At 42.0% G+C, this 267,019-nt stretch overlaps 8 protein-coding genes across 11 annotated transcripts in view; 3 read left to right on the top strand and 5 right to left on the bottom strand.

The window, feature by feature from the left end:
- Positions 1-14,853, top strand: part of MYH7B (myosin heavy chain 7B) — a 44,842-nt gene extending 29,989 nt beyond the window's left edge. Inside the window, exons 14-32 of the mRNA XM_044659806.1 lie at positions 681-1,071; positions 3,073-3,243; positions 3,384-3,529; positions 5,396-5,486; positions 5,607-5,996; positions 6,536-6,662; positions 6,759-6,877; positions 6,982-7,178; positions 7,831-8,180; positions 8,413-8,537; positions 8,723-8,838; positions 10,446-10,638; positions 10,859-11,062; positions 11,672-11,797; positions 12,734-12,904; positions 13,819-13,923; positions 14,032-14,127; positions 14,329-14,466; positions 14,665-14,853. Of these exons, the coding sequence (XP_044515741.1) occupies positions 681-1,071; positions 3,073-3,243; positions 3,384-3,529; positions 5,396-5,486; positions 5,607-5,996; positions 6,536-6,662; positions 6,759-6,877; positions 6,982-7,178; positions 7,831-8,180; positions 8,413-8,537; positions 8,723-8,838; positions 10,446-10,638; positions 10,859-11,062; positions 11,672-11,797; positions 12,734-12,904; positions 13,819-13,923; positions 14,032-14,127; positions 14,329-14,466; positions 14,665-14,676 (3,268 nt within the window). The 3' untranslated portion in view covers positions 14,677-14,853. The remainder of the gene's footprint in view (positions 1-680; positions 1,072-3,072; positions 3,244-3,383; positions 3,530-5,395; positions 5,487-5,606; positions 5,997-6,535; positions 6,663-6,758; positions 6,878-6,981; positions 7,179-7,830; positions 8,181-8,412; positions 8,538-8,722; positions 8,839-10,445; positions 10,639-10,858; positions 11,063-11,671; positions 11,798-12,733; positions 12,905-13,818; positions 13,924-14,031; positions 14,128-14,328; positions 14,467-14,664) is intronic.
- Positions 14,854-15,082: 229 nt separating this feature from the next.
- On the bottom strand, positions 15,083-91,641 carry LOC123237444 (transient receptor potential cation channel subfamily C member 4 associated protein). Of its 4 annotated transcripts, XM_044664372.1 has the most exons (20): positions 91,489-91,641; positions 82,134-82,262; positions 76,592-76,708; positions 71,702-71,759; positions 68,378-68,433; positions 66,992-67,120; positions 57,784-57,985; positions 47,928-48,116; positions 37,619-37,636; positions 36,995-37,137; positions 30,926-31,057; positions 29,869-29,927; positions 26,421-26,522; positions 25,666-25,749; positions 24,902-24,992; positions 23,540-23,680; positions 22,301-22,409; positions 19,573-19,685; positions 17,545-17,751; positions 15,083-16,804 (listed from the first exon to the last, which is right to left on the bottom strand). In XM_044664372.1, the coding sequence occupies exons 1-20, from the start codon at positions 91,630-91,632 to the stop codon at positions 16,667-16,669; spliced, it is 2,361 nt and encodes a 786-aa protein (XP_044520307.1). In that variant the 5' UTR covers positions 91,633-91,641; the 3' UTR covers positions 15,083-16,666. The 4 variants fall into 4 exon arrangements, with proteins under 4 accessions (XP_044520307.1, XP_044520305.1, XP_044520306.1 ...); XM_044664370.1 differs by lacking the exon at positions 37,619-37,636 and having other exon boundaries at positions 17,518-17,751; XM_044664371.1 differs by lacking the exon at positions 37,619-37,636.
- Positions 91,642-104,540: 12,899 nt separating this feature from the next.
- On the bottom strand, positions 104,541-125,349 carry EDEM2 (ER degradation enhancing alpha-mannosidase like protein 2). Its single transcript, XM_044664368.1, is given in 12 exon segments — positions 104,541-105,098; positions 111,357-111,478; positions 113,067-113,211; positions 116,563-116,687; positions 118,546-118,687; positions 119,324-119,535; positions 120,609-120,734; positions 121,216-121,321; positions 123,335-123,374; positions 124,446-124,556; positions 125,113-125,330; positions 125,332-125,349. Coding segments are annotated over 12 exon segments (1,869 nt in total). The 3' UTR covers positions 104,541-104,594.
- On the top strand, positions 124,373-149,755 carry PROCR (protein C receptor). The gene is made up of 5 exons (XM_044664369.1): positions 124,373-124,472; positions 143,689-143,831; positions 147,291-147,542; positions 147,914-148,198; positions 148,539-149,755. Exons 2-5 carry the CDS (start codon positions 143,774-143,776, stop codon positions 148,652-148,654), a joined length of 711 nt encoding a protein of 236 aa, XP_044520304.1. The 5' UTR covers positions 124,373-124,472; positions 143,689-143,773; the 3' UTR covers positions 148,655-149,755.
- Positions 149,756-175,349: 25,594 nt separating this feature from the next.
- MMP24 (matrix metallopeptidase 24) lies at positions 175,350-231,913 on the top strand. The gene is made up of 9 exons (XM_044659805.1): positions 175,350-175,412; positions 180,084-180,328; positions 189,656-189,772; positions 192,165-192,469; positions 224,143-224,304; positions 226,646-226,857; positions 227,253-227,391; positions 229,571-229,837; positions 231,576-231,913. The coding sequence occupies exons 1-9, from the start codon at positions 175,350-175,352 to the stop codon at positions 231,911-231,913; spliced, it is 1,848 nt and encodes a 615-aa protein (XP_044515740.1).
- Positions 231,914-237,236: 5,323 nt separating this feature from the next.
- MMP24OS (MMP24 opposite strand) lies at positions 237,237-238,308 on the bottom strand. The gene is made up of 2 exons (XM_044661587.1): positions 238,232-238,308; positions 237,237-238,074 (listed from the first exon to the last, which is right to left on the bottom strand). The coding sequence occupies exon 2, from the start codon at positions 238,070-238,072 to the stop codon at positions 237,887-237,889; it is 186 nt and encodes a 61-aa protein (XP_044517522.1). The 5' UTR covers positions 238,073-238,074; positions 238,232-238,308; the 3' UTR covers positions 237,237-237,886.
- A 3,197-nt stretch (positions 238,309-241,505) lies between these two features.
- Positions 241,506-246,401, bottom strand: EIF6 (eukaryotic translation initiation factor 6). Its single transcript, XM_044664365.1, has 7 exons — positions 246,243-246,401; positions 245,919-246,030; positions 245,456-245,541; positions 244,570-244,745; positions 243,519-243,695; positions 242,442-242,623; positions 241,506-241,801 (listed from the first exon to the last, which is right to left on the bottom strand). The coding sequence occupies exons 2-7, from the start codon at positions 246,023-246,025 to the stop codon at positions 241,792-241,794; spliced, it is 738 nt and encodes a 245-aa protein (XP_044520300.1). The 5' UTR covers positions 246,026-246,030; positions 246,243-246,401; the 3' UTR covers positions 241,506-241,791.
- A 304-nt stretch (positions 246,402-246,705) lies between these two features.
- FAM83C (family with sequence similarity 83 member C) lies at positions 246,706-252,541 on the bottom strand. The gene is made up of 4 exons (XM_044664364.1): positions 252,032-252,541; positions 250,563-250,730; positions 249,129-249,253; positions 246,706-248,817 (listed from the first exon to the last, which is right to left on the bottom strand). Exons 1-4 carry the CDS (start codon positions 252,539-252,541, stop codon positions 247,539-247,541), a joined length of 2,082 nt encoding a protein of 693 aa, XP_044520299.1. The 3' UTR covers positions 246,706-247,538.
- Positions 252,542-267,019: the final 14,478 nt, after the last annotated feature.

The raw sequence follows: 267,019 nt of genomic DNA, 5'->3' as shown, positions 1-267,019 counted from the left end.
TTAGCTTTTCTCTCTCTCTCTCTCTCTCTCTCTCTCTCTCTCTCTCTCTCTCTCTCTCTCTCTCTCTCTCTCTCTCTCTCTCTCTTTCTTTTCTTTTCTCTCTTCTTCTCTTCTTCTCCCTCCTTGGTCTTAGTTTGACCTTCTGGGACCAAATAGAGTAAAGCTCATACCTCTTCTACATGATGGCCTTTTAGAGGCACTTTGTAGGCACAATAAGTAGAGTGCTCAGCCTGAAGTCAGGAAGACTTGAGTTCAAATCCAAGCTCAGATACTTACTGGCTATCTGACCCTAAGCGAGTCTCAGTTTTCCCCAATTATAAAATGGAAATAATAATAGCACTTACATCCTAGGTGTTGTTATGAGTTTTAAATGTGGCAAGATTTTAAAGTTCATGGCACAGCACAGGTTCTTTTTTTTTTTTTTAAACCTTATTTTCTGGCTTATTATCAATTCTAAGACAGAAGAATGGCAAGGACTAGGCAATTGAGGTTAAGTGACTAGTCCAGGATCTGAGACCAGATGGAATCCAGATCCTTCTGACTCCAGGACTGGCCTTTATCTACTGTGCTACCTAGCTGTCCCAGCAGATTTTTAATAAATGTTCATTCCCTTCCTCTTTCCCTTCAGATATGTGATCAGATTTCTCCCTTTTTCTTTCCTAGGCTTAAACACGCCATAGATACGCAGGAAATGTTTGGGAGTTAATCAGTGGGACCCATCCCCAGCTTGACTTTTCTGCAGCCTTGGTTCCTCTCAGTTCTAGCTTCATGTCTCTGGTTCCTGGGTTGCTGATCGCTGCTGTCTGTCCCCTTCCCCTCCAGGAGCAGGACAACCTGGCAGATGCAGAGGAGCGCTGTGACCTTCTGATCAAGTCCAAGGTGCAGCTGGAGGCCAAGGTGAAGGAGCTGAGTGAGCGGCTGGAGGACGAGGAGGAGACAAACTCTGACCTCACTGCGAGGAAACGGCATCTGGAGGATGAGTGCACTGAACTCAAGAAGGACATTGATGACCTGGAGCTGACGCTGGCCAAGGTGGAGAAGGAGAAGCACGCCACGGAGAATAAGGTTCGTGTGTGGTCAGGGATGGGGCTAGGGAGAGCCACTGCCCAGAATTAGGACTGAGGCCAGGGCCCAGAGCAAGATATGAGGCCAAGGAGACCCAGAGGAGTTAACACTTAGAGCTGAGGGAAGAACTAGTACTACGGCTGGACTGGATCAGAGCAGAGAGCCAGGAAAAGGAAAAAAAAAACAACAAACTCGGAGGAAACTCAAAAAAGAAGGGTCAGAAAATAGAAAGCAGAGAATTAGACTGGACAGGGCTGATGCAGGTACCTGAGAAAGGGTCCAGGCAGGAGTAAAGCCCCAGACAAGGAAAGGCTGCAAAATAGGCAGGAACCAAAACACCAGGGAGGCCTGAAGCAGAAATTCAGGGTAGGGGTTTGTGTCAAGGAATGAGGCAAAGGGCTTAGGATCTGGAATCTAGAAAGACAGATGAATTTGGACTCGTCATCTGACATGCATACATCTTGGATGTTCATCGTTCTTTGCCTGCCTTTGTCTGCTCTTTCAGAATGTGAACTCCTACAGGCCAGGGTCTACTTTTATACTCAATACTCAGCACAGGTCCTGAAACATAGTAGGTGCTTCAGGAATTGCTTTTTGGCTAACTGACCAAATACTGTCCGAGTTCCTTATTACTATGGGTCTTAACCTCTCTGGGCCTCAGTTTTCTCATCTGTAAAATGGGAAGTTTGGGCTGCATGACCTCTAAGTTCCCTTCTAAACCTAGTTCAATGATACAGGTCAACTCTTGAGTCCTTGGAAAATGAGAATCAGAGAAATGAGATTACATGCCCAATGCTCCCAGGCGCTATCCTCTGAGGATGGGAGATTTGGGTCAGCTGGTACTGTGCTGGCAGGCAACACTAAGAACACATTCTTTTTTTTTTTTTTTTTTTTTTAAACCTTACCTTCCATTGATTTCAGAATCAATACTGTATATTAGTTCCGAGGCAAAAGAATGGTTAGGGATGGTAGTATGGGATAGGTGAATTACCCAGGGTCACACAGCTAGGAAGTGTCTGAGGCCATATTTTAATCCAGCACCTTCTGTCTCTGGCCCTGACTCTCAATCTACTGAGCCCCCCAGCTATCCCCACCCGGCCCTCATTCTACAAGTGGAGTCTCCCATATACCCCTGTTTTGAAGGGGAAGGGAGATAAATGCGATCATATAACTTAGGAAAACTTGTGTGGAAATTTGTTATTTCATGTAATTGGGAAAAAATTTAAATTAAATTAAGTTAAAATTCAGAAAAGTTCCCTGTGGAAGGATTTGTGCCAGTAGATATTTAGATGTTCATAATAGATAGGAGCCCTTTGGAGAAATGCATGGTCTCACCCCAAGAGTATGACTGGGACAAAGTCAGAAATTCTGAGTTCACATCCCAGTTCTGCCACTTTACTGGTGGGTGATCTTGGGCAATTGACTTCCTCTCTCTGGGTCTCAGTTTTCTCATCAATAAAATTAGGGTATTGGGAGGACAGCTAAGTGGCTTGGTGAATAGAGGATCAGGCCTGGAGTCAGGAGAACCTGGGTTCAAATCTGGCCTAAAGTACTTCTTAGCTATGTGACCCTGGGCAAGTTACTAGGATGGAAAATGGAAAATAAGGGTTTAAAAAATAAAATAAAATTAGAGGGCTAGATGAGATGATTCTAAGGTCCCTTCCAGCTCTGAACTAAGAACTTAAGGATGAAAAGTTAGGATTTAAACTGAGGAAAAGGGAGCAGCTAAGTGAACTGAGAGCTAGGCCTAGAGATGGGAGGTCTTGGGTTCAAATATGGCCTCAGACAGTTCCTAGCTGTGTGACCCTGGGCAAGTCACTTAACCTCCATTACCTAGCCCTCACTGCTCTTCTGCCTTGGAACCAATACATAGTATAGATTTCAAGACAGAAGGTAAGGGTTATCAAAATAAAAGAAAATAAACTAAGGGAAGAAAAATGGACCTCCGTCCAGTTCTCATGTCTTCTCTCCTGAGTCATCTCATCACTTCTCCTGGTTCAGGTAAAGACCTTAGTGGAAGAGATGGCTGGGCGGGATGAAACGGTCGCCAAGCTGACCAAGGAGAAGAAAGCCCTGCAGGAAGCTCATCAGCAGGGGCTGGACGACTTACAGTCCGAGGAGGACAAAGTCAACACTCTGAGCAAAGCCAAGGTCAAGCTGGAGCAGCAGGTGGATGACGTAAGTGTGACCAGGGAGGTTTGTGGAGGAGGAGAAAGGGATCCGGGCCCTAGACTGGGCAGGAGGAGAGCAGGGATGGGGACGGGGACGGGAGAGGGACCAATGACGAGAACCTTCCCTTGCATCTGCACCTCCCACAGCTGGAAAGTTCCCTAGAGCAAGAGAAGAAACTACGCCTGGATGCAGAACGGGCCAAGCGGAAGCTAGAGGGGGACCTGAAGCTCACCCAGGAGTCAGTGGCAGATGGAGACCGTGACCGGCGGCAGCTGGAAGAGAAGCTCAAGAAGTACGTAGAGGGGGCAACTAGGTGGCATAGTGGAAAGAGTCAGGCCTGGAGATGGGAGGACCTGGGTTCCAACCTGGCCTCAGATACTTCCTAGCTGTGAGACCCTGGGCAAGTCACTTAACCTCCATTGCTTAGCCCTTACCGCTCTTGTGTCCTCTGACAGAGGATAAAGACTGAAAAAAAAAAAAGTATAGACCTTTGGTAATTAATGTTTTATAAGTTAGGCATGATTTGAAGATGGGAGATGGGAAATACTAACCTTGTCTCCTAGTAAGGGGCAGGAGAAGGCTCAATCAATCAGCCAAGAAGACCCTCTTCAGTTCCTCCTGTGTGACAGGTGCAGGGGAGAGGAATGTGTGAGTGGCCCAATCCTCACTCCCAGAGACGTTACAGTCTGCTTACTTTCTTACTCTTACGTTACTGTCTTAGAATTGAGAAGAATCTGTGTCAAGGCAGAAGAGAGATAAGGGCAAGGCTCCCTTCCACTAGAGGAGGCACAAGGGTATCTCAAATTCAGGAAGGAAGGAAGGAAGGAAGGAAGGAAGGAAGGAAGGAAGGAAGGAAGGAAGGAAGGAAGGAAGGAAAAGAAGGTAAGGGAAAGGAAAGGAAAGGAAAGGAAGGAAGGAAAAGAAGGTAAGGGAAAGGAAAGGAAAGGAAAGGAAAGGAGGGGAGGAAGGAAGGAAAGAAGGAAGGAAGGAAGGAAGGAAGGAAGGAAAAAAGTATTTACTAAATGCCTGCCTTGTACCAGATTTGGGCAGCTAGGTGGCAGGGCCTAGAGTCAGGAATATCTGAATTCAGATCCATCCTCAGACAGCTGTGCAACCTTGGGCAAGTCACTTAGCCCTGTTTGTCTCACTTTCCTCATCTGTCCAATGAGCTGGAGAAGGAAATGGCAAACCACTCCAGGGTCTTTGCCAAGAAAATCCCAAATGGGTCACAGAGAGTCAGACAGGACTGAAACAACTGAACCCCCAAACAACATGTGCCAGGCCCTATGCTAAGCACTTTACAAATACTATCTCATTTGATCTCACAACAGGCCTTTTATTCAAATATGGGCACAACTGATGGCCTGTGGGTCTGTCCTTCAAGGCCTAACCTAGCTAAATTCAGAGGTTCATTACCAAAAGGTTGGCCATCAGGTGAAGAATACTGTGGCCATACCAACTCAAGAAACTAGATGGAGCTAGTGCCCAGATGGATCCAATCCAGAGCCTTTTGGAGTCTTTCAGCAAGCATGCAGGGCAGCGACCTCCTTGTGGTCAGGGGCTTTTCTCATCCTTGCTTGTCTCTGGCATAGTGCCCTTCACACAGAAACAGGGCCCAAGGGAGCCATATTGGTTTAGTGGCACAAACTTTGGAGATTTGAAGCCAGAAGACTTCAAGTCCATTTCCAGCCTAGCTGCTTATTGCCGGTGTAACCTTAAACATGGCCCCTTCTTCCTCCAGCCCTTGGTTTCCTCCTCTGTAAATTGAACCTGCTAGCATTACAGTTATGATCCCTACATCAGAACAGAACCCCAAGAAGTCAGGGTTAGGAAGGACCTCAGAGCCCATCAAGGTCAACTTGTGCCTGACCAGAAATCCCATCTACAGATGATGAGACATCATCCAGTCCCTCTTGCAGATCTCCTGTGATGAGTGTCTCATTACCTCTCAAGGAGTCCATTCTACTTCTAGACACCTCTGATTGCTAAGAGAATTTTTCTTTCATCGAGCCCAAATCTGCCTCCTCATAACTCCCATCTGCGGCTCCCTGGCCCTCTGGGGCCGGTCAGAGGTCAGGGTGGTCAGGCTCTCTCAGGCTGGCTTCTCCTGCCCTCACATCACAACACAACCCCCGTGGCTGTCTCTCCATCACTGCAGGAAGGACTTTGAGATGAGCCAGCTAAACTCCCGGATTGAGGATGAACAGGTGCTCGGAGCCCAGATGCAGAAGAAAATCAAGGAACTCCAGGTTGGCTGATGGGGTTGGGCAGGGCTGAGCTCCCCTGTGCTAGGCCTTGTCAGGAGTGCCCCCAGGGTGGGGGGGCATCCCTTGGGCAGTCCCAGCCCCTTACCAGGGCCCCCTCCCCAGGCCCGAGGAGAGGAGCTGGAGGAGGAGCTGGAGGCCGAGCGGGCAGCCCGGGCCCGGGTGGAGAAGCAGCGGGCAGAGAGTGCCCGGGAGCTGGAGGAGTTGAGTGAGCGGCTGGAGGAGGCAGGCGGGGCATCAGCCGGGCAGCGAGAGGGCAGTCGGAAACTGGAAGCAGATCTGGGCCGGCTGCGGCGGGAGCTGGAGGAGGCCACCCTGAGGCACGAGGCCACGGCGGCGGCCCTGCGCAAGAGGCAGGCCGACACCGCCGCCGAGCTGGGGGAGCACATTGACAGCCTCCAGCGGGCCAGGCAGAAGCTGGAGAAGGAGAAGAGTGAGCTCAGGATGGAGGTGGACGACCTCAGCGCCAACGTGGAGGCCCTGACCCGGGGCAAGGTAGACCACTGATCCCCACCCAACCACATCTGATGAAGCCACACCTCTGATCCCAACACGCCCCCTGCCCGTCACCCTCATCCTCACAGCTAACACTTACAGTGGGCCAGGCACCCTGCTAAGCACTTGACAACTTATCCCCCTGGAGCCTCACGGCAACCCCGGGAGGCTAGGACGATTCTCTCCATTTTACAGACGAGGAAACTGAGGCAAATGGAGGTTAAATAACTTGCCCAGGGTCATGTAGCTAGTAAGCGTCTGAAGCTGGATTTGAATTTGGCTCCCAGGCCACTTAGCTGCCTTTTGACCCAAGGGCCCACGATGGATGGTCCCTGAATCCCAAAGCCTGGTCCTTGACGAGTGCTGGCCCATGACTAAGGAGACCTTCTCCTTCTCGTCCGGCCTTGGCCTCCCATGCGCCGTCTCTAAAGCCGCTGAGCCGGCCTCCAATGATGGCTGGCCCTCGTTTCCTCTCCCTGGGACCCTGTCTTATAACCTTGGCCCTTCTGGTCCATCCTGACTCCCCTCCCCCAAACCAGGCCAACGCAGAGAAGCTCTGCCGGGCGTCTGAGGACCATCTGGGGGAAGCCAAGGCCAAGGTCGATGAGCTGCAGAGGCAGCTGGCGGATGCGACCGCCCAGCGGGGGAGGCTGCAGACTGAGAATGGTGAGGTCAATCTGGGCGGGAGCAGGAAGGATCCTGGCCTAGGGGAGCGGGGAGCATCCTGACCCCTCGCCCCGTCCTTCTGTCCCCCACCTCTAGGAGAACTGAGCCGTCTGCTGGAGGAAAAGGAGTCCCTGATCAGTCAGCTGAGCCGTGGGAAGACCTCGGTGACCCAGAGCCTGGAGGAGCTGAGGCGGCAGCTGGAGGAGGAGACCAAGGTCCTGGGGGGCCGGGAGGGCTGGGGGCGATGGACTTGGGGAGTCAGGAAAGGGAAGGGCCGCCTGGGTCCTGACGCCTCTCCTTCCCTGCCCCCGTGACACAGGCAAAGAGCGCTCTGGCCCACACCGTTCAGGCATCCCGGCACGACTGTGAGCTCCTCAGGGAACAGCACGAGGAAGAGGCCGAGGCCCAGGCAGAGCTGCAGCGGCTGCTGTCCAAGGCCAACGCGGAGGTTGCCCAGTGGAGAAGCAAGTATGAGGCCGATGCCATCCAGAGGACAGAGGAGCTGGAGGAAGCCAAGTAAGGCCAGGCCCTGCTGCCTGTGACCCCTTCACGGCCGTATCTGTGACCCTCATGGTCCCGAACCCCTCCACCAGGATCCTGAACTGTGACCCTCCTGCCATGTTCCTAACCTGGCCACATGCTCTGACCCGTCTGGCATTATTCAGCTCCCTTGTCCTCGGTGGTCACTAGGTGGCCCAGCGGACAGAGCACTGGGCCGGTAGTCAGGAAGACAGGAGTTCAAATCTGGCGGCAGACACTCGTGGTATACCCTGGCCAGGTCACCTAAGCTTTGTCTCTGTTTCCTCAACTGTAAAATGGGAATAATAATAGAACCTACCTCCAGTGGTTGTGAGGACCAAATGAGATAATATTCATAACAAGTGCTTAGCACACTGCTTGGTGCTATAGAAACACATATTCTCTTATTCCCCCTTAACCTCACCTGAGCCCGTCTGGGACCTCCTCACCCCTCGTCCATGATGACTCTCAAGTCGCAGGAATGGCGTTCTAAGCTGAGCTCTCTTCCAGGATCTGTGATCCTACAATCACTGCCATTGCCAAGCGCCCTGTGACCACCATGCTCCTGGCCCCCATGTTCCCGGCCCTTTGACCTTATGAACCCTCGGTCATGTCCGGTGACTCTTCTTCCCCTTGCCCGTGGCCTCAGGAAGAAGTTGGCGGCTCGGCTCCAGGAGGCAGAGGAGGTCGCCGAGGCAGCCCATGCTCGATGCTCATCCCTGGAGAAGGCGAAGCTCCGGCTGCAGACTGAGGTGGATGACGTGAGCCTGGAACTAGAGCGGTCCACCTCTGCGGCAGCTGCCCTGGACAAGAAGCAACGGCTTCTGGAGCGGGCCCTGGAGGAGCGGAGGCGCCAGGAGGAGGAGACCCAGAGGGAGCTGGAGGCTGCACAAAGGGAGGCTCGAAGTCTGGGCTCAGAGCTCTTCCGGCTCCGGCACAGCCATGAGGAGGTGCTCGAGGCCCTGGAGACCCTCAAGAGGGAGAACAAGCACCTACAGGGTATGAGTCTCTGCCCTGCCTACCTTGGGAGCTGCATCCTTGGGTGTCAGGGGCTTTCATAGTCTGGCCCTTAAGATCATAGAGATCCCTGGGGCCAAAGATCATTCCAGGGCATGGGGTCATTTTGGAGGGTTGGGGTCATCCTGACATCTGAAGGGATTGGAAGGGGGCCATTCTGGGATAGCGGCGTCTCCTGAGATTAGGTCTCGAAACACTTTCCTCTCCTCCCCAGAGGAAATCAGTGACCTCACTGATCAGATCAGCCTGAGTGGGAAGAATTTGCAGGAACTGGAGAAGGTGAAGAAGTCATTAGAGGGAGAAAAGAGTGAGCTCCAAGCCGCACTGGAGGAAGCTGAGGTCAGAGCAGTGGGACAAGGTCCCTCGATTACCCACATCCTCTCCCTGTTCTCTAGATGCCAACCCTCTCAAACTAACCTCCTCACACTGACTGCCAGGACACTGACCACCTAGACACTAACCCAATGATGCTGACCACTGGACAATGGTTTATGGTACCCTGACTCCCTCTCACCAACTTCCAGGGAGCTCTGGAGCTGGAGGAGACAAAGACACTGAGAAGCCAGCTAGAACTGTCCCAAGTGAAGGCTGACATGGACCGGAAGCTGGCAGAGAAGAATGAGGAGAGTGAGAACCTCAGGTGGGAAGGAAGGCTAGAGGTAGCCCCCGGCATCAGTACCCAGTCTCCCAAGGCACCCCAGGGCTGTTACCCCTAGGGAGCAGGTCCTGAGTCTGTGCCAGAAGACTGACTGGAGTCCTTTGTACCCCTAAATCTCCATACATACCTATGTGAGACAGAGACAGAGGAATATATAGAGGCAGAGACAGAGTATGTGTGTGTGTGTGTGTGTGTGTGTGACAGAGATAGAGGAGGCAGGAGGGAGAAGTGGGGAAGAGATGGAGAGAGGGAGAGAATGAAAGTGAGAATGAGAGAATGAAAAAGAAAGAATGACAGAGGGAAAGGGAGAAAGAAGAGAGGGAGGAGAGAGAGGGAGAAAGAGAGAGAGGGAGGAGAGAGATTGGGAGATAGAGAGAGGAGAGAGGGGGAGAGAAGAGAGAGAGAGAGAGAGAGAGAGATATGACCTGAGGTTGATTGATGATTGTGACAAGAATCTGAACTAGCCCATCAAACATCTTTTCTTATGGGGAATCGGGGAAAGAATTCCAAAAAGATGGGCCAGCCAGTGAGAATGCCCAGAATCTGGAGAAGTGTCTTGTGCAAAGAAGAGGAAGGCCACTGTCACTAGATCACAGAATATATGGGGTTGGGGGGAACAAGGTGGAAAAGGACTGAAAGGTTAGGAGAGTAGGTAAGAGGTTGTGAAGGACCAGGTGACCCAGGTGGTTGGATTGAAGCCGAGGACAGAGAATTACTAAGTGACAGTGGCAAAGGGAGGCCCAGAAGCAAACTTCTGCCTCCTGGCTGTGCATTGAGGGACACGAGAGAAGGAACAATCAGCACTGGAGGAGGGCAGCCAGGGACATGGTGTCTTCCAGAGAGCAGGCTTCCAAAAGCAGCAAAGCCAGGTTTCGGGGGGGGGGGGGGGGGAGCTATTTTACTCAGCACCACAGAGAACTCGCTAAATTTTTTATTTTAACCCTTACCTTCAGTTGTAGAATAGATACGAAGTATTTATGGATTCTAAGACAGAAGTGGGGTCAGGGTGAGGCAATGGAGTTAAGGGACTTACCCAGAGTCACTCAGGAAGTATATGAGGCCAAATTTGAATCCAAGACCTCCTGCTTCCAGACCTGGTACCCTATCCACTGAGCCAACCTTGTTGGCCCCATAGAGAACTTTTATTTTAAGATTAAACTCGGCTACAGTCCTAGTATCTCAGGGATGGAAGGGACCAGAGTGCAACCTAGATCCACATAATGGGGCCTAAGTCACTCCTACAACATCCCAGACCAAGGGGCCATTTAGCCTTTGTGGGAATGGAGCATGAAATGGGGAATGGGGAATGAAAAGTCCCCCATAATGGGGAGTGAGAAAACATTACTCTAATAAGGGATCCATCAGCTTCACCAGCTAGCAAGCTCCCTTCCATCTGGGGCTAATGCCAAACTGGATGGAAGCAGAGGGCAGGGGCAGGAAGAAGGGATCAGGCAACCAAATCTGGTGCCTCAAAGGACAGGCATGATCGGGTTGGGGTGGGGGGAATTCTGGGGTTGGTGATGACCCAGGCAGTCAGGTAGGCCAAATGCCCTTGGTATTGATCCTACCCTACCAACCCCTCACTCCAGGCGAAATCACCAGCGCACAGTAGAGTCACTGCAGGCTTCACTGGATGCTGAGGCCCGGGCAAGGAATGAGGCGCTGAGGCTTAAAAAGAAAATGGAGGGGGACTTAAATGAGCTGGAACTGCAGCTGGGTCATGCTACCCGCCAGGCCAGTGAGGCCCACGCAGCCACTCGTCTGCTGCAAGCCCAGCTCAAGGTGAGACAGTAGCTAGGGTTGGATGGGAAGCAGTGGAGAGACATCAGAAAATAAGGGCACAACCAGGGAGGCTTTGGGGCAAAGCTAGGGAACCCTAGGGGAATTCCAGGAAGGAGAAGCTGAGAGTTGTGGGAGGTATAGGCCAGAGTAGCAGGAGGCATGAGGTCAGGCTGGGAGGTGTGAACTGGTCTCTAATGGATCCCCTTCCCTTCCTCTCCAGGATGCCCAGGTAGCCCAGGATGAGGCACAGCGGGTGGCTGGGGAGCTGCGGGAGCAGGGACAGGCCTTGGAACGCAGGAATGGGCTGCTGCTGGCAGAACTGGAGGAGCTCCGGGCAGTACTGGAGCAAGGAGAGAGGGCCCGGAGGCTAGCTGAGCAAGAGCTGCTTGAGGCCACTGAGAGAATAAACTTGTTGCACTCCCAGGTAAGCTGGGTCAGCATCCAAGCCCCATGTGGGGCTGTGCACACAGTAGGAGCTTAATGAGTATTGGCAAAAGAATTATAATGTATATAGTAATTGCTGTATTATCACTTATATTTATTAATGTATTATACTTTTATATATTATTTGTGTGCATGTTTAAAATAAATATATTGAATTAACATGAGACACAACATACTGAGAATAGGACACGTATCAGCCTTTGGCCCAAACACGGGACATGCGAAACACTGGGCACTGGAACATCAGACCTAGAAACACAGGTGGCCTGGAGACCCTTGAGTACTCCTTCTTGAGGCCTGAGGGCCTGCCTGGGCACTTGGGACTGTTGTTAGTAGGAATTCTTAAATCTGTGAACTTGTTTTTAAAAGTATTTTGATAGCTGGATTTCAATACAACTGATTTCCTCTGGAATCCTTATCTCGTTCGTGCTTCGAAAAACGTGACTCTAAGAAGAGATCCACCAGCTTCACCAGCCTACCAAAAGGGGTCCATGACACAAAAGATTAAGGACCCCTGAGGCCTTAGAGGGGACCCAGCGTAGACCTGATTCTTTCTCTCTCCCTCTCTCCTCAATCCATGTGCTCCCAGAACACAGGCCTTGTCAGCCAGAAGAAGAAATTAGAGGCTGACGTGTCACAACTGAGTGGAGAAGTGGAAGAGGCCATGCAGGAAAGCCGTGAGGCTGAGGAGAAGGCGAAGAAAGCCATCACTGATGTGAGGGTCCAGAGACTGGGCACGGCTGGGCCAGAGGGTCAGCCCAGCCCATCTCAGAACTGAAGGAATTGGGCTGGGGCTAGAATGGGAGGGCATCAGGCCAGAAGGAAGGGCTTTCCAGTAGGATAATCAGACTGAGCTTGAAGGGATCCCCACATTTTACTCCTGAGAAAATTAGGTCTAGAGAGGTTGAAGCAATGCCCAGTCACATTGGTCCTAAATAGAGCCTGAACCTGAACTCAGGTCTTCTGACTTCAAATCAGAATCCATCTCTAGAGCTAGAAGGCAGCTTTGAGATCCAGTTCCACCCTCTTTTCACAGAGGAGGAAACTGAGGCCGATAGAGGTGAAGTCATTCAAGGTCAAGGTCACAGTGACACAACTAAAATTTGAACACCAAATTTCTGACTAATCCAATTATCTTTACACCATGTTGCCTCTCCAAGAGGGGAAGTGGGGAGGTCTCTGGAAGGGGGAAGGATGGAATAACCCTCAGAAGGGGGCAGGGACAGTCAGTCAATAAACATTTATTAATGCCTACCATGTGCCAGGCACTGTGCTGATCTCTGGGGATACAAAGGCAAGTAAGTCCCTGCTCTCGAGGAGCTCACAGTCTTACAGGGGAGACAACATGCAAACAACCATGTACAAACACGTACGGCATAATTGGAAATAATCAACAGCGGGAGTCATTAGCATTAGGAGAAATCAGGAAAGGTTTCCTGAGGAAGGTAGGATTTCAGCTGGGACTTGAGGGAAGCCAAGAAAGCCAGGAGGCAGAGATGAGGGAGAGCATTGCAGGCGTAGGGAGCAGCCAGTTAAAAAGGGCCAGCCTGGAGATGGAGTTTCGTGCCAGCGTCACTGGACTGCAGGGTATGTGAGGGGGAGGAAAACTAGGACCATGACTCCTGAGAGTCTGCCCCACTCTCCCTTTCAGGCAGCCATGATGGCTGAGGAGCTGAAGAAGGAACAGGATACCAGTGCCCACTTGGAGCGAATGAAAAAGACACTGGAGCAGACAGTGAGGGAGCTCCAGGTTCGGCTGGATGAGGCCGAGCAGGTGGCCCTCAGGGGCGGCAAGAAGCAGGTCCAGAAGTTGGAAGCCAAGGTCAGTCCCTCCCTAGCGTGTCCCCATCCCCAGCACTTCTGGGCCCACTGGTGCTTTGGGGCTTGCTCTCATTCACCCAGACACCCTCCTAGATCCTCCTGGCCTTCCTCCCAACTCCTTCTAGGGTAGGGAATCAAAACTCGGCCCACCTTGTAGCAGGAATCTCCATTCTCTTCCCCCAAGGCCTTGATCACCATACACCACAGGAGGGGCTCACTAAACTGACCCTACACATTCAATCAACTCCTTTGAGAGGGAAGGAACATTTCATCCATCACCTAACATCCAGGGTGGGCCAAGCAGCACCTGCTCTCACCCCCAGGGGAGAGCAGGCTCTTCTCTCCTAGGGGATCCGTTAGGTATCCCACTATTTCCTGGGGAAGAACTTCTTTAAGTACCCCACAAAAGATGTGGCCCCCCCAAGATTCTGAGATGCTTCCCAGCTCTGTAGGCCTAGATCCCTTCTGGGCATTTCTGACCTTTTCCCCCCACCCCCAAAGATTTTTCCTTGGCTTTAGACCCCAGATTCCTCACCACCTCCCAAACCACTTTGATTCCTTTTTGGGTTCCTATCCATTTTGGGTTCCTATCCATTTCCTCAGCCTCCTTGTCCTTCCCCTCCCCATCCCACCCCCATCTCTCCTCAGCATGATTATTCTCCCCTGGTTCTTGGGAGATCAGAGATGTAGAACTAGAAGGGACCTCAGAGACTACCTAGAGCAAGCCCCTCATTTTATAGATGAAGAAATTGAGGCCCAGGAAGTTAATTTGCCCAAGGTCTTACAGGTAGTATCAGAAGCAGGATTTGAACTTAGGTCCTCCTATTTCAATCAGTGCTCTTCCCACCGAACCAAGATCCTCCCCTAACCACCCCAAAGCCACACCCCTAGGCTCATCTCCCCACTGTTCTTCAGGTCCGTGAATTGGAGCTGGAGCTGGATGGGGAACAGAAGAAGAATGTGGAGGCCCAGAAGGGCATTCGCAAACATGAGCGCCGAGTGAAGGAGCTCACTTATCAGGTCAGTGGGACCAGGATTGGGGACTGCCAAGCTGGATATAGAGAGCGCCTCTAGGGCTTCAAGAGGATTCTGTGGCCCTAAGGGATCCCCACTGTCCCTCTTCCCCAGGCTGAGGAAGACAGGAAGAACCTGGCCCGGATGCAGGATCTCATTGAGAAGCTACAGAGCAAAGTCAAGAGCTATAAACGCCAGTTTGAGGAGGCGGTGAGTGTGTGCGTGCAAACACACACGTGGTTGTGTGCTGGGCATTAATTTTTCCCATTTTATAGAGGTGGAAACCGAGGCTAAGAGAAGTGTGACTTGGCCCAAACATCCATGTACAACTATTTGTGCATAATCCTACACGGTAGGCATTTAACATAACGCTTGTTAACTGACATCCTCTGTGGGACTCCTCCTTCCCAGGAGCAACAGGCCAACTCCAACCTGGTGAAGTATCGGAAGGCTCAGCACGAGCTTGATGATGCAGAGGAACGGGCAGACATCGCAGAAACCCAGGTCAACAAGCTTCGAGCTCGCACTCGGGATGCCCTGACCCCTAAGGTGAGGAGCTGGGAATAGAAGGCTGATAACTTACTCCCCAAAGTGCGAGGCAGAGAACAGAAAGAAGTCCCTCAAGAGGAGGGGTAAAGCAAATTTAGAAGTCCTTTGCAGGGCTGTCTGTGCCTGTGAGCGGGTGGATGGCAGGGAGGGAAGAAGTGGGCATGGGTGGCAAGTTGAGATGTCTCTACCATTCCTCAGCAGAAAGAATGAAGCCATGGAAGCCACCAGGCCCTCGGGGGCCCGAGCTCTGAAGAGGAATGGTTGCTGCAACAGCTCCACAGAGTCCTGCCTCACTGCTATCCCTATGACCTCCAATCCCATCACTTACTGTAATTCCTTCTCCAAGCCCTTCTAGTTTCCCAAATAAAGGCAACTTCTTTTAATCCAGCCTGCTTCTTGTTTCTCTTACTGGGAGAGGGAGAAGGGGAGAAACCCTTTGGGGGCTAAGGGGAATGAAGAACCTGAGAGTTAGACTCAGGCCCCTGGGCAGACAGCAGGAAGGGAGGAAAACTGGGCCCAGAGCCCATCTCTAGGTTCTCTAGGCTCCCAGCCCCTAGCATTGGCCACCCAAACAAAGGTCAGGTCCACACCCCTCACTTAAAATACTTTAATACTCTCCATCTAATAATCAGTTTATTTGCTGTTAATAAATTGGCAATACTGTGGTGTGGTCCTCATCCTCAGGGAGGGGAAGACTTTCCCAGGGAGAGCTGATCTATGTGTGGGGATGGGGGAGTCAGGGAAAAGTCTCTCAGGGGAGAGATTGAGTCACCCCTGGGGCCAGTCAAAGGATCCAACTCCATGCCATTTAGATTTAAAGAAGCCAAACTTTTTCCTTTCCAGAGCCGCTGGCAGAGCTCCAGGGGAATTGGGCATCAGGACCTGGCCCTCCCTGGGGAAGTTTCCCCATCCTGCTAGGGCCAGCTCCCTTGCATCCACTGTGGGAAGGAAGAGACTCAGACTGTCTGGGGGTTAAGCAGGGAGGCAAAGGGGCAGGTCAGAAGCACAACACATCTTTTTATAAGCAGCCTGTTGGTTAAAAGGGGCAAAATGAAAAAGGAAGATCAGACAGTAGGAGAGAGAGATCAAATAAACAAGAAAGTGATGGGAGTCAGCTGACCCTCATCCTGAGGCTTGGCCTGGGAAGGAAGCCTGAGAACTCAGGTTGGGCCTGCTGGCCAAGGGGCTGGTCCTGGGCTACCCAAGGTGAGATCCCACAAGATGGGCCCAGAAGGCTGAAGATTCCCTGGACCCCTTTCCCTGTGCTCTTCATCAGAACTGGGCCACCTTACCAGAGAATGAGGGACAACATACCTCTAAATAGTCAGAATTCTGGGGAAGTGGACACTTTGTGCGGAGCTTCCTACCACTTCCTTCTGGCCTCTCCCTGGCTCCACAGAAGGCTAAGTATCCCAATTGTTGGGGTGACCAGTATATCCTCTCCCCCTCTCTCCAGCCCCACTCCCCTTGTATGGAGGACTGTAATGGCAAGGTGGAAGGAGGTACCACAGAAAAGCGCTGAGCAAATGTCTGAGATATGAAGATTTTAAGTTCCACTCGGCCACAGGTGGGGGCAGTGAACAACATCTAAGCAATGGTCTGAAGCTCCTGTCCAGTGCTTTAGGAAAAGGAAATCTCCACAGGGGAGAAAAACGATGAGAGGGCAGGAGGGAACACCAGATAAAAAGATGGAGACCCTCAAATTCAGTACCAGGTCTCAGGAACAAGGGGGAGAGGGGAAATAATGAGTCCACCTACAGCCCTTGCTCAGGAAACATCTGAGTTCATGAATCAGTGACCCAGGCCAGAAGCCTGCAGCACAGACATGGCCTCAGAACTGGCACCCAAACAGAGGGCCTGGTAGTACTGGTCAGGAAAAGCTTCACTTGTGAGGGACTAGGGACAGAGAGGCAGGAAAGAAGGAAAGAGCTCTCAGTGAGCCCCGCCTCCCCCAGGGAGAGAAAATAGCACTGTCTCTTCTGGGAAAAGGTTTCTCCTTGAAACCAGAAGTCCCTGAAATGTCCCATCCCAGGAGCAATGGGAGCAGGGGTGGAGGGGGGGGAGTAGCAATAGAGGGCAGGGGTGAAGAAGGGGGCCCACACGGTCCATGGATCCAAATGGAGAAGTGCACACACACCACACTGTAATCCCTGAATCACCACTGTCTGCAAGATGTCCTCAGAGGCCTGGCCCTGGCAGGTCACTCCTCTGTGAAGTTTCTGTCTATGTCCATATAGGGCTCCTCGATATAGCTGACCAGGGCACAGGGTGACGTCCGGTCGGGACTTAGCAGGATGGACACAGTCTCTTTCCAGTAGGTAAAACTAATACAGGAGCTCTGTGGAGAAGAGAAAGGAGAAAGGGTTGCAGAGGAGATGCAGAGGAAGCCCAGCCATGTGTTCCATTTCACTGTGTCCCCCCCCAACCCCCAGCTAGAAAGGGGCCAGGTGGTGGCAAGCACTTTGGAGCTCACAGTTCCTCCCCTAAGGCCAGATTCATCCCCCAGCTAGGACTGATGCTTTGCTGAAGGGGGGTGGGGGGGAGGGCGGCAAACGGGAGGTGGATGAACCTTCTGTCTGTAATATTCTTGGAACTAGATATCCTAATTCATGCTAGCCTCAGAAAAAGGTCAACAGCCTCCTAGCATGAACATTTGGGGAGAACTTCAAAAGGAGGGTAACCTACTAGATTCCCTCAACATTTAGCCCAGCCAGGGGAGAGAAGGGGGTGGGAGGGGGGGAAATAACAACACAAAAAAATTAAAAAACATCTCTAGTGGCTTTGGTTTCTATGACAAGAAGGGGTCCATGGTGAAGGACTGGCTTGGGTTTCCCCTCTCTTCAATCTATACAATCTACAGTATGGCACTGACTGTATTTTCTAGCATTCAGGGTACTGAGTCAGGCCCCCCAACTAAGGGATCTGGACACTCAAGGTTGGCTACTTCCTCATCCATTCCCTCTGCTATCCCTAGACAGCCTTGGGTCCAAGGGATAAGCTCTATTCACAGCCTCCTCCCTCCAATCCCCAAATGTGGGAAAGCCTACCCACCCCCTCTGGGCTTCCCCGCACTCCTACATTCTCTAAGCAGGTGCTATCCTTGTCCTTATGGAGGTAGTGCTGCTGCCAGAAACGCAGGAGGCTGTGAAAGTTGTTGAGGATGAAGCCAGGGTATTTCTCATCATACTCCATCTTCTGGAGGGCATTCAGGTACCCAGGCAGTTTGTCTTTCCTCCGAGCAAGCATCAGGATCACCAGACTGGTGTTCAGGCAACTGACGTTCTCCTGAAATGTCCCAATTCCACCCCACCCCAAACCAGTAAGTTAAAACCAGGATGGCAGGTTGAAGAGACTAAGTATCTGGTTTGGGCAGAGGAATGGAACTGAATTTTATGGGGCCAGGCACAATAAGAACAGGGCAGGAAAGAAGCCCTCTGGTTTTTACCTCTAACCCGAGGTGGTGGCCTCTGTCAGAGGCCTAGTTAGGGGGCCTCTCATTTCTTCCCATAAAATTGGGCTCTAGGCAGTTTGGCAAACTAGGGTCCTGGGACCTGAAGCTTTTCAGCTTGATGAAGAAAGAGAAGCCTCAAGAACACAACCACTTATATTCAAGTATCTGGAGGGCCATTCTAGGCAACATATTAGAAGCAAGAAATAGAACTCATGAAAACGAATTTCAGCTCAAGATGAAGAAAAAAATTCCTAAGGAGAGGAGCTGTCCAAGGGGGAAATGTGCTGCCTCAGGATGAAGGGGGGGTTCCTAAGCACTGGAGATTATCAATAAAGCCTTGATAATCCAAGAGAATTTTTTGCTCAATTAAAGGCTGGCCTAAATAACCTGTAAGGTCCTTTCCTCCTCTGTGATCCTCAAGTATAAAGACAATCACAAAACAAAATGTCCAGCCTTAATTAGCCAGCAGTAATCACAGACAATCTAGCTCCTCGCAGAAAGAAAAGTCCATGAGTAGAAATAGAAAGCCCTGGGTTTCAGGCCCTGGCAATCCAGTTCTGCCACTTGAAAAGAGTTCAGGGACTATACTACAGACCTCAATAATGGCATCTACAAATTGAGGAGACTAATCTCTGACTATCTACTAGGAAAAGCATTATTACTAAGGGGGTACTAGATCAAATGGAGGAGGGGCCTGTGAATGGTTCTTAAATCCAGAAGCTTTTGTTATACAGATGAGTGACTGTTGCTGTGGTCTCCAAATTCCTTCAGATCCAAAAGAGAGATCCTGAGACCAGTTCCAGAAGTAGAGGGAGAGGTATTTCTCTAACTTCACTGGTTTTCCCCAACTAATTCTTGATGTCAGGAAGTTTGCTACATCTCATCTAAGTCGCTCACACTGAAGCTCTTGTCCATTTTTTCCCCCAGATTTTGTTCAACAGAGATGGAGACTATTTGAGCAGTACCCTCCATACACATCCTTCATAAACCTAAAAGACCAGTAAGACTTCTAATCTCCCAACTTCTCCTTAATTGTGTTATTTTCCAAACTTTTGTTTCATTCCCACCTCGTACACCTTGCTGCTTTTCTAGGACTTCTACAAATTGTCTACTTGTGTAACCCAGCACTCTGGTAAGAAGCTCACTACCAAGGCTGGGTCTAATAACAGGTCAATGTGCTTTCGACATGCTATTCTCTTCCATGATCACAATGAAAAAACAAAACAAAAACCAACCCAACAGCAGTACTACCCTATACTGGTACAAGCATATCTGGTACCTGTTTCGTATAGCTTGATGAGGGATAAGAAGGTTTGGATAGGATTTTTTTCCCTATAAAAGTTAAGGGACTTTCCTTTTGGATCAACCCTAGTAGTATTATGCCCCTAGGCAGACAAGTATATGAAGTTTCTTCTCTTGGAGCAATGACTGAGGGGGATCTCACTATACATTAAAAAAAAAAAAAAATAGGAGTTCCAGAAAATGCTATTGTTGGGAAAAAGAAAAGGATTCCCTGAGAGGCCCAAAAAGTTGTGCTCATGGAACAAAGGGAGAGTGATCAAACTACAGGAATCTGAGTTCTAGAGATTGGGTTCATGACTTAATACTAGTGCTAGCTCTATATTCTTGAGTATAACAACATTTTAGTCTCTTACCTGTGTCAAAGTCTGCACATGAATAATGTTAATGAGACGGAAAAGGAAAGTCGTTCTGTTGTTCATCTGGTACATGTAGGACAGCAGGCGGCACTCGGACAAAACGTGTACAACTGTGGGGCAAAGAAAAAGGCCAGAGTTTTGGTCAGTAATGGAAATTTAAAATCACTCAAAGAGGGCAGATTCACCTAAGAACCCTCATCTTCCAATGGGCCTTGGCCAGGCCAAACAAAACAACTTACTAAACTTCAAACTTTGTGGAGAGTACAATTTGTCTCCCCATAGCGATGATCATGGTGCACTCTACCCAGAGGACGGATGAACTATAACTAATTTGTTCTTTCCTCTAAGACATTCCTTCTGTTTGGAGTCCTTTCCCCTTCTCCTACCAAGCCACATCTCTCTTTCTGCAAGATAACACTTCAGGTTCATCTCCTTCTTAGGGAGCTTTTCCTTATCCCACCAGATTCCAGGCCAGGACTAGTCTACACAAATTTGCTGAAAGGCCTAGACTTTCAAATACTCCCGGGCCTGAGAAACAATATCGCCAACAGGAACTGAGGAGAGTAACTAGGACATATTTTTGGTGACAATGTTAATGCAGAACACAAGTTAGGAGTCCTTAAAGGTTCCCATGTGAGCTGCTCCAGGGTAGCCACTAACTCATTTATGTGGCCCTGGGCAAGTTCACTTCAACCTTAGTATCTTATGTGCCTATAAAGTATATAAGGTTGATAGCTAGCTGGCATACGTGGATAAAGCACCAGTCCTGAAGTCAGGAAGACTTCTCTTCCTGAGTTCAAATCTGTGTTAAGACTCTGTGTGACCCTGGGCAAGTCACTTAACTGTTTGCCTCGGTTTCCTTCTTGGTAAAATGAGCTGGAGAAAGAAATGGCAAACCACTCCAGGATCTATGCCAAGAAAATCCCAAATGGGGTCAAGCAGATTTGGACATGACTGAAAAATAACTCAACAACAACAATACAAGGTTGGTTTCTCTGGACTTCATTTTCCTCTCTGTGGAGGGATTACGGAAACTTCATTGCCTAAGAGGACAAGAATACTGTCTCTACTGGCACACAGGGCTGATGTATTGGTTGTTTCTGGATTTGTTGAAATAGATCTTTTTCCTTTTCTTTCTCTTTTGCAAGAAATGGTTTTCTGAATAGGGAAAGGAAATGAAAGTGATGCAAAAACAAAAGATACCAGTAAGAATATTTTAAATGACCAAGATAAAACCCAGGAGAAGGGTGACCAGATGGTCTCTGAGGTCTCTCCTAGCTCTGACACTCAGTCTGTGAGCAGCACACCTCTAAAGAAAGAGTTAGGCAGCCACCGGCAGCTTATATAGAAATCTTTGCCTATTTTTTAGGGCTAAGAAAACAAAGCCAACAGATGCCAGGTGTTTACACATTAAGGTGATATGTGGAAAATAGGAGAAGCAACATGGAAATTAAAAATGGTGTGTATATAAATGAATGGATTCTTTGAGTCCATCTTAGAACCACAGACTATTTGAGCTGGGAGGAATGTCAGGTATCAAAGTCAAATTGCCTCATTTTCCTGAGGAGCCCAAGACTCAGTGAGGGTGACTTGCCCAAGTTACATGCTAAATCAGTGATAGAACCATACCTAGAATCTAGGCTTTTGCCCTCCCAGGCCAAGGCTCTCTCTCTGTCTAGCACAATGATGAACCTCAAGCACGATTTTTTCCATTAAAATTTATGATTCACTAATTATCTATCCGTGTCTTAATACTTGTGTGCCATACACTTGTGCAAGCACGGTACATAGTTTAATTACAGACTTGATCTTTTTGGTCACACCCACAGACCATAATCATCACCAGAAGAGAAGCACTGTCTTCTGAAGACAACAGAAACAAGAGCAGATGTTAGAGAAAAGGCCAAAATGATGAGAGTATTCAAGGCTTAGGGTTCTGTCCACATCTGTACTGTAAGGCCAAACAAATGTTAGGTGGAGACTTGGTATATTTACTATAGAAATCATTCCAGAAAAGTATAAGTCTGAGTCCATTCTATAAAAAAGAAAACTTAAGGCATTCAAAATACTCTTAGACATAAGAACATTTTCATTTAGTTATTGACTCAAATTACATAAATCAAAGCAGAAATGTCTGACCCAGCTACTTCTTACAATGATTACTCTTGATATAGTAGCCCAATTTATTGATCTATTAGTTTTTCATTCTCTGTACTAAACACCTATAGCTAGTGGATGACCTTAGACAAGTCTCTTTTCTTCTCTGGGCCTCAATTTTCTCATCTGTCAAATAAGGATAGACCAGATGATCAATAAATTGTTTGCCAGTTCTATTAACAGGAATATGAGTTGATAATATCAATAAACTATCATCAATGATGGTTTGACTCACAAAAGTAGAGCTGAGGGAAGAAGATACTCCAATTTTGGCAGTTTTCAAGAGAACCAACACTACATTCTCTATCACAAACCAATCATTAAAAGGCTTAGAAAAGTAGAATGGCTGAGATGAGTCATTTTTTTAAATCTGACTACCCCACTATGCACTGAGTTGTATATAAGGCAAAAATAAGATTTTGAAAATTAGGAGGAAAATTTAACCACTCTTCATTTACTGCTAAATGTAGGTATAAAGTAGAAAGCTAAGTAGAAAGGCTAAAAATAGCTTTAACCTTAACTGATTCTAATGAATGCGCTTTGCTCTCGAAGCATCTTTTTCCTTTACCTTTCATGTCCGACTGGCTTTCAAATCGGTCGAGAGAGAGTGTGATGCATCGAACCAGCATGTTGGAATCCACCAATGAGCTATTGATTTGGTTCAGGAAAACCTGGAACTAAAGCAGAGATCTCACTGAAACACATAGTGGGGGTAGTAGAAGCACTGCATGATTGCACATGGGAGCTATAACAAAGATAAGGTCATGGGCTCCTGGCATATTTACTGCCTATTCAGTTACTGAAACGGTAATATGGCTTCTTTTAAGTCCTTTAATTACCTGTGCCTATCTCTGAATAGTCAACAACGATTTCATGTGAATAGCCCTATGTGGCCAATCGCAACATAGGGCTAAATGGACAGAGGGATGTACCCACTGGGTCCATATGCCAACCATCTCTGGGACCTAAACTTTCAATCCCCTTGCATGCTATAGTTTCCAATCTCCTTTTACAAATTTGCTAACTGCACTTCTAATGCCCCTGGCCAAAGATTCCAATGATAGTGGGCTTTGTAGTTGTACTATGTTTCTAGATGAGTGTCTCTTAAAAGCCACTGTATTAAATGGTCTTATTTGTAATAGATCCCTCTATACTTAATAAAACATTTCTGAGAGATAACATCTGACACTCTACCTAATCAATATTATCTCCCACTATACCCCATGATGCTTTAATCAGGCTGGTCCTGATGCAGTTCCCACTATATGCCACCTTTGTTAACATTATTTTTGTCTATGTGGGTTGCTACCCTTTCTTCAATTTGAATTCTACCCACTCTTCAAAGTCTAAATCAGATGTTACCTTCATCATGAGGCTTTCCCTAGTGGACCCAGCCCACATCCATCTTTCACTTCTTTTAATACCTAATAGCACTTCTCATCTGAATTCCATGATCTTAACAGAATTCCATACTCAATGTTTTTTTTGTTTGTTTGTTTGCTGCACCTCATGCATTTTGTCTCCCCAAAAGATCATGAGCTCCTCAGCGGCAGAAACCATGTCTTCTTTTATCTCCTTCACAGCCCCTAGTTAGGGCCAAGCACATAGTAAGTCCTCAATAAATACTTGTTAACTTACTAATTTCTCAGCATTTCCCTAATTTGGGACCTGAAGGTCATCTATTATGCAGACCAGAAATAGAGCTGAGTGTGTGCCAAGGGTTCTCAGATTTCTAAGGAGACACGTTTATACTAACACCATTTTCTGAAGACAAATATGGCAACCATAAAAGTTTCTTATGTTTTACCTTCTCATCTGTGTTGATATATTTATTGAATCTCTTGAAGGCGTCAATGTTGAATTTCATCAGTTCACCCAGGAGATCAAAGTAACTCTGAAGTACATCCCTGGATTTACACTCGCTGTCCACAATGCAATATAGAATATGCTATTGAGGAAAAGACAAAATAAAACAGGATTCCTGAGCAGTCCAGAAAGCTGTTCAATTGACGCAGAGCCAGACTGACAAAGCATTGCTACTAATGTTAAATCACAAAGGTGCAATCCATCTATGAAAAAGAGATTTTAAACAAGTACTTATTAATTCAAATTGCTCTGAGGTATCAAAGATGGCCTGGGCTCTCCACTGGAAATGGAAAAACAGAATTGTCTGTTTTTACATTTCTTTAGTATAGACACTGTTCCAGTTTTACTCAAACAGTTCCTCAAGATCACTGCCTGGCCACCATGGATATCCCTTGTTAGTGTACTTGAACTATTTTTCCTCCATACAAACTGGAAAAGGATATAGGCAGGGGAGCTAATGGCTTGGTGGATAGAAAGCTAAGTCTGGAGACTAGAGGTCATGCATTCAACTCTGGCCTCAGACAGCTCCTAGCTGTGTGACCCTGGACAAGTCACTTGACCCAAACTGCCAAGCCCTTACCGCTCTCCTGCTTTGGAACCAATAATTAGTATCTATTCTAAGACAGAAAGCAAGGGTTAAAAAAAAAGGGGGTGGGGGAATGGACTTGTCATTTTTGGGGAGAATAACAGCTAGACAGCCAGACTGCTGCAGTGGTGCCTGGTAAAAATTAAAAGCAGCAGCTGAATATGTCTCTAAGGTGTTGGACTTGCACAGACATGAACAAGAATCACACAGAATGAGAAGGCAAGGATGGGCTACAATCTGTACCAGAGAAGGAAGCATCCACACTTGGGGGAATCACTGGCCTACTGAAGTACTTAACCTGAATGAGAGGCAATAGCCAATACAGTACAGTATAAAGAGTGATGAGTTGAGAGGCAATAGGCCCAAGTTCTAATCCAGGTAAATCACTTCTCTTTGAGCCTCAATTTCCCCTTCTGTAAAAAAGGAGCTAAATTGAATGATCCATAAATTAAATGATCTATGGTCAGCTCTATGATTTTATGTTGCTACCATCAAAAGGGCAGGGGCTGAAGGCCCCTCAGCACACCATTTGGGAAGGCTTTGGAAATATAGTTATAGACTCTTTGGGTTGCTACAGGGAATTAACCATTATCAGCAATTAAATCAAGTTGGTAAAAAGTGCCAGCATTGCCCCCCCAAACAATCAAACAAAAACCCCTGCTCTGTTTTGAGCAAAATAAATAAACAGATCAAATTACTCCTTATTGGGATACTTACCTCTAAAAGGCCCCTCTTTAGCAGGAACATCTGATCAGCATATGAAGTGGCCCCTCGGAGGAAACTTTCCACAGCCCTCGCTTGCCAAAACCTGTTGTGACCCAAACACAATCTACTGTTCTCCTTCATTGCAGTCACTGGCTCAGAGATGGCTGTCCTAATGGTCTGAACTCCAGATACCATAGTGATACATTTTTTTTTTTGGCTGTTCTGCAAGTATGATTCTTAACTGTTTCAAACTTGGATGTCTTATAAAGGGAGTTCAGTGCAGCAGAAAGGATCTAGAATTTGGAGTAAGAAGACTTGGGGCTTGAGGCCAAACTCTGCCTCTTAAGAGAAGAGAGCCTTTGGGTAAGTCACTTCCCTTCTCTGGACCTCAATCTCCTTATCTGTTAAATGGGAATAATGATATTTGTACTACTTTCCTTGGGGATATAAAGGCCCAAATTAAACAATGTATTAACTATAAGAATAATTACTACTACTAGTAGTAGTTGTTTCATCCCCAACTAGCTGCTCTTCCTTGACAGTCTTTATCAGTTATTTTCTTTATATTCATAATTTCTAATATGCTATACCAATATATCAGTGAATTAACTCGTGTATGTAACTCAACCCAACACTCAAGGGTGAAGAGGGAGAGGGTCCCTATTATCCCTGGGCAACTCTGGGAAGACTTCCTAATCTCTCTGTTAACTAACAGACTAGCATAGTAAGGCTAGGAGGGGCCATTCATTCCAACAGAGCCACAGGCCCAGACCTACCTGAAGGAGGACTCAGTTGGCTCTTTCTTCATGACCTGCAGCAATCGAGTTAACAAGCCTCTTTTTCCATCACAGACCAAACTCCTAAAATCAAAAGAAAAAAAGTAAAAGTTCACATAGAGCTGAAAGGCTGGAGAAGGAAGAGGCCAAGACACAAGTGAGCCAACAAAGGAAATTAGCACTGGCTAAAAGATTCACGGGGTTTTGAGTTTTAGCCCCAGAGTCCAGGATAGGTTTCCTGTGTTGGCAATGGCTGGTGAAGAGAGTGAGAGGGAGTCCTTCCAGACTGGCTGGAAGCCACACAGCACAGCTGGCAGCTTCCCTTTCCCTTCAGTACCTGTGTCTCCCCAGGGGACTCTTGGGAACTCAAAATTTAACAGCCAAGCACTTCCTTCACACATCTTGGACAAGTTTTTCCTTTCAACTTATCTCCCCATCAACTCTTGGGCAGTTTTTCCTTCTCCAAATTACTGGCCAGTGTTCAGAAACTGGACAGGTACCTGAGGTTGCACTAGGCTTGGGTACAGGAAGGCTGGGTTTGGAACAAGGTGGAACGGAAGGTGCCAAACTGGGCATACTCAGGAAGTTAATTTCTCCTCCCTGTCCTTCAGTCTTTAGTTCTAAGTGTTTGTGTCAATGCCATCATGTCAAGTAGGATATATGACCTTCTTTTCTTATAAAACTGTAACAAGGTGAAGCAAGGTGAGATTGTTGACTGAGCTGTCTGTTGAGAGTTTTCACTAGAAGTGGCTTACCTGTCTGTGTTGACAACTGCATCCACCTCTGGGATATTGGCCTTGAGAGAGATTGCACTGAGCTCATTCAGTTCTTGGCTATTTAACAGCAGATACTTGTTCCTGAAACAGATAGGATTTGAGACAGGTAAGGGGGAAGAACTATGGTTGCCACATTGGCCAAGAGGTCACAGGCTTTCATTTGGACTCTGCAGGTTGTGCAGCTGCTGTGTTCTCAGGTAGCTGGTATTCAAAGTGAAAAGAGCATTCAAGGTTTAAGAGACATTAAGAGACAAAGCAAGAGAGACACAGTAGACTATATCATCCACCTTCCTTCCCAGTTCTTACTCTCACCAATAGCTGCTCTCCAGCCTGACCTCCCAAAGCCTTTAGGGATTATACTAAATTTGGTACTGAATTATGTCTTTTCATAATTTCATATGTACAAGCAACACAAGAGAAATATATCCAGCTAGACAATAAGTTTCCTAAGGGCAAAGAACAGGTTTTTCTCTCCTAAGGATCTGACATAATGCTGGGCACAGAGTATGGCCCTAGTAGAGCTCTCAAAATGATTCAACACAAGAGACACTCCTGTGACTTAACTCCAAAGACCAGGGCTGCATTCTTGCCCACAAGGAATAGGAAGATTTCTCTCTAGACTCATTTGACTATAGCAGTGGAGCCATTTCCCCCTAGATAAGTGGCCAAAGGATATAGACAGGTAATTTTTTTAATTAAAAAAAAAAAAAACGAACAAAAGGAAAAAATTCTTCCATCTTAGAATCAATACTGTGTCCTGGTTCTAAGACAGAAGAGTGGTAAGGGCTAGGCAATGGGGGTTAAATGACTTGCCCAGGGTCACACAGTTAAGAAGTGTCTGAGGCCATATTTGAAACTAGGACCTCCCATTTCTAGGCCTGGCTCTCTATCCACTGAGCCACCCAGCTGCCCCGTCAGGCAGTTTTCAAAAGAAGAAATGCAAGCTAACAAAAACCATATGAAATGTGAGAATTAAAATTAATATATAAATACTCCAAGTATTATATTTATAAAGTTTATTAATACTAACTTGAAGCAAAGAAAATAAAAACTAGAGAGCTCACCCAGCTGCACACGTGGGAAAAGAGAGAGAGAGAGGCAGAATTATAGCCAACTATATACAAAATATGACCAGGCAACGTGGTGGAGAGATTAAAAGGAATTCTGGGAAATATTAAAGGAATTCTGGGGAATGTAGGTCAAAGGTATAAAATTTCCACTTATACAGAAAAAATAATCAAAATCATTAATAATATGAGAAATGGAAATTAAAATGAAGCAATTATGAGGCTTTAATTTATACTCATCAGATTAGCAAAGATGACAAAAGACAAAAATGAGAGACATGAAACAATGGATACATGTGGGAACACAGTCACACTAAGGGTTTGCTGGTTAAGCTCTGAACTGGTCCAATTCTTCTGAAAAATAATTTGGAGCTATACTAGCAAAGCCACTAAACCCTCTGCCCTACTGATGCATATAAGCACATAGGCATATACCTCAAGAAGGTCAAGGAGAATAGGAAAGGTCCTTTATGCACAAAAATATTTATAGTAGTACTTTTTATAGTGGCAAAGATCTAGAAGGAAAGTGATTTGGGGAATAGCTAAAAAAGATCATGGCATATGAACATAATAGAATATTACTATAAGACATGACAAATATGATTTTAAGACACTTGGGAAGACCAGTAGGAACTGAAACAGCATAAAGCAAGCAGAACTTGGAGAACAATTTACATGACAATCATAACAATGGAAAGGATTCAGAACTAAGGTGATGTCCAACTGTGACTTTGGAGGCCTTATGACAAAACAAGAGGCCTCCTGCCTCTTGGGAGAGAGAGGATGAACCACAGGTGGGCATTTAGGTGTACATTTTCAAACATGTCCAAAGTGTTAGTTTGTTTCACTTAACTGTACTTATTTACTACTAGGAAGTTGTTTCATTGTTCAGGAATAGCTGGAGAATGATTAGGAACTGAGGGATGTAATACAAATTTTAAAATGGGGGGATAGCTAGGTGGCTCAGTGGATGGAAAACCAGGCCTAAAGATGGGAGGTTCTGGGTTCAAATGTGACTTCAGACATTCCTGGCTATGTGATCCTGGGCAAGTCACTTGAGCCGCATTGTCTAGCCCTTACCACTCTTCTGCCTTGGACAGATACTTAGTATTGATTCTAAAACAGAAAGTAAGGGTTTAAAAATGAAATAAAATAGTCCATAGGAATATCTTCTTTCCTTCTTGCTGACTTCCTCCTCCCACACAAAATTCTATTCTGCTTTTTGTCTTTTTTTTGGTTACCATAAAGTTCACTGTGTACTATGGTCCCATGTGACAGACCACGTGACAGACAGTGAAGGCAAGACCAACAACGCAGGAATTGAAAGGCTCCCTGAAGTGAAGTTGTGACTCATATGGCAAAGCTAAAGGTGTTTTTCATATTCACAGTATTAAATCAGTCAGTCAGTCAATAAACATTTATGAAGCTCCTACTGGGTGCCAAGCACCACGTTAAGTGCTGGGCATACAAAGAAAGGCAAAAAAGAATGCTCTCAAGAAGCCCACAAACTAACATGCCAAGTTTGTCATTCAGTCCCTAAATGGCTATTACAGTTTTATTTCATGAGTCTCTCTAATGAGGCAGCAATCTCTTTGAGGGAAGACTCCATTTTTTTTTGTATCTCCCAACAGACTAAAGTCTTAAAAACATAAAAATGATATTTTAAAAACTCTTGCCTTCTGTCTTAGAATTAATACTATGTACTAGTTCCAAGACAGAGGGGCAGTAAGGGCTAGGTAATTAGGGTTAAGTGACTTGCCCAGGGTCACACAGCTAGAATTATCTATTGAACTCAGGTTCTCTTGACTCTAGGCTTGCACTCTATCCACGGAGTCACCTCACTGCCCCACAAGGAAAATTTTTAAATAAATTCTGTTGAACCAAATTAAATAGAAGACAGTAGTCTCTGCCAGGACTCAGTCTATTATATTTAGTATATTCAACTCAATTAATTTCTCAACAGTACAGTATGGGATAGTAGTTAGAGAGAGAATCAGCCTCTGTCAGTAAGACTGACTCAGTCCAAGACCTGCCTTGGACATACCCAGTGACCTCCTGACTTCAGCAATCAGCTCAGGCTCTCAGAGAGTATCCCAGGCAGCTTTGTAAGGACTAGAAATTGCGGAAGAACTGCTGATCTGAATTTGTGGAGGGATTTTTCTCAGTTGGAATTTTCTACATAAATAAAATCACAATAGAAAAAAATATACTTGGAAAGAGGAATGGATGTTTGGTAGAATCACATTAGTGGGTTTTACTCGCCTTGCCTAGTTAGCTTGAACTAGGGCTAATGATTTGAAGCGAAAAACATTACTTTTAAGAACATAAAACTCTTTTCCAAAAAAGAGGATAATACTTACTCATGGTGATCACTAAAACTTTGGAGAAGTCTCAAAAACTGTATCTTTAAGGTGATGTCCTAAGAAAAAGGAAGCAAAATGTCTTCAAAACAGATGACACACTATGTTAAAACAAGAATTAAGAATCTATGACAGCAAAAGCTCTAGCCTAGGCCTGTTACCTCGTTTGCAAAATAAAGGGAGACATTTACCAATAAGAGAAGTGCAAGTTAGAAATTCTCTAAAGTTTCACATCACATCCATATTGACAAAAACGACAAAAGACAAAAATAAAAAACGCTGAAGGGGTTGTGAGCAGACAGATAGAGGAACACACCACTAGGAGAGGTGTTAATTACTCCAATAATTCTGGAAAACCATTTCAAATAACACCAGAAAAGTCAATATGCTCTTTGTACTTTTCTGATCCAGTGATACCAGCACTAGGAATGTACGCTAAAGAGGTCAGAGACTGAAAGGGAAAGTTTCATAAATACAAACAATATTTATAGTAGCACTTTTTGTGCAAGTGTTCACCAATCAGAGAAGGGCTGAACAAATTGCTATATAAATGCAACAGAATAGTACTGCAATGTACAAAATGGCAAATCCAAAGAATTAAGGTGAACTTGGGAGACCTTGTGTGAAATGAGGCAGAATAAAGTAAGCCGAAATAAGAGGATGGGTCCAATAATGTAAAGAAAAACAATGAGTGAAAACATAACTCTGATCAGTGCAGTCATCAACCTTGAATTCGAGATGACTGATAGTGAGGGATGGCCCTCATCTCATCAGGGATATGCTAAGATTACAGAAATATAAGAAGGAAGACATTGTTAGACATTGCTAATGAGCTGGCTTATTTTGTATAATTATACTTCTTTGTTACAAGAGAAAAGGTAGGGGAAGGGAGGAGTCATTGGGAAATAACATTTATCATTACTGTTAAAACAAATAAATGAAATGGAGGTTTTGTATTTTGCTCCTGTATTCAAGGTCATGGGTCCCACCTTACTAGTCAGTAACCTCTACTTATGAACTCAACTCCTAAAAGAGAACAACCTATGGAAGAACTCACTGGGCTACAGTCACAGTTCTGGTTATGTCCATGTAGAACAAGGGTAGATGTTGAATGCTTCCTCCATATCAACTTGTCGAACAGATTATTAAGTCCAGGGATCAGTTTGAATTCTGCTATCATCTTATGAACCTAGATGGGGCATAAAGCAGAGGAACATTAACACCAAAATATTGTCAATTCAGCCAATGATATGTTCATGGCAATTACGGGATGTGAAAAGTCTTCAGAGAAGAAAGCAGTGGGTTTAGGGAATATCATCATCCAATGGGGGCCTAAATTCAAAAAGTTCTGGGTTACCAAAAAAGATTTTTAAGAGTCTTCTCAGGTCACTGTTCTCAGAAATCTCACCATGCACCCTGAGGAACCCCATTCTTTCATGAACCACCCAAATGTAAAAGCTGTTCCATGCTTATAGCAAACCAAGCAAGTTCATGCCAGCTATGCTAACTCACATGAATAGTTTATCACCTATACAAAGCCCTTGGTCAACCTGGAAACTAGACCATAAAAAAAAAAAAAAACACCCAACAATTTTATATCCTCCTAACTTTCTTCACCAGAGTTGTCTCCTACTGTACCACAGGAGCTTCAGGAGAGGTGGGGCAAAGTGAAAAAGGCCTCCTACAGGAGCCTCACCTAAGGTGTCCTCTTTGTATCAAACTCTCTTACTGAGTCCAACCTCAGTGCTCACCCCTGAGCAGAGGGTTTGGAAGCTGGGATCTCTAGGAGTGCTGAAAGGGGCTAGAAAATTTAAGGACATAAATGCTTGTCTCTATCTACTTAAGATAGGTGATGGTAAGGCAGGTACTCTGATTTCATAGCCAGAACACTTGGATGAGACTGTGAAAACCACAGAGCTTCTTGCCTTCAGTATCTGGGATTATTCTCTCACTTTGATTGGGTGACTTAAGACTGGCACAAGGGAAAAATGTCCTGTCTGTGTTCTAGAGAAGACCATACTTTCATTATCTGCCCATACAAAGCAGACATTTGACATACACTGTATATATATATATATACATATATATATATATATATACATTAAAAAATGGGGCAAGATAGACAAAAAGGAATATCTGGCTGGCTCCAAAGCAGTGATACTTATGTGGGTAAAAAAAGCTGAACTTATATTTATCTTCCCTGCTCTACTTGCTTTTGAATGCAACATACCCTGGAAAAAACCTGACATTTTCCCAAAATATTATTTGTATGAGATAAGGGGAAACAGGTATATCATATGTTATGTACTTCAAAGAGGAGATGTGAATGTGGGCTACATGAAATGTGTGGCTTTTGATCTGTAGAATCTAGGCTCCAAAAGAAGATTTTAGATAAAAGCAAAATGAATTACCAAAGGTAAATAATTTGCATTTCATAGATGCTTGTGGCTAAGGCATTCTGAAGATTCCCTGGACACTAGCTACAGTCTGTCAGATCCTGTGAGTGTCTCTGACCAATAGTGATTCTCAAAGATTCATAGGCCACCAAAGGGGTCCTGCTGCCATCTATCTAAATTTAGCTATTTATATGCTAAATTTAGCTACATGACCTTAAACAAGTCACCTCCCCTCTATGGGCCCTTAAAGTAAGGGAGAAGACTTTTGCAAATGATATGATGGTCTACCTAAAGAATCCTAGAGAATCAACTAAAAAGCTAGTGGAAATAATCAACAACTTTAGCAAAGTTGGAGGAAACAAAATAAACCCACATAAATCATCAGCATTTCTATATATTTCCAACACAACTTGGAAGCAAAAGTTAGAAATTCCATTTAAAATCACACTAAACAATATAAATTTCTTAGGAATCTATTTGCCAAGACAAACACAGGAATTACATGAACACAACTGTAAAACACAATTTCCACACAATTAAAACTAGATCTAAGTCATTGGGAAAACATTCATGGTTAGAACAAGCTAATATAATAAAAATGACAATCCTGCCCAAATTAATTTACTTATTTAGAGCCATACCTATCAAATTTTTTACTGAATTAGAAAATTCATTTGGAAGAACAAAAGATCAAGAATATCAAGGAAAATAATAAAAAAAACATGAAGGAAGGGGGCCTAGCAGTACCGCATCTTAAACTATCCTATAAAGCAGTGGTCATCAAAACAATATGGTACTGGCTAAGATACAAGAGGGAAGATTAATGGAATATAATGTCCTCAGCAAGACAGTATATAATAAACCCCAAGATCCCAGCTTTTGGGACAAAAATCCACTATTTGACAAAAATTGCTGGGAAAATTGGAAAACTGTATGGGAGAGAAATTAGGTTTAGATCAACATCAAACACCCTACATCAAGATAAATGTGATGAAGGGATTAACTCTACTCTGCCCATTTTTAGATTTAATCACCAAAAGTGTAAACACCCCACTTACACTTGAGTGGGGGAAGCATGTAACCCACATGTGCAAAAGTAGGTGATGAATCAGAATCAACTGACTGCCCCCTGGGCAATCCTAAGCAAAGCTTTAGCCTGTAATTGGTACACAAAAAATGGAAGGAATGCACAGGAAGTGATGCAAAAGAAGCACTTTTAAAAAGGAGTTACAACTTCCTGTGAGCACTTCTTCAGAATTCCAAGCTTGAGTTGGAGGCTCTCTTTCACCTTGGACAGAATCCTAGAGGAGCTCTGGCTGAGGACCCTGGACTGCTTTCTATTTCTCCTTAGAACTACCACGTGGATGAGTGAAAAAGACTGACTCCTTCCTGGATTTTCTGAAGAGACTATCCTCAGGAGAGTTCTCCCCTCTGGGGAGAGACTTTGTGGCTGAAGTCACCACTTTATTCATCCCTGGGCCCTTGGCTCAAGGCTGAGGACTAATTAGCCCTAGAGCCAGGGGCCGGAGCAAACTACTTAGTGTGTTAGGTTAGATATCTTATCCTATCCTCTCTCTGATTTTCTTACTTTCACTCTTTCTATATTTTATAAATAAATTACCATTAAAAAAACATTTGGAATTGATTAAATTCCTAGTAACCAAAACTCTTAAATATTCAGACCAACCATAATTTTTACTCCCTTTTTACATAAATTCAGAATGGATAAATGACTTAAATATAAAAATGAAAACTATAAATAAATTAGGTGAACATAGAATAGTATACCTGTCAGATCTATGGGAAAGTAAAGAATTTAAGACCAGGCAAGAGATAGAAAATACCACAAAATGTAAAATGAATAATTTTGATTACATAATTAAAAAGGTTTTGTACAAACAAAACCAATGCAACCAAAATTAGAAGGGAAACAACAAATTGGGGAAAAAATCTTTATAACAAAAACCTCAGACAAAGGTCTAATTTCTCAAATTTATAAGGACTAAATCAATTGTCCAAAAAAATCAAGCCATTCCCCAATTGATAAATGGGCAAGGGACATGAATAGGCAATTTTCACATAAAGAAATCAAAACTATCGATAAGCACATGAAAAAGTGTTCTAGGGGGCAGCTGGGTAGCTCAGTGGATTGAGAGCCAGGCCTAGAGACAGGAGGTCCTAGGTTCAAATCTGGCCTCAGACACTTCCCAGCTGTGTGACCCTGGGCAAGTCACTTGACCCCCATTGCCTACCCTTACCACTCTTCTGCCTTGGAACCAATACACAGTATTGACTCTAAGACGGAAAGTAAGGGTTAAAAAAAAAAAAAGTGTTCTAAATCTCTAATAATTAGAGAAATGCAAATCAAAACAACTCTGAGGTATCACCTCACAGGTGGATTTAGCATATTGGCAAAATTAGATCAATGATACATGTAAAATCCAGTGGAATCGTGCGTTGGCTAAGTGGGGTTCGGGGGATTTAGGGGAGAGGGAAAGAACATGAAATATGTAACTATGGGAAAATATTCAAAATAAAAATTTAAAAAAAAAACTCTGAGGTATTACCTCACACCTAGCAGATTGGCTATCATGACAGCAAAGTTAAGTAATAAATGTTGGAAGGGATGTGGTAAAATTGGGACACTAATACACTGCTGGTGGAGTTGTGAATTGATCCAACCATTCTGGAAGGCAATTTGGAACTATGCCCAAAGGACTTTAAATGACTGCCTGCCCCTTGATCCAGCCATACCACTGCTGGGTTTATACCCCAAAGAGATAATAAGGAAAAAGACTTACAAAAATATTTATAGCCACTCTCTTTGTGGTGGCAAAAAACTGGAAAATGAGGGTATGCCCTTCAATTGGGGAATGGCTGAACAAATTGTGGTATAAGACGGTGATGGAAATCTATTGTGCTAAAAAGAATAATGAACTGGAGGAATTCCATGTGAACTGGGATGACCTCTAGGATTTGATGCAGAGCAAAAGGAGCAGAACCAGGAGAATAATATACACAGAGACTGATACACTGTGGCACAATTGAATGTAATGGACTTCTCTACTAGTAGCAATGCAAGGATCCAGAGCAAGGCTGAGGGACTTATGAGAAAGAACACTATCCACATCCAAAGAAAGAACGATGGGAACAGAAACACAGAAGAAAAACATTTGCTTGATCACGTGGTTCAATGGGAATATGACTGGGGATGTAGACTCTAAACGATCACTCTGTTGCAAATATTAATAATATGGAAATAGGTCTTGATCAATGACACATGTTAAACGCAATGGAATTGCTTGTTGGCTATAGGAGGGGGAAGGAAGGAGGCAAGGGAAAGAACATGAATCATGTAACTATGGGAAAATAGTCTAAAATAAATTTAATTGAAAAATAAAATAAGGGGAAGAGAGGCAGGAAAGTGAGAGGGAGATAATCTAGATTTGAAAGTAAAATAAAATTAATTTAAAAAGCAAAATAAAATAAGAGGGTCAGACTAACTGATCTTTAAAGTTCCTTTCAATTCTGATATTCTAGGTAGGTTTTTTTATAAATCATCTCTGCATCAACAATATTGAGAGTAAGATTTGTCTCCTGTTGAAAAGGAGAAAACCTCTATCTCCACGACCAGATCTGGCTATTATCCTTTCTTCCCTTATCTCCCTCTATTCAGGAAAGTTCTCCTTTGGTTAGTTTGAGCCTTAGTAGGTGAATATATCCAGGGATCTTTGGGTCTCAGGAAATGGCTACTTCTCATCAACTTAAAAAAAAATAAACCAACCAGGGCAGAGATAGCACAGTGCCCAGAGTGTCAGTCCTAGCGTCATGAGGACCCAGGTTCAAATCCGGCCTCAGACACTTCCTTGCTCTGTGATCCTGGGTAAGTCATTTAACAACAATTGCCTAGCCCTTACTGTTCTTCTCTATCTTTGATACTCCTTAGTATCAATTCCAAGACAGATGGTAAGAATTAAAAAAAAAATAAATAAAAATAATAAAAATAAACCAATCACTAGAGATTATTAGGCTTCCCTTTCCTCTAGGAGCATATCTGTCTCTTCTACATAGGGTCCTACACAGAATACTGGAAAGGACCTTAATCTATGGACCTTAATGACTCTGAGTATAGCTGAAAGTGACTCTGCAGGCTGCCCAGTTTTTCAAAGTATAACACAACTCTATACTCCTTTCTTCATTTTCTAATTCTTCTCATCACTAGGAGATCTCAAAAACTGACATACTAGGGGGAGCTGGATGACTCGGTGGATTGAGAGCCAGACCCAGAGACGGGAGGTCCTGGGTTCAAATCTGGCCTCAAACATTTCCTATCTGTGTGACCCTGGGCAAGTCACAACTCCCATTGCCTAGCCCTTACCACTCTTCTGCCTTGGAACCAATACCCAGTATTGATCCCAAGATGGAAGGTAAGGGTTTAAAAAACAAAACAAAACAAAAAAAACCTGACATTCTAGGTACTTGTATTTACCTTTGCCCAACTACAAAGGCAGTGGAGCACAGCTGGCCCAGTGGTCTCAAAAGGGCCCAAGTCTCTCCATTCCTCTGGTTTTTCACCTTGGCAGGGACCCAGAGTGTCTAAGAACTAAGCCAAATTCTTCTCCACCACCCCCAGAAGTCCCATGCAGTGCACCAATTCTGAACAAATCCCATGGACTTGACAAGTTCTGTGTCAAAAAGTGGTTAAGTCCCTGATGTAGGAAGATAGTAACCTGATTCCGCTGTCGGCCCATCAGCAGCACACATAGGACATAGAGCACCTCCAGTTTGTACATGATCTCGTGCATGATCTTCATTGACTGGGGTAACTGGGTCCTTGAGGAAGTGTTTGCCACACCACTCTCATCTGAAGAATCTAAAAGAAGCAACATAGTAAGCTTAGAAACCTATTCCAAAAGGGATTTATAAAGACCAAATCCTTTCAAGTCACAATTTCTCTGTATAGACTTCAGAGTAATAGATTTCCAAGTCTAGGTCCCTGTGCCAGCAAAGCAAAGACAGGCTTATAAAAGCACCAGAATGTTCACCAAATCCCCAGAAGCAAACTTGGAAATTTAGAATAAACAGAATTTGCCAGTTCTTCTTAAATCTTTTACTCACTAAGTTGTTTTTGAGTATAAAAATTTTCTGGCAATGCTACTAAACACTTGGAAAGGACACATCAGATGTTTAAATTACTTTCCTAAACACCAGGCAGCTCTCACACCTGGACACCAAACAGGCTTCTTGGCAGCCAAGACTTGGGCTGGAATACCAGTTAGTCCAGGGTATCCTGGGAAGCCTTTAAAAAATCAAGGAGGAGAAGGACAAAACAAATATGGGAGGCAGTATGATACAGTAGGAGGGGAAAATAACTAGGTCAGAAGACCTGGGTTTAAATCCTAGCTCTAACAAAATATCACATCCATTTCTGTTCAAAACAAAGCAACACTAGAAAACATAGGAATGGACTTTTTCCTTAAAATGAAAAACAGTATAGAATGTCCCAAAAGTCTTAGATTTTAAGCTTAGTAGCTTAAAACAATACTAAGACTTTTGGAAGTACCATTATACATGACAGTGATAAATTAGAATCCTTTCCAAAAAAAACAGTGTTGAAACAAAGACATCCACTGTCTCTACCATTATTTAACATAATACTAGAAATGCATGCTATATAGCAACAAGACAAGAAAAAGAAATTGAGGGAATAAAAATGGATAAACAAAATTATTTTTATGCAGGTGATATGATGATGTACTTAAAGAACCTTAAGGCTCAAATAAAAATTAACTTAAAAATTATGTCAATAAATTGGGAAGAAATAAAATAAGTCCACACAAATTTTCAGTATTTCTATTCAATCCCAATAAAACCTGGCAGGAAGAGATATTAAGTAAAATACCATTTGAAATTACTACAGAATGCAATAAAATACTTAGGAGTCTACTGAAGAAGATACATTCAAGAACTATATAAATACAACAAATTACTGTTTACAAAAATAAAGACAAACCTAGATAACTGGAAAAATACTGATTTCTTGGGAGTAAGATGAGTTAACAGGGAGCTAGGTGATGTAGTGGATAGATAGAATGCTGGGCCTGAAGTCAGGAAGGCTTGTTTTCCTGAGCTCAAATCTGGTCTCAGATGCTTACTAACTGTGTCCTTGGGCAAACCACTTAACCCCGTTTGTTTCAGTTCCTCATCTGTAAAATGATTGGAAAAGGAAATGGCAAACCACTCTAATACCTTTGCCAATAAAACTCCAAATGGAGTCATGAAGAGTTGGATACAACTAAAATGACTGAACAACATTGATTAGTCAGCATAATAAAAATTATAATACTATGTAAATTAATTTATTTATTCAATGCTATACCAATCAAACTACCAAAGGATTACTTTATAGAATTAAAAAAAATTAATGAAATTCTTATGTAGGAAAAAAGGTCAAGAATCTCAAGGGAAATAATGAAAAGAAACCCAGCAGTGCCGAATTTTAAACTACACTATGCTACAAAGCAGTGAATTTTTTTTAAACCCTTACCTTCCATCTTCGAATCAATACTGTGTATTGGTTCCAAGGCAGAAGAGGTGGTAAGGGCTAGGCAATGGGAGTCACACAGCTGAGAAGTGTCTTGAGGCCAGATTTGAACCTAGGACCTCCTGTCTCTAGGCCTGACTCTCAATCCACTGAACCACCCAGCTGCCCCCTAAGGCAGTAATTTTCAAAGCAACTTAGTACTAGTTAAAAAAAAAATAAGAGAAACTAATCAGTGGAACAGAATAATTACGCAACACACAGAAGCAAAAGTATCTAGTATTCAAACAGCGGATAAACAAAAAGACCCCAACTAGTAGGACAAGGACTCCTAAAAAATTTGCTTGGAAAACTGGACAACAATGTGGAAGAAATTAGATTTAAAGCAACACCTCATACCTTATGCCAATAAGCTCCAAATAGATAAGTGATCTAGATCTAAAAGGTTACATCATAAGCAAATTAGAAAATATGGATAAAATTACTATCTCCTATCTGTGGACAAGAGAAAAAGTTCATGACTAAATAAAAAAAAATCTTTGCATCAAGTTTTTCTATTAAAGGTTTCATTTCCAAGAAATGGAATAGAAATATAAAGAATTGATTCATATTTATAAGAATTTATAGTTGGCAAGTGGTCTAAGGTATAAAAGGGCATTTCTCAAGGAGAAGAAACTTAGGCTACTTAAAGTGATATGAAAAAATGTTTCAAATCACTATTATAGATACTAAAATTAAATTTGAAATTCTATATCACATTCACCATATTGGCAAAAATGAAGAAAAGGGAAAATGATGAATGTTGGAAAGGATATGGGAAAAGAAAAACATTGATGTTCTGTTGGCTGACTTGTGAAAAGGTACAACAATTCTGGAAAACAATTTGGAATTACACACAAAAAGTTACTAAACAGTGCCAGCCCTTTGACCCAATAATACCATTACTAGACCTTTAAGTCAAGAAAAATCAAAGAAAAAGGATAAAGACTTAAATATACAAAACTTCTTTTGGGGGTGGCAAAAAACTAGAAACTAACAGTAAAATAATTGTAATTTATATATTGTTTAATGTTAAGAGTTATAATGATAGAACTTGAGTTAAATGGTCCCAATGTCCATAAAGCATAAAAGCAAAGATAGACAAATTTGTGCCTTTCACTTTTCTAACCTTTGTTAATCCTATGTTAAGTACTCAATACTATAAGTTTAACTTTATCATTTTCTTTTACATGGTTTTTGTTTCTGTGATTTGTTTTTTGACCCATTCCTTATTTAAGATTTGTTAATTCTCCATTTGGAAATGTATCTTTTGTTTTTGGTCCCTAAACCAATTACTGCTCTTATTGTATTAGGGTCTGAAAAGACTATATTAACTATGTCTGCCTTTTTACCTTTATTTGCAACATCCCTATGCCCTAATAAATGGTTATTTTTTGTTAAAAGATTCATGTGGTGTTGGAAAAAATGTATATTCTTTTGGTGTCCCACAGAGAAGACACTATAAGCTTTTTTAACTCTAGTTTCTCTAGCAATTTGTTCAGTTTCATATTTTCCTTTTTGTTTATATTTCTGTTAGACTTATCCAAAGCTGAGAAACATTTTGAAGTTTCCTGTCACTGTTGTGTTAGTATCAATGTTTTGTTGTAGTCTGGATGTTTCCTTTTTTTCAGCACAACAGTTTCCTTGTATGTGTCTTATTTTTCGAATGTTTGCTTGTTTTGTCAGATATGATTGCAACTCCTCAAAAAACCTAAAAGGTTTACTTGATGCAGGGTAATTTTTCTATCCTCTCAGTTTTATTGTGTGTATGTCTTTGTTTTTAAAATGTGTTTATTTTAAGCAACAGATTGTAAAATTGTTTCCTTAGTCAAAGCCATTCTTTTCCATTTTATTGGATTGTTTAATCCATTCACATTTAGAGTTATGAAAGTTAACTTTATATCTTCCTCCATCTGTCTCTAATGTTAGGGGTTTTTTACAAGTTATGATTTCCCCCCTCTTCTGCTGTAAATATAATACTGTGTTCTTTACCTTAATCCTTTTTTTTTTTTGGTAAGGTAGTCCTATTCCCATAGTCTCTCTTCTCTCATTCCTGATTCCCTCCTCTCATTTGTTACCCTTTCCTTTTGGAATTAATTCCTTCTCCTCTCCTGCTTTTATTTGGTTATATAATTCTTACTCTCTTTGTTCTCAGTAGAGCAGATTCTTCCCTCCTCTCCTCTCCTTCAAATAATCCTGTTCACAAGGTTATTTAAATTTCATTTTTTGTGTTCCTTTCCAAAAAATAATTGCTTTTTAAAATATTTCCATATTGTTCATTATTGTAAGAGAATATTCATTTAAAACCCAAGCTCCAAATTAAGCACGCAAACTAAACTGAAAAATCATATAATTTCATCTGCATTCCAACACCAACAGTTTTTTTCTAGAGGCGGATAACATTGTTTGTCATAAGTCCTTCAGAATTGTCCTGGATCATTGTATTGCTGAGAGTAGCTAGGTCTTTCACAGCTGATCATCATACAATATTGTTGTAACTATGTACAATGTTCTCCTAGTTCTGCTTATTTTGCTCTGTATCATTTCATGTAGGTCTTTCTAGCTCTTTCTGAAATCATCCTGTTCATCATTTCTTAGCACAGTAGTATTCCAACATCATCAAATACCACAATTTGTTCAAGGGATGGGCATCCCCTCAATTTCCAATTCTTTGCCATCACAAAAAGAGCTGCTATAAATATTTTTGTACAAATAGGTCCTTTCTCCCTTTTAAAAAAATCTCTTTGGGATACAGACCTAAGAAAGAGTGATAGTACTTCATCAAGGGGTGTGCAGTTTTATAGCCCTTAAGGCATAGTTCCAAATTGCCCTCCAGAATAGATGGATCAGTTCACAACTCCACTAACAATGCACCAGTGTCCCAATTTTGCCACATCCCCTCCAGCATTTAGTGCTTTCCTTTACTGTCATACTGGCCAAATTGATTACTTTTTTAAAAAGATGCTTTCATTTTCTCTTTCTGCTTACTCTTGAGCCTCATTTTCCAATTCATGACCCCTATAATTATCTGATCTCTCTCTGTATTCCTTATACATCACACATCATACATTTTAGGCTTTCCCATCTAGGTTTTTGCCACTGCCTTACAGAGTTTTTCCCATGGATTTCCCCTTTCCATTGGGCTTCATTCATACAATACAAATTATTTCAGGTGTGTCGAGAGGACATTATATCCTGGAAGGGCCCCCACCCCCCAGTATATCACTGATTATGCAGCCTACCACTGCTCTGGGCCTTCTCCTAGTTACCTTCCCCCCACCTCCCATTTGTCTCTAAATCTCCTCCTTGGATCCATGCTCTTTCACCACCCTGGTGCCTACTGCTCCTAGGGATCCCTACTTCCTCCCTCTCTCCCACTGTAGGATGAATAGCTTTTCAAGCACCAAATTCCCCAGATCTCACCTAGTGTAAGATCTCTATATCCTTTCACAGACCATTTCTTCTTCACTTGTGGAAGCATTCATCAATGGAACCTCCTTCCACTACCAAAATAAGGCCTTCTTCTCAACCCTCCCCCCTTTTCAGTTCTTCCCCACCCCTTACTTCTCATCTACTCCCCTACAGGTTCTTCTCTTTCTGAGGACCACAGAGGCTACTTTCCCCTCATTGCTAGCTCTTGATTTGGCCTGGCACATTATGCACTTTTTTCTATGCCCCTGTTCTCTTCCTTCCCTTTTGTGTACCCTCTCATGCTGTAATACAGTCCTGAAAAAAACAAAAACAAAAACCAACAAACATTCACTTGAAGGCAGAGTATTACCAAGTTCTGTCTACAATGCCCTTTGGCTTCTTCACTATTACCTCCACCAGCTCTTTGCCTTTAATCCTGTCTCCTCTTGTACATTTGGAAAGAAGTCTCTTACTATTGTCTGTAGTCACTGTTGCTGTCTTTGGCTGCTGCATTTTTTTTATTTCTCCTACATTTTGGTTGTTTAGGGTATTCAAGAAACAAATAATCTCTTCAGTTCTGGTTTCCTCTCTAAAAATGTTTCAAAATGCCTCCTTATTACTGAATATCTATCTTTTTTCATGTGTAGCTAAGCTCAGATTTGCAGAGTAGGTCACTCTCAGATGCATCCTACATTATATGAATGAAAAATGACATTAGTAGAACCAGAAGAACAATTCATATAACAACAATGTAAAAACAATCTTGAAAGTGGTTAACAACTATGATCAATACAAGGACCGTTCATAGCTCCAAAGGGTTGATGATAAAACATTATACATTTCCTGAGAGAGGTGATAGATTTAAGATACATGAGACATATTTTTGTACATAATCAAGGAGGGAATTTGTTTTCTTGACATATATTTGTTACCAAGGAATTTGTTTTTCTCTCTTTTCCAATGGGGTGGGAGGGAAAGAAAATGGACATTAATTAAAAAAAACAATGAAAATAATAGAAGTAGAAGTGCTGAAATGTGGCATTCACCTTCAGATAAGGTTACTATATTGTTAGTTTTGTTTAATTGTTTATAAGACAGGTAAGTGGCACAGTAGATGAGTGCTGGGTCTGGAGTCAGGACAACCTGAATTCAAATGTGGCCTCAGACATTTTCTGGCTATATGATCCTAGACAAATCACTTTTTAAAAAATCTGTTTGCTTCAGTCTCCTCATCTGTAAAATGGGGATGATAATAACAGCATCTACTTCCAAGAGCTGTGAGGATCAATGAAATTAAATGACTGTAATGAAATGAAATTGTTAAAGTGCTTAGCACAGTACCTGGCACATAATAAATTCTACATAAATCTTTATTATTATTATTGTTCCTTTGTTACAAGACCTCATGAAATAGAGGCAATCTATCAAGTATTTTTAATATAAAAACAAAATACATCAATAAAACTTCAAAAATAAGTAAATATTGGCTCTGTTATTAATTACTTAAGTGACCTGGACTAGACATTTTACCTTTCTAGACCTTCGTTTCTTTATCTGTAAAATGAAGGGGGTGAGGTCTCTAATTTTTAATGTTTCTTCCAATCTAAATCTAAAATTCTATCTGTGAAATTCAAACCAAGAAGGAAGTCCCAACCATGTTTCTCTAATCTCAATTGGTCTTCTAATGAAGTAACTTTTTTTCACTCCTTCCTCATCCACTGATTCTCTGCCTCATTCCCTTCAGAGTTTTAAAACCTCTTCCTCTAAATCTCAAACTTCTCCTCTCCCATCTTATCAGCTGAGAATCACATCTTATATTTTACTGAGAAAACAGAAGCCATTTGGTATGAGTTTCCTCTTATATTCTCTTTATCTTAACGTTATCACCCATCCTCTGTCCTTACTACTTTTACTCTTTGTCTTTTTAGTATGATAAAGAGGTGACCCTTGTCACCATGGCTTATCCTCAGTATGTATACTTATTATCCCATTGCCCCTCTACCTTCTCCAGCAGACTGGCCTCTTAATCAACTTCCCTCTATTTAATCTTCAATATCTATCTACTGGTTCCTTCCCTTCTACTTATAAATATGTCAATGTCTCACCACCTTTAAGAAACCTCACTAGACCTATCATCCCCTTGAGTTGTATCTTTCCTTTTCACTGTCCAACTTCTAGAAGGTTATCTAGTCTTCTTGCCTCTTATTTTCTCTACCCTCGCCTCTCAATCTTTTGTGAGTTGGTTTCCAACTTCATCACTTAACCAAAACTGCTCTCTCCAAAGCTGCCAATGATCTCTTAATTTTCAAATCTGATAGCTTTTTCTCAAACCACATCCTTTCTGAACTCTGTATCATTTGACACTATTAACTATTTAACACTATTAACTCTCCTGGATACTCTTGCCTCTGTTTTTTTATGACTCTGCCTTCTCTTGATTCACCTCCTATCTTTGACTATTCCTTCCCAGTCTCCTATGCTAATTCATTTTACATATCACTCTCCCTAACTGTGTACATTCCCCAAGGATCTGATCTAGACCTGCTCTCTTAACTGGTGACCTCATTAGCTCTCACAGATTTAATCATCATCTCTAAATAGATGATTCCTAGGACCTATAGATCCAGACCTAGTCTTTTTCTAGAGCTCCATCTATCACTATCTAAAGGATATTCAAACTGGATGTCCCATAAACATCTTAGGTTCAAAATGTCCAAAAGAAAACTTACCTCTGAATTCACCTCTTTTCCACATTTCTCTATTCTATAGAAGGCATCACTAGCTTTCAAGTCTCCCAGGTTTGCAACCCTGTGATACCCTCAACTTTTCATTCAACATATCTAATCAGCTGCCAAATCTTTTCACTTTAAACTCTACATTATCTGTCCCAGACTCCTTCTCACTATTCATATAGCCAACACTCTAATTCATGTCCTCATCACCTTTTGCCTTGACTATTACAACAATAACCCAATTGTTCTCCCTGGCTCAAAAGTCTCTCCCTTCACCAATATGTCCTAACTAGAAATGTCAAAGTGATTTTCTTTAACTTCAAGTCTGACGATGCCTCCTTCCTCCTCAATGAACTTTAGTGACTTCCTATGTCACTCTAGAATAAAATATAAACTGTTCTTTTAGGCATTCAGAGCCCTTTACAACCTGGTCCCAAACCTATCTTATCCAGTTTGTTTACATATCACCCCCTGTCTTCTATACTCTATGGTCCATCTTGCTATTTCTTACACTTGGTATCTCCCACTTTCATGCTTTTATTCTGACTGTCCTTCCTGTTTGGAATAAACCCCTTTCTTATCTACTTTGACTTTTAGAAGCTATTTCCTTCAAGACTCAGTTTAAGCACCATCTTTAATGAAAAACCTTTCTTCATTTCCTTCACATCTAGTGCCCTGCCTCCCTAAGCCACTTTGTATTGATTCTGCATAATCTTTTTTTAAGTACATATTTTCTCCTCTGATAGAATGCAAGCTCTTTAAGAACTAGGATTGTCTCACTTCTGTCTTTGCATCCTTATCACCTAGCACACTGCTGTGGTATACAGGAAGAGCTTATTAATTGACAATGAAACTGGGTGATTCCTTTATCTTTTCATGTATCTCAGTTTCTCCAACTCTAAAATAAAGGGGATGGGCTAGATAATTAATTTATCTCTGACATCCTTTGATCTAATTTCTGCTATAGTCTGAAAAAGGGAAAAGGAAGACTGAAATTTTGTGGAAGATTCAATGAAATACTTTCTAATCACTTGACTCCCAAGACCCTAGAGAACTGGCCACATAGCATTTCCACTTTGAGTTGGCTACTGGCACTACTGAAGATCACCCACCTGAAAAAAAGCCTCCTGTGACAGCAAATCATACAGATGTTCTTGAGTTTTTATTGAACAAGGCATCTGGCTAAGGAGATATTTCTAGGTGAGAGAAAAAGTTTCTTTCACCTAAAAGCAGAAAGCAATGATTTGGACTTCAAAGATGATCAGCTTAGAATGTACTAACAATGTTTTCCTTGGGTTAGATACCCCTTCTGGGTGGGGACTTGTTTTCATTTGTAATTTTCGATTTGACCATGACTCACTTTTTTGAGAACCAAGAGTCTCTGTGTGTCATCAGTTCTATATTTTTGTGGATATGCTTCCTAATATAATGAGTTTTAAAGAAATACCAATGATTTAGGCTCAGATGTCAAACTACTGCAACTTCAAATTAGGACATACGTTAATCTCAGAAGTTTAGTCTTAATTAGTGCTGGTTCAAGAAAGAAACAAAGAAAGAGTAAGAGTTAATCCCAGTTACTAATGGATCTTATTCTACTACTCTCAAATACAAACTGACTAAACATATAAATCATCACAAAAATAGGATAACTTCTTTTTCCTTTCATTGTGTTTTACTCTTAACATGCAACCTCAGAAGGTGGCACTCAGTTAAAGGCCAGTATGTCACCCACTTGTCCTCTACTAACTGCCACTAAAAAAGGGGGCACTTTGAGACTACTACCTTTTTCTCTCACTCCCAAGATTACAGAGACCACTATTACTGATGCTGAGGCAGTAGAGAGATTACAGAGTAACTATGCCAATGTTATCTGGATAACCTATCAATCATGAAAACCCGCTTTCTACCTCTCTCTGACTCCCACTCCTACTACTGGCTCTCTCCCTTGTGTGTGGCAGGGAAAGGTGAAGCACATCTACCATACTATGGAGAAAGAATTGGGTAAAAAGTGCTTTGAAGTCTAGCAACTGCTCAAATGGCCAGAGCAAAGGATCAAAATCTATTTCAGTATCAGATAGGAGTTTGGGGGGCTTTGAGGACATACTTGAAATCTGAGACATATAAAACTGGTCTAATTTGGAGACAAGGGAAAAATTTCTTATGTGTAAACTTATACGACAGGATGTACAGAATGGGGTTAGAGCTAGAAGGGGTGGTAGGTGGGGAAAATAGTGGCTGAGCTCACATGGTAAAATACTGTTATAGGATTTTCTGGTAAAAACCAAAAAGTAAACAAATATATGACAGATAAATATGTAAGATAGCTCTTAAAAAATCAACATCCTTCTTTGTCACTTGATTCAAATATGGTAGGCAGAAAGATATGTACCAAAAATTTAATTTCTTTATCTGATCACAGCATAATAGACTTGAAAGCATAGCCAGGAAGACTCGAGTTCAAGTCTCATATCGGATATTTACTGGCTATGTGATCCTGAGCAAAGCACTTAATCTCTGTGTTCTTGAACATTCTCTAAGACTTTAAATAATATAAAGTATTGATCTGCACTAGGAGAGTTTCCTCATCTGAAAATTACATATCATGAGATCAATATCTGGTCCTTAGTACTGTTATCCTAGCATACAAGGTCACAGTATGTGAAATTTGGAAGAAAACAGTTTCCATGTAAAGACTAGTCCAAGAGAACCAGGTTTCTCTCTAAATTGTTTTCTCTTCCTCTACAAGCATGATCACCCACCAGGATTTTTCCAACTGAAGCCACAAGTAGAAATTCTACTTTTAGAAGGCAGGACAAGGCTTTGATCAAAGTGGAAAGAGAACAGAGTGGGAGGAGAGAACCAAGAGAAAGAAACAGTTCAACTTCCTAGGCTCCCCCCACCCTGCAGTTAATGATTTCACAGGATATTCAACTGAAGTACCTGGGCTACTGTGCTCAGGCTCTTCATTAGCTACACGCATCAGTGCATCCAACACCAGAGCATTATCCAGCCACGTGTACCATTCCTCTAGCTCCTGCAAGAAACTGGAGGTGCCTGTGCTTTCAGACACTTTTCTTGTTGCCAGTTTGCAGAGGCGTTCAATAAAACCTGGAATATTCAGGAGAGTTGCTGCAAAAGAAAAGAAAGTAAATCATAATTAGAAAAACTGGATACATAGAGAAGGAAAACCACCCCCAAACTCTTCAAACATGCAAGCACCTCCTTTCTACCCAGCTTGAAAGGAAATGATTTTTACTTGGAAAGAGACCAAATTTACTAAGCCAGAATTGCTATTTTATATCAAAATTCCGAGTCAACTTAGATAGCAAAAGTGCGTTTAGCTTTTCAACTTGATTTACAAATACCCACTTTGTTGAATGAATGTCATATTCAATGACAACAGTCTAAATAGGAATATTAATGTCCTGTGTTCAAGTTCATCATCTAAATGAAAATCACCAGATTTTCTCTTCCTATATCTAGTCATATTTCTTTTGAACTCATTTCTGACAATAGCTGTCAGAAATCTCAATCTTTGAGCACCTATACAAAGAAGTGTAAATTGAGAAACAAAATATTACAAATAAACATTCTATAGAAGCCACTTCCCCACCGCCACCCTTACCCATGCTATAGCTGTGAACTTGTACTCTTACCTCCTCTAGTATTTAAAATCTATGCCATTCACTTGGCATTTGTCAACTGTCTGGTACTATTACTTAGATTTTCAGTTGCAGTAATCTTGATTCTCCATCTAGGTTGGATTTTGTATATAAATGCAGATAATATTCCTAAAATACCTCTCTCTCTCCCAAAGCATCCAGCACAGTACCAGGAATATAAATACTCAAACACTTAGAATTCTATAGTGTGATAATTTTAAGAGTCTTAAAGATCATCTGGTCCAACTCACTGATTTGGATCCTGCAGTTCAGCAAACGGTAAGATAAATTAACAGTCAGCTCCTACTGCCTTCAGATACTAACCAGATGGAAAAGATAAGATGAGTGGAGCATGCAAGGTGCATGTGGACAATAATGGAAGAACCAGGATAGGAGCTAGCAATCATGAAATCAAAGAATCAGTCAAGAGGAAGCCTAGATAGACCATCAAAAAGAAATGGATAGGCTGCTACCTGACAACATATGTCTCCCCATGGTTTCCTTCTGGTAGCTCTTTGGGGCATAATTACCATGTACCCTTTGATTCATTAAGCATTTATTATATTATTTTTCATCTTAAAAGGAATGGGCCCAGTGGAATAGGGGGATTGAACACCAAGCAGATTTGATGAATGATTATCAGATTTAATGACGGGTTTGGTCTGCAAAAAGGAGTCAGTTTTAAAGGTCTATGCACAGATTCGCTGTAGGAATGCCTTAGCACACCACCCAGTGAAAGAAAAGCCAAGAAATATGAGTTTCTACCCATCAACATGGCCAGGGCAAAGGTGACTAAATATCTAAGTTGGACCTACCATAAGAAATCCACATAAAGCAAAAGAAAATAGACAAGAAAAGAGGCTGAGTGTTGAACTGTAAACACAGGACAGATTTGAATGTAAGTATGCCCATCTACACTGGAAACTACCTCCATAGCTATATCCATGGAATCCAAATTCTATAGGGGTGAGCATATAGATCAGAGGAAAAAAGAAACTGACTTTAATACAACCTACACTAAAACTTCTATATCATGTCTATGTCCATGAATACTGAAATTTCCTGGTAGCTGATCAGAAGTTACTGTCATTCCACCTCTCCCTCTGTTCTTCATCCTTACCAGGCCCTCTCATTCCTTAACTCCTCGGGTCTTTCTCAGGCCATCACCCCTTTACTACCTATGGCTTTCTCCCATCTCTGTCTTGGCCCTTTGGTGAAGTGATTAAATTACATTGCTCTCTCAAGTCCCTGTCCCCTTATATCAGTGCTACCAAACCTCAGCCTTGAATCACTCCCACTATCTGCTGCCTTTGTTTCTATACAAGTGCTGCAGAACAAAGCTGGAGAAAATCATGATATTGTTCTGAGCAGGGCCACTACAAATTTATGCTATGTAATCTTAACTGTGGCATGGTATTCCTTTTATTCCTTCCTAATTAGTTCCCTATCCCATTTGCCACAAAGACTCTTCCAAACTTTGTTATCTTTCCTTAAACCTCCCATGACTCCCTCTCCCCCATCATGCTCTCAGGTGAGAATTTGGCCTCTTATCTCATTGAAAGAATTAGGGCCATCTCTGCCAAGAGCTCTCCTCCCTTCCTCCTCACCTCATTACCCAGATGCCTTCTACTACTATCTAAGTCCTTCATCTCTGGCTCACTTGAAGAGGTGGCCCCTTTCCTTATACTAAAGCAAATCTTTTTTTCCTTTTTGCAGTTTTGAATATTTTTTTCCCAACTACATGTAAAAATAATTTTTAACATTCATTTTTTAAAATTTTGAGTTCCAAGTTTGCTCTCTCCTTTCCCTCCCCACCTTCACTGAAAAGGTAAGTCATTTGATACAGGTTATACATGTGCAGTTATGCAAAACATATTTCCATATTAGTCATGTTATAAAAAAGATACTTAAAATTTCACACAAGTTTTGCTGTATGCCTGTAACACTTAACTTACTCTAAATACAATTATAAAACATTCCTCTGAAGAAGTGAAGAATAAAATAAATAATTAGAAAAAGAGTCATTGTGGATGACAAGCATATAAATGTAATAAAAATGTCATTATCTAAGTTAATTCAAGGATTTGGAGCTACACAAAACTATCAAGGGGTGCTTTATAGAGCTAGACAAAATAGCAAAATTCATTTGGAGAACAAAAGGTCTAGAGAACCTCAAGGGAAATAATGAAAATAGTAGGAATGGAGGAGGAACAGATTATTCCTGCTGGACCTCAACTTACATTTTAAATCTGTAATCATCAAAATTTATTAACTAAAAAATAGGAAGCAGACCAATAGGACAGATTAGATAAGAAAAAAATCAGAAAAAAGGGATTTCAACAATCCAATGTTCAATAAATGTGAGAAAATTATCTACTTGGGAAAGAGCTCCCTATTTGACAAGAACTAAGAAAACTGGAAAGTAATTGGGGGGGGGGGGGGAAGGAGGCTTAGAACAATATCCCATGTACTGTACATTCCAAATAGATACTTGCTTTTAATACAAAATGTTACATCATTTTTTTTAAAAAGAAAGAGGAAAATGAATGGAGATATTTTTCTTTTTCTTTTTTTTTTTTAAACCCTTACCTTCCGTCTTGGAGTCAATACTGTGTCCTGGCTCCAAGGCAGAAGAGCAGTAAGAACTAGGCAATGGGGGTCAAGTGACTTGCCCAGGGTCACAGAGCCTGTAAGTATCTGAAGTAAGATTTGAACCTAGTACCTCCCATCTCTAGGCCTGGCTCTCAGTCCACTGAGCCACCCAGTTGCCCCCTGGAGGTATTTTTCTTGATTATGGCATTATTCATTTCTTAAAGTTTTGAGTTCCAAATTCTCTCTCCCTCCAAACCCTTCCTTACTCATTGAGAAGGCAAGCAATATGAAATTGATAATACATGTGAAATCAAGCAAATTATATTTCCATATCAGTCATATTGCAAAAGAAAACACACACTCCCAAGAAAATATGCACCATATCATAGCCCTTTGAGCATAGTATCAAATAGTATCAAATTGTTCTCCAGAATGGTTGGACAGTTCACAACTCTACCAACAGTGCATTAGTGTCCCAATTTTTCCACATCCTCTCCAGAATTTTTCATTTTCTTCTTTTGTCATGGTAGTTAATCTGACAGGTATGAGGTGATATCTCAGAATTATTTTCATTTACATTTCTCTAATTAATAGTGATTTAGAGCATTTTTTCAGGTGACTATTGATAGTTTTGATTTCTTCTTCTGAAAATCCTTAGACCATTTATTAATTGTAGAGTGGCTCATATTTTTCTAAATTTGGGGTTCCCTATGTATTTGAGAAATGAAGCTTTTTATCAGAGAAACCTGCTATCAATGTTTTCCTAGTTTCCTATTATGCTTCTAATTTTGGCTGCAATTAGTTTTGTTTTATAAAAGGGAATTCTTGGTTCTCTCAGAGTTTACACTTGTGAAAGGGAATCCTTTATTCCCTTTGTCTATTTTGAGTTAACACTTTGGATAACAATAACTTAAGTACCCCTACTTAATTCCTCACTAGATTGAGAAGACAGGATTAACTCTCCTTAGTCTACTTTTGAATTGAATCAATTAAACACCCTACTTAGCATTAGGTGGAGGAGCTCTCCACCCATTCAACTCAATCAGCCAGGAAATGAGAATTCATACCTCAATCAGCCAGATATCTGTGTACTTTTTTGATGAGTATTCACCTTTCCAGAAGGTGAGAAGTGGTTCCCACAAACCCTGACCCCTGGGAAGTGCTGGGCAATTTGGAAGCTGTGACTGGCCCCTGTGAAAAGGGGAAGGGACAAGAAGCCAATATAAAAGGCCCCAAATTTCTGGATCTAAAGAAGTCAACTCCAAGAAGGAAGCAAGCTTCAAGAAGAATCACCTTCAGCTCAGAGTCTTGATATACCTCTTGGAGGGAACTTGGGTCAGTGGCTTTCCCTTCCTGTCTTCTGGAAAGAGTTTAATTCCAGTTGAAGGTCAACAAGTCCTGGCTGAGTTGAGCTCTGGAGCAATATTTAGTTAGATAAGCTAATGTCTTCTCTACTCTTTTGTATTTCTCTGCTTTTACTCTTTCCACCTATTTTTAAAATAAAAGCTATTAAAGTAATTTCAACTTTGAGCAATAATACTTTGAATTGGCAACTTACAATATTATTTATAACTTTCATACATTTTAGTCAAACCATTAATTTTTAATCCCTACAGTTTGCAAAAAACTTTTAAATTTCATAATCAAATTTATCCACTTTACTTCTCCTGATCCTCTCCTTCTCTTGTTTGGTCATAAACTCTTCTCTTATGCATAAATCTGACAGTTACATTTTTCCATGCTTAGGGAAAAATTCTTAACCAAACATGGGATGGAGGCAGATAATTTAGATTATGAGGAATTGAAAAGTCTTTGCATGAACAGAATCAATGCAGCTACAATAAGGGAAACAGTTGAGTATGGAAAAAACCATTTCCATCAAATATCTTTGAAAAAAATATGATATCCAAGATATTGAAAGAATGAACACAAATATGTAAAACCAAGAACCATTTTCCAATGCATGTGTGGTCAAAGGATCTGAACAATTAGGACTATAGATTTAAAACTGGAAAGAATCTCAATGTCTTCATCAAAACTCTCACTTTACAGATGAGGAAACTGAAGCCCAGAAAGGTGAAGTAATTTCTCAAGGTCAGAGAGGTGGTGACAGGGAAATGACTAGAATTAAGGTCTTTTTAGTTCAATGGATTGAACTACATGGCACCTCTCAAAATAATTCCAATAAAATGACTCACATATTATTAAAAAAACAACTCTTAAATTTTACTTCATACCCAACAAATTGGAAAAAATGACAAAAGATGGAAATGGTCAACAGTGATTAAGTTGTGGGAAGGTAGATACCCTAACATATACTGTTGATTAAATTTAAAAACTGATAAATATTCTGTAATACAAGATGTAATTATACTAAAAAGGAACAAATATCTCTGCTCTTTAATACAGATATCCCACTGTAAAGCACAGATTCCAAGGAGTTAAGAGTCAGAACAGAGACCCATATAGATGAAAAGATTCACTTCAGCACTTTTTGTTGTAGCAAAAAACTGGAAACAAAGGAGGCACTTATTGATTGGAGAATGGCTAAACAAATTGTGATATATAAAAGTAATGAAATATTATTGTGCCATAAGAATGATGAATGTGAAGAATTCAGAAAAACATGGAAAGCTATATATAAAGTGATGGAGAATGAAGCAACAAAGATAAACAATATGTACAATGCCAGGAATGTAAACAGAAAGAACAAAAAACTTCAACCAAGTGATAAATAACTATAATGCCAAAACTTGGCCCTGGAAAAGAGAAAACCCTTTACCAAAAACTTAAATAAGAATTAACAAAGCAAGCCATTAAAAAGCTATCAATCAACCAATAAGAAGACAGTAGGCACTGCAGATGCAAAGACAATAATGAAACCTCTCTCTCTTGGAAGTTCTTTCCCTCCACTTATATTATCCAATCAAAATCCTAGTTGATGCCATCTACTGGCTCTCGAGCCACTTATTCTTTTTTCAAGGATTTCAGCACCGGGCTCAATCTTCCTTCTCCATCCCAATCTCATTCTCAGAGACGTGAATATTCACATGATGTCTGTGAAAGACTTAACTACTCTGATCAATTTAATGATCCAAGACAATTCTGGAGGATTAAATTTAGGATTAGAAATGTTATCTACCTCCTGAAAGAGAACTGATGAACTCTGAGTGCAAAATGAAGTATAATTTTTTCACTTTATTTTTCTTGCTTTTGGGGGGCAACATGGCTAGTATGGAAATATGTTTTGCATCATTTTCCAGGTATTACTGATATCATATTACTTGCTTTCTCAATGAGTGGCAGAAAAACTTTGGAGGGAATTTGGAACTGGAAATTTTAAAAAAATGTTTAACGTAAAAAACGCCATTCATATGATGTTCCCTCAAACATCCTGGCCCCCTTGTTCATCAACCTCCACAGCCCATGTGCCTCATCTGGGCCACACTAAGTGTCAAATCTTACACCTCATCCCTAACCAAAATTTTCCTTCTTCCACTCGGAAATTTTCATCTATAATCACTTTTTTTTTTTGCTTTTCCTAATAACACCTCGAAACAGAATGGAATTAATCAATTAATCAATCAATAAACATTTATTAAGTATCTACTATGTGCCCAGGCATAGTGTGAAGGACTGGAATTGGGATATAAAGAGGCAAAAGTCAGTTTCTGCCTTCAAAGAGTTTACAATCTAACAGGGAAGACAACATGCATACAAAACAAGCCATATACAGTATAAATAGGAAAAAGTGAATAGAGGGGAAGCACTAGATTAAGAGGGGATAGGGAAGATTTCCTGTAAAACAAAGGATTTTAATTGGGTCCTAAAGGAGGTCAGTAAGTAGAGTAGATGTGGTATTCCAGGCATGAGAGAAAGCTAGAAAGCATGCCCACAGCTGAGAGATGGAGTATCTTGTTTGTAGAACAGTCAGAAGGCCAGTGTTTGAAGAGTACATGAATCTGGTCTCAGACCCTAGTTGTGTGAACCTGGGCCAGTTACTTAGTCCTCATTGCCTAGCCCTCACCATTCTTCTGCCTTAGCACCAATATATGGTGTTTATTTTAAGATAGATGGTAAAAATTTTTTTAAAAATAGTAGATGGCAGGGAGGTTTAAGAAAACCAGAAAGGTAGGAGAGGACTGGGTTATGGTTTTGAGTGTCAAAAAGAATAATTTCATTAGAGGCAATATAGAACCATTGCAGTTTACTGAGTGGGAGAGTGACATGATGAGACCTGTACTTTAGGAAAGTCACTTTAGTGGCTGGATGGAGAATGGACTAGAGTGGGGAGAGTCTCAAGCTGGCAGAACTAATAGCAGGCTATTGCAATAATCCATCTGTGAGATGATGAGGGGAAAGAGAGGATATATATCCAGAAAGGTGAACTGCAATTGCAAAGGTGAAACTGGCAGGTTTTGGCAACAGCTAGGATAAAGGGGTAAAAAAATTAGTGAAAAAAATCAGGCTTATTCGAAGGTTGTTTGTCTGAAGGATTGTGAGGATGATGTTGCCCTTTATGGTAATGGGGAATGGGGTGGGGGGTTAGGGGGAAAGATAGTGAATTCTGTTTTGGATATACTGAATTTAAAATGTCTTCTGAACATCCAATTTGAGATGCCTGAAAAGCACTTAACGATGAGAGACTATTTAGAGGTCAGCAGAAAGTTTTAGATAGGAAAGGTAGAATTGAGAACTGTCACCGCAGTCCTCTCTACTAACAAAGTACAATCCTAAAGCTAGTCTTCATCTTTACTGTGTCCTTGAGTTCATACATGCCTCCTTATTTATCCCCAATGTTTTGTCTTAATCCCTCTTCTATATATCCTCTTCCATTTGGTGATTTCAATAGTTCCCATGGATTGATAATTGAATGCAGATGACTCTAAAATGCATGTAGGTACATAAATACACATAAATATGTGTATACGCATGCAGGCAAACATATTTATATACTTACCTTTTCCTGAACACTAGTTCTATATTTTCAAATATCTGCTGAACATATCCATATACATGTCTGATTGGCACCTCAAATTCAACATAGCCAAGATGAAATTCATCAAAATCCCTACCCAACCCTGCTCCTCTTCCAAATATGCCTATTTCTAGGAGAACAACCTCATCTTCCCAATCATCTAAGCTTGCAATATTGCTTTTATCCTAAACTTTATTATTCCTCATCCCCACATATGAAATGTCCAATTAACAAGTCCTATGGATTCTACTTCCACAGTATCTTCTGTATTTATCTCAATTCCACTCTCATCTCTTCTCTCATAAACCAGAACAGCTTCCTACTGGGTCTCCCTATTTTCACACTTCTTGGAAAGATCCCCAAATCAGCTTATTAAAGCATAGATCTCAACATCTTGGTCCCCCCCCTCTCAAAAACTCAAGAGTGGTTCCTTTGCTTCTAGAATAAGATCTAAGCTTTTGGTCTGGCATTTAAGGCCATTCTCAGTTTAGATCCAACCTACCTTTCCAGTTTTATCCCACTATCCCCTTCCCTGTACCCTGTAACTATAATTTAGCCAAATGAGATTACTGGTTATTTGCAGAATATTCCATTCCCTGCATACACATGTTGGTACAGGCCATCCCTGCCAGCCTTACCCCACCTCCCCACAAACCTGGAATATATGTCTTCCTCAACTCTGCCTCTTAAAATCCTTATCAAGCCTTAACTCAGTTTAGGTGGATGCAAGCCCTGAAGAGGACTCCACAAGTCCTCACACCAGAGCTGCTGCTAGTCTTCCCTGCATATTCCATATTCTGTCTACATGCTTTACACCAGGGGTCGGCAACCTTTTTGGCCGTGAGAGCCATAAACGCCACATTTTTTAAAATGTAATTTCATGAGAGCCGTACAGTGCTCACAATGCGCACTCCTGTAACAGTGCCTGAAAAAAAATTGACTTTATGGCTCCTGCAGAAAGAGCCATATCTATCTGGCCCTCAAAAGAGCCAGATATGGCTCGAGAGCCATACGTTGCAGACCCCTGCTTTATACCCTTAACAGAATGTAAGCTTTTTGGGAAGAAAGATTATTACATTTGTAGCTTTTTATGATCAGCACCTAATAGCCTCTTGAACATAGTTAGTGTTTAATAAATGTTTGAATTGAATGAACTAAGACAGAACTTAGGAATGTAAGTATGTGTCACAGTGGTAAACTTAATTCTCTTCCATATCTCTGTTATTCTTTAAATGATCATCACATGATGAAAAATTTACATGGCACCCAGTTATGGGATACAAAGGAAAAGTGGTAGAGAAAAAAAATTCAAATCGTCTTTTTAAAGTTTCAATTTTTTTAAAGGTAAATAGAACAAAAAGTATAGGTTCTAGCACAATGTACCTACTAGTATAATTTGTTGCAATAGGGAACTCCCTCCAAACTCTGGGAGAATTAAGATGCCTCCTGGAGGGGAGAACAAGCTTTACTGAACAAGGCAGGCCTTCAATAAAGATATCTCAAAAGAGGAATATGAGACCCTCTTCTAAAACTTTAGAAATGTTCTGAGAGTCAGGCCCCTTACCTTGGTTGATTTCAGCACAGGTAGGACCTAGGTTTTTCTTCTGATGGGCATTTTTGGCAAGAAGTGTATGTTTGTCATCACTTCCAGTATCAAGTTCTGATATTGTGACAGCCAGGATCCTGCAGAAATTAGCCAGCTGCTGTTGATCGAAACTGGAGACTAAAGTAGCAAGGTTGGGAATGTCCTCTAACCGGATCATTTCCTGCAGAAAACACAAAAGAGATTTTATGTGTATGTGTGTGTGTGTGTGTGTGTGTGTATGTATTTTGTTTAAACCCTTACTATGACAGGTCTCAGAATCAATACTAAGTATTGGTTTCAAGGCAAGAGAGGAATAAGAGCTAGACAACTAGGGTTAAATGACTCACCTAGGGTCACACATCTAGAAACTATCTGAGGCCAGATTTGAACATAGGATCTCCCATTTCCAGACCTGGCTCTCTATCCACTAAGCCACCTAGCTGCCCCCACATACTGTTTTTGTGGTTTTTTAATCCTTTACTTTCTGTCTTAGAATCAATACTACGTAATATTATGTATTGATTTTAGAGTAGAAGAGCAGTAAGGGCTAGGCAGTGGGAGTTAAGTGACTTCCTAAGGGTCACATAGCTAGAAAGTCTCTGAGGCCAAATTTGACCCCAGGACCTCCAGTCTTCAGGTCTAGTTCTCTATCCTAACTCCTTCCCTTACTCAATATACTCTTAATTTATACAGCAAAACAGAAAACCCTGATGATTTTTTTTTTGTGGCAAAAAATACTCTCCTCCTTCCTGCCAAATAGTGATCCACTAGGGAGGAGAAATTCTAACAGGGAAAGAAGTGTAAGTTAAGAAAGGGAAGTACTAACAGAACAATCTTGCTTCTACTTTATAAGGAAAGAAGCCTGTTGACTGCTACTAGTATTCAGCAGCTCTTTTTTTTTTTTTTAAATTAAAAAACCTTTAACTTATGTCTTGGAATCAATACTATGTATTGGCTCCAAGGCAGAAGAGGGGTAAGGGCTAGGCAATGAGGGTTAAGTGACTTGCCCGGGGTCACACAGCTGGGAAGTGTCTGAGGCCACATTTGAACCCAGGACCTCCCGTCTCTAGGCTTCACTCTCCATCCACTGAGCTACCCAGCTGCCCCCTTCAGCAGCTCTTGACCACAGCACACACCCAATCAGAAATATCTTTGCCAGTAATATTCTTTTTAATAAAAAAAAAAACCTTAATAAAAATTTAATTTAAAAAATTTCCTAACAAAGATCTTTCTCTTCCTCCCACTTAGAAAGGCAAGAAAACCAAAACACGTAAAAATAAATTTCTGCACTGTGTGACAGCAACTTTCAACCAGAGCCTCTCTTTGGAGCCTACAACATTTAAAATGTCACTGAGTCACAAACCAAATGTCCTCCCTGTGGCATTCAGGCCTTAAAAGCCAGCATTTCAACTTTAATTTTTATTTCCCCACCTACGGAAAGGAAGGTAGAGGAAAGGAAGAGAACAATCTCAGATAATGGTTAGGGGAACACTGTGTATCTTTGATCATTGGCAATTGAGTCCTACCCTGAATTTTCAGTCTCTAGAATGTAGTGAAGATGATGAAAAGAATGAGCTATAGAGAGATGAGAAGAAAGATCAATATGGAAGAAAATCTAAGTCACTTTTTAAATGCAAAAATAAAATTTTTTTTAAGGAGAAAAAACAAAAGTATTTTTCAAGATAAATCTCAAAAAGACTTATATACCTTATTCAAATATAGCTGTCCCTTAAAACATGTTCTAGGGCAGTAGGTTTTGTGTGTGTGTGTGTGTGTGTGTGTGTGTGTGTGTGTGTGTGTGTGTGTTTTAAACCCTTAACTTCTGTGTATTGGCTTCTTGGTGGAAGAGTGGTAAAGGTGGGCAATGGGGGTCAAGTGACTTGCCCAGAGTCACACAGCTGGGAAGTATTTGAGGCCAGATTTGAGCCTAGGACCTCCCATCTCTAGGCCTGACTCTCAATCCACTGAGCTACCCAGCTGCCCCGGCAGTAGTTGTTTTTTTTTTTTTAACACTTATTAATATTCATTTTTAACATGGTTACATGATTCATGCTCCTACTTTCTCCTTCACCCCCCCTTACTTCCCCCCACCCATGCCGACGCACATTTCCACTCATTGATCAAGACCTATTTCCAAATTGTTGATAGTTGCATTGGTGTGGTAGCTTCGAGTCTACATCCCCAATCATGTCCACCCCAACACATGCGTTCAAGCAAGCAGTTGACGGTAGTAGTTTTTGATATGGGAGACTGACATCAAGCAAGGCTGAAAGCCAGGCTCTCTTCCTGCCATGAAGGGAGAAGGATTGCTACTTACTGACTCACAGTACAATGTGAGAAGACTGGAAAGTAAACTGGTAAGAAAAAAAAAATTCAAATCGCCTTTTAAATGTTTTAATTTTTTTTAAGGGAAAAAAAAGTAAAACTTGTAGATTCTAGCATAGTCTATCTATTAGTAAACTTAGCCTGTTACAACAGGACCTCCCAAATCTCGGAGAATTAAGATGCTTCCTAGAAGGAAGGAAAAACCTTAACTTAACAAGGCAGCCTTTCAATACAGACATGGGTTGATGAAGGAATAGTGAGTGCCTCAGTTAGTCACTTGAGACTTAAGTTTTACCATGATCCTTTCCTCCTTGCTCAAGTGCCAAAGAACATAAGAGGACTCTGATGTACTTTAAAAAAAAAAAATCACAGAACATTAGCACTAGAATGGTTTTAGGGCAATCCTCTCATATTGTGAATGGAGAAACTAAGGCAAAGAACTAAAGAGAAATTACATACAGTTACATATGAGCAAGTGACAGAGATGGACTATAAAAATCTTCTGATTCCCCGTCCAGAGCTTTCTACTACACCACAGGTGCTTCTCTTTAGGTCTCCCTTTCCCCCACACCTTCCCCCACTCGCCCACTTTGTTGGTTCCTCCCTTTCCATAAGCTGGGAAAAAAATAACTACTAATGAAGAATAAAGTCCTTTCATTAAAGGTACAATGGATTGGCCTGAGGTCCTTTGTAAAAGGGTACATACATACACAAGTGCACGTGTGCGTGCACGCACACACACATACCCACATATACGCATGTGCACACGCACAGAGCTCCACACAGTGCACTCATATGAAGCTTGGGACAAGACAATTGGCCATTTGTGTTTTGTCACACCAGAACAAAGGCCTAGGGAAAATTCATCAGGGAAAATGAAATGGAAGCCTGATTGAAAAATAGGCAAACTGAGGATAGAAGGGACTGGGGAAGGGGAACACATAAATCTCTTATCATCATATATAATATGATAATTTTATATAATAACAATCTACCCACATATACTCTAGGAGGCTCCTTCTGTGTACCTCAATAATAAAGAAGAAATCTCATAACTGAAGATGTTATGCACAGGAGGCTGTGGGCCCCATATCAAAAGGCACACACACAGAATCTGAGTCTGAACATGGTTTCCTCTGAAACTGGAGCTAAGAAACAATATAAAATGGATGAGATTAAGCCAAAGTAATCTGCTCTAAGAGGTGTCTATATCACTAGAAAAGCATATCTGTCTCAGTCAAATGGCACCTTGATTTATGATTTAGTTTTCCCAATCATTCCTAGGTGAATTTAAAATACTGTGTTCTTAAAATTATAAAGCTAAACATTTAGTGATTTCCATCCAGGTCAAGACACTCCATTAGCCAGCCTCTTTAGTGATACCAAATCTCCAAAGTTGTTAAGATGACATTCAAAGTCTTCCATAATCTGATACCAGTCTATCTTTCCCTACAGAGATAGTCATATCTTTGATCTTGCAATCACCCACAAATGTGAATCACTTTCATGTTCATAAAGTCTAAAATTTTATTTTATCTTTTGTCATTTCATATTTCCTGAAGCCTTATGATCCATAATTCCATTCTTCTCCCCCATTTCCTCTACCCAATAATTCTTTCCCAGGCCACTGATCCTACTGACTACAACACTCTCCCTTCTTCCCTATCTTGACCTCTGGATAAACCAGGATAACTCTACATTGTCCTCTACTCCTGAATTCCCTTGCCCTTTGTCCACTCAGCAAAAGCACCTTCTTCTCCAACTCATCTTGAATCATTCCAACATCTGACTTTTTCTCCCCACCTTCTGTATTAGGTCCTTTTCAAGGCTAACATATAATAACATATTCAAGGCATAACATATAACATATGCACCTTTGATCTATCCTCTCATTTTTTCCAGCACAGGCTGTCCTCACTTTCATTCCCAAGCTCTCTCTACTCTTCAATTTCACCCTCTACTGCAGGGGTCGGCAACGTATGACTCTCGAGCCATATCTGGCTCTTTTGAGGACCAGATATGGCTCTTTCTGCAGGAGCCATAAAGTCAATTTTTTTTTCAGGCGCTATTACAGGAGTGCACACTGTGAGCACTGTACGGCTCTCACGAAATTACATTTTAAAAAATGTGGCGTTCATGGTTCTCACAGCCAAAAAGGTTGCCAACCCCTGCTCTACTGGCCCCTCCCCTACTACCTACAACATGTGCAAGTTTCTTGCCATCCTTAAAAAATCCTCAATTGATCTGACTAACCCCACTAGCTATCATCCTATACCTCTTCTCCCTTTCTCTGGTATACTCTTTGAGAAAGCTATCTACACTAAGTTCTTCTAACTGATCTTTTCTCAATTCTGATCCTTTTTTGCCTCTTTGGCATTTGACACTATTGATCATCTTTTCCTCTTAGATTCTCTCTCCTCTCTGGGTTTTTGTGATACTAGTCTCTCCTGATTCTCCTCCTCTTTCTCAGTCTCTTTTCTTGGATCTTCCTTAATTGATGTCACACCCTCTAACTATGGTGTCCCCTTCAAAGCTCTATTCTGGATCAATTTCTCTTTTCCTTTGATACTCTATCATTTGCTGACCACATTGGCTTCCATTGATTCAATTACCATCTCTATGAAGATGATTCCCATATCTATGTATCCAATACTAGTCTCAACTGAGCTACAACCCCACATTATCGATTGCCTTCTAGCATATTAAAACTCAACATGTCCAAACCAGAACTTACTACCTTTACCTTCAAATTCTTTCCTCTTCTAAATTTCCTATTACTGTTAAGAATACCACAATCCTCCCAGTCACCCAGATTCACAACTTGAGTTCATTTGTAATTCCTCTCTCTCACTAATCCCATATACACAGTCCACTGCCAAATTTCATCATTTTTGTCTTCACAACAATTCTTATATACTTTCTCCACATTCACGCAGTTACAAACTTTGTTCAGACATTCATCACCTCTTGCCAAGACTGCTGAAAAATCTTTACTTAACCTCTCTGCCTTAGATCTCTCCATCATCTCTCCTGCTGCCCAAGTGATTTTCTTCAAGCATAGAACTGACCAGACTCCAATGAATTCCCAACTATCTTTTCAATCAGATATAAAGTTCTCTATTTTTCTCTTAAAGCTCTTCAGAAAATTTAAATGAACTGATGCAAAGTGAAATGAACAGAACCAGGGACCACTATACACAGTAATGGCAATACTGTACAATGGTCAACTGTGAATGACTTAGCTATTCAGCAATACAATGATCCAAGCCAATTCTGAAGGACTTAGGATGAAAAATGCTATCTACCTCCAGAGAAAAGACTGATGGATTTCTGAAGGCAGATCAAAGCATACTTTAAAAAATTTTATTATTCTGGGCTTTGGGGATTTTGTGTTTTCTTTTGCGACACAGCTGATATGGAAAAGTTTTGCGTCACTGTGTATATATATCGAATTGCTTGCCTTCTAAAGGAGGGCAGAAGGGAGAGGAAGAAAGAATTTAGAATTCAAAATTTTAAAAAACGAATGTTTAAAAATTCTGATGTAATTAAGAAAAAAGAGTAGCTCTTTAGCTCCTGTCCTCTTGCTACTTTTTCAATCTTCTAACATTTTATTTTCTCACCCACATTCTAAAAATCAAACCTCACTGGCCTATTGGCTATTTCTTATACTCTCTCTCATCTGTTGTGCCTGCCTAGTTGTACTTCATGACTTGAATATTCTCCCCTTTCAATACTGCCTCTTAACTTCTCTGGCTTCCTTCAAAACTTAGTTCAATTTCCACCTCTACATGAAGGCTTTCCCAGTGCCTCCTCTTTATCATCGCAGTTTCTATTGCCTTCCCCTCTCAAGCTGCCTTCCATCAACTTTATATGTATCTTATATGCACCTAATTTTCATGTTTGTCTCTGTTATTGGACTGTCAGGTCCCTTAGCAAATATCTCTGATAAAGTCCTCATTCCTCATATATACAAAGAACTGAGTCAAATTTATAAAATACAAGTCATTCCCTAATTAATAAATGATTAAAGGATAGGCACACACAGTTTTCAGAAAAAGAGATCAAAAAGAGCATGAATCATGTAACCATGTTAACTTTTCTAAAAATTAAAAATTATTAAATGGAAAAAAATAAAGATAGAAAGTCCTAAATTAAAAAAAAAAAAGATCAAAGCTATCTAAGGTCATATGAAAAAATGCTCTAGGTCACTATTAGAGAAATGCAAATTAAAACAACTCTGAAATACCACCTCATACCTATTAGTTTGGCTAATACAATCAAAAAGGAAAATAATATAAATTGGAGGGGATAAGGGAAAATTGGGATACTAATACACTGTTAGTGAAACTATGAATTGATTAAACCATTCTGGAGAGCAATCTGGAACAATGCCCAAAGGGCCATAAAATCGTATACCACTTGATGTAGCAATACCAGTACTGGGTCTGTATTCCTAAGAGATTAAAGATAGGAGAAAAGGACCTACTGGTACAAAAATATTTTTAGCAATTCTTCTTGTAGTGGCAAAAAATTGGAAACTAAGGGGATGTCCATCAACTGGGGAATGGCTGAACAAGTTGTGGTATATGGTTGTAATGGAATACTATTGTGCCATAAGAAATGACAAACAAGATGAGTTAAAAAAAAACCTGGAAAGACTTATATGAACTGATGCAAAGTGGAGTAAGCAGAACCAGGACAACATTGTATACCATAATGGAAATATTGTATAATGATCAACTGTGACAGAACTAAACTATTATCTGCAAAACAAGGTTCCAAGATAACCCCATGGGACTCACAATGAAAAATGCTATTCATAGTCAAAGAAGGAACTGTTAGTCTGATTTCAGATAAAAGCATTCCATTTTGTTCTTCACTCTATAGTTTCTTCATCAGTTTTTCTTTTATGTGTAATATGTGTCTTCTTTCAAGATATGAGGTATATGGAAATAGGTACTGCATAACAGTACTGGTATGACCTAGATCAAACAACTTACTCAGGGAGGGTAAAGAGAGGGGAGAGAGGTAAAGAATCTGAATCACAAAATGTCAAATAACAATTGTTAGTTGTTTCTACATGTAATTAAAAATATTTTTTAAAAAAGAATGTTGACTCCCTGAGGGCAGGACTATGTTTGCATTTCTTTTTATCTCAAGCACTTAGCATAATCCCTGGCACTTGTGGCTGACAGATTTCCCAGCCTTATCCCTAATTGCTTTCTGCTCTTCTAGAGGTGCTCTAAACTATCCAAAATGGATTGTTACTTACCATCCTTTGGATACATTCAGGACTTTCCTAACTCCTTTTATTTACATTGTTTCCTCTGCCTGGAACACCATTTGGGGTCCCTTCTCATCCTTTCCTTTTTTTTTTTTTTTTAGACCCTTAACTTCGGTGTATTGTCTCATAGGTGGAAGATTGGTAAGGGTGGGCAATGGGGGTCAAGTGACTTGCCCAGGGTCACACAGCTGGGAAGTGGCTGAGGCCAGGTTTGAACCTAGGACCTCCTGTCTCCAGGCCTGGCTCTCACTCCACTGAGCTACCCAGCTGCCCCCTTCCCATCCTTTCCTTTTATAATTCTAGACAGTTGTTTTTGGCTTTTTTTGGGAGGAAGTTATGATATAGTAGAACAAATGATGGATTCAGAATCAATAAGATCTGGATCCACATCCCAGTTCTGTTACATCCTTCCTATGAGACCTTAAGCAGATCACTTGACCTCTCAAAGCCTCAGTTCCTTACTTAGAAAATCAAGAGGGTTGATCAAGATGATCTACAAGGTGACTTCCAACTCCAAATCTATGATCCCACAATCCTAGAACTAATTCCTTTTGGAAACTCTCTCTTCCATTGCTATTAAGAAAGGAAGTAATAGCTGGGTGGCTCAGTGGATTGAGAGCCAGTCCTAGAGATGGGAGGTCCTGGGTTCAAATCTGGCCTCAGACACTTCCTAGCTGTGTGACCCTGCACAAGTCAACCGTTGCCTAGTCCTTACCACTCTTTTGTCTTGGAACCAATACACAGTATTGATTCTAAGATGGAAGGTAAGGGTTTCCAAAAAAAAAAAAAAAAAAAAGGCAGTAATAAGAGCATTGGTTTGAAGTCAGGAAGAGCAGGGTTCAAGTCCCCACTTCAGATCTATACTAGTAGTGTAAATACAGGTTAAGTCCATTCAAGTTCTCTGTACCTTGGTTTGCTAGATGGTATTCAAGGTCCTTCTCAGCTCTAAATTTGGGCTCCCAGGAACCTGAGTCACTTTATCTCTCAAAGGCTCAAAGAGCTCCTTAAGATTTGTTAGTTAAGGGAGTGGGCTAAGTGGTAAAATGGATAGAGCACCAGGCTCGGAATCAGGAAGACCTGGGTTCAAATCTGACCTCAGACACTTCCTAGCTGTGTGACCCTAGGCAAATAACTCCCATTTTCCTAGCCCATGTCCTTCTGTCCTAGGGTTGAAAGGAGGCCAGAAGGTAAGGGTTTAAAAAAAAAAGAAGAAAAAAAGGCACGTTATTTAAGTCACAGAGGAATTGGTGGAGGGTGCTCCCACACCAGGAATCTCCCAGGCCCAGAATATTAGAGAATCTCCAGGGATGCTTGGTCTTCATGATCAGCAGATGACTCGGCATATGGTAAGAATTTGGCTGACTAGTTGTTGTTTGATGTAGAGTTTTTTCTGCTTGAGCACAAGCTTCATGAGAACATGCCATAGCTACCTCTGATCCCAGTGTGCCTGGCACTCCATATAGTGGGTGGCACATCATATGTACTTAATAAATGATTGCTAAATGAACAAATGAATAGATTAACTATAGTCTAAGGTTCACCCCCAGCTAGATGGTCAATCTTGAGACAAAAATTTACCTTTTTAACACCCAGAATGTCTTCAATGAGGGTTGCTGTTTGTAAAAATGTCTTCCTATTTGTCATCAGTGTAAACAAGAAGAGGACAAAGTCATTTCTTTCTGCCAGACGTTTTGTAACTCCATCAGTCTGTTAAAAGGAAATGAAAAATGCTGGCTGAAAGAGAGCCAAGTTGGATAAAGGTTCATAATGCCAATGTACTCTTGCTAGGTACATAAGATTCAATTCTACCAAGATGTTCTTGGACTATATTGCAAGCAAATGTGGCCAGCTTGGCTAGGATGTCACACATATACTTCCTCATTATTCAGTACAGAATAGACTGCTCCTTGTTTAGTCAAATTTAGGTCTCATGACGCAGGATATAACCTCCGACATAAAAAACTGTCATCCTCAGGCAGTGTCCCACACAAGGGTCACAATGCTGTTAAGTTTTCTTTAGTTCTCCTCCAAACAAAGATATAGGAACAAGTCTATGTGACAAGAGCACCTGAAATATTTTAAGAAAATGTAATCAAATGTGTAAAGAAATTCTGTTCAGGAGAATTATCAAATGGAAAACGTGTTTCAATCTAGAAGATAGGACAAATTTAAGCAAATAGACAAATAGTCAAGAGTATCAATGAAGAGTACTCATCTTTAAGGATTATGATATACGAATGCCAGCAAGAAGAAAGGCAGTACAATGCAGGATGACAGAATGGTAAAAAGGAAAGGCTACTGAAAATACTCCCAAGGCCTGCGTTCTACTCCAGGATCTGCCATTTGGTCATGTGATACCAGGCCTGCAAGATACTACAGCCTGTTTTCTCATCTGAAAAATGGGGCTAATAATTACAGCCTTGCCTGTCTTACAGGGTTTGAGAGAGAATCAAGTGAGGAAATGCCTCAGAACGCATTTTGAAAATAGTGGAACTCTTTATAAATGCTCTATAAAAAATCTGTATCATTAAAGAATGGTAGTAAGAGCAGCAATAATAAGGCAAATAAATTCAATTATCTTATTTTGCACTTAGTGGTCTCCTTGGGTGAAGCAAAGGATTGAACAATTCTACTGTCAGAGAAAGGAAGACAATTCATTAATCAACCAAACTATGGGAATTTCTGAAGAACTAGGGACCAAAAAGAATATTCTCAGTATCTTCATATGCTTAGAAATATGCTGAAGAAAAAGATCAAAACTCAGGATCATGGAAGCTGATAGACTTCCATAGATAAACATGGGAAATATTTGTTCAATTCCTTGATTTTAGTGAATTCTGGTGTCTCTTGAAAATATAAAATGGCAAATTTACCAAAATACAACACATTGATTAAGCATTAGAAAAGTCCTTCTCCAGTATATCATGAAGCAAAAATTAGGATACCCAAAGCAGAGATACTTACACAAATACACGTATTATACAAGATACTTAAACAGTCCTTGGTCAGATCGTCACTTACTGAAAGAAAAAAAATTAATAGCTGGTTACTAATGCTGGAATGAACCATTTCAACAAGAGGCTAGGTAGGGATGAAGATTAACCACAATACCAAAAGATAACTTCCTTTTTTTTTTTATCAGCTGCAAAACTCAAAATCCAAAAGGGCCCAAGTATGACTGTGAATAGTAAAGCACATTTAAAAATAAACATATGTACAAACCCCAGTAACCACTAACATCATGCTGTTATCAACCTGAAGGCAGGTACTGCTTCATTTTCATTTCTGTATTCCCAATGCCTTATTATACAGAAGGCAATTAATAAGTATTTCCTGGTCAATGAAAGATGTTTCCTTCTCTCTTTCTCTCTCTGATTCCCATGAGCAGTTTACCTAACGTATGTTACATTAGAGTCTGTGCCAAATGTCTTAATGCCATAATTCTGTTACTTTTGTCCTGACTACTACCCTGTGCTAGAGTTTGGCCTACAGGCCAGGAAGGGAAAGTTCTCTGCGTATTTACTCCCAACAAGAAATTGTGCCAACAATTCTGAATGAAATAAAGAATTCTGATCATCTAGAAATTCATGTGACTATTAGGGTGGACATCAAATCTCTGCCTCTGCCTTCACTCCCCAGAGGAAGGAGCATTAGTGAACTGTTCTAAGAATCTGTATACCTGTCGTAACTCTGGGCTGATCAATGTCACTTCACAATAACATCTTTAAGGTATTTTAAACAGCCTCCATTGTAACTGTTAAAAACAGATTATCAATTCATACAAATAAGATGGACAATGGCCAGCTGATAAGTGATAAGTCCCAATGTTAATTCCTCTTAAGTTCAGTCAACTTCTCATTCCAATTTTTATTCCTTTTAAACTAACTACTCTCAATAATGCCATTTTTGTAAAATCAGTAATTGAGGCCAGGTAGAATATGCCTGTGTCAAAAGATGTGCAGCAACTCAAGCCAGCTTTAGTTCACACACAGCACAACTCATTTCCTTAGAGTATAAACACCACCAAGAAAGGAGTTTTCAAAGAAGAAAACTGCACTCTTGCCACAGGGCCTCTCTCCATATCTCCCTTTTTCATATTTCAACATTTCTGGTTTGGAGTAGATGAAGTCTTTTTATCTTCAATCAGTCACCTTCTAGACCCATGGAAGTTCCAAATATTTGACTAGGAGGTCTACAGAGAAGAAAATAATATATGATGTTCCACTTCAGTCTCTTGTTTAGAAATGGATGCCTGACACAGGAATAAGTCTGCCTTCAGCCCTTAGTGTGGTGTTTGTTATAATTCTAGAAAGAACTAAACGGAAAGACTTAAATGAAAGCCGACAGCCACTTTGCACAAGCTATTCCTTGTCAATTACTGCTATTGCTCCCCTAGGAGAAAACTACAGTGCCTACAACAGTAAGGACAGGCTTCAATATTACCATAGCGATTCCAAACCTCCCCAATAAGCTAGCTCCTTTAGGGTCCCTGTGTTGATAAAGAAAATATCTGTTGAAATAAGCTGAAGTAGGAAACTAGCCTTCCAGGTCTTTTTTTTTTCTTTTTCTTTTTTTTGCTAGTTTGGAAAACAAACCCATTATTCAATCCCTTGGCCTCTCCACATGGCCAAAGTAAGTTTTTCAGCAGAGCACAGCCCAGAAAACACTGATCACTTATAAAAGCCTCATTCCAGATCCTTTAGGAGAAACTTATCACTGGTCTAAGAACACTCTTAGCCTCAAAAAAAAAAAAAAAAAAAAAAAAAGAACCTATAGTAAAACCTTATTATAAAGATCTCTGTTTCACCTCAGTTAACATATATCCCTGCTCAAAAGCCATCCGTGGCTCCCCACTGCCACTAAGACAAAATACAAACTCCTGGGCCTGGCATTTGAAAAGATCTCCACAATCAGGCTCCAACCCACTTCTTTAGTCTTACTTTATATTCCCTATGTTCCAGCCCCTATTAATGCAACTGTCTGCCTCCACTCACTTATTATACAGGCTATCCTACAGGCCTGGAACACTCTCCTCCCCATTTTTGCCTTTTCAATCCTTAATATCCTCAAAGGTTTAAGCTCAAATGCCACCTCCTCTGGAAGGCTTTCCATGACAAGGTGTTTTGCCCACATCAGACTTGCCTAGCATTTTAGTCTAATGTTTCCTTGGCCATTCATTTACTCCCTTATCCTGTAATATACTTACCTGTGTTCTATGCATTCCTCAGGTAGAATGTAAGCTCCTTGGGAGTAGGGACTCGCATCTTTGTCTTTGAACCCCCAGCATTTAACACATGCCTTGTACATAAGTGGCACTTAAATGATTTGTTGAATTATAGTGGATGTCAAATTGTATCCTCCATAATAAATAACATTGTTGTTTTTTCTTTTAAAAAGTTTGCAAAACACTTTAAGTATATTATCTCTCTTGAAATCTCACAAGAAGCATGTGTTTTAAATACTTCAGGTTTATTTTTACAGATAAGGAAACTGAGGCTCTGAGAAGTTAAGTGATTTGTCCATGGTAACACGCAGCTAATGTCAGAAGCAAGATCTGAACTAGAGCTTCTTGACTCCAGGTCCAGGATTCCACAGGATATTTTATGTTGCCTCTGTACATATACATGGTAGTATACAAGAAAACCTCAATTAATCAGTATACTTAGGGAATGCTGGGGAAGGGACAGGAATTCTGATTAACTGAATTTTCTAGTAGATAATAAAGTGAAAAGAGATGTGGGCTTAGAGTCAGGAGGCTGAACTTTTGTTCTGGCTTTTCCATTACTTTGTTGGATAACTCTGAACAAATACTTCACCTCTATGGGCCTCAGTTTCTTCCTCTACAAGATGAAAGAGCTGGACTGAAGGATCTGACGTGCCTGCCAATGCTATGCCCTCCAAGAGCAGCAAAAGGACAGGATTTCCCTGTCACGTAGGGGACAAGGCTTGGAATCGACCGTCCCATATTTCAGCCCTATCAGCTGCTACATAATCTCTCCTAAGGACCTGCACCTATGGGGAAAGGAAATCAGTTATTGGTAAGTTTTTTTTAAACTTTTAAGTTCTGAATAGTTAATCCTATTACCTATAAATACCATTGTCAAAACATGAATTTTTTTTCCTGAGATAATACAGGCTGAGTTTAAAAGCAATGAATTCTCCTTCCTCCTAACATAGGACTATCATTCTCCCAGAAAGTCATAGGGGCTAAGGGTGTTAGCATTTTAGAATAGATGTGGGGGAAAGCACAACAAACAAGGGCTTAAGAGACAATGACGGCTCACTTACTTTTCTGTTTCTTTTTCTGAGTAGTAAGTGTAGGTCTCATAAGAATTTCCACAAGGAGCTATTAAAAAAAGAATTGAATTAAATCTACAAAGTCATTTCAAAGTACAAGTTATGGCCTAGTGTTGTCTGTGTCAGCTCAGGGTTCAATACGCTCTTCCCAGGACTTTAAGACCCTCCCACACATAGCCAGGACACACAAGAGGCAGTGGACAATGGAATAACAATAATCCATCACATTTGTCTCATGTTTTAAAATTTATACTTTTAACTCTGTTTGGCCATTTCATCCTCATAACAACTCTGGGAGGGACATTTAGCAGAGAAAAATATCCTCAATTTTACAAATGATAGAACTGAGGCTCATAAAAGTCAAATGATCTGCCCAAGATCACATGACTAATAAGGGGAATCAGAAAAGCTGACTTCTAGTCCTGACTCCACCAAGAGTAACAGTAAGTCATTGCTCCTCAAGGTGCCTCAGTAAATCCTTGATTTAGATATCAAATACATATAGAAATGATATAAAAACCCATTTATAGAATAAGGATATTTGAGACTAGATGACTTCTAGGATCCCTATCATAAGGTCTCACTTTTGCTTTCACAGTGATATTCAATGCTACCTACAAAAATGGCCAAAGAAATTACTGGGAGTTGTAAACCACACTTAGAAAATCACCATTTGCTCCCTTGCCAGGCTTTATCTGCTTAAGTCCCTTTCTTCACTATATAGCTTAGACAAGACCTCTCCTATGAAGTGGTCTCTGGATCTCTGTAAGCTAGACCTTATAATAGTTCCCTCCTCTGATGTTCTAACACTTAAGAGCCTTATAAATGCCCGTTTTATGTTTTCATTTGTTACCATTGCTCTCTGTATAACATGTCTTCTAGTCTCTATCAGAGCATAAACTCTTTGAAAGCAGGGACTATATCTTATTTATCTCTGTATCCCCAACTAGACCTAGCCCAACGCACTGAACATAGTAGGCACTTGGTAGATGTGATAAATGAACCAACAGGATATCCTTCTGCACTGTTCCCCCTTCTGGTAATAGAAAAGCTTCAGCTTAACTCAGACGAACTCCTTGGGATCAGAATTTTAACTTCCGCCCTAGAAGACAAATCAACATTCCTGAGATCGCTTCAGAGATGGATTTAGCAAAGCAGCTCCAACACCCTGAGATGAGAGAGAGCTGTGGCAATTAGTTGCAGACTAAGATGAGAGTATCTTCAAAAGCAGGCAGCTGATTCAGCAAGCAGGCTCAGCAGGAAAGAAGGTCAGAGAAGTACACGCTGATCTGGGGAAAGGCCCAAATTCCAGAAATGAAGAAGAAATTCTGGTGAGACCAATATAGTATTAAGGGAGTCAGGCAAAGAATAAACCCAAGACAGCTAGATTGAAATGTTGCTATGTCCCTGTGGTAAAGGCAAGGTCCCTTCTAAACAATGACACATTCCCATTCATTATAATGGGAAGAGCACTGCACAGGGAGTCAATGTTCTAATCCCAGCACTGTGTGTGGGCTACCATGACCTGAGGCAAATCTCTACACCTAAAATGAGGAAGCTGTATAATCTCTAAGGTCTCTTTCAGCTCTAATGTACTGATATTTCTAAGACTTGGTGTTAGTGTCTCCTTCCCTTCTACTGTCTTCTCTCCTCTCTCCACTTCTCTCTCTAACTATACTCAATTCTAACTGCCATGGGGCTGAGGAGGAAAAGATACACATCTCAGAAGGTTGGAATGAATGAAGCCCAGGAGGAAAGCATATAAGAAAAAGAAAACCCAAAACAAACAAAAGAAGGTTCCCATCAGCACTATAGGGGGACAGTCCACCAATTTTGGGCTCTATATGGCACTCAGCTCACCAGGGACTGAAGTAGTGTGTACATGCCCTGCTGGCTCCCAAGGCATAGGCATACTCTGACAGCATACAAAAATGAAGCTAATATTTTGTGATATTTTAAATGCCTCATATTTCAAAGCAACTGCTATGTAAGCAACTGCCTAAAGGAGAGTTTATTGATGTGACCTTTATTACTTACAATTTCAATGGTTTCCCTGCCCTTGATGTAATTCACAGTGACTGTTCTATATATAACTAGGGCAAAACATTTTACAAATCATAGCATATAAAGAGCTGAAAGAGACCTCAAGTCAAAGAGTATAACCCTCATGTTCGAGGTGAGGCTCCTGAATTTTGGAGGGAAAGTGAGCTGCCTAAAGTCAGACAACTAGCTAGTGACAAAGTTAGAATTAGAACTAAGGTCTTCTGACTGCAAACCTAAACTATTTTCCTCTATATCATGCTGCCTTTATCAGGGTGACACAGAGAAAGAACAATGGTCTAGAAGCCTAGGGGTTGAGATGGACAATCCCATCAGCACCTAGTAGCTATTCTATAATCTTAAAATAGACGAAGTGTATAGGAGACAACAGGGCAGCTAGGTAGTTCAGTGGATGCAGTGAAGATCTGAGTTCTAATCTGACCTCAGACATTTCATAGCTGTGTGATCAAGAGCTGTGTGTTTGCCTCAGCTGTCTCATCTATAAAATGAGCTGGAGAAGGAAATGGCAAATCACTCCAATATCTTTGCCATGAAAACCCCAAATGAGGAGGTTCAGATGTGACTGAAACAATTAAACACAAAAGTAGGAGAGCATACTAGCAGCCTAACCCACTATCCTTGTCAAAGTTGCCATTTCCTAAGTAAGTCCTTGCAACCTGGAGTGGCAGAGTGACCCCCCACTTGGTTGAAGAGCTGAAAGAATCATTGGCCTTCAAATGATATTCTTGTCATTTCACTTTTTCTGGTATCATTATAAAGGATTCTAAGACTCAAAACTAAAATCAGAGAATGGAGCTGACAGCCCCATACCCAATATAATAAAAAGGCTCAATAATTAAGTAACAACATGGGCCAAAATTTCTTTCTCTAAGGAAAAAAAAATCACTTCCTTCAGCATAAACCCATGGACACCTTCCCTTTAAGAGTTAATAAAAACATGACCTTTGAAATATGTGATAAATTAAAGAAATTTTATAAGGATAACCATGTTAGCAATAGTAAATGAAAAAACTAACTGTTGATATTCAAGTAACAATAATCTTTGGAGAATTCACTGTCATATATCACATTCAATTTCCCATCTCCATGCCTTTGCATCCCATACCTGGAATACACTTCCTCATGACTTCTGCCTCTTGAAATCCCTGGGACCCCTTAAAACTCAATTCAAATGTTACTTCCTTCTTTAGGCCAGTCCCAGTCTCCTCATATATTAGTGCCATTCCCCTAATTCTGCCTTGTATCTATTTCTGTATGCTGAGCAAATGAGAAAGTGACAATGTAATACTGGAGTAGATAACTACGGAGGAAAAAAATTCTAGGTATAGTCAGATACATACCTTGGATTTAAGAAAAGTAGATTTCAAAATATTCAGACTTTTCCCTGAAAAGGGCTTCATAATTTCTATACAGAGCATGCATAAGATGATGATGTAGAACCACCAGCTATAGGAGATCTTTTCTTCCTCAAATTTCTCACAGCATTTTGCTTGGACCCCTCCTCTACACTTTTCACATTCTCCTTTCATCACCCCCACTCCCCACCCCAGGTCCCCTTTCCCACTTTAAAAACCATCTAGTCCAACCTTCTCATTTTACAGATGAGGACACTGAGTTCCAATGGGGTTACGTGACTTGCCCAAGACTACAGAGAAGTGACAGAGGTGGAATTTGAACCCAGGTTTTCCTAACACCAACTCAACTCCTATCCACCATACCATGCCGCTTTTCTTTATTCATGGTTACTTGTGTACACCTCCATAAATCCTTTCCCTCCCTAAATTAAAGTGTAAGCTCATTAAAAGTAGAATCTGTGTTGTATCTATCTTTGTCTCCCCGGTTCCCACGGAAAGGCCTTTACATGTAACAAGCATTTCATGACAAAACTGCTTAACTCCTATTTAGCTGTTGTTTTTTCCAATCCAAGAAAAAGACATTTAAATTGGAAAGATGAGAAAAATACTGTTAAGAGGAAAATGAAGTCCAACAAGTGAGAAGAACATGGGAGGAGAGCACCTAACACCTCAAAATGACTTCAAGTCTCCAGGTTGAAACAAATTCATCAGGTCAGAGACAGGAAAGGTTACTTACAATGAATGATTTTTAGGGGTCTCTTCCAGCCCATATGATTCTAATTAGACTTCTGCTGCATAAACCACTTAAGCTATTGAAAATGTACTAAGAGGTAATTATATTGCTTTCTATCCATTTTGTAAAGTGTTCTCTAGAATTTCAATGAAATTTTTTTTTAAAGCAGCATGACATAGTAGAGAACTGGTACCTGGACAACAGACATACATAGTCCATCACTTAATCCACTCTCTCGAAAGTCTCTTTGGCTTTATAGGACCTTCCAGAGCAAATGTTCTGCTGGTACAGTCACTTCCATGCTACGATGAGATACAAAAGGAAGACTACAATCTAATAGAGGGGTTAAAATGCATACAAAAATAACTTTATTAGACAAAATGGGTTAAGTGCAAAAGAGTAATCCAAAATGCTATGAGAAATTGGAGACAGAGAGTGATCATTTCCAGATAGAAGGATCAGGGAAAAGTTTCCCAACAGGTAGTATCTTGAGTAAGGCCTTGAAAAAAGGGAGGGATTTCAAAAGAGATAGGAACCAAGATCTTTAGTTTCTTTAAATGGTATGCAAGGTCACTTCTATAATGTTATATATTCATGCGCTCCAAAGACCTACAGCTAAAGCTATTCATATTTAAAAGATATAAGCTTAAAATTGTTTTTCTCAAATGAAATTTGGAAATATCTTCATGTCCAACATAGTTCCTGACACCAAGAAAACCAAAACAAACTTACATCTACGCCTCCAAACAAATCAAAAGTGTACGTGTTGGGGAAGGTGGATTCTTGGGAAAATTTTCTTTCTTCTGTAACAAACACCATAGCTTCCATAGAGAGCAGTGGAGAGATTTCCTGTGTGGGAAACAGAAAGTTAAAAAAAGTCTTTTGATTCTGAATGACCATTATTGGTAACACAAACCCTATATCTAATAGCAGCATACATTAGATGGTGCTTCACATGCACCATCCCATTTGGTCCTAACTAATTCTTTCAGAACCAAAAGTAATATCTCCACTCACTTTTTCATCTCAGATGAAAAAAGCTGAGACTCAGAGATGGCCTACTTTTGCCTCAATGGACTGATGTTAAGATCTAATGATATGATAATGTGTTTTTTTTCAAACCTTTACCTTCTTTTTTTTTTTTTAAACCTTTACCTTCCATCCTAGAATCAATACTAAGTATTAGTTCCAAGGCAGAAGAGCAGTAAAAGCTAGGTAACTGGGGTTACTTGAATTGATGCCCAGAGAAGTTATGCCCAGGGTCATAGATATAGTTAAGTAACAAAGCCCAGATTCACACCTAGATTCTCTGATTCCAAATCCAATACCCTTTCCAGTTCAACCAAGCTTCTTCTCATTTCTCAGTAGGAAGATTCAAATGCAGGCATATCTCATCTAATATTAAGTGGTTTCTTGAACACCCCACTTCAGACAATATGATGTCATGAGAGTTATTTCCACAGGAACAATTTTGTAAGCAGCAAGCCAACTCACACCTGTAGGAGTTAAGATTACTAGGGTTCAAATGCCAGCTTGAATGGTTGTTAACTACCCCACTTGCATCTCAGGTAAGAGGCAAATGACATTATAGTGGGGTTTTGTAATGTGATAATGGGGTTAGGTTAACATGTACTATGTACGTTGTCATTGGAAATGATGCTGGTAAAAGGACTACTTTGCAGAATGTGCCTGTTTGGGGCATCCTTAGCAGTAAACTCAAGCTGAGCCATCAGCCACTAGCTGCAAGGGATAATGGCCTATTCTAGCCTTTTCTTCTCTCCAAAACTGAATTCTCAACTAAAGATGAGCAGGGTATAGATTTCTGCAAAGGGATCATAGAATCTTTTTTTAAACAGAAAAGCATTATGCTTAGTACTTAGGATACAAAGACAAAAGTGAAACAATCCCTGACTTGAAAAAGCTTCCTTAAAGAGGAAAAAAAGTTTTTATTGATGTCTTCTTTCTTCTATATCATAATTATATCATCATAATTACTAACTCTCAGAATCTTTCCCCCTCCTCCTGTCAGAGAATCATTCCAAATAGCATTTTTTTAAAGAGGAAAAAACCCCAGCACAACAGTCTAATATATTAAATCCAAAAACATTAATACCTATAATGTCTGTGGACAGGTGTCCTCTCATATATTTGTACTTGAGTACTTCTTGATCTTTATTATTATGTTACATTTACTTTGGATTTTTTGGCATGTGATTTTTCTATTTATGCTTTTGTAGTTATTATGTAAGCTGTTATCTAGGCTCTGTGTACTTCGCTCTGCATCAGTCCATGTAGATTTTTCTATGCTTCTCTATATTCATCACACACATTACTTCTTTCAGTTCAGTACATTTGACTATGACTCCATTTGGGATTTTCTTGGCAAAGACATTAGAATGGTTTGCCATTTCCTTTTCCAGCTCATTCACAGATGAGAAAACTGAGGCAAACAGGGTTAAGTGATTTGCCCAGGGTCACATAGTTATGTGTGTCTGAGGCCAGATGTGAACTGAGGAAAATGATTCTTCCTGACTCCAGGCTTGGTACTCTATTCACCATGTCACTTAGCTTCCCCTATCATTTCTTTTAGCACAGTAATACTCCCATTACCTTCATGTTCACAATTTATTTAGCTATTTCCCAAATGATGAATATTTACATCATTTCTAATTCTCTGCTATTATAAAAAGTGCTGCTATAAATAATCTGGAGTATATGAGGAATTTCTTCTTATCAATGGCTTCCTTGGAGTATAAGCCCAATAATGGAATCTCTGGTTCAAAGTATATGGACATTTTAGTCATTTTATGAACATAATTCCAATCTCTCCTAAATGACTATTCTATTTCAGAGGTCTTATCAATAACATATCAATGTGCCTTTCATTCCACATCCCCTCCAAAACTGACTACTGCCATTTTTTTTATTACCTTTGCCAATCTGCAGGTTGTGAAGAAAAATCTCAGGATTGTTTTGATTTGTGTTTCTCTTATTATTAGTGATTTGGAGTGTTCCTTCTTTTGTTCATGTAGTTATTTTGAGAATTGTTTTTTTCATATCCTTTTACTACATATCTATTGGGGAATGGCTACTAATCATATATATTTGTTAGTTATTGATATAACTTGGACATATATATCTGGGATAGCTAGGTGGTACAGTGAATCAAGTGCTAGAATTGGAATCAAAAAGATTCATCTTCCTGAGTTCAAATCTGACCTCAGATACTTACTAGCTGTGTGAGTGTAAGTAAGTCATTTAACTCTATTGCCTTTAGTTTCTTCATCTATAAAATGAGCTAGAGAAGAAATAGCAAATCACTCTAATATTTTTGCCAAGAAAACTCCAAATAGGGTCACAGAGGGTCAGACATGACAGAAAGCAACTAAATAACAATAAAATATCTTGGATACTAAAACCTTATCAGGGAAATTTGATACGAAGATTTTTCTTCCCCCTCAAGTTCCCTTATGATAGGTGCAATTAATTTGTTCTGTGCAGAAACAGTTCTATTTCATGTAATAAAAGTTATCTATTCTATCGTTTTTAATTGCCTCAATTTCTTATTTGGTTAAGAAGACAACTCCTACCACTGGTGTGAGAGGCATATCATCTAATTTTCTTCTAATTTTTTTATACGATGATCTTTCATATTAAGGTTATATAGCCAATTAAATGTATTATATATAGAACATAGTGTAAAGTGTTAAGTTTAAGCCTAATTTCTGCCAGATGGCTTTCCAATTTTCCCAGTAGTTTTCATTAAATAAGGAATTTTTTCCTAGGTAATTTATGTGTTCCACTTTATCAAACACTGAGTTATTAAGTTCCATTGTTTCTGATTCTCCTTTGTCTAGTCTGTTCCACCAATCAATTAATTTATTTTAAAGCAATACTAAATGACTGATGACTGCTGCTCCATTAGCTGGAGTTTTGGAATCTTTTGGTCTTTTCATCATTTCTCTTGATATTCTAGATCTTGTTTTTCCAATTAACTTTGTTATTATTTTGTCAAATACTATAAATATTCCTCTTGGTAATTTGGTCAGTAGAGTATTGAAAGTACATATTAAATTTAGTAATATTGTCATTTTTATTCTATTGGCATGGCCTAGCCAGGAGCACTGAATATTCCTCCAGCTATTTAGGTAGTTCTTTATTCCTCTAAGGAACACTCTGTAATTGAATCTATTCAAGTCTTTTTTTGTGCTTTGGTGGGCTAGAGAATCACAGAATCTTAGTCATGAAAAGAGCTTGAAAGATCACCTTGTCCATCTCACTCTTTGGTTCCAAAATTCATCCTACCACATCTCTAACAAGTGCTATCAGAAATCTTCCTTCTTTGTCCTCTCGTAGATAATGTTTATCTAGTACCTAACACATTCTTACAGACGTAAACATTATATGATGCAATATCAAAGTTTAATCTCAATATAAGTTGCACTGTTCAGTTTGGACATTAAGATAAAATTATAAGAAGAGTGTCCATCTTCAGCTGGAATTTTATTGTTCATTTGTTTTAGTCATGTCCAACTCTTTGTAACCCCATTTGGAGTTTTCATGGCAAAGATACTAGAATGGTTTGCCATTTCTTTCTCCAGCTCATTTTACAGATAAGGAAACTGAGGCAAACAGGGTTAATTGATTTGTCCAGGGTCACACAGCTAGTCAGTGTCTGAGGCCAGATTTGACCTTAGGAAGATGACTTCAGGCCTAGCACTCTATCTACCGTACCTCCTATTTTCTCTTTGGAATAGATGGTATGAATTAAAAATCCCAGACCTGGCACAAAATTTTCTAAAGGTAACTAATTCCATTATCTCTTCTTCCTTTCACTGTAACTAACCACTGCCTTTCTGTCAGAGTCACCCTCTCAAATGACCAAAAGACAAGATTCTTTCCTCTGCTAAAACCAAGTGCTCCCAAATACAACCAAAGCCCTGAGCCACTACCACTTCCCCTTCCTCATCCTTTCCAACACTTTCCTGAGCTGTATCTCTTTTTAAAAAAGTTAGGGGCTACCTTACAACAAGGAGATTGACTTGGTAGGGTTTGAGCTGAGGCTCGACTTTTCAACATTGATATAACTGAAAGAATCCAAGACTGGAGCCAGAAGACTTGGATTTGACAGTCAAAGCCTCCATTTACTAGCTATGTACCAGGGCTTTACCACTTTACCCATCTGAGGCTCAATTTTCTAAGCCAGTGATGGGCAAACTATTCCCCTCCGGCCAGATCTAGGCCATAGTTTGCCCATCAATGCCTTAAGCAATTCGAAGTGATGAGCAAACCATCACTGTTCTAAGCTATAAAATGGGAATGTTAACACTTAAACTGTTTACCTTATAGGTTGTTTTGAGGATCAAAAGAAATCACATACCCTTGCTATTTTATAAACTGTAAAAGGTTATGTAAACATCTATCATCTTTAAAATGTCATTTGTCTGGAAAGACCTTGTAGATTTTAAAATTAATATTCAATATCTCCAAAGCATAATATTTATAAAGATTTATTAATATTTAACTAGAGAGCTAGAGAACACAGGGACCGCTCACCACTCACATGGAAGAGAGAGCAAGAGGGTGTTACCCAAAACTTATATACAATCATGTAAAAGACGCATGTAAACAGAAAGGAAAAGGGAAGTTTGGGGCGAGCTAAGAATTCTGGGAGATGAAGTCTAAAGGATACAAAATTTCCACTTACACAACCTCCATGAACTGATGCAGAGTGAAATAAGCAGAACCAGGAGAACATTATACACAATAACTAAAACACTGAGGGATGATCAAATGTAATAGACTTTGCTACTAATAGCAATGCAATGATCCAGGACAATTCTGAGACATTTATGAGAAAGAGCGCTATCTATCCACAGCTAGAGAAAGAACTGTTGAGGTAGAAATGCAGAAGAAACATATGACTTATCATTTGTTTATATGGGTATATGATTTGCAGGTTTGGTTTTAAAAGATTATTCTATTACCAAAATGAGTAATATGGAAATGGGTTTTGAGTAATAATTTAATATAATAATATAAACCCGGTGGAAATGCTTGTCAACTCTGGGAGGGGGGAAGGAAGAAGGGAGGAAGACAATATAAATTATGTAACCATGGGGAAAAATGTTTTTAATCTTTAAAAAAATGTCATTTGTATTATGAACAATCACATACCCCCTAGATATCAGAAGCATTACAAACACAAGTATAAAAACAGGATTAAAAAGATGTAATCAGAATGAAACCTCTTCCAACAGACTATCTAAATTACCTTGAGGATGCTTTGGCACTTAGAAAAATCGCTGTTGGGTTGGCTGTTCACATAAAGTTTTTGAAGTAACAGAGGGATCCCATTCCATTTGGCTTGTTTGTCTCTTTCTTTCAGAAAAGCCTCTGTGATCTGCAATAGAAACAGCAATATGAATGTTCACTCTCCAGACAGACGCCCCTGGCAAAGACAGCAGGGAAGCATTCCTTGCTCAGGCAGTCCTGGAATAAGACAAACAGTTCAAAGAATTTCTTTTTTTTTGCCATTTGTGTAAATAAATAATAATAGTTAGCATTTATATAGCACCTACTATGTGCCAGGCACTGTGTTAAGATGCTTTACAAATATTTTCTCATTTGTTCCTCAGAACCCTGATAAAGAGTTTTCTATCCCCATTTTACAACTGAGGAAACCAAGGCAGTGAGCAGTGACTTGCCCAGAATTTCATAGCTAATGAATATCTGAGGCTGAGTTTGTCTTTCTGGCTCTAGCTGCAATACTCTATCCACTGTATCATCTAGCTAAAGTAAGAGAATGGGGTGGCTTCAACTGGGCAAATGTTGGTACAGAAACAGTTGATCAACTAAAGTTCTGCCCCTACTTATACTCTAAATGCTATTTGCAAATTTTATTCTTAAAACTTTTATAAGACAAAATTTCAGGCCTAGAAGTGACTTTAAATATCCTCTAGTTCATGCCCCCATTTTACTAAAGAGGAAACACAAGGGCAGAACAAAGGAAGGCATTAGTTCAAGGTCACATAGTGATTAGGTGACAAAGATTAAAACCCAGATCTCTTCATTCATTCCAGATAAATACATAAAATTCATGTTTAAGAATAGGTTCCTAATGCAAAATTCAAGACCTATTAAAGTCAAGTAAGCTTGTAGAAATGCAAATACATCTTAATTTATTAAAAGATATTGTCAGGGGAAGCTAGGAGGTTCTGGGTTCAAATAAGACCTCAGACATTTCTTAGCTGTGTGATTCTGGGCAAGTCACTTAACTCCCACTGTCTAGTCCTCACAGCTCTTCTGCCTTGGAACCAATATTACTATTAATTCTAAAATAAAGATAAGTGTTTTTTAAAAAAAAGGTACTGACAGTTTAAGTCAAGGCATAATATCTTACTTAAAAGAATTAATCTATAACTGAAATATAAATAGGATTATTGATTAATCGTCCTTCCATGAACTCTGATATGACTCAAACATTTACTGAATGCAAGCAGCTATGCTAATTAGCACCAGGGAAACAAAAGGTCCAACTAAAGGAACTACTAAAGGGTTTACTTTAATTTTTTAAATTTTTAATTTTTAAAAAACCCTTACCTTCAACCTCAGAATTGATACTGTGCATTGGTTTCAAGGCAGAAGAGTGGTAAGAGCTAGATAAAGGGAGTTAAGTGACTTTCTCAGGGTCACCCAGCTAGGAAGTGTCTGAGGCCAGATTTGAACCTATGACCTCCTGTCTCTAGGTCTGGCTCTCAATCCACCGAGCCATCCAGCTGCCCCAGGGGCTTACTTTACATGTTCTATTTATAATGTTCTTTTTATGCATGTTATGGCCCACTTGCCAAATAAGAAGATCCACATGATATAAGCACTGGACTTAAAAGGGGCCTGGTTTTGAATCCCAGTTTCTTAAATCCTCTGGAGTCACGGTTCCATTATCTCTAAAATGTGAGGGTTAGATTATCAGTAAGGTCTCTTCTTTTTTAGCTCTAATCTTGTAAACAATCCCCTAGCTCCTTGGCTTCACCACTATCTATTTCCCACTAGTCCTATCCACGGAAGCTTAGACTAATTTCCCAGATGTGCTTTGTACCCTTGTTCATGACATGCTTTCCTGACTGGAATACATTTTAAGCTCCCCTGGCTTTCCCTATCAAAATTCTACCTTTTTTCCAATTTCTACCTCATATGCCACCTCCATGAAATAGCCTATGGAACCCATGGCCAGCAGTAATTGGTCTTTTCTTTGAATTCCTATATCATTTTGTTTGTAACACACTATTTTGTATCATTGCTCTACCTACTGCACTACCTCATTGCCCCATATACCACTTTGCATTATGGTTCTCTGCTGAACACATCTTACCTTTCCACCTAGACTGCCAGCTCTTCCATCAAAACCAGGACTACATTACATAACCTTTTGTACTCAAGCTGCGAAGCACAGAGTCAAATAAATATGGGCGACAGTAGCTGAATAACTTAATAAATTCCCCTTTGGACCATGGTAGGCAAGGGGAGCTATTGGAAGTCCTTAGAAGGACCACTTCACAGCATAATCCTACCCAACAGAATCTATAGATGGTATTGTGAAGCACCATCATAAATCCCTAGCAACTAATGGAAAATGAAGAGGTTCACAGAACAATGTACAATACTATAAATGGAAACCCCTGAAGAAACAGAAATGGAATTGCTCAAAAGCATTAACAGAAAGCTTCTGGTAGGGGTTTCTCTGTACAAAATTATGGTCTATCTAATTGTTGCTCTCCCCAAAAGGGCATGAATAGGATGGAGGAATTTTCATATAAGAATAAACTAAGAAAATTAAGACCTCTTTAGGCAGGAGAAATAAAAGCTAGAAGGAGATATAACTAAAATTAATAAGATTAAAATATATATATATATAGGATGAATACAGATTTGCCAGAACAAGAGGCCCACTTTAAAACCAAAAACGAATAGTTATATTGTACATGAAAATCATTCAATTTTATACAATAGTAATAAACATATGGAACTCACTACCCTCATATAACATATGTTCAAGAAAATGTAGATATGAACATATACCCATAATAGATACAGAAAGGTTTTTGGAAATTGGTTACAATGCTTATCTTAAGGCTGAAGTCACAACCATACTTTCTTATAAATCAGTCAGGAATAGGATGGGAATAGATCACATGACTTCTTAGAGCATCTTCTAACTAATATCCTATGATCCTTTATTCAAAGAAAATACTAGTTAACACAGACCAATGGAATGAACAAATAATTGTATTTCTGATCTTATCATTTTGGGGAAGGAAAGAGGTAGAAACAGTTGCAAATTCTCATTATCAGGGATAAACTGATAGCCACAAAAGGTCAAAGTGGGTGGGACTGATGAGATTATGATTCAATTCAAACACATTAAGTGTTTACTGTGTACTGGGCATAGGTAATAAAAGGATGAAAAAGGGGACAAAGTCTCTTCCTGTTTCAAAGAGTTTATTTTTGGAAGCAGACATATCTCAAATGAGGCTCATTTTTTGGCAGCTGAGGACTCTGACTTGCTCCTAAGTAGAAGTCCTGGCACCCTATTCTGAAAGCCAGTCCTGGATCTCTAATCCTAAAATTACTCTGCTTCATTCATTCATTTGGTGCTTACTAGGAAGCATTGTGCTACATGCTAGAAGAAAAGGATAAAGAAGGCAGTTCCTGTACTTAAGTAATTTATAATCTAGTTAGAGAAATAAGGAAAGGAAGAAGGGAAAGGGAAAGAAATAAGCATTTAATACAGTCTATTATGTACCAGATACTGAGCTAAACAATTTTTACAAATATTATCTTATTTGATCCTTAGGACCCCGCTACAAAGTAGGTGCTGTTATTATGCCAGTCTTACACTTAAGGAAACCCAGGCAAACAAAGGTGAAGTGACTTTGCCAGAGTCACACAACTAATAAGTATTTGAGATCCAATTTGAACTTGAACCTTCCTGATTTGAGGCCCAGCACTCTATGCACTGGGCCACAGCTGTCTCTAAGGTATAAGGTATAAACTTGTGAACTATTTAAATAACAACATAAAGCAATAAATATATGATTTAGTGCCAAAATGAATGATATAGATAATAAGGCCCATAGGTATGCAAAGGAGACAGATCATTGTGGGCAGAAGAGAACTGAGAATAACTCATGAAGAAAGTAATACTTGAGCTAAGCTTTGAGTGGTAAATGATAAGATAAGATTATTTTACATTTACATACTGATTTCATTTACAAAGCACTTTACAAACATTATACCACTCTATCCTCACATTAGCCCTGTGAGGTAAGTTAGTACAAAAATTATCCTCATTTAAGAGGTAAAGAAAGGGGGCATCTGGGTAGCTCAGTGGATTGAGAGTCAGGCCTAGAGACGGGAGGTCCTAGGTTCAAAGCCGGCCTCAGACATTTCCCAGCTGTGTGACCCTGGGCAAGTCACTTGACCTCCATTGCCCACCCTTACTACTCTTCCACCTAGGAGTCAATACATAGAAGTTAAGGGTTTAAAAAAAAAAAAAAGAGATAAAGAAACCAAATTCAAACTGAAAGTGCAACACTGCATACCCAGGTTGTACTTATGCCATTTCATAGAGCCAGGAAACTGAGGTCCTTTACTATTCTATTTATCCACTTAGAAAAGTAGACAGAACTTTAAGCAAGCTAGTTCAGACTAGCTTGCTGAATAAGCCAATGACCAGTTTATGTGGAAGTTTCAGATACTTTCTCCTAAAGGCTATCTTCTAATAAAAATTTTAAAATAAACAAATAAATAAATAAATAAATGCTATCTTCTACTTTGAAAAATATAAAAACCAAAGGATAGCTTTTCTCTTTTACTATCTGACCTGTAATTCTTAACTTAAAAATCTAACAGGAATAAAATTAACTAGGGCCATTAGTGTCTAAAACTAAAATATGTGCCTGTTACTCCCCCAAACTGGTTTCCCTCCTAACTTCCCTATTTCTGAACATAGTACCAATTACAGAATTCTCCCAATCATCAAATTCCAAAACCATGGAGCCTTGATTGGTCTTTTTTTTCCTCAGAATATCCAATTGGTCACAAAATTCTACACATTTTTATTTTCCTCTTCTTATGGGTCAAAGCTTCTTCCCTTATGATCCATTCCTACCACCAAAACACTAGCTTAGGCTCTTATTTCACAACTATACTATTTTAATAGCCTCATAATTGAACTCCTTCAATCTCTTCCCCTCTAATCTGTCCTTCACATAACAGTGGTTATTCTCCTAATAAATAGATCTATCATGGTTCTGCTTATAAAAAATTTTTTTTTCAATGATTCCCTACAGAATAAAGTTCTAATTCCTCTACCTGACATTTAAAGGATGTTTGGCTGAAGTACAAGACCTTGATAGGGAAAGCAATGTCACAACTAGGATAACTGTCTGAGTAGCCAAAAGGGGCCTAAAAAGATGAGTTGGAATCAGATGATGATAGGTTTTAATGACAATGAGAAGTTTGAATTTTAATCTTTAGGCATTAAGATACCACTAAAGCAGAAGAGTGACACCAGTGGATCAATGCTTTAGGATAATCCATTTGGCAGAACTGTAGAAAATGGTTAGAGAAGTTAGAAGACGGTGGTAGAAAACAATTAGGAGACTATTATAATAATCTATGTGAGAGATGATTGGGTCCAGAACTAGGATAACTGAGTAGCCAAAAAGGGCCAGTGCAGGAACACAATAATTATTTACTTAAGTAAATCAATTATAAAATGAAACAAGTTCAGAATAGAAGGTCAGAGAGACAAGCAAAGGTATAAGGAATTTTAAGTCGGATGAGACATAAAGAGAAGACCACAGGAAGCAATCCCATGGCCAATCACTGTGCACAACACAGAACTAAATGTCTTTATGTATCAATTGAGGCAGATCACATCTGCTCAAAACCCTTCAATATCTCCCTACTGCTTTAGCTCTCCACAATCTAACACCAAAATATCCTTCCAGATTTCTCTCATAGTACTTCCCTTTCAACAGTCTTCTTTCTCTCCAAACTACTCACAAACACTTGAACCTGTAACAAGCATGACTTCAAATCCATGTTCATCAGTTTCCCATACCTATGCCATTCTCTGCCTGTTAAATTCCTATTCCTTTTCCAAAGAATAATTCAATTACTATTTCATCCATGAATCCTTATCAAGTATTGATCAAATCAAGTCAACAAGTATTTGTCAAGAGTCTACTATGTGCCAGGCACCATATCCAGAATGTGCTGGAAATACAAAGAAAAGCAAAAATTTCCCCTGCCCTCAAAGTGTTCACAATCTAGTGGGGAAGACAACATACAAACAACTGTAAAAACAAGATGTATACAAAGGATAAACTGGAGACAATCACAAGGGAAAGACACCAGCATTAATGTGGACCAGGAAAAGCCTCTTAAAAGGTGAGTATTTTACCTATGACTGGAAGGAAGACAGGAGGCAGAGAGAAGAGACAGAATTCCAAGTACATGGGACAGACAGGGAAATCTCTGGAGTCCAGTGAGTATCCTGTCAGTCAAGCAGCAAGGAAGCCAAAGTCAATGAATCACAGAGTATGTAGAGGAGAGTAAAGGGCAAAAAAACTGGAAAGGTAGAAGGCGTCAAGTAAAAGGCCTTAAAAGCCAAACAAGATTTTTTTTATTTGATCCTGGAAACAATTGGGAGCCACTAGAGTTTATGGAGTAGTGGGAATGACATGTTTGTTCCTATGCTCTACAAAGATTAGTTTATTTGCTATTCTTAGACTGGAGTGGGGAGATTCTTGAAGTAAGGACTAATTAATCAGCCCTGAAGGCTAATGTATGAAATGATGAGAATTCTTAAGAGGGTAGTGACAGTGTCAGAGGGGAGAAGGGAGTATATATATAGAGATCTTGAGAAGGCAGAATGGATAGGGCTTGGCAAAAAATGGAATGGGAGAGAAAGGTGAGCAAGGAATTGAAGATTCACCTAGGTTGCCAGCCTAAATGACTAGGGAGATGGTGGTGTCTTTTAATAGGGAAGTTAGGCAGTTAGAATAAGATTTGAGGGGAAGAATAACAAATTCAATTTTGGACATGTTAAGTGTAAGGTGTCTATGGTACATCCAGTTAGAGATTTCAATTGCTAATTAGGGATGTAAGACTTGAAGATCAGAAGATAGGTTTAGACTAAATAAATAGATCTGGGAATCTGGAATTCAGAAGAGCTGATGAGATCACCAAGTGAAATATAGTAAAGAAGGAGCTGAAGGCAAAGGACAGAGCTTTGGGGCCTCCTCAGTTAGTGGGTGCAATTGAGACCAAGATCAAGCAAAGGAAAGTAAGGAGGAGTAAGAATAGCATGTGGAGAACCAGATGAGAGAGTAGTGTCATGAAAACCTAGAGAGGAGAATGATTGACAGAGTTAAAGGGAGCAGAAAGGTCAAGAAGATGAGGATTGGAAAAGGCTTTTAGATTTAACAATTAAAAAATCACTGGTAGCTTTGGAAAGGGCAATTATAGTTGAATGATGTGGTCAAAAACCAGAGAGTTAAGAAAAAAGAGAAAAGGAAATAAAGAACTGAATGGAGATGTTCTTCTTAAGGAGTTTAGCCACAACAGAAAGAAGAGATAGGAGAGGATAGCTAGAAGAGATGGACCACAGAACAAGTGAGGATTTTTTTGAGGATGGAGTTTTGAAATATGGAAGTGTCTGTAGGCAGCAAGGAAGCAACGGTAGATAAGGAAAGATTGAAGATTAGTGTAGGCAATCTCACCAGGCCAATAATGATAACAATAACTAACTCAAAATTATATAGTATTTGAAGAATTACAAAGTGTTTTCCTCACTACAGCCTCCAGTGTAGCAAGTAATGATTACAGAATGATAGTACTGGGAAGGAATTTAAGGATTACTACATCCAAACCCTTCATTTTATAGATGGGGAAATTGAGACCCTGAGAATTTTACTAAACCAAGAATCAATACAGCATCCTTTTCACCATAGTATGATTCATTCAGATTTCACATAGAACATTGCACCTCTTGTCCATTTATCCACACATTAGACATCCATATTTGCATCTTAACCCCTTTACAAGATAGAGTCCTCAAAGGAAAGATTGTTTCTTATTTATCTTCTCCTAGTGCCCAACACAGCACACAACATATAGTTTGTGCTTTAAGAAGTTGTCTAAAGACCCTTCCTTCAGTGCTACTCTTTTTCAAACTTCAGCCTGTACTACAGCTGATGATGATCACCCATGGGATTTAATTGCCAGCTCTTTACTGATAATTATCAAATCAACCTTTTCTTCCCTAGTCTTTCTGCTGACCACCAATCTTGCATCTTCAACTGCCTTTCAGACATCTCAAACTTGGTACCCAAAAGAAATCTTGAACTCACCATGTTCAAAATGAAATCCATTATCTTTCTCCCTAAACTCTCCTCCCATAACTCTCCTATTAATTTCTAGGGCATCACCATCCTCCCAGCCCCTCAGACTAGCAACCTAGTAGTCATCCTGGATTTCTTATTATCTCTTATTCCCCATATCAAATCTGTTGCCAAGGTATAGTGATATCACCTTTTTAACATTTCTGGTATATACCCCATTCTCTCCTCTCTAATGCACTCCCACCACTATAATGAAGGACACACACACTTGCTACAGTGTTCTAAACCTTAACACTCCCCCTACCTCTTCTATCCAGTGACAATGGTTACCTGGCTGTTCCAAGAGCAAGATCCTCCACCTGTTGGTTTTGGCCATTTTTGGGGGGGTATCCCCATAACTGAAATGCTCTCCCTCCTCATCCTCCCCTCCTGGCTTTAAGTCCCAATTAAAATCTCATCTTTTACAGGATGTCTTTCCCCATCTTCCTTATTCCCAATCTGTATGTGTGTACTTGTGTGCACATATTTATTTGCTTGTTGTCTTCCCATTAGATTGTAAGATCCTTGAGGGCAGAGACTGTCTTTTGCCTCTTTTTGTATCCCCAGGGCTTAGCACAGTGCCTGGCACATAGTAAGTGCCTGGTAAGTTTACTGACTGTCCTGCATCACTACTAGGATGTGGGATCAAAAGAGGGTGTGATCCCTCTGGGGTCACTTTCCCAATTCTCTCTGAAATTATCAGTTTCACTAACGATCCATCCACCTCTACCATCCAGATGTTGAGTAGGCTCTAGGCCAAGGCAGACAGGTCGCCTTCCCCGCCATCTCTCGGGGTTGGGGTTGGGGTTGGGCCTGGGCCTGGGCCCCCAAACTAATCCTGCCTCAAGTTGACAGAAAACGATGTGCAGGAAGATTGGGCCTGCCCTCCGCTGCCTTGACTAGGCGGGGGAGGGTCCCTGAGCTGCGCGGACTGACCGAGTGACCGGCGGACCCTTGGGGAGGCCCTGGCCCCAGCCGTGACGGACCGGCCCGCCCCTCCCCAGCCAGGCAAGCAGACAGTCACGCGCCGATGCTGACATCCCGAGAGGCCCGTCCAAGGCCCCGCCGCGGCCGCAGTCCCGACCCTAGAGCCGGCTGACTGACTGACTGACGGACAGACACACAGACTACCCTGGGCCCGCAACCTAGGCCCCGCCCCTTCAGGCCTGTCCGCTCTACCTGCGCGCCCCGGGCCAGGCCCTGGCCCGTCACCTGGCCCTGCCGGAGTTGATCCAAGATGTTCCCGGAGCACGGCCGGCCTCCCCAGCCCCAGGCCGCCGCCCGCCGCTCTCGGCCGGCCCCGGGAACAGCCGCCGCCGCCATGGCTCCTCCTCGGACAAACAGGAAGCGGCCTCCGGGGCTAGTGGCGATTTGTACGGAGCGGCGGAGGGGCCGCCGCAGCGACCCCAGCTGGCCCAGGGCCGAAGCACAAGCTGCGTTGCCGTCGCGGAGGATTCTGGGAAATGTAGTCCCGCTATAAGGCGGAGAGCCACTGGAGCGCTCTCGCCCTCTCTTTTCCTCTATCTTTGTCTCTGTCTCTGTCTCGCTGTCTCGCTGTCTCGCTGTCTCTCCCTTTCCCCTCCTCCACCCCTCTCTCTCCCTTCCTTTTCCTCTCTTTCTCCCTCCCTCCCTTCTTCCTTCTCTCTTTTTCTCTCTCTCTTCCTCTCTCTTTCCCTCCCTCCCTTCTTCCCTCCCTCCCTCCCTTCCTCTCTCTCTCTCCCTCTCTCTTTCCCTCTTTCTCTCTTTCTCTCCCTATCTCTCTCTCTCTGTCTTTCTGTCTCTGTCTCTGAATCTCACCCAGCAACACAGATTTAGATCTATATACCTAAGAGGTCAAAGACCCAAAGGCCTCAAAATCAAAGATCAAAAGAAAAGGATATATATATATACAATATTATTTATAGCAGCTCTTTTCATGGTAACAGAAAATTGGAAACTGAGAAGGTGCCTATCAATTGAAGAATGGATGAACATTATGCTATATGAATGTGATGGAATACTATTATGTTGCTAGATATGATGATTTCAGAGGAACCTCAGAAGACTTGGAATATAGTGAAGTAACCAGAACCAGGAAAGCAATTATATACAATAACAACAAAATTGCAAAGACAAACAACTTTGAAAGAATTAAGAACTAATTAATATGATAACCAACTATAGTTCCAGAGAACTTATAATGAAACATACTAGCCTGCTTCTAGATAGGGAACTGATAGGCTCAGAGTGTAGATTAAGACTTTTTTGGAGGGGAGAAGGGCCATGGCCAATGTTGAAATTTGTTTTGCTTGACTATACATGTTTACAACTGGTTTTGTTTTTCTTACCATCTCAGTGTGGAGAGTGAGAGGACTGAAAGAATGCAAACCTACAAATAAGATATATATTTTAAGAATATTTGGCTTGGCAAAAAATTGGAAAATGAGGGAGTATCCCTCAATTGGGGAATAGCTGAACAAACTTTGATATATGATAATGATGGAATACTATTGTGCTGTAAGGAATGGTGATCTGGAGGATTTCTATATGAACTGGGGGAACCACAATGAACTGATGCAGAGTGAAATGAAGAGAACAGTGTACACAGAAAGTGAAACATTGTGGAACCATCCAATGTAATGGACCTTACTACCAGTAGCAATGCAATAATCCAGGACATTCTTGAAGGATTTATGAGAAAGAATGCTATCCACACTGAATGAACTATGTGAGTAGAAATACAAAAGAAAAACATATGACATCACTTATCACATGTATATGTTTATATGATTTGGAGTTTTGGCATTAAAAGACTGCTCTATAGCCAAAACTAATAGTATGGAAATAGGTATCAAGTGATAACATTTGTGAAACCCAGTGGACTTGCTTGTTGGCTCTAGGAGAGGGGGAGGGAAGAAGGGGGGGGAAAAGAAAATGAATCATGTAGACATGGCCCCCCCCAAATTTTTTTAATAAATAAATAAATATTTAAAAAGAGTATTTGGCTTTAGAGTCAGAAGACTATTCAAATTCCTATTTCTGAAACTTACTACCTGGATAAGTCTGAGACAGTCATTTAACTTCTCTTGGTCTCAATTTTCTCATTTGTAAAATGAGGGGATTGGATTAATTTCCTGCTATGGCTTTAAAGCTATTGGCTTTATAATTTGTAATCCTGTGATGCTATAAACTCTAGTCACAGCCCTAGACACCAAAGATCATCTAGTTAAACTTGTACGTAAACAGGAGTCATCTCTACAAATCTCCTAACAAGTAGTCATCTATCCTCTGCTGGAAGATTTTCAGGGATGAGAGTCCACTGACTCCCTGACACAGCGCACTCCACTTCTAAATAACTCCTCTAATTATTAGAAAGTTTTTTCTATCTAACAAGCATCTAGGTGGCAAAGCGAGGTAGACTTGGAGCAAGGCAATCAATCAGTCAGTCAGTAAACATTAAGTGCCTACTATGAGTCAGGCATTATGCTAAGCACTGGGATACAAAAAAAAGGGGAAAAAGACAGTCTGCCTACAAAGAACTTACAATCTAATGGAGACTATATGCAAACAAATACATACAAAGTAGGCTAGATACAAGATAAATAGGAAATAATTAACAGAGAGGAAGTCATCAGAATTAAGAGGAGTCCTGAAGTGGAAATACAGAAGAAAAACAACTGCTTGAACACATGGGTTGATGCAGACATGATGTAGACTTGAAAGGACCACACCAATGCAACTATCAATTATATGTATAAGTCTAGATTGATGACACATGTTAAAACCAGTGGAAATGTGCATTGGATATGGGGGGAGGGGGTGAAGGGAAAAGTAAAAACATGAATCATGTAACCATGGAAAATTTTTCTAAAAAAAAATAAAATATTTAAATTTTTAAAAAAAGAATTAAGAGGAGTTGGGGAAGCCTTTCTATAGAAGTGAGATTTTATTCGGGACTTGAAGCCAGGGAGATCATTTGGAAAGGAAGAGGGACAACTAGAGAAAATGCCCAAGAACTTCAAAAGATGGAGGGTCTTGTTCATGAAACAGCTAGGAGGCCAGTGTCAATGGGCTGAAGAGTACATGGTAGGGAGTAAGTTATAAGAAGACTGGGAAGGAAGGAAAGAATTAGGTTATCAAGGGCTTTTAATGACAATTTTTTTTTAAATTCTAGAGGCAACATGAACTTACTAGAGTTTATTGAGGGGCCACTTTAGGGAAATCGCTTTAGTGGCTGAATGGAGGATTGGAGTAAGGAGAAACTTGAGGCTGGCAGAACCACTGCTATTGCAATAATCCAGTTATTAGATGATGAGGGCCTGCACTAGAGTGATGGTAGGGTCAGAAAGAGAAGAGGGGTTTATACCAGAGATGTTGCAAAGGTGAAATTGACAGGCTTTGGCAACTGATTGGGCAAGTGGGTGGGGTAGGAAGAAAGTGAAAGATAGTGAGGAATCCAGGATAACTTAGCTTGCAAGCCTGAGAGGCTGGGAAGGTGGTATTGCCCTCTACAGTAAGAGAGAAAGCAGTTGGAGATGTGAGATTAGAGATCAGCACTGTTTGGGGCAGGATAGATAAATTTGAGAATCATCATCATTCATCGAGACAGTAATTAAATACAAGGAAGCTGATGGGATCATCAAGTGGAATAGTATAAAGGGAGAAGATGAACCAAACCCTGAAGGATACCTGGAAAAGGCTTCAGTGAGAGAGACAGAGAAGGAGCTGTCAGATAGGTAGAAGGACCAGGAGATACTGGTGTCCCAAGAACCTAGTAAGAAGAAAATATCAAGAAGAAAGGGATCAGCAGTGTCAAAGGCTACAGAGACATCCAGGAGAATGATGATCAATAAGAGGCTATTGGATTTGGCAACTAAGATATCATTAATAACTTTGAAGAGAGCAGTTTCAGTGGAATGATCAAGTCAGGACCTGGACTGTAAGGGGTTAAGAAGAGAATGAGGGAAAAGAAACTGGAGACACCCAATTGTAAACAAAGTTTTCAAGATGTTTAGTTACAAAGGGCAGAAGAAATACAGGATGAAAAGTGGAAGTTGCCTTATGCTGGCAGAAATGAAAGTGGTTGCTAAGCAGCCATTCCTCAGGGGACACACTTTGCCAAGCAGAAGACAGAAGATACAAAGTGCTAGGGTATGGTGACCTCACCTGAAGAGGCTGGCTAGGAGGAGGCAGCAGGAAGCAGCACAGATAAGTAGACCTAAGTTCACATCTAGCCTCAGACATCTAATAGCTGTGGGACCCTGGGAGAGTCACTTAACCTCTATCTGACTCAGTTTCCTCAAGTGTAATAACACCTACCTCCCAGAATTGGGAGGATCATATGATTTTTGTATTTGTATATTTGTTAATATACAAATGTAAAAAATATACCAAAAAAAGGATAATATTTGTAAAGCACGTAGCACGCTGCCTGGCACATGGTAGGCACTTAATAAATTATTTCTCTCCCTCTTCAAAATCTTTCTCTCTGTAATTTTCATCCATTGCGCACACACACACACACACACACACACACACACACACGGTATATATGTATACCTGGGAAGATTTACATGAAGTGGTGCAAAGTGGGTGAACAGAACATTGTACACAGTAACAATAATAATATATGATGATCAACTGAGAATGACTTAACCAGTCATCAATAATGCCAGGATCCAGGACAACTCCAAGAGATTCATGATGAAAAAGGTGATTATCCACTGCCTTAGAAGGAACTGATGGAGTCTGAATACAGATTGAAGCATGCCATTCTTCACTTTATTTCCTCCATGAATTTTTATCTAGTGTAAGCGATACATGCCTTCTTTCACAACATGTTGAAGATGGTTATATGTATTATATGATAATACACGTACAAGTTCCATCACATTATCTGCCCTCTTGGGGAGGAGGAAGAACATGCATTGTAAAATGTCAGAAAATGATTACTGAAAATTATATAAATGTAATCTGGAAAAAAAATTGAATTGAATTTTTAAAATGTACATATGGGTAGGTACTTGGTACTCTAACTCCTAGAAACATAATATATATGTATGTATGTATGTATATATGTATATATAGATACACACATTATACATATTATGTCGTTTGTATTGTATAGCCTATAAAATGTTTGCATAGATCATATAGAATTGTATTCTGTAATATTGTATATAATGTTTGCATGTTGCCTTGTATCTCCTACTCTTAGCTCAGTACTGATCACATAAAAGACACTTTATTACTGTTTATTGCTTTGTTTATTTTGTTTATTGCTATCAATTTCTAAGCAGCCAGCACATAGGCATCGTCACCATTTCCACTTTTGACCCCGGCAACAAAGAACTTCAACCTCAGACCTGGATCTTCTCCAGATTAAGATCCTACCTACCTCAGGCCCTTCCCTGGGAATATATGCTTCCTTCTAGTAGTTAGTGACTCAATGCATAAGCCTTGCATCTGCCCCTACACATCCCTCCCTGAGTCATATGGGCAGGCAGATGAAAAAAGTACCAGGCAATTAGCTAGCACCTAGGCTTGCCCTCATGACCCCACAAGCTGGGGCCTAGTTTCAGTGTCTCAACAACAACAACAATCAATGGCGAAGATAATTTTCATTTTTTCATTCTGATGCCTGGATTTGCAAATCTTACTTCGAACACAAGGCCTGGAAAGTAAAAGCTGACATTTCTATAGTGCTTTGAGTTTATTGTTGTTGTTGTGTCCAACTCTTGTAACCCTCACAGTCATGATTATACATGGGGTTTTCTTGGCAAAGATACTGGAATGATTTGCCATTTCCTTCTCCAGTGGATCCAGTAGGTCCTTTCTGACAGGCAATCAAAAGTTAAGTGACTTGCCAAGAGTCACACAGCTAGGAAGTATCTGAAGCAGGATTTGAATTCATGTCTTCCTGATTCCAGGCCCAATATCCCCTGAGCCACTTAGCCTTGGGTTTACAAAACAGTTTACAAAGGAATGGCTCATCTGATCCTTACAACAGCCCTGGTATATTATTCTCCATTTAAAATATGAGAAAACTAAGGCTTAAATAGATCAAGTGACTTGTTCATCAATAAACAGTTCATAAGAGTTGGACCTGGAACTTGAACCCAGGTTTTCTGGATTTAATTTAATTCAATATATTTATTAAATACCTACTATATGGAAGGCCCTCTTTCCTATGATACTTTCTCTTCAATTTGGTACCAACTGACTTTCAAAACCTCCCATCTGTTCCCTTCATAACTTTCTTTTTCAATATTAATTTTTTAAATAATTTTTCCTCCCTTCCCCCTGAAAGGAAGAAGAAAGGAAGGAAGGAAGGAGGAGAGAGAGAGAGAGAGAGAGAGAGAGAGAAGGAGGGAGAGAGGAAGAAAGAAAGAAAGAAAGAAAGGAAGAAAGAAAGAAAGAAAGAAAGAAAGAAAGAAAGAAAGAAAGAAAGAAAGAAAGAAAGAAAGAAAGAAAAGAAGGAATGAAGGACAAAGAAAGGAAAGAGGGAAGAGAAAGGAAGGGAGAGAGAAAGGAAGGAAAGGATAGGAAAAAGAAAAGAAGAGAAGGAAGAGAAAAAGGAAGGAAGAAAGAAAAGGATGAAGGGAAGAGAAAGGAAGGAAGAAAAAACCCTGGTGATAAATAAGCATTGTCAAGTAAAACAAATTCCCATATTGGCCATATCCACAATTATGTTCATGCTTCTCTTTTCCTAAGGTACCCTTCCATCACTCCTGAAGTGTCTGGCATCTCCCAATGCCCTCTCCAACCTCCCATCACTGCTCAACGGCCAGTTCAAATACTACTTCCTCTACCATTTACTAGACCTGTGACTTGGGGCTAGTGGCTCATTGAACCTCACTGAGCCTCAGTTCACTTCATCTGTAAAATGGATCAGGGCACCTGGAACTTCCTACCTCACAGGACTGTTGTGAGGACCAAATAAGACCATGGATTTATGGTGCTTTGTCCACCTTAAAGTGATATAGCAATGTGAGCTGTTACTAGTGTTCCTTCATTGCCTCCCATTTCCCCCTAAGAAGTTCTATCTCTTGAGAATTTCTTTAACTCTTATAGCTCCTATCAAATATAATTTTGTATGAGAGTCATTTCTGTGAATACATCCCTTCCTTTAATAGACTCTGAACTCCCTAAGAACAGGGGTCATATCTTCTTCTTTCAATCTTTCCCTCCTTCCTAATTATATCTCAATGGGTCTAACACAAAACCCTGAATATGTTGTTGTTCAGTTGTTTTCTGTCCTGTCTGACTCTTTGTGACCCCATTTGGGGTTTTCTTGGCAAAAATACTAGAGTGGTTTGCCTTGGTTTCTCCAGCTCACTTTATAGATGAGGAAACCGAGGCAAACAGGGTTTTAAGTGACTTTGCCAGGATCACTCTTGCTACTAAGTGTTTGAAGTCAGATTTTGAACTCAGGTCTCCCTGGCTCTAGGCCCAGCTCTCTATCCACTGTGCCACTTTGCTGCCCCTGAACGAAGTAGGTACCAATAAATGTTGAATGAATGTCTCCCCTGGCCCAGGGCTCCAACAAGCTGACCAGTCCCTTGGTTAAAGATAGAATTTCACATTTGGTTCTCAGACATGTGATGTGCTTAGGAAATAATGAGACAGTAGAAAAAGCTCTGGGATCTGGAAGAAACAAGGATTTGATTTCTAGGTCTCCTACTTTCTAACTGTGTGAACTTGTGCAAGTCACATAATTTCTCTGTGCCTCCATTTCTTCATCTCTTAAAGGTGGTGGTGGGTGGGGGGGGGGGAGGCAGCTGGTTGATTTAGTGGATTGAGAGCCAGGCCTAGAGATGAGAGGTCCTGGGTTCAAATCTAACCTCAGATACTTCCTAGCTGTGTGACCCTGGGCAAGTCACTTAACCCCCATTGCCTAACCCTTACCAATCTTCTGCCTTGGAATAATACACAGTATTGATTCTAAGATGGAAAGTAAGGGTTTTAAAAAAAGGGGGGTGGGGTGGGAGATGGACTAGATGAAGTCTAAAATTCCTTCCTGCTCTAATTCCGGAGATCTTAATTAAGCCTGTTACATTCAAACAGCTACATTCTACCTGTCTCCAAGACTGCTTTGGGAACCTTCAGCCACCAGAGGGCGAAACAAATAGCATCAACGAAGCTCCCATGACAGAGCTACGCAGGCTGCAGCAAAAAGTCTTTTGGAAAAAGAATCCATTTCTGGCATATAAACTCCACGAAAACAAAGTCTCCATCTTTTCTGAGATACAGAAGAAACAGAACTGGGCTTCAGTCAGACTGGCCTGCGGCCAAGTCTTTTGAGCCTCAGTTTCCTGATAGAGAAAATGGAGAAAATATTCACAAACTATCTAATTCTCATTTTTTTCCCCTTACCTTCTGTCTTAGTCTCAGTTCTAAGACAGAAGAGTAGCAAGGGCTGGGCAATCAGGGGTTAAGGGACTTGCTTAGGGTTATCTAGCTAAGTAGTATTTGAAGTCAAACTTGAACCCACGTCTTCCTGACTCCAGGACTCCAGGCTTTCTATCTACTGTGGTATCTCTCTGCTCCAATCTAATTCTCATTTACATTGGCTTGTGAATTACTAACTCTCTTTAATTATACAGATAAGGCCACATCATAGAGTTTACCAAAGATCCAACCTATGTCATGAGTATGCCTGAGAGCAAGACCTGGTCCCTGAGTCACATGGAAGCATATATTCCTTGCTCCTTTTTTTTAACCCTTACCTTCCATCTTGGAATCAATACTGTGTATTGGCTCCAAGGCAGCAGAGTGGCAAGGGCTAGGCAATGGGGGTCAAGTGACTTGTCCAGGGTCACACAGCTGGGAAGTGTCTGAGGTCAAGTTTGAACCCAGGACCTCCCATCTTGTGTAAATGGAATTAGCTCTAGCCCATTCATAGTCAAAACTCTACTTACTGGAGATGATATCATCCCCACCTCCTTTAGTGGGGAGGGGAGATGAGTTACCCACACGTGACAATAAGTAACAAATCAAGAACAAGGGACTGCCCTTTGGGCAGTCCAAATCAGTGTAGAGGCTGCCATTTGTCCACTTGAATTAGAGGTGGGCCCACAGGAAGTGACGAAAGATGTTATCTCTTCAAGTATGTTGGTTACTTCCTGTTGGGGGAGTTCCCACTTTGAACTTGGTGAAGTATGTGGGCTGAGACCTCAGGCTGCTTCCACTCTGAATTGTCATGTGGGTAAGTTAGGCTGACTTCCTTGGCCTACCTTGGCGTTTTCCAGACTCTGCCTTAAATAAGCTTTTACCTCTCTGATTGCTAAGGTCTTGCGGCGTATAATTTAGTTTGATTAACCTTTTTACCCTCTCTCTCCCTCTCTCTATTTCCATACCTTTTACCTTCCTAACTGTAAATAAACTACCTTAAACCCCATCCTGACTTGGGTCTATTTTAATTATGGAATCAATCTGAACTATTGATTCCTGGCGGTCACACTTTAAATATATACCTATAAAATACCTAAAATCTCCCTCTTACATTCTCTAGGCCTACTTCTCAATCCACTGAGCCACCCAGCTGCCCCCTCTTTCCTTTTTTTTTTAAATCATTCATCTCCAATTAGTCACTGAATCCTAATGTCTCTAAGTGACTTGCACAAGGTCACACAATTAGAAAGAAGGCGACCTAGAAATCAAATCCTTGTTTCTTCCAGATCCCAGAGCTCTTTCTACTGTCTCATTATTTCCTAGGCACATCACATGTCTGAGAACCAAATGTGAAATTCTATCTTTAACCAAGGGACTGGTCAGCTTGTTGGAGCCCTGGGCCAGGGGAGACATTCATTCAACATTTATTGAGCACCTACTACATTCAGGGGCAACAAGGTGGCACAGTGGATAGAGAGCTGGGCCTGGAGTCAGGGGGACCCGAGTTCAAATATGACTTCAGACTCTTATTAGATGTGCAACACTGGTAAAGTAGCTTTATTTTATTCCAGACTCCTACCAATACATCTCTTCTGAAAAAATCTCTTGTTTCCTCACCTGTAAAGTGGGAATAACACAAACTATCTTTATTCAAAAGGTTGTTGTCTGGACCAAAAGAGTTCAAATCTGGCCTCAGAGACTTACCGTCATTTAATCTGGTTTGCCTCAGTTTTCTCATCTGCAAAATGAACTGGAAGGGAAATGGCAAACCACTCCAGAATCTCTGTCAAGAAAACCTCAAATGGTGGTCATGCAGAGTTGGGCATGATGAAAGTGACTAATAATAACACAAGAAAATGAAACTTCATTATTATTGTTACACAAATAGAGAAGCAACAAAGCATGGTATAGAGAGGGCTAAACTTAGAGCCAGTGAGACTTGTGGTCAAGCCCTGACTATGACACACACAAGCTACCACTGGTGGGTATTTAACTGCTCAGTATCCCAGGTGACTCCTCAAGACTAAATTACAGTAGAGGAATTTTTCACACTGGGATTCCTCCACACATCTGAAATTATATGTCCAGATACTGTTTTTTGGCTTGAACCTGATTTCTATAGTGCTTTCAGACTTAGAGAGCATTATAAGTATGAATACAGTGGAATGATAAACGCAATATAACACTTATCCAAAAGATGGCTGCTTTCCCCTTCAGAGTAGTCATTTGAGGCCATATACAGTGCATTGATGCTCCTATCCCTCAAAGCATTTTTGGAACTTCTTTTGGGGTTTTCAAGACATTCTTTTGAATCTCCTCCTCCTTTGGGCCAGGCATTCATTAAGAAAGAATTTGATTTCCAGAAACAGTCAAGTGTAATTTGAAACTACATCTGGTAAAGGTGAGTAGTCTTGAAAATACCATTTTAATGGAAAATCACTCTGAGATGAAGACTGATTTTTTGGGGCCGGGGGAGGCTCATAAATTCTGTAGACCATTCGTTAAAACAAAACATTGCTCAGGTACCCACTATTTATGGAACCTGGTGCTAAGGAACTATGAAAGAGAATGTCATTCTACCCTGTCCTCGTGGAGTTTATAGCCAACAGCTAGATATGACAGACAAAGCAGGTGTAAAGACTAGCCCGTGAAACAGAATTGAAGTACTTAAAAGGTCTGAAACAGGAGAGTTCAGAGAAAGGGAGATTATTTCCAGCTTTGTTGACTTGTTTTGGTCTTGTCCAAGACTTCATAACCCTATTAGGGATTTTCTTGGCAGAGATACTGGAGGGTGTTGCCATTTCCTTCTCCAGTTCATTTTCTGGATGAGGAACTGAGGCAAACTAAGTGACTTGCCCAGGGTCACACAAAATAGTGTCTGTGGCTGTATTTGAATTCACGAAGATGAATCTTCTTGACTCCAGGCCCAGCGCCCTACCCACTGCACCATCTAGCTGCCCTTACTTCTCCCTAGGGAGAACCAAAGCTTTATGGAGGTAGAATTTAACTTGGATTTTTGAAAGACTGGTAAGGACTTCAAAAGGTGGAATTGGAGTGGGGGTGGGGGTGAGAATTAATAAAAACAATGAGGGAAGAAGGTGTGTTCTAGAAAGGGGTTTGGTCCAAGTGAAGCTGGTGGGGGTGTATGTGTGGAGAACAAAAGGATTCCAGAAAGATAGGCTGGAGCTGGATTGAATGCCATCTGTAATGGGAAACTTTCAGCAACCAATAATGTGATCAGAGATGTTCATTGGGAAAATGAAGCTGGCATCAGCACTTAAGAAAAAGGGGAGGGGGAAAAATGGAGGTGGGGAAAATCAGAGGAGTTAGGGAATTGTTTGGAACCACACTTCCCTCACTGGGATTACTATAAAGCTCCCAAGGGGTTATGTATAAGTTTATCTTGTCTACCTTTTGGAATTAATCTTATCATCTTAGAGTGAGTCACAGCAAGTAGGTCCCTCACATGTCCCATGGTGCTCAGTGCTTAGCAATGAGTGCTTAGCACAGGGTGAGCTTCTTGCCTGACTAGCCTGGGAGACAGTAAGCTTTAATAAGGCTAGGTGACTGCTGAAGCCACAAGTGGATAAATGAGGCAGTCTCTGACCTTTGAGAGCTTACATCTAGTCTAGTAGAAAGTGAGGGAACATTTACAAGCAGCCAGAATAAAAAGTACACAACATACACTCATAAGAGAGGTATAAAGTGACACGTATGGGTTGGGAGAGGGTTAATAATTGGGGGGGTGAGGGGCTATTAGTGGGAAGTTTCCCTAATGTTGACCTGTAACATGGGTTTAAAGGATGGAAAGGACTTTTTTTTTGAACCGTTACTTTCTGTCTTAGAATCAATGCTATGCATTGGTTCCAAGCCAGAAGAGCAATAAGGAGTAAGCAATGTGGATTGAGTGATTTGCCCAGTGTCACTCAGCTAGAAGTGTCTGAGGCTAGATTTGAACCCGGGCCTCCCATCTCCAGGCTTGCCTCTCTATCCATTGAGCCATCTAACTGCCTCTAGGCAGGATTTTTAAAGTGGAGGTTCAGGAGGTTGGAATTCCATGCAGAAAGAACACCTTGCTCACTTGTACAATGTTCTCGAGATGTGGTTTGGGGAACAATTCCCAAAGGGCACATTTACCTATATGCAATATCCCCCTCTATGCTCCAGAGTCCCATCACTCTCCACCTTGATATTTAGTAATTTTTCTCTTCCAAATTACTTAAGTTATTTCCCTCATGTGTGTCTCCCACACACAGACAAGATAAGAAATCTTCCAGATTCCTAAGTTGGGGGAATAGCCAGCTCTCAGCCCTAACTATTGCCCTTCCACAATCTTTCATACTTTTTCTCACAAGCTTCTTTTAAGTGTCCCCTAATCCCTAAATTCCAAATAACTGAGTTTCTCTGGTAGCCTGGGCCTTCTGAAAGATTAACCTTTGATTTGAAAGTTCTAAAACCAGAAGAAATAGTAGAAACTTTTGACGTGTATCAAAATAGTTTAAGTTCATGGCTAGAGATTATTTTTTAATTCTCGGCCAATACATTTCTACCAAAAGTCCAACACCCAGATCTGAAATCTGAGTGGAAGCATGTGATAAGAACCTGGAGGAACTGGGAATCAAGAAATATGGATTCTGATTCCAGTTTTACTTTAATTTGCTCTATGACCCTGGGCACTTCCCTTTCCCTGGGTCTCAGCATCACAGGAGGTCTCTAAGGTTTCAGCTCCTATGTCACAGCTTTACCTTGAGGGAGTTCCTTTCCTGTCTTTCTGGACCTCATCTTTCCCATCCACGAAATGACAAGCCTGTACCAGATGATCATAAAGGACTTGGGTTTTAGAGTAAAAAATCAGCAGAGGCAAAACCAAACACATTTATTAAAGTTCAGCTTCAAAATAAATCTTCATGTGGTTATGGGGAGTCTAAGAAAACTTGTCCAAGCAATGCTAACTTGGAGGTAAAGGGCTGGCTGGGACACCTGAGAAGAGGGACACCACGCTTGGAGTCCTTTTTAATGTTCATCATTTTTTGGTTTTCCAAAGCTGAGGCATCTTTCCCCGCTGTTGGGGTTTCCCAATGGCCAGGACCAGCAGCAGTTCTCCTAAATGTAGATTTTCGGCTACGTTTAAGGGAGTAAAATTCCCTCATTAAATCTTCTACTTCCCACTGCTCTTCCTTCTGTTTCCTACAGCAATGCAAGGCCGCTGGGTCAATGGGGTGAGCTTCAGTGTTGAAGACATAACCGCCAGCTCCCAGAATACATTCCCCATAGGGTGTGATTACTGCATCAAAGGTGGAGCCATTGTTGTGAATGAAATTGTTCGGGTCAAACAGCAGGTAGAGATACTTGACAGTCTCGGCCAGGAAAAAAGATTCCATTCGGTTATCCAATTTGTGATCTCTTAGGTCTTTAATCTGTAAGACGAAGAGAAAAGGGAAGTCAGAGCATCACTAGAAGCAGGGACTCCACTCAATTGTTGCCACAAGCTGAGAAAGTCAGGAAAGGTGAAAGGTGGAATACTAGATCCATCTCAAAAATCTGTTGCTGAAACTCAGCTTTTGACCTTTAAGTTAACATGAATAAATGAATTGAGTTTACTGGTACAGATGAATCAGATTCACTTGAACTGCTTCAGATTAGAAAAGTCCTTTCCCTTTAACAACCAATTCTCAGTGGATTTCTAGCTTATTCATAAAAATGTGACTCAGATAGGATTTGGAACAACCAAGAACTGTTCTTTTGCTCTGTTTGGCAAAAGCTGAGGAACTCAAAAGGCTTGTTCCTTTGTCTTGGAATACCTCCAGAGGGCAGAAACAAGTCCCCAGTCCCCATGACCTAACTGTCTGGGGACAATGACAAACTTGAGACTAGCTTTCCAACCTGTGATCCCTTTTAGTCTGTTCCAAGGCCAAAAGAGTGTGAGTGGTGGGAAATGGCCTAGGAAAGAGAATTAGCCTTAGTTCAGCAGAGCAAAGCTGGGATTCTACTGAAGCTATGTCTGATATCTATACAGTTTATATTCCTCTGGCCAGAGATCAGCTATCAAAACTCAACTGGAAGAGATCTCAAGAGAGAAGCCAACACAGATCCCTCCCTATTTCTTATAGAGGTTGGGAGAAGGAAAAGGAGGAGAGGAAGAGGGAAAGTATCATAAGCATACCAAGGCTCTTCCATACTCTAAAGCTAATACGGTAATCTAATTGGTTTGTGCTTGACTGAAGAAAGAAGCTTAATTCCAGTAAGATGCTGGAAAAGACCTAGGAAAATCTGAGAAAGAGCCTGCTCTAGTAAAGAAAGAATTGGCCTACAAACCAGGAAACCTTGTTTCTGGTCATATCTCTGCTATTAATTCACTGTTCCCCAGGTCTGGAATATATTCTCTTACTCCACTCTACCTTTATTTTTCCAAAATCCTTTCTGTTATCCCAAGTCCAATTCAAACATCACCTTTTGCATGAGATCTATAATGACCCTTCCCAAGCTGGATAGAAGAACTTCTTCATCTGGATTGCTAGAGTTTCTTGTTAAAACTAGTCTGGTGAGAAAATCACAAATTAGATTGTGATATGTATGTGTCTTTTCTCAAATGACAGTAGCTTTCCAAAAATATGTGTACTCCTTACGAAACTTTAGAACAAAGCTGTGGTCATGAGCAGATGTTCAATCCTGTCGTCAGTGCCCAGGATGACTTCCTTCATGTGGGTTTGATGGGGTCTGGATTACCCAGAATCATAGAATCTCAGAGTTCATCTTGTCCAACTGGAAGCCAAATGAGAATTGCAACATCTCTGACAAGTGATGCATATAACTTTTAGAATTTAAGTACTGGCCAAATGTTATTAGGTTTAGGCCTCAACAACAATGCATATTCAGTAAACATTAAGCTTCTACTGGGCTAGATGTCGGGGACTACAAAGATGAATAAGGCATGGCTCTTCCTCTAATTGAGTATACATAATCTTGATAAGTCTATTCTCAAATACTCAGAATAAAAAGCAATGACTAGTAGGTACCTATGACAAGTCTGGGCAAAGTGCCATGTTAAAAAGAAAAGCTAGGAGCAAATCATTATTTTTTTTCTTTTCTTTTTCTTTTAAACCCCTAACTTCTATGTATTGTCTCATAGGTGGAAGAGTGGTAAGGGTGGGCAATGGGGGTCAAAGTGACTTGCCCAGGGTCACACAGCTGGGAAGTGGCTGAGGCCAGACTTGAACTTAGGACCTCCTGTCTCTAGGCCTGACTCTCAATCCACTGAGCTACCCAGCTGCCCAGGAGCAAATCATTATTGAATGGGAAAGAAATAAAAAAACCATTCTTGAAGAAAGGTGGCATTTGGATTATAAGTTTGGGTGGAATTTCAACTTTGGAGGGAAGAGACACAAACAAAAGCAATGGGATTTGTATCAGGGACAGATGATCGAAGTCAGGTTGGCTGTGGAATAGACTTCTTGGCTGTTGGTGGAGCTGTGAATTGGCTCAGCCATTTTGGAAAACAATTTAGAACTATGTCCCCAAAGTCACTAAAACCCAGGTTTATATCTCTAAAAAATAGAGGAAAATAATCCATATGTATAAAAATATTTATAGCAGTTCTTTTTGTAGTGGCAAAGAACTGGACACCAAGGAGGTGGCCATCAATTGAGGAATGGCCAAACAAATTATGGTATATAAATGTGATAGAATATACTGTGCCATAAGAAATGACAAAAGGGATGTCTTTGGAGAAACCCATGAAGACTTATAAACTGATGCAGAGTCAAGCGAGCAAAACCAGGAGAATAATTATATAATAACAACATTATAAAGACAAAGAACTTTTTTAAGAACACTGATCAATGCAGTAACTAGGCATGATTCCAAAGGACTAATAATGAAGCATGCCATCTACCTCCTGACAGAAAAATAACAAGATTCAAGATGAAGGATGAGACCTGCATTTTAGGACATCACCAATGTGGAAAATGAGCTATTGGGAAGCTTTCGGGCAGCTAGGTGACACAGCATATAGAGAGCCCTGGGCCTGGAATTGTGAAGACCTATGTCCAAATCCAGCTTTAGCTACTTCCTAGCTGTGTGACCCTGGGCAAGTTCACTGAACCTTGATTGCCTTGTGGCAGAAAGAGTCAGCCACAACCAAAACAACTAAACAATAACAAAATGTGTGAATGTTTGTTATATTGTTTTTTGTTTCTTTTTTCTTATAAACGAGATGGTGGGGGGGCAGCTGGGTAGCTCAGTGGATTGAGAGCCAGACCTAGAGACGGGAGGTCCTAGGTTCAAATCTGACCTCAGACACTTCCCAGCTGTGTGACCCTGGGCAAGTCACTTGACCCCCATTGCCTACCCTTACCACTCTTCCACCAAGGAACTAATACACAGAAGTTAAGGGTTTAAAAATATAAAAAAAACAAAAACAAAAACAAAAAAAAACAAACGAGATGGTGGGGAAGAGATATTTGTTAGATGAAAACTAAAAAGAAATAGAAAAAGAAAAAAAGGAATAGATTAGAAAGGGCATAGGGTAAGAGTAGTCTAAAGTCTGAAACTGACTCAGTTAGCATCAGGGCCTAAGAATTTACCCTCAACTCGTCAAAAAAATGTCTCCCTCTGTAACTACCTTCTGAGTCTGGGGACTTATGATACTTTTCCTAAAGAGTCCTCAGATTTGAACCAAAAATGCCCTGGAAATGTCCTCCTCTGATGTCCCCTTTCAGACCTTTTCACAAAACCAAACTGGGCCAGCTTCTGTGACAATAGAAGGAGTCCTGTCTTGGAAGCCAGAAGATTTGCATTTAGCCCTTGGCCCTGCTAGTAACTCACTCTGTGTCCATGGGCAAGGCACTGACCCTCCATAGGTCTCAGTTTCCTCTTCTGTAAAAGGCTGGTCTGGATCAGGGGTTCTTTAACCTTTTTTGTGTTGTAGACTCCACTGACAGTCAGGTGAAGCCTGAGAACCTCTTCACAGAATGTTTTTAAATGAATCAAATAATACATAGGATTAGAGTAGACTACTATTAGATTGGAAGAATAATCATAATAACAAAGTAAGTTCATGGACTCCAGGTTAAGAACCACTACATTGAGTAGGCTGAGCCAATATAATAAAAGTGACAACTCTCTCTAAATCAGTGATGGGCAAACTTTTTAAAGAGGGGGCCAAAGGAAAGGAAGTACTCATCTGTCAGTCTGTTTCTAAGGCAACTCTTTCAAAGTTTCATTGTATTGTATCCTACTCATTGTATTCGTCAGATTAGGAATAATGTCACACAGCTGGATAGAACATTTGGGGGGGGGGGGGCTGCATCTGGCCCACGGGCTGTAGTTTGCCCATTACTGCTCTAAATCACTGGTTCAATGCTTTACCAATCAAACTACCAAAAACTATTTTATAAAGGTAGAAAAAATAATAACAAAATCCATCTGGAAGAACAAAAAGTCAAGAATATCAAGGGAATTGATTTAAAAAAATTTGAAGGAAGGTGGCCTAACCGCACCAGATCTCAAACTGTATTACAAAGAGGTAATCATCAAAATCACCACTAGCTAAGAAACAGCCCATCAACTGGGGAATGGCTGAACAAACTATGCCATGTGATTGTTATGGAATACTACTATGCTATAAGAAATGATGACCAGGAGGATTCCAGAAAAACCTGGAAAGACTTATATTAAATGATGCAGAGTGAAGCGAGCAAAACCAGGAGAACAACATACATGGTAAAAAGCCATCCATCTCCAGAAAAAGAATTGATGAAATCTTAATGCAGTTTGAAGCATTTTTTCCCCTGCCATCTTTATTTGTTTGTTTGTTTGTTTAGGCCTGTTTTCCTTACAGCATGGCTGCCATGGAAGTGTGTTTTGTTTGACTGTTGTTCCTTCTCTACATAATGTGCTAATGTGGGGAGGATATAAATTTTGTATAGCTCCTCCCTTGGGCTCTTTTCCCCTGATCATGGGGGCTGGGAAAGCGGGTTTTACTCAGGCTTTTACTTTTGTTCTTTTTTATTTTCTTCTACTTCAAGTGATTATCAATAAATCTATAAAATATAATACTTGGAGTTATTGGATATTAATTTTAATCTTACACTGTACACGTATAGCATATATCGGATTGCTTGCTTTCTCAGGGAGAGATGAGCAAGAGGACTGAGGGAAGAAGATAATTTGGAACTCAACATTTTTTAAAATGTTAAAAATGTTTACATGTAACTAAAAAAATACATTTTAAAAAAGCCACTGGATTAGATCTCCCAAAGTTGCATTCAGTTTAAAAGTTCTATTAAATATTGATTTTTGTGCCTTTGTTTTTAGTGGAAAGGAGATCATGTGTTACTTTAAATCCTAAGAAGTAACGCCTGGGTTAGGGGCCTAGGAATAACAGGAACAAGTTGTTCTCATCCTCAGCTATTACAACTAGAAGGAACCTCTAGGGATTGATTGATCTACCCTTTTAAACAGGCTGGGCTTCTTATGGCTTCTTAGAAGAAGAGATTATATCAAGGCAGACTGCAGAGTTATATTCCCGTCCTCTCCTATAACCCAAATAGTGAAAAAAATGGAACAAAATGCTACAGGAGAGAGGATATAACTTTTAAAAATCCATCTATGCCCCTTTCTGTTCTACCCTCCACTGCTGAGGCACAGAACAAACAACAGTCCCATGTTATGAACACGAGGTTTGAGGATTACAAAAGGCTGGGCTGCGTTCCAAACTATCCACAACATTATACAATCCAGGGCAACAAGTCTTTGGGTTTAGGGAAAGGGCAGAGCAGCTCCCATGCATACAGGCACTTTAGTATTATAAAGTCTTTTATGTATGTATACAATCTCATCTGATCTCCAAAATAAATATTCAAGGAGGAAAAAAGAGGGACTTTCCAAATGAAGAAACTGAGGCTCAAAATATGTTGATTGACTCCTCAAGACTGCATAGTATATAGACAGTAAAGCTGGCATTAGAATCCAGTTGGGTCCTCCAAAACTGGGACTTCTCAGCAAGCATTCCAATCAGTAAGTAACTCTTAGGTACCTACTACATGCCAGGCGCTATGCCAAGAATTGGGCATACAAAGTCCAAAATGAAACAATGTCTATTTTAAAGAAATTATCAAAATATATACAAGGAGAGCAGCTAGGCAGTTTGGTAGATAGACTGCCAGGCCTGGAGTTGGGAGGACCTAGATTCAAATCTGGCCTCAGACACTTCCTAGCTGTGTGACCCTGGACAAGTCACTTAACCCCAGTTACCTAACCCTTACTGAACTTCTGCAAAGTCTCCATTCTAAGACACACACACACACACATGCACACACACATGCATGTATGCATACATACACATACACGAATAATGGAGAGTAGGGAGGGGAAAGAGAGGAAGAATCAGCATGTGGGAGGTATCAGAAAAGATTTCATGTAGAAAAAGGTGGCACTTGCTGAATTTTGAAGGAAATAAGGAATTCCAAAAGGTAGAAATGAAAGGAACTCATTCCAGGCACAAGGAACAGCATCACATACTACTTCCTCTGGCTCCTTCACTAGCACAGGGAAAGGGTCTAAGTGCTTCACTGAGGGCAGGTGCTATTCAGATAGTGAGTCACAGGATTCCTCCCTTCTCCAGAAGCAGCCAGAAGATGCACTGGCCCAACCCTTGAACCTTTAGAAACACTTACTGTTGCAAATCCACAGTCCACCTTGCTGATTTTCTCAATGGATTCCACAGCATCTCTCCCAAGTTCTAAGAGAGTGGGGTCCCCTGTGGCTTGGTAGAGGTACATGGCACTCTCAATCAGTTCTGCAAAACCAAAGCAGAGTCTTTCTCATAAAGGGGCTCAGGGTGGGACTGGGTAGATGCAAGGTCATTGGTCAAATTCTCCCATCATAGACTTAGTCTACTTGGCCAAGGGTATCCTAATGAGTGCAGAATTGAGAATATCTACTGTCATGTTTTCTGATCCATCACAAAGATGGAATGGGGTGAAAAATATCCCTAAAGCTGGGGCCAGTCTAGGACAGGATGAGCAAAAGAATGAGAGATAAAATTCCTAAACCAAGCTTCTAATTTACTAAGTTTGTAACCGGTATAGAGGGTACCCCTGTCCCTCTGTTCCTGTTCTTTCCCCAACACACACACACACACACACACACACACACGCCTGGGAATATATTTCACAACTCCCTACCCCAATTTCATTCCTCCTCCATAAGAAAGAAATGAAGGCATATGGGAATTAGAAGCCCTCATCTGACCTAACTTGCCCTCTTCTTTGCCCTCTCCAATCTAGTTCTCCATTTTTCCTGCTTGGGGAGCAGTAACGTCATTGCTGGTCACAATGTGATGAGGACGCTAGGCTAGGAGCCAGAAGACTTGGCTTTGGGTCCTGGCTCTGCTACTGACTTGTTGTGTGACTTTGGGCAAGTCACAACCTCTTTGGGTCTCAGTTTTCTCATCTCTAAAAATAGAGGGTTGGTCTCAATGATCTCCAAGCTTCCTTCCAGTTTCTAACATTCCATGGTTCTATGTACTCAACCCCAGGCCATCCGCTTCATTTTCTCCATCTTACAAGGATCATAACATTTTGCTTGAACTCAAAGGGGTTGTGAGAATCTATGCATGTCATAGAATCAGTATGTAGGAGCTGAAAGGGCCCTTAGAGATGCATAAATAAAACATTCTTTTTGTACTTCTGGGGAAATTAAGGGCCAGAGAGGAGGAGTTAGTTGCTCAAAGTCATATACGGAGTCAAAGGCAGAGCTATATTTAGAATCCAGGCATCTTCACTCCCAAGCAAGGGTCCTTTCCCAGTTGGCTGTGATCCATCTTGACTCAAAGCTTAGAGGTACTTCATAATTCTTGCCCAGAGTAGTGCTTGGGTCTCTGATCAGAGGTCTTAGTAACCTCCCTCCAGGAAGTTAATCTGAAAGGTATTTGTCCATAAAGATATGTAAGCGCCCTCTCTCCTGATTACCTTCTAAAAGCAAATGCCCTTATGAGAAAAGATTAGGAAATCCCTTAATTAAAAAGGAAAAAAAAAGTCAATTTAGGCCAACTACACACTCTAAAAAAATTTAACCCAGCCCTGGGCTGATTTTCATGCCCATCAAACATCACAAGCACATATTAACTTGTAACTCTGGACCCCACTTTTTTGGAGAATCTCTACCCAGATGAAAACTGATTGTAAATTTCTGGAATCCAGGGGGAGGGAGAGGAAAAGGTAAGAGCCTTGCCCTTGGAGAAAAGCTCAGCTCTTCCCACCATCTCCACTGATCTCCAAGGCATCTCCCACAGTCATTTCCTAACTCCCTCTCCCTTTTCTGGGCTCTAGCTGACTTACTTGGCATTGGGAGAGCCTAGAAGTCAGGTCAAAACTTCCACTCACCAGGGCGAAGTGGGTATCCTTCTCGTTTCTCCACGGTGTAGCCCTGGGGAATGTTATAGAATTCTGGCAGCCCTCCGAACTGCTTCCACACAGTGTAGTAATTGAGAAAGGTCCTCATGGCATTGTCAATGTCCCCAATAAGGCTCTGCAGAGAAATCAAGAATCAAGGCTATGATATAGTCTGTCCAACTCATTGATAGCCAAGCCCTAGAGAATTAGGTAAAGGAAGTTGGAAGCAGATGGTGCAGTAGAAAAAGGTATATAATACTAATAATGGTTCAAATTTAATGGGAAAAAAAGCTAACTGCTTTAAGGTTTAGGAAGCATTTTATAGACATTACTTCACTGGGTACTCACAACCCTATGAGGTAGGTCATGTTATTCACCCTGAGGAAACAGGTTCAGGGAGGTTCAGTAATTTGTTCAGTATCACATAGTTATTAAGAGACTGCAATAAGATCCTATATAAGGAGATGCGAAAGACCATAGAGACTACTCAGGTTGATTCTCTCATTTTAACAATAAGGAAGGAACTGATGAAAAGCAAAGAACAATGACTTGTTTAGTCTTCAAAAGACCTAGTGTCCATAGATGTGAGACCTCTAGCAAATCATCCTACCTCTCAGGACCTCAGTTTCCTCATCTGTGAAATGAGGGTGATACCTGTCCTACCAGCTGCATAGGATGCTGTGATTTAAGTGCTATGGAAAGGTGAGCTCTTTTTTTTTTTTTAAAACCCTTGTACTTCAGTGTATTGTCTCATAGGTGGAAGATTGGTAAGGGTGGGCAATGGAGGTCAAGTGACTTGCCCAGGGTCACACAGCTGGGAAGTGGCTGAGACCGGGTTTGAACCTAGGACTTCCTGTCTCTAGGCCTGACTCTCACTCCACTGAGCTACCCAGCTGCCCCAAGGTGAGCTCTTGTATCGTTATTTAGACATTATTCAGCCATTCCCAACTCTTTGTAACCCCATTTGGAATATTCTTGGCAAAGACACTGGAGTGATTTGCCATTTCCTTCTTCAGCCCATTCCTCACAGATGAGGAAATTGAAGTAAACAGGGTTAAGTGACTTGTCCAGGGTCACACAGCTAGTAAGTGTCTAAGGCCAGATTTGAAGTCAAGAAGAGCCGTCCTGACTCCAGGCCCAGCATTCTAACCACTTCTCCACCTTGCTGTCTTCTTGAATCATTACTCCCATCTATATTCTGTATGTTAGTCAGTCAGTCTATCTATAAGTCAGTCAATTAATCTATAAGCATGTATTAAATGCCTCTTACATGCTAGGCACTGTGCTAAGTTTTGGGACCCTGCAGACACCAAAGAGGGTCCCTCGGTTTTTTGTTGTTGTTTTTTTTAAACCCTTACCTTCCATCTCAGAATCAGTACTGTGTATCGGTTCCAAGGCAGAAGAATGGCAAGGTCTAGGGAAAGGGGGTTAAGTGACTTGTTCAGGGTCACAGAGTTAGGCAATATCTGAGGCCAGATTTGAATTTAGGCCCTCTAGTCTCTAGACCTGACTCTCAATCCACTGAACCACCTAGCTGCCCCCTGTGTCAGTTTTTAAGGGCTAATTTTAGTTCCCTTTCCTTTCTCGATCTGTGCCTTGGCCTTCCTTTAGCCCTGATGAAGCAGACCAAAGACATTTCACACCACAAGGAGAAAGTCACTGCGTATACAATTTCTCCTTGACCCAAGGAATTCCAATTATGTTTTATGTAAAAAAATTGGGGGAGGAAACTACTTAAGGAACACCCAGATGAAAAAAGCCCTAGCTTTCTCCCTTAAGGATCTGCTGGGAAAACTAAAGAGTAAGTAGGTAAGGGTTAAGATCCTGCAGACAAAGGAGCTGGACCAGATGTCTTCTAAAGACCCTTTTAGTTCTAAACCAAATCAACAAAGACTTATTAAGGGCTTTCCAGAGGCAGGTGTCGTACTAGGTGTTAGGGATACAAGGACAAAAACTCAACAGCTTCATCCTCAGTGAGTTTACATTTTATCAGGGAAGACAACATTTATATACATAACACAGAGAAAATAAAGACAAAATGATTTTGTGAAGGACAGAGCCCTAGGGCATTGGCAGCTGGAGATCAGGAAAGGCCTAAGTAGATGGTGTTTAAGGAGCAGCTAGGTGGTGCAGTAGATTGTGCAGTGGCACAGGGCTTTGAAGAAGGAAGATTAATTGATTAATCATCTTGAATTCAAATTGGGCCTCAGACACTTAGCTGTGTGATTCTGAGTAAGTCATTTACCTCTGTTGGCCTCAGTTTCTTCATCTGTCAAATGAGCTGGAGAAGGAAATGGCAAACCACTCCTTTTGCCAAGAAAACCCCAAATGGGATCATGAAGAATGAACATAACTGAAGTAATTCAACAACAACAGGTGGTGTTTAATTAAGTCAAGCTTTGAAAGGAAACTAGAGATTTTAAAGGGCAGAGGGGTTGCATTTTAGGCATGGGAGATAATTTGTTCAAAGGTACAAAGACAGGAATGTCACAGGGACAGGAAAGTAGGCCAGTCTGGCAGGATCAAGGCGTGTGTGGGAGGGGATAATATTCCTAAAACCTATGACTCCTGCATCTCCTTCACCCCAGGCTACCCCATACACAAAAGCAAGCTAACGAATTCAAATTGTACACTGAAAAAGACTTTTTGATATGATGAATTCAGAAGGATGGAAAATCTTACATGAACTGAGGCAGAATGAAGTAAACAGAGCCCAGAAAGCCATACACACAATGACTACAACAATGTAAACATAAAGAACCACACACAACAGGAAAACCAAAAGTGAATGTTGCAAAATCATAAAGACCACACATGGCTCAAAAGAAGAGATATGAGCAGACACTCCCTCCCCATCCTTTGGCAGGGGCAGGAGGTCCACAAGTGTATGTATTTGGGTCTATTTTCAGATTTTTTCGATATATTTATCAGTTATGCAGGTTTTTTTCTTCTTTGTCTTTAGAAAAATATTTATTTCATGGTATGTGAAGGGAGAACTCTCCTGAGATCACACCTTGGAGCACGGGGCAGTGACCTAGACACCTGGGCCAGAAAGGATTGGGATAATGACCCGAGATAAAAGAGAAGAAATAAAGAGGGGTTTGAGGAAGTGGGAGGTCTCTATTCACTTAGGCAGGTGTGCAGCAAAAGGAAGGTGGATGAAAGAGCCAGATGGAGAACATTCATATGGCTTGTTAGAATAAGTTTCTTTTCTCTCTATCTGTCTGCCTTCTATTATTCAAGTAAATATTAATAAACTCTATGAAAATTAAGGACAGGAGTTTAATGTAGTTATTACAATGGAAAGGCTCTCTGGATGGAGGAGGAAAAAGGACATGAGGGAAAACTAAAATCACATTAAAAAAAATTTATAAAAAAGAAAAAATCCTTCATGTTTCCATTTCCACAGTAAAACTACAATTCTGATCATTCCCACCTTCAAGCCTAGCCAATAGGCTTCCAGGGATCAAAAGATAAGCATTCTTACCTGCAAACCTGGCCAATAGGCTTCCAGAGACTGAAATACTGGCATGGAAACAGTGCCTTTGTACATCTGAACCCATAGGTACCAGTCATCAAAACGGGTGTAGTTCCGAATGGCTTTATTATACTCTGCAGTGGAGATGGGGTTAATCGTGTCAGGGAAGAGGAAGACAGCCTTTCATCACTGAATGGGAATCAGTGCATCAATACAATCCAATATGGAGCTGGCAAAACTGGGACAGAGTTGTAATGGCTCAAAATTCAGTAAATAAAGGGGCAAAATGGTCACGCTTCAGAAATGCTTCATCCAGAATAACTTCTTTTAACCTTCAGAAAACCTATCCCCAAGGTCAGCATGCCCTATCTGGTTCCCTTTATAGGTGCTTTCATGTAGCCCACAAGCAACGGAATCAAGGAGCCCCTTCTCTACTTCTTCTCTAATGTGGCTCCCTATGTAAAGCCTCTCCAGGCTTGGTCAAAGATGTCATCACTTGACTTGCAACTTGGCCTACAATTGGCTTACCCCTGGTCCTTTTCCCTCTCTACAGCTATAACTCCTGTGAAGTGAAAAAAGAGGTCAAAGTCATTCTGCTTGGCCCAGGGGGGAAGAACTAAAATTAAGAAGAAAAAGTGATGGAGAAGCAGGTTTTCTAACAGGGAGGAATTCCCTAACAATGAGAACAATCCAACAAGGGAATAGGCTACCTGTGTCAATGTCATGGATATCAAGTAACCCCTGCATGAGGTGTGGGGTTTGGAAAAGATGACTTCTGAGGCCAGCTCTAGTTCATAGACTACTACTGTTAGAGGGGTTTAGAAAAGGAGGTAGCAGCAAGTCCAGTGATTCTCTGCCATACTATCCTATCTGACATTATAGAGGCCTACAGAAACAGTCCTCGTGGTTTCCATTTCTTCACTAGAACTAAAAGTCTATCCATTCCTTCCCAGCAGCCAAATAGGTGGGGGTTGGGAGGATCAATCTTATTGGGCTTAGACTCTACAAAGCTAGAAGCCACAGAAGTAGTCCTGGAGTTTCCTTACTTCTTGCTGTTCTTGTTGATGGTCTAAGCCTTCTACGGTCAGGTCCTTAGTCTCAATGTTAGGACCAGAGTGTCTTCTTCTGGCACTAGAGCTTCTTTGTAGCTGGGAGGCCACCTAGCCCAGGTTCTCAAAGACTGCTGTGGAGCCTAAGCTCAGACAAGTTCAACCAAGTTGGTAAGGACTCAAGCATGAGGCCATGGCATGAGTGCTAGATTTATGTTTTGAGACCCAGACAACCTAAAAAAATCTGAAGGTTCTTCAGTGAGTTAGCTACTAAGTAGGGGACATTTTGGTCATCATCATGCTTGAAGGTTATCTACCTCTCATGTTAGGCAGCATCTGCTAAACAAGGTTGCAACCTATGTTGCAGAAAGGAGTATCAACATCAACTAAATCACAAATTAGGGAAGTGTAATTGTAAAAGCAAGCAAGACAATCTCTCTAATTTGACAGAGGAGGTCTGATTGGTTCCCAATTAAAGAAGACACTTATGCCATACAAAGTCTCTGTTGCAATCCAAATTAGGCTCACCAAGCAACTCCAGGAGAGTAGAGGAGGATTCTCAGAAGTCAGGCTCCCAAATTCCCAACCAAACATGGGGCAAAGCAGAAGGAGCTAGAGGAGAAAAAAACTCTACCCAACAAAGAACCAGCAGTCATGTCTTCTCTTTCCAGAAAAAAATGATTTAAAAAGTAGGAGCCAATCAGTCACAAGCTTTGAAGCTTTGGTTTCTGCCATCTGGGAAATGCCACATGTTCAGTGTAAAGGTCAGGAGACTACTTTCATATTGTGATAACCATCATTGTAGGGGAATTTCATCATAAAAAAAGGTCCTTGCCTTCAGCTAAGCTTGAGGTTCACAGTGAGTTCCTGGAATTTAATTTGGGTTTCTGGAACCCCTAAATACAGTCATTCCACCTACACACAGAGACGGAAATTTCCTTACCCAGGAACATGGACATCAGCTCTTTGTCTTGAAGCAGGATAGCTCCCTTCACCAGGTACTCAAAGTAGGAATCCACGCCTGCACCTATGCCAGCATCCTGGGCCACCCACTTGCCTGTCACTACATCAATGTGGTTACCTACCTGTGGGAAAGAAGCAGGTCTGAACAGAGGGCCCACAGCCAAGCTTCCCCTGCTACTTCATGAAACACCTGTACAGCTTCCCATCCCTACCAGAAGGCCAGATGCAATGTGGGTACACAGGACAACTTTCTTCTCATCACATCCACAGGGTCTGTTATTGGTTTGGATATGGGATTCATTATACTATTATTAGAAATGTTTCCAGGAAGCATAACGAAATGCCCTGGAAAATTTTTTTTAAGCCCTTACCTTCTGTCTTAGAATCAATACTAAGTAACGGCTCTAAGGCAGAAGAGCAGTAAGGGAGATTAAGTGATTTATCTCCTGTCTCTAGTGTCCTAGACCTTTGAAAACTCAAGATGAAAAAACTGAGGCCACTTTCTGCTCTCTGAAATTCACTTCCTGATCCCACCCCTCATGACCGTTTGAATTTGGTGGTGTTCTATTTTAAAGAGTCCTAATTACTTGCCCAGATAACAATGCTCAGATAACAAATGAATCAAGTGCCCTTCTACATTCTATTTCTCTAGGTTTTCCTTGGCCAGGTTTCAGCTCCTGGCTCAAAAGCCCTTTGCCACAGAGGCCATCCCAATGTGTCAAGTCTGAGTCAAACAGGAAGAATATCCTCCTACTCACCAGTCCAATATCTGACCGGCTTTTCCATAAGCCCTTCAGGGCCCTTCTGGCTACATCCTCAAATACCGGATCACCAGTCAGGCTGCTCAGGGTGGCAAATTCTACAATGAAGGTCCCTATCCCAGCAGTGCACGTCACAGGAGTTTCTCCAGGATTCACACCATTCATCAAGTTCACAGTTCCATAGGGCATCCCCGTAGGGGTCTGAAAAGCTGAACCACAGAGGTTGGAAGCCTGGGAAAGGGGCTAGGGGACATGCTCAGGGCAAACCCCATATCTTTGAGCATTCCAAAGGTAGGATCTCCCACTCAGGACACTGGAAGTCGAGTCTAAAGCCCTGAACTACAAATGTAGCTCTTAAAAAAAAAGGACTGGACCTGGTATGTTAGTCTAAGGGCAGGAACTGGATTGCCTCTCTGCAGTTAGAGGGCATGATGCTTTCATGTAGATTTCCTCTTCTAACCAGAGGAACCTAAAGACTCCCTCAAAGCCCTCAAATTATCTAAAGGCAACAGATTTAGAGAGTCTCATTGTCCAATAGGCACAAGAGAATATCTTAGCCAAGGGTAACACTGGAAATGTTTGGAGAGTTTCACAATGTCCTAAAACAAAGGAACATGCCAGCGGGGCTCCCAGCACGGTGAATCACACAGGATACGCCGCTGAAAAGGAAGCTGTCAAGTATGCTATCACTGCTACAAGACCTAGGACTTGGGCTTTACTCTTTCCAAAGGCAAGGATCGTGTCAAGAGAATAAAGAAATGCCTCTGCATTGTGTATGTGTTGGGGGGAAAGGGGGTTTGCAAAGGAGAACTGCAAAACAGTCCGTGTTTACACACAGTTAGAAAACTTCAGAATCCACAAAGTGGTACTGCTGCCTACATACACTCCCTTGTATATATGGAGAGACCAAAAGGCTGCTGATGAGCCTCTCAGCAACTAACATGGCTTCCCTCCAACAGTCAGGCATATGCTGATGTCATGATTACATTCCAGCTGGGCAGCAGCCTTGGAAGGTAGGGAGTAAAGGGTTACTTACTCAAGGCAAGGAATTTACACCTGTGAGGCCCTCCTTAAGGGCTACCAATCACTAAAACTCCTTTCTTGCCAACAATGATGAAATCAGTTATTTGACTCTAAACCAATTCCAGGAAAGTTATAGCAAGTCTTCAGGACAGCTGAGACTCTCATTTTCCCCACCTCATATTTTCAATCTTGGATGAGTGCTTCCAGACACAACTGACCCACATTCACCCTTGGAAATGGGCAAATGTCTCTTCCCTACCTGGAAGAAGTTTCCGAGCTGCCTCCTCGGCCATCCTGAGGAGAGGTCCAGAACAAGGCCATCCTGCCTCCACTTCTACTCCAGCCTTCTTAGACAGCAGGTGAGCTGACAAGAGGCCTCCTACCACTAAAGAATATACAGCAAGTTAGTGCTTTCACCAAGAAACTGCTCATTCATGCAAAATTAAGATATTGGATGATCAGGAAGAGATCATAGTATCATAGATTTTGAGCTGAAAAGGATACTTAGAAATCATTTAGCCCTACTTCCTTTTTTTTTTTTAAACAGATAGGAAATTGAATCGGAGTTAAGTTAAATGCTTACTTAATAGTCACACAGGTAGTAAATGTAAGAGAAGTCTAAGGATGAAAATCTATGGTCTTTTTAACTCAGAGATATTTGAAATGGAGGGGGTCTATCTTTCCCCTGCTGCTTTTCTACAATGAGACGCTGTTCTCTCAGTTACTGGGTCTGGAAGTGGCTCCATGAAATTACCTCCCTTTCCAAGGTCAGGTCTCCCCCATCTCCTCTTTGCCCACCTAGAGCAAGACCCAGGTGCCCTTTCCCAAAGGTTCTGGTTCCCTGAGATCTTCTGGGCAACACTCACCTCGAATGTTGGTTTCAAACACAGAAGCATTGACGTCGATATCAAAATCCACACTTTCCTGAAGCACATCGACGACTCTTTGGAATTCAGTGATATTCCCCAAAATCTGAAAGGAGAACAAAAGCAGGAAATCCCAGGGGAGGGGAGGCCATTGAGGTCAGGGAGGGAGAAGTATTTACAAGCCTTCCCTGGCACTTCCTTCATGGAGCCAGCTCTACATCTTAGTCTCAGGTTGCTTCTTCTTTTCTCCATTAATTTTTTTTTTTCCTTTTCCCCATTACGAATGCTAAAGTTGCTAACTGTCTACTTAATTCACAGGAAAAAAAGCACTCAAAATGAAGTGATAAGCTATGTAAGGAATATGTCTGAGAATCAAGAAAGGGAAATGTCCCCCAGTTCCTGTCCTCAACACTTCTGTTCAGATCACTGCAATCTTTCCAGCATAAGAAATTAGTCAGAGAAATAAGCAATCAGGCAAGGAAGTTTTAGCCTAATTTCTGCCTCTCTATTTACCCAGAGGGCCTCTGGGGCAGAGGCAATGCCCAGGTACTCAATCACCAAGTAAATCTTCCCCAAACCTTGATTCTGACATATTCAAATATCTTTAGGGGTTATTTATTACCATGGGATTCAAGGCCCTCTACAATGTGGGCCCAACCTACATTTCTGCCTGATCACTCATTACTCTCCTATATTGTGTATGTATTTCAATGAGACCAAGCCTTACTGCCCCCATTATGTTACTGCCCCTGTCTTTGCTCATATTGATTGTCCCCACCCTAATCTGTCTACACAGTCACACCTCCTTACAAGAAACTATGTTGGTCACTCCAACCCAGAGGGATCTTTGACGACTCCGAACCACAGCACTAACAGTATACCATTCATTGGGTACTGAGTAGACATTGCCTTGTAACCTCTCTCATATTAATTCGTATCTCACAGTTTAATTTTCCTGGTTAGGGAACAGGATGGGAAAGAAATCTTATCTCTCCATCAAAACTCTTACCCAGTAACACCACTACTAGGTCTGTATTCCAAAGAAATCAAAGAAAGGGGAAAAAGACCTATTTGTACAAAAATATTTATAGAAGCCTTTTTGTGGCATGTATATTTTTAAAAATATTTTTTCCCAATTACATGTAAAAACAATTTTTAACATTGGGCTTTTTAAAAGTTTTGAGTTCCAAATTCTGTCCCTCTTATCTCCCCGAGATGGTACGCAATCTATTATAGATTTTACATGAATAGCAGCCCTTTTTCTGGTGGCAAAGAACTGGAAATAGAAGGGATTAGATAAATAAGTTGTTATATATGATTGTAATGTACCATAAGAAATGACCAACAGGATGATTTCATAAAAGCCTGGAAAGATATATAAAGTAATGAAAAGTGAAGTGAGCAGAACCAAGAGAACATTGTGCATAGTAATATTGTACAATGATCAACTATGAATGACTTAACTATTCTTAGCAATACAAGGATCCAAGACAACTCCAAGGGACTCATGATGAAAAAGGTCATCCACTGTCACAGAAGGAACTGATAGAGTCTGAATACAGATGGAAGCATTCTTTACTTTATTTCCTCCTTGAGTTTTTTCTTGTATGTGTGAAATGTGTGTCCTTTCAGAACAAGGAAATATATGTTGTATGAAGAACACATGTATAAACTTAATCATTACTTGAGGTCTCATGGAGAGAGATTGGGAGGGAGGGAGAGAATCTGGATCATAAAATGTTAGAAACTGAATGTTAAAAATTGTTTCAACATGTAATTGGCAAAAAAATACAAAAAAATTACTGAATAATTTTTTTAAAAACTGTAAGCAATCTGAAGATCAGAATCATTTGTTCTTTTCTGAATTTTCCTTGATGCCCATAGCACACTGCCCTGGATTCCTAGAAGCTAACAACCTCCAAAGAATTGCTAGCATCATGGTCTCCTGAAGAGAAACCAGAGTGAAGTGAGACCATTTCTTCAAAACGTCAACTGGGTGATTTGAAGTTACCAATTCTGAATATCCAGAGGAAAAAATATAAAGGTGGATTGGTTTTTAACTGAAATAAACTCAATGAAGAAGGAACAACATGAGGAAGGAAAATAAAAAGACACTTACCAATAGGGTGTCCAGTGCATCTATCAGTGTCAGAGAAAAACTGCAAAAGAACAGAAACCCCCATTGTTTATTTTTCTAATGTTTCTTTATTTTTTAACATTTAAAAAAAATTTTGAGTTCCAAAGTTTCTCCTTCTCTCCAGCCCCTCCCCCATACACTGAGAAAATAAACAGCATGATATCCATTATACATGTGAAGTCATGCAAAACTATATGTCAATATTGACCAGGTTGCAAAAAAAAAAAAAAAAGCAAGAAAAACAAAGTGGAAAAAAATGTTTCAAGGTTGACTCTGTATCTCACACTTTGGCATTTGGTCAGATTAATTGAGGATGTTAACATCTGTACTAATGGAACACATTTCCACAGCACTTTAATGTTTAAACAACACTCTTATTCTAAACCACAGACAAGCCGTGAAGTTTGATTGTTTTTTTTAACTTGTGTAAACTCAGGTTCAAAGGAAATTAAGTGACTTGGCCAAGGTCACACAGAAAGTTTTGGTAACTGTTTCCAGATAACCAGATTTTCTGAATCCAAGCCAATGTTCTTTCTATTATATCACTACTAACCAGGACCTTCAAGAACATCATGCTATCATATGCTGTTATTGCAAGTACTAATGCCTTGGAACTCAAATCTTTTTCTTTTTTTTAAACTCTTACTCTTTTGGTATCAATTCTTTTTTTTTTTTTAAACCTTATCTTCTGTCTTAGAATCAATACTGCGTATTGGTTCCAAGGCAGAAGAGCGGTAAGGACTGGGCAACCAGGGTTAAATGACTTGCCCAGGGTCACACAGCCAGGAAATGTCTGAGGCCAGATTTGAACCAGGTCCCTCTAGGTCTCCCTCCCTATTCCCTCTATAATGAGAGGAGTAAGAGTAAGACTATTGTTTTAACTGCTCTACCAGTCCTGACACGGAGTGACTCAGTGCTGGGCTTAGAATAGCCAGCAATGTTCTGAATCCCCGCCCCAAAAACAGCAAAGCAGGCCAGGCCGGGAACTCTTCCGGAACCAGGTCCTTCGAGTCAGAGAGACTCAGGCTCACCTCCAGCAACGCAGCCAGATCAGCAGCCCAATTAACTCTTGGCGCACCCAACCCAGACCTACCTTCCCCAGGTGTCTTGCCCGTCGCAGGTGAGCGGACGCAATTCGTCGTAGGGAAAGGCGTTCTCCAGATAGTTGTTGTAGGCATGATAGAACATGGATTTGACTCGATCCCTGGGACCAGAAAGTTAGGGTCACAAAGATGATGGGAAGCATGAGGGGAAGCTGAGAGAAAGATAGAAGAGGGGTTGGAGAAGGCAAGAAATAAAGTGGAAAGCGTAGACCAACCAGGGAAGAGACGAGGTAAATTAAGAAATATAGGGAAAGGATTGAGGAGCAAGGAATCAGGCAGAGGGCAGGACAAGAAATGAGGGGAGATAAGAAATCTGGAGTCCAGAAGAGATCAGGAGAGGAGATAAAGGCTCAGGAGCGACGGTTAAAAATCAGGAGAGAGATCAAGAGAAAAGAGTTCAGGAGGGAAAGTGAAAAATCAGGAGAGGGAGATGAGAAATCAGGAGAGAAGATGAAAAACGAGGAAGGTGGGGGAAAATTAGGAAGGGAAGTCACAGTCTGATTTCTGCATCCTGCATCCTGCTGACCACCAAAGGGGCCTCAGAGCAGGATAGGAGCAGTGCCCAGGCGCTCAGCCTCGGGTTCAAATTAAAGTGGGAGCAGAGGAGTGAGGAACGGGTCCAGTCCAGTCTCCTCCCCAGGCCCGGCCCCCGCTCACCTGTAGTGGGCCGGGTCGGGCGCGGGACCCTCGGGCTCGGACGCATTGTTGTACAGGGGCAGCAGCACGCAGAGGAGGAGGCAGAGCGAGTAGAGCGAGCACCGGGGCATGTGGCACAGGTGCTCTCGGCGCCGCCGGCATAGCCCCGCAACCGCCTCTGCCGCGCTTCCGGGGTCCCCTGCGCGCCGTGCTGCGCCTGCGTGTCGCGAACCGCCACAACACTACAAGACCCAGCATGCCAAGAGAACGCAGTGTAAACTGGGAAGTGTGGTCCCGAAGGCTTACGGAGGCTCCCCTAGTATTCTGGCTTCCAGATCCTCTCCAGTTAAGGCACTCTTTTCCTCTCCACCCCTTACGGGACTGGTACAGCTGGAAGGATCATAGGATCATAGACCTAGAGTTGAAAGGAGACCTTGGAAGCCATCTAATTCAAATCTATCTTTTTTACGGAAGAGAAAACTGAGCCTCAGAGAGATTGAATGACTTGCCCAAAACCACACAGGCAGAACTGAGAGTTGAAACCAATCCCTCTGTAGATGGTGTTGTTAGGTCGTTTCAGTAGTGACCAGCTCTTTGTAACACCATTGGGGGTTTTCTTAGCAAAGAAACTGGAGCGGTTTGTCATTTCCTTCTCTAGCTCATTTCATAGATTAAAAAACAAACAAACAAAAAACGAGGCAAAAGGGGTTGAGCGACGTGCCCAGGGTCACTCTATTACTAAGTCTGAGACCAGATTTGAGGGCAAAGAGAAGAATCGTGACCCACATATAGAAGGTAGTATGATGTTAACTAAGACACTTAATTTGGAATCAGGTCTATCCTCAAAGCTCACCTCAAGACATTTACTAGCGGTGCAGCCCTGGACAAATCACCCATTCTCTCTGGGTCTCAAGTTTCCTCATCTGTAAAATGATGGGGTTGGACTTTATGGCCCTTCGAACTCTATATTTTTTATTTTATGACTTTTAAACCTAGCTGGATTTCCTCTGCCCTTTTGTACCTTTAAAATCTACTCCAACCCCATTGTTTTACAGATGAGGAAACCAAGGCAAATTTTCATAAGGTTATGTTGCTACTAACTGGTAAAGCTGAGATTGAAATACAGATGTCCTGATTTAATGCCCACTTTCCTTTTCTCTTTTTAAAGATATCATTGTAAACAAAGCAGAAATTAGGACTAGACCCATTATTTCATTCATATAGAACTCTCCCTTCCACTTCCAGTTTGAATATTTTCTGCAACTTGAAATATTGCCTAAAGCACTGAGAAGTAATTTGCTGGGGTTCAACAGCAGATATCAGAGTGAGGATTTGAAGTGAGGTCTTCATGGCTGACTTTCTATGGACTATGTTGCCTCTCAATGAATTTAGAAGTTGCCAACAAATAACAGACATTCAAATCCAGAAATAAGCATTCCAACAGTAGTATTGCATGTGAAATCATCACCTCCAGTTAGTTACAGTTTCATTGGAACATTTTCCACTGAAACATTAATATTAACATGATAACAGCATTAACAAAATCAGCCTATTTCTTTCTGGGTCCCTTCCTGATCTTTTTTTCTTTTTCTATTTTTCCTGATCTTGTTTCTTATTATACTTGTAATCAGTGTCTCAGTACAGGAAGGGAGAAATCAGGAGAGAAGGGAATCTAGTTGCTATTATGATACTTGTAGTCAATGTATGTAAAGTATTTTAGATTCTGCTTTCTTTGCTCTATAATGCTACCTATGTCTTTCCATTTTCCTTAACAGTCTTCATGTTTGTCATTGCTTTAAGTACAATAATATCTCTTACAATCATGTAACACAATCTGTTCAATCATTTCATTCCCCAATCACTGGAAACATGGATCTTTTCCAATTTGCTACTGCTATAGTTAATGATGCAAGAAATATTTTTGTACAGATAGGTCTTCTCTCCTCTTCCAATAATATATATTTTTTTCTTTACCCTTACTTTCAGACAGCTTTTTGGCTCAGTGGATAGAGAGCTAGGCCTGGAGACACTTGTCAAGGGTAACACAGGTAGGAAGTGTCTAAAGTCAGATTTGAACCCAGGACTCTCCTCCCCTCTGCCCATCTCCCAATAATATCTTTAAGATAAAAGTTCTAGGAATGGGGTTACCGGAGCAAAGAGATTTGTATCTCTCATTACATTATGTGATACTGTTCTCCTAAAAGATTTAGGTGATTCACAGCTCCCCCAAGAAGAGTGATAGTGCTCCTGTTTCTCAGAAGTCCTGCCAATGGGGGCAGCTGGGTAGCTCAGTAGAATGAGAGTCAGGCCTAGAGATGGGAGGTCCTAGGTTCAAATCTAGCCTCAGACACTTCTCAGCTGTGTGACCCTGGGCAAGTCACTTGACCCCCATTGCCTACCCTTACCACTCTTCTGCCTTGGAGCCAATACACAGTATTGACTCCAAGATGGAAGGTAAGGGTTTAAAAAAAAAAAAAGTCCTGCCAACACTGAATTTTATAATTTTCAACCCTGCATCAATTTAACGGACATAAAGTGGTATCAAAAATTGCTGGGGGGGGGGGGGCAGCTGGGTAGCTCAGTAAAAAAAAAATTGCTGGGGGCAGCTGGTTAGCTCAGTGGAGTGAGAGTCAGGCCTAGAGACAGGAGGTCCTAGGTTCAAACCCGGCCTCAGCCACTTCCCAGCTGTGTGACCCTGGGCAAGTCACTTGACCCCCATTGCCCACCCTTACCACTCTTCCACCTATGAGACAATACACCGAAGTACAAGGGTTTAAAAAAAAAATTGCTTTAAAAAAATTGCTGTAATGTTCACTTCCCTAATTATAAGAATTTGGCATTTTTAAGGTGTTTCTTGGTCATTTGAATTTCTTTTAAAATCTTACAGTTCAGGGGGCAGCTGGGTAACTCAGTGGATTGAGAGCCAGGCCTAAAGATGGGAGGTCCTAGGTTCAAATCTGGCCCCAGACACTTCCCAGCCGTGTGACCCTGGGCAAGTCACTTAAACCCCATTGCCTAGCCCTTACCACTCTTCTGCCTTGGAGCCAATACACAGTATTGACTCTAAGACGGAAGGTAAGGGTTTAAAAAAAAATCTTACGGTTCATATCCTTTGATTGCTTACCTATTGGATAATGTTTCTTACTTTAAAGAAATTTATCAGTTCCTTATACACTTTGAATGTCATTTACTAGAAATGTTTTTAGTGAAGATTTTCCCCCAATCTATTTTCTTCTTTTTAATTTTGAATAAATAACATTTTTGTGATGTAAAAACTATTTTTATGTACTAACATCCAACTTATAAACAATTTCTTCTATTTATTGTAGAGCTATGACTTTTCCACCTTTTCACAGTTATGGTAGATATAGCATTTTATTATCTTACCATACTTCATCAATTATCTTAAAATTGTAATTACTTTAAAAATTCAATACTAAACACAGTTCCTACATATATAATCCAATATAAAAATACATTAATTTTTTATTCAACTTTATTTAAAGTTCCAAATTATTTCCCTCTCAAGTCTCCTTCCTACTCATTAAGAATGCAAGAAAAACAAACCTGTTTCAAATATGTATAGTCAAGTAATTTCCTACATTAGCCATATGCAAAAAAGTTGCTATTTTTTTAAAATAAATTTTTGTTGATGTCTTGTGTTTCTTACATCATTGGAGTTATTCCAAATATTCTTATTCCACCCTCCCAAAGAACTACACTATGTAACAAATAACCAATTTTTTTACAGTGGATATATTTTAAAAGTCCAAAAACATGTGCAATGTGTAACACATGTAGACCTCCCACCTCCACAAAGTGGTGGGGTAAAAGAATTCTCTTTATTCAAGTCATACCTGATCTTTGAAGTTTTGTCACATTTACTTTTTTTTTTTTTTGCTGTATAGTTGTTCTTTCCACTTACATTGTTGTAGTTACTGTGTATATTATTTATTTGGCCCTATTTTCTTTACTCCATCAATTCATATAGATATTTCCATACTTTTCTGTATTCATCACATATGTCATTATTCTACTATATAGTAATGTTCCATTACTTTTATGTACCACAATTTGTTTAGCCATTCCCCGATTGATGGGCATCTTTTTCATCTGCAATTCTTTGCTCTCACAAAAAGTGATGCTATAAGCTTTTGGGCATATATGAATTCCCTTCTTGGGGGCTTCTTTGGGGCAAAAGCCTAATAATGGAGTATCTGATCCAAAATGACATTTTAGTTATTTAATTTTATAATCTCAAATTGCTTACCAAAATAATTGTACCATTTCGTTGCTCTATCAACAACATATTAGTGTTGTTATCATTCCACAACCCTTTCAACATCGACTATTACCGTTTTGGGATAATTTTTGCCAAATTTCAGGATGTGCGGTAAAATCTCAGGGTTGTTTTGACTTGTATTTCTCTTATTATCCACGATTTGGTGCATTCTTTCATGTATTTGGGAATACTTTCAAATTTTCTTTTGAGAAGTTTGTTTATAACCTTTGACAATTTATCTATTGGAAATGGCTATTAGTTATAGATATGTATCAGTTCTTTATGTAGCTTAGATTCCAGAACTTACCAGAGAAATTAATACAGAAAAAAATTCTCATTTGACCATATTCCTTCTTATCCTAGATATAGTATTATTATCTGTGCAGAATATTTTCAATTTCATGTCATCAAAAATACATTTTAATGGAAATATTTATCCTAAAAAGGATGATGTTGATGATATTGAGATACTGAGGTTGATTAGATTCCTCAGTATCCCTTAGTGAAGAAAGCCTGAGAGCTTCTCTCACTGGACCAGTGCACTTTTCAATCTCTAGAAAGGTTATAAAAACAGGACAGGGATTTATTTGAAAACTAGGTATTATGAAGGGAAGGATTAAAGGAATAGGGGTTCCCTAACTCTAAAGGTTCTCACTAGCCACCCACTTTCTAAAACCCCTTATGGGGTGTCTTCTGTGACTTGATGCTCCCTGAGTTCCTTACCTGTGTATCTCAATCCCCAACCCTGAGATTTCACCTGACTCTACTTAATCCTCCCAGATTTTTTTTGTAGGATAAACAGGTCTGTTTAGTATGTTCAGGGTGAACCCTTTATGGTTGAGTTCAACCCTAGTTGGGTCAGGCCAGAGTTGGCTTCTGGCCTTCACCAACAGATCATCTGAGCAGTTGGGAACACTTTCATCATGCAGGACTACTTTATGATTTTAAAATAAGAAAGGGTTTCTTCAGTCAGGAACAACAGAGATTTGGTGTCTTCAGCTCCAGGGAATAGGAAGCCAAACCTCCTCAGTGCTACAGAAAGAGAAAGTTCAAGGCCTGGACTGCTCAAAAGACAGAAGAGACTCCAGTAACCATCAGTGTTCACTCTTTATCCCTTCTCTGTGTTCCAGAATCCAGACTTATTTGGTTCCTAGCATGTGGCTGCTCTCTGCTTGCAAAAACTCCTTCTCTTACTTATTTTAAACCATCTCTCTTCTTTCCATTTTACACAATCTATACTCCAAGTCCATCACTTCTCTTTCTGGAGCTTGATAGCATGTTTCCTCATGGGTCCTCTGTGATTGGTTCTTTTGTGTTGATTAGAGTTCCTAAATCTTTCAAAGTTTTCTGTCTTTACAATATTATTAATAAGTTTTGCAAAAATCTGAACTTTCCCACTCTGTTTGAAATGAGAATATCCCTCTGGAATTGCCTTACTCTCTCCAACAACAATCCATGTTTGTTCCCTTTCCTAAATCTTCTTCCCCATCCCACATTTTTTTCTCATTCTTTGTAAGATCCTCTCTTTTAATACTCTAAATCAAGGTATTTCTCTCTTCCCTCTCCCCTCCTTTTTCCCCCAAGCCTGCCTGTGTCAGTTTATTTTTAAAACTGCTACTATTATTTGGTTATGCCCTCATGGTGATTAAAATAAGATATTAAATAGTTTATCACAAGCATAAAGAATCTATTGATTTTAGTCTTTTTCTTGATGATATTCCTCAAGCTCTATGATTTTGCTAGTTTTGCTGAATTGTTAAATAATCCTCTTTTGTCTTAGAAGAAATTGCTTAGGTTTCCTGGGTAATTGATTTAGGTAAAATCTAGTTTCTCATTTTATGACACATTATGTTCCAGTTTCTGTCCTTTCTCATTTTAATGAAAAGTCTTGAGAACATCAAATTGATGTTTATTTGCTATGTGACGTTTTCCTATTTTGCTATTTATAAAATATTATCCCTTTGTCACTGAAGTCTTGAAAATGAGTGATGATGTATATAAGTTGAACTTGAGACTCACTCATTCTGTAAATTCTGTCAGTTTGCAATTAGTCTATATTTTTCAATTTTTCTAGGGGATATTCTTACTTGGTTTCCTTAAGTATAGTGGTCAGACTTTTTCCTTCTTCATAGCTTTTTGGAAGAATGATATTTCTTAATTTCTTCTCTCCTTGCTCCACTCTCCAGAAAGAAAGCTTTCGTTTGCTTAGATTCCAAATAATTTTTCAGCTGTGTGGTTTTCCAGACGCTCTTTTCTGTTTCCTTTAACATGTAACAGTAGAATTCTATTCCGTTCTGAAAGTTCCTATTCCATGATCAGATTCAATGTGGAAGAAAGAAAATATATTCTTGTCTCTACTCCCCTTAAATTCACACTTTACCCAGAGACCAGAAAAATAACCAGAAATCAAATAATAAGGTATCTAATTGAACCATACTTAAAAAATACTTTAAAAAAAACATACTTAAAAAAATTGGGTTCCTCATAATTATGAGGAAAATCCATTCAATAAAACAATTCAGTCATCTCAATTCTTCATGGTACCACACACTGGCTTTGGAGTCAGAGGATCTAGGTTCGAATTCTACTTCTGATGCTTATTATTTGCATGACCTTAGGAAAATCACTTAACCCAAAAGGGTTCCTCACGGAGCTGCTATGAAACACTTCTTCATCATTTTCCAAAGAGAGTTTCTAGTCATAACTTCAGTCTGAATTAGGGGATTGACCTTATTTTACCTTTTTCCCCACTTCAAAGACAGATAGCATGACTCTTCACACTATCCACACATCACACTCCAGTTTTATTAGACTGAGGCTAAATATATGCATAATGCTTCTTTAGCCTTTTCAATTCTCACCAAGCCCTGGAATTCAAATTATCTGAAACTTTGAGAAGTCTTTTAATTTTATTTTTTTCATCATGCAAAACACACTTCCATATTGGTCATTATTGTAAGAGCAACTTATACATAACCAAAACCTCAAAATAAAACCACAAATATACTGATGTGAAAGACGACTCCAACAATTATTTCTCTGAGTGTGGATAGTGTCCCCCGGCATAAGTCCTTCAGGATTATCCCAGACCATTGCATTGCTGAGAGTAGCCAAGTTTTCACAAATAATCATCGTTCATTATTGCTGGTATTGCGTACACTGTTTTTTGAAAAGCCTTTTAAAGGTCAACAAACATTTTAAGGGAATAGGAAAAAACAGGAAGTTCTCTCTTGTGACACTTCTGCCTTTACAGAAAAGCTCTTATCCTTCTTACAGATGTTTCGTTTTTCTATTCTTTAGAAAGAATTGTTTTTCATTGAATCTATTTTTTTTTTTAATCCCTTACCTTCTGCCTTGGAATCAATACATAGTATTGATTCCAAGGCAGAAGAGTGGTAAGGACTAGACAATGGGGGCTAAGTGACTTGCCCAGGGTCACACAGCTAGGAAGTATCTGAGGTCAGATTTGAACCCAGGGCCTCCTGTCTCTGGGCCTGACTCTCAATCCACTGAGCCACCCAGCTGCCCCCTTAATCCGTCTTTTAAAAAATATTTTCTAATGATGTTTATAAATTGCTGATTTTTATTATTGTTATAGCTAAGATTTCTTAGTCTCAGTTAAGTTAGTTTCCTTGTTTTGTCTTGCAGTATATTTACTAATTCCATTTCTTCATTTAATTTTGTCAGCATATTAAAAAAAATTTTTTTTTCTTGTTTAACAAGAAAATTCTACTTCTGTTTCTGATGTTCCTCTTGGTGAGTTCCTTGAGAAAAGGGACTATCTTTTTCTTTTTTATCTCCAATGATTGGCACAGTACTAGCACATAGTAGGTGCTTCATAAATGCATATTGACTAACTCAAATGTATCAAACATGTGGCCTGAGGGATGCATTCAGCTCATAACATTCCCAAGGATGGCCTGAACCAGAATAAAATGTAGCTCCTCTCTGATTTTAATGTGTTCTTGTCTTTAAAAAAAAAAAAAAGAATTCTATAAACATGTGTAGTTCTGTAAGTCAATATGTGGCCTGAAGGGATCCTTATGTACAGTTCCGTGGCCCTCATTTCTATTTGCATTTGACACAACTGAACTAATTGACCACTGGCTTGACACAATTTTTTTCAGGTGTTTTTTGTTTGTTTTTTAAACTCTTACCTTCTGTCTTAGAATCAATACTATGTAGTGGTTCCAAGGCAGAAGAGTGGTAAGGGCTAGGTAATGGGGGTTAAGTGACTTGTCCAGGGTCACATAGCTAGGTCTTCTGGTGTTTTTGCCTTTACTTCATTTTGTCCATAATTTTAAAAAATCATATCAGGACTTAAAAAATTTATTTGAGTATTTTTTTTTCAAACAACCAATTTTCTTTTGAAGGGTTTCTGATAGTTTTCTTTCATTTGGCTCCTTTCCAGTCACACAGTTGGCTCCCCAGACCAGGTTCTCACCTACCATCACTCAGACTTTTGCATTAACCTCTAAATTACTTTCCCCATTTCCACTCTCTGCCCACTCAACTCCCTTCTGTTCATGCCATCTGATTCAATTTCCTAAAAAGAATCTCTTCCCCTGGGCAAAACAAGGGAAGCCCTTTAGTGACTCCCCATTACTGGCAAGATAAAGTCCCAACTTTTTAGTCTGGCATTCAAGGCCCTCCATGATCTGGTTCCAAACTTCACAATGTCTATTCCAATGTATACTGGAGGCCAGAAGAATCCAATCCCAGGAAGGAGAATTCCTGGCATTCTTTTCCTGGAATCTTGACTTGAACTTGAACTCTATTAACTTGTGACCACAAATGTTTCCTTCAAGAGTGTCAGTGGAATACTACAAGGAGACTGTGGCAGAAGTCATGAGTTCTAACAGGAAGAATAAGGGACTTTTTACCAGATGGCAAAAATTCAGGACAAAAGTGAATGACTACACCTCTCCCCTAACCACGTCATTAAATGGCTTCTTGAGGTTTATGAAAAAAAAAAAAATCAAGGCAATTTGTATGGTCCAAACAAGACTCTGGAACCTTTTGCTATTCCAGTTTTGGCCAAAAAAGGCAAGTAGCTAACAGAAAATCAAGCCATAGACTTTTTCTCAATTCCCCAGTGAACAAAGAGATATAAATTTCTCTTTTTGACTCCACTGCCCCTGGGGAAATGAAATGTCCCTGGAAAACGAATTTTCTCTCTTTTAGGTGAGGAAGGGTTTTGTGGAAGCTAAAAAATGTAGCTCCAACCCTTGACAACCAGTGCGTCACTGCTTCTTAGCAACTGGCACCCTGGCTCCTTAGGGGTGGTGCCTGAGCCCCCCTTATCACTATCATTCTACTTACTCCACCTCTGCAGCTGTCATTAGCTGAAGCCATTCCCCTATTGCTCTTTTCCTCTGAAACTGTTCTGCTACCCATTTCCTTGGCCTTCTCTGAGAACCATCAACTGTAGCTGTAACAGTTTCTTCCTTGGGGGAGCGGGTTATTGAGGCTACCTGGATGGTTAATCAACACGCCCAGTTGGAAGATAGAAGGGCCCATCAAGACTTCTCCTATCCAGTCCTTTCACAGAAAGGCCTTCACTGCTCACTCCCAGTTAAGTCAGGGTGAGTCAAGTCTGTCTGTCTGTCTCAATACATCACTTTTCATTTGCCCTTCAAAATCCTCTCACAGCCCTGGAAGCTGGCACTAAAAGCACCCAAACCATAAAATTCACTTTCTTAAGTCTCAAGGCTCTTAGGAACATTGGAAGGAGCAAAGGGGAAGAGGAGGTAAGGGGACACAGGCAGATAGATTTCTGTCTTGAGTTCCTATTGTCAAGGTAAAAAGTCCTTGCCCCTCTACAGAACCTTGATCCTGGCAGAGGATGGACTCAGGGCAACCTAAAAGTGGAGGCTAGGCATGAGGGGATAAGAAGAGAGGGAAAACCAAGGTCATGTCCAACCAGATGAAAGCTGAGATCTTCCAAGACATCTATCTGGGGGCTGAAACTGGCTCTCTGACTGTGCTTCTTCCTTCCTATTTTAATTTTTATAATATTAAGAGTGATAGGGGCAGCTGGGTAGCTTCCTGGATAGAGAGCCAGGCCTAGAGATGGGAGGTCTTGGATTCACATCTGGCCTTAGACACTTCCTACCTGCATGACCTTGGGCATCTGCCTTGGAACCAATATTCAGTATCAGTTCCAAGACAGGAGGTAAGGGTTACAAAAAGGAAAACAAATCCAAAAAAAGAATGATAGGTAGCACAGTGGATTGAATTCCAGGCCTACAGGACTTGGTTTCAAATGTGACCTCAGACACTTTCTAGCTGTGTGACCTTAGGCAAGTCACTTAACCCTCATTGCCTAACCATTACACTCTTCTGACTTAGAATTGATACTAGGAAAGAAGGTAAGCATTTAAAACACAACACAGCAAAACAAAACAATGATAAGACCTGGCCTCCTCAAAAGGATATTGGGTTGGGTTGGTTTGTTTTTGGACAAGTTCTATGATGTCGCATTCAAAGGGAACTTGAAATGAGGAAACTCCCTCTACCAATGTATTTGGGAACCTATTTTAGCCCAGTTAAGTGACTTGTTCAGGGTCAGAAGTCAGTAGGTATCAGAAGCAAGAATTGAACCCAGGTCTTCCCAACTTCTGGATCAACTCTCTATTATACTATGGTACCTTTTGTATTAAGGCTATAGTTATTAACAAAAACTAACAATTTAATATATATTAGGAAACATTTTCCAAATATTCCAATACATTTTATAGGCTTACAGCAATTCTATGAGGTTAGTACTATAACTATTATTATCCCCCTTTTAAAAATGAGGAAACACATTTACTCAAAGAGGTTAAAGTACTTTCTTGCTCAGCTAGTAATTATTAAAGACATTTCAAATCCAGATAATCCTAACTCCAGTTTTAGCATTCTGTCCATCACAAAATACTGCCTCTATCAGCGCTTCAAACTCTCTAGAATTCATTCATTCAGTGTTTATCACATGCCCGCTATTTGTGAAACCCAGTGATAAGTATAAATAGGGATATCCTGGAGTTAGCTTGTTCAGGTTTCAGTTTACACCTCAAGGCTTGATTTATTTTTGTTTTCTTGTCTGACTTTAAAAAATTATGAAAACATGAATGATGCAGATTTTAAAAGTGTTTAATCACAAAGCATCACTAACAGTTTTCATAATTTTCTAAAGTCAAGACAATTTTAAAAAATACTAAAAAGTGGGAAGCTAGGGAGAATAGTGGATGATGAATAGAATGCCAGGCCTGGAGTCAGAAAGACCTGAATTCAAATCTGACCTCAGACACTTACCAGCTCTGTGATCTTGTTTGCCTCAGTTTCCTCGTCTAGAAAATGAGTTAGAAAAGGAAATGACAAACCACCCTATATCTTTGCCAAGAAAACCCCAAATGAGATTACAAAGAGTCTGACACAACTGAAAAACAATGATACAAGAGTTCACATTTTACATGATATTGTAGGTCACAAAGAAGAGTTGGATGTGACTCAACAACAACCTTGACTCCAGAGCTAGTAGTTCCAGCTCCTATGATCCAAAAAAGAGACTGTGCATAGGCTTACTTTATCCCTTGCCTCTTCTTTCAATATCTCTCTCTATATATTACTTCAATACAATTTTTAATAATCATTTTCTGATATTTTACAATTCATGTTCTCTCCCTCCTTCCCTCCTACCTATCCACTTTCCCAGAGATGGCAGGAAATATGATATCATTTGTACATGTATTATCATGCAATACATATTTCCATGTTCATCATGTTGTGAAAAAAGACCCATATTACTTACACTAGAGAAAAATTCACAGAGGAAATAAAGTGCATAAAAACAGCAATACTGTACAATAATCAACTGTGAATGACTTAACTATTCTCAGCAATGCAAGAGTTCAAGACAACCTTTGATCTAGATATTCCACTACTGAGTTTGTACCCCAAAGAGATAAAAAAATGTTTGTACAAAAATATTTATAGCTACACTTTTTTGTGGTGGCAAAAAATTGGAAAACGAGTTGATTGGGGAACAAATTGTGGTATATGATGGTGATGGAATACTTTTGTGCTATAAGGAATGATGAACAGGATGATTTCTATATGAATTGGAAAGACCTCCATGAACTGATGCAGAGTGAAATGAGCAGAACCAGCAGAACATTGTACACAGAAAGTAAAACATTGTGGAACAAGCAAAAATGTAATAGACTTTGCAATTAATAGCAATGCAATGATCGAGAACAATTCCATAGAACTTATGAAAAAAGAATGTTATCCACTTGGAGAGAAAGAACTATGGGAGTAGAAACACAGAAGAAAAACCTATGATTTATCACTTGGTTATATGGGCATATGATTTGGGGTTGTGTTTTTTAAAATATTGCTCTATTACAAATATGATATTACTCAACAAATATGAATAATATGGGAATAGGTTTTGAGTAATAAGACATAGATAAATCAGTGGAATACTTGTCAGCTCCAGGAGGGGGGAGGGAAGAGGGGAGGAGACAACATGAATCATATAACCTTGGAAAAATATTCTTTTTTTTCTAATTTTAATTTTGAATATTTTCCCATAGTTACATGTTTCATGTTCTTTTCCTCTCCCCCAAACCCTCTAACTCTACCCTTAGCCGACACACAATTCCACTGGGTTTTACATGTATCATTGATCAAGACCTAATTCCATATTATTGATAGTTGGACTAGTGTTATCGTTTAGCGTCTACATCCCCAATAATATCCCCATCAACCCATGGGTTCAAGCAATTGTTTTTCTTCTGTGTTTCTCCTCCCAAAGTTCTTCCTCTGAATGTGGCTAGTTTTCTTTCTCATAAGTCCCTCAGCCTTGCTCTGGATCCTTGCATTGCTGCTAGTAGAGAAGTTCATTACATTTTATTTTACCACAGTGTATCAGTCTCTGTGTACAATGTTTTCCTGGATCTGCTCCTTTCATTCTGTATCAATCATGGAAAAATATTCTAAAAAAATAAAATAAAATAATGTGGGGGAAAAAATAAAATAAAAATTTTTTTTTAAAGAATCCAGGACATGGGGCAGCTGGGTAGCTCAGTGGATTGAGAGCCAGGCCTAGAGATGGGAGGTCCTAGGTTCAAATCTGACCTCAGACACTTCCCAGCTGTGTGACCCTGGGCAAGTCACTTGACCCCCATTGCCTACCCTTACCACTCTTCCACCTATGAGTCAATGCCCAGAAGTTAAAGGTTTAAAATAAAAAAAATTGATGAAGGAAATAAAGTGAAAAATGGCATATTTGAAAAAAAAAAAAAAAGAATCCAGAACAACTTCAAGAGACTCATGACTTAAAAGGCTATCCACTGCCATAGAAGGAACTGTCAAGAGTCTAAGTGCAAATTGAAGCATGCCATTCTTCACTTTTGCATCATTTCATATGAGTCTTTCCAGGTTGTTGTTGTTGTTGTTGTTGTTGTTGTTGTTGTTGTTGTTGTTGTTGTTGTTGTTGTTGTTGTTGTTGTTTTGTGATTGTCTGGTTGTGGTCTTATGGCTCAATGGTATTAAATTACAATCATGTACCACAACTTGCTGAGCCACTTGTCTCCTCTCTTCATGTACTTAAGCCCAGCTTTTCATTAAGCCTACTTTTCCTATCCATTTGTCTTTTTCATTTCAATTTCATTTGTCTCCTGCCTGCCATAGTCACTTTGGTCTGTACTTGGATGGGCCTTGGATCTGGCTCTTTGTCTCCCTCTCTAGGTTCCTATTTACTTTCACTAATATCTCCTCCCAGGTCCCAGGAAGGAATGCTCGATTTGGTGTCGGTCAGACCTGGATACAAATCTTCAATTTGCTACTTGCTTTCTGTCTCACCTTAGGCAAACACTTCACTTTTCTGGACCTCAGATTCTCCAACTATAAAATTGGACTAGATGACCTGGATGGTCCCTTCCAGCTCTGTCTTCCTTTTATCTGTGAGTTTATTCTCCAATAGCATCTGCTTCTTCTCAACCCAGTCTCCCTTGTCTTCTGCTGGGTTTGGCTAGGTTCTGACTATCTCACAAATTCAATCAAAGAAAGCAGGGTGACTCCCCAAAACACATTAAAGAGAAATGTTTTTCCTGGATGCCTCCCTTTTATCTTTAGCTTTGAGAGACATCCATCTCAAAACAGTTATAGTCCAGTATTTTTATGGTTCTACAATTTCATTGGTATAGGTAAACAGTGAGGTACATAATAAATGTAAAAAAAAAAGATGAAATCTGATTAATTGTAACACACAGCACAATAGGATAGTCTACTTGGATTCTAGAAAAAGGAGATATAAGGGGCAGCTAGGTGACTCAGTGGATAGAACACCAGGCCTGGAGTTGGGAGGATCTGGGTTCAAATCTGACTTCATACTCTTCTTAGCTGTGTGACCCTGTACAAATCTCTTAATCATAATTGCCTAGTGATGGGCAACCTTTTGAGTTTGGTATGTCAAAATTCACCAAAAAAACAAGCATAACTCGGGTGGTGTGTCACTTTGAGAAAAAAACCATAATTTTGCAATATTTATAGTTTAAATAACAAAAATATATAATTGTAATATATAATTATTTAATAAACCAAAATAGGTAAATTAATATAGGTAGAATTGTCATCTATAGTGCACAGAGTGTCTACACTACACTACAGCAAATGTTTCATCCTCGGCATGCGGCCACGTGTCATAGGTTTGCTATCACTGGCCTAGCCCTTACCTCTTCTCTACCTTGGAATGGATGCTTAGCATAGATTCAAAGACAGAAGGCAAAGATTAAAAAAAAGAAAAGAAGGAAGAAAGAAGAAATCTAAAGAGGAAGACATTGTTGATGTTTTTTCACCCCATCCAGATAGAGAGTGGTGAGATCAGGAACATAAAGTACTTGGTGTTGGGGAAATAAAGACAAAATGGAAATAAGTCCCTACTTTCAAGGAACTGATTCAGGGTATAATTGTTTAGTCATATCTGACTCTTTGTGACCCCATTTGGGGTTTTCTTGGCAAGAATACTGGAGTGGTTTGCCATTTCCTTCTCCAGCTCATTTTATAGAGGAGGAAACTGGCAAACAGGTTTAAGTGACTTGTCCAGGACCATGTAGCTACTAAGTGTCTGAGGCCAGATTTGAACTCGGGGAGAAGAGTCTTCTTGACTCTAGGACTGACACTATCTACTGTAACACTTCGTTGCCCCATGTAATAAGGTATAATAGTAATAATAACTCACATTTATAAAGCAATTTCTTCATAGAAGCTTCAAGGTAAGATCACAGATTTAGAGCTGAAAAGGTCATTAGAGGGCACTAGTTCAACCCCATCATTTTATGGATGAAAGAATGAAGTCCAGAGAGATGAATTGCCTTCCAAGAAGGTGCAGTCACACAAGTAGTAAGTTAACAAAGCCAGGATTTGACCAGAAGTCCTCTGATTCCAGAGTCTGTCCTCTATGGCACCCCACCTAAATAACCCAACTAGAACCAGCTTCTCTTACAGATACAGAAGCTGAAGTCCAGAGAGGCAAAGTGATTTATTTGCCCAGAGTCACAGAACTAATAAGAGTCAAACTTAGAACTTCGTTTCCGGGTGACTCATCAGAGCTAACCTTATAACGGAGATAATATATCATAGGCTAAGGACAATACTCCTGAAGGTCATTCTTCAATCATTCTCATATTATTAATTTGTTTCTCTAAGTAGGTTTTCCTATTAGGGAGAGGATGTGCTGACCAGATGATATGTGGATCTGGCCTGCTTAGCAGAGCTACATCACATTTCAAAGAGGCATTTGTTTTTCCAATCAGTTTTGTAAGATTACTTTCAAGAATGGCCTTTATTCAACATCCAGGGTCCCCTTTTGGTTCTAAATTCTAAGACTCTATGATCTGACTGTGGGAAGACAGCCTTGCAGTTGAATACTGAGTTGCAAAATTTCAATAAGTTAGGATCTCTGCCCTCATGAAGCTTACAGCCTAGAAGGGGGTGATCTACAAAGAAAGATAGCTCTAAGACATAGTATTTCACAGTAAGTAAGTTCATTAGAGAGACACAAACACAAATACTCTGTGAGAACAGAGGGGGTAAGGCTATTACCAACAGGAGCAATCAAAGAAGGCTTTCTAGAGGAGGTGTCATTGAGTCAGTGGGTAGAGTGCTGAACTTGGAGTCATGAAGACCTGAGTTCAAATCTGTCCTCAGATACTTACCAGCTATGTGATCCCGGGAAAATGACTTCACTTTCGTCTGCAAACTGTAAAATGGTGGTTGTGATAGCGCCTACCTCTCTGGATTATTGGGAGGATCAAGTGAGATATTTGTAAAGCTTTCTATAAGCGCTAGTCATTATTATGATTTTAGCCATTATTGCTCAGAGTCCGAGATGGTGGGATAGAGGACTTCAGCCATAGGAAACAGGGTAGACAAAAAGTTCAGAGGTGAGAAAGTAGATGCTGACTGGTGGAGGTGAAGGTGTGAATAAACCATTGTGTGGCTTGAAATGATGCAAAATTAAATGGACGGGGAATAAGTCCTTTAACCGGGCAGCTAAGTGGCTCAGTGGATAGAGAGTCAGGCCTGGAGTCAGGAAGACTTACCTCCCTGAGTTCACATCTGACCTCAGACACTTACCATCTGTGTGACCCTGGACAAATCACTTAACCCTGCCTGCCTCAGTGTCCTCATCTGTAAAATGAGCTGGAGAAGGAAATAGTAAATCCCTCCAGCATCTTTTCCGAGAAAACCACAAATGGGGTCTTAAAGAGTTGGATATGACTGAAAAAAGTCCTATAATTGTCATTCTTGGAAGGAGTTTGGGACATCCCTGGTAGCCTCGTGATCACTGTAGATACATGAGGGTTTGTTCACTTCCTCTGATCTGAATCTCCCAAAGCTCAGGCCCTCTTGATTCTGCAGCTGTACAATCTTGGCCTCTCCATCTCCCTCCCCTCCCCCCAGCCATGGGCCTCTCCTCTCTAGCCAATGGATTTGCAGGAACGCACCTCTCAGGGCCTCCTGTTAATGTTGGCACAGATTCACTCTATTCTACTTCCTGCCACCCTTATCTTGCTCCTGCATGTGGTCCCCACAGTGTAAAATGCTACCACTGTTTCCTTCTTATGTCTTTACTGAAATGGGGACACGGGATCCCAAACCCCTGTCCCGGAACCCAGACCTCAGGGAAACAGCTCCTAGGTTTTTTTCCAGGCTAGAGACCTGGATGCATGAAAGCAATCTCTGATCCATTCCACTCCACTGATTATGCCTCCTTAATCCTAGAAATCAGAACAGTGAGAGACCTCAGAACAAAGGATGCAAGAGTAAAAAAAAAAAAAAACAAACCACACTTTAGAACATGCATTTTAGGAGCTGAAAGGAACCATAGAACAGAAAAAACTTTAGAACACAGATTATAAAAGCTAGAAGGGAATTCGGAGAACATCTGGGTCAGTGCCCTCATTTTATAGATGGGGTAAAGGAGACCCAGGGAGGAGAAATAACATGCTTACAGTCATAGCCTCAATCGCTGATAAATCTGAAGCTAGAACCTAAGATTCCTTGCAGTCTTGCAGTCCAAGGCCCTATTTATGCTCCATACGGCTCACACCTCTTCTACCTCCTATCTCACCCACATGATCCTTTACCTCAACATTTTCATTCTCCTTCGTGCTCCATCCTTTCAATATGTTTTATCCACCAAGCTCAGAAACCCCTCATCTGCCCAGTCCTACTGTCTGCCCATTTCTGTCATTTTCATTTTCCTTGGGGCACATCGTACCACTGGGGCAGGGCAAGACTGGGAGGGAGGAGAGAGTTTTAGAATATGTTTGGTGCTGCTGAGAACCTTCTGGGACTTTGGGACCCCCAGATTTCAGCTTCAAGAAAGTCCCCCTATCTTGTCTCTGCAGCACAGGAAAGGGGAAGTGGTCCAGGAAGAGAGGTGGTCTTCACACCTCTGCTGAGATGATTCAGGGGGCATGGCACCAAGGATCCTGGAGTAGGAATGTCTGTCTCTCTCCCCCTTTTACTACCTCTCCCATTAACCAACGCCCAGAATTCAGCCCTACCCAGAATTCCCAGCTTTTCTCCTATACTCCCTCAACTCCCCAGGGCAGACCCAGAGGTTTGGAGGTAGGGGTGGAGGAGGGTTGGGAGCACGCCTGGGCAGGAGGGGCACTGGGTGGGGAGAACAGGCCCCTGGATAGGAAATGAGGCAGAGTTAGAATAACACTTCACAAACTCCACACCCTCTTCCTCCTCCCATCCCTGGCCAACAGCCAGTCTCTTTCCCTCCCTTCCACTCTCTTTCTTCTGCTCTCCAGGCAAGTTGCAACAGGATCTCCCAGCACACCTGAGTGGAGCAGGGAGAGAGCTCTTCTGCTCTGGTGTGCCCCCAACTCCAGAGAAATGCTGCCCCTTCTGTCCCTCTTCAGCTGGGTGATCTACTGCCAAGGAGCCTTGGAGGGTGAGTATGCAAACTGTCCCTCAGTGCAGTCATCTGTCTTTGTCTGGGGCTGCCCCTCATTGCACAAAGGGGACAGGAAGCAGGGAGGAGGGAGGGATGGATATAGTCTCTGAAACTAGAGAGACTGGAGAAAGAACAGGGAAGAACCTGAGGGAAGGCTAGGGAAAGGCAGATGGGGGGGAGGGAGGAGAAGAGGACTGCAGAGAGCTGGCATGAAAGATGGGAAAGAGATGATTTGGGAAGGGAGGTAGAGAGGAGATCAAGAGGAATGGGGAAGGGCAGGAGAAAAATGTTGGAGAAAGGGAGATAAAGATAGGGAAGGAACAGACCTATGGGGCATTAAAAAGAAAGACAAGGGAGACAGAAGAGACATGTGAGGAGAGAAAGAAGGAGGGAAATGGGGGAAGGGAGAGAGAGAAAGAGAAAGAGGGTGGGAGAGAGAGAATAAGAGAGAGAATGAGAGAATAAGAGTGAAAATGAGAGAATGAAAAAATGAAAAAAGAGTGAGAGAGACAGAGAATGAGGGAGAGAGAGAGGCAGAGAGAGGAGAGAGAAAAGAGAATGAGAGAAAGATAAAAAGAATGAGAGTGAGAGAAGAGAATGAGAGTGAGAGTGAGAGATGAGGAGAACTGCAGAGAAGTAGGAGGAAAGCCAATAGAGAAATGAGGAAGGACAGAAGAGAGATGGGGAAGATGGAAAAAAGATGTAGGGGAGGATGAAAAAATGGGAGACAAATAGGACATTTGAGGGAGAGATGAGGCAGACAAAAGAGACATAAGGGGCTTTAAGAAAGAGAAACATAGGGTGATGGAAAAGACCCCAGGAGAATTGTAGAGAGGAAGGAGGGCAAGAGATAGAATGGGGACAAGAGGAGAAAAAGATGAGGGAAGGACAGAAAAGAATGAGAGAGAATGAGTGAGATATGGGAGGACAGGAGAAAACAGAGGATCAGATAAAGATTTGGGTGTTGACTGATGGGAAAGCAAGGTGTTAACTGTTAGCATTGCTTCTAGATATATGTTTTGGGATCTTTGATTGCTGTAGAAGGGTCAGTAACATAAGATTGGAATGCCCACCTCTGTCTAACTTGAGTTTTCTCAACAAGGGGAGAAGGGTATAAAAATCTTATCTAGGTGAGAGGCAAGCTAGGTGGCTCAGTGGATTGAGAGCCAGGCCTAGAGATGATGGGAGGTCCTGAATTCAAATACGACTTCAGATGCTTCCTAGCTGTGTGACTTAATCCCCATTGCCTAGCCCTTACCACTCTTTTGCCTTAGAACCAATACACAACATTGATTCTAAAGTGGAAGGTAAAGGTTAAAAAAAAAAAGCAAGAAATAATGAAAACAGGCTAGTTAATAGGATACAAAGCAATTAGCATGGACATAAGCATTCTCAGGGAGTTTTCTCTCTAAATTGCTTGATAACAGCCAAGAGGGCAGCTTCTGGTTGTTCTCTCAGGTGAGAGATTAATATCCCTTTGAAAGAATGCATATAGTCCAGCTTTCTGATTCTGCATATAAACTGCTAACTTAGATTCTGGGCATAGGTGGGGGAATAAGTTTCTTTCTTTTTTTTTTTTTAGGATTTTTTTTTAAACCCTTGTACTTCGGTGTATTGTCTCATAGGTGGAAGATTGGTAAGGGTGGGCAATGGAGGTCAAGTGACTTGCCCAGGGTCACACAGCTGGGAAGTGGCTGAGGCCGGGTTTGAACCTAGGACCTCCTGTCTCTAGGCCTGACTCTCACTCCACTGAGCTACCCAGCTGCCCCCTAATAAGTTTCTAATACACGAGTATCCCAACTTGAGTGAGGGAGAGGCCTCAATTATTATTATTATTGTTATTATTATTATTATTGTTATTATTATTATTATTATTTTAACCCTTACCTTCTGACTTAGAATCAAGACTGTATATTGGTTCCAAGGCAGAAGAACAATAAAGGCTGGGCAATGGAGATTACACATGGTGACCCTGAGGAGGGACTGGAGAAAGAACAGGAAAGAACCTGAGGGAAGGCTAGGACCCAAGGTCACACAGCTAGGAAGTATCTAAAGCCAAATTTGAACGCAGGACCTCCTGCCTCTAGGCCTGGCTTTCAATCTACTGAGGCACCTAGTTGCTCCAGAGACTTCAATTATTCATAATTTTGAACTGGATCTATAGTTTTGTTGGTGTAAAGAACTTCTAGTGAGGAAATCTCTATGCAGGTCTGCACCTGCTCTTCAATTCATAGTTTGGTGAATTTTCTGGGGTACTAAGAAGTTAGGTGAATTGTCTGAGATCACACAGCCAGTGGTATAGTCAGAGGGGATGCTGAACCCAGGACTTCCTAGCCTTCAGGGCAGACTCGATATCCACTATGCCATTCGATTAATAATCTATCCACATATAAATGTATGTATGTACAAATACATTCTCTAGTAAGCAATCTATATACATTTCCAGAGAAAATATGATACTTGCAGCTACAAAAATTCTAAGAAGAAAAATATACACATCATAAGAAAGGTCATGGAAATGACAAACCAAAGATACCATAGATAGAAAGAAAGATGAAACATTTATTATGCACTTATTATGTGCCAGCCACCGTGATAATCTCTAGGGACACACATAGAAGCAATCAAAACAGTCTCTGCTTCCATTCCAATGGAAAAGACAGTATATAAAAGGGAGCTGCAAAGCAGGGGGCTGGGAGTTACACAGGAAATGGCCTGGTGTGGGGCTTGGTGATGCAGGGGCCTGGACTCTGCCAATATAAGGCACGAGCTCAGCTGTCAGAGCTGGGAGACTCGGGGATGGAGTCTAGAGTATTGGTGAGGAGGAGGGAGAGATAATGGTCTATGTAGAAACTTGGTCTGTTGTGGAGCACGACAAGAAGTTACCTGGAGGTCTGGGCAGAAGTAAGATGGATTGAGGCTGTCATAATTTCAATAGGCCCTACAGCAGAGATGGGGCAGCTAGGTTGCAAAGTAGATAGAGCTCTGGTCCTAGAGTCAGGAAGACTATATCTCCCTGGGTTAAAATCCAGCCTCTGATAGTTATCAGCTGTGTGACCCTGGGCAAGTCACTTAACCCTGTTTGCCTCAGTTTCTCATCTGTTTAAAAAAAAATGAGCAGAGAAGGAAAGGGAAAACCATTTCATTATCTTTGCCAAGAAAACCCCAAATGGGATCACGAAGAGTCAGTCACAATTGAAACGATTGAACAACAACACAAAAGAAAAACAGACAGGCAGGGACAGATGCACCACCTCTCCCACCACACCATTATTCCTGGGTCACACTTATACACAGAGACATACATGCAAATACACACACACACATATAACCCCATCCCCAGAAGACCCACCCACACCTGCACAAAAACACCTGCTAGTCCTCACCTCATTTGTGCCCTTGGGACTCATACTGGTGTCCATCTGGCCATCCTCTTGCCTCTCTTTGACAATATAGGTTCTCAGAGCTTCCTCATGCTCCAGATCTCGCACTTCCGAGACCCATCCTCAGTACAGTTCTGGGGCAATGCCTCCCTAGGGGGGTTGGTCACTCACACTCTGGAAGGTGGTGGCCACAACATCACCATCCAGCAGCTGAAGCCTCTGGAGTCCCCTGAGCACTGGCAGCAGACTAAGAAGCAGCTGCTCAACTACTTTGAAGAATTCCAGGTCTTAGTACAGTTGGTGAACAAGGAACGGGGAGTGGCCTGTGAGTTGGGGGTGGTGGAAGGGAGGATCTCTATGGGGAGGGCAGGATTTTGGATGGGAGGGGGTACAAATGCCTAAAACTCCCTGGGGCTGGCATAGGGACCCCTAAGAGGCAAGGAACTTGGCATCTGGTGCCCGTTGTCTTCAGGCCTTTTTGGACACCCTGTCTTGGGGAAGAATAGGAGTCAGACACCAAAGTCAAGTGATGTCTACCAGGACCTCTTTTAGCTGGGCAGACCTAATCTGGAGGCTGAGAGCTGTCTGGGTAGATTGAGTTCCTTAGCTTGCTTCTCCTTACCCCACTAATCCCCCTGAGCCCATTGTTTCCAGATTAGGACACAACAGGTCCTTAACTTGGTTCCTTCCCTGTAGTCCCGCTGACCCTGCGCTGCTCTTTGGGCTGTGAGTTGCCCCCTGATGGCCAAGAAGCTCATGTCTTCTTTGAGGTGGCCCTGAATGGGAGCTCCTTTGTGAGCTTCCAGCCAGAGAAGGCCCTGTGGTCAGCAAGCCTGAACCAGAACCACCCCACAGAGCTGTACGGCTTCACCCTGAAGCAGCTAAACACCTACAACCGAACCAGGTTCGAGCTTCTGGAATTCCTACAGGAAACATGTGTAGGTTTCCTGAAGCAGCACGTGGACAGGGTCAGAGGATCAGGTATGTGATTGGATGGGGATGATTGATGGGGTACAAGGCCCAGTCCAGATTGGGGTGTCCCTAAGGAATTAGACACTCTGGTACCACTACTCCCAGTCACCCTGGGTCAGGAACCCCCCTCCAGCAGCTAAGCTTTGGGCTGGGCAGGAGAGAGATGGAGATCAGAAACCTCCAGTATAGATGAACAGCTTGCCATGGTCTCCCCAGGTTGACTTCCTTCCATCTTGCCATAGCTAGCCCATTCATTCCTTCACTCATTCAGCAGATACTTCCTAAACACTATATGCCCAGCTCTACTGTTCTTCCTCTGCCTCAGAGCTGATCCCCTCATATTCTATAGTGCCCCAGGTATCACGATCCTACACAATGCTGATCTTGGGCATCATCATGGGCATCTTCGCCATCTCCAGTGTGGCCGTTGGCATCTTCCTGTGCACAGGGGGAAAGTGGAGCTAATCTCCCCCTGTGCTATGAAAGCAAGGCTCTTCACCCCGGCCCAGAAAACCGGCTGAGACTGAGGCTCTACGAATCCAAAAGAGACCCTCCTCTGACTCCCTGTTCTCCCATGAGAGATCTTGGCTCCAGGAATTCTGCAGATGCTTCAGTTGGGGTTTCCACCCTGAGAAAGATATATCACCATGAGCATGTATACAAGGACAACAACATGAAAACAGACCTCGAGCTGATAAATGGTGGGAATCCTGGGGGTGTCCAGTCTAAGCAGAGTAGGGTCATAGCATTTAAAGCATGAGGAAACTACAAGAGCATCTAGGCCTCACTTTACAGATGAGGAAACTGAGTCCCTGAGAGGTTTAAGAAATTTGACCATGCTCACAAAGACAGTAGATAGTAGATAAGTGGGGTCCCAAACCTAGTGTTCATTTTGCTCCCCATGATGGGCCATGGAAATGGTAATATTTCTTCTGACTGAAGCCAGAAAGCTTAATAATGAAGTCTCACTATCAAGAACCATTAGAATAATTGAGGACCAATACATTGGGATTCAAAGTAGGAGTCACTGCTCAGGTAGGTGGGATGTGAAAGACTCCAGTTGTCTCTATGACAGCCCCCTACTCCCCCTCCCCTTACCTCCCAACAATCGATGACGTTGAAGTAACCAAGAGCCCCCTTCCTACATCAGGGACAGGTGGCATCTAAACCTGCCTCTTTTTCTCTTAGAAAATACCCTTTCTCATCAAGCTTCCCTCAGGGGAGTGGGTCAGGCTTTGGAAAGCTCTGCTAGAAGTGAGAGAATAAGTGTATGGGAGGGGTCAATTGTCCTTCCACAATCACTGGGGATCTGTAGTTTAGGACATTTAAGCTCTGGTTCTGCCAGGGAATTATGTGAATGAATCCCTCCATTTCTTTGACCCTCAGTTTTCTCATAAATGCAAAATGTAGTCAACATTTTCTTTGCCCACCTCATAGGACTGTTGTGAGGATTTCATCAGATAGGAATGTCTGTAAAATACTTTGTAACCATCGGGAACTTGTATGTCCTCTATTATTATTATTAATAGTGCTATTATTATAAATGTTTTTATTATTTTTCTGGGAAAAGGGAGATCTTGTCCCTAGGCTGATGGAAATAAGGAGCCAGACCAGTGTGACTCCCTTCTCAGGAAGGGAGTGAGCCAGTGGATCCTAATTAAAGTCTAGAGACATAGCCCCTCTTCTTCCTGTGCTAGATAAAGAAAGGGCAGCAGGATTCAGACTACTGACCTCATATCCTAACCAGGTACATGGTCCTGGTCAGAATGCTATCAAGAAAACACTCCGGGAGCCTGAAGTATGGGCTGTTCATCATAGGCACTTCCCCACTTGGGCTGAGTACTAAGTGGAACAGGAGGAAACCCCTTGGAACTGAACTCTCAAGGTGGAAAGGGGTCCCATCTACGTACCCTAGTCTGCTGTCCTGCTTCCGGAGTGTTCTCCTCCCAACTCTAGGCTCCGTGCTCTGTGCCAGAGGTCACCAATTTTGGGACCGAACTTCCTAACATTGATAAAATCATTGCTGATTGCTGTTTTGGTTTTGGTTTTTATAGCATGGGCTCTACTATTCTGAAAGATTACAAGAGTCAGGTCTTGACCTAGGGACCTCCACAATCCTGTAGCACTTCAGAAAACCATGCTGCCTTATTGTTGATTGTCGGTCTGATTGAAGAGAAAGAAACAACACACTAAGGATTTGGGCTATGAGTTAAAACCCTGGCATTCAAGGTCTCTCATTATATGCTGCCTAAGGAGGTAGTAGCCTTCCTTCTGAAATCCTCCCAATCCTTCGAAGCCTCAGCTCAGGTGCTACCTCCTTCAGGAAACCTTTCTGTATCCTTCAGTTAGAAGTGACCTCTCTCTCTTCAGAGCTCCCACAGCACTTGATTTATGTTTTTCTTATGACCCTCTTTTCATTCTGCCTTGTGTGTGCTTATTTCCTTCTGGGCTTATTTTTCCCAACTCCCTCTTGATCTGGAAGATTAAGTTCCCAAAAAGAAATAACAACTTGGCCCTTTGGAGTTGAAGGGGTAATCTTGAAAGGTTATGGCTTCTAATACTATTAATCATGAGCTCCCATCTAGTGTGTTCTCCACAATTCTTATCAACTAGTTGACTTCAGTTAGGGAATTTTTACAAAGGGATATTTGCTGAAGTTTACTGTGGACAGAAATTACAAAACAATCCTTCCCAACTGGGAGGCTTACTTTCCCCTTGAACACACAGATAAGGTCCCTGGAGTTAATGGATATTTAAAGCACAAAGGTAGATTTGAACACCTTTAGTCACATGTGGGACAAAAACATATCTTGAGGCTATTGACCCCTGGAGTCCTTTTTTTCTTCCACAATCCCCACCAATTTTGTTTAGGGGCTTGGTAAATCTGGATTAGATGAATTGTTCCTTTTCTCTTTTGGGTGGGATGAGCATTCTTCCAGGATGCACTGTCTTAACAGCTCAGTGAAGCAGGTCACTCCTCAGTCCTTAGCAGACTGAACCACTGTTGCTACTGGCTATTGGAATCTCTGCTACTGCCTCTGATTGCTGAGGGCACCTTTGATGACTCTTTTGAGTTTTCAAGGCTCACAAAATAGTAACCCTAGCCATTCTTTCTCCGGATACTTAAAATCATAAAAGGAACCCCCATATATATATATATATATATATACACACACACACACAGACACACACACACAAGACCCCATATGCTCAGGGTTACATGCTGGTTGTGTAGAGAGTTAAGAATTTTGCCCTTCTTCCTACCTGAAGACTCATAGAAATCTCCTTCGCTCAAAATCTGCCATGGAAGAGAGTGAAAAAAACTTATTCATTTGAACCTTTTGTATATAACCTGGATATATCACATATATAGCCAGTTAGAAGACCCTTCATTACCACAGTACCAGCCTCTCAGAGACCCATGGCCAGGAGTAGGCTCACTAAGGTTCTACATGCTGGTTTAAAATAAAGTAGGGAATATTGTGCATGATACATAGGTCCAGAGGACCGGACCCTTATTGGCCAGTCCCCAAATGATACGACAATCATCATAATAACAACAGCAATAGTATCAGCTAACATCTATTGGCATATTAACGTTTACAAAATATTGTAACAGTGAACATGGAGCCAAATGATCTGGTTTTGAGTTCTAGCTCTGACACTAGCTGCATAACGAAGGCACATGAGACATCATTTCCCCATCTGTAAAATGATAATTTTGCTGGGCTTTCCTCGCAGAGGTGTCACGAGCTTCAACCTAAAGCCTAGTAGGCATATGACATAGTCAGAATTCTCCAATGCTTCGTTATGATCCTAGGGGTGTGATCCTGAGTCCCTGAGGACTTTGCTAGTGGGATACAAGATCTGAAGTGGGGGAGGGGTACAGTCCTGCCAAGCTGAGAAAGTGCCCCATCCTGGTATGGAGATAGACTTCGTGTCTATAATCTGAGGTCTGGCCACCAAGGATGGTTTGTTTTTGTTTTTTTTGGCCAAAGCAACAACTTCAGAAAGTAGATCACTACAAAGGGCAGAGGAAGGTGGAATTTACAGACAGGGCGCAGACTCCACATATATTGAAATAAATTAGTTATCTTCTCTTCTAGCTTATGGATTCTTTGAGGGGAGACTGGGACTTAGTCATCTTCCGGTGCTCTCTCCCACCATTTAAATGCTCAGTGAGTGTCTGTTGGATTAGGTTTATTGTGATAAGAAAGGGAACAGAGAGAGCTGGGGATAGGGAAGGAGTGAGGGAACAAGCATTTATTATATTGCATATTACATATATTAATTTAAGTGCCTACTGTGTGCCAGGCACTGTGCTAAGCGCTTTACAAAGAGGTAGCTAGATGGCGCCCCAGGGCATGAAGTAAGAGCCTGGACTCTAGAAGTCCTGAGTTCACATTTAGCAGTCGATACTTACTAGCGTATAATCCTGGGCAAGTTACTTAACATCTGCCTTAGTTTCTTCAGCTATAAAATGAGGATAAAACCGGAACCACCTCGCAGGGTTGTTGTGAAGGTTGAATGAGATAATATTTGTAAAGTGCCTGGCATATAGTAGGTGCTATGTAAATGCTTATTCTCTTCCCTTAGAATTATCTCACTTTAGTCTTCTTCCCTCTCTTGACCTCAGGTTCAGAATCTGTAAACAAAGATCAAAAATTTAAAGCTAAAAGGACCTCAGAGAGCAACTAGTTTAAGCCTTCTCATTTTATTTAAAGAAATTCTTTTTTTCTTGTTATTATGAATCTAAAATTATCATTAGAAACAAATATTCCACTAGACAAGGAAGAACAAAAAGGGAGACTGCTTATGACCCCACAAACTTCTGTGCCACACTTACTTGTGTTCTTCAGAGCCTACACACTGAGCACGGGGGAAGGCAGTGATCCGCCTATAGCGTGGGCAGAATTGGACCACAAAAGTACCAAGGTTCCCCTACCCCTAGGCCCACATACACTCAAATACTGCGTGAAATTCCCTGAAATCTTAGGGACAGACCCGCTGGACCCAGCGAGTGGGTGGCTCAGCATTCACAGTGGGTGGTAAGCTGTGACCCACTAAGAAGGGTGGATTCTCATCCCCTGGGCTGAGGATTACTGAGTGGTTGTGCATGTGCGCAAACATTTGTCCCTATTGAGATGACCTCGTATAAAACATTTAGATATTTTGGTTTCCTCTTCTGCAAATTGGCAGGGCTTCGAGGGGTTGAGGTTGAACTAGGTAATCTCCAGCATCCCTTCTGGGGCGAACATTTGATCATTCTGAGCTCCTTGGTCTAAGTGGCTCTGTCTGGGAGACCATACAGAGACTGGAAACACATCCCCCTTCTGAGAAATGACTTCAGAATGTTTGGCTTGGGCCCAGTGCCCAGAGACCAGTGTGTTTCAGGCCCAGCTGCTGCTGACATAAGAAATAAACACATTTTGTGGGTTTGTAAGTGACCCCCTTAGCAAGTCCAGGTCCAATCTAGCCAGCTGTCCTTGGATTTAGCTACTCCTTCTTGCCAATCAGGATGAGTGAGTGAGCGAGCTTCCAGTGTGACACTGGGAAAGTCCTCTTCCCTCCCTTGACCTCAGGTTCAGAATCTGTAAATGCAGTTCATAAGTTTAGAGCTAAAAGGTTCTCAGAGGGCAACTAATCCAGCTTTCTCACTTTATATATGAAAAAACTGAGATCCAAACAGAGCAAGTGATTTGTCCAGTCATACAGATAATGGTAGAAATGCATTTGAACTCAAGTCCTTAGACTGTAAGAGCTGCATTCGTTCCATGGTATCACTTTGTCTCTCAAAATAGATGACCTCTGAAGTTCCTTCCAACTATGACATTCTATGTTCAGATTTCAAATTCCTTACTCAATTGACCTGTGAGCTCATTGATTTGGATGTTTTTGCCAGTGCTAACAATTTCACGCCTGCCCATCCTGTGCAGCCCCTGTCGATGTCCTCCATTTAGTTTGCAATGTGACAAACCCATTTTTCTCCATATATTTCTCTAATGATACTCTTTATTCATTATTTGAAATTATTATAATTTGAATAATTCAAAGTTATTATTTGTTGAAGTTTTGTTGAAGTCTGCCCACACCCCTTGTTCCTGTCTGTAGAAAAATATAAGTGAGGTAATGGGGTCACCAGGGATATTACAATAAACTAAGTGGTTTGTGGGAACACACTCTAGGATTTATGAGAGACTGGATCAGGGTGAAGAGATCAGAGTTTACTGGATTTCCACAGGAATGGCAGTTGATCTTAACTGTCACCCAGCTTCCACTAGACCAGAGTCTAGTAACAGGCTAACAAGGTATAAGGGACTTAACAACTTTAATTATGTTAGACTAAAAGGTGGGAAAGGATTTCTATACTTAAAATCTAAGGGATAAAACCACAGGGCAATGGGAGGACTTATTCTACTCTTATCTAAGTGATCTAAACTAACAGGGCCCAAGGAGCTGTAAATGGAGTCTCTGGGTTTCTGCCTCAAACCTGGAATCTGCCAGGCTTGAGTACAGCTAGGACTTTGTGGCTTTGGGATTCTCACTGCAATCCACTGATGATCTCTGGATGCCAGGAGCTAAAGTTGTCTCAGGAACCAAGTAGAGAGGGTTTTGCTTGAAGCACTGTCCGCCAGAACTCAAACTTCACCTCTTCTCTTGACTCTGTAGATCTTGTCCTTTTCTTAGATGCCACACCACACAGGATCCCAGGAGAAATCAGGAAGCAGGGTGTCCTTTGCTCTGAGGTCTCCCAGGCTGGCAACAGTTTTGCCCACCACTAATGGAGTCCACACTCAGGACACAGACAGACTTCCTCCTCCTTCATTCCAACCTGGAATTCCCAGCTCCAGCTCCTTCCTGCTAGGTACTTCCTAATCAATACATAATCAGTACCTAATCTAATCTTCCTCTTCTGGCTTCTGAATAATATCCATTTTTAATCCTTCAGGGACAAGAGTATTATGGCTTTTTACAAGGTAAAATAATGATTGGAGAATAACTTAACAAATGGAAGCACACGAATGTACTATAAGAAACAATAGATAGGATGAATTCAGAGAAACATGGAAAGACTTACATGAACTGATACAAAGAAAATTAAGCAGAGCCAGAACAGTAGACAAAATGATTACAGTACAAATGGAGAACACAACCATCACAAAATAATTTAAATGGACATTGTGATGTTATAAAGAAGAAGCTTGAGCCCTAAAGAAAAAATACAAAAAGAATCCCTTTTTGCTATCCTTTGCAAAGGCCAAAGTTCTCAAATGTAAGACAATTTATAAAATATCATTTTTTTAATCTGCTGATCAGTTTTGCTAATTTTTTCCCTCTGCCTCTTTCTCTTTTCTTTTTAAGAGAAAATATTGTTATAAGTGATGCTCTCTGGAAAGGGAAAAGGGGGAAAATATAAGGAGAAACCTAGGTAATATGAAAACAAAAGATAACAATAGAAATCCATTTTTTAAAAGATGAGCCTTTGTTTCTCGAAGAATTAAAGGATCTTTGGATTCTGGGAGAAGTATGAATTGTTAATAATCTTCTGAAGGTAATCCCACTTGTTCTCCTATTTAATTCTGGACTGAATTTACTGTCCATTCCTACGGTCTACCTCCCCAATACATGTGTATGCAAATGTGTGGCATATGTGTATGTATATGATATATGCATAAAATAATAATTAGTATATTGCTATATGTAAATATATACATATTTATCATTCACAACCACCATTGGGAAAATTCAATAACTTTTCCAGCTAATTACCTGTCATAATCTGGGGAATAAACACCACGATTTCCCCCCACTTGAATAGTTAGATGAAACTCTTTAACCACTCAAATATTCACATTTCAAGAATAAATATTAATTTAAAATTTCTCCTCTACACTTCATTTTTGTCACCTGTAAAATCATAAAATACTGGAGTGCAAGGGACTTAAGAGGCTGATTGATCTAGCTACTACAACCCATCCAAAGATTTTTCCTGTGGCATCATTGTCAAAAAAATCATCCAAGGGCAACTGGGTAGCTCAGTGGATTGAGAGCCAGGCCTAGAGACTGGAGGTCCTAGGTTCAAATCCTGCCTCAGACACTTCCCAGCTGTGTGACCCTGGGCAAGTCACTTGACCCCCATTGCCTACCCTTACCACTCTTCCACCTATAAGTCAATACACAGAAGTTAAGGGTTTAAAATAAAATAAATTAATTAATTAAAAAAAATTTAAAAAAAAATCATCCAAGTCCATCACCCTCCAAGATGATGTCAAATTGTCAGAAAGTTTTTCTTTAAATCAGATCAAGGCTGGCCTAAATTTTACCCACTATTCCTTGTTTTGCCTTCTGAGATCAAGAAGAAAAGGTCTAGTGCCTTTTCAACATATCTCTTCTAATAGTTGAAGACAATTGTCATGCCTAACCTAAAACTAAATTCCAAACTAAACATCACTAAATTCTTTAACTGTTCCTCATGTGGCATGGTCTCCTGTCCTTTTATTATCCTAATTTACTTTCTTTGGGCACTCTCTAACTTATCAATATTCCTAAAAAAACTAAAAAGCGAGAAACAAAGAAAAATTTAAAATATGCTTCAATCTGCACTCAGAGTTCATCAGTTCTCTCTCTCTGGACAGGATCACAAAGGAAATTGATTATATTTAAATTTAAATTTTAAATAAATTCTCCACACCCCAGGATAAGAATCCATGATCTAGAGGAAGTGCTCTAATTCTGGATACATCTTATAAGAAAGATTTATGAGAGGACATGGACAAAAATCATGTGTTTGTGAGAGGTTGTGAAATGCATCATTCTAGGGAGTACCCAAATGAACATGATTATGAATCCACGAAATATATTTAATTTTTTTCTTGCTATTCTGAGCTTGAAGGCATCCCAAAAAACTCATTCTACAGAAAAAGAACACAAAAAGAAGATTTTATAGGAAACTGTGAATTTCTATTCTATACTTTTAGAAGTATGTAACAGTAGGCAGCTAGATGGCTTAGTGGTGAGAGAGCCAGGTTTAGAAACAGAAAGTCCTAAGTTCAAATCTGGCCTCAGATACTTCCTTGCTGTTTGACCCTGGGCAAGATACTTAAGTTCCATTACCTAGCCCTTACTGTTCTTCTGCCTTGGAACCAATGCATAGTATTGATTCTAGAAGAAGAGGTAAGAGGGTTTTTTTTAAAGTATGTAACAAATTCAGTATATAATTTTCAAAGCTGTCTGTGCTTGTCTGTGCTTCCTTTTGGATTCTTTCTGTGCATTAAAAAGATGGTTTAGATGTTCTTTTTTCTTATTTACACTACTACTGCTACTTCCCCTCTCCTCATCAAGTCTCTCTCCAAGAAAAAAAGCTTTAAAAATCAGTATAGTCAAACAAAATGAATCTACACAGTGGTCATGTCCAAAATGTATATCTTGTTACATACCTTGAATCCATCACCTCTCTCTCAAGAGACGGGTAACCTCTTTCATCATAGATACTCTGGAGATGTGGTTGATCATTGCAATAATCACAATTCTTAAGTCTTTCACCGTTGCTTTACAATGTTGTTATTATATAAATTGTTCTCTTAGTTCTGCTCACTTTACCCTGCATCAGTTCACAGAAGTCTTCCCAGGATTCTCTGAAACTTCTCATCAGTTCTTATGGTGCAATATTTCATTATATTCATATATTGAATTTTTTTTTTTTGCTATTCCCAAAATTGACAGGCACCTTCTTATTTTTAAAATATTTCCTTTTTTCCCTTTTACTTCCCCACTTTAGGATTCATACTCTACTCCAACATTTATTTTTATTTTGATTGTACTCTTCCCTCCCAAATATTCTTTTTCTTTTTACCTTCCCCCTTTCCCTAAACCATCCTGTTTCCCTGCTGAATTCAATCACTACACAAAACACATAATCTCTCTCTCTCTCTTTCCCTCTCTCTCTCAGTTCATTTTCTCTGCTCCACTCCCTTCCTCTGTGTATATTTTCTCCATATATCCCAATTATGAGAAATAAAAAATTCCTCCCCTTCTTCCTCTTTCTATGCCAATCTAGTTCTTTTACCTTCTATTCTTCCTTCTCCCCACCTCCTTAAAAGTTTCATGATAGAACCTATACACTCTTGGGTCCTCTGCCTTATATTGAATTCCCTCAAAACCATTTGAAAACATTAATATATTGAAGGGACATTTGATTCTACTCTTCCACTATAATATTAACATTTCATCAGTATAGTCCTTCCTAATTGCTCAAGAAAATTTACCTTTTTAGGTTTCTTTTGACTCTGGTGTTTGTGTTTTATTGGGAATATTTGAAAATCTATTCCATCAAAAGTCTATTTTCTCCCCAGTAGGATTATACTCAGCCTGTCAGGGTATATAATTGTTGATTGTAAGATTATCTCTTTGCTTTCTGGAATATTTCAATCCAAGATTTCCTCTCATTTAGCTGCCAGATCTTGTGTGATCCTGGCTGTAGTTCCTTGGCACTTGAACTCTTTTTTTCCTAGATGCTTACAGTATTTTTTCTTTTACCTCTAGATTCTGGTTATGATATTCCTGGGACTTTTCTTTTTGTGTATGTTTTAAGAAGGTGATTAGTGAATTTTTTCTCCATTTGCGTTCCATTTCTAATAGAGTTGAGTAATTTTCATCTATAATGTCTTGAAATACAGTTTCTAGGCTTTGAAAAAAAATCGTGATTTTTAAGGAGTTTAATGATTCTGGCTTTTTTTTTTGGTACTTCCCAAAGTGATTTATTTATTTTTGGTATTCATTTATTTGTTTTTGTTTGTTTGTTTTACCAATTACATATAATTATCAATTTCTGTACAAGTTTTCCTAACTTACCTCCCCTCCCAGTGCTGGCAGGGGATTCCATGTGGGTTATATGTGTATTATTATGCAAAACATTTTCCCATATTGGTAACTTTTGTAATAGAGTAATCTTATAAACCCAAACCCCAAAACATAAACTCAAACAAGTGAAAAATTGTATGCTTTCATCTGCATTTTGACTTCAACAGTTCTTTCTCTGGAGATGGATAGTACGCTTTGTCTTAAGTCTCTCAGAATTGTCCTGAATCATTGTATTGTCATGTGTTTAGTGATTCTTAAGTTATCTCTTCATGATTTGTTGTATAGGTCAGTTATTTTTTTTATAACATATATCTTATATTTTATTCTAATTTTAACATCTTCTGATCCGTTCTATTCTAACCTGTTATCTCATGGAATCATTGATTTCAACTACTCTAATTTTTGTTTTTTGTTTTTTGTTTTTTTTTACATTTTTTTTTTTTAAATTTTAAACCCTTAACTTCTGTGTATTAATTTATAGGTGGAAGATTGGTATAGGGTAGGCAATGGGGGTCAAGTGACTTGCCCAGGGTCACACAGCTGGGAAGTATCTGAGGCCGGATTTGAACCTAGGACCTCCCGTCTCTAGGCCTGGCTCTCAATCCACTGAGCTACCTAGCTGCCCCATCAACTACTCTAATTTTTAAGGATTCCATTTTTTGGTTAAGTTTTACCACTTTCTGATCTAAACTATCCTCTTTCCAATTCTTTTTTCCAGAGCTTTTATTTAATTTTTATCTTTTGTTTCCTTTTTTTCTAGGTGACACAGAGTCCTTGTGGAAAAACTATTTTTCTTTTAAGCCAATTGCTATGAAGTTATTCTATCCTTTTAGAATGAATTTTTGGGTAACTCTTGATCTATAATAAAATTTTATTGTGGTCAGAATCTTCTTCAGTTTACTCATATCTGTAGCCTTAATTCCTTAATTGGATTTTGGTGCCAAGATCAGGCTCTAACCTCTACTGCATTTTTGGGTAAGTTGATTAGTCCTACTTGGTTTCAACCTGATGTTTGACATGCCAACATGTGTTCTTTTATTGACCTCCCAAAGTGTTTCTAAACTAATTTAATAATGTTGTTAGTGTACATTTGTTTCAGTTGTATCCAACTCTTCATGACCCCATTTGGTATTATTTTGGCAAAGATATTGGGATGGTTTGTCATTTCCTTTTCCAGGGAATTTTCCAGATGAGGAAACTGAGGCAAACAAATTTAAGTGACTTTACTAGAATCATGCAGCCAGTAAGTAACTGAGACCAGATTTGAATTCAAGTTTCCATGACTCTGTGCCTGGCACTCTATCCACTGTGCCACCTAGCTGGTCCCTAAAACTAATAGTATACTGATAAGTTTTAGGACTTTCTGGATCATTGAAGCTCAGGATGCTTGATCTTTAGGGTCCTCTTTAGCATCTTGGTATAGAGTATTAGAGACCTAGCTGTTGACAGGCCTTAGTTGTTGTGGTCTGAACACTGCCACACCTTCTTAAGAATCCTGGCCACCCTGATGCTTTTTTTTTGTGGGAACCTTTCACTCATTTTGGCTCAAGATGTAGAGCCTTGAAGAACACAGGTATTTCTGGCCCATCTCCGGTCATAACAAGAGGCTTTATCCTATTTGCCTGCACTGATGCTATCTTTTCTGATAGTCCCCTTTCTTTTTGCTTATGAGTTTCTGGCTTACTTTGTGTGTAGTTCTGGAGCATATAAAGTTTCTCATTGGATTCCTTTTTTTTTTAAACCCTTAACTTCTGTGTATTGGTTCCTAGGTGGAATAGTGGTAAGGGTGGGCAATGGGGGTCAAGTGACTTGTCCAGGGTCACATAGCTGGGAAGAGTCTGAGGCCAGAGTTGAACCTAGGACCTCCCATCTCTAGGTCTGACTCTCAATCCACTGAGCTACCCAGCTGTCCCCTCTCATTGGATTTCTTAATCATTATTTGATCTGGTGCTACTTTTAGGTTAAATTTTTTTCTTCTTCTAGAGTTGGTGTGTGAGAGATAAGCTGTTCACCTCCATTTATTAGCTCAATTCTTGAATTATTGAAATAAGTATGTAAATGAAGCAAAGTACTATGGAATAAAATTCATCAGGGCCCAGTTTTTTCACCAAATAAGCAAGAATTACTTAGGCTCAGAACACCTTGCTATGGAAGAAAACTACTGAAGAAGATTCACTGCTATTGTTGTCCATAGACATGGGATCTGATGGGACATGAAGTCCTTTAGGGAACCCCAGAGACCTATGTGCTCTTATACCCTTCCTCATCTTGAGGCCTGGCTGGTTGTATTATATACTTCAATAAACTATACTTGGAAACTAGTTATGCATTGGACTCTGCTTTCCATGTTGGATAGAAACTTTTACCACATAACTATCCATTTTGAAAGCATTTGCTCCAAATGTTAGTGAATGAGTAGTAGAGATAATTTATCTTTCCATACTGAAATCATCTGTTCAAACCCAGAACTGATGCAAAAATAGAAATGAAATAATCTCTTCCTCTGATGAGCTTACATCCTACAGAGAAAAAATAAAACATACACAGATGAGTAAATATATATAAAGTAAATGCAGCATAATTTTGCATGGTCCATAACTGTCCCAACTAGGAGGAGGGGACTTGAAATGGTCTTGAGCAGGAGGTGACACTTGAGATGAACCTTAAAAAAAATCAGAAAATCAATAAAAAAGCATTTATTTAGCACTAATTATGTGCTAGGCACCAGGAATAGTTAAGCAGTTCCTTCCCTGCTTGGATTTCCATTCTACTCAAAGAATTTACATTCTTCATTCTAGATGGGCAGGTCTAGAATCAGAAAAACTCATCTTTCTGAGTTCAAATCTGATCTCAGACTCTTATCGTGTGACCCTGAGCAAGTCGTTTAACCTTGTTTGCCTCAGATTCCTCATCTGTCAAATGAGCTAGAGAAGGAAATGGCAAATCACTCCCTATCTTTGCCAAGAAAACTCCAAAGGAGTCCATGAAGAGCTGGACAGGACTGAAATGAATGGACAACAAACATTCTGGATAGTGTTTCTAAGAGATAGGCATCTATATTTCAGGCACAGGAGATATAGCCCAAGTAAAAGTAGAGACACGCTATATCACTTTTGAATAAATAGCAAGTAAGTCTTCTTGGGTAGGACCTAAAATATTGAAGAAAAGTTCTATAAGGTCAAACTGAAAAGATGAATTTAAGATAAATTGTTGGAAGGGAAGGGATTTATATACTAAATAGAAGAGTTTTTATTTTTATCTGTGGATCAATCATGAGCTACTGAAGCTTTTTTAAGGGGAGTAACATAATCAGATCTGTGCTCTAGGACTATCAGCTTGACATCTTTGTGCAGGATGGATTGGAGAAGGGAATGGCTATGGGTAGGGAAAACAATTAGGAGTATTAATAATATTGAAATAGGTTTTAAACAATGATACATGTATAACCCAGTGGAATTGCTCATCAGCTCAGGGAGAGGAGAGGGAAAGAACATGAATCATGTAACCATGGAAAAATATTCTTAACTAATTAATTAATTGGGAAAAAACAATTAGGAGGCTATAGCAATTGACTAAGGGGTAAGTGATGAGAACCTAAACTAGGATTATGGTCACATGAAAAAAGAGAAGGGGACAGATGAAAAAGATATTGTAAAGAAAAAAAAGACAACTAATTAAATTTGGAAGAGAGTAAAGTATGTCTCCAAGATGGAATGAAAGGAAGAGATTGAAGGTAGAAATGACAGAAGACCACTTATTATCTATGTGATTTTATTTAAATCTCTTCTTTCTGGGAAGCATTTTTCCACTCTGTTAAAGGAGGGGGTTGGCTAAGATTGTAAAAGATGGTAAATTTCATTTCTGGGGATGAGGGGAAGCTATGGGAAAATGACCATGGGTAGTCACCATCAATGTAGCTATAAACTGTTGGTCTAGAAAACAATTTGTAATAACCATGCAATTAATTAAATTCTAGGGAATTGAAACAAATATATAACTTCAAGGATCATTTTCCAATAGACAAGTGGTCAAAGGATCGACAATTCAAAAGTATTGCGAACTATAACTACTCAGATGAAAACATATTCCAAATCACTATACGGAAAATCCAAAATAAAAAAACTCTGAAGTTTCACTTCAACATGATCCAAATTGGCAAAGATGGGAAAAGGTGACAAGAGACAAGAAAAGTCAACACTGGAGGAGCTATGACTAGATGGGCATATTATATGTTGTTGTTAGAGCTGTGAAGTGGTTCAACCATTATTTCAGTGTGGAATTTTTCTAGAAAAAAAGCCTAAAATATTCTTTCTTTTTGATTCAAAGATTCCATTTCTAGCCTTTGAATTCTCCAAGGCATTCAAAATCAGAAACAAAGACCCAATAAATACCAAAATATTCATAACAGCATTCTTGCTGCTATGGTACCAAAGAAGAAGAAAAAGCAATTGTCCACTGAAAAAGTAGATTTACTTTCTGTTCTTCCTACATGGCATACCATGCCTCTATTTTTACATAGGCTATTCAAAAGGCATATTCATATTAACGGAATGGAATATTATTAAGGAGGGTTTTTATTTATTTTTATTTATTTTATTTTTTAGAAAAATTTTCCATGGTTACATGATTCATGTTTTTACTTTCCCCTTCATCCCCACTTCACACACACCCCCATAGCCAACACACATTTCCGCTGGTTTTAACATGTGTCATCAGTCAAGACCTATTTCCATATTATTGATAGTTGCATTGGTGTGGTCGTTTCGAGTCTACATCCCCAATCATGTCCACATCAACCCACGTGTTCAAGCAGTTGTTTTTCTTCTGTGTTTCTACTCCTGCAATTCTTCCTCTGAATGTGGGTAGCATTCTTTTCCATAAGTCCCTCAGAATTGTCCTGGGTCATTGCATTGCTGCTAGTACAGAAGTCCATTACATTCTATTTTACCACAGTGTATCAGTCTCTGTGTACAATATTCTTCTGGCTCTGCTCCTTTCACTCTGCATCAATTCCTGGAGGTCTTTCCAGTTCACATGGAATTCCTTTAAGGAGGTTTTTTGAACCATTACTTTTCATCTTGGAGTCAATAGTATTTTTTGGTTCTCAGGCAGAAGAGTGGTAAGGACTTGGGGTTAAGTGACTTGCCCAAGGCCACCTGGCTAGGTAGTGTGTCTGAAGCCAAATATAAACCGAAGACCTGTTTCTATGCTTGGCTCTCTATCCACTGAGCTACCTGGCTGATCCTCCTCCCCCGTTTCCCAAAAAAAAAAAAAAGATAAATATGAAAAATCCAAAGAAACCTAGGAAGACCTGTATGAACTAAAGCAGAGTCAAAAAAGCAGAACTAAGAGTAATATATATGCATATATAAATGCATGCATACACACATAATAATTACAACAATGTAAATTAAAAAATCACTAAAAGAAAGTCTAACTCTGAATAATGAAAAAAAGTGAAAATCCCAGAGAACAAATAATGAAATATACCTCTTTCCCTGGCAGAGAGGTATAGAACTATTAGGAAGGAATTTGTGTACAGTGTTAGATGCAGTCACTGTCAATGTTTTTGCTTATTGTTTTTCTTTGCAACAAGGACAATCAATAAAACATTTTAAAAAGAAATATTATTCAATTATTTTGTCCTTAAGTAACTGAGCCAAATCATTTTGACCTAGAGATTCCATGAGGCTATTGGTTGTTCAATGAGTGGAGAATTGGTCTGGCAAAAATTCTGGTATATTAACATAACTAAAAATTGCTGTACCATAAAGAATACAACAAATCTGAAGAAACATAAGAAGACTAGTATGAACTGATGCAAAGCAAAGTAAACTGAATAAAGAGAACAATTTACTTGATAACTACAATAATATAAAAAGTTCAGAACTTAAATGTTTTTAGACAAAGACGTGTATGTGTTGATTCGATTTGCTTATTTGGACTTATTTATTATGAAGGAAGTTTGTGGGAGGAGAACTTTGGGTATAAAAGTAATGTAAAAAAAGGAAAAGAGCATTAATTAAAATTAATAAATCTGAGGTGTTTGTTTAAGGTATCACTCCATACCCATCAAATTAGCAACGATAGGAAAAGATGAGAAAACTTTATTGTTGTAGGGAATATAAGAAGACAGGTATGCTATTCACTGTTGCTGGAATTGTGAATTGATTCAACTATTCTATTCTGGAAAACAATTTGGAATTTGAAAAGAGAAATTACTGAGCTATTCATGCCCTTTGCCTGGGGAAATGACAACTTTGGGACTCCTGAAGGTGTATTATGGGGTAGCAAAAAAAAGAATTGGCATTAGAGTTGAGATTGAAGCTTAGTAACCTCTTTGAGCTTTAATTTCTTCACTTTTAATAGGAAAAGAGTGTTGGAGTTTGGATCAAAGGCTCTGGGTTCAAATCCTGACTTTGTCATGCATTACTTGAGACTTTAGAGAAGTCACAATCCTCCCAGGTCTCAACTTCCTTATCTATAAAATAAGAAGTTTGTATTATCTGGCCTCAGTGGTCTCTTTTAGCTCTATTGTTATGAGACTGTGATCTTAAAATATAAAAGGGGTATTAGTGGGCAGGAAAGACATCTTAACAAAAAATTGGAAACATAGAAGTGCCTATTGACTCCAGGGAATAGCTGATCAATTTGTGATACATGATTGGAATGGGATGTGATTATAATAGTATTCTATAACAATGAAGATGAGGAATTTTGAAAAGCATAGGAAGATTTATATGAATTAATAGATGGACAAGTTAAGCAGAACCAGGAAAATACACAATATACAATACATAAAGGAATAAAAATAATACTGATGGGTGGTTGAACTCTAATTGTAATGACCAATCTCGGAAGAGGAGAACATACTCTTCTATTTGTTAAGAAATGGAGAACCAGAGATTTGAGGTATGTCTTTGTGACTCCATTTGAGGTTTTCTTGACAAAGATACTGAAGTAATTTGCCATTTCCTTCTCCAGATCATTTTACAGATGAGAAAACTGAGGCAAGCAGGGTTAGGTTGACTTGCCCAGGATCACACAGCTAGTAAGATGAAATCTGAACCGAGTTCTTCCTGTGCCCAGCATTCTACTCACTGAACCATCTAGCTACAAATACGTTTTCAGATCCAGTCACCATCTTGGTGGTTTTGGCTTGTCCAATGGTGAGAAAGGTTGCAGAAAGGATTATCAGGAAAGGGCTGGGATGTAAAAACAGACAAAACTTAAAATTAAAATTAAAAAGAAAAGACTTATTGCACAGAAATATTCATAGCAGTATTATCTGTGGTTAAAACACTGGAAATAAATTACTAATAATTGGGTAATGGCTGAACATACCATAGCATATGAATATAATGGAATATCACTGCACCTGAAAGAATAATGAATAGGACATTTTTGGAGAAATGTGGGGATTCTTGTTTGGAGAAATTCAAAGTAAAAAAAGCAGAGCAAAAAGAACAACACACACAGTGACTACCACATTATAAACAAAGTTAACAAAATAGGCAATAAACTTCTGGTAAACTGCTGCACTTAGTTTTTGTGCTTTCTTTTCTCAACAATGGAAAAATTATTTTCAGAGAATATACTGTGCAGAAGAAGGGTCGTGTTTGGGTGTGTGGTTTTAAAACTAATTTTATCAATAACTTTAAAATGAAAAGAATGCGTGAGACTATCTTGAGATCCGTTAAAGCTTGAAATTCTGTTATCTATTTTTGCAAGAATACAGAGGGAGGGAGTCAACTAGGAAGGAAAGTATGGAATCTGATAGGAAATAAATACAACATTGCTTGACACGTATCATTCTCTTACATTGAGCCCTTCGATGATTCCTCGTTGTTTACAGGATAATGTCTAAACTCTGAATGGCATTCAAGGACTTTTAGAGATCATCTAGTCCATTCCTCTGCCTCCAACCTACTTTTACACGCTTGGTTTCACACTTCTCTTCTTTTACTTTAAACAATGCCATATGTATCCCCGCCTCGGGTCTTTCATCCTGCTCTCGGCTCATTGGCCTTCTCCTCACTTGTCTAAGTCTGATTCTTCAAGGCCAGCTGAAATCTTTACGATTCCATGAAAAGCTCCTACACTGCCCTAGTCCTCCGCGAGAGCTTTTTCCTCAGAGCTTCTGTAAACAATCGAAGGGAAATACATTCACTTCCGCACCGAGTAGAACCTATCCGGGATTTCTAGTACCCTTTTCTCTTTCTACAATTTTCCCAGTTAAAGTGTGAGCTCCCTGAGGGTAAGGACTGTCTCAAACATTTTTTTATCCTTAGCACCAATCACAAAAGTATCTCTTCTCTAGGAGAACCCCCCAGACGCTCTTTCAAGGGATCCCCAGTTCCCCCTCCCCCAGAACATGCCCTCAGACTTTGCACGGGGCGGGGGGAGTTGGTGGATCAAGGCTACAAGTTCTTTTCCAAGGAGTGCCCCTTGCTCTAAGAACTGGTCACCTCGGGATGGCCCAAAGGGGGGCGAGGACGAGCCTGGCTGGGGGCGGGGCTGAGCCTGGGGTGAGAAGCGGGAACGCGCCAGGAGGAGACTGGAGCAGAGGCGAGGACGCGCCCGCGATAGCGGGGACGAAGGCGGGAGGGCCGGGCGCGTGTCCGCGGCGCCGTGACTCGGCGGCTCCGCAGCGGCTGCAGCGGGAGGACCCGGCCGGAGCCGCCGCCATCGTAGCCGGGCCCCGCCGCCNCGTAGCCGGGCCCCGCCGCCCCCGCCCCCGCCCGGCCCCGCCGCCGTCCCCGGCCCGGCCCCGCCGCTGCAGCTGCCGCCGCCGCGGAGATGCTGAGGAGCCGGGGCTGCCGCGCCCTCGGGCCGGGCTGGAGCCGGAGCCGGAGCGGGAGCCGGAGCCGCTGGCTGCCCGCGCTGTGCTGTTTGTTGGGCGCCGTGCGGGCGGCGGCGGGGGCCGGGGCCGGGACCGGGGCCGGGGCCGGGGAAGAGAGGGCGGCGGCGGGGCCAGGGGCGGCCCATGAGGCGCCCTTTGCGGGCCAGGTGCGTACGAACTGGGTCCCAGGAAGGGGGAGAGGGGCGAGAGAGCCAAGTCTGGGGTTTGTGGGGAGGGGGCTCTCGCCAGGGGAGGGGGGTGGTCCGACCCTGGGCCCTGCTTACTGGAGTGAAAGAGATGCCAGAACGCCCAGGGCCAGACCCGTGCGGTGAGGCCCCAGGGACTTGGGGACCAGGGCGGGGTTCTGGCCCCGGGGCTCAGCCTGCTGGGAGCACGTGAAGAGTGGCGGACACAGACATGGTCTTGGTCACGGGCCCACAGAGGGAGGGCCGCTGGGGCCCAGGTCACGAGTTGAGGAAGGTGGCAAGTGATGGGGGTGGGGGGTATCTATTGGGGTCAGGGTCGCGCTTGGTTTAGGGCTCGCGGAAATGTTGTGATTACAAGCACGACCATGAATGGGAACAGAGTGCTAGGAGGGAGAAAGGAAGGGAGTTTGCGGGGATCGAGGCACTGGAGCTCAGACTCGGAACGGAGGCGTTCGTTGTGCGCGCCTCCAAGACGCACCGGAGGGAAGCCTCTAGGTTCAGTACCATGGACAGCGGCAGCGACTAGCGAAACCCAGTGTGTAGGGCTAAGGCTAAATTGGGCTGGACATTGAGCCCAGAGCCGGTAACTTGGGTAAAGAGAACCTTATGGGTAAAGAGTAAAGAGAACCTTATGGGAGGACAGAAAAAAGAGCCACCACCGTCTGGACCCGAGGGAGAAAAGTGGGGACTAGAGGAACTGGGGGCCTGGAGAAGAAGAAAGAAGCTGTGCTTAAAGGCTTTCTTCCTTAGTTTCCTGGCCTCTCAGTTTCTTTCTTGGCCTCTCCCTATGGCACCCTTCTTTCCCAGCTAAGCCTAATGTTCTGTTCCTGGGATGTCTGTCCATGAGTTGGAGGCCCATTTCATGGAGGGCTTGCTGATGCTCTTCAAACTGGAAGTCAAAATTTAGTGAATCCTCAAACATCTAGAGATTTTCAACTCAAATTTAAACTTCCCTTTGCCTTCAAACTCTTCTAAAGTTTATTCTGCCTTCGTGGGGTTTCTTTATGTATGCTGAATTTTATGTGGTGCAGTGGAAAGACTCCTAGATAGAGAAGATGACGACTTGGTTTTAGTTCTGGCTCTGCCATTGACTCACACTATATGATGTTGAGCAAGTCTTTCCCCTTCTCTGGTGCCTAGCATTCTCCTCTGCAAGATAAGGGAGTGAAACTAAATTACCTCTAAGGAGTCTTCCAGCTTTAATAACAATTATGTTCAAATTCTAAGATTCAAATAAGATTTTCTATTTTACAAAGCATTTCCTTCACAATAGCCCTGTGAGGTGACTAGTACAAATAATATTATCCATATTTTGCAGATGTGGAAACAGAAACCCATAAAAGGAAAGTGGCTTGCTCAAGGTCATATAGCTAGTAAGCTAGTAATCCAAATCTAGGTCCTCTGATTCCAAATTCAAGGTTCTTTCCATTGCATTTGTGATTCCTTTGATCTTTGAAGCTTCAACAAGTGTAGTAAAAATGTTAGGTGAAGGTTCATGTTTTCCTTTAAAAATAATAGGAAGAGGGATTCTTGGCACCCGATTTTTCAAGAATTTGAATCTTGTTCCCTACAGGACAGCTCTGTAGAATATTCAAATGTTCTAGGTTTTTTTTCCAGTTCATTTGTGTTAGAAAACATCCAGGCTTGCTTCCAGTTTGATCTGATCCCCTAGTGTTCCTTTAAAAGAAACTTTTGGTTTCATTCATGGTTCAGTTAAAATAATATTTGGACTCAGTTTGGGGTTTAGCAAATTAGTTCAGCTTGTCCTGATTTTTAGGTCACTGTTCAGTTCAGTTCAAGTTACCAAAGAATATATTTTGTGTTTTCCCAAGTTTTAATTATCAGCAACGCATAAAGGATAATACCTTTTACATCGATAAAGTGTTTTACAAAGTAAGTCATTCATCCATTCATCAATGTGCTATTGAAGGATTCATTCTGTCTGGAGGGAATCAGCAAAACTTTTAGGAAGAGGCAACATTTGAGGTAAGCCTTGAAGGACAGGTAGTTGAAAATAGGGGGTAGGGCATTCCAAGCATAGGTAACAATCTGAAAAAAAAAGACATGGAGGTCTGGCAATGGGCAAGACTGACACATCTTCAGGGGAATCAAGTATGAGTCCAGTAGAGTACCTGATAGAGAGCAGTAAGATAAGGCTAGTCACTTTGGAGAGCCTTGAATGTCAAGCAAAGGAATTTGAATTTTGTTGAGTAGGTAAATGGCAAGCCATTGACAGTTTTTGTAAAGGTGATTTAAACCGTTATGCAAAGGCTGATTTGGAGAAGTTAGACACTAAAAGCTAAGAGACTGTTGCAGTAACCCATGAAAGAGGAAATGAGGCCTGGAACTCAGTTATGGCTAGTGACCCTTCTAACTTCTGTGAAGGAAGTAAGACAAGTATAATTAGCTCTACTCTTCAGTGGAGAGAACTGAGCCACAGAAAGATGTAAAATGCCCAAGATCGTGCAGCAGAACCACTATTAGAATTCTGGGGTTCTGAATTCAGTGCTTGTTCAATTATGCCATGGTTCCCCTCAACTGTCACTCATAATTATTATATTAATAATAATACTTTTAAAACTGTATTCCTAATACCCTTACTATCTATAATCATAGAATATCATAGCTAGAAACTATCTTAGAGATAATCTAGCCCAAACTCCCATTTATCAAAGGAGGAAACTAAAGGGGCCTAAACTATATTTGACTTACCTATTCCCTTTTCTTATCCATTGATAATTTCAGGCAATAGATATGAGCTATGACTGTCTGACAGCTGGTATTGGTCACTTTAAAAAAAAGGGCATAAGGTAGGTAGTGGTCTCCTGCCTTCTCTGGGGAAAAAATGGTTCCATTTTTTTTACTTTATTTTGAGCTATAGGAAGAGCTAGAACATGCATCCTTTGCATTTACTATATAAGAAATATCCCCCACTCTTCCAACTACCATAATGTATTACCTCAGCTGAACTCCCTATAGACCTAAACCAGGGTGTTTGCTCTGGCCCCATGGACATAGGCCAAAGATGTTGTGCAAATAAATCCCAGTGGAATTCTCCCTATGGAAATTCTAGTCCTCCCACTGGGAGGCTAGCTTGGTGCAAGTTAGACTTCAGAATCTAAGGATGACCTGTAGTTTTCTTTTTGTAATCAAAGGTTTAGGAACTAAAAAAAAAAATAGTTGTTGGAAATAAACAAGTTTTGTGACTTTGAATCATAGATTCCCAGTGCTAGAAGCAACCCTAGGCCTCATCTAGTCCAATATGTACCTGAGAATGAATTCCTCCTATAATATCCCTGACAAATGTTCATCTAGCTATTGCTTAAAATGATAGGGCAAATAAATAAATAAATAAATGAAATTTGAAAAATAAAATAAAATAATAGGGAGCTCATGACCCATCCATTGCTGTACAGCTCTGTTAGTTAGGGAGTTCTTTCTTATACTGAGCTGAATTCTGCCTCCCTATAACGGTTTAATCTGTGATTGTTCCAGAGGAGATTGGGTGGGTAAGCTGGACCTCAATAACCAAACCTTTAGTGTGAATCAATATGAAATCTTCCTTGAAACTTCCAAGTCTGGAAATAGGTGAATTCTGTTGGACAGGGAACTTGAAAGATCCGGGAATGGGTGAATACTGTTGGACAAATTGTGCATGTTATTGTAATCTAATTTAGATTTTAGATTGTTTCCTTCTACTGTTGTGAAAGTGCTCACTTTCAACTGTGAGTAGGAATCTTGCCTAATCAATAGGCAGTCACAGGTTCTCAGAGAGGAAGCCCTGGAGGCAGCTAGGTAGCTCAGTGGATTGAAAGCCAGGCCTAGAGATGGGAGGTCCAGGGTTCAAAGGTGACCTCATTCCCTACCTGTGTGACCCTGGGTCACTTAAATCCCCATTGCCTAGCCCTTACCACTATACTTCCTTGAAACTAATACACAGTATTGATCCTAAGAGGAAAGGTAAGAGTCTGGGAAAAAAAAAAAAAAAGGAAATCCTTGTCCTGATTCGTGAGATCTGAAGTCAGAGAACTTGGGTTTGAATTCTAACTTTGTTGATTACTCTTTGGGTGACTTTGGGCAAATTTGCTTTACCCCTTTGGGTTTCAGTTTCTCATTGGCAAAATAAAGGAGTTGGATTGTATGACCTTTCAGGCCCCTTTTAGGTCTGAATCCATGATTCAATGATCCCTCAACCCCAGTGAGTTGTGGCCACTTATAATCACAGAATTCCAAGCTGGAAGAAACTTTAGCACATAAAATGTCAGAGCTGGAGAGAAATTAGCACATAGAACTTGGATGAGTCTGAGAGCTGGAAAAGACCTTTGAAGTCACTGAGTAGAGCCCATTTTATAGAGGAAACTGATACCCAGAGAAGTAGTGATTTGCCTAAAGTCTCATAGAAAACAAGTAGCAGGGATAGGATTTAAATCCAGGTCTTCTGACCAGAAATTCTGTGTAATTTCCACATTATACCATGTTGTGTACCAGGGTTATCTGCCCAGGGAGGAAAGTGACTTGCCCAAGGTTTTTTTTTGTTTGTTTGTTTTGTTTAAACCCTTAACTTCTGTGTATTGTCTCATAGGTGGGAGATTGGTAAGGGTGGGCAATGGGGGTCAAGTGACTTGCCCAGGGTCACACAGCTGGGAAGTGTCTGAGGCCATTGCCCAAGGTTTTGATGTAGAGAGTTATTAGTAAAGTCAAGACTAGAAATCCTCACTCCTATCCCAGGGTTTTTCCTATGGCCCAACATAAGCAGAACACAAAAGTCAACCTGGTTTTTTGTGTCTATTATACATTGAAAAGACCACTACCTTTTGAGTCTAAGGACCTGGGTTCAAATTCTGGATTTGTCTTTAGTATCTGTGTGACCTCAGGCAAATCCCTTCTCCTTCCTATCTCAGTTCCTTCATTTGTAAATTGAGGAATTAGACTAGATAGCCTGGGAGGTTCTTTCCAGCTCTAAGTTTAAAGTTCTATGATCCTTAGTTCCCCTTACTAGAGAAGTCTTTAGTAGTCTCCTATCCTGAGCTCTGATGATTGGCTTTCAAGAGCTTGAGGAACCCCTCCTCCCCCACCCCATCTATTTGTTTTCTATCTTCTAAATCCTGCTTCAGGATTTTCCTGTGTTCCTTGGTATTAGAACCTGCCTAGATCTTCATGGTACAGTAGAAGGAGCACTGGACACTGAAAATTTATTCTGCTTGACTGTGACTGTGTATATTTGTTATAAGGAGTTCATTTTTCTCTTTCTTTTTAGAGATATGGGTGGTAGGAAGGAGAAAAATAAATTATTGTTTAATTAAAAAATAATTTAATGCAATTTAAAAGAAACAATAAAAGAGTCATTGGATCAGTAATCCACAAAGCTGTTTTGATTCTTGCTTCATTCCTTTTTTTTTTTTTTTTTTTTGAGTCTCAGTTTTTTCCTCTGTAAAAGTGAGAGGTTAGGCTAAATAATCTCCTAGGTCTTTTCCAACTCTAAATCCTATGATTAAGTATCCATGGGGTGTCTTTTGGGATCTTGCCTTTCTTTTGTCATGTGATCAACTTCCCTCCCTCCTGCCACCTCCTTCTGTCCTCTGATCTCTGCATGAATTATGGTCTTAACTTGGGCCTTTTAGGTCTCAACATTCCCTCTCTCCTCTCAGCTTCTTCCCTCACACCCCATTTCAACACCTTCTCCTTGCAAACCTTTGCAACTGCCTCATCCTTTTATGGAGCCTCACACAACCTGAGATTTTGAATCCTTGCAGAATGGTCAGAGTAACTCCACTGAGCATATTATCAGGACCCTTCTCACATCACTTACCCCACCCTAACTTGTATACATCCTGTCTCTCTTTCTAGACTATAAGCCCCTTGTGGAGAGGGCCCATGTCTTATCCAGAGGTAGAGTGACATAGAAACTGGAAGCCTGAGCTTAGGATCCTTGGCTCTGAATCTGAGACTTAGCTCTACCATTTCCTAATTAGTGTGTCCTTGGACAAGCCTTAGCCTCAGTTTCCTCACTTGTAAAACTAAGTTAATGATCCCCAACTTTGTCCTAAGGCTATAACATAGCTTAAATGAGATAATGTTGGAGAGTACATTGTAAATTCCAAAGCACCAAATAAACGATAGCTATTATTATCCATGGTGTAGTGGAAAGAATGCTGAATTTGAAGTTAGGTCAGAGGATGTGAGTTTGAATCTCAGCTTTACTATTTATCCCCCGTGTGATTTTAAGCAAGTCCCTTAACCTCTACAGGCTTCAGTTTCCTTTTCTATAAAAATGAAAGGGATGATAGATGGCCTTGAAGACTCCTTCCAGCTAAATCTAAATCCTATGATCCTGGCTGTGAGGTGGGATTGTTTTCCTTTGCTGGGTTTTTTTAGAACAATCTTAATTACAAAACGTAATAGGTTTCTGTTCTAGACAGTTCCCAGGTGCCTCCCCAGTAGTAAACTGTGTGTACGTGTAGTCATGCACTCACACATGTACCTGGATGCATGAAAATGGTATAAATTTTAAGTTCACAGGGCTGAGCTGATACTTTGTGTTAGAATTTAATTTTATTAGAACTTAAGCCCCTCTTCGTCAGAGAAGCTCCTGCATGTTTATCATTGGAGACAAGCAATGCTAGTGTTTAATAATTACTGCTGCTATTGTTTGGCAGGGTGATGATAATGATAGTGAAGCTGATAGCTTACATCTCTAGAGCCCTTAAAGATTCACAAAGTGCTTTCCTCATACTTATAATGTGAGATAAGTGGCAAGTATCATTCCCACTTTACTGATGAGGAGACTGAGCTTTAGGGAAGTTAAGTGACTTGCTCTTGGTCACACAAGTAGTTGGAACTCTGAGCTCAGGTCTGCTTAATCCAAGTCCAGTGTTTTGGGGAGGCAGGAACCAAGGAGTTTAGCAATTCATAGAATGGTCTATAACAGTGATGGTAAACCTTTTAGAGATGGAGTGCTGGTCCCTGCCCCCACCCGACCTCCCAGACTGAGTGCTACTCCCCCCCAGAAATCAAGTGCTGTGTCTGGCTCTCCCCCTGTCCTGCCCTTCTCCACCTTGCTCCTCACCCCCACACACACCTTCGAGAGTGGAGGGAGGAAGCACTACCTTTGAGCTATTGGATAGAGGGGCGGGTGATGACAGGCATGTGTAGAGAGGGAGAGGAGAGTGGCCCAAGTGCTCCATTCCCCTCCAGCTATGTGCCACCCAGTGATCTATGCTCTCCTCAAACCTAGCTCCTCTTCAACTCCACCATGGGAATCATCTTCACCATAAACTCAACAGGCTGTCATCTGCGCTGCAACCTCATGCAGCATGTGAGCCCCACCCCTAGCACCTTACCTCAGACAGGGTAGGGAGGAAGTGTTTCTGTTGGGCTGCTGGGCAGAGGGATGGGTGAAGTGAGGAATGTCATCAAGTACATGGAGAGGGGAAGGAGAACAGCTCTGCCCTGAGTCCCTCTGGCTTTCTAGTTGGTGGGTGACTGTAGGCTTGCCCACAGAGAGGGCTCTGCATGCCCTTTTGGCACATGTGCCATAGGTTCACCATCACTGCATTACAGAATAGATCATCCTAGGAGAGTGGCCATTTTCAGAACTGAGCATATGAATAAAATTCTAAATAATGACAACAACAAATGGGTAGAAATAAATGGTTCCCCGTATAAACTTTCAATATATTTGTCAGTATAATTTTATCTAGTGACCAGAAATAGTATTTAAATCCTCCAAATGACCCTGCCACTGAATTAAGTACCTCTGGGATCTTAGACAAGGTACTCATGTTTTCTAAACTTGATTGTCCTCATCTGTAAAATGAGAGTACTGGAGCAGATGAGGCTCTCTGAGAGCCCTCTTAGTTCTAAAACTATAACCCAAGGGTCTTCTAATAGGATCTGTGGTTTCATTAGTATGATCCCAGATTCCTGCCCCTCTGCACCTCAGTGGATGGTCTTCCTGAGTTTCTTTGGGCAAACAAGTTAATCTTTTGGTGGCCAGCCCTTTGGTCAGTAGATGTTTATCCAGGCTGGTCATCAGAAGAGAGACTCACAGTCAGTCTGTCATGGGTTGTTGCTACTAGAAGCTTTGATAGAAATTGCCATAACTTGTATTCCACCAAATATGATGAGGAAGAAATTAAACTAACAACCTAAAGCACATATATTACTGTGCAGAGTAGAATGCTAGGTGTTAAAGTAGATATAAAATTTCAATGACATAGTATCCCTGCCCTCATGGAACTCAATCTTGCAGGGAGATAAGATGCCAAACTAGATGACACAATATATAATAACACATGACAAGTACATCAGAGAGGTACAAACAAAGTACTGTGTGTGATTCAAGAGGAAAGTCATTACCAAGAACTAGAGGGGAAGGGGTGGGTAAGGAGGAAGTCTTCAAAGAGGATAAGTCAGAATTCAACAGGTTGAGTGAGAGAGAAGACATTCCTAGCAGCGGAAGCTATATGTGCAAATGCACAGGAGAGAACATGGTGTTCCTAATGGACAAAAGGATAGTCTAGTTGGCTAAAGTATAGAGTGGTTAGAGGATAATAAAGTGAGGTAAAGCTGGGAAGGTAGGGTGGCCCATGGAGAGCTCTGAATATTAATTGTAGCCAATAGGGAGTCACTGTAGATTATTTGAAGATAGGAATGGCTGCAATCAGATCTAGGAGTAAAAAAGATCATTCTGATAGTATTATTAAGAATAGATTGGAGGGGGCAGCTGGGTAGCTCAGTGGAATGAGAGTCAGGCCTAGAGACAGGAGGTCCTAGGTTCAAACCCGGCCTTAACCACTTCCCAGCTGTGTGACCCTGGGCAAGTCACTTGACCCCCATTGCCCACCCTTACCACTCTTCCACCTATGAGACAATACACCGAAGTACAAGGGTTTAAAAAAAAAAAAGAATAGATTGGAGGAGGGGAGAGGAAGTAGAAGCAAGATCAGTTAGTTCATTCATTAGTTCAGGCAAGTAATAATAAGACTTATACTAGGGTGATGGCAGTAAGAACAGAGAGGATGGGACAGATGTGAGAGAGATTGTGGAGATGGAATCTACAGAACTTAGTAATTGATTGGATGTGAGAAAGGAGATAGAGAAGAATCAAAGATCAACATGAGATTGTAAGGAAGGGAGGCTGAGTAAATCATGACACCACAGACAGAGATAGTAGAGTCAGAAGAAGGAAAAATGTTTAGGGAGAAAGATAATGGGTTTTCATGAACGTGTTGAATTAGGCCACATGAGATAGCCAGGTGGAGGTGTTCTGTGGGCACCTGGAGATACAGGTCTGAAGCTCAGAAGAGAAGGGCTAGAGATAAAGATTTACAAGTCGTCTACATGATAGTGAAGTCATGAGAGTGAATGAAATGGCCAAGGAGGAGTGTAATGGAGAGAAGAGGAATAAGAGTATACCTCTGAAGAGCATCACATCAGCAGGTTAGGAAGAGGACGAAAAGCCAGGGAAGGAGACAGAAGGATCAATTATTAGAGAGGTTGAATGAGAAGAGAAGAGAACTTGGAGAGTGTGGTATCTGTAGTCAAAGGAAGAAGAACAGGCATATACAATTGGTGTGAGTGGCAAATAGCGCCCAAAACTGCGGAGTGGCCAAGAAAAATGAGGACTGGGAAAAAAAGGTCCCTGGATTTTCCCTTCAGGAGTTAATTATTGAACCTCAGAGAGAGCATTTTAATAAAGTAGTGGGTGGACAAGTGCAGATAGCAAGGAGAGAATGTTAGTGATATGAAAGTGTAGGTACCCTGGGTAAGCAATTTTCAGCATGTTTGGCAGTAAAGAAGAGGGAAAGGGAGGGAAGTGATAGCTATGCTGGGATTTGAGAGACCCAAGTATATTTGTAAAAGAATATCAAAAGGAGTCATATTTGAAGCAAGATTGACCATACCTGTTAGAGTGAAAGTAGGACCACCGAAGAAAGGTCTCAGAGGAGAGGAATTAGCCTCACAGAGGAGTAGAAGATTCACTTCTGTGATCAAAGGGAGGAGGAATCACTCATTGCTGATGCTGATGAATCAAAGAATGGAGGAAGAAAAGCAAAAGCATGTTGGCTGGCCTCTATATTCTGAGTGAAATAGAAGGCCAAATTCTCTAAACATTTGGATTTAGGGTGTGGTTGGGAGCAAAAAGAGAGGAGACAGGAAGGGGGGAATGTCATAAGGAATATTATTATTAATCAATCAATTTTACATTACTCTTCTCCATGCCCTCTACAATTCAGCCAAACTGGCCATCTTATTCTCACTTAAATAACATCCCGCCTCCTTTCTCCATGCCTTTGCCCTGCATTTCCTCCATATCCTAGGTTTCCTGTGAAGGAGAGAGCAGAAGAGGTAGGAGAGTAGATTGTGGTCAAAGAATGGAATTTCAAAGGTCTGTGTCTTGGCCATATCACAGTTCTGGGAGGTCAATGGTGTAAGTTAATACACTGGCAGCAGGGCATAGTTGAAGCAAGGTGGAGGATGATATTATTAAGTTAAGGAGACTGAGGGATTGCAGTGTCCAAATATTAATGAAGGGCCATCAATAGGAATATTCTAGCCCCTCATTCTGATGGCAGGGGATGGGACAGAAAGGAGGACAGTGAATTCAGGCACTAAGTCATCGAGTAAGTTGGGAAAGTGAACCGGGGGCTAGTAGATGGGTCCCCTCCAAGTCAAAATCAGAGAAGGATTTAAAGGAGGAGCCAAAGGTACCCAAACTATATATGCTTGACATAGTTCAGAATAAACTAGATCATCTCCACTTCGTCACTAATGCTGATCAAGTATCTCTTCACTCAGTGAATAATCATAACAACTCCTAGCCATTCAGTACTTAAAGATCTGTAAAGTGCTTTACATACATTACATCATTTGATTCCCACAACAACCCTGTTAGATGGCACAAATGTATAAATTAGTAAAATAACTCTTAAAGAACAGGATGTACTGAAGCCAGGGCTCTTTGGAGCCTTTTGAGAATGAGTCATCTGGAGAGCCCTTTCCAAGCAGTTGAGGGTTTACCCCTTTATGTAGCAAAGCTTTTATTTTAGCCACTTGGGGGATAGAAAGCTTTCTATTATGGATCATACATGTATTACCTTCTTACCAAAGGCACTGAGCATATACAACCATGATGAAAATGGATGGCCCTAGGAGTGAATTCCACAGCCTCTACTGAGGCTAACTTGGATAGCTGGTTTTCCCTGTAATGATTAACTTAAGGTCACTGTGCTTTGAGAATTCTTGGTTAAATTTTTTTTCCTAATGGTTTTCATGTCCGCTCCCCAACAATTGTCTTCCTACTTCTAATTTCCTGTGGGCCAGGAAACCAAATACAGAGCAAACCTAACTTATTAGAATTGTGTGTAAAATCAGAATCCTTGGGCATGAGTGAAGGACTAAAGGATTCCCCAGGAGAAAAGCGAATAGACTTTGGTTCATGGGCTTTGTGCAATTGATTTTAGGGCCTTTGTGGAATAGCCTTCTCTCCGGACCCCTCACTCCTTTTGCATCTCCCAACAGATGGTGATGATTTCTCTTAACCAGTTTGGAACCCAGTTATTGTGTGGGTTGGTCTGTCTGAAGTTCCTGTCAATAGTAGTTTTCCTACCTGAAAACTAACAAGTGCATTACATCCTTTTTTAGGCACATATAGAATTATGAAATTTCAAAGCTGAAAGAAGTCTTTACTATAACCTCTCTGATGTGGGGTCATTCAGCATTGGTTAAAAGAGCCCATAATTTTCAGGAAAGTCAAACCTTCCAGGCCCTAATTCGTCAAGTGTTCTCTCTGTCTCTGTCCTTGTCTTTGACCCTGTCTCTGACCCTGTCTCTGTCTCTGTTTGTCTCTGTCTCCTTCTCTCTCTCTCTATATATATATATATAGATATAGATATAGCTATATATATGTGTATATATATATATATATATATATACTTATATATCTGTCTCGCTTTCCCTTTCCTTATTCCCTCCTTCCCCCTAGGACCTTTCTGTCTATTTGTCTCTCTTCTTCCCACCCTGTCTCTTCTACTTTCTTGATCTATCTCCTTCATCTCCATCTGTCTCTCCTTTTTTACAGAGCTGGTTAAAGTCTTACGGCTATCTGCTTCCCTATGATGCCCGGGTACCCACGATGCCCTCAGGGAAGGTCTTGCAGTCAGCGGTCACCACTATGCAGCAGTTTTATGGGATTCCTGTCACAGGAGTGTTGGATCAGACAACAATCGAGTAAGATTCCCATGGGACATTGTGTTCCTTAGCTTTTCAGACTTCCCTCTGGACATGACAAGGCAAGAAGCCTTCCATGTTTTTCCTTCCTGTTGTTTTCACATTCCATGCCTGCTCCTTCCTCTTGGCCTTCTTTTCTGCCCTGTGATACACACTCCCTTCTTTCACCCCTTCCAACCACCCAAACCTTCCAAGTTCATTGGCTCAGCTTAAGTTCTGTCTCCTCTATGAAGTCTTCATGGTCCCTCCAGGCTTTATCCTCAGACCCGCATAATGATTTCTTTTGTCCCCAACTCAACCATGAGCTCGGTCAGGCCAAGGCCTTTTTCTTATCCTTCTCTGTCTCCCACTGTGGTCTAGGCCTCTGTATACAGCAAGTCATGAGCCAGCAAGCACTTATTAAGTGCTTTCTATGTGCTAGGCCCTGTGCTAAACCCTCATCAAATATTGATTGAATGAATGAATGAATGTTCAAATGAATGATCCACATGAATCCTTAACGAGTAAGAGTATTCTTCCTGTTACCAGATCTACTGACTGAAGCAAAAGTTAGGAGCTCATTGGGAAAGTAGCCATGCTGGCTAGCAGGGAATCAACAGAGTTGGAAGCTACTGCAATTATGAATATATTTAGCATTCATTTATCATAATGTATAATAAAATCAATACATTTATACAATCATAAGACTTAGAGCTGGGAGAGAACTTGGAGATCATTCCACAGACTCTGTTGTGCAGCTCCTTAATGAACTTATCATTCTTCTCCATAATGCTATTTGTCTGGTGTCATCCCCTAATAAACTCTAAGCTCCCTGCAGGGATCCAATTCTCTCTCTCTCTCTCTCTTTCTCTCTCTCTCTCTCTCTCTCTCTCTCTCTCTCTCTCTCTCTTAAACTCTTACCTTCTATCTTAGGACCAATACTGTGTATTGGTCCCAAGGCAGAAGAGTGGTAAGGACCAAGCCACTGGAGTTAAGAGACTTGCCTAGGGTCACTCCACTAAGAAGTATCTGAAGCCATATTTGAACCCAGGACCTCCCGACTCCAAGTCTGGCTCTCAAACCATTGAGCCACCTATCTGCCTCTTTTAATTGGTTCTTTATTTTATAAGATGAGGGAAAAGGGGCTCAGAAAGGGAAGTGACTTGTGTAATGTCACACAGATAGCAAATGATTGATTCTGTTCTAGTAGTAATATAATAATAGTTGTCATTCATTTAGTGCTTTGCATCCATGGCCTCACTTAATGCTCAGAATAGCCCTAAGAGTTCCATGGCTCAAAGTATTCTTATCTTCATTTTGTAGACAAGGAAACTGAGGCTCAAAAGGGGTGCAGTGCCTTGCCCTGTGTCACACTAGTAATCTGTGGCAGAGTCAGGACCCTAATCCAGGCCTCCTGACTTCTAGATATTACACAATGCTGCCTCCATGGATACTGCAGAGGTAGAAACTTCACTCTCAGGGGCTATTTTCTCCTTTAAAACTAACATTCCTACAAGGCTTCAAGCCTCCGTTCTAGGTCCTTTGGCACCTTGAGTTTGAGGGCCCTGTCTGGCATAGAGAATTAAGAACACAGCCTTCTTTCTATGAAAGAAGATAAAACACCCACGAAAAGGCTACATATCTAGCCTGAGACATTCCATCTCCTATCTCCTTGCTTTCGCATCATCCACTTCCAGTGACTGGAATGCTCTTCTTCTTCTTCCCCCCTCTTCTTGGCGCCCCCAACTCCCCTAAGTGCCACTTCCTACAAAAGGCCCCCTATCATCCTCCCAGTTATTAGTTCTTCCCCGTCAATCCCTTTGAATTTTATTTTGTATTTATTTACTCATGTAAATAAATAGCATTTCCCCTTACTAGAATGTAAGTTCTTTGAGGGCTAGGAAAGTCCTGTCTTCGCTTTATCTCCCCAAAGCCTAACACAGGTCCTGGGACCTAGTGGGTGCTCACTAAACACTTGTTGAACTGAATAAAGAGAGTCAAGAGTCAGGAGTACTGGGTTCTTTCTACCTCTCAGTGGTAGAGTGGGTCATGTCTCTTCTCTGGGACCCTGTTTTTCTGTCTGTAAAGTGAGGGGATTGATTAGATGATCTCTAAGGTCCCATCTAACTCTGACATCCTATGATTGAGCACAAGCCTGGATCAACTGAGGCTGCCTTACAGAAGCCAGGGCTATTTTGAGGCCTGGGATGGGTAGGCACAGCAGAGCATCACATGGCAGGGAGACGGCCACCACTGAGGGGCCACCTGGCCTTAGTTTCTTCTCTGTTCCAGAAAGACACAGGCACATTGGCTGGGGTTCAGCTAAGGGCAGTCAGATGGTGGGAGGAGGCAGAGGGGATGATCTAGGTAGGTAAGAAAGCATCTCCCACTTGCCTGTCTGTCAGTCTTTTCTGGTGTGTTTGGGAGCTGAGGGAAGGTGATCTGTGGTTAAGGGAACTGAGGCACAGAGAGGCATTTCCAAATTATCTCCAGATTAATCTATAGTTGGAAGAGGAAGTCCAGGGATTAATAGGTCAGCTTAACTCACAATCTAAGATTTATATTTAAAAGGCAGCTTTGGGGGTAGCTGGATAAAGCACTGGTCCTGGAATCAGGAGGACCTGAGTTCAAATTTGACCTCAGACACTTACTAACTGTTTGACTTTGGGCAAGACATGTAACTTTGTTTGCCTCAGTTCCACATCTGTAAAATGAGCAGGAAAAGGAAATGCCAAAGGCTTCTATCATATTTCTGCCAAGAAAATCCAAAATGGGGTCACAAAGAACCAGACATGATTGAAAAAATGCTTGAACAACAATGGATTAAAGTCTGTTCAGGCCCACTGTGCCCCTTAAAAAAAGGCATTGTGGTACAGTGGAAAGAACATGAACTCTAGTCAAAGGATGTGGGTCAAATGTACCTCTGACACTCTCTTTGTTACTTTGGGCATTTCCCTTTACTTCCTTGATCTCAGTTGTAAAACGAGGAGATTGGTCCAGATGACCTCTGAAGGTCCTTTCAAATGTAGATCTTTGATCCTGTTAAGGGAGAGAAATAACTTAGTCAACCCATAAGTATTTATTGTGCTCCTGCTGTGTTCAGAGACTATTAAATCCAATGACATTTTAACTGTCTCCTCCAGTTAGGTCAAGACTTTCCATTCATGCTATAAAGCATTTATGTATTCATTCAACAGGGCATTTATTAAGTGCCTACTGGATGCTTGGCATCTTGGGAGGAGATTCAAAGATTAAAAAAACAAAATTACTCCTGTCCCCAAGGAGCTTACTTTTTTTTTTTTTTTTTTTTTTAATAAAAGCATTTACCTAATGTTTTAGAATCAAAACCGTGCATTGGTTTCAAGGCAGAAGAGCAGTAAAGGCTAGATGATGGAGGTTAAGTGACTTGCCCAGGGTCACAGCTAGGAATCTCAATTTGCACCTAGGATCTCTCATCTCTAGGGTGGTCTTCAATCCACAGAGCCACCCAGCTGCCACAAAAGAACTTTATTTTACTCAGAAGAAACAAAAGAAACACAGAAAAGATACCAAGATACCAAGTACACACAAAGAAGTGCTTTTTCTCTATACCTCCTCCTAGGTTCATTGCTGAAAGAAACAAAAGCTGCTGCCTTGATAGGTAGGGAATTTCCCCTTCAATGAATATATTTTAGTGTTACTAGAAGCTAGTTTCTTTCTTTCTTTTAATCTTTACCTTCCACCTTAGAATCAATACTATGTATTGGTTCTAAGGCAGAATAGTAAGGGCTAGTCAATAAGGGTTAAATGACTTGACCAGGGTCACACAGCTAGGAAGTGTCTGAGGCCAGATTTGAACCCAGGATCTCCTGTCTCTAGATATGGCTCTTAATCCACTGAGACACCCAGCCACCCAGCTGCCCCCCAGAAGACAGTTTCTTAGAGAGGATCTAGAGGGGATTCAGGTCCTGCAGGTAAGAGTTGGACCAGATTATCTCTGTGGGCCATTTCATTATGGAAGTCTTCAAGGAGCTGGAGACCCCCTTTCCTTCCTTCAAGAAACTCAACTGAGTGGGGAGACTGGATATAGACCAGTGAAACAACCAGGGAACAATTCAGAGGAATTAGAAGGAGATGACAAAAATAACAGTAATAATAGTTTCTCTAGCACTTGAAGGTTCACAAAGCATTTCTCCCTATGAGATAGAGTGTTTTTATTTTTATTTTTGGTCTAGCCCTGTGGTTTCATCAGTATAAAGAATTTCTGGAGTGGAAAACTTCAGCCACAAAGGCAGCTGGTGACTAGTGGATAGAGCGCTGGGTCTGGAGTCAGGAAGACCTGAGTTCAAATTTGGCCTCAGATACTTACTTACTGTGTGACCCCAGGCAAGTAGCTTTACCCCTGTTGCTTCAGTTTTCTTGACTATAAAATGGGGATATTTGTCCCTATCTCCCAGGATTGTTGTAAAGATCAAAGAAGATATCTGAAAAGGGGCTTATCACAGTTCCTGGAACATAGTAGGTGCTATATAAATGCTTATTCCTTTCCCCTTTCCCCTGATACTATCAAGAACTTGTTTGGGGGGCAGCTAGGTAGCACAGTGGATAGGGATCCAGGTCTGGAATTGGGAGGAACTGGGTTCAAATATGACCTCAAACACTTCCTAGCGGCATGACCCTAGGTGAATCATTTAATCCCAGTTGCCTAGTCCTCAAATGATCTTCTGCCTTAGAATCAATACTGAGGGCAGCTGGGTGGCTCAGCGGATTGAGAGCCAGACCCAGAGATGGGAAGTCTTGGGTTCAAATGTGACCTCAGACACTACCTAGCTGTATGACCCTGGGCAAGTCACTTAACCCCCACTGCCTAGCCCTTACCACTCTTCTGCCTTGGAGCCAATACATAATATTAATTCCAAGATGGAAGGTAAGGGTTTAAAAAAAAAAAGAACATGTCTATAAACTTATAGTCTTAGACAGTTGCTCAAATCACTGTAAAATTACTAGTATATGTCAATGAAAGAATTTGAACCCAGGCCTCCTGATTCCCAGGTTGGCTTTCTGGCTACAATGCCATGAAGGCAAGGATTATCTCTGATTTAGAGATGTAGCAAAATTGAGGCCTGCAGAGGGAGAATGACTTGCCTGTGGTCATAGTGAATTGGTAATAAGTTGGAACTAGAACCCAGGTCTCCTAATCCCAGCCCAGGGCTTCTAAACATTTTACTGGAGTCTGTCAATCTCCCACCAATACACAGTGAGCACCTACTATGTCCCAAGCCTACCTGCTACAGGGAGCCTTTACTGATTTCCCATAATTCCACTGCCTTCCCTCTCGTGATTATTTCATATACATCTTGTATTTAGCTTGTTTGTACATGTTGTTTGCATGCTGCTCCTTCATTAGGCTGTGAGCTTCTTGAAAGCTTTTAAATCTTTCTTTGTATGCTGAATGCCTAGCACAGTGCTTGGCACATTCTGTTGTTGTCCTTTAGTTGTTTGGTTGTTTATAACTCTTTGTGAACCCCATGCGCCATAGCTCACCAATGTTGTCTTTTGGGTTTTATTGGCAAAGGCACTGAAGTGGTTTTGCCATTTCCTCCTCCAGTGGATTTAGGCAAACAGAGGTTAAGTGACTTGCCCAGGGTCACACAACTAGTAAGTATCTGAGGCCTGGCACATAGTAGGAGCTTAATACATGTTTTTGACTGACTTTCTGACTAGGGGACACAAATATGCAGAAGACATAGTACTTGCTCTCTCAACATTTATCACCCAACTAGGGAGACCATAGAACAAGTCAGTACATGAGGAGGGGAGCAAACTATAATTTCCAACTAGAAATTGTCTCCAAGATTTAAGTACCAGGCTCAAAAGTGTCATCCTCTGAAATAGGCAGAAATAACCAATTTGAAAAGATGGTTTGTGAAAGTTCCTCTGAAGGGGGCAGCTACATGGCTCAGTGGATAGAGAACCAGACGTAGAGATGAGAAGTCCTGGGTTCAAATATGGCCTCTGACACTTCCTAGCTTTGTGAACCTGGACAAGTCACTTTACCCCCATTGCCTAGCCCTTAATGTTTTTGTGCCTTGGAATCAATACATAGTATTGATTCTAAGATGGAAGGTAAGAATTTTTTTTAAAGTCCTACTGACCTTATAAGTGTGACAGTTAATCAACAAATATTTATTAAGTACCCACTATGTGCTAAGCACTGCGTTTAGTGCTGGAGATAACAAGATAGACAAATACTTCCTGTCTTAGAGGAACTTAAGGTAGACAACATATACATACATATATATATATATATATATATATGTGTGTGTGTGTATATATATATATGCATATATTTTTATATTTATATATATGTGTGTGCATGCATGTAAAATAGTTACAAGTAATTTGAGAGGTGGGGAAAAGGAGAGAAGACCATCACTAGCTGGGGTAGGGGGTGGAATGAAGAAAGGAGTCCTGTGGACCGAAAGTGGTGTTTGAGCTGAGTTTCTAAGGAAATAAGGATTCCTAAGAGGCAGAGATAAGGAGCATTCAAGGCAGCTAGGTTATAGAATTCTGGGCCTTTGGGTAGGAAGACCCGAGTTCAAATGCTTTCTACAATAATGTAAACAACAATAACACTGAAAGGAAACCAAAGTCTGAGTAGTCCTTAGTACCACTCTTGGCCCTGGAGAACATTACCCACCTTTCACTAGAGAGGTGGGGCATTATGGGTACTGAATATTACATGCATTATAAGAGTAAATAAAGAATAATATATCAGTTGGTTTTATTTAACTTTTTTTGTTACAAAGGATAGCTTATTAGAGGTTAAATGGTGCATCTGGAAATGACTGCGGTATATGAACAAAAGGTATTGATAATCTTTCTTATTACTATTTTAAACCCTTACCTTTTGCCCTAGTAACATTTCTAAGACCAAAGGGCAAGGGCTAGGCAAATGGAGTTAAATGACTTGCCCAGGGTCATATAGCTAGGAAGTGTCTGAGGCCAGATTTGAATCCAGGATCTCCTGATTCAAGGCCTCAGACTCCGTCAACTCTGTTAGGTTGACAATCCATTGCGTCACTGAGTGGCCCCCCATTTAAAAATTATTTTTAAAAGATTGCTAGGTGTCTTCTCAAGTTGGGATCCACCCTTACCCCCAAGGAATAGGGCTGGGGACAAACCATTACAGCCTCATTGTCTTATAGCACCATTCCTGGGGACTGCTATAATGCACAGGAGTCTTACCTTGCTGAGATGATTCTGGGAGTCCTTCACAACCTGACTCTAACTTCCCTTTCCAGTGTTCTTGGTCTAGTCAAATTGGCTTTATTGCTATTCTTCACACACAACACTCCATCACCCATCTCCTTGAATTATTACTGGGTATCCTTCATGGAAGGAAGGAAGGAAGAAAGGAAGGAAGGAAGGGATGAAGGAAAGAATGAAGAAAGGAAGGAAGGAAGGAAGGAAGGAAGGAAGGAAGGAAGGAAGGAAGGAAGGAAGGAAGGGTGGGAGGGAGGGAGGGAGGGAGGGAGGAAATATGGATAGACTTATTAAGTGCCAGCAATATGCATTGCACTATACTAAGCATTTTACAAATGTTATCTAATTTAATCTGGGCCTGCAGTTAGTTTCAACAACTCTGAGAGATTATTATTATTATTATTATTATTATTATTATTATTATCTCTATTTTACAGTTGAGGGAAATGAGGCAGACAGCAGTCAAGTGACTTACCCAGAGGTCACACAGCTAGTCTCTGAGACTGCATTTGAACTCAGGTCTTCCTGGCTCTAGACCCAGTGTTCAATCCTCTGTGCCACCTAGTTGTAGTTTCCTCATATCAGTTTCTTCAACAAGCCCCTGGAGTGGAGAAGGACAGCCTGACTGGTTGGAAATTTCCCTTAAGAATAATCAGCTCTCTTCTGATTCTATGCTTGCCAAGTAACCTTCTGACTCTGTAATTGGGTCTCTTGAGTGGGCCGACCCACCAGAGGCAGAACCCTGAGCATTTAGATGGGGCTGGTTCTGGGGCCAGCCAGGAATATTTCACAGCATAAGTTAATACACCGTCATCTGGTTTATTAATTAGTCTTGTGGGGTTGGTTAGTGGAATTCCATTCTCTAGAGCCTGATCTCCCTGGGTGGGCTGACAAAGCTTAAGTTCTTGAAGGCCAGATCCCAGGATCTTTGACAACTCCACCACCTCCCAAGGCTGTTCATGAGGACACGAGCATCCAGTCAGCCTGTCCATGCCACCTGTACTAGGTTAGCTCTATCAGGAACAACTCAAAAGCTATCCCAGACTGTCCATAGGCATTTGCCCATGTGTCCTGTGCACAGTGCTTCTTGTATGGGCTACAGTGGTAGGGAAAGACATGGAAGAAGAACTTCTCCTCTCTTCATAAAAGGACCTAGAAAACCACACTGAGCTATGGGACACAGATGGGTGGCAAGTTTGTCTAAAAGACAGGAAAGCAGCATTCTGGTCCAGGCTTTGCTACTGACTTAGGTACCCTTGAGCAAATTGTACCCACTTCAGTTTCTTCCTATGTAAAATTAAGGCCAATAACGTCTCACAATTATGCTTACAAAATCCTTTGCATCCATTTGCAACCCCTAAAAATTCTGTAGTGGAGGCTGAGCAGATATTATTATTCTCACTTTACAGATTTGGACACTGGGAAACTTCAGGGGCTCAACCAAAGGCATAGTGATCCATCATTCAACACCATACTGTGATTAGGTACCTACTCTCTGCCAAGCACTGCAATAGGCACCAAGGATTCAAAGAGATATAATAATAATATTAACTAGTACTTTACAGTAGGTGTTATTATCTCTACTTTATAGATGAGGAAATTGTGACTGAAAGAGATGAACTTTTTGCCCAAAGTCACAAAAGTGATAAATTCCTTAGGTGAGATTCCCTAGATGCCCAAATCCCGATCTTCAAGGAGCTATAGAAGGAGACAAAATATATGAATAGATGCTCAGAAGTTATAAATGAGTGAGCTGGGATAGGATCATTAGATCATAGATTTAGAGATGGAAGGGGCCTTAGAGACCATTGAGTCCAGCCTCCTTATGCTAGAGATGAGGAAACTGAGACTTGCCAAGGGACACTCAGCTACTAAGTGTCTGAGGTGGAGGTTTGAACCCAAGACTCCCTGACTCCCAAGCCCATAAGCCCTATCATTCATGCCATTCAAACCTAGCTTTCCAGGTTCCCATTTATGTGCTTGTCTGGTCACTGCAATGCCCTACCCTTCCAGGGGATCGCTAAGGCCCCTTCTACCATTGACTTTGGCTTCTGACTCTTAAGCTCTCTGGCCAGTGTGAACACGTATGTGCTCTCTGCCTAGGTGGATGAAGAAGCCTCGCTGCGGTGTCCCTGATCACCCCCACCTGAGCCGCCGGCGCAGGAATAAGCGCTATGCGCTGACGGGGCAGAAGTGGAGGCAAAAACACATCACGTACAGGTAAGCCCCACTATCTTACTCTGATCCTTTGGGTCTGGCTCCTCTCACTTCCAGAGGAAAATGTGGCAGCTTCTGGCCCCTGGAGCCCCACGGCTAACTGGGTTTTGACCGTTATCCTCAGTCTGGATGGAATCAATGCTCCATGGGGTAGAAGGACCAGGAATGTGGGATGTGGGTATTACATAGCCTGGTGGAAGGAGGCTGGATTTGAAGTCAGAGGACCTTACTTTGACTCCTGACTTTGCTTCCTTCTTCCTGCGTGAGAAAAGCCCCTTTTCTCCAAGCCTTGGATTCTGAGTATGTAAAATGGTTTTGGATTGGATGATCACAGACCTTTTCCAGCTCTATATAAGTCCCTGAGTCTGGCCCTGCCTCTCACTTAATGGGTATCCCACACACTCAGTCAAGAGACTCTATTTAGGAGTGTCTTAGGGCTATAGAGCTTCCTTTAAACCTGGATCTGATCCAGTGATGGGCAAACTTTTTAAAGAGGGGCCAAAGAAAAGGAAATGCTCATCTGTCAGTCTGTTTCTAAGGTAGAGTTTTTGAAGTTTCATTGTATTGTATCCTACTCATTGTATTCGTCAGATTAGGAATAATGTCGCCCCAGATAGAACATTTCAGGGGGCTGCATCTGGCCCAAGGGCCGTAGTTTGCCCATCACTGGATTAGACCAATCCTTGGCTGCCTCCTGTCCCTGCCCCAACCGCAGCCCCAACCCTTACCAGTCCTACCCTGACAGACAAGGTGTGATCATTATATAATATTGTATTATGGAGCTGGGCTCCAGCTCATGCTGGGATCTGATAGGTGTGATCTCAGAGTCTGTCTTGAGGCATGATTCTCTGGGTTGTTGAGTCTGGGTCAGAAAGCATATCTTCTGAAGCATTCAGAGGAGGATGACTAATATGCTTCGAGCACTAGAGATCATGCCATGGAAAGACTGGTTGAAAGAACTAGAGTTGGACAGAGAAGACTTAGTGGAAGGAAGAGGAGATGGGGGACTGTACAATTGCTGTCTTCAAGTATCTTAAGGACCGTTTGAGAGAGATGTTCTGATTCATCCATGGAGCAGAACCAGGAACAAAATAGTGATTTACAGGGAGGCAGGCTCCAATCCATAGAATAGTGAACCCACTGAAAATTTGTATTGTCTAAAAGTGCAACGAGTCGTCTTGGAGGTGAACTCTCTGTCCCTGGAGGTCTACCAGAAGAGGCTGGATGGCCATTTGTTGGAATATCGATGAGAGAATTCTTGTTCAGGGACCAATGAGATCTGATGACATCAGATTATGTGATTCTATGACTGGAAGCAGGAGCTGGATAACCTTAGGTTCCCCCAACTAATTTCCAGGGCTCAGTGCCAGGGCCTAGACTGGACATCATATCCAGGGCCCACAGTTGATTCTTATCCAAGAATAGGACCTTAGAAGTGTGTAGGTGGAAAGTTGATGCACCTGAGCTGCATCCTTTTAAGTTAACGTGCTCACTTTACGTCATTACGTTTGAGAGATAAATTTGGCTGAGACCCAATCAGTGGGGCTCTTTTTGGGCTTTTTGCTTTGGTAAAGCACAGCAAGTGTGAATCTCTGGCTCTGTGCTCTGTTCACTTGGCTGAAGGAATCCCTTTCTAATTTTTGTTATTATTAAATCCTTTAAATTAAAATATCAAGAGTATTCATTCAATTTTATTCTCACAGAAAGAACCAACTGGCAGAAACTTGGCTTCTCTTCCTTAGGAGTCAGTGTGCAAGTCAGGAAGTCTTGGGAGCTGAGTTAGGAGGTCTTGGGTTCTAGTCCCAAGTCTCCCACTGACTTCTTGTGTGAGCTTGGGCAAGGGTATTGAATGCTCTGGACCTCATTTTTTGTCTTCTGAAAATAATAGTAACACATTCATATTAGCATTCTGAGGTTTATCAAGTATTTATATACATCATCTTATTAGATTCTCAAAACAGCCCTGTGAAGTAGGTATTATTATCCTCAATTTATTGATTAGGAAACTGAGGTTTAGAGAGATTAAATGATTTGCCCATGGTCACACAGCTGGCAAACTCCCTTACGCAGTCTTTGAACAGGGTGTCTCCTGACCACAAGACCAGAATACTGTACTTTCCGCTCTACCCTAGCTTCCCTCCTAAGAAGTTCAAAAATACCTCCCTTCCCCCGAAGATCAGATGAGAGGATGGATGTGACCGTCCAATTCAGATCCTGGGGATTTAGTATGATTGGCATCTTTGGGAAGCGGGAGGGAGAAGTGGATCCAGAGAGAGAAGAGGAGAAAGAGGCCAGGAGGTCAGGCCTGCAGACAGTCAGGTCGTATCCTCATGGCCTTATCCTGAGTCCTGGGAGAGTCTACCTCGCCCTCATTGACCTTTTGCTTTCTCACCAGCATTCACAACTACACTCCCAAAGTAGGCGAGCTGGACACACGGAAAGCTATCCGCCAGGCCTTTGATGTGTGGCAGAAGGTCACCCCACTGACGTTTGAGGAGGTTCCCTACCATGAGATTAAAAGTGACCGCAAGGAAGCAGACATCATGATTTTCTTTGCCTCTGGTTTCCACGGCGACAGCTCCCCCTTTGATGGTGAAGGGGGTTTCCTAGCCCATGCCTACTTCCCTGGCCCTGGGATTGGTGGAGACACTCACTTTGACTCTGATGAGCCATGGACACTGGGGAACGCCAACCATGATGGTAAGGCCTGTCTCATAGACCTCCTTACTCAGGGGGAACATACTAAGGACCCGGGGGATTCGGTGAGCATTAGCTGTGGTCACTAACCTTGCAGAACTACTTATCTAAATAGTATCATGTATTCAACAAATATTTATCGAGTAGGGCCCTGGGCCGGATACCATAAAGCAGGGGTCGGCAACATATGGCTCTCGAGCCTTATCTGGCTCTTTTGAGGGCCAGATGTGGCTCTTTCTGCAGGAGCCATAAAGTCCATTTTTTTTCAGGCGCTGTTACAGGAGCGCACACTGTGAGCACTGCACGGTTCTCACGAAATTACATTTTAAAAAATGTGGCATTTATGGCTCTCACGGCCAAAAAGGTTGCCGACCCCTGCCATAAAGGATGCAAAAATAAATAGACGTGGCCCCTGCCCTTCTGGAATCCATAGTATGAGGAGGGAAGGAGTAGGTTTGGTAAGGGAACACACACACACACACACACACACACACACACACACACACAGAATTATAACACTAAATCTTAAAAATAAGGTAGAAATAAGAATATAAAGTAATAAAATCAGTTGAAGGAACTGTGGAATATTTTTAGCTTGGAAAAGCCGTAAGGATATGAGAGCTGTCTTCAAGTGTCTTCCAGCTCTGATATTCTGAGTTTCTGTGGAAGTATTTGAAGGGCTGTCATGAAAGGAGATTAGGCTTCTTCTTGGAAGAAGTAGGGGGAGACTGAAGGGAGTTGGGCCTCAGTTCTGGGTGAGGAAAACCTTCCTAACAGTTTGTTGTTATTCAGTCATTTCAGTTGTGATGGTCTTTCTATGACCCCATTTTGGAGTTTTCTTGGCAAAGATACTGGAATGATTTGCCATTTTCTTTTCCAGCTTATTTTCCAAGTGAGGAACTGAGGCAAACAAGTTAAGTGACTTGTCCAGGGTCACACAGCTATTAAGTGTCTAAGGCCAGATTTGACTACGCCACTGTACCACCTGGCTGCCCTAACAATTAGAGCTGTTCACATGTAGAATGGACTGCTCTGAGAATTAGTCAGTTCCCTGTTTCTAGAAGTCTTCAAGCAGAGACTAGCTGGCTGCTTCTCAGGTTGTAGAGGGATTTCTACTTTAGGCACAGCAAAAATACCAAGGAGCCTTCCACCTTGAAGATTCTGTTGTTCTGGGATATGAATTGGTCTCTCTGCCTCCTATCCCTTCATTCTCTGCAAATTGTTCAAATCCTCTTACAAAGCACAGACCTGACCTTGTTACTCCCCACCTCAAGAATCTTCACTGATTCCTTATTGTCTCTAAGACAAGTCAAAGCTGTTCTGATGGTCCTGAAAGACTCTTACAGTTTTTCTCCAGACCATCTTTCCAGAGTAACTGAACATTCCCTCCCTTCCTGTCCCCCTCCCTCCACATTTATGGTCCATCTAACCTAGTCTACGTGCTGTTCCCTTTACACAGCATTGTCTCTCAGATCCGTGCAGGCACTTCCACAAATTGGGAATGCACTTGCTCCTTCCTTCTCTCCCTTCTGAGTCCCTAGCTTCCTTCAAGGCTCAGGTCATGTACTTTTCCTGTTTTCCCTTATTATTAGCATTCTCTCTTCTCCTTGAATTATTTTGCAGTTATTTATCTGTTTACATGTTCTCTCCCCTAAGTCAGTAGCCATTTGTTCTCAAACATTTTGGTCTCAGGACCCCTTCTTACTTTTAAAAATGATATAAAAAAAAAACCTGGCAAAGAGCCTTTGTTTATGTGGGTTACAGCTAGCGATACTGATCGTATTAGAAATTAAAACTGTCAAATTGTAAACATTTATTTATGTCTCCACTTTAAAATAACAAGACCATTTAAATGAAAATACATTTCTGAAACAAAAAATGTAGAAAGAACAGTGATATTGTTTTACATATTTTGGCAAATCTCTTTAATGTCTTTCTGAATTGAAGACAGTTGGATTCTGTTAGATTCTTCTGCATTACAGTCTGTTGCAAGAAGTTTTTTGAAGTATAGGAAGAAAATGCAGTCTCACGCAGATATGTAGCTGGAAAAGGGAAGAGTTTTTTTAATAGTTAGTATTATTATGAAAATAGTTTCCACCTAACAGACCCCTAAAAAGGTCCCGGGAGCAGACTTTGAGAATTGCTGGCCTAGGAGAATGGAAAACCTTGAGGGCAAAGGCTGTTTCTCCTCAGTAACTATGGGTGCCTCACACATAGAAGATGCCTTAAGAAATCCCTCTCTGGGGAGCAGCTGGGTAGCTCAGTGGATTGAGAGAGTCAGGCCTAGAGACGGGAGGTCCTAGGTTCAAATCTGTCCTCAGACACTTCCCAGCTGTGTGACCCTGGGCAAGTCACTTGACCCCCATTGCCTACCCTTACCACTCTTCTGCCTTGGAGCCAATACCCAGTATTGATTCCAAGACAGAAGGTAAGGGTTTTTTAAAAAATCCCTTCTTCAGGCCACTCGGTCCAGGACTCTGTCTCCAATAAGACACTACCTGAGGGATATCCTCAGAGAGGCCCACCTTCCTTATCCTCACTTCTTAGACCTCATCTTCCTGGGTCTCAGATTTTCTTTAGCAACATGCTATGGTTCTGACACTGAGCTTAGGGGAAGTTCTGTTATAGGAGGCAGACACAAAAGCACGAGCCTGCAGGATCCTGCCCATAAATCCGCAAGTTGGATTTTTCTCGTGGGTATGTCTCACAACCTAGTTCTGAAGACCTCCTTCTGAAGAGAGGGGTGGGTAGGTGGCACACTGAAAAGATCCTGGGGCCTGGAGTCAGAAGACCTGAGTTCAAATGTGATTTGAATTCTTAATAGCTGTGTGATCCTGGGGAAATTATTTAACCCCATTTGCCTCATCCATCAAATGAGCTGGAGAGGGAAATGGCAAACCATTCCAAATGTAACTTTGCCAAGAAATCCCAAATGGAGTTACAAAGAATTGGACACAGATAAGTGACTGAAAAGCAACACTTCTGAAGAGAGGTCCTAGTGAGCCTTTGGGAAAAGGCTCCTGGGATGGAGGCTCTGAAGGACAAGGCAGGGATGAATTCTGGAGCATATGGCATTATAAGGGAGCTAGGTGGTGAGGTGAATTGAGGGCTGGACTTGGAGTAAACAAGACCAAGTTGGAATTGTGCCTCAGGCACATACTACCTGTGTGACCTTGGGCAAATCACTCTGTTTGCCTCAATTTCTTCATCTGTAAAATGGGAATAATAATAGCATCTACCTCCTCCTAGGGTTGATGTGAGGATCAAATGATATACTATTTGTCAAATGCTTTGCAAACCTTAAGCTATAGAAACGCTAACTAGCTAGGCAGGAATGCAATAGTTGAGGGTAGAGTGAGAGGCCATTCAAAAAAGCCTGTCTTTGCCACGTCTTCTCATGCCACTGAGCAATTCCAGATCTGTGGGCAAAAGTGTGTGAAGAGGAGGACCTGGGGAGTGCTCCCCTCCCCTCCTCCCAGTCCCTTTGGGCTGATGGCTGTGTTCCTCTGGGCAGCTAAAGGTCCCATTGCCTCTCTGTGGAGAACATTCAGGGACAGGCTCCCTTGGGGACGTTTGCTGGAACCAGTGGCTGACATGATTTAGCCACAGTTGGGGAAGGTGTTGAGGTCTGTCTTTGTGGCCATTCCTCATCAGTGCCCCTCATTCCCCTTGTCCAAGCCAAATCAGAGGGATTCTTCATCTGGCATAGCTGCCAGCACTGGGCCTAGAGTCAGGAAAACCCGAGGTCAGATCTAGCTTCAGACACTTAGTAACTATGCAGCCTTGGATAATTCATTTAACCAAAATTTGCCTCATTATTCTTTTTTTCTTTCCTTTTTTTTTTTATCCTTACTTTCTGTCTTAGTAACAACTCTTTTAAGACAGGTCAAGGCTAGGCAAATGGGTTAAGTGACTTGCCTAGGGTCACACAAGTAGGAAGGATCTGAATCCAGATTTGAGCCCAAGTTCTCCTGCCTCCAGGCCTGGTACTCTATCCACTGGGCCACCTAGTCTCCTCGACCTCAGTTTTCTTAACAGTAAAATGGGGATAATAATAGCACCTGCCTCCCAGGGTTGTGATAAGAACAAATGAGATAATATTTGTAATGTGCTTAGCATGGTATCTGGCACATAGTAGGATCTCTATAAATGCTAGCTATTATTAGTTTGGGGGAGAAGGACAGCTATTGGGTAGGAGGGACACCTGACAGACAGTACTCCTGGTGCCTCTCTTAGCTTTTCCAGAACTCGAGTTCCTCATCCCTCTAACCAATAGGAGTTGACACTTTCTCAGCAACTTTGATTTAGGAATTGCCCAGAGTCATCATATGTGTTAGGACCCAAACCCATGTTTACCTGGTTCAGAGGCTGACTTTGTATTCACTGCATCCATTCCGCATCTCTGCAAGATTAGCCCTTACAGGTATTGTTGACATTTCTATTAAACAAAATTAGAATCAAGGCTCTATTGAGCTCTGAGAGGTTACATGACTTAGCCAGGGTCAGGCAGCTAATAATTAAGTGTCTGAGGAAGGATTCACCCCAAAGGATGAGCGTTCATAGAACACAGAGCCAGTGTGTCTACATGTGCTGGGGTAAGCATTTTCTTTGGCTATTGGCACCCTTGGTTTCTTGGAGGGCAGAGCAATGTGTGCTCCTCGAAGCCTTTTTTTGTAGAGGGCTCAGAACTTTCTAAGTAGTTTATAAATATTTTTCATATACTTTATGCATATTTCCCCCCATTAGAATGTAAACTCCCTAAGTGCCGGGACTAGCTCATTTCTGTCTTCTTAGACCCATTTCACAGTACAGAGTCTGACACTCTTTGTATTTAATCTGGACCTGTGATTTCATGGGCATAGGGAGCTGCTCAGGAGCTCTACGTATATCAGTCAGCACTTTCTCCAGGGCACAGAGAGGCTCACTGACTTGGCTGACATCCCTGCTGTGTCAGAAGCACACTTGAACCCAGGTCTCCTCGACACTGAGACTCTTTCTCTCTGGTATCTCTCATGTGGCACATAGTAGGTGGTTAATAAATGTGTGTGGAATGAAGGAAGACCTAGACCCACCCCTGTCAATTCCCATCCCAGGAGTGCAGGGGCAAAGCTCAAAGCTCTACCGGAATAGGGCAGGAGATTCCATGCCTAGAATTCCCAAAGGAGCCCAGACAGGTTGGAAGGTTGCAAGTCATGAGTCAAGTGGGATAAAAGAGGGCCAGGGATGAAACAAGCCAAGGTGACAGCCAGGAGACATGACTCCAGGCTCCATCACACCTTCAGTTGACTGTGTGATCTTATGCATGTGACCTAATTTTTACAGCTGAAAGGGAGAGAGGGAGGGAAAGAAAGGAAGAGAGGATTTAAATCTGGGGGCCTGGGAAGAGGGCAATGCCCTTGACAAAAATAAGAAAGCCCAGAAGGAGAGTTGGCTTTGGGAACAATAAGATGTTAGATATGGTCAGTTTTGACATGCAAGTGGCAAAGTTAGACGTATAGAAATGGTCAGGGTTGAAGGTGTTGCTTCAGGAATCAGCTACCGGATAGTCAAAGCTGTGAGAATGGACGAGATTTCTGAGATAGAGCACAGGAGCCATCGGTCACCAAGGATCCAAGGATGTAAGTGCCTACTATGTACCAAGCACCGAACTAAGTGCTAGGGATACCATGTCAGAAATGAAATATCCCTGAATTTTTTCTACTGGGAGAGACTCCACATACATTATATGTGTGTGGATATATGTGTGTGTGTGTGTGTGTGTGTGTGTGTGTGTGTGTGTGTGTGTGTGTAAAGTAGATTCAGAATAATTACAAAATAAATAAATGCAAGGTGATTGAATACAAGAGTTTTGAAGGGAGGACATGAGCATTTGGAGGAGAAAGGATGGAGATCAGTAAAGGCTACATTTACAAGATGATGCTTAAGCTGAGTCTGGAAGGATACGAGGGATTCTATAAGGAAGGAGTGCATCCCAGGCATGGGAGATTGCCAGTGCAAAGGCGCAGAGATGGGAGTGACAGTGGATAAGAAGAGCTGATAGCATAGTCCCACACACAGTTGAATGGGAAGAAGAAATGGAACCAGAGGAATAAGACATCAGGACCAGAGATAGTCAGGTCATGTGCTCTGACAGCATCCTTAGTTCTCTAACCCTAAATTGAAATCAGAAGTAAGATTCAGTCTCTGATTTCCCTTACCTTAAATTCAGTGCTGGTCAGTGAATCATATACCATAGAGGAGCCATTCCCCACATCATCACCATAACTAACATTTATATAGTGATTATCATATACTAGATACTGTAGGAAGTACTTTACATTTGTTATCTCATTTGATCCTTAGAACAATCCTAGGAGGAGCTACTTTTATCCCCATTTTGCAGATGAGGAAACTGAGGCAGACAAGTGAAATGACTTATTTACGGGGTCACAGAGCTAGTAGTTGTCTGAGGCTGGATTCAAACTCTGGTCTTCCTGACCTCAGAACCAGTGCTCTATCTACCGTACTATCTGGCTGCCCTCTGATCTCTCCGTGCTTTCCAGAGAAACTCCAGGAGTTCCCTGGATCATGGGAGTCTGTCTCTAGGACTTTCATGAAGTTCCCAGTCTAGAGGGATTCTGAAGTCCATTCGTAGGACAGTAGTGAAGATGAAAAGAGAGAAGATATGTAAAGGGCTTTACAGCCCTTAGAGCTCTGTGTACTGTGAGCTATTATAATTATTATTATCACTGACAATAATGATACTGTAAACCCATTGGTCTGCTTCTTCCCTCAGGGCAACACATTTAAGAGACTATAACAAACATTCTTTAAGTGCCTGCTATGCTAGGGGTTGGAATGGGAAGGATGGAAAATTTAGGTAAAACATGGTTCCTGCCCTCAATGAAGATTACAGTTTAATATGGGACACAAACACAGAAAAGTAAAATTGACAATATCATATGATAATTGGAGACTAACAAAGCAAAGTGGTATGGGAGGGCAAAGGGGGAAGGGGAGGTTTCTTGGAAAAGGTGGCACTAGAATTGGGCTCTCAGGATAGGCATTCAGCATGAGAAGGGAGATGGCAGACATTCCTGGCAGGCAGAGGGAATAGCTTAAATAAAACTTGATTGAGCTTGTTCTCTAGTTCAACAATCCCGGGCTTACCACCACCAGCTAGTCAGGAAGCTGGCATCCTATTCCTTGTTGCCCTCACTTTGCATAAGGTACACCTCATCTCTGGAATGCACTTTCTCCTCACTACTGCCTTGTAGAATTCCCTGGCTTCCTTCATAATAATAATAGCAGCTGGGAGCACCTAGTTAGGGCAGTAGATAGACAATCCTAGAACCAGGAGGACCTTGGTTCAAATGTGACCTCAGATACTTCTTCGCTGTGTGACCCTGGGCAAGTCATTTACTGTTGCCTCGCCCTTATTGCTCTTCTGTCTAAGACAGAAAGTAAGGATTTGAAAAAAAAATAATAGTAGTCATAGCTAATAATTTAATAGCATTTTAAGGTTTATAAAAGGCTTTACCTATATGCTCTTATTTGATCCCACAACAACTCCAGGAAGCAAGTGCAATTATTATCTCCATTTTTCAGATGAGGATACTGAGGCAGTAGAAGTAAAGTGCTTTGCCTAGAATCTCACAGCTGGTGTCTTCAGATCTTTGTCTTCCCAATTCCAAATCTAGCTCTCTAGCCCCCACTACTCCAGGCTGCCTCTCAGAGCTTAGGTGAGGTGCCACCTACCTTCTCCCTCCCACCTGAGGCCTCTCCCCAGTTATTAGCTCTCTTGAGCTTCTGAAATTACCTTGAATTTGTATATACTGTATTTAGCACTTCCTGCCAGGGTATAGACTGTATTTCTGTGTAGATTGTAAACTTGAGGACAGGGATAGTTTTATTGGCATCTTTGTGTCCCCAGTGCAAGTACAGTGGCTGGCATGCAGTAGGTACTTTGTAAATGATTGTAGAATTGAACTGAAGGAAGGTGGGAGAGAGAGCAGGATTTATTAGGGGCAGAGAGAGTGATAGGGATAGAAAGAGTCGGAGTCATACAGAGACAGACAAAGACAGAGATAGAGAAAGACAGAGAGAGAGACAGAGAAAGGCAGAGACAAAGGCAGAGAGACAGAGAGACAGCAGTGCAGTTTGGCTGGAGCACAGAGTTCAAGGAGGGGAATTGGTAAAATTCACCTAGAACAGTGGGGAGGCACCAGATTGTGGAGGACCTTGAACTCTCTAGTTGCTCTCTGGGGGCTCTCATGGCTGAGATCTTTGAGACAAACCTCTGGGGAAGTAAGCAATCAAAGGCTCCATGCAGAGCTACCTGGGAACAGAGCCAGGAAGGAGCCCCAGGGAAGCCGGCTGCTTTCCTGCTTTGGCGGCTGCTTTGCTCAGGACGGGTCTCAGGGATGAGCTCATACTTCCCCTGCTGCCTGCCAGGGGCCAAAGAGCCAAGGGAGGAGAGGGGTTCAGCCTGGCTCCTGCCCTGTTCTCAGAGCCAGCTTACCCACCTTCAACAGAAGGTGAGCTCCCAGGTTGCTGGCCAACCTTGCACTGATCTTGTCCTGTCTCCTGGAGATGTGAAGACATTGGCTGTAAACAGCTTCTCCTCAAAGCAGGCCTCACTCAAGGCATTTGTGATATCTGTAGGGCCCTGGCAGTCTGCCCCACAGGGTTAGGGAGCATCTTCATGGGTTTGGGGAACACTTGGCCATCTGATCCCTTCACAACATGCCCCTCATCCCACCCTACCTTTCCCATACTCTGTGATCCAGTGACACTGGCTTCTTTGCTGTTCCTTCCTCAAAACATTCCATCACTTGGCACCAGGCTTTTTTTTTTTTTTTTTTTTTTAGGAGATGGCCAGCCTCTTTATTTTACTTTTTGCTTTGATTTATTTTTTATTTTTGCCAATGACAAGTAATAACAAAATTCCACACAAGTTTTCTCAAGTTAAATGATCTAAATTGTCTTCCTCCCTCCCATCTCTTCCCCTTTCCTGGAGCTGGCAAACAATTTGATTCTAGGTATTTTTAAGAAACCCTTACCTTCTATCTTAGAATTGATACTGTATATTGGTTCCAACACAGAAGAAAGGTAAGGGCTAGGCAGTGGAGGGTTAAGTGACTTGTCCAGGGTCACACAGCTAGAAGTGTCTGAGGACAGATTTGAACCTAAGTCCTCCAGACCTAGTCCTTTATCAACAGAGTCATCTAGCTGCCCCTAAGGAAGTGATTAAAGAAAAAAATTTTTTTTCAATTGCCAATTATTTTTTTATTTAAGAAAACCCTTATCTTCCATCTTAATATCAATTCTAAAATAGAAGAGTAGCAAGGGATAGGCAGTTGGGGTTAAGTGGTTTCCCAGAATCACACAGCTAGGAAATGTCTGAAGCCAAATTTGAACCTAAGTCCTTTGGACTCCAGGCCTGGTACCCTATCCACTGTGCTACCTAGCTGCCCCCAGCAACCATTTATTTATTTGCAGGGCCAGGGAAGGTAAACAAAAAATTCAAGCATTTATTTACTCTCCCTCCCATTCCTTCTATTGTTTTTCTACTGGAAAACAAGCAAACAAAAATAAAGCCTTTGTTACTAATTTGCTTAGTCAAGCAAATCAAATTGGCCTACCCACTGGCCATGACCAAAAATGTATGGTTCATTCTTCATCTTGAATCCATCTCTCTTATAGCATAGATCACGGTCTGTCCTCAGGAACTATGGTCATAACATTGATGGAGAGGTTATTTGTTTGTTAATAAAGGAAACTGTTGAATTACAGCTATCAAAATATTTTAAATCAAGTTCACAGACTCCAGTTTAAGAATCCCTGACCTAGTCCCACCTCACTTATTTTTATTTTATTTTATTTTCATATCCACATTCTCTCCCTTTGACCTTCACTCCTTCCCCCAGTGAGAAAGCAAAAAAACAAAACCCATGTTAGAGATGCTTATAGTCAAGCAAAATAAATTCCTCTTGGTGTGTCTGAAAAATTTAAAAAATACATCACAGGGCAAGCTAGGTGGCTCAGTGGATTGAGAGCCAGGCCTAGAGATAGGAGGTCCTGGGTTCAAATTTGTCCTCAGACACTTCCTAGTTGTGTGACCCTGGGCAAGTCACTTGACCCCCATTGCCTAGCCCTTACCACTCTTCTGTCTTGGAGCCAATACACAGTATTGCTTCTAAGACAGAAGGTAAGGGTTTTCAAAAAATAATTAAAAAATACATCATAATCTGCCCTCTGGGTCCATCTACTCTCTCTCAGGAGATAGGTAACATATTTCATCTGGAATTCTCTGGTATTGTGTTATTACTTTGATCTGTCAATCAATAAATAAACATTTATTAAATACCTATTATGTTCCAGGCACTGTGCTAAGCTCTGAGGGTACAAAAAGAATCAAAAACCACCCCTGCTCTCAAGGAGCTTACAATCTAATGGGAGAAACAATATGTAAAGAAATGTATGCAAAGTAACTCTATAATTATGGAGAAAGTTCTAGGATTAAGAGAGGTTGGATAAAGCTTCCAGTAAAAGAAGGGATTTTAGTTGGGACTTAAGGAAGCTAGGGAAGTCAGGAGGCAGAACTGAATAGGGAGACTTCCAGGAATGGGGGATAGCCAGAGGGAATGCTGGGAGCTGAGAGGTGGAATGTCTTCTTCCTCTAACAGCCTGGATGGATGGAAGAATTGATGTCAGGGACTAAGGCGTAAGCCTGGAAAGGGAGGAAAGGGCTTGGTTATGAAAGGCTGTGAAGGGCAAACAGCAAATCAGATTTCTGAAGTTTTTCAAAGCTTTGTCTTTACAATATTGTTGCCATTCTATAAATTGTTCTGGCTCTCTCTTGCCGGCTTTACTCTACATTTTTTTGATCAGTCCTTTCAGTTGTTAACTTAGAAAAAACGCGGGACTATTAAATAGTCATAAAACCACTCTTTAATCAAGGGAAAGGGGGATGAGGGCTACTTGGCCTCTTATGCAGAGCTGCGCCTTGTGCAGAGTCTAAAGGAACACTGCTTCGCTCTGCTCCCTGATTCCCCTGGGAGTGCCACCGCGCTAGATGACCACTCCTAGGGACAAAGGAAATTGGGGAACCTATATACCATTTGGGAAGATCTAGGGGCCAGGAGAGATGATTGACATTATACTGACCGGATACAATCAAGCTAGAGAAAGGGATCATAGCTAGAGGCTAGGGTGTAGGGGTAGGGGCTACTTACACAATGGATACTAAAAGATAGTTCCTGCCCAGGTGTGCCTTCCTGGGACCGGGTCTCTGATACAATGGGCAAGACTACCTAGGACAAAAGGGTATTTAGCATTTACCCTGGGGTCCATTATTCAGTCTGCAACTGCTAGCCTGAGATTCCCTTCAGGGTGGATTCCCACGGGAACAGGGAACAAGCACAAGCTTTGGGGGTCTCCAACCTACAAACTATTTCTAAACTTGGGGTTCATCATATCTCACTAAGCTACAAGTTTGGGAACTCTAGATTCCATGTGGACACAGTCTTATCTAACTCTTCATGACCCCATTTGGGGTTTTCTTGGCAGAGGTACTGGAGTAGTTTGCCATTTCATTTTACAGTTCATTTTACAGATGAGGAAACTGAGGTCAACAGGGTTAAGCGAAAAGCCCAGAGTCACCCAGCTAGGAAATATTTGAGGTCAGATTTCAACTCTCATCAGTCCTGAACTCAGGAAGATGAGCCTGACTCTTAAGCCCCTAGTACTACCTAGCTGCCTTTCACTCTGCATTAGTTCATATCAATCTTCTCAGGTTTCTCTGAAACCATCCTTTTCATCATTTTTTACAGCACAGTAATATTCTTCCCCACTCATATGCAATAACGTGTTCAGCCACTCTCCAACTGATGGGCGTTCCCTTAGTTTCCAGTTCCTTGTTACTACAAATATAGGGAGCTGCTAGAAATATTTTTGAACACAAGTTCTTTGCCTCATTTTTTGATCATTTTGTGGTATAGAGCCAGTAGAGGTATTGCCGGGCAAAAGGAATGCCCAGCTTAATAGCTTTTTGGATATAGTTCCAAACGATTTTCCAAAATGCCTGAACTAAATTCACAATGGAGCCAACATTTCAATAAGGGAGATAATGTGCACATTTATAGATACATATGGAATTCATGCAAAACAGATGAAAGGTAATTTTGGTGCAGAGGACAATAACAGCTGAGGGACCAGGAAGGGTGGGGCTTGAATTAAGGTGGCTTTTGTCTTTTTTTAACCCTTACCTTCCCTCTTAAAACTAAGTATTGGGAAGAGCAGTAAGGGCTAGGCAAACTGGAGAGACTTACCCAGGATCATACAACTAGAAAGTGTCTGGAGTCAGATTTGAACCCAGGACTTCTCAACTCCAGGCCTGGCACTCTATCCACTGAACCACCTAGCTTCCCCATCCCAAAGCAATGAAATCATAGGCCAGGCCCACAAAAGAACCTCTACTAGCTCCCTCAATCCCATCTTGTCGTCTTCCTTCTGGACTCGGTTCCTTCCTAGCTTTTAGTCACTATTTGCTTCCTCACTCCCCTCTAATCTGTCTACTTAGGAGTATAAATAATGTGTAAAACAAAATTGGAGTTACATATTTTTTAACACAATAGATATTTCCTATAAAATATCCAAGTAAACCCACTTACAAAGTGCATCCCTTATGAAGCCGTCCAGCAGCTTCACAAAGATTCCTAGTGGGTTGGACACTCAGAAAGGGGAACCAAGGACTGAGTGAAAATGGGTTTCGGGTTAAGGATTAATGGAAAGAGAACATAAGGCGAGAATAAAGATACGCAGACACAGAAAGTTTTGGCATATGGTAGACAGACAGTGAGTAAGCTCTGATGGTCAAGAGCTTCATGGTTAGGAGCTCTGATGGTTAAGAGCTCTCTTGCCAACTGCTGTCTTGTCACTTTTATTGGGGTTGCAACAGTATGGGGGAAGGGGAGAGGCTGGTGGCCTGATACATTAACATTAAGAGGTAATCATCATAAAATGCAAACTGTCAAAACCTAAAACAATAGGTAGGGCTAAGATCGGGATCCTGGGTGGATATGGCCTAAGGCATCTACTGATGTTTGATACCTATGTTAATTGATCATTGAAGGAAAAGTAAGGAGACTGAGATAACTGACTCTCTTCTGGGGTGTAGCCTTAGGGAAGGGCTAGGGATTTGGCAATTTGACTCCAGATTACAGAGATCAATCATTAGCAGTAATAAGAGTTAAGTTTTGAATACTTCTTAAAATAATATCACGATTAATGTATACCTGGATTGCTACACCTTACTTATGAGAAATAACGCTATCCACATCCAGAGAAAGAACTGTGGGAGTAGAAACACAGTAGAAAAACAACTGTTTGAACACATGTTTCAATGGGGATATTATTGGGGATGTAGACTCTAAATGATCACCTCAGTGCAAATATCGATATGGAAATATGTCTTGATCAATGACACATGTAAAACCCAGTGGAATTGCTTGTTGGCTACAGGAGGGGGGAGGGAGGAGGGGAGGGAAAGAACATGAATCATGTAACCATGGGAAACTACTTTAAATTAATTAATTAAATGAGCTTTAAAAAAAAGTGCATCCCTTGGCAGGGGACAGAGAAGATAATTAGATTAAAAATTATTAAAAGAAAGGAAAGGTGTGTTCTTTAGTGTTATTATATGCTTTTGTCTGTTAGTATTGACTGGTATATCTAGCTGGCATGCCATTGCTTTTCCATGCTGACCATTCCTTTCCCCATGCCATAGTTCTTATGTCCATTTTTCTTTGGGCTTTGCTTTCATTATTCTGTCTCATTTGACACACATCTTTAAGGGTCTCTCTGAGCTCTCCATGTCACTCATTCCTTATAGAGCCATAATATCCCATTATCTTCATGCACCACAATTGGTTTGTCCATTGGCCAATTATGTTGTTTCCAAAATGTCAAATGTCGTTATCACAGATAATACTGCTGTGGACATGTCTGTATATATGGGTCTTTTCTTGCTGACAGCAGGCCTTCCAGAAGCATAGTAGAGTGATGGTACAGTGTATAGAGTGCTGAGCCTAGAGTCAAGAAGACCTGAATTCAAATCCCATCTCAGACAATTTATAAGTCGTGTAAACTTGGCAAGTCATTTAATCTCTCTCAGATTCAGCTTTCTCATCTATAAAATGGGGATAAAAACTGTACCCACCACACAGGGTTGCTATGAGAATCAGATAAGATATAGAACGTGTTTTTCAAATTTTTTAAAATATTTTTTAACATTTTTAAATTTTGAATTCTAAATTCTCTCTCTCCCTCTTATCTCTCTCCTTTCCATTGAGAAGGCAAGCAATAGGATATCAATTATACATGTGAAATCGTACAAAACATATTTTCATATTCACTTAATCCTGTTTCCCTCAGTTTCCTCAACTGTAAAATAAGCTGGAGAAGGAAATGGCAAAACACTCTTTGCCAAGAAAACTCCCCAAAAAAGAGTCAGACAAGAATGAAAAAACAATTAAACAACAAAAATAAAATGGAAAAAATTATACTTTCAGTTTGCACTTAGCTCAGCAGTTTGCTCTCTGGAGCATTTTTCATCATGGGTCCTATGAAATTATCTTGGCCAGTGTCCTAATCAGAGTAGCTAAAGCTTTCACAGCTGATCAGCCTTAAAATATTGCTGTTAATATGTACAGTGATCTCCTGGTTCTGATCATTTTACTTTGCATCAGTTCATATAATTCTTCCTAGATTTTTCTGAAACCATCCTGCTTAGTATTCAGTCACAATCATTTACAACTTGTTCAGCCATTCCCCAATTGATGGGCATTCCCTCAATTTCCAATTTCTGACACCACAAAAAGAACTGCTATAAATATTTTTGTACATATAGGTCCTTTTTCTTTCTCTTTGATCTCTTTGGGATATAGGCCTAGTGGTGATATTGCACAGAGTTTTATAGTCCTTTGGGTATAGTTCCATATTGTCCTCTAGAATGGTTGGATCAGTTCACAACTCTGCCAAGAGTACATTACTATCCTTACTTTTCCATATCCTCTCCAGCCTTTATCACTTTCCTTTTCTGTCATATTAGCCAATCTGATATGTGTGAGATGGCACCTCTGAATTGTCTTAATTTGATTTTTTTCTAATTAATAGTTAGAGTACTTTAATGTGACTTTTGATAGTTTTGATTTCTTCTGAAAATTGCTTGTTCATATGCTTTGACCATTTCTCAATTGGGGAATGGCTCCTGTTTTTATAAATTTGTTTCAGTTCCCTATATATTTGAGAAATGAGGCCTTTATCAAAGAAACTTGCAATAAAAATTCTTTCTCAGTTTCCTGCTTTTTTTTTTTCCCTAATTTTGGCTGCATTTGTTTTGTTGTTGCAAAGCCTTTTTAAGTTCATGTTATCAAAACTATACACATTTTACTTTATGTAATGTTTTTTATCTCTCATTTGGTCATTAACTCATCTCTTACCCATAGATCTGACAGGTAAAAAAAATCCATATTCCCCTAATTTGCTTATATCACCCTTTCTGTCTAAATTATGTACCCATTTCGACCTTATCTTGGTATTCAGTGTGAATGTTGGTTTATGGCCACTTTCTGCCTACCTGCTTTCCAGTTTTCCCAACAATTTTTGCCTCATAGTGAATTCTTGCCCCCAAAGCTTAGATCTTTGCATTGATCCAACCCTAGATTATTATGGTCATTTACTACTGTATTCCACTGATTCACCATTCTATTTTTTAGCCAGTACCAGGTTGTTAATGATGATTACCACTTTGCAATATAGTGTGAAATCTGGTACTGATAGGTTGCCTTCTTTCACATTTTTTATTGATTCCCTTTATATTCTGCACTTTTAAAATCTTAACACACTATATAAATGCTAGTGTTTACCATAACCCTAGTTATGTAATTTCTGAGTCAAAGAATTGTTGTTTTTCTTTTGTTTTTGAAGAGGACCAATGACATGACAGGGTAATGTCTTCACTTGTACTTGAATTGGATTTAAATGAGGCAGAGTTGCAAAGCCTTCAATCTCTTTCTTAATTTCAAAGCTATAGAAGCCCAATGGCAAGAGAAAAGTCAGGATAACTGGCAATGGCCCAGTCAAAGACTGAATAACTTAGTCATTGTTCTTCTAGAAAACCATATTGTTTTCCAGGTTGGTTGAAGGAATTCACAGCTCTACCAGCAGTGAATTGACATTCTTATCTTCCCACCACTTCTTCAACAATGAGTCTTCCCATCATTTATCATCTTTTCTAGGTTGGTGGGTGTGAGGTGGTACCTCAGGGATGTTGTGATTTGCATTTCTCTGTTATTGGTGAATTTGTTCATTTGTTTCAGTCAAGTTTGATCCTTTGTGACCCTATCTGGGGTTTTCTTGGCAGAGATACTGGAGTGGTTTGCTATTTCCTTCTCCAACTCATTTGACAGATGAGAAAACTGAGGCCAACAGGGTTATGTGTCTTGCTCCAGGGTCATAGAGCAAGTGTCTGAGACCAGATTTGAACTCAAGAAGATGAGTCTTCCTCTTTGTAGGCCCACTGCTCTATATTAATGAATACGGAACTTGTGGGGGGGGAGCCTTTTGATAGGTTAGATTTCTTTTTTGGAAAACTGTTTGCATCCTTTAGCTTCTTGTCTGCTGGGGGATACACACACACTTTGATCCGTGGAGTTTGACTCATTAAATCCTCCCATGGCTAAGCCAGTCATCCCTCAATCATGGGTGTTTCTTTCTATTTTTCTTTTTAACAGCTGAATTTTGTGGCCATTGAGAGCAGAATCACTGAAAACATCCTGTAGGTTTCTGGAGCTTGACCCAAGCAGGAGCATCTGGGGAATCTCACTGTTTATAGGGAATCCCTCTTCTTTTTAGATTTCATCGAGAAATTTAAATGCCTCCTCGACACCAATGAATGCCTTGGCTGAGACAGTGAGGTAGGCCCCAAGTTAAATACGAGGACAATACCAGGGCAGGCTAGACTAAATCAGGGGAATCTTACAGTACTTTACATGATTCTCAACCTCCCAAACACAAAAACACACTTTTTAAACATTAATATTCTATAAGAGGCAGCTAGGTGACAAAGTAGATAGAGTGCCTGACCTGGAGTCAGGAAGACTCATCTTCCTGAGTTCAAATCTAGCCCTCAACATTTATTTTCTGGGTGACCGCTGGGCAAGCAACTTAATTCTGTTTGCCTCAATTTCCTCATCTATAAAATGAACTGGAGAAGAAGATGATCAACTACTCCAGGACCTTTGCTAAGAAAACCCCAAAAAGGACCATGTAGAGTCAGACACGACTGAAAAACAACTGAATAACAATAATTCTATCAGTGAGGCAACATGGCATAAGAAGAATTGAATTCAAGTTCCACTTAAAATAAATAAATAAAACCCTAACCTGCGTATTGGTTCTAAGGCAGAAGAGAGGTAAGGGCTAGGCAATGGGGGTTAAGTGACTTGCCCAGGGTCACACTGCTAGGAAGTTTCTGAGGCCGCATTTGAACCTAGGACCTCCTGTCTCTAGGTCCGGCTCTCCATCCACTGGGCCACCCAGCTGCCTGCATCAAGTTCCACTTTTGAAATATTGGCTATGTGACCTTAGACAAGTCACCTTAGTCCTCAGTGGTCAAGGGAACTTTATAAGACTATTTTATATTGATAAAAGAAGTTCCTGTTACTAGTAAAATCATAAAAAAATTCAAACAAAAAGTGATATCCTGATGCACTCTAAAGCTGGAAACCATGAAATGTCATTCCCTTACAAGAGGGACACAGTGGGATATAGCATGAGACAATGGGTCTTGGAGTCTAAGGACATGGGTTAAAATCTGACTTTTTCTACTTCCTGCTTCTGTGACATTGAGCAAATTATTTAATCTCCCTAGGGCTCACATTCCTCATCTGTGAAGTGATGGGATTGAACTAGATGGTCTCTATGGTCCCTTCTGTTGTTGTTATTCAGTTGTTTCAGTCAATGTCTAATTCTTTGTGACCCCATTTGGAGTTTTCTTGGCAAAAATACTAGAATGGTTTCCCATTTCGTTCTCCAGATCTTTTTATAGATGAGGAAACTGAGGCCAAGAGGGTTAAGTGACTTATCCAGGGTCACATAGCTAGCAAGGGGCTGAGGCCAGATTTGAACTCAGGAAGATGAGTCTTCCTGACTCCAGGTCCAGGGCTCTATCCACTGTATTATCTAGCTGCCCCACTTCCTAGCTGTGTGATCCTGGGGAAAGAAAGAAGGGGGGGAGGGGGAGGAAGCAAGGAAGAAGAGAGGGAGGGAGGATGGAAGGAAATAAAAGAGAGAAGGAAGGAAGAGAGGGAAGAAGGAAGGAAATAAAAGAAAGAAGGAAGAAAGGAAAGGAGAGAGGAAGGAAGGAAAGGAGAGAGGGGGGAAGGAAGGAAGGAAAGGAGGAAGGAAGGAAGGAAATAAATAAATAAAAGAAAAAAGGAAAGAAAGGAGGAAGGAAAGAAAGAAGGAAAGAATGAAGAAAATAAAAGAGAAAAAAGGAAAGAAAGAAGGAAGAAAGAAGGAAGGAAAGGAGAGAGGAAGGACTGAAGGAAATAAAAGGGGAGGAAGGAAGGAAGGAAGGAAAGGAGGAAAAAAGATATATATTGACTTCCTCAAGTTGGCATGTCGGGGGTGTTGTGAAAGACATCCTTCAGGAAGACTCCTGTATGGCCTGCAAAGGTCTGGTCATATGGTGATGGCCAATAGTCTGAGGGCTACAGTGATACCTGGGAAATAGTAAATGAACTAGATGGAAATCTATATAGCATGCTGACAGGATCCTCTCCAGAGAATTTATTTATTTTTTACATTTAATAATATTTATTTTTTAGAAAAGTTAACATGGTTACATGATTCATGCTCTTACTTTCCCCTTCACCCCCCAACCCCCCCCCATGGCTGATGCGTGTTTCCACTGGTTTTAACATGTATCATTGATCAAGACCTTTTTCCAAATTATCGATAGTTGCATTGGTGTGGTAGTTTCGAGTCTACATCCCCAATCATGTCCACCTCAACCCATGTGTTCAAGCAGTTGCCTTTCCTCTGTACTTCCATTCCTGCAGTCCTTCCTCTAAATGTGGGTAGCGTTCTTTTCCATAAATCCTTCAGAATTGTCCTGGGTATTCTCCAGAGAATTTAGAGAGAGACCTGGAGAAGCATCACCAGGGAATAGAAGGTATTTGGGAGGGGATGCCAAGAAGGGGGCCCCCAGCACTGAAGAACTCAAGAACAGAGCCAAGAGCACTCACTGCAGTTGAATCGGGGTCTAACTTATAGGGTTTAGGAGTGGGAGCCTGAGACACTGCTCCTGTTTGTTCATTCAACAACTACTTCCTGCCTGGGTTCTATAGAATGCTGGGGCTGAGCAAGGCCTGCAGTGTTGACTAATCTTTCTCTTGCTAAAAAAAGCTCAATTGAGAAGTCCTTGGGCTGGAGAGGGCTTAGTAGAAGAGGATGTCAAACCACCATTAAGAACCTGACTGGCAAATAATACCACATTTTACACTAAATCAAAATGCATGATAACATGGTGGTCAGTGGTACAGTGCCTGCAATCAGGCAGTTGGCCAGCAGACACTTAAGATGTACCAAGAACATTCTAGGCTTGAAATTCCTAGGTTTAAGCCCCATTTTGTACTCTGATTCCCTGCCTTCCCCTCTGTAATAATAATAGTTAAAGGGGCAGGTGGGTAGCTCAATAGATTGAGAGCCAGGCATAGAGATGGGAGGTCCTAGGTTCAAATATGACCTCAGACACTTCCCAGTTGTGTGACCCTGGACAAGTCACTTGACCCCCATTGCCTAGCCCTTACTACTCTTCTGCCTTGGAGCCAATACACAGTATTAACCCAAGGTAAGGGTTTAAAAAAAAAATAATAATAGTTAATATTATTGATATTTATAATTAATTTATTAACAACCTCTATGTGCCAGGTACTATGCTAAGTACTTTACAAATACCATTTCTTGGTCCTCACAATGACCCTGGGATATAGATACTATTATTATCTCCATTTTACAGTTGAAGAAACTGAGGCAAACGGAGATGAAGTGACTTGCCCAGAGCCACACAACTAGTATCTGTGGTCACATTTGAACTCAGGCCTTCAAATTCTAGGTCCAGAACTCTATTTGCTGAGTCCCTCAAGTGCCTGTAAAATGGAGAGATAATACCTTTAGTACCTACCTTACAAGGTTGTCAGGAGATGCTGCTGAAAACATAGCTATATAAAGGACAAAAGGAAGTCCTTTTGTCAGGTCTTAGTATTTATAAGCTCCTCAAAGCCAGGAACTGTTCATTTTGCCTCAATGACTTGATCCCCTCAGCAGAGTGTCTGACACCAGATGGTGCTCGTGATATTAAAGTTAACCAGAAGAGACGATCCAAGGGCAGAAGGAGATAAAGGAGGCAGGAGCAGGGTCAAACCCAGTGGTTCACCACAAAGGCTGAGTTGGGGCTGAGAGCTTACTGGTTCCCGGGAGGTCAAGTCTGGGGTTGAGGTAAATTGTTAAGCCAAAGATCAAGCTTGACCAATGGCAGTTCTCAAACTTTTTATTCTCAGAATCCCTTTACACTCTTTTTTTTTTTTTAAACCTGCTTCCATCTTAGAATCAACACTAATTCCAAGATATTGATTCCAAGATAAAAGAGCAGTAAGGGGTAGGCAATGGGGGTTAGGTGGGTGCCATTTTTCTTTCTCCCTAACTCTCTAGTCTGGTGTGAGTGGCCTTTCTTGAGGAGGACTCCCCTGATCAAAAAGCAAACATTAAGGTGGCAGGCTGGTTTTCAGATGTATCCTTCCAACACATCCCTTTCTAAGCATCCTGGGTCTGTGGGAGTCAAAGATGTCCTTCACCAAAAACTTCTTTATGTCATTAAGCCAATAATGGAGGTGATGAGTTTGGCTCTGGCTTGGGGTTTAGGCAATAAAGCAAGACCTGGTGGAGCTGTCCTGATAGGGACTTCCAAGGACAAGGGAGCTGGAATCTACAGTCCATTGAGTTTGCCACTTAAACAACGGGAAAGAGTCCTATTTTTCAGTCTGTAATAGAGCTGGTTACAGCTGGACATTGTACCCCAGAGATGGGGATTAAACTCTGTTATCAGATACGTGGCTCTGGGATCAGATCCGCAGGACATGTCATCACTGCTCAGATTTCCTTCTAAATATATTCTGTGTCCCAGATCCCAGGATATGACTATGGACCATACAAGACTTCCGGGGAAAGACGGACACCAGAAAAGCTTGTGACAGACTGCCTTCCCCAGAGATAAAGCAGTAAAGACCAAGTTCAACCAATTAGTCAATAAATATTTATTAAGCAGCTGCTAAGAGCTGGGGATGCAAAAAGAAAGGCAAAAGGGAATGCTGGCTGGCCTAGTTGCCATTCCACTACAAGATTCTCAGAGCCTTCCCTGCTGCTTATTCCAGGCTGTCTCCTATGCTTCTGGAAGGATCCAGCTGTCTGTCCAGAGTGCAACAGAACTGACACCAATGCAGCATTGATTGAAACCCCTTCTCTTGCCTTGTGTGGGGGATGGTGCCCCTGTCCTGAGCTCAGCCTCAGCTGAATTCCTCTACCCCCGTCTCTGTTGCTAACACTGAGATTGGGCCTGTTTGCTTCTTGGAAAAGTCGGTCAGTCTGGATGGAGGTTCCTTGTGCTCGGCCATACCTGGCTTTCCACCCGCCAAGATTCCCCTCGGTTCTGAGCTAGCTTCTCAGTGTTTGTTGCTTACCTTGCAAAGTGGGCTCCCATGCTTCCCAGCTTGAAAAGGGGGCAGAGAGGGTGACACGGGAAAGAACTGAAGGTGAGAACCAGTTTGAATACGAGGGCGTGTTTCCTGCGGAGGAGTAGACCCGGTTATTATTGCCAAGCGTTTGCCAGGCGCAGAAGGGCCGAACAGCTTGGCATTAATAATACCAAGGAGGGACTGCACCTGTGATTTCATGGATAGAGGGAAGTCCCAGGCGAGGAAATACCCTCTACCAGTACAGATCTCCAACTTCAAGTCTTAGAGAGTTGCCTAGAGTGAGGGTGTCCCGTTCTGCATGCCTCCCACAACACTCAGGAGTGCTGCCTGGACCAGATTAGAATGTAACTGGAAGCTATTTAACCAAATCAATAAAAATGCAATAGAACGTAAATGATGTTAATGTGGTTTTCTAAGTCAATACCTGCTGCAGGAATCCTTATGTAGGGTTTAGTGGTCCTTTTTCAATTTGAGTTTGGTGCCATGGGCCCAGAGCGCTCAGGTTAACTGACTTGCCCTGAATCATATAGCCCAGTGGTTCCCAAACTTTTTTGGCCTACCACTCCCTTTCCAGAAAAAAATATTACTTACTCCTTTGGAAATTAATTTTTAAAAATTTTAATAGCAATTAATAGGAAAGATAAATGTACCTGTGGCCATCACTGCTCCTCTGGATTGCTACAGCACCCACCAGGGGGCAGTAGCGCCCACTTTGGGAATCACTGATATAGCCAATAAATATTGGGAGTTAGGATTTGAACCCAGGTCTGCCTGGCTCTGAGGTCAGTTATCTGTCCCCCATACCGGACTACCTCCATCATCATCTTCATCATCATCATCATAGTGATGATAACAATAGCTGCCATTTATATATCACCTTTAAATTTGCAGAGAGGTAGGGTAGAAAGTGTTTTTTGATTAATTTTTTATTTTTTTCTAGATTACATATTGATGCAATTTTTAATAATCATTTTTTGACATTTTGTGATTCCTGTTCTCTCCATCCCTCCCACTCCTTCCCCCTCTCCAAGATGGTAGGTAATATAACATTTGTCTTATGTCTGGTATTTTCATGTTTGTCGTGCTATAAAATAAGACGCATATCGATTATACTAGAAAGAGGTAGGGCAGAAAAATTACTTAGGACACTGGATGAGCTGAGTTCAAATCCTTCCTCTGACATATACAATGACCCTGGACAAGTGACTTAACCCCTCAGGGATGCCAAATGGACCTTTAAGTTACAGGACAGTTGCTGACCTGCATTCTTTAACTTTCTGAACTGACTCAGAACAACCTGTAAAGTAGAGGCAGTAGATATTATTATAATCCCCCTTTTTTCAGAGAGGAAATGGGGATCAGAGAGATTAAGTGACTTGCCCATGATCACACAGCTAGGAAATGTCAAAGCTAAGATTTGAACCTGGTTCTTCCTGGTTCCAAGTCTAGCCCTCTGTCCACCATTCTCCACCACCTTTCCCACTGTGATAGGCACAGGAACAGTGGCAATCCTTTGGGCCTGGTCATCAGATTAGAGCTGATAGGTAGTGGAAGGATGAACCTTAATCTAGAAAGAGCAGAATACAATCAAACCCAAATATAATATATATTGAGGGGACATAAACCCTGACCACAGGCAGAATGAAGAAGTGGAGTCATTATTTTTAAGTCTTTTCAGTCCTGCTAACTCTTTGTGACCCCATTTGGGATTTTCTTGGCAGAGATCCTGGAGTTATTTGCCATTTCCTCCTCCAGCTCATTTGACAGATGAGAAAACTGAGGCAAACAGGGTTAAGTGACTTGCCCAGGGTCACATAGCTAGGAAGTGTCTGAGGCCAGACTTGAACTCAGGAAGACTCTCCCTTCCTGACTCCAGGTCAGGCACTGTCTCTGCTGTGCCATCTAGCTGCCTAATGCAGCAGGAAGAGCCAGATTTGGAATGACAAGACCTGAATTCATATATGTTGCTTTGTAACTGTGTAACATCTGTGAGCCTCTGTTATTACATGTCAATTGGATGAACTCTGAATTCCTTTCCAGTTCTAGATTTACATTTTAAGCAGTTCAAGAGATACTCTTCTGTCCCCTTTTGATGAGGAGAAATGCCCTTGTGGGTAGCTAGGCCATAGAGCCATTCCCGTGGCTTTTGTAGTGTCTTTTCAGTGATTTAGTCAAATATGTTAGGTGTGTGATTTCCCTGACAAAATTCTCTTTATTCAGCTCAACTCTTCCCCTTCCCAGACCTTTCCTCCTCTTTCTAGAATTTGCATTGTGCCCTTTGGAAACTCTGCTCTATTATTAGCCAACTGTCCTTATTTTTAGATGATTTTTTCCCCTATCCTTTCCATTTTGGGGCCCTCGTGTCCTCGTGGCTCTCTCCAGAAGGCACCACGTCCCTGGTCACTCTCTCCAGTGCTAGTTGCTCCTTCTCTCATGTTCTGTGACACAGCTGTAAGTCTTTGCTCATTCCTTTCACCCCATTGCTACTTCCAGACTCTTTCTCTGCTAACCGGCCCTCAGCAATCCCTCCTCTCAGGAGGATCACTTCATTTATCCATGTTACCTAGTCAAAATCCTTCTGGTAGGCATCACAGATTTCAGGTCACTCTTTCTCCTTTCTTAAGGTCCTTTCCTCCCAGTCTTTCTCTACATGCCAACCACTGCTCTTGTACTTGGGGCTGTCAGTATTTACACACATGAATGTATCTGAAATCCTCGTCTTCTTTTAATGTTCACCAGAGGTGCTAGCTCTTCTGAGAAACCTTCTCTGATTCCCTCTGGGTTTTGAGCTTTCTCCCTCTTCAGTTTACCTCATCTCCTTCAGATCTGAGCACACACTGTCTCCTTTCCCCCTTCTTCCAATAGCATAGAAGGTCCTCTAGGGCAAAGACTGTTGTTTTTTCCCAAGCGCCCACCACAGGGCTTAGTAAGGATTCTTCATCAAAGGCTCAGCTTTCTTGCCTTTTTTTTTCAATTTTCAGGAGACAGCCCAAAGGGCATCAAAGCTGATCTAAGATTGTTTCTTTTCTGAGGAGAAAGTAGTATAGCAATGCTCTGAGTTTGAAGGACTAGAGGGACCTGCAGAAAGGGGAAAGAGAGAGACAGAAAGAGAGAGAGAGAGACAGAGAGAGAAAGAGAGACAGAGAGATAGAGACAGAGAGAGACAGAAAGAGAGAGAGAGAGAGAGAAAGAGAGAGAGGAGGAGAGAGAGAAGGAGGGAGAGAGATAGAGAGAGACACAGAGAGAGAGAGAAAGAGAGAGAGGAGGAGAAAGAGAAGGAGGGAGAGAGAGAGAGGGAGGGAGGGACAGAGAGGCAGAGACAAAGAGAAACTATTATTTATGAGTTACTCTGAGTCCTTTTTTGTGTTTTCTACACTTCCTGTGAGATGGAATAAAGGCCTTCCTAAACTTAACTGAATTCTTCATTATCTTGAGTGCTCACGCCAGACCTAGGACCTGTGTTTATTCACTACTATGGAGATCTACATATTTATTTTTTGAGATTTTTTTTTGAGATTTTTCAAGGTGCTGAGTTTGAATGGTGTTAAGTAAAGGACCGGATTTTCAGGGTAGCCCCCAAGATTGAACCTGATCAAAGTAAATCTTTAGCCTTTTGTGGACATGGGGGCTCCTGGCCAGAGCAGCACTTCCACCTTTCCTTTGCCTATTCATAAACATTTCTCTGGCTCTGAGAACAGGCAGCTCTGCTGCAGATGCTCAAGAAAAGAATGAAGGAAGCATTTATTATGCGCCTACTATGTGCCAAGTACTTTACAAATATTCTCTCCTATGAAGTGACGTGTGACCGTGGGGGCAAGTCAATAACCCTGTTTCCTCAATTGTCAAATGAGCAGAAGGAAATGGCAAACCATTCCAATATCTTATGCCAAGAAAACCCCAAATGGGGTTGGGAAGAGTTGGATACAACAAAACCATTATGTTCCAGGCACTGTGCTAAACACTTTACACATTTTTTCTCATTGATCCTTACAACCCAGTGATATTATCATCCCCGTTTTAGAGTTGAGAAAACTGAGGTAGATAGATTAAATGACTTGCTCAGGGTCAGACAGTAAGTGTCAGGCTAAATTTGAATTTGGGTCTTCCTGACTCCAGGCCCAATTCTCTTATCATTTGCACCACTTAGCTGCCTTAAGGATAGAGTTTTGCCAAGATGGCCCACTGCATATCACAGTGTGATTCAGGTAAGCACTTATTCCATAATAATAATGATAATAATAACAACATGTCGATAAGGAAATAGTGAACTGATTTGTGTCGATTTTTTGCATTGTTTGTTAGTTTTTCAGGATCTGGGTGGGCCTCACCACCTAGAATTTCAGATGGGCTATCCTTAAGGAGGTCAAACTTTGTAATCAATGCAGATTATGTAAGAGAATACTAGAAACTCAGCAACATGTCTGATAATGGGTACAAAAAATTTAGCATGTACTCAGACTTCAACCTGGTTGCTACAATTAGAAGGCTCATTGTCCTTGGTAACCTTATAGACAGCTAATCTCCTCACTACTAATGAGAACCCCAGAATATTCTTGAGAATTCAATAAGTAAACTGTACTAACATGGAAACATTATCTAGGCAAAACTCTTGCTCAAATCACCAGAATGTGTGACATTGATCCATAAAGATTGTAGTACAGTGAGTTTAAAAGATATTACTGTGTCCAATACTCATTATCACCTGGCTATGTGGTATGAAAAGCCTTCCAAACTGAGATAAGGAGGGAAAGAAATCAAGGCCAGGAGGGGACAGGATGAAGTCACATCTTCGTTGCCCTGCTTGTCACTGGAGCTATCCCAGAAATGCTTTCAGTGAGCCTGCAGAAGATAACTCATATCCTAATACTTTTATTCAATTACAAAAGGCATTTCATTTTTTCTTTTTCCTTTTTTAAATTCCATTTTGTTTTATTTTCAGCTCTGAATTCTCTCCCTCCTACCTCTCCTCCTCCGTCCTTTCTCATTGAGAAAGCAAGAAAAACAAAACTTGTTATAAGCATATCTACTCAGGCAAAACAAATTCCTTCACTGGACATGTCCAAAAGAAAAATGCTTTAATTTATACTCTAAAGCCATCAGCTCTCTATCAGGAAGTGGGTGTCATGTTTCATAATGCATTTATGGTTGGTCATAACCTTGCCCAGAATTCTTAAGTCTTTCAAAGCCTTTAGCCTTTAAATTTTTGTTATCAGTGTATACAATTCTTCTGCTTATTTCACTGTGCATCAGTTCATACAAATCTTTCCAAATTTCTCTGAAATCGCCCCCTTAATCACTTCTTACAGCTCGATAGTATTCCAACACATTTCTATACCATAACCTGTTCAGCCCTGTGGATAGGCACTCCCAAAAGATTCTAATTCTTTGCCACCACAGAACTAGAAAAGCATTTTATCCACCTTTTCACAGTTTGCAGAACATTAAATGAAAGAATAATTACAAGATAGTGACTTGTCCCAGGACTCTTTCTTTGTGGAGTTCTTAGGAAAAGATGGAAAAAAAAAAGCCACTGGTACTCATAATAACTGACTTGCTAATTAATAACAGCATTTAACAAACATTAGCTCTTTTGAAAGCGAAAATGACCTGTGAGATAGATACCACAGGTACCATTTTACAAATGAGTAAACTCAGGCTGATTTGCCTGTAGTCCTACAGCTAGGAAGTGGTTGAGAGGGAGGAGACAGAGCAGTCGATGGAACAGGTCAAGGATAAAGGGCAAAGTCACTTTATCCTGATTTCCCAGCCTTTGATGCTCTTTTGACCTAGAACTGATACTAAGACAGAAGATAACAGTTTGAAAAAAAAAAGATAAAGAGTTGGATATTTTGATCATGTGGGGCAGCTAGGTGGTACAGTGAGTGCATAAAGGGCTGGATACGGAGTGAGGAACTCACTGGTCTCAAACACTTACTAGCCATGTGACCGTGGGCAAGTCACTTACCCCTGTTTGCCTCAGTTTCCTCATCTGTAAAATTATCTGAGAAGGAAATGAAGAACAACTCCAGTATCCTTTTCAAGAAAACTCCAAATGGGGTTATGAAGACATGACTGAAAACAATTCAACAACGACAATAACACCTTAATCGTAGATTCTGCGTAAACTTCAGATTTAGAATTAGAAGGTTCCCTAGAAGTCATCTAGTCTAACTCCTTCATTTTATAAGTGGGAAAGTTGGAATTCAGGAAAGTCAACGACTTGCCCAAAGCCATGTAGGTCATAAGAAGCAAAAGAATGGATTTGAACCCAGGGCCTTGACTCTAAATCCTCTCACTGCAACCCACTGCTGCCCCAAAGATCCCAGCTGTGATGGAATAGAAGGTGCCACTGGGTTGGCAGGGCCAAAGCTCCTGTTCATTCTTTGTTTCCGTGAACAGCATTGGCTGGCTCAAGTTGGGGCAGGAGAGGGAGAGAAGAGAGAAAACTATTATGTGCAGGATCTGTAGATATCCCTGGAATACTTCAGTCTTGGATCTATCAGGGAATAAATGATATTGGTAGGAAATGCTTTTTGGCAAATTAATAACATAATTCCATGGTACATGGAGTCAGTGAACCCATCACTGGTGCTGACTACCTGGGTGAGGTTGGACAAATCATTGTACCTGTTCCTCATCTGTAAAACGGGGGAAAGTGGGGAGGCAGCTGGGTAGCACAGTGGATGGAGAGCCACATCTGGAGTTGGGAAGTCCTGGGTTTAAATCTAGCCTCAGATACTTCCTAGTCATGTGACCATGGGTAATTCACTTAACCCCCCCCCCCCCCCATTGCCTGGCCCTTACTACTCTTGTTCCTTAGAACGAATACTCAGCATTGATTCTAAGACAGAAAGAGAGAGTTTTCCCAAAAAAATTACCAAAAGGTTTGGCAGTGATGCCATCGATGTATAGCAAATTTGGTGGCAACTACAATCCTTTTTTCCCTGCCCAGTAACATTTTATTGTATTTTTCTCTAATTACACGTAGAAACAATTTTTAACATTTATTTTCTGACAATTTGCCATCCAAATTCTCTCCTTCCCTCCTTCTCCTCCCCCTCTCTGGGAAGGCAAGAACTGCAATATAGGTTATGTATGTCAGCTGCATTCTTTATAGCTCCTCAGCTCCTCTCAGCTATTTGTTCATCCTCCTGGCTATTTGCAACACCATTCCAAAGATATTCCAGGAAAACCCTTTGTATCTTGACTGCTTACCTCATTCCTACGCTGCTTGTGGTCCCTCAACATGCCCCAAATACCCATAGCTCCATTTTCACAAAGTGTTTTCAACACTATTAGATAACCGATCCCTGGAAGGTAGAAAATATTGAATGGTCTGTTATCACTCCCCAGGAATACATATCCCAAGAAAAACAAAAAATGTTGCACTTTTTGCACCTGTTTTATGTCAAAGAACCAAATACAGTGAACAGAAAATTGTTCATGGATTGGATCTCAATTTAGAAGTGTTTTGCATGGAAGAAAAGGCCCCTCATAGAAGATCTTGATAATGATATTTATTTTCAGAGATCATTTCAAAGATAATTTTCATTCAGTCTTACACGAAAGTTTAAATTGTGATTTTTTAATATCATCTGTTCTGTTGGCAAAATAAACCATAGAATAGAGCAGCTTTCCTACCTTTACATTTCAGTGTCCTGTTTTTTTGAAACCTTAGAGACAATAACCCTTGAAAATGTATATAATAATCATTTTATCTTAAATATAAAAATATATCAAAATAATAACTTAAGGAAATGAAATCAAGAGGAAATTATGTTTTATCAGTATTTATTCCCAAGAATACAAAGTTTAAATGCTTAGTTTGCTAATTTATATAACAAACTTCTAACAATATTTTCATATTAAAAGTTGCACTTACCACTGGGTGTTTTAGGATTTTTTTTTTAATTAAAATTTACTTATTTATAAAATTCCCAGATAACTCCCTCTCTCCTTCCCTTCTCTCTCCGCACCAGGAAAGGCATTATTTGTCAAAAAAGAGATGTCTGTATAAAACTAGGTCTTACTTGTTTCTGATTATCAGTTTTTTCTCCAGAAGTGGACATACAATAAGCCATTCTTCAACATTTCTATTGCTCTATATAAAGTTCTGTTGGTTCTGCTTGTTTCACTCTTCATAATTTCAAAGTCTTTCTGTGTTTTGTTTTATTTTTCAAATTAACCTGCTCATCCTTTCTTATGAAGCAGTAGTATTCCATCAACATTCACATGCCACAACTTGTTCAGCCATTCCCCAGTTTCCAGTTCTTTGCCACTACAAAGAGAGCTGCCATAGATATTTTAGAACATAGAGGTTCTTTTCCTTTTTCCCTGGTCACCTTAAGAATAAAATAATAAACAGTAGTGTTTTTGCACTTTTGTTAATGACAATTTAAACACACACAAACACAAAAAGTACAATATTAAAATATACATATATAAATTAAAATATATGTGTCTATACACAAACTAGCCAGCCTCTAGCAGAACATTTATGTAACAGAAAGCACTGTCCTGCACAATATGATGAGCTAGCTTGCATATGCATTGTTTTTTTAAATAAATGCTCGCTCTTTCTTTCTTAGAATCAATATGTAAATTGGTTCCAAGGCAGAAGAGCAGTAAAGGTTAGGCAATGGGGGTTAAATGACTTGCCCAGGGTCACACAGCTAGGAAGTGTCTGAGGCCAGATTTGAACCCAAGACCTCCTATCTTTAGGCCTGGCTTTCAAGCCACTGAGCCAAGTAGCAGCCCCATCCCTACACATACATTTTGATGGCCTCTATTAGCCTACACCTTCTTTAGATAGGAGAACTTTGAATTTTAAGTTTACTACTGCACTTAAAACATTAGTAATTATGATATACTTACAAAAACAAATTTAAAGAAATAGTGCCTTATTTTGTGAATTGTTAAGAATTTAGAGGGGTAGTTAGGTGGGTCAGTGGATCAAGAGCCAGGTCTAGAGATGGGAGGTCCTGGGTTCAAATCTGCTCTGAGATGTTTTCTACCTAGGTGACCCTGGCCAAGTGACCCCAATTGCCTAGCCCTTACTGCTCTTCTGTCTTGGAACCAATACATATGATTGATTCTAAGACAGATGGTAAGGGTATTTTTAAAAAAAAGACTATGTGCAGGTAGAGATCTGGGCAAAAGGAATTTCCTCATTGGGGTGTTCCCAATGGAATCAACAAAATTACAGGTAAAAATAAAGATCATCAGAAATATAGGAAGTGCCGTGAAACCAAATGAGGGAGAAACTACTTCCAAGTGGGGACATCAAGAAAGGTTCAAGAAGAAGGGAGTAACTGAGCTTGGCCTTGAAGGATGGGTAGGAAGTTAATTGGCTGAGACAGTAGTGGGAAGATGAGGGGATGAGAAGAGAAATGTTCAATTTTCAGGATGAGCATTTGCGCCATGGAGATTGGCAAACACTACAAATCAAGCCTTGATTTGTTGTTTTTTTGATTGCCCAGACCCTAGAAAATTATGATAGAGAAATGTCAGGAGTGTGGATTAAACTTAAAAGTGTGTCATGAGTCCATTTTTTCTTCCTAAGAGCTAGTTTAAAATTTTTACCAGCACACCATTACATTATCCCCATTTGTATGATAAAACAATAAAAACCTTTTGTGCCCTTTGATGCCCACATTTGGGTGGGTTGAAGTGTTTTCTCTGAGGTAGCTTCATCTATCTTTTCTACCCCTGGGCTGGTCTGAACACTAAGCCAGGCCTTAGGTATTGGAGTCTGAATAAGTCACAGAACTTGAGCAGATGACAGAGGCTGAGCTAGGTTGCTGAATGCCTGGCATCTGTCCTTGGCTTTTCCTGGAGGGTGGGTGGGCAACTGACCAGTGCTATCATCTGTCCCTGCAGGGAATGATCTCTTCCTGGTGGCTGTGCATGAGCTGGGCCATGCATTGGGACTGGAGCATTCTAATGACCCCAGTGCCATCATGGCCCCCTTCTACCAGTATATGGAGACACACAGCTTCAAGCTGCCCCAAGATGACCTGCAAGGAATCCAGAAGATCTACGGTGAGTAAAGAGGAGCTTGAGGTGGAAAAAGCTCTCCCCAGCACAGGAAGATTGGTAAGCAGCCTTATTTATGTGGCCCCAAGGTCAACCGGGAACCATGGAGAAAATCTCAGAGATGGATTCCAGCTCAACATAAGGAAAAAACTCCTAACAAACAAGAGCTGTCCCAAAGTAGGAGAAGCTGCCTGAAGAGGCAGTGAGTTCCCCACCATTTTAAGTAGGTCTTTAGGTAGAGGCCGGATAATTCCTTGTTGTCAAGGGCATTCCTGTTCAGGGAGAAGTTCGAGTGGATGCCCCCTGAGGTTCCACTCATTTCCAAACATCTCTGAGTCTAAGGTACCAGGGACCCTGGGGATGGGGTGGGAGGGAGACACATAGGGACCTGAATTTATACCTGATTATCTCCAGAAAAGAAAACTGTTAGTGCCCAGTGCTGGTTTGGACTGAGTGGACTTTTTTTTTTTTAAACCCTTACCTTCCATCTTGGAGTCAATACTGTGTATTGGCTCCAAGGCAGAAGAGTGGTAAGGTCTAGGCAATGAGGGTTAAGTGACTTGCCCAGGGTCACACAGCTGGGAAGTGTCTGGGGCCAGATTTGAACCTAGGACCTCCCGTTTCTATGCCTGGCTCTCAATCCACTGAGCTACCCAGCTGCCCCCAGAGTAGACTTTCTTAAAGTACTGATGCTTTCACCTGTGGAAAGTCAGCCAGCATTTATAGAATCTCCCTTTGTGCCTGGTGAAGTAGAAAAAGCCCTGGTCCTAGAGTTGAGACCATAGGTCTGGTCCTGCCACTTATAAGAAATGTGACCATGAGCAAGTCATTTCTTTAAAAAAAAAAAAAAAAGGAAGTCTTAGCAATACCTTTTTTCCTTTTATAATGTCAACATTTTCAAACAACCACCCTTCCAGAAGTGTAATTAAACAAAATTAACTGACCCATTGGCCTGGCAGAACAAACATATGTCTGACAATGAATTCCCTGTCCTTCACCTGTGTAGAGATTAAAATTAATGTCTGATAGCTAAGTATTATATTTTATAAAGTTTTTATTAATAACTAAAGTAAGACAACTATCTAACCCAGCCCATTCCCGAGAGCAAAAGAGGAAGAGAGAGGCAGAGCCTCGGAACCTATATAAACATGACCAAAGGGACAAGCATTCTAGGTAATCAGAAAGGAATTTTGGGTAATGTAGTTTTAGGGGTTCAAAATATTTCTAACTATACACCTGTAGTCCCCAACCTATCTGTCAAGTGGAAGGAGTTATGCTTCATCATTAGTCTTCTGAAGTTGTAGTTTATCACTATGTTAATCAGCGTTTAGACGTTCTTTTAAATATTTATTTATTTGTTTGTTTTAAGAATATTTTTCCATGTTTCCATGATTCATTTTCTTTCTCTCTCCTCTTCCCTTCCTCTTCCTCCCAGAGTCAACAAGAATTTCCACTGGGTTGTACAAATGTTGTCACTTGATACCTATTTATATAAGTTATTCATTTTTGCTATAGAGCCATCTTTTAAAGCCTAAACCCTAAATTCTATGCTCATATAAACAAGTGATGTCATATGTTTTTCTTTTGCATTTCTGCTCCCATAGTTCTTTGTCTCAGTGTGCTTGCATTCTTTCCCACAAGTGCTTCAGGAGTGTCCTGGCTTGTTGTATTGCTACTAGTAGTAAAGTCCATTACATTGGATTGTTCTGCTTTCTGTGTATAAAGTTCTTCTGGCTCTGTTCATTTCACTCTGCATCAGTTCCTGGAGGTCGTTCAAGTTCACATGGAATTCCTCCAGTTTATTATTCCTTTGAGCACAATAGTATTCCATCACCAACATATACCACAATTTTTTCAGCCATTCCCCAATCAAAGGGCATCCCCTCATTTTCCAATTTTTTGTCAACACAAAGAGCATGGCTATGAATATTTTTGTATGAATATTTTTCCTTATTATCTCTTTGGGGTATAAACGTAGCAGTGGTATTGCTGGATCAAAGGGTAGCCATTCTTTTAAAGTCCTTTGCTCATAATTCATTTGGATGTCTTTTGATGGTATTTTCCTTCTCATTTTTGTTCCACTATTTCTCTGCACATCTATTTGCTTCTCTGGGTTGTGGTAAGAATCAGATGATATAATGGGTAGAAATCCACTGTGAAGCAAGAACTATTGTCCCCATTTTCCAAAGGATGTCACAAATTCCAACCAAAATTCTTCCCCAAAGTAACAGAGCTAACTCGTGGCAGACTCAAGTCTAGAACTTGGGCAACCCGGCTCCCATTTAAGGGGCTCCTAGAGTTTCCATTCATTTAAAGAGCTTGTGTCTCAATTTCATCCTCTCTCCAGGACCTCCTGCTGAACCCCTGGAGCCCACCCGACCCCTCCCCACACTCCCTGCCCGCAGGATCCACTCCCCAGAGAGGAAGCATGAGCGACAGCCCAGGCCCCCAAGGCCACCGCTGGGAGACCGGCCATCCACCCCGGGTACAAAGCCCAACATCTGTGATGGCAACTTCAACACAGTGGCTCTCTTCCGAGGCGAGATGTTTGTGTTCAAGGTATGCCTAGCTGGGATTATTAACCTGTGCCCTTTACAGATCCCCAGCCAGGGAGGTGGTAAGGGGGTTTGGGCAGGGAGAAAGTCAGAGTCAGAAGCTCTGATTGGTTCTAGTCTTGGCTTGGCTGCTAACTTGGTGTATAAACTTTGACAGGACGCTTCTGTTCTCTGGACTGCAGTCTCCTCATCTGTAAAATGGGGAGAATAGTTCCAGTCCTGCTTCCCTCCTAGGAGGTATAACGCTCTGCACAGATGCATCTGACAGATTGTTGTTAAGATGGGGTCCTCTGAGGTGATGAAGGTTTCCCCTACCTATTCCATGAAGCTTCTGGAGGTTGGGGGTCAAGGTTGTGGCTGGCATGGGCTCTCTCCTCCAGAATCCACCTTTCTTCTCAGGACCGCTGGTTTTGGCGTCTGCGGAACAATCGGGTTCAAGAGGGCTATCCCATGCAGATCGAGCAGTTCTGGAAGGGATTACCAGCTCGCATTGATGCTGCCTATGAGAGGTCTGATGGGCGATTTGTCTTCTTCAAAGGTATTTGGGATGTCCCTCCCGCCCCCATCAGCCTTATGGGAATAGACCCTGACACTTAACTGTGAATAAGCCAATTATTCACATATATAGTATCTCCCCTTGTGCCAACTCCAGTATACACCGATGTGGAGCTGACAATCAGGGCGAGACAAAGAAAGGGCAGACCTGTGTCCTGCCCTCAGGGAGTGCATGTATGTGGAGGGGCAACAAGATTAGGACACGTGTATCTCTCAGAGGATAAGAAAAGATATAATAAGATATATGCTAGTGTCAGAAAGAGTCCAAGTCAAAATAATTCTGAGATCAACTTTATGGTTCCAAAAGGTGGGAGAGATTGCTGTGGACGAGATATAATAATTAATAATATTTCATCATAAACTAAAATGATGGTCATCATCTTTTTCAATGGATTATGATAATTACTAACCTTATGTGGTGCTTTAAAGTTTTACAGAGTGCTTTGTATACATTGCCTGATGTGATCACAAGCAGGACCTTGAAATATGGGTAGGATCTGAAGAAAGGGGTAGGGAACAAGAAGAGGCAGGAATCACAGCAAAGGATGGAGGCCAGATTCGGCTTGATGGCATATTCAGAGTGTAGGAAGGACTGAAATGGAGGGTTTGAGTCAGGGGGAATGGGAGGCGAAGCTGGAAAAGTAGGGTGGGATCAGATAATGGAGGGTCTAAAATGTCAGACTGATGCATAGGGACTTTATCAAATAAAGACAATGGGGAGCCATTGAAAGTTTCTGAGTAAGAGAGGGACATGTGCCAAAGAAAAATGACCAACAGTCTGTGTATGAGGATGGGAAGAAGAAGCCGGTTAATAGTTCTGATGAGAAGTGATGAGGATGGAGCTACACGGGTGAAGAAGAACTGATAAATCTGAAAGAAAGAAGAAAATGACTGATTGGTGAGGGATTAGGCAAAAGTAAGACAAACATACATTGGAGATTTTCCGGGAAAATTGATTTCAAGAAAAGAAGTGGAGGGGGCAGCTGGGTGGCTCAGTGGATTGAGAGTCAGGCCTAGAGACGGGAGGTCCTGGGTTCAAATCCGGCCTCAGACACTTCCCAACTGTGTGACCCTGGGCAAGTCACTTGACCCCCATTGCCTAGCCCTTACCACTCTTTGCCTTGGAGCCAATTCACAGTATTAACTCCAAGATGGAAGGTGTAAGGGTTTAGAAAAGAAAGGAAAAGAAGCAGAGCACCTCATGTACTGTGGAAAGAGAGCTTAGCATCAGGAGACCTAGGTTTCAGTCTCAGCTCTACCACTTCCTAGCTTGCATGTCCCTGGCAAAATTCCTTCCTTGAGTCTGTTTCTGCATCTCTGAAATGGGTTTGTGATAAGGAAAGCTCATTTTTAGTCCTTAAAATACTCTCTTGTGGGGACTATTTTCATGATTATTACTGCCATTGAGACTTTGCAGGAGGAATACATTTCAGTGGGCTTGTTTTTTGGGTGAGAAAATGTGTAAATGAATTAAGACAGATGAAAGAGGCCAAGCTGATTGTGAGGCTGGAGCCTGGGTGACTGAGAAGACATCATGGTGTGGCAGCCTAGAAAGAGGGAGACTGGGGGGTGGGGCAGTCTAGAGGGAAGGTGAGGAGTTTGGTTTTTGGATGCATTGAATTTCAGGGGCTGGTGGGGACACCCAGGCGGAGATAGGAGCCTGGAGCTTTGAGAGGGAGGATGGGGCTGATGACAGGTTTAAGGATCAAGAACAGAGGTGGCAGGTGAAGCTGCAGGAGGGGATGACTTTGCATGGGGTGAGAAAGAACTATGGGCTGAGCTGGAGGGGAGGCCCAGGCTTGGGGCCTGTTTGTTGAATTAATAATTGCGATGAATGAATTCATGCTTGAGGTTTAGCCAATAGAAGCCAGTTACAAGGTGATACATTATGATTTTCCAAGTATATCTAACCCTTTGCTCTGTGAGGGCAGACCTTGGGCACATCTCTTGACTTGCCCTTCCCTCCAGTGCCCTACGTAGGACTCTGCTCCTAGGGGGAGGGTATCACTGACTTCCTGAGTTCCAAAGGCCTGGGGATTAGATTGTCCAGGGCCTGGGGTATCAAAGAGGCTCAGGGGCCCTTCATATCTGGAGTCAGAACTTAGAGAGGAAGATGTCAGGCTGGCAGAGCTAGTCCCTGACACTGGTTCCTCCATTCACAGGTGACAAATACTGGGTCTTCAAGGAAGTGACCGTGGAGCCTGGATACCCTCACAGCCTGGGGGAGCTGGGAACCTGCCTGCCCCGGGAGGGTATAGACACAGCCCTGCGCTGGGAGCCAGTGGGCAAGACCTACTTCTTCAAAGGGGAATGGTACTGGCGCTACAATGAGGAGAGACGGGCGACTGATCCTGGATACCCCAAACCTATCACTGTGTGGAAGGGCATCCCCCAATCCCCCCAGGGGGCCTTCATCAGCAAAGAAGGCTGTAAGTGTCCTGAGCTGGGTCTGTAGTCATGTGCAGGGCCTCTCCTGGGCTCCAGGTGGGGTTGATGGGATGGGGGTAATGGGAGAAAAGTATTCTGCTCCTGCCCTGGGAAGCTCAGTGTAACTCAGGAAACAGGAAACAATTCCCTAGGCATCCCAGGGTTCACAACCAGAAGGAACCTTAGAGATCATCTCATTTTATAAAAAAGGAAATAAGTCTAAAGAAGATGATGGGACTTTGACCGGTTAGATGGGCAGAACATCCTTTGACCATCTAAGGCTCTTTCCGTTCCCACTCCCATCTTTATCTGCTGTAAGATTAAAATTAATTTCCAATAACTCCAAGTATTATATTTTATAAGATTTATTAATAATCACTTGAAACAGAAGAAATAAAAGGACAAAAGTAAAAGCCTGAGTAAAGAAGTTTTCCCAGCTGCATTCACAGGAAAAGAGAGAGAGGTGGGGTCACACACAAACTTTATCTCCAAAACATAAGGACATAACATGAGAACGAAAGTGGGATGCTGGGATTTAGAGTCCTGTGGGGCAGATTTTAATTATACACCACTGAAGTCTATCCTTTAAGACCAGCTCCAGTATCATCTCCTTCAGGAAGCCTTCCTGGACCAACTTTTCCTGTTCCTGCCTCCTAAGCCTACAGTGGTCTCCCTTCTCTGAGCTCCCACAAATGCAGACACACACAGGGAAATAGAACTATCTGGTTCTAGTGCTGTCAGTCAGTTAGCTTTTGTGGAGTTGTTTGGGGAAGCCTGAGACCACTGAAGGAGGCCTCTCTGGGTGATGCCCTTTGGGACTTTAAGGGGTAAAGTGTGGTGGCTGGGGAGAGGCTCCTTTGGTGAAAGCTCAGGAGAATTTTCACTTTGAATCCACAAGGAATAGTTGCTTGGGAACCATGAGATCCAGATAGTAGTCCTGGTTTAGCCATTTAATCTAGAGATGTATTACTGTGGGTAACTCCTCTTTTCTTTCTAGGCTTTAGAGATAGAGAGAGAAAGAGGAAGAGAGAGACAGAGAGATAGAGACAGAGACAGAGACAGAGAGAGACCAAAAGGCCTCGAGGTTCTTTTGTAGCTTTTAATGTTCTGGCCTGCTTCCCAGGGACTATTCCAAGCTGTACCTCTGGGTAACTGGAGGATCTCAGGACTGACTAATGGGGAGAAGAAAACTGAGGTGGGGGAAAGCACCAAAGGGCTCAGGAGAGGCTGGACCCTCAAGGCAAACTTTCCCACCTGAGGCCACTGACCCTAGGCTGCGATCACGGGTTAAGGGGAACGTTTGGTGAGGGCAATGACCCCAAGAACAGAGAGGTAACATCAGAGTTGGGACGCAAGTAGGGGACCAAAGACTAAGGAAGATGACTGAATTCAGAGGAACCTCAGGCTTAAGGTCAGGGACACCAGAACTGAGGGCAGAAGACCCTTGAAAAGATAATCACTCTGGAGATGGAGGACCCTAATGAGGCAGGGGAGGACTTTTAAGCAGAGGGTAAAGACAGTGACCCCAGGCTGGGGATGGTAAGCTGGGGAGGAAGGAAAGGACCTTGGAATGAAGGGGAACTTCAAGCTGAGAACAGTGAGAGCCATCTCAGGCTGAGGGAAGCTGACCCTGGGCAGGAGGAAGTGATTCCAAAGCCAAGGGTATAATGTGGGCTGGAGGCAGAGACCTCAGAGCAAAGGGTGATTCTGTGCCCTCTGGGTCTGATTCTGGTTCCTCAGATTACACCTATTTCTACAAGGGCCGGGACTACTGGAAGTTTGATAACCAGAAGCTGAGTGTGGAACCCGGTTACCCCCGATCCATCCTAAGAGACTGGATGGGCTGTAACCAGAAGGAGGTGGAGAGGAGGAAGGAGCGGCGACGGCCCCAGGATGACGTGGACATCATGGTCACCATCGATGATGTGCCTGGTACAGTGAATGCCGTGGCCGTCATCATCCCCTGTACCTTATCCCTTTGCATCCTTGTCCTTGTCTACACCATCTTCCAATTTAAGAACAAGGGGGCACAGCAGCAGGTTACCTACTACAAACGGCCTGTCCAGGAGTGGGTATGACCAGCACGTCCTTGCCCCGCCAGCCGGGGCATCCTTGCCAGGGCCTGAGAGAGGGCAGGGACCTCCTGGGACCCAGAGGAACAGGGAGATGCTGCGAGGGTCCAAGCCAAGAGCCACAAGCAATGGGTTTACGACTCTAGCCTAAAGCTTGGCCCTTGGAATCCACCTGGTGAGAGAGGAGTGGGAACAATCAGCCAGAGCTGATCCCCAAGCACCTATCCCTACTTGGACCCAAAGCTCCCTTTTTAAAATGCCTTTGATCCAAAGGGAAGGGCAAAAGATAACCTTTGCTGGGGAGAGCTTTGTTGTGGGGGGAGGTCTCTGTTCTTCCTGCCTCATAGCTCTCCCTTATTCCCAGGGGCTGGAACCCCAATTATTAGGGGCCTCTCCTGGGATTCCCAAAGGCCCTCTGAGCACAGTTCACCTGGGAGAAACCAGCATTTGCTTCCTGACAGCTGCCTGGGCCTGTCATTCTTCTTCCCAGGGACCTGACTCCAGGTATCCCTGAGGTGGAAGGGGCCCCCATGATCTTAGGGTGAGGATTATGGCCTGGAGCAGGATCAGCGGCCTCCTCCTTTCTGCTCCACAGCTGGGCACAGTTTGACTACCGACTCCCAACACCTGCTGGTCAGATGTTTGTAACTGATCATGGATCATGGAGCCCAAGTGGCTATGGAGGCAAGGCTATCTGCGGGCAAGGAAGGTGTTTTTGTGACCACCCACCCAGACCCGAGCAGATTCCTCAGAAAACTGAAGTCTCCCCTGGGGCCAGTGAGAGGCAGGGGCCTCTTGTGCTCAGGGGGAGCCTGTGGTCCAGCCTCATCGCTGCTGGACTTTGCTCTCATGTCACAAATATTTAAATGTCCCGTTACTACTGTTTTAATCCCCATTTGTCAGAAACGATTCCCTGAGGACTCGGGAAGCTGTCTGTTCATCTCACTCCAGTGTACACCAGTATATGAGCCTCTTCTCTGGGGCCCTGAGGCCAAAGCCCCAACAAGAGGTGGGAGGCCAGGGAGTATCTTGGTGGCCCTAGGAGAACAGAGAGGGATCAAGAGAGGGGATGAGCTTCTTTGGGGGCCCAGGAACCTCTGGATAACAATCATAAGGTAGCCCCAGCTCACTTCTCAGTAAGAACTTAGGACCTTTGGAGAGATGTTGAAGACCAAGGCCTGCCTTGGATGGTTGGATGGAGGTCAGATTCCCAAGGAATGTGGAAGCCCCAGAATTGATTTTCTGAGCCCATATCCCCAGCCCCATGGTTGTACCCTTCCCACTTCTACTTCTAGTTCCTTCCTGTGTGGTCCCATCCCTAACTCAGGCCCCAACCCTATTTTCTTCTCACCTCCTTTCCATTGCCAGAGGGGGCAACTAGCATAGTATTGGAAGAAAGCCTAGGTTTGAATCCTGACTGCTACTTTTTTGCTGTATGACTTAGGTAAGGCCCCTTCTCATCTCAGCCTCCTGTTTCCTCAGCTGTAAAATGAAAGGGTTGGTTGTGACAACCTCTAAGGTCCCTTCCAGCATTAAATCTATAAGCCTGTGACCCTCCTCCCACTCCCATCCTGATCACCATCTTTTTCCCATTCCTCAGCAGATCCACTTTCTGTCTTTAGCCATGTACCATGCCTAGAGTGGGAGGGGAACACATAGAGAGCTACTGCACTGCCATTCCCCAGCTATTCCAGTAATTCTTATGTTGCAGGGCCTTTGTCCCCTAGCCATCCCACTAATCTCCCTATTGAAGAGCTTCACTCCATTCCCTGCCCAGCCATCCATCCCCAAGGGACTGCCTGAAACCATAGGCTTCTTTGAAGCTAGTCAGGTTGGGTCTAAGGTTGATAGAAGTCTATTAAGCCAAAAGGCCTGAGGGACTTTCTGCTTCCTGTCTGAGGCCTCATTTGGGTGTCTCAGCCTGTTTTCATTCTGCTTCCTTCTCCTCTCTCTTAAGAAGGGTATGCTATACCTCTGAACCTCTGCTTTCAGACCAAGATGCCCAGTTTGGCATCAACGAACCCATGAAAAGCTGGATTTGTAAAACAGCTAGACTTGTAGACAAGTTCTCACTTGGTAAAAAGAGATTTCTCAGATGCAACATTTGATGCATTTAAAACAAGATTCTGGAAATTCAAGTTATATATTTCTTTTCCAGACACAAAAGAATCGAGGATCAGAGCTGGAACTCAGAGGCCATGTTCAATTTTCTCATGGAAAACCAAGGTTCAGCAAAGTAGGGCAGATCCCAATGTCCAGTGCAAAATACAAGGTTTATTAGGATTTCCATTTTCCTGGGTGGTTTTTTCAGCTGGTCTCAGTGACCTCTGCCCACCTACTCATACCTCTTCTTTGAATTTACTTTTCCTGGGCTGGACATCCTGTCCATCTCCTAGAGCCCCTCCCTCATGGTCTCTCCATAGTGTCCTCCATTGGTAGATATGAAATCTGGACTCTTTAGATAGCCTGGATTAGGTCTCTCCAGGGCAATAAGGTTCCTTTCTCTCCATTACAAACTATTTGTAGCCATCCTTGGGGTATTTCTCCACCAAGACTAAGTGAATCAGTGAATTTTAGCCTCCCTTGGGGCAATCCAATGCAAATCCCAGGGGCGGGGGCTTGTTTCCATTTCTCCAGGCACCGATCTGCCATCTGCCGAGAGCTGTAACTTGGTTTCCTGACACCCGGGGCAAATTTAATTAAGCAAGGTGGAGAGGAGTGATACAGGCTGGTCCCAGGATAAACACACTGACCTGTGCAGGGCTGCTCATAAGGTGGCTTACTTGCTTTCCAGACTTTAACTGGCCCATGACCCCACTCTCCTGGGGCCTGACTTCTTTCCCAACAAGCGTACAGGTGAGTGAATTACTTCAAGGCATAGGCATGAAGATTTTCTGACTACTATGAGGATGAGATACTATTCCCTTTCACTCTCTTCCCTTTCCCCTCCTCCCATCAATTTATTGGTACAAAGCCATGGCTGCCCTAGGTATTGATCTCTGGAGACTTAGGAGCCTAGAGAGAATGGTACTGCCCTACCCTAACATCCAAGTCTTCAATGTGAAATCTTTGTAGAAATTTGCTGGGGGGTGAGGGCAGAGCCAAAACAGTTCCTCCTTCCTTAACAATAATCTGCTATAATCTCCTTTCCTAGTGGCCAGGAGACTGTCCTCAAGCTTGCTCTATTTCAGCATTTTTGTCCCTGATTTGAACAAAATTAAGAGTAACGAATACCCCACCAGAGCTGTGGACACAAAGCCAGGGAAAAAATAGCTAAAACATTGATTGAGGAATCCTGGCAAGTTAGAAAGATTGGGTGAAATCTACAAGAATTAAATTTAATGGCAAATGCAAAATCCTCCACTTGGTTAAAAAAACATTTCAATTTACAAGCATAGAAAAGGGAATGGGTATGGGTAAACTAGTTTGCAAAAAAAACCAAACATATATATATATATGTATGTATGTATGTATGTCTAGGAGTTTTATTGAACTGCAAGCTCAAGGAATCAATAGCATGTCATTGTAAATGACACTTAAGAGAAACTTATGGTCCCATTGGTCAGACCACATGTGGGGGATCCTGTGTTGTTCTGGACCCCATATTTTAAGAATGTCAATAAGCTGGAGAGTTGCAAGTGGAGGGCATATAGGACAAAGAAGGAACTGGAATGATGGTCATGTGATAGGGAGATTTTTCTTTTTTTTTGGGGGGGGGGAGGTGCTAAGGATATTGAGCCTGGAACAGAAGACTTAGAAGGCAAGATTATTGCCTTCAAGTATATGAAGAGCAGTCTTGTGGAAGAGGGTTTAGACTCATTCCACTTGGCTCCCAGAGCAGAACTTAGAGCCCTGGATGTTACAGGGACACAGATTTCAGCTCAATCTAAAAACTTTAATAGTCACAGCTGCTCAAATGATGGATTGAGCCGACTTGGTAGGTAGTGTATTTCTTGACACAGAGTTCCAGCAAAGGTTGGATGACTCCTTGTTAGGGATGTCACAGAGGAGATCCCAGTATCAAACAAGGCTAGGCCAGGTGCTCTCTCAAGTCCATTCCAGCTCTAAGTTTCTATATCACCAGTACTTTGCTAACTCTATAAAGATCTTTATGAAAAGGGTCACCCAGAAGCCTCTTGGGCTGGGAAGTGAAGGCAGGACACAGGAGTCTTCTGAGGCCCTGCCAGGCCAACTAAATGGAGCATCCACTGGACTGTTTACCTTAATGTTTCCTTCCCGAGTTTGTGGATCTTCTTCCTTTGTGGTCTCATCTTAAACTTTAGAGTCTTGTTTATGATGCTTGAAGGGGAACATGGTTTCCTGCTAGTGCCCTACGCTGAGACCCAGGCCTCTGCCCTGGCTTGGGAGTTCTCCCAAACGAATTTCCCAAGTTGCCAATACTCTTTCCTTGTGCACATCCTCAGTTCTTGCCAAGGGCCAGCTCCCTGGGGTGGGGTCATCTGGCATCAGAGATGTAATCTTTGTGTCGATACAGTATTTTATACTTTTCAAGGCACTTTATTAGGTGACATCTAATTAGCCTATTTGAAACTCACATGGGCCCTGTTAAATTGGCTGGGCAAATAGCATTTCCCTCTTTTGACAGAGGAGATAACAAGGCCCAGAAAGAGGATGTGACTTGGCAAGGTCACACAAGTTAGTGGTGGACTATAATTGAGTGCTCTTTCTGCCACACTGTGCCCCAAATCTTGATGACTGCTGAGCAAGGCCTGGCTCAGAGGGGGACTTGGCTACCTTCCACCACTTCTGACCAATAGCGATGCGGAGAATGAAGCCACACCACTGTGCCCCATTCCTCACAACTTATCCTTGCCTGGGTCCTCTTGTCATTACTCCCTCCTGGTATCACTCATGGCCCAAACCTTGTGAGGGCCTTGAGGAGTCTAGCTCAGCCTTTCCTCCATTCATCTCATCTTGGTTCCTGTGGTTCATCTTCTTCCCTCTTCCTCTCTGAAGCCTGGATCCATACTGGGATCCTGGGTCTCTGCTCTGACCTCCTGAAAACCTTTAATCCTGTGTGGTCCCCTCTGGGATCCTCCTGAGCCCCAAAGATATTGGGGTATAGCTGAGGAAGGGAACAGAGGAAGAGGCCCTGAGGGCAGAGGAAAGGCAGGCCTCACTGGAGTGGGGGGCAGAGTTTGAGTTGGCCCCCTTCCTCCCTCACACCCCCACCATAATCTATGTGTCTCCTGTCCTGGCCAAGGCTGAGGCCTCCATACTGGTGCCCTAGAATCTGGGCTCCCATCACCCTGGACGGCATCGCAGCATTTCAGTGTCCGTCACATTTTAAAACTGATCAGCCTTTGTATAATGTTTTTTAAACCATTTCTAAATAAAATGAAAATATACAGACTGTCACTTTTCTGGAGAGGAGGACAAGAGACTTGACCCTGTAGGGCCCAAATGATACAGTATCCTTGGAAAATGAATGCTGATTGGGGAGGAACAGAGGAGTTGGGGAGATTGGAGTAATGCTTTTGGAGCCCCATGGACAACTGAAGACCAGAGAAATTTACCATCCTATGGGAGGGTGAGAAAGGTGGTGCTTCACACTAAGAAAACAATAACCTGAGAAGCTGGGGGTGGGTGGGGGTGTCAGTGTGTACGGGGGAGAGGGTAAGTGGAGGACCTCTGCACCTTTGTTGGTGGGGATTAGTGTCTAGAGGAGAGGCTGGCCAATCCAGGAGAACTAAATTTCCAGGGACTAAAGGGCTCTAAGGATTACGAGTAAATGTGCAGGCAAGGCGACAACAGGGATGTCAGGCTGGGGAGACAGGAGGACAGAGGGAAGTAGTGGCAAATCGCCCCGCCCCGCCCCACCCCCCATTACCAAGCGAAGAGGCACAGAAGAAAGTGTGGGGGCGGGGAAGGGGAGAGATGCCCGCGGCTAGGGAGAGGCAGCAGCTGCCCTCCGTCACCACGACGTTCCGCGAGTCCGGACGCTGCTCTGAGGCCTTGCTAGTACCAGGACGTGCAGACGATGACGAAGCGCACGTCGTCCAGGGGCCCCCACACCTCGGGGTCAGGGCGGGGCCTGGGGGCTCCCTCGCCACCCCCGGGGACGGCGGGCTGGGGCTGCTCCGTGGCCTGGTCGGCCGGGCCTGGGCTATCGCCATCACCCGCGCCGCTCAGCTGCGATCCCATGGCTGTGGGGAAGTAAAGGGCAGCTCAGGGCGGGCGCGGCACCCAGCGTCCCCCTGCTTCCTCCGCCCAACTATCGGTCCGCAGGACTCTCTAATTCTTTCTCCCACGCCCCCACCCCCTCTGCCCCTCTGCCCCTCGCTCCACTCCCCAGCTCCCCACCTCCGGCCAAGGTGATTCAGCCAGAAACACAGATCTTCCAGCAGCCGCTAACTGCGCCGGCGTGGTTCGACTCTTAGGGGTCTGGTCATTACATCCGGACGCGTCCCTCACAGCCAATCGTTGACGAGAATCTGCAGACCCCCCACCAATGGAAGGTAGAATTGGGCGTGACGTGACACGGCGCTCCACCTCGGCCAGAATCGGATCAGGAAATGAGTGCGCCTGCGTTCCTCAGCGGATGCCTGTTAAAGGGCTAATTCACGCTGGGACACCCCTGTCCCAAAGCGGCTCTTGCCTCCAGATCTCCAGGAAAGGCTGACCAGCGCAACTCCAAGAGGATTCCTTGGGGTTCTTTTCTGTGCCTACACAGCCCTCCCGCGCTCCCCGATGGACACCTTTTATCCAAGGGGACTGGGAGGCTTCCAACCTGCCCGCACCCCCAAAAAGTCCCTCAGGCTGTGTTCTTTAGTAAGATTTAAAACTCCAGCTCTCTTTTCGTGCCTTTGAACTCACTTTTTATTTGGACTCAAGTTTAAAATCGGTTGGACCTTGGGGCAACTAGGTAGTGCGGTGGATAGATGCTTCCTAATTGTGTGACCCTGGGCAAGTCATTTAACCCCAAATGCCCAATCATTATGTCCATTCTAAGACAGAAAGTATGGGTTTTAAAAAAAATCAGTTGAAAGTAAGGAAAGAAACCACAGCAGATCCACTACCCAAACTCTCCTGGGAGGGAGAAGCTAAGAGTTACAAAGATTAGGGCTGAAGCATCTTTAGAGTCCAACCATCCTGCCTATCTTTTTTTATAGAAGGGCAAATTGGGGCAACAGAGAAAAAAAGACTTATCAAGTTCATGAAATTAAATGGCCAAATTGGGACTAAAACTAGTCTCTAGACCCCCCAGTATCCTTTCCATCACTTAGATTGGGAGGGAGAATCCAAAGGCAAATGAGGAGAAAATGTCATTGGCTCTAACACAATGTTTTCCAAAACCAAGGTTAGAAACCTTAATGAAGTTAGGAGAGGGAGATTTTAAGTTCAGATCTGAAAAGGATGACCTCATACAGGAATCAAACTGAGGAGTTCTGGTGAGGGACTTCAGGGTCAAGAGATCAAGGTACTTGTGGAAATCACCTTTGTGGAATCCTGACTCAAAACTTCCTTCTAGCCCACCCCCAAAAAGATGCTGGCTCCTCTCTTAACAGTCCCCAACTCCTTTCACTGTAACCACTCTAATTAATGTTCTTTAACCAAATTCTCTCAATCCATCCATCTGAGCTGTTGGACTTTTTTTTTTTAACCCATACTTTCCTTCTTATAATCAATACTGCATCTTGGTTCCAAGGCAGAAGTGGTAAGGTCTAGGCAAGAAGGATTAAATGACTTGCCCAGTTGTACAGCTAGGAAGTGTCTCTGAGGGTACATTTGAACCCAGGATCTCCCATCTCTAGGCCTGGTTTTCAATCCACCAGCTGTCCCTCCTCACCTTCCTCCGGTAATCTTCTAAAGCACTATTCTGATCATATCATTGTCCCATTCAAAAATGTTAATACCCACTAAATAAACAATGTATTAACTCCTGTTTCTGGCACTCAAGGACTACCACAACCCGACTAACCTATCAGAGTTCCAGCCTCACTACAAGTTAAATTCCATCAAAACTAGCCTCAGGTGCCAATGATTTTCCCAAACCACAAGAAACTATCATTTGGAGAGGGAAGGAAAAGGGTGCAGGCAAAACTCATTGTTCCCTATTAAGCTCTAGGATAAAATGGAAACTATTGTTTTGTCATTTAAAGCCCTTCACAATCTGGCATCTTTCTACTTTTGAATCTTCAACACACTGCTGCTCTAGGAATTGTACAATCCAGATATACTAACCTACTACCTACTTGCTGTTCTTTGCACATCTCTCAGCATTTGTAATACTACTAAATGCCTCACAGGCTCTTTTCTCAATTGAGCCTCCAACTCCCTGACATTCCCTAAGGCTCTGCTTAAATCCCACCTTTTTTCAGGGGGCCTTTCTGGTCCCACCAACTCTGAGATTACCTCCCATTTACTGTATATATCTTGTATTCCCATAGCTATTAGAATGTGATTTCTCCCATTAGAACAGAGATCCTTTGTAGACTCTAAACCAGTGGTTCCCAAACTTTTTTGGCCTACAGTCCCCTTTCCAGAAAAAATATTACCGCCCCCTTACAGTTATTCACCACCCCCAAATGCAACTGTGGCCATCACCGCTTCCCTGGATTGCTGCAGCATCCACCAGGGGGCAGTGGCGCCTACTTTGGGAATCACTGCTCTAAATGATCACCCTAATGCAAATATTAATAATATGGAAAAATAAGACTTGATCAATGACACATGTAAAATCCAGTAGAATTGCTGGGTGGCTGGGGTTAGGAGGAGGGGAGAGAAAGAGAATCATGTAACCATGGAAATATATTCTAAATTAATTAAATAAAATTTTTCAAAAAAAAGAATCCCAAGGGCAGCTGACTGAATAAAGACTTTTTGAAAAGAAAAAACAAAAACAAAAAACAAAAACATGGTATCCTTGAGGACAAGGATGGTGTGGTGTTTTTGTCTTGCCTTGTATATGTCCCCAGTGCTTAACAGTGCCTGGCACATAATGGGGGCTTAATAAAAAAAAATGCTTGACTTGACTAGTCTACACTACTATCCAAATTTCTTTTCCTATACTAAGCTCATGCCACTGCCTGGTGTGGGCTCTCCAAGTTATCTCCATCTGCTGATGTTCTTTCCATTAAGGTCCAAACCAAATACTTTATCCATGAAGCCTTAGACCATTAGGTGAAGGTGACTTTTTTTTTTTTTTTTAAACCCTTACCTTCCATCTTAGAATCAATACTGTATATTGGTTCCACAGAGGCAGAAGAGTGGTGAGGGCTAGGCACCAGGAGTTAAGTGACTTGCCAGGGGGCACACAGCTAGAAAGTGCCTGAGAAGTAGTATTGATTGCAAGACAGAAGATAAGGGTTTTTAAAAGAAAAAATAAAGTAGAACCTTCATGTCTCTAGGCCTACTCCTCAATTCACTAAGCCACTTAGCTGCCCCTGTCAGTGTTTTCTAATCAATTTTTCAAAGTATTTCCTGGATCCCTCCTTTGCATCCATTATTGATTATCTGTGAAGTTCCTAAGCCCTTTGAGAGCAAGGACCAAAAGTAAGAATCCTTCCTAAGAGTATCCTTCCTCCCCAGAGCAAGAGTCCCTTTTCAATAATTTCAGGCAGCCAGGATAACAAAGTACAGAACAAGGGGCCCCAAGTGCCTTTTAATGATGGAATAGGGCAAAAGGATAGTGGAGATCAAAGAGCCAAGGTGAATTCATTTAAGGATTTTTTTTTTTTTTTAAACAGTAAAAATGAAGTTACAGGAAATCAATCCTGGAAGCTTTTTTAGATTCCCCACAGGTCCAAGCTCCAAAGTGCAGATGTAAAGACTCTCTCTGCAGGGCTTCAAGCCATACTGGAGCTGTAGCAGGAACCAAGGTCCTTATTCAAGAGGCCAGGCAGCAGGGATAATAGAATCACTCAAGTTAAACTGGGAAAAAGGAAAGAAAAAAAAAAAAAAAAAGGTCTGTTGCACAATTACTCTTCCTTCAGCTAATCCCCAAACTCCCTTACACTATCGCAGTTATATACACTTTTTGGGGGTCATTTTTTTTGACAATCTGGTGAAGCCTAGGCATCCATTCTGAGAATAACATTTTAATACTTTAATTGAAGAAAATGCTAAATTACAATTAATGACTAATTAAAAATAAAAAGATGTCATTTTCTTCCCCATCTAAATTCAAGGATACTCTGAAATTTGCCCATGGACCTCAGCTTAAGAATTCCCTGCTCTAAAGAAACCTCTAGCTCTTCTGGGAGAATACCCTTAAATATCCGTTCCTTGTTTGGGGCACAAAGCTTGTGATTATTTATAGGGAATTCTAGAAAAAAACCTATGAATGAACTGTGTGCTCTTGTTTCTTGGTCATTAGCTAAATGCTTGGAAAGCTAAGCTGTACCCAGTCCCTGGGAACTACAGGGGAATGCCTGGGAACCTAATGAATTATTTTATCGACACAGGTGGGGCCCACATTATAAATGAACAGATTTCTTTGGTTTAGCCCATATCAATCCATAAAAACCTTTAAGAATGCTAGGAATCAGCTGCAGTCACAATAATCACTCACCTGTCAATGAGGGAATCTCTCATGCTGGTGGCAATGGTGCTGGGTTGGGCTTCATTAAGTTTGAAAACGCTCTCTACCACTGACAGCTCTGTGCTAGTTGTGTCCAGCCCACAGAAGGCACACCAGTCGTTGACCACCATTCCAGCTGCAATCACCTCACTTCCCCGGTTCACAGTACCAGCCTGCCAGAGAACCGTGTGTACCTTAAGTTCCTCTCTTCAACAGGTCCCCCACCCACTTTATACACATACCTTCCATCTTAGAATCAATACTGTGTATTGGTTCCAAGGCAGAATAATGGTAAGGGCTAGGCAATGGGGGTGAAGTGACTTGTCCAGGATCATGGAGCTAGGAAGTGTCTGAAGCCAAATTTGAACCTAGGACCTACCATTTCTGGACCTGGCTCTCAATCCACTGAGCTACCCAGCTGCCCCCTCTTCAATGTTTTTAATGTGGACAGTGATTTTCCAAAGCTGAGAGGCCTACAGAGCTGTCCTCAATCCCGGACATCATCAATACTAGAGGCCTTTATGGAGTTATCCTTTCACTTTTTGCCTGATGTTTCTAATGATTTCAAGGTCATAAAGGCACCTGTCCATATTAGATGACTACTCCCAGGGGTATACACATTTTTACTTCTGTATCTCAGGTTGGGTAAAATAGTACCCAGAATTTTTTGGGGATCATTAAGATAATATTGGAGAATCATTAAAAAGTGATCAAATGGCTGACAATCCAGAGCTTCAATTTCTAAGATGTTACTTCTTCCCAGATTGATGGAGGGAATGCACCGAGGACCATGCAGCAGCCTCCACACCTACTCCTCATGCTCACAGCTGCTCCCATCCCTGGCCAATCATAAAATAGCAGCCAAGCCTAAGGTGATTGATGCCCCACTTGGCAAAAGGCAAGTTTTAGCTGGTTTTGCTTTTATGAGATGGGGTGGGAAACTCTGAACATCTTTGCCTCATTAGGCTATAGGATGGTGACTCAGCTCTGAAATATCAGGATTAGCTCTAGCTATAACTGCAGAAATCAGGTCAAGTTGGGCCTGAGGGCAGAGGGAAAGGTACTTACCACCAGCGGGACTTGGAGAAGAGAGGACAATTCATCTTGGTCCTCAATGGAAGTCTTTGGATGCACCAGCCCTCCCTGATTGCTAAAAACACAGTAGCTCCCCACCAGCACCTGATCAGCCACTGTCTGTCTGAAGACTTCGACCTTAAGCACATCAGCTAGAATTTCTTCTGTCTCCTGTGAGTTCACAAGCACAGTTCAGAAACCAAGCTTATCAAAGTGTGAAGAAACCACCAGGCCTTCAATGTCTTCATATTTATCAGCATCCACATTCCCACCAAAAAAAGAAAGGGATATTTGGCTATATACATGTTCAGTCAATATTGAGATATGGAGACAACCATAAGTGACCAATTTACTTCTCTAGAGCTGCAATAGGGCTCTAGACTGATAACCCTCAGCAGGTTTGGCAAAGGTGCTGGGGGCTGGTCACTACCACAGTACCTCCCCCCAGCCCAGCTCTGTGCCAAAACATTCATAAGATGACAGATCTGGAACAGAAAGGGAGTTGAAGATCCAACCTCCTACCCCCTCATTACAGATAGGAATTGAGGCCTGGAGAGGTTAAGTTAATTTTCCATCTTCACACTGGTAATAACAGAACTGAGATTTAAGCCCAAGTTCTGACTTCAAAACCAAACACTTTTATACAAGTATCTATTCTTCAAAACAAATGTTAATGAAAGACTACATATCCCATTTCCAAAAGCCCTGCTTTGGAATCAGATTGTGGTTTTTCTCCATTTCAAGTCATATGTAACTTTAGAGGTATTTCCCTAAATGACTACAGCTCAAACGTCCCTCTTATGTATTTAGTTGCTCTCCCTATCTGGATGAGAAGTTTCTTAGGAGGTAAGGACCATATCTATCTAATCTTTTTCACCATAGCTCTGCACAGGAATCAGTGAATTAAAGCTGGATGAGACCTTATTTTACAAAGAAGATTCCATACATCACTTTATTTTTGTTGATGACTGTTTCTAGAACCCAAATGCTTCTGAGAGACTCTTAAAACAGACTATCTAGGGACTATAATGAATCTCCTCCTTACCCTGTCCAGGTCTGGGTGAACGAGAGCTACATAGTCATTACAGGTGGTAACATTGCCCAGTGCTGAGAGCCGTTCTTCTACCCGTCGGATCTGCACGGAGTCAGGGAGACTATTTCGGATGTGCTGTAGTTCCTGGTCTGTAGTATTGTTGGGCACAAGAAGGCCATGTCGATTTCCTGGTGAGAGCCAGAAGGAAACATCCACTAAGTTGGGGAGAGAGGAGGCACAGAAGCATCACCCTTATCTTCTTCCAGGTTGTCCTTTCATAAAAGGACTTGCTATCTCCTGACCTGGTACCACAGGGCCCCATGCCCACCCTCCCTTTTTCATCTTCAATACTGAGGATGAGATTACTTGTCTTAGCACTTAGCACAGGTATCTGAAATAGGAAGTAACTAGTTTTTAAAAGATTCAAGCAACAAATTCAACCAATGAAAATGAATTCCCATAATCATGTGGATACCAAATGGCTTGGCAAGAAATCAAAATGTGCAATGTCCTGACAATTGTTTTAATAATTAATTTCGTTCCTAAGATACCAAATTTATTATCTCAGATTCCTATCCACTTCAGACTCAGGGAAAGGAAGTGTGGGAGGCTAGGAAGTAAAATACTCAAATATTATCCCCAACTGTAACACCAGCTACTTCAACTTTGAATGGATTCTCTGACTGAAAAACTCCACAGGCAGGTCCAGCATGACTAACACCATTGTTGATCACAACTCAATGCAGTGAAAATCCAAAAGGTCTGCTTGAAAATCCTTATTGCACAAGAGATGATTCACTAAAGGCTGGGAATATTATGAGTCATAAGGACCTTTGTATCATCCTCCCCATAAACCCCACCCTTGCCCCTCTGCCCAGGCCTTCTGGGCCTGACGTACCCACACACATGCGACCAATGATTCTGCAGCCAGCGATGGAAGCGTGTACCACTGGAATGGTCTCTGAGAGCTCGCCTTCAAACACACTGTGAACATACAGTCGGCCCACAAGTCACTGAATGACACCCCAGAAGGTACCAAGGTGACTCTTCTCTGGTGCTGCTGGGCTTTTCCCTTCTCCCCTCCCTCCCCGGTTGGCCACACCCCTCCAGGATCTTAGGATCCTACCTTTAGAATTAAAATAGGCCTTAGTAACTTATTCACTCAGGCTTCCTTCTAAGAGCTCTTTCCAATGCCTTTTGAAAGCTAAGGTGAAAGCTAAGTTAAGGGTAAAAAACAACCATTCCCATGGTAAAGATGGAGGAAACTGAGGCCCAGAGCTGGGACCCGGAATCCAATGAAAGGATGACCAGGATGACGCCGGGCAGGCCCCCCCCCCCCTCCCTGGCTCAGCGAGTCCCACCTGTAAAAGTTCTCCGAGCCACCGATGGCCACTAGGCAATAGGTGTTGGTGAGCTTGGCGAAGCAGCCGATCTCGCAGTTGTTCTCGAAAGACGCTCGGACCGCCATGGGGCCTGAGGACGGGGGTTAGGCCGTCAGGGAGCCGCCCTCCGCCAGAACCTGCGGCCCGTTCGGGATTCCCCCTCCCTGTCCCCTCCCCCCTCCCCCCAAGCCCGCCGTCCCCTGAAGCAGCCTCGGCTCGGCAGCACTGGTCGATCCCCGGCTCCTCCCTCCTCCTCCTCCTCCGACTCTACCCTCTCAGATCCCACCGCCAGGCCCGGCTCACCGGGTAAAAGCTCTGGCACGAGGCGCTCGTAATTCGCTTCCGTTTCCGCCCTTGAGTTGAGACTTCCGGGACGAACGCCCCTCACTATGGGGCCGCTCTGGCCAAGGACTTCGGGACCACTCAGTGGTTCCCAATCCACAGCAAGGCGGAACCGAGGGGAGAGCGAGCCGAGGAACGCAGAAACTACCACCTACTTCAATCCGCTCAGGTCACTTCTCTGCTGGAGACCCGCCCCTTCCGGTTCTTCACGTCATCACCACCCCAACCCTTCCCCAGCTATTCCGCCCCACCCCCACCACGCCTCCCAGGCCCGCCCACTACCTCTCAGGCTCTTCTCCCATCTCCTGCCAACCTTCCCCGGGTTCATCTTTCAAAGGAGCCCCAGGTGACTTTCCCAGGCTGGCTGGGAAGGGGTCTAAGTCCCCAACCCCAGAGTCCCACAGATCACACCAGTAGAGCGTCGTTGGCCAGGAACTTAAGTTTATTTGCGTTCATTTCCCACTGACATCCGTGTATGTGGCTCAGGGAAAGGGGTTGTCCTATGTGATCCTGTGTGGGAGGGGGCTTACATGTACACATATGCTTGTCAGGCCCGACAAGACACGGTGCTGGATCCCTGCTCAGGACATCCTCTTGGCTTGGAGTGCCCCCCCCCCACCATTTTAGGGTTCTCCTCTAATCCTCCTCTTCCATCCTTGAATCCCTTCATTCCAGAAGCAGCCCCAGGAGTCAGGCATGACTAATATGGTGGTTTACCTTCTGGACTCCTAGCTGTCCTCATATATGCTCCTTTTGGGTTAGGGACCTCAGAAGGTAATGAATCCTTGTTCAGATAGGGTTCCACTAATGACGGGGAGCTCACTACCTTAGGATAATCTTCTCCATCTCCCCACCCTCCACCTCAACACCTGGAAAACAGTTAATAAGCACAAGGGGATGGAAGACACTGGTTGGCCTGTGTATGCTGAGGTCAAAAAGCGTCAGCAGGGTCACAAGTCAGTGGGTGGGATTCAGTGGGATGGGCTATCACTGGATAAGTACAGTCCATAGTGGTGTAGCTGGTAGGGGTCAGTAGGTCAGAAATGGAGTTGGGATCAGTAGAGTGAAATTTTAGATGAAAGGGGAGTGGTCAGGGTCAGGTAGGGGGTCAGTAGGGTTGAAGGATTAATAGTGTTGGCCTTTGATGACACTTGTCTCTGGTTTTTGGGCCTGTGACACTTCAGGCCAAGTGAAAAGCTGGGGCTAGCCTCATGAGTTCTCTGCAGAGCTTGGGCCTAAGGGGCAGGCAAGGGGGTCTTAGGTCTCAAAGCGGCTTCGAATCAGTCTAAACTTAGACTTGTTATATTTAGTGATGAGATCCAGCTTGCTATGACCCAGAGTCAGACGTTTCTCCTCCCCAGGAGTATGATTCCGGGTACCAGCAGTGATGCAGGATGCTCGTGGGCCAGGAACATTGGAGACACCAGGTTCCTGTGGGTTAGGGGCAATAGGTACACTAGAAACAACAGATTCCCGTGGGCTAGGGGCACTGGGGATGCCAGGGACACCCGAGTCTGGACTCCTCCTTATCCCCTGTAGCTTGTGGTATTTGGTGATAAGGTCCAACTTGCTGTGGCCCAGGGTCATCCGCTTCTCATCCTCAGAAGCTACCTTGACCCTGCCCATGGAGTCTGGGGTAGAGATCCTGACTGGCCCTGACCCCTCAATCCGGAATGGACCATATTTAGCCACAAGGTCCAGCTGGCCCAGAGTTGGCCGCCTCTGTTCCATAGGCTGCTCAATGATCTTGACATGATCTCCAGAGCCTGGGCTCCCAGAACCAGGTGTCTGAGAACCCCTGGGGAGGAGGTCTAGTCGTCCATAGTTGTGACTGGGAGGGGATAGCTTCTTTTCCTGTGATGGCTTCTGACTTGCTTCTGGGACTAGTATAGGTATTCCACAGAGGCCCCTGGGTAAGCTGGGCTCCTGGCTATGGATGAACCCATTCTCTGGAAGTCGAGGAAGGGATACGAGGTGCAACTGGCGGGAAAACAGAGGGTTCCCTATCCCTGGTCCTGTTACTGGTCCTAGCCCCTGCCCAAGTCCTTCCTGATTGAGGACTGGGGATGACTGAGCCCAGGGAGCTGTCCCCAGTGTGCCTAGGCTGGGTCGATAGGCTGCAGTTGGGCTGTGGTTGGAGTCTGATAATCGGCGGTGCAAGGGAAAGGGGCCACTAGCTTGGCGCCGGCCAGGACCAGGAGAACCAGAGGCTACAAAGCCACTGAAGCCCATGCCCCCACCTCCAGGCAACCCACAGTAGGAAGAGCTTGTAAGTGGGGAGCATTTGACACTGCCAAGGCTAGGACCAATTGGTGAGGTAGAAGGTGAACTAGGGAGGCCTGACTCAAAAACAAGGGCAGGTGGGGGTAGGCGGGGTGCTCGAGGAACTAATATGTCTTCCTCCCCACCAGAGAAGCCTTCCACGGCCTGAGACTCAGCAAACATGCAGCGGAACTCTCGGTCAAAATCCTCAACAATGCGGCCTCGAAGCTGTAGCACAAGACTGGTGTGAACTTGGCTGCAGAGCCACGTGAAGCTGAAGGAGGCAGAGAAAGAGGCAGTTAGAAAGCCAAAGGTAAGACAGTGAGAAGGGCCTACCACCGTCCATTCCAGTTCTAGCTGTCCCAGATTCCATGTGATCTTAGCCATGTCCTTCCCTTGCCCTGGACCTAAGTTTTCCCCTCTGTAAAATAGGAATTGGGCCATCAATGATCTCTAAACATTTTGTAGCATCATCTGTGTTGAGGAGGCAGAAGAGATTGTCTTACAAGCAAAAGGTGGAACCCTATTTCCTGCCTTCCACTAACCACCCAGGTTGCTCCTCATTCCATGATCCTTTGATCATACCTGTAGCTCCCAGCCACCACCTGCTCACAGTCGATGATGATAAATTTTTCCAGTGCCTGCCCTGTGAAGCGTCGTCCTGCCTTGCTGCAGTAGGTATCCCCACAAATGCTCCGCACACGCATATTCTAGAACTCAGGAAGAGACCCAGGGTCAGGAGGCACCTTTCTGACCTCCAAGACTTTTTCCTGCTGACTTCTGACCCTGACCTTCCCAGGTCACTCAATTCAACTAATTTCATTTCAACAAAAATGTGTTAAACACTTAGTATATGCATGGAGGTCACTCTGCATGCTCTTAAGGGACTTATATTTTGCCAGGAGGATAAAATATGAATGCAATAAGTATAATACACAATAGAATGAAGAGGGTAAAGGAGAGATCAGAGAACTCTAGGAATATCTGAGGTGGGTCAGAACCCTAGGAGGATCAGCAAAGGCTTAAAAGAGGAGATGGCTTCATGGAAAGAAATGACAAGCAGGTTAATTAAAAAAAACAACAGACCAATGGTATATGCATAACACAGGGAAATTGCTTGTCAGTTCTGGGAGGGGGGAGGGAGACAAGAATCATGTAACCATGGAGAAAAAATTTTAATTAAAAAAAAAAAAAAACGACCATGAGGCAGTTTAAGTGGCTCAGGAAATTGAGACCCAGGTCTAGAGACAGAGGAGGTCCTGGGTTCAAATTTGACTTCAGATACATCCTAGCTCTGTGACCCTGGGCAAGTATTTTAAACCCCCATTGCCTAGCCTTTACTGTTCTTCCTGCCTTGGAAACAATACACAGTATTGATTCTAAGATGGATGATGAAGGTTTAAAAAAATTGGAAGACCTACAGGAAATTATGAAGAGTAAAATGAACAAAACCAAGAACATATTATATATGGCAACAGTAATATTGTTTGAAGGATAACTGAATGTCCACCTTCAGAGAACACATGGAAATATGAAAGACATAGTTTTATATAAACATACATATATATGTCTAAATATGTATATTTTGGTCAAATGGTACCTTCTTTAGTGTAGGGAGGGGAGGGAAGAAGAGATACTTGGGAACTTTAATGTAACAAATAAATAAAAATGAAAATAGGAAAAAAAACAACCCAGAGGCACAACTCCTGATGTGAGCCTTAAAGAGGGAGGCCAAGGATTCTGAAAGACAGATCTGAAGAGGGAGCATATGGGAGGTAGCTTGGGCAAATGTACTACGAAGAAATGGTATCATGAATAACCTTGGAATTGCTGTCCCTGATCTTCCTCTCTAGCCCAGGCTAAGCCCTGATACTACTCAATAGTGCCTCCTGCTTGTTCTTATCCTTGATCTGACCCTGGTCCTGCTGACACAACACCCCACTGATCCCAGGCTGGTATCCTTGGCCCTGTGGACTCCCAACTGGTTCATCTCTGACCCTCCTACCCCTGTACACTGACCGGCAGGTGGCCCCCAGTAAGATCCATCTTGTAGCACATCTCCAGGAAGTGGTGCAAGTTGTCCTGAGCCAGCAGCAGGTAGACAGGCACAGCACGACGGCCTGAAGCCTCCATCAAATCACAGAGCAGCTCCATGTCTGTGAACACATCCATTACCACAGCCACAACCTGAAGGAGGAAGGAAGTAGGGTCTAGCCAATGGTAGCTGAGATACTTGGGGTCAGGTCTCAGCTCTGCTTGTCCTCACTGAATATGCTCCCTCTTAGAGCCTCAGTTTCCACATCTATATTTTACAAGGTTGAACTCGACACTGTAGATGATCATTTTCCTTCTGGGGGCTTTGGTAAAAGGGAGGAGAGTAGGATCTCTAAAGACCTTTCCAGTTATAAAGTCCTATGTGTTCTTCCTGGCTCACCCTGACTACCCCACCCCACATGGTCTCCCCTCTCAGGAATAAAGACTTGCTGAGCACCCATAGATGGCCCCTTGGACTACTAGTAGCTCCTTAATTCCTCTTTTCCTCTTCCACCAAGGCTAGGGAAATTAATTTACAATCTAATTGTACAGATAGGAAGACAGGGGCCCAGAGATAGAGAGGTTGTACAATGAGTTAAGCACCGAACTGGAACCTGAACCAACATCTCCTGACGGTCCCTGATGGGACATGTTGAAAGGGCAAACCACAGACTTTAGGCTGGAGACTGGCTTGAGGAGTAGTGAGAGCTAGGGGAGGAGTCTGAGATCAAAGCAGTTGGGACAGAGTTAATGACCCTATTAGATGTTATAGAGGGCCACCCATGCCCCAGGGCAGTATAAGGAACCTGCCCTGGGAAGTGGAGGGTGAAAGAAGGGACCAGGACCTAAGACCCTAGGACCATTCTTCAAATCCAGAGCCCTTTTGGGGGAAGGAAAGGTTCAAAGGGACAGGGCAGGTTTTACCTCTTCCTCTTTTGAGCTCTGGGCCTGCTCTTCCCTCCCATGAGCTGAAGCTCATCAGCTACTGAGCCAGAGCTGACCACTCTCTAGCATCAAATCCAGATTCCCAAATGAATTCTTCCCCAGGTCTCCTACACGGAGCCTCCTAGGGTTGTACCCCTGAATTCCAATGATGGTAAAAGGCAGGCTTATCTCAATGTCTTCCCTTCCCCTAGAAGAAATACACCAGAGAAAAATAGTGGGATGCTTAAGTGTCTTAGGATGTTTTGTGGGGAAAGAGGTAGGGAGAAAGCGGGGCAATCAGGCAGAATCCCTCCTCAATCTTTACCAGTCTAATTTCTCTAACCCCTCATCTTTTACTCCCTTAGCTGGTACCTATGAGTGCCCACAAAATTTGTAATCTAGATCCAAAATCTGCCTGGCCTCCACCCTTGACCAAGTCCTCCCAAACAGCCCCATCCCGCTTATCCTTCATCCCTAAGGGCCCTGCCCAATCAACTAGTCCTAGTACCCAAACCCATCCAGTCCTGTACCGTGCGGGCTTGGCTGAAGAGGAAGCGCAGTAAGTCTTTGATGTTCTTGGCCTTGTCCCTCTGGAAGTGGACAACAGCTTGTGTGGGGCTAAAGCCTGTGGCCTGGGGAATCTCTGGCCAGCCCAGGTCCAAGGCAGGTGGCTCAGCATCTGTTGCTGCTGGGAAGTAGGTGCCAGAGGTGGCCTGAGAGGTGAGGCTGAGCCGGTCAGCAGGGCCTGAGGTCCGGAGGCCTGGCTTGCCATCTCTATCCCCACCCTCACCAATGTCTCCAATTTCAGGGCCTCCACGGGCATGTTGGGTCATATAGTCAAGGTCCAGAGCAGAAAGGAAGGGCAACTCCCGCTCCTCAGCGATGACTCGAAGATAGGCAGCCTCCCCATGTTCCAGGAGGGCATCTGCAGCCAGCCGGGCGGCTTCACTGTGTCTTAGGACCAGGGGCAGGGTCTCCCGCCACCAGGGCCGCTTGAGTTCCTCTACTCGGCCCCGAAGGGCTCCCGGGCCCCCAAACATGGTCTCGAGACCCACTCCCAATACCCCTACCTATCCAAATTGCACCCTTAGCCCCAAGGACCAAGCCTTGGGCCTTGGTCGCCCCATGACCAATGCTTTCTCGCTCTTACTAGACTACCACAGGGAGAGATGTGAAGAGGCAAGTGCTGTGGCCGCACCCACACTGGGGGGGCTGGTCCCATCCTGCCACCCTAAGTCTGTGCCAGGCTCCGCCCCTGATGCCCCCGGCCACTTTGGGGGAACCTGTCAGATCAGCCCCACCCGCTGCTGTCAGGACTCGCCCAAACCCCACTGAGCGGATTGGTGAGAGCCAGTGGTTCCCTCCTTGGCCCTTACCCAGCGTCAGCACCAGTCTGAGCTCCTATCCGGTCCCCTTTCATGGTCCAGAAGACCCCACCTTATGCCAAGGGCTTGTACACAAATACATACATACTGGCATATATGTAGACACTGACACACCTAGACACCTAGGACCACTGCCTCTTCTCCCTCTCTCCCTGCATCCCTCTGAACCTGGCTATTCATAGCACAAACCTTGTCCTAGGGTAAGAACACAATAGGCTCAGACCTCCAATCCCCAGTCAAGTCCTTATTCTAAGACCTAAGTCTTCCTCCTAGGCCAGCCTGGGGCCACAGTAGGTGAATATTTTGGTTCCTTAGCCAAGTCCAGGCTGTGCCAACTTTGCAGGGAGCAGGGTGGTGGTAGAGGAAATCCACCACCAGGCTGCTCCAGTTTAGAAGATGTCCACCTCTAGGGCCCAACAGAATCAATGAACAGAGGCACAGGTCTGGCCTTCGCAGGGCCTGGATTGGATGGAATGGGGCTCTAGGGACATGAGGATATTTGCATGGAGCCAAAATCCTGGGAAAATTTGGTGGGGTTATTCCCCATCACACATAGCCTAAGGAACTGAAGCCCTGGGTGGAAAGAGAGACCTGTTCATGGTCACACGGTGATTCTGCCCAGGACTCTGACTTTGTACCTGTTCCCTCTCCAGCCAGACCAGGCAGAGAAGAGGAGGTTGCTGTGGGGCAGGGGGCTGAGTAAGCAGAGCCAGACACTGTGGGAGGTAATGAGGTGCCTGTTGGGGCAGCTGAGATAGCAGGGGCTTCATTAGGCCCCTATCTCACAATCTTAGCATTTGGAGGAGGGGGCAGGGGAGGAGTCAGGCCCAGAGTGACTCCAGAACATATACTAGCACCTGTGCTGTGCCTGTATCTGAGTATATGGGTAGCATTATGTATATCACTGCTTCTACCTGTATCTGTGCAAACATGTACCAATAATAATGTCTGGAGATGTATATTTATATATGCCTGTATATCTGGATCTCAGTGCTTTATGTATCCCCAGCATGTCTCCGGAGAGATCGCCGACTAGGGCCCTGTTCTAGGGAGAGAAGAGATTGGGAGAGATTGGGCTGTATTGAGACTCAGAGTGCTTGGTTTGGTTTTGCCTTATTTATTACCCTTGTGACCTTTGGTAAATCACTCAAACTCTCAGGCCTGTTTCCTCACTTGTAAGAGTTGGGAGTCAAACTAAATGACCTTTATTTCCCAGCCTCTGGCAGTGGTGGTGGCGCTGGAGGGTAGGTGTGCTGCACACTGGGTGTGGAGAGAGAACTCTTGTGGTCTCAGAAATACCTCAAGCTAGTGGAGGAACTTACTCTTCTCTTTTTCTCCCTGAAAACCTTGAGCTAATGGTCCCATTCCAGTAAGGCCTTCTGCACACTCACCTCCCAAAGGTTAGGGCAAAGTCAGGCTTGGAACACTCCTTTACTTACTCACTCCATAAGAACAAGAAACATGACATTTTTCTGAAAAAACATGTCATCCCTCCAGGGCCTAACTCATGGCTTTGCATCAAAAGCTTCCCAAGTGGGACAAAAAGTTATAGAATTTCAAGCCAGAAAGAAGCTCGGAGGGCATTTAGTCCCCTTTGCAATACCTTGGAGTGGTCATCTAGCTTCTGTGTTTGTTGAATACACAGACATTTCCTGAGGGCCTATCTACCATGCCTGGTGTTATGGGCTACAGGGAATGAAGAGATGAATGAGACTCATCCCTGGCTTCAAAGATGTCTCCACAGTAAGTAAGGCATGTATAGATTAGAGTCATCCAGGAGTAAAGTTAACAGTTATTGACTGAAGTCCTAGAATTAGTTAGGTTGCCCTTCCCCTGAGGTGATGGGAGAGAAGGGTAAGAGGACACTAATTGGGAAGGCCAGGTCTAACTCTGTGTGTGTGTGTGTGTGTGTGTGTGTGTGTGTGTGTGTGTGTGTGTAGATTCTGGCNTGTGTGTGTGTGTGTGTGTGTGTGTGTGTGTGTGTGTGTGTGTGTGTGTGTGTGTAGATTCTGGCCTGAGCTACAGGCCTCCCCCCCCCCCGGGGGGGGGGAATGTGTTGGACACAGGGCTCTTAATTACTATTATTAACAGAAAAGAAAACATGTACAATGGTATGTTAGGCGCCAAGCTGGCATCAATCTCTGGACACAGAGGCCACTTATCACCGTCTACTGTCTCCACCAGGCTCTAAGTGGTACTTTGGCAGGTGATTTACCATTATCATTTAAGAACGGTCACTGGGCCAAGAGGTCCACTTGGGGCCAGAGATTTTGAGTCCCATTAGGGCTAATAGTAGCAACTACAGCTGATTTTTTCTACAGAGAACTTCAAGGCATAAACTGTTTTAAATACATTATCTCATTCTAATGGGGGAGACAACATGCGAACAACTGGATAAATTAGCTATAGACTGGAGATAATCCCACGGAGGGAGGTCACCTGTAAAAGGTGGGATTTTAGCTGGGCTTTGAAAGAAGCCAGAAGGCAAAATGAGAGAATATTCCAGGTAAGGGGGAAAGGCGATGAAAATGCACTGATTTGGGAGACGGGAGTATCTTCGGTAAGGAATAGCAAGGAGACTAGTGTCTGTGGGGGTGGGAGGTAGAAAACCTATGGCAACCTATGAAGGGGCTGGGTTAGGAAGGGCTTTAAAAGCCACACATTCAATGGAGGTTAATAGGAAGCCACTGGAGTTGACTGAATGAGGGTGGGGGAAGTGACAAGGTCAGATCTGCATTTGAGGGAGATTGCTTTGGCAGCAAAGAAGAGGAATCGGAGTAGGGCCAGATAGGGCAGGGACATCCACTAACAGGCTACTGTAGAAGTCCAGACATGAGGTGCTGAACCAAGGTGATGGCAGTGTCAGACGACAGAAGGCCATATACATGAGAAACGATCAAGGAAAAATTGACAGGTATCAGCAACAGATTGGATATAGGGAGTGAGAGAGTGAGCAGTTAAGGATAACACCTTGGTTGTGACCCTGGGTGACTGAGAGGACAGTAGTTTCTTCCACAGAAATAGGGAAATTATGAAGAAGGTGGGGCGGGCGGGGGCAGGGAAGAGATAATGAAGCTGAGATTCAAAGCAAGGCCCCAGGATCATAAAACTGAAAGTTGGAAAGGATCCTTAAGGATTATATGCCTGGCCTCAAATCTCACCTCTACCACTGACTAGCTCCGCATCTTCATTTCTTCATCTTTAAAATGGATACTGTATTAACTCTGGTACCTACCCTAAAGGGTTGTTGTGAGGCGAAAGTGAGAAATGTCTATTTGCAAGCTTTAAATATAATGTCAGTCATTACTTTGTAATATCCTGAAGAACATAAAGAGCCGTAGCAAGGACAGCTTTTCCAAAATATGTTTCCCCCAGAAATGGTCACTGTGCTCAACATTCAAGACATGCTTCACTGTTTGCTGAATATGAATCAGTGAATGAACTAAATGAAAGATGGTATCAAAATAGATCTCTGGAGGTACTTGGGCTGGCCACTTCCAGGCCTTGCTAATGAAATTAGGAACAGTAACAGTGCCACCTCTTCCCATCTTTGCCTGCCTGCCCAGGCAGATGAGGGTTGGCAGGCTGATGCACCCCTTCAGAAAGCATGGTAATCCCAGATATAGACATTCCGAAGGCAGGGATGTTGTCTCGGTCTCTCCCTTGTTTTCTCTACATTCTTTTGGCTCCATCCCCCTTTGCAGGTGCTCCAACAAGAGAGTGGATCACCAGGGAGGGAGAGGAAAGGACAAAGACTCCCAAGAGGGGCATAGGAGTGGGTTCACCAGTACCCTGCCCTTCTCCAGTGAGGGCAACTTGGACAAGTCAGTTTCTTTTCTCTGGTCCTCAGTTTCCTCCTATGTGAATGATATCTGTAAACACACCTCACAGGTACAAGGAAAGAATCCTGCAAATCAAAATATGAATTACTACTATGATAATTTTGACATAGGGCTTTATGGTAATTTCATCTCAATAGCTCTTTCGGAGGTAGGTACTCATAAGGCACAACAAAGCTGAGACACAGCATGGTGTATCAGCAGCAAGTTCCTCCACATCTATAAAATAGAGACTATACTATTCAGGGGACTATGATTGCTCTGTCTTCCAATTTAATATCATCAAGTTCCTGGGGTAGGCAGTAACAGGTACAAAGAAAACGGTCTTTGCCTTAAAGGAGCCAACATACTAACCATTTGTGAAAAGACAATCTTCCCCAAAGAAGTGAGGGGTTGTAAGGAAAGCACATTGTAAGTCTGAAAGCATTTAGAGAAATAGATTAGAGGAATCTTGATTAAGGCGATTTTATCTTCTTTAGCTGCTACCCAGCACTGGCAATGACTAGATCACTTTGACAACACATTTGCGCCTCTCTCATTCACTCCCCAGCTCCAGCCCACAGGCTGGTGGACCACAACTACTGCAGACCTTCCTTCCTAAGCTCCCCACACACCTCAGCCTAAAATGGTGGAGGCTGATACGGCAGAACTGAAATTGAGACCCCTCAATGTATGTCTGTTTTTTTTTCCCCACTTTTGGAGAGATATCCTCATCTGTGCTCTCAATTGCAATACCTTGGTTTTAACATAGCTTCTCCCCCTACTCCTGCTCCTTCCCAGAAAGTCATCCCATACAACAAAGCTTACTATCCCTTCAATTCTATCCATCCATGTTAATGCCTCCCTATTCCCCAATACTTTCAATGTCTTTGTCTCTTTCATTTCAAAATATTCTAATCTCCCTGATGGTCAAAAACTTTCTTTCTCTCTGCTCTCTTGCGACTTTAGTCTTCTTCTCTTTCCTTCAAGTTAGACCTCCTAGTGTTTTCACTCTTTCTTTAACCTTATATTTGGCCTAAGGATTCTCTTTTACTACCTGCTAATCACTAAATCAATGGCATTTTCTCAGTATTTAACTTCAGAACTCTCAACTCTCACTCTCTACAGCTCTAACATTGTCACCATTTTGGGGAGCACTTCCCTTTGGTTTCCACCTCACTCTGACCTCCAGATTCTCCTCCTACCTTTCAGATCAATTCTTGCAAATCCTTTCACACACACCTAGGATGGGTGAGTATAATCCAAGACCTGGATCCTCTTTCTCCACTCAGTACCTCAGGGACTATTCTAGGTGTCACAACTTAAAATTCTCACCTTTGTGACATGCATCTTCTACTTGGGCATCTCATCTGAATTTCAACCTTGTGTTACCCTTGAATTTCACCTCACTTAATATGGCAAAATGGGGCTCATTATCCTTCCTGCAAAAGAACTTCCCTTCCTAACTTTCCCAAATCACAAAATCTGAACTGGAAAGCATCTCAGAAGCAGCTTCATTCAACACATTCCTGACTAAGGAGAAGATCTGGAGCAGAGCTATCAGACTTCAGCCCTGCAAGTGGGGCCAGAACCAAAATAAAATGTCACTGGGAAGAAAATAATTAGAAATACAACATAACACAGATAATGTTAATTTATCCAAGACACTATGCTCAAGGGCAGTTCGTTGGTTCAGTGGATTGAGAGCCAGGACTAGAGATGGGACGTCCTAGGTTCAAATCTGGCCAGATACTTCCTAGTTATGTGACTCTGAGCAAGTCACTTAATCCCCATTGCCTAGCCCTTACTGCTCTTCTGCCTTGGAAGCAATACACAGTATTAGTTCTAAGGCAGAAGGTAAGTGTTTAAAAAAAAAAAAATCTGAAATCACTTCCCTGGAGCACATTCAATAAGAAGTCATCTGACCTTTCTCAAGAATCCAACCTGTCTTGAAGCAGCCCCTTCCCTTTTTTGCTAGAGGAGCACATCACTCCTTTTGTTACAAAAGTTTTTCCTTCCATAATAACATTTCTGCAACTTTTACCTACTCCTCTAATTTTGCTTTCTGGGGTCAAGCAGAACTAGTCTTCTATGTAACACTCCTTTAAATACTTAAAGATAGCACCATGTTCACCTGTTCCTTCTTCTCTCCTACCACCCCAGCCATTTTTGCCTGAATCTTTTTAGATCCAAAGTAAATATCTGAAATTCAATAACGGCTAATATGGCAGATGAGGCTCTTTAGTGTCCTGGTCATCTTCTTCTGTCTGTCCTGTATTTTATTAATATCTTTCCTAAAATGCAGGACCCAAAGAGAACAAGTATTTCAGATGGAGTTTGCCCAGATCAATGTAGGCAGCCTCATCACTATGCCCCTAAATACAGCTAATAATTAAATTCACCTTTTTTGGTTGCCATACATATCACATTACTGACTCACGAAGCTTGCACCTCCTGATTTTCAAATGAACTGCTACTGCTCCCATCTTGTACCTGTGACACTGATTTCTTGAACCTACCTGTCAAAGACTACATTTGGTCCCATTAAATTTCAACTTATTAGATTTGACTGAACATTCCATCCTATTGAGATATCTGTGATTCCTGATTCTCCTCCAAGGGATTAACCATCTCTAGCTTTGAGTCATCTGAGAATCTGATAAGCTTATTATTCATGATTTTATCTAAACCACTGATAAAAATGATAAAGAAAAGCAAAGGACTTAAAACATATTCCTGGGGCATCAAGTAAAGACCTCCTTTCATATTGCCATCAAAACATTAATAACTACTCTCTGGGTCTGAACATTTAAATAGTTCCAAGCTACATAATGGTTCAGCCCATAATAACTTCATCCTTTCTAAAAGAACAGCATACGAAACTTTGTCAAATGCTTTGCTGAAATCTAGGCAAACTACTTATAACATTCTCCTGATCCACAAGTCTGGTTACCCTATTAAAAAAAGGATATGAGTTAATCTGGCATGACCTGTTCTTGTTATGTGATGATGGTTCTTTGTGATCACGGATTCCATTTTTAGACACCAATTAATCATCCCTCTGATACCTTTCTAGAATTCTTGTAGGAATTAAAGTCAAACTCATTGGTTTAAAAATCTACAAACATCAATCTCTTCCCTTTCAAAAAAACTGGGGCAATCATATCTTTCCAATCCAGAAACACTATTCCCATTTTCCAGTCTTTAAAAATCAGCAGTCATAATAACCTAGTTCATTCACAACTCTGGGACGTAACTCTGGGCCTGACAATTTGAAGTCATCAGGAACCAGTAGGTGTTCTCTGCAATCTCCCCTTCTTACCTTGGGTTTCAACTCTTTTATTATCCACTTTTGGTCTGTCCTTTTCCAGTTCTTTCCATTAAGGATAGATATCACCATTCTTCTGGGCCATAGGATTTTTCATATAGAATGAAGTTATTCCTTTTCCCTCCCTCCTCAATTATTTTGTATTTACTCATTTATGTGCCCTGTTGGATTTCTCCAACACTATAAGCAACTTTAGGGCAAATATTGTTTCATATTTTTGTCTTCCTGTCCTTAGTCCCTTGCAGTACAATATAGGCAAAGAAATATTTATCTACTTGAATCTAAGGCAACTTTGACTCTTCCTACTTGTTGGGTTCCCATGTTTAGTCACTTGAAAATTCCTAACAATCTTCCCTCAAAATATATGTATCTTTTAATACTTACCTTCTGTCAGGGCTGGGCAACTGAAGTTAAGTGATTTACCCATGGTCACATAGCTAGGAAGTATCTGAGGTCACATTTGAACTCAGGTCATGACCCTAGGCCTGGTGTTCTACTGTGCTACCTACCTGCCCCCCAAATATCTCTTGAATATATATCTTTCTCTTCATTCTCCTTGCTTCCATTTCTTTGACCTCATTACATCACTCACCTCTTAACTGAACTCTGTTTCTAATGTTTTTACCCAACTCCCGAAAAACATCTTCATAGAATGTCATTTTTGTCATGCCAATATTATCACCAATAATAAGTCACATTTATTTGGCTACAAAAATATCATCACCATTTAATAGATGAGGAAACAGAGATTAAGACACAGTTAGGAAAGAACAGAACTGAGCTTTGAAGTCTAGTCTCCTGACTCTAGTGATCTTTCCACCACCCCATATGTCTTTTCAGTAAGTAGTCCCTTATTCAAGAGTTTACCAAAGTTAACCTACTATTTACCAGCTCAAGTCCATGTTCCTCAGTTAGATGACCAAAAAAAAAAAAATCTCAGGATTTTTAGATGGAAAATACCTTAGAGAGTATTCTGCCCAACTTCATTTACTGATGAGGAAACAGGCTCACAGTAGGAAGTGACTTGCCCAAGGCCACACAAGCTCCAAATCCAATGTTTTTCTCTCCCTACATACTACATTAAATACCTGCTATTACTAGTCCACCTTATCTATTTCATCTCATTTCTCACTCTTCTTCACCATGGTTCCTCCACATATCAGACTGTGCCATTTATACACCCTATTCCTTTCATTTATTCATTCTATTCTCTAGCATAGAATGCCCTTTCTCTCCTTTACCTACTCATTGTCTTCAGCCTTCAAAGTTCAACTCATGTTTACATAACCCCTCTTTTCTTTTTTAAACCTTTACCTTGGAATCATGGGGGTTAAGTGACTGGTCCAGGGTCACACAGCTAAAAAGTGTCCGAGGCCAGATTTGAACCCAGGATCTCCTATCTCTAGACCTAGTTCTCAATCCACTGAGCCACCTAGCTGTCCCATATGTAACCCCTCTTAATTCCTCCAGGATCTATGTAAGTGTTGCTCTGTCTTTCCATCAAGATAATTTGTTAGATATTCTCTAAATTTTAGTTCTCATATCTGTAAAATGGTTCTTACCACTTCCTGCATTACCTATCTCACAGGACTACTATGAGAATCAAAAGAGATCAGACACATTGAGAACTTTCTAAAGCAGGGGTCGGCAACCTTTTTGGCCATGAGAGCCATAAACGCCACATTTTTTAAAATGTAATTTCGTAAAAGCCGTACAGTGCTCGCAGGGCGCACTCCTGTAACAGCGCCTGAAAAAAAATTGACTTTATGGCTCCTGCAGAAAGAGCCATATCTGGCCCTCAAAAGAGCCAGATATGGCTCAAGAGCCATACATTGCCGACCCCTTCTCTAAACTATAAAACTACTCAATCACTGGTCACCAATCTCTGTTTTCAGATTTCCATTGTCTCCTACAAGCAGAGACCTAGATTTCTACTGATTTTTTTATAATTGCTAAGCTTTTTAAAAAACAGTTATTCTTTCCTACATTGCTGAAAATAAAGAGAGTGATCACTAAATGCTCAAGGAAATAAATTGGATATCTGGTCAGGTGAAGGCAGTGAGCCAGAAAAGAGGGATAGGGGGAACACCTAAGAAGAGAGCAAGCATGTCAGAATTTCAAAGACATGGCATCTGGAACACAAGTGATGAATTCACTTTTTGTCATCCCCCACATAAGAGAATTCCACATATGAAACACTGGCAAAGTTAGCAAAGCTGGACTTGATGGGACATTACAATCTTTCTTTTTTTTTTTTTTTAAACCCTTGTACTTCGGTGTATTGTCTCATAGGTGGAAGATTGGTAAGGGTGGGCAATGGGGGTCAAGTGACTTGCCCAGGGTCACACAGCTGGGAAGTGGCTGAGGCCGAGTTTGAACCTAGGACCTCCTGTCTCTAGGCCTGACTCTCACTCCACTGAGCTACCCAGCTGCCCCGGGACATTACATTCTAAGCTCCCTCACTGGTGGGAGGGCCCAAGGGTTTCCTGGTATAAGGTGAGCAACTGGCTGAGCTATGTGACATGGAGTTATAGAAAGAAGCTCACTTGGTATCCTGGTGCTGAGACCTAAAAAGCAAGTCACATCTCAGGCTATTTCTGCATCTAGAGAAGCACAGTGGCCAGAAGGCCCGGGGTGATAATTCTTGCTATACTTTGCTTTGATTGGGCCATAGCTAGAATATTATGTTCATTTCTGGGGCATTTCAGGAAGAACAAAGACTAATCAGGAAACAATCAAAGCAAGGGTATTAAGATGGAGAGAAAAACTGAGGCCACATCATATAAGGGCTCAGTCAAAGGAACCAGATATACTTAGCCTGAGGAAGAGAAGGTTTAGAGAAGACATGACAGTTGTCTTTAAATTCTAAAGGCCTGTCAAAAGCAGAGCAATTAGACTTGTTCTGATTGGCCCCAGGAGGAAAAATTAAGACTAATATGTGGAAGTTACAGGGGTACCAAGATTTTGTAAAGTTGTGAGCTCCCTGTTCTTGAAGTAGAGGCTAGATGACTGCTTGAAGGGGATGTTGTAGTATGGGGATTTATGCTGAGATATGACTTAAATTCCATTCAGATCTAAGACGCTATAATTCTGTGCCTGGGGTCTATGGCTCTGTGAGACTAGAAAGTTGCCAAGGGCAGCAAAGGGGTTAAGGTTTAAATAACTGTTTTATATATGAATTAATGTGTGGAGCTGGGAGCCAAAATCTGTTCCATTAATTTTTCCATCTATTCCAGGAGCAGTTAGGTACACACAGTAAAGTTTATTTTGGTATACTTCACTCCATTAAAAATAAATTAATCAGCAAATTCCTGCCTTGCTCAGCTCTGGTTTATGTGAATATTGCCCAGCTGTAATGAGTTACAAGGTGTTATTATCTCACACACACAGGAGGCTTCTCTCTAGAGCTCAACTTGCAACAAAAGCATCTTAAATAAACTGAGAGAAGGCTGTTTGGTTTGTAATGTTTTCACAGAAGTGGGATATATACCTCACACATATAGAGTTTCTTTATATGACTCATTTTATAACAAGTTAAATGGAGGAAGTTTGCTTTGGGGGGAAAAATGAACAATATGACTTTTTCCCCCCCCAATCCAAAGAAAATCCCCTGGGGAAGTGGCTGTATTCAGAAAGGGAGGGGACAGGTCCCCAAACCCCTAAGTCTGGTAATGAGGGTCACTGAATTTAGGCAGAAAGGCAAGCTAGTTGGGGAATATAAAGAGGAGATGGTACAGGGCTAGGACCCAGACTCCATCCCATTGCTGCTGAAAGGAAGAATCCCTCTTCTCCTAGCCAAATCCCCCTAAAAAAAGAATATAGAAAGAAAAGATAAGATCACGTTCTCCAGCTAGTACATCAAGGTGGACTCAGAGAGGAAGGCATGCTGTCCTTGGTGTGCACAGTGAGGTCCCTGAGGGAGATAGGAGGTGAGTAGTGTCTGGGGCTTGGCTGTACTCAGAATGACTAGAGTATTTCGAGAAAGAGAATTCACTTTGGGGGGAAGGAGGCATGAATGGGGACGAACTCCTTGGGAGATTATCCTCACCAATGATTGTAAGGTGTAAGCCTTTGGGCAAAGATAGGAATCCACAGCTTATGCTAACCCCACCTCAAATGACTTTCCAAAATAAATAAAGAAAAACAGTGGCAGAGATTAATACTCTATTTCTTTTAATTCCCAACTCAATGCTATGCTTCATGGAGGGACAGATACATCCCAACCCATCTGCTCTCAGTAGCACTGCAAAGAGTTCCAGGAGAAGAGAAGGCCCAGAGCTGGGGACACCTTCTGCTTCTACCTTCCCATCAAGGGCCCTGGGGAAAGCATACACACACAGCTGTCTGGAAGTTTGGGGGGGGGGGGAGTCCCTGCAGGATTTCTTGGAGGGAAAAGCTCTTTCCCAGTGAGTTCCTTGAGACAGCTTGTATGTCTCCCAACACCCTGCTGCATAGTGGCCCCACCCAGTACCCTCCAGGCCAACTCCTGGGCACATTAAAAGGGAAATCAACACAAACAGGGGCCAGGTGTTTTACAGATGTTGTTCAATGGTTAATCCGGCCTCTTCCTGCTGGGCCCAGGGGCGGCAGGTACCTTGTTCCTAGCTTCTTCACAAGGGCAGCAGCTCCATAGTTTGGAAGGGCCACCCCTCAGAGACCTTCATCATTGTATGTTGGCAATTTGGGTTTCATAATGCTTTGGGGATTTTTCTCCACAAGAGGGCGCCAAGACACCTCTCCAGTTAGGAGAAGTTCTTCTCCATTAATGGAATCCAGGTACTGCATCTGCAAGGGAGGGGTAGAGAAATTAATGCCAAAGCCTGAAGTTGGAATAGTAGACCATCTTGGTTCAACGGCCTTTTTCCTATTAAATTAGAGTTCAGGGAGTTGTTTAATAAACACAGCTTTCTAGATTGCCTCTAACCTGAGATACCTTTTACCACAGAGGATTATAGAGGCAGATATCACTAAAGTTACTCTAGGGAGTACATATATGGAGGCCTTTGGGGATGTGCACCTATGGCACCTTCCAGAAATCCAAGGACCCCATCCTTTACAGGTCCTCCACCCAAGCAATTTCTCTATAGGGGAACGAACCTGGCTCATTCTGCTTCAAACTTCTACAGAATTTCAGGAGTTTAATTGGAAAAAATCTGGACCTCAGAAATTATCAAGTACAACCTCCTGGTTCATATAGGAATTCTTTGTAGCATACCTGACTGCTGGTTATCAACCTCAGCTTTAAGATCTCTGTTGCTGGCTGTCCTGATGGGGAGCTCATTTCTTGAGGCTTCCCACAATATTTATTGACAGCTCTACTTGTTGGGAAGCTTTTCTTTATACTGGACTAAAATCAACATCCCTCTAATACAACCTTCTCCCTCCTTCCCACTAATCTCCCAGCCTCCAGTGCAAGCCCCACTTCCTTTTCTTCTGAAGTAGGGAAGAGAGGGATAAAAAGACATAGGGGAAAAGGCGTTAGAATTCTTCTATTTGACCCTGACAGGCAACTGTCTCACTGTGGACTAAGCTGGAAAGAGACAGACAGAGAGGGAAAGTGAGAGAGACAGAGGGTGTGTGTGTGTTGGAGAGAGAGAGAGAGAGAGAGAGAGAGAGAGAGAGAGAGAGAGAGAGAGAGAGAAGGAGGGAGGAAAGTGAAGAGGGGGGAGAGAGAGAGAGAGAGAGAGTGTGTCTTAGTAGTCTTCAAGGAGAGAGTCGATATTGGATTGTTATGTGTGTGCTAGTGGGTAATTCTTATTTGTATGGATTAAACCAAATGACTGTGGATGTCTCTTCCAATTCTCAAATCCTGTGATTCTATAAAGGTGTCTTCATGAACTCCAGAGAGGTCCTGGCAGCTTGTGGAGCTGGGTGGTGAACACAGTCAACCTTGGAAGAATCCTTAGAGAATTCCTAGTCCATGGGTTCATAACCTTTTTTGGGTCATGGACCTCCTTTGGCACTGTGATGAAGCCTGTGGACCCCTTCTTAGAAACATATTTTTAAAGGCATAAAATAAAACATGCAGGCTTACAAAGGAAACCAATTTTATTGAAGTATACTTATCAAAATATAAAAAATACAAGTTTATGGATCCAAGATTAAGAACTCCTGATCTAGCCTGTTCTCTTCATTTTACAGCCGAGGAGACAAGAGGCCCAGGAAGGGAAAGAGCGTGTCCTGGATCTCAGAGTGAGTACATAGCTAAACTAGGGCTAAAACCCAGGTCTCTGTTTGGGCCCCCATCCAGGACTCTTTCCATTAACTGCCTCTGTGCTGGCCAAGGGGGCACAAGAAGCTTTATCAGCTAATGTTTCCCTTAGAGGATGAGTCCAGGAGATAATGAGACCCTTGAGAAGCACCAAGAACTGGTCTGGCCTCCAGGATTGGTTTGGCCTATGTCCAACCTCAGTCTACAGCTTTTCTTACCCTGAAACCAAGACTATTCCTTGCCCTGGCCCCACTGTCTTCTTAGGGAGGATTTTCTCCTTTTGACTGTTGGGTAAGATTCAGTGTGAATGCAGCAAGCCTGGTTAGGTCTGAGAGCAATAGACACTCGGGAATAAATGAGTAACTGTGGGGTGAAATCCCTTCAACAATAGGCCTCCAGAGAGGAAAGGATATTGACTCACTGGGCAAGCTGCATCCAGGAACTATCTGAGAGAGTGGAGAGAGCTAGTAGGTTCATGAATCAATCCAGCCAGCTAGGATCTTAGGTTTGGGCTCTTTTAGCTGAAAAACTGGGAAACTACAGGAAAGTCACATCTTTCTTCCTTATTTCAATGAGAATGATACAATAATACTTGCTATGTACATTGCATGGGGAAGATTGCAGTCCTGTCACCACAAGCCTTCTGAAAACTTTGGAATCACAACACCATAACTATAAGGATACCCTTTCAAATTCAAGTCACCAACTCCCAGACTCTAAGCTAGCTCTCTTCCTGAGGATGGTAGCCAAATTTGCCCTTCTCTGGGCCAGAGCAA

The sequence above is a fragment of the Gracilinanus agilis genome, chromosome 2 (genome assembly GCF_016433145.1).
Source record: "Gracilinanus agilis isolate LMUSP501 chromosome 2, AgileGrace, whole genome shotgun sequence".
NCBI lineage: Eukaryota > Metazoa > Chordata > Mammalia > Didelphimorphia > Didelphidae > Gracilinanus > Gracilinanus agilis.
The sequence above is the reverse complement of the archived record's forward strand: the minus strand, read 5'-3'. Positions and strand labels throughout refer to the sequence as shown.

Coding starts and splice junctions, on each gene's coding strand:
- LOC123237444 (XM_044664370.1), bottom strand. CDS start 91,632: ATGGCGGCGGCGGCTGTTCCCGGGGCCGGCCGAGAGCGGCGGGCGGCG. Junction 68,434..71,701: donor TCAGAAAAAGAAACAGAAAA/GTAAGTGAGCCG, acceptor TTTTTCTTTCAG/TAAGTGACGATCTGACCAAG. Junction 16,805..17,517: donor TGCGGGGAAGCCCAGAGGGG/GTGGGTAGGCTT, acceptor TCTTCTCCACAG/AGCTCCTGTATTAGTTTTAC.
- PROCR (XM_044664369.1), top strand. CDS start 143,774: ATGCTGCCCCTTCTGTCCCTCTTCAGCTGGGTGATCTACTGCCAAGGA. Junction 143,832..147,290: donor CTGCCAAGGAGCCTTGGAGG/GTGAGTATGCAA, acceptor TTGACAATATAG/GTTCTCAGAGCTTCCTCATG. Junction 147,543..147,913: donor CAAGGAACGGGGAGTGGCCT/GTGAGTTGGGGG, acceptor CCTTCCCTGTAG/TCCCGCTGACCCTGCGCTGC.
- MMP24 (XM_044659805.1), top strand. CDS start 175,350: ATGGGAATCATCTTCACCATAAACTCAACAGGCTGTCATCTGCGCTGC. Junction 224,305..226,645: donor AGGAATCCAGAAGATCTACG/GTGAGTAAAGAG, acceptor TCCTCTCTCCAG/GACCTCCTGCTGAACCCCTG. Junction 229,838..231,575: donor CTTCATCAGCAAAGAAGGCT/GTAAGTGTCCTG, acceptor CTGGTTCCTCAG/ATTACACCTATTTCTACAAG.
- MMP24OS (XM_044661587.1), bottom strand. CDS start 238,072: ATGGGATCGCAGCTGAGCGGCGCGGGTGATGGCGATAGCCCAGGCCCG.
- EIF6 (XM_044664365.1), bottom strand. CDS start 246,025: ATGGCGGTCCGAGCGTCTTTCGAGAACAACTGCGAGATCGGCTGCTTC. Junction 245,542..245,918: donor GGCTCGGAGAACTTTTACAG/GTGGGACTCGCT, acceptor GTATGTTCACAG/TGTGTTTGAAGGCGAGCTCT. Junction 244,746..245,455: donor CATTGGTCGCATGTGTGTGG/GTACGTCAGGCC, acceptor GGCTCTCACCAG/GAAATCGACATGGCCTTCTT.
- FAM83C (XM_044664364.1), bottom strand. CDS start 252,541: ATGTTTGGGGGCCCGGGAGCCCTTCGGGGCCGAGTAGAGGAACTCAAG. Junction 250,731..252,031: donor TCTTCAGCCAAGCCCGCACG/GTACAGGACTGG, acceptor TTCCTCCTTCAG/GTTGTGGCTGTGGTAATGGA. Junction 249,254..250,562: donor TTACTGGGGGCCACCTGCCG/GTCAGTGTACAG, acceptor CCTGAGTTCTAG/AATATGCGTGTGCGGAGCAT.